The sequence below is a fragment of the Psittacula echo genome, assembly GCF_963264785.1.
Source record: "Psittacula echo genome assembly, chromosome: 4".
NCBI lineage: Eukaryota > Metazoa > Chordata > Aves > Psittaciformes > Psittacidae > Psittacula > Psittacula echo.
In genome coordinates this window covers 70091738-70380095 of record NC_137738.1, presented here as the reverse complement: position 1 = coordinate 70380095, position 288358 = coordinate 70091738, and the positions used below count along the sequence as shown (strand labels likewise).

General features: G+C 43.4%; 1 protein-coding gene across 1 annotated transcript; it reads right to left on the bottom strand.

Moving 5' to 3' along the window:
- Positions 1 to 122675: 122675 nt before the first annotated feature.
- On the bottom strand, positions 122676 to 129722 carry CNR1 (cannabinoid receptor 1; the record flags this gene model as incomplete). The annotated part of the gene is made up of 3 exons (XM_080616075.1): positions 129636 to 129722; positions 129132 to 129188; positions 122676 to 124158 (listed from the first exon to the last, which is right to left on the bottom strand). Exon 3 carries the CDS (start codon positions 124095 to 124097, stop codon positions 122676 to 122678), a length of 1422 nt encoding a protein of 473 aa, XP_080472201.1. The 5' UTR covers positions 124098 to 124158; positions 129132 to 129188; positions 129636 to 129722.
- Between the last annotated feature and the right edge of the window lie 158636 nt (positions 129723 to 288358).

Sequence of the window (288358 nt, the reverse complement as noted above, 5' to 3'; positions counted from 1 at the left end):
CAAGCTGTTTAAGGTAGTGTAGGGGAGTTTGTGCTTGCACAATGCTGGGGACTAAAGTGGCTCTACACTTGCCTGATGTATGTTGTTGGCTGAGTTAATGTGGTTTCCTCTTCTTTTCATTTTTTTGGGGGTATATTCGCCAGTGGGAGGCACAGTCTATAAGAACCCTTGCTTTTGATTTTCTTTATGAAGAATATGTCCAAAGCTGCAGCAATATCAGGGAAGTTCACTTGTAAGTCATAAGAAAGCTGTGATTGTCTCCTTACAACCCAACCAGAAAATCTTGCTGCTTCAGTGTCTCTGCCCTGCAAATGTGATCTTTGACTTTCCCTTTCTGAGAGACCCACTTGTACCCTGGCTAGGATTCAGGGGAATCCTGAAAATTCCCACATGTAAAACATTTTGCTGTTTCTGGCAGGGAAGAGTCTCTTGGTTTTCACTAGGGAAGCAATCAAGAAGAGAAGAGTTTCCAGGGCTTATCAGATGGGACCCATGGCAAAGGTCTGGCCCTGCTCTAGCCATGGCAGAACGACATACAAGGCAGCCAGGAAAATACCCCAGACAGCACAGCATGTTGGAAGTCAAGCTGTATGATACCTGTCACTGGCATAGCCCTCTGTGAAAGCAGAAGACCGCTGCAGGTACAGCAGCTGTTTCTCAAGGATATTCATCTGTTTCTAGGGTGCATGGGGATGCACTAACCCTGTATCTCAATGAAGTTGTTTGCAGATTAAAGAACTGCAAAATGGCAGGTGATTTTTGATAAAAAATGATGAACAAGTACAAGCCTGACATGATAGACCACGTATCAGCCTGCAACAGTGTAGGCAAGCCTTAGGTCAAGGAGAGTGAGTAGAGAAGGACTGCAACTAACCAAGCACTAGTGATAACAGAAGCCAAAGTTTTCACATATGGAAATCTCCAGAAATATTAAATGGGGAGCTTGAAAAAATCCATAGGAAATTTTACAGATTTATGAATATTATTATCCATGAACTTTAATTACACTGACATTTAAAATGAACAGAAATGGCACTTTAATTGCACTGTAGCCACACTTTCATTGCATACATTTAAATACATTAGAAAGTAGTTAGATCTGTACTGTACTGTATGGGACCAGTTCAGCCAGTTAGACATTAAAAATGTGGAAATAAAAGGAGATTTCAGAGCTGCACCTCAGCTAAGGTAAGCTGGCTCAGTAGTTCTTTCTCAGTATCACAGGGAAGCAAAATGAAATCTTTTCACAGCTTTTTTGCAACTCTTCAAGGTGCTCCAGGGCACTGGATCCTGAAGTCTGCTTGGATGAAACTGCTGCTTTTGAAAGAGGGCCCTCTCTGTGATGCTGCCTTCAAAACAGCTGTTTTCAAGTGCAGCCTTGCATAACCGTGCCTAATTGTGGCTGTTGGTATTGGAAAGGTCTCACAAACAGCCTCTGAAGTATCTGAGACAGCCAACCTTGGAGCTAATGGGTTGGATGAGATGGGTGGCACTTCACATCCAGTGAGGAGCTGACCTTGCCTATCTGTGAGGCTATGGTAGAAGCCAGACTCCTGCTGCAATTCAATCTTTCGGTCGAGAATGGTGTGTTATGGAGTCTGACAATGCACCTCTTCCTTGCAATCTTCTTGTTTGTGGAAACCTGTTAGCAAGGAATTAAAAAGAGCTCTGCTTTTTGACAAGTCCTTAGAAGATACGTTCTGTTAGTGGCTTTTCCTGCTGCTCCAGCAGCAGAACAAATAAAGCCTGTGTTAAAGCTTCAATAGAATAGCTTAAATAGAATCGCCCCAAATCTTCTTGGTTGAGGCACTGAACATCATTCAGTTCTTCAGTTTTTACCTGTCTCTGGGCAAGTGACTCAATCTCAGTGGTCTCTACTCGACTGTGCAATATTAATTACTGCAGAACAGACTTCTCAGCCCCAGCTCTGCATCTGTAAAGCCATACTTGTCCTTAATCTATAAGCAATCAGATATACTAGCAAGCTGGACTGTGTAAGAATATTTCCTTGCTTAAAATATTCAGAAATGGAAACCACTGGTTTGTGCAGTTTCTTCACCACAGGCTAAGACTTTGAAAGTATGAAATGGATTATTGCACGTTCGTTCGGGGACCACAGCATTTTATTCCTGGTCCCACAGGTCTGGTGCTTTGAATACACAGATCTGAATTCTGCCCTCATGCCCTTGTGTTTGACAGCAACACAAACATCCCCACTCCTTTCACTGAGTAAGAAATCACTCTGACACTGCAGTTCTTAGGCACTGATATGCATTTGATATCATATGATATCTTGCAGGTAGGAAGGTATCTGAAAGAAATGCATTGCCGGCGTCTTCAAAAAGTGAATTGTCCATTTAATTTTAACTAGGGAAATACGTATGTAGGAGACATTCTGACTCTTTGAAAGATCCCTTCCTTGGATGTTTTTCTGCTTCATGATTCACTGCTTACTTATACAAGGGTTGCTGTTATGCCCTGCTGCTATTTTGCTTCAAGGTCCCTTTTCAGTGGGTTATGTCTGAGTGCTAGAATTTCCAAAACACACTTCCTCATCCCACAGGTATGACCTGCATTTTTCATTTCCAAAGATGCTTGTGATTTGCATTTTGGCATATTAAAATTCATGCTTCTCAGATGAATCCAGTACAAAATGATCCAGATCTCTCTGTGTATTTTACTTGTCATTATTTAGTATGTCACTAAATATTGTACCACCTGTAATCGTTACTGGTTGTGGCTTTAGATTTTCTTCTAGGTTTAAATACTAACTACTATTATATTACTATAATACTAATACTATTACATCCTAAAAAAGAGATGCTATAATGATGCCGAAACTCTGTTTTGTGTTCCCACTGATGACTTGGATGATGGACTAGAATATGTATGCTTATGTAGCTGATACGAACCTGCTATGGACTGCTAACATGCTGAAAGGACTGAAAATTCAAAACAGTCTTCCCAAATGGGGGGCGTGCCCTGAAAATCAAGAAGGTCAGTTTCAAGAAAGAAAAGTGCAAGGTAGAACACTTGGGTAGGAATACCCATCTAAAATATCAAATGGAGAAATATCAAATGGCAAATACTTGATTTTCAGCAAATCTGCAATAAAGATTGGCATTTTTAATGAATTGCAGGTTCAACATGAGCCAAGTCGGTCTATACGATGGAAAAAAAAAGGGTAAATGTTAAAGTGGGGAATATAGACATCTGCAACATAAATGAAATATTCCTCCTGCTCTGGTCAGCATTGGGAGAGCCTCTGCTGAAGCTCAGATTCGAATGCTGCACTTCAAAGAAAATCTGAATCAGACGGAGGGAATGCAGATGAGAACACCGCCACTGACAGATCTCAAAAACATGGGCTCTACGGAACAACTAAACTGACTGGGTCAGCAGACTGTAGAGAATGAAGGACTGATAACAGCCTTCAAATTAATTAGAAGTATCTCTACAGAGAACCTCTTTGCCATGTCTGTAGGATATGCAGTACACAGCTTGAATCGCAGCTACTGGGGGGTTTAAAAATACAGGCTAAACCAGCACTTGTGGGGCTGTTAAGTGTATCATTGACTCTTCCTTGGGATAAAGGTGATTTGGGTGACCTCCCACGTTGCATCTGGTCCTTTTTTACTATTGTGCAACTGTTGACATGCAGTTCTATTGTTAATCTATTTGGCTATATTTGCTATGAAGTTGAGTTTTGGAATCACAGAGAAACTTTGCTAAATGCTTTTAGAAATTGCTATTGGATTCTGGCTTTATATTCACTATTGATTTTCAAATCCATCAGTACATTTAATATGTGCTATACTGACTTACTTATGTGTTGACTTGATACTGAGTGCCATGGTTGGGTGAAAATACAGTAAGTTCATTTGGTTTTGATACCGCTGTTTTGGAGTACTGCAAACATGGTTTAGATTTATACACTTAATTTTTCTCATGCTCTAGCATTGACCCAGAGCTTCTACTGAGCAAGTGCCAATATATGCTTGTACCTCTAAACACCTTAAGTAAAAAGGAAAACTAGTACTTCCTGAACTTCTTTGTATTAGGTCTTTACTTAATTTGGTATATTTTCAGGGCAAACTCCCTGATGTATGGATTTCATGAGACAGAGGGCAAGTTCACTTCTCTTTGGTACCTGTGAGTGTGCTTCTTTTCCAAAGTAGCAATTGCATCTGACTTGCTCCTTCTGCATTATTCTGGCGCTTATGAAGTCCTGAGTACAGATTTCCATAACTTGAGGCAGGCACGCACAGGGAGATGGGGAAAGACGGATGTCCCAGCTGAAGAAAACACCCAGAGAATTTCATACCTGTGATGGCTTCTTGGGATTCAGCCGGTTCCCAAGGGACTCGTTTGCTCTGCAAATGCCTGACTCAGGAAGCACTGGAGCTGTATCGCTTTGGACCCTTGTGCAAGGTGCTGATGCCCACCGAACATCACCTGATGTCTTTGTTCCTATTATATAGCTTGCCCACACCCAAACTGGACAATAGCCTGGAGTTTGCTCATATACCAGCTATGCTTGACCAGCTGTTGTTGTTCCTGAGGTGCAATAACATGAACCATCAACTGGAATAAGAGTGTTTTGAGGGCCCCTGATCAGTTTCTTACTTATTCACTCCTCTGCCATGTTTGTCAGCATCTCAGGAGTGAGTTGTTTCAGGGGTGCCTGTTAAATTGTCAGTGACTGACACTTATTGCAGGCACCCAGGGATTCCCTGTCATTTGAGAACTTCTGGGGCCTGTCTAAAAGTCGCACTCTTAACATGCACCTTCCCATCCAATCCTTCCTCTAGATGGTATTGTCTAATGTGATCAAAGCCTTTACCCATCACATACTCCTCCACTTTGTCACTGGCAGGGTCTGATGAATTGCTCTCATTATTATTCTGAGCCTGCAGGTCACCCAGACACAGCACAGTGCCAGCACAATGGTGACAACTGAATTATAACAACTTCTAAGCTTCTTTTGCAGCACAGATACAATATTTATGGCACTATTAATGCACAGTGCTGTCAGGATTTTTAAAACAAGAGTAACTCACCTGTGTCTGTCACACATGCATGTCCTCTGTGTTTCAGAAGTGTCAGGCGAATCCTTGTCATTTTCTCTCTTAATAGTCTTCTACCATGAAGCCCAAGTCATAAATAGCAGGCTAGAGCACAGGAAATCCTAATGGATCTTTCTGTGAAGACAGCTAGAATAAAACTTTTTGCTGTGCTGCTTAAGCAAGTGACTTAGCCTTCAGGCCATGGGGATGTATAAGCACTTTTTTGCCCTTTATCTCGTGATTTTATGCAGAATTTAGGGTCCTAAATGTCTTCCTGGATTTGTCCTATAACCTTACATGCACCTGATGCTTGACAAACCCAATCCGTGATACAAAAACTCACTCTGCTGAATCAGACCAAATGATGTCGAGAGCTTTATGCCAGGGTGGATGTCAGCTGACTCCCCAAGGCCAGTTATGGAGCTGGCATCAGCACTGCAATTTGTGTGCTATGGTGACATTAACAGATATATGACTGATTCCCCTTGACTGGGAGTGATGTGGAGCATGCTTGTACTGCCAAGGGATGGAAAAACACACACATTCAGCACGAATGAATATTGCACCTCAATTTTAAGATCCCAATGCTTTTTAAATAGGACATAGACCTTGCTAACACATAAAACTCCTTACAGTTTTAAATATGTGCTTTCCTATGGCCAGTGAAGATAAGCCAGAAAAAAAAGACTTTCTTTTGCTACTGTCTCTTAAACTGCTTCAGAGAGCATAATAACTTCTAGTAATGAAAGCATCCCATGTGGGTTACACTAAATGCATCAGAGCCAGTCCCTTTGGAGTCCCTCTGTAGTTATATGAGATCTGATTGATGTAGCTGATGGAGCCTTCACTGTGTTCACCTTACCCTAAAGTGAAAACTAAGAGCACAGGGGTTCTCTAAGGATTTAGAGTTCAGAAGAGCCTGCTTTCCAGCAATAAGGAGGCAACAAGACTCACATAGTTACATCTAAACTGCTGCCATTGAAGTTAGGTGAGATGCACCTTTGTTTCTCCTTAGCCCTGGACTCCTCTGGCAAATACTGATGATGAAGAGGTCATTTTCTAAATTTGCTTGCTGCTCTTCTGCTGCCCTGACAGTCCCACAGCAGAGCAGGCAGAGCTGGCTTATGGACACAAGAGCACTCCAGCCAGGCCAAATCATTGCCCTGGCAATGGGACTGTTATTCTAGGCTACTTTCCCGGATTCCACTTCACACCTGATTTTAAACAGAGCCAGGTGATTTTGCCTGGAGTTGATGAAGGACTATGGTCATGAACTGTTCTGCAGCAATACAGCAGGACCCCACACTGTACCTGGTTGTAGTAGTAAGGACTTGTTCCTACAGCCAAAGACTCTCACCGCAACTTTGGGAAAATATGCACTTGACCATTTCCTGCCATCATTGCTTTTCAGTAGAAGTTTTGGTGACCAGTGATTTGCCTGTGAGCTTGTAAGTCATTTAGGTACTTCTGGATTGCTCTTTTTTAGCATTCTCCTGTGGGTTCATATACAGCTCTAGGAAAGAGGCAGGAGAAAGCTGCAGAGGAAGGGCAGCCAATGTACAACTGGCCTTCCTCATGATTTGTCAAAAGAACTTGTTTTTATTTTTCTGCTTGAAAAGATGGTTATTAAATTTCTCTCTTCTTTGCATTGACCTGGATGACAATCAACCACTATTATAGACATTAAACATATCTGGCCTGAGAGAGACCCATGTGCCAGTGGTGATGGACATTTCATGGCACAACTTTTAAGTACTCTCCCAACCCATCTTTTTTAAAACGACAAGCCTGCATTTAGGAAAAGGAAATTTACTGTGGCTTTTCTGTGCAGATGGTGATAAGCGTGAGTTAGCATTTGTAAGCTTATAAGCACATATGGTTTTGTACATATCAATTAAGGCAGTTGGCTAATCACTCTAATATCATTACTGATTCATCTGTATTCCTTCAAATAGACATCTATGCTCAGCCTGCTGGTTTTTATACGTATGGACTGAATTGTGCAATTCTCCTTGTCACCATTTGTAGTCATTAACATTTCCTTGGCACCAGAGGGATTAAAAGGGTACATCTCATAACTGTGTGGGCAAATCGTTTGGCCCATGCCTTATGTATAAGGCATGCACATAAAATATTTGTGCGTGTGTGGTTTCTTTTTAAAGGCTCTGCTAGTCATGCCGTGGGCTGAGTGACAACAGCACTATGTCTGTGCACATGGGACATACATGCAGACTCACGCATGCACTCATCCTGCTGTTTGTGAGTCTGTTGTGCCCAGACAAGCATCTTGGCCCTAGTCAGTCTCACCTCACAGTGAAGCATTGGCCCACGTTGCCCAGAGAAGCTGTGGCTGCCCCATCCCTGGCAGTGTTCAAGGCCAGGTTGGACAGGGCTTTGAGCAACCTGGTCTAGTGTAAGGTGTCCCTGTCCATGGCAGGGGGGTTGGAACTGGATGATCTTTAAGGTCCCTTCCAACCCAAACCATTCCATGATTCTGTTATTCCTAGTTCCTGCAGACATTCATTGAAACTAGACACACCAAGTGCTCTGGAGGTTGTGTTCAGCGAAAGACTGAGCCAGGTTCCCATCTTCACATTTGTCATACAGCTGAGACCTGCCCTGGGTACAAATTAGACCTTGCTAGCGAACGGGTGTTTTCAAATGACATTTTTCAAAGGAAGTGAAGGGGAGGGGGCTAAAACTGTTCAATAGGAAATGCTCATGTTTTTGGGGAAAATAATTGAAATACTTCAAGTCTGAGGTACTAGCTGTGAGCAACGTAGTTTAGATGTATTGCAGTCCCACTTTGGTTCCATGGTGTCTCCATGGGGGTGTCATGGGCTCACCTGGCTGCAGCACCTCATGAAAGACAGTCTGTGGCTGGTGGCTTCACTGATACTAAAGCCCAGGAACACGAGGAAACTGGGCAGTGTACAACACCGTAACAGCATTTCTGAAGCAAATTACCTCAGTTGTCATCTGAGAGAGCAGTATACTGTTCATAAGTTTTTGCAACACTAAATTAAAATCTCTGTGGATATCAGACACTGGTGAAATATTTAATAGAAATTTAATTCTAACATTTTTTTCATTAGAAAATTGATTTCATTTCAGCCCAGAGCAAATCTTGCTGTCTTGGTTAGATGAGGCAGAGAAAATATTTGCTCATTGTGTGCATCTCTCTGGTTCCTCATTTAGTTGTTTGCTTTTGGAGGGCAGAGATTTCTTGCATAACATCTTTGCAGCTTTTGGCCACCCCAGCTACTTCATGACACAAGATTGAGGCCCCCTGAGACATTTATAGTCTATATTCCCCAAGACCTCTAAGTCCCATATTTTTCACTGGAGTGTTTTGGATGAGACATGTAAAAATCACAGCTTTGACAGCTCTCCAAGGCCATCATCCCCTGGTTTCCTCTCGTGTAAGCATAGCTAGTGAAACACTAGGCACTTCATCTGAGGTAAATGTCTAAGCCTCCTCTCCAGGCCAAACAGAGATGGGCAAATCTCAGAGAGCTGGTTCACTAATCTCTTTCAGGAGGGGTTAAGTGTAAATGCCTCTTTTCATCACCAAGAAGGAGAGACTGACTTACAGATGGGTGATGTCAGGTGAGGTAGACCAGACCCCAGCTGCTCTGAATTTCAAGCCTGTGTTTTGTTCTGCCTGTGGCTTCTCACTGACTTCTTAGCCCCAAAGGCTGATTGTATTACCCTGTGAGGGAATGCAATTTTGTAGACAGCTGAAAGGGGTCCGAGAAATGCAGGCACATTATTAGCTGAAATAGCTTATCTTTCCTCACCTCCTTAAAAGCTGCATCATCTTCAGAGGGTGCTGGTCCATTAGCTGCAATTTTGGCATTACCAGATATGGAGTTTCAATCTTAAATTGGAACATTTTCTTAACAGAGTAATTTCTATGCAGTACTCACAGAAAAAGCACCTGCTTGCTTGAAACTGAGTCTCAGTCATGCTTTACTTGGAGCAAAATTAGTCTGGGGGAGAAATCATACAGTCAAGGGATGGAGAACACGAGGGTGCATGACCTCTACTGCTGTTAAATTTTCAAAGGCAAGGCTCTGTGCATTTCATACAGTGATAAAATGCTTATTGGTGTGCCGGGAGGTCCAGTCAGCCCCTAGGCTACTCCTTGCGATCAAGTTCATTGCAGCAACATTTCCCCACCACCATCTCCTGTCCTACACCCATCCCATAGCCCAGTGGGACCAGGGCAGGTGAGCAGCAGCTAGAAGCTGGAGAATTGTTGCCCACCTGCCCTAGGCTTCTCCCCAGCATCGGCAGTCCCTGTGGGAAGGACCACTCTCCATCCCCCTACTCCCTGAGTCCAGGAAACATGGCGCCCATCGTTCAGCCCTTCTGTCACTGAGTCTCCAGCTGGGATTGCTCAGATACGGCAGCTCTGCCTTTCTGAAATCCAGGCTTGCTCCGAAATCAGCATGAATTTTCATGAAAAGCCTTCAGAGATATGCTGCATAATGGCCAAATTTCATGCCTAATATATATTTCATGTTAGAGTTGCTGCACCTCAAGTTTCCACACAAAATCCCTGAGCTTTGTTCTCATGGTTACGAACGTGTCCACTGAATCCCTCAATAAAGTGCATTACGGTGGTGCCTACTGGAAATATTATACCTAAACTTTAGGAGACAGGGCCATTATTATGCTCTGTTTTCACTGACTTCCTCACTCTCCTCACACGAAAAGCAATTTCTTTTGAGATGAAATCTGGCTCAGAGGATCTCTCAAAGAGACTGAATTCAATAATATTCACTTTTTGACTTAGAGAAATACAAAATAGAACAGAGCTTGGCGGGTTTGGATTTCTTGAGGGATGCTTTTATACACTCACAATTCTTTTGCCTGGGAAAATCTGTTCTTTTGAAGAGATGGATCACTGATATATATCTTCTTTCATTAGGGAAAGTACCGAAGACATTAATGAGAATACAAAGATAAATAGATTATATATAATTGCTTTTCTTTTCTTTTAGAAAAGAATTGTCCTGGAAAACAAAAGCTGTCCTTGTGCATTTTGCTGAGTTTAAGTCATGGGAAGTACACTGTCTGGTGACTCTGCCCTGCCATAAACCATATTGCTTATGTAAATATCTTTGTCTCAGTTTTATCTCAAAAGCTGATTTTTCTTTCATAAACAAAATGCCTTCTGCCTGATTAAAAATACATACTTTAAATACTTATCAAAAGAAAGGTCAGTCATACAGCGATGTGATTTTACTTGTAGAGATTCCACTTAGTATAGTGGCTGATGGAAGAAATTCAGTTTAACCTTTTGAATGACTTTGGGAGCCTGAAGAAATGTCACAACACTGTTTCCTTTAGGTGTTGACACCTTCACACTCCTTCATATCCCATCTCAGCTGCCTCATCTCCCTGTAAGAGTTGCTCATAAGAAATATACCTGCTTTCCTTCATACTCTTTGCCAGCATTTATAAAAACCTACTGAGCTTTAAGCAGCTCTTGCTTCTGTTTGTCTTCATGTTTTGTCCAGCTTTGCTTATAACTCACCCACTTGTCTGTCTCCACTGCGAAGCATGATGGTCACATACTTCTGTAGGCAGAGCGCACAACTGCAAGGAGAACAAGGGTACAAAGGAAAGAAATTGGCTTTCAGGAAAGCCTTGCACTTCTTATCCAGGTAATTATACCCCCTGTGGCTTGTGGGTTTTGCAGCTTGACATTTTAATAGGTCTCTGTTCACATTTTGTTCACTGTACCAGGTTTACAACAGGTCATGTCAACAGAGCAAATGTTGCCCAAGGTGAAATAGCACCTCTTCTAGGCTTTGCTAGAAATGGATGTTGTTGCAGACACCAATCAAACAGACCTTCTTCTGTTTACCAAGAGGATTTCTTCATAGGTGTAGTCCTTACAGGTCTGCTGAAAGCCTCCGATTATGTGTGAAAGCGTTCTGTTTACCAAAAGCATCTGCGGTGCCTCTAACAGCTAAATAAATGGACTGTAAGGTCCAAATTCCCTTGACAATACACACTGATTTGTACTAGCCAAGCATCTATCTCTGCAGTAGTGTAGCACGAGGGTACAGGGCAGCCTTGCTGTCCCCGAAACAATGAAAACTAGATCATTACTGCATTGCCACTGTGCCTCTGAAGCAGTTTCCCATGGTTTTAGCTGCTGTGAAAGTGGCCTCTCAAGTGAGGTGAAGGTGAGCAGTAATTTTTAGCCCATGGTCAGAGATCTCTGGGGGGGCTGTGGAGAACTTCAAGGGCTATATTAAAGCTAAGCAAGAAAACTGCCATTAGCAGTTGGCTTATATCTATTTTCTGGGCTTATGCACCTTCCTGAAAATCCAATAGGGATCTGTGACAAGTAAAACCACAGATAGAAATTGTTTTGGACTCTGTCAGGTGTCTCCCTCCCTTTGCAGGATGGGATGTCACTGACTGGATGGTTTTAAGGAACCACTACCTCAGGTTTATTCTGAAATTGCAAGTTCTGAAGTGACACTGAATGGCCAGTGATTTGAGTGCGACTCCAGAGCTGGTCTGCTCAAACCCCTGAGCAGCTGGGGAGTTAAATGCCAGTGACTCCTGCCCAACACTGCCCACAGCAGACCTTCTTGGGGTGGCTTCTCCCACACGCCAGTGGTGGTTCACACATTCCCTGGGGACAGCAGGCATGGGGGGTGGGAAGGCACCTTCTCATTTAGGCTGTCCAAGGGAAAAAAGCATCAGCCCTCTGATTCCCACCCTGGGGTGCTTGACCCTTCCCCACCCAAGGAAGCTGTGGCCCTTCAGTCTTCAGGAAATGCTTCCTCTCCAAGACTGCTAGTGGTTCTCCTCCTGGCTTCCTACAGACCGCCCCAAGGCACCCTGGTGTTCAAGGAGCAGGGACAGCAAGCAAAACTTTATGACCACGTCTGTAGCCATTTCCTTCAAATACTCTAAGCACTAAATTGCATATTGCTCCCACAGATGGGGGACAAATGGTACTGCTGAAAGTATCACTGACGTGGCTGCTGAATTTGGCCCAGAGACTTCCAAGAAAATTTTGTCTGCCTACTCCAAGCTACATTTAGCACAAGCCAGTCATTTGTGACTGTAGCTTATAAATACTCTTAACTACTGACATATACAATGGGAAATATAATACATCTTAGCTAAGGGCCAAGTGTTCATTATTTATTACAGTCATTATTCATTTCCATTGTACTTACTAATGGGTCTTTAACGCTTGCTGGGCCATTAGCCCAGCTAAGGGTCCCAGATTTCCTTGGCATAGCTGTCATCTGTTTTATCTGATATGTGATTCCAGGCTGGTATGTACACAAAGGGCAACTGGGCATCACAAAAGGAAATTCACACTTATTATTATGTCCCACAGTTCATTTCAGTGTCATAGTTCATTCATTTTTTTTTCTGTTTTCTTCATCGAGTTCCTTGTAGCCAGATGAGGATCATTAGCTTCTGAAATGAAACATTTTAATTAAGCTGATCTGCATTGTGCCTTCTAACTCGTCAGACAGCATTGCCAGATTAAGGAGGCACAATCACTTCTGTGTTTGTGTTTAATAAGTATTTCAGCTCTGCTCAATAAGGCTGACACTACCGCATTAAGGACAGTAGGAGCCATGTCCTACTGACTCACGTCTCTGTCTCTTCCTTTCAGAAGGTGGCGTGTGAGACTGAGTCAACGCCACTCAAGCTGTGTATACAAAGGGTTGGGCAGGGAGCCTGTTGGCATGACAGGCATGTCCCTCGTTAATCTGATGGAGTGAAAAAGTGAGTGATAATTAATCATCTTCATTCACTGCCTCCAAAAACAGCCAGTTGTATCCTGTCCATGAAAGGAGAATTGCTGTGAGCTTAGCGCCTCTTCCTGTCTCTGATAAGGAAATACCTTTTGGCGTTAATGTAATGGGAAATAGGACAGCTACAAACTGTTAGCAGCTCCTGCCTACTTTACTCCTAGCCAGGGGTTCCCTAAAGCTTATTGCCTTCTGAGGCCTGCTGCTTTGTTGCATGTTGGACCATGTGTGGAACAGGCACAGAGATAAACCTGGATAAAAAACATAGCCAAAACAAAAAAGCATAGGTCTTTTCTCCTCTTGCAAATAACTGCCTTGGAAGAAATGTGGGAGTGCAGCAGAGTTGGGACGGAATGGTTGGATTGAACTTGAAATGCTTACAGGTTGTTGCAGCCATGCCTGAAGGCATGATTCCTTGATTCCCTGGCTGTGCAGAGCCATGTACAGCTGACACCCAGCCATCCTGACTTGTCAGCATCTTTAACTCATTTTGCACAGTGGTAGGGGCTGGGAGAGTGTACAATGATGGGGACCAGGCCTCCACTTCCACACTTCCAACCATAGCTGGCAGGTAGGGCTTGTTCAATTCAGAGATGGCAACCAAGTTAGTATCAGGTTATGGCCAGAACACGACTGGGACCGAACAGCAATAGGCACAAGTCTGAAGACCAAAATGAAACATCAAAGCGTTCTGAAGCCCAAGTGCAGACATGACTGACATCTCCTTTCTACTGAGTCCAGGGCAATCCTTCATCTTTTGCATGCCTCTGGGACTTTTCCTCAAGTGCACCCTGGGAACATCCCCATACCTTTAAAAGACCGCAGACAAAATTTTGGTGGAGTACCTTGCTGAGCCCATAAAATAGCTCAGGGATGTGATATATCTCCCAGCTGTGAAATGGGAAGCCTCTTGATGCTGTCACTCCAGTGAAAGGCAGAAGGAGTTCCTGCTCCAACAAGCAGTGGTGATATAGGTGCCCTGAGTTGAGCCACCATCCTATACCTGGCTGTCACTGCTGCTCAACGTGAACACACTATTCTGTCAGTGCTAGTGCTTCCCAAGTGCTGCTGTTGTGCCCTAAGAGGTATGGATCATGGAAGCGGGTGCTGTATCTTCCCTAGACTCTTCGTATCCTTATGCCATCTTGACCCCATGGAAGTCAATGGGCTGCATCAAAAGGAGCGTGACCAGCAGGTCAAAGGAGGTGATCCTGCCCCTCTACTCTGCTCTCGTGAGACCTCACTTGGAGTATTGTGTGCAGTTCTGGTGTCCTCAACATAAAAAGGACATGGAACTGTTGGAACAAGTCCAGAGGAGGGCCATGAGGATGATCAGGGGACTGGAGCACCTCCCGTATGGAGACAGGCTGAGAAAGTTGGGTCTGTTCAGCCTGGAGAAGAGAAGGCTGCATGGAGACCTCATAGCAGCCTTCCAGTATCTGAAGGGGGCCTACAGGGATGCTGGGGAGGGACTCTTCATCAGGGACTGTAGTGACAGGACAAGGGGTAACGGGTTCAAACTTAAACAGGGGAAGTTTGGATTGGATGTAAGGAAGAAATTCTTTACTGTGAGGGTGGTGAGGCACTGGAATGGGTTGCCCAGGGAGGTTGTGAATGCTCCATCCTTGGCGGTGTTTAAGGCCAGGTTGGATGAGGCCTTGGGTGGCATGGTTTAGTGTGAGGTGTCCCTGCCCATGGCAGGGGGGTTGGAACTAGATGATCTTAAGGTCATTTCCAACCCTAACTATTCTATGATTCTATGATTCTATGATCTTCAGGGGGAGTAGCATTAGGGCCATGCAATCACAGGACAGAAAGTGACTTTTAGACTATCAAAGCAAATCATCTTCAGTCACAAGGAACTGCATCCCTTAAGTGATATCAGACTCCACCCTGAAAACAGACAGGTTTCTTTGCCATCTGTTCCAGAATCCAGAACCAGTTTAATTAGAAGAGAAAATCTCTAGCTACTCAGTGTTCATTTTGTACCTTTACTCAAACACCTTTCCAATTCTCCCCACAGACTGGAAGCTCACGTATCTTCCTACTAAAATTTCTATTCAAAACTTATTTGCGGTGCAATAACGCGGCATGGTTTCTCATCAGAACAGCAGAAATAGAGACCTGATTAATCTTCACTTGAAAGTCAGGCCCTGAGGTCCTAATCCGCAAGCTGGCATGTATCAGGGGTGGAAGCTTGTTTACCAGCTCTCTCAAATGCCTCTTCACATTGACATTCACTTAGTGTCTTTGTCACCCTGGCTCTGATTTTTTTTTTCTCTCTCCAGTGAATCATTTATGCACTTTTCTGCTATCAAAGAAAAGTCTTCATTTGCAGCACGCTGTCAGGAGAAATTGCTTTGAAAAATCTTACTTATGCAATCCTTTCATATGAAAGCAAAAATCCACAGCATCACTCCTACTTCTCAGGTTTGTAAGCCTGAGACCTTCTTATGTAATTTTGCCCATCTCTCTGCTGCTGCAGGACTATCTATTTATTAGTATTTTTTCAGGGTCAATTCAATAGTTTTTCATGATGATGTTTCCAACACATTCCCCTGGGAGGAAAATTATTCCATAGGTTGTGGCGGTCTGCTCTTTCTCTGCATGCAGTAGTTGACAGTTATGATGTCTCCTTCCTAGGTAATATCTATTGCATACTTTATTCCTCTTTAGTCTTTGTTATCCAGCAACTGCCTATATAACTTCACTAACCTTCCCACAGGAGTCAGTACATGCTATGCATAGAGTGTCATAACCATATGTAAGCTTGGGGAGTAACAAAATTGGCCTGGTTTTGTTGGTTTCTCACTGGTTTTGTGGCTCTACTTTGGACCCATGGCTACTTATAAAATTTATTTATTTATTTATTTTCACAGAAGGAGTGATCTTAGCTAAAGAGCGCTTGCATTAAGAGCATCACTTTGCCAGAGCAATTGCACATGGCAATTTTCTGTGTGGAGAGGTCATATGGGAGAAAGCGAGCCCATTACCGTGAAAGTGAGAAAATGGCCCGTATTCCAACTTAATGTCCCTGTTGAAGAAGCCCAAATTGGTATTAATCTTTATTTGTCTCTAAACTTCATTGTAAGTTAATATCCTCTGAGCATTGTCACTGCTTGGTCTCTTGGTATTGCTGCTGCTTCATGGACTGCTCCTTCTGATGGGATGTTTTTATTATGCATAACTGAACCTCCCGGCGTAATTGCATTCTGCCTGTGACTCTGTTCCTCTTGATTAGCCAAGAACATGGACTGGAAAGGACTGTGTGGGTCAGTGAGTGCAATCATTAGCTGATTTGAGCAATTGTGCCGTAGATGTAGAGTGCCAAATGGTCTCAGAACAGGAGCTTGTGCCTTTCCATCCATGTCTCCCAAACACCCTCTAGCTACTGTAATGAGAATGCTTTTTAAAAACTACTAATTCATTCAAGACTTGATGAGCCTTCCTCTGAGCAGAAAGGTCTAAGCTGCAGGAAAAAGGTTACTATGCATAAACTTAGGTCTCCACTTTGGGCTGAGGGCTCCCCCAGGTTTTTGGCTTGGCTGGTGGGAAGGTGAAACACAAAATGTTGTCACTGCTTTGGACCTGGATGAATTGTTTACAAAACGTGTGCACAAAGCCCCTCTGAATGCTGGTAGGGATAAAGGTGAGAAGAGTGGCTTTTTGCTGACAGCTCATAGTCTTTATCCCCTCCTTATCCCTAAAACTTGGTCAAGGTGACCTGTAAGTCCTTCCCTAATGGATCCCTGCCTTTCTCTGCCTGCTTCAGTGACATTTCCTGCCCTTCTCATGTATCAGTATCCTCTTCTGGGCCAGTGTGTGGCAGGGTTTGCTTGAAGACCATGGGCAGAAAGTCCTCTCTCTGCATAAGGTGCCCAGGGACCATGCTGCAAACCATCCTCTGCTTCTGCTCAGCTTTCTCCTGCCTCCTCCATCTGCTTTCCCTGACCTGGTGAAGGAACAAACTCCTAGACTTTCCCATTTGCTCTAACAAAGACCCTGGCAGAGTGTTTGCATTTGGCAATTGAAGACCCTCTTGCACTGCTGGGTCCCAGCTTTGCTGTGCTGGGTGTTTCAAGCAGTGACTCCAGATTACAAATGGGAATGTAATGGCTGTCCACACTTCAGAGCCCTTGCAGTAGGTTGTTTATCTTCTGCAGTTCGTCCAGTGAGCACTGCATTGTGTCAGCCATCAATTTAATGCTTTGTACTCTAGGATCCCCCACTGCCAGTGAAAGCAACCTCTCAGAAAAATAGCTTTGTTAGTGTCTTTCTAACTTACTGAGAATACAAAATGACTTGTGTCATGGCCTCTCCCTGCACATCCCAAACCCGACCTAAACACAGCAACACAGCGTCCGGGCAAATGAATGTTACAGTAAATAATCACTCTCTGTTTTCCCTTTCCATCCCTCGGCTAAGTGATCTGACCCTTAGAGGAGGGTCATCTGGCCGTGCTACTTTTCTCATTTCTGGAGCTGCTGTTCCATCTTGTTACAAAGCCAGGCAGCAAAGAAGTGAACAAGATGGGGTTTTGACTGAGCATAAGTAAGAATAAGAAGCACAACCTTGGGAAAAAAAAGACAGCTTATAATGACACAAAACTCTTTCTGAACATCTGGTAACCTCAGGAAAAGCAGACTTTTCAAATTAGGAACCAAATCTGAGGCATTTGGGGCCAGTTAATGATGCTTTTGTACTCCCACTCTGAGGAGATTAAAACAATTATGGATTGGAAATAGTTCATTTATTTACTAACATTTTTAATGGCAATATTTGTAACCTTTTTTGGTTTAAAATGCTATTTCATTTGGTTCTAAGCCTGTGATATCCTAAGGTTTAACAAACACACCATGTCTTCACACTTTTATACCCATAATGAATTTTTGCATGCAAATAAAATACAAGTGCTTCAGCTTCCAGAAACCTCAGAGGCAAACATTTTACTGCATCATGAAATTAATTTTTATTGCCCTTCTGTTCTGTGAAGCAGAAACACAAAGCAATATGAAAAAAAATCGACCAAAGAGGCCTTTTCAGCAGCTTTGCAGCCAGAATGTCTTTGTTAATCTCCAAGGCGATATGCTCTTCAGATCGATGATCAAAACCGAGGGGGTAATAACACATTGTACAGTCTGAGTCTACTGAAAAACTCTCTGTGGTAAGGGAGCGTTAACCATTATGACACCTCATGGACCATCTTGCTGACTTGTTCAGAATCACGATGGAGTTTCTGCCTCATAAGCTAGCAGGAGACGTAGATGTCAGTGTCTGCTTTTGCGCATGGTTGGAGTGAGAGCTGACCGGATACCGCATTACTTTTTGGACCAGCAGGGTTGGAGCCCTGCTGTAACATCTGCTGCAGTTTTATGTTCTGACAGCTGCAAAGTAAATGCTGTATTACTTGGTTTAAAAGAACTGCTCGTGGCTTATCCTCCCTGCTTACAGGAAGGCAGGAGGTGTCAGCTAAAGAAATGCACGGGTATTGGGGCAGTGCTGGAATTTCATAGTCAGTGTTTGGGGGATGCTGCAGCTCTTAGGGAAACCTGGCAGCTGCAGCCAAGATGTGGCTTGGGACCATTCACCTTAGACAACCAGCTGGATGGTCCCAAGATGTGATGTCCCACAGCTGTGGCAGACCGGGAGCTGCCACACTCACAGATGTGGGCATGTGCTGTCAGGTGAACTGGCCATTTATGTAGCTATTTGCCCCTATTTATATATATCCCTATCTATAGCAGACTGTGGCTGGGCAGGCGGAACGGACTGTGTGTTTGAAGCATCTGAAAAATCAGATGTCTCTGGATGCAAATGGGAGCTTTTTGCGTCCTTTGCTGTAAACGCGACAATATATGTGTGCTCATGCATGTCCTGTCAGTGTTTGTTTAATGCTTCAGTTGCACTAGCTCTTTCCCTTTTAGTTTGTGTTTTAATGTGCAGGCACTTGCTGAAGTGTATCTACTTAGCGAGCATCTGGCCTTGCTGGGGTTTTAAACCCAACACACATTTTAACGATGTCTGACAGAATTCTCAGTCGGCATGGAGAAAATTAATAGACCAAATCTCCTTTCCTTCCCTTCCATGCACGGCTGGCTGGTCCTTCATCCCTACCAAACCCTATTTTGTGCCTGGGGTTCACAGCAATTGGTCCCAGCCAGCACCTTGCTCTACAGAGAGCACACATACAGTGCTTTATAAACCCTGGACAAGCTCTGGAGCTTGCCTGTGGTCTTTGGACATTGTGAGCTTCTGAGGTCAATTGATTGAACATGGGAAGCCTGGCTCTTCTTCAGTAGATTTGGTACTTCTCTTTGTTCAGTGCACCTTAAAAGGCTCACCTTAAATTAAGGATTTACTTAAGGATTTAAATTAAGTGACAATCTAGTTAGCACAGTTACGCATTGCCAGGCAAATCACAGGGCTGAAGTAATTTGCTTTGTTGGGTTAGTATTTGGACCAGTTATGTAGTTAATGAACAAATATAAGATCCGGTGGAAGTCTGTCAGGGAGCCTTCATTAGACAATCAAAATCCCTCTCTCTCTACTCAGTGTGACATACCACATACCTCAACGTGGCCTTTAGCTCTTTCCTCACAGATCCCTAAAGGATTTAATAATTTGAACTTTTACAGCCTTATGCTCACCATCATGAGCCTATGTGCCAGAGATGACCCTGAAGCACTGACTTCACACACTGAAATGGGGCAAGTGTTATGAGGAGCAAAATCCTGCATCCTCAGCCAGTGCTGTCGACAGCAACTCTCAGCTACCCAGAATGGTTCAGCAGGCCCATTTCCAGGTCTGTTTTGATTCTTTCCCAGGCTGGTGGCTTCTTCTCAAAGAGCTCTGGAGATGAGACTTGATGTCCTCACCCAAGCATCGCTGCCCAGCTGGGGGGACCAGACTGTGGGCACTCACTACACAAATGGGACATGTGAACTCTGAGCTCCCACACCTACATGGCCCAGTTTCAAGCTCTGCTTCCCGGGAATGCTCAAGCGTGCAGCCTGGAAATGCTGCCTTGACAAGGCTTTGCTCTGATAAAAGCCTGTCATATGAATATACAAGAAAGCAAGCACCAAGAGAGATTGCTGGCCAAATTCGTTAAAATCTGAGAGTGGATGTGTGTGGAAACATTCTGGCAGAGCTCACCTAGATCTCAAACTCATTAATCTTTCCAGTGCTGCCATCAGAGGGGGACTTAGGGAGTGTTGATGATTTGGTTTATCACTATTTAACAGTTAGATGAACTTTGGCAATGGAACACAGACCTGAAGACTAATTTCATGCAGTTTAAGGGGCCCAGCTGAAGGACTTTGGCTTGGGAGCATGGTCTGGAGTCTCAGGCAGAGAAGACACATAGCTTTCCCTCCTGCCCTCTTTCCTTCTCTCCTGTCTTGCTGGAGAGGGCCCTGATAACCAGTCTCCTCATTCAGGAGCTCCCATCCTGTGCCTGCAATTAGCTAGGAAGATTATGGGCCAAAACAAGAATTATCAGCTGCATTGCCACTATTTGAAGGACATTTTAAAGGCAGGGTGAAGAAATTATAACCCTGGTCACCCACAGCCCAGAATGGCTACTACGAATTGATCATGTAGGAGTCTTTATAAACATCATGCATAACACTTCTTGAAGGAGTTTAGGGGGGACTGAGCTTTAGACAAGTGACAAGGGTCTGGGAACAGGAGTCAGTTGCCCTGATAAAATGCATCACCTGGTTTTACAGACATCTCCAGGAGATAAGAATGCTTTCAGTGTAAGACAGACATTTCCAGTACACCTGTATGAAGGCCTTTTCAGCAGCAGCAAGGGAGATGAAAAAGATACTTTCGATTCATATACAAGATGAAGAAGGTTAATGAGAAACTGTAGCAGGAAGGCATGCATATGTAAATAAGTGAGCAAACAGGCCTCCAGGTACTAGAGGCTCGTGCAACTCCTGAGAATTTCATCTTTACCATTTTCACAACTGGGTCAGAGAAAGTTGCTGATGGGATCAGCTTTCAGCTTGATATAACTCAATATAATTTATTCTAATGGATTTATTAGGTCATAAAAGGTGATCTCCTTTAGGTCTTTATCCTGTGCTCCCTGGCAATATTTCCAAAAACCCTGGGTAAGTAAAAAATGCATACTGATTCCTAATACTCAGAACTTTATTCCCACCAATTCCCTCTTCTTCTTTTCCCTAGTATACAAAAGTAGAGTATATAGCATTTTAGTTACACAATATCAAAACAGAAGCACAGGAAGGCTTAAAGTTTCCAGATTATACATTTCTTCACTGCGTACATCTAAGAAAGACTGTCTACAAGGGCATCATCTCTGCTGACAGCTCAGGCTAGCGCAGGTCCACCCTTATATTGCAAACACAGTCATGCAAACACAGTCTTTTCTTAGTTCAAGCTGCAGGGATGACATGTAGAGGGACACCAATCCTCTCTGGGTGCAGTGTATCGCTGCTGGATCCCCTGCCAGTCAAGGGCTATCGTGGGAATGGGGCATGGACAAGATCAACTGCTGGAGTACCTTCAACCACCAGTGTCCTGCTCTTGACTCTCCCAGGGCCAGTGTGGACTGTTTGGGTGAGTGTGGGACTGTGAAATGAGAATCCTTCTTTCCTCTTCAGCTGGATGCTTTGTGACAGGAGGGAAAGGGCACAGGTCATGGTGGTCCATGTGCTCAAGCCAAGCCACCCTTAAGGCAAAAAACAAGGAGGTGGTTGGTGACAGCCAGCATGGCTTCACTAAGGGGAAATCCTGCCTGACCAATTTGGTGGCCTTCTATGATGGGGCTACAGAACTGATGGACAGGGGCAGAGCAGTTGATGTCATCTACCTGGACTTGTGCAAAGTGTTTGACACTGTCCCACACAACATCCTTGTCTCTAAATTGGAGAGACATCAATTTGATGGGTGGACCACTCGGTGGATAAAGAACTGGCTGGATGGCTGCATGCAAAGAGTTGTGGTCAATGGCTCGATGTCCGGCTGGAGACTGGTAATGAGTGGTGTCCCTCAGGGATCGGTGTTGGGACCGGTCTTGTTCAACATCTTTGTCGGTGACATGGACAGTGGGATTGAGTGCGCCCTCAGCAAGTTTGCCGATGACACCAAGCTGTGTGGTTCGGTTTATACGCCGGAGGGAAGGGATGCCATCCAGAGGGACCTTGACACGCTTGTGAGGTGGGCTGATGCCAACCTGATGAAGTTTAACCATGCCAAGTGCAAGGTCCTACACCTGGGTCGGAGCAATTCCAGGCACAGCTACAGGTTGGGCAGAGAAGAGATTCAGAGCAGCCCTGCGGAGAAGGACTTGGGAGTGTTGGTCGATGAGAAAATGAACATGAGCCGGCTTCAGTGTGCGCTCGCAGCCCAGAAAGCCAACCGTATCCTGGGCTGCATCAAGAGGAGCGTGACCAGCAGGTCAAAGGAGGTGATCCTGCCCCTCTACTCTGCTCTCGTGAGACCTCACTTGGAGTATTGTGTGCAGTTCTGGTGTCCTCAACATAAAAAGGACATGGAACTGTTGGAACAAGTCCAGAGGAGGGCCACAAGGATGATCAGGGGACTGGAGCACCTCCCGTATGAAGAGAGGCTGAGAAAGTTGGGGCTGTTCAGCCTGGAGAAGAGAAGGCTGCGTGGAGACCTCATAGCAGCCTTCCAGTATCTGAAGAGGGCCTACAAGGATGCTGGGGAGGGGCTATTCATCAGGGACTGCAGTGACAGGACAAGGGCTAACGGGTTCAAACTTAAACAGGGGAAGTTTGGATTGGATATAAGGAAGAAATTCTTTACTGAGAGGGTGGTGCAGCACTGGAATGGGTTGCCCAGGGAGGCTGTGAATGCTCCATCCTTGGCAGTGTTCAAGGCCAGGTTGGATGAGGCCTTGGGTGACATGGTTTAGTGTGAGGTGTCCCTGCCCATGGCAGGGGGGTTGGAACTAGACGATCTTAAGGTCCTTTCCAACCCTAACTATTCTATGATTCTATGATTCTAAGGCTACTCTCCATCTCACAATACAGTCAGGGCCGGAGGGACCCAGGGCTTATTCGTGCCTGCCAGCCATGGAGAGTGAGCTGAGATTTTTTGTAGGCATGCCTCCATACACATACATACCAGCTGTGAATCCTCCAGTGGTTTATTTCAGGCTATTGCCATACACTGGAGTAGGATCTGCCAAGATGTGGGATGAATGCATGCATTCCCTATCCTAAAACTACGTACTCATGATTGGTCCTTTCTGTGGTGCCTCACAGAAATTTTGCTTGTTACGTAGGTCAACCTGTTCCTTTGCCTGTTCAACCTCTATTGCTTTGGGTTCACTTGGCCAGATATCATGATCTTCCTGGTAAGCATCTGTCTGCACTTAAGTGCAGTTCTCTACTTGATTAAAAAGTAAATTTTTAAAAACTTTTGAAATCAAAAGTAAAACTACCAACCAAATTATCAAAAAGCACCAAATCAAGTGTAAATCAAAACTGTCTCATGTTCTGCACAGTCCCAGCTGAAGGTCCTTCACTTTGTCAGCCACCAAGCATAAGAAAATGTCCAAGTGCATTTGACAAGGAGTCACAATAGTAAGCAGCTATACCAGCCAATTAACAGGCAGAGGTGACACCCCCAAGAGATTAGGACCTCTGTAGAGGAAGAGGGATGCTCATGGGGTTGAAAGACTGGTAGAATAAGAACAAAGCTTTTGTCCTTGTCCCTGCCTCAAGTAGGGATGTTTCTGGTGGGAGCTTAGAGGATCGACATCAGGATCATGGTCTCAAGGGGCTCTGAAGCCCCTACTGCATGGTGGAGGAGAGGCAGAGACCAGCTTGGCAAGGGAACAACATCCTACAAACACCACGTGTTACCTCATCAGGACTTGCTCCCGAGGTTTAATCAGTGTCACGTAGCAGTCCCCTCAAAGTATCAAGAGATTAGTTTAAAATCCAGGAGGTATTTTCCAAGGAGGTTATGACGTTTATTATGTGCTATCTCTCTGCCATTAGGCTGATCCCCAGGTGTTAAAAGAGAGAATTGAAGCTAAATATTAAGTAAATAATAAAGTCTCACAGACTTCAGAGAAATGCAGCTCTGCCTGCACATCCCTTGGAGCTAGGAATCCTCTCCCATTGCTTGCCCGTGGTGCTCAGCAGCTCCCTGGAAGCAGCAGTGGCACCCATCTTCCCACTCTGCTCAATAATACAAACTATCCCTCAGTGCATTTCACAGTAACATCCTCCAAAGTCAGAGCAGCCTTGCAGAGGTTCCTGTGTGGTTGCAGCCTGTCTCTGATGACCCTCTCCATGCTTTCACAGAGATACACAAGAAGACACAGCCATCCTTGCTAACCCTCATTGCATCATCTTCTCACTGCACTTTTCCTATTCCAAAGAACAAGGCTTTTCCTTCTAATTGTGCTTTACAAGACAACATGACGAATGGTGTTGACAGAGCAAGTCTTTAACTTTTTCCTTTTGTGGAAGGCCATAGACCCAGGGGAATATTCCTGTGAATTTTTCCTTCTCTGGGGTATGCAAACCTGTGAATATCAAAGTCTATGCTTGGGGCACACATGGTTCCCCCGTGCATTCCAACTGTAGAGTATGCTACTTCTTCTCCTAGAAAATTATTTATCATTCAAAAATTGTAACTTATTCCATTATCTTTTCTAATTGAAAGTGCATCTAATATGCTATGTTGTTTGGAAATGTCTTAAGATGTTTGTGCAGCACATAAAATCCCTATCTGCATCTCAACACCGTGTCTTTATTCTATTCTTACTCAGGTGGAAAAGGTGGTGTCTTCTGTGTAAGTATCTGGTCCAAGACAGTGGGAGTGGGAGAAGCAGAGGGTAAGCTGGTTACACAAAAGTGGAGGTAACAGTGCCCATAGTGATTTTGTGCTAAAAGTTTCCCTTATCCTTGCAAAAAGCCAGCCTGACCTTCCAGAGTCCAGAAGGATTTTTCCTCATTGGTCTTTCTGGGCCAATATCTGGGGTTGCCACCCAACTGTGCAGGTTCCTTAAGTATCACCTCATCATCCTCCTGCTTTCCAACCCAGGGCTGGCAGCCTGCAGGGAGCTGCTGGTGGCAATAGGGAGGTACCTCCACACCCCAACAGACCTCTGCTGCACAGCCCTCTCAGGCAGCTGCCCTTCTCTGCTGGGCACCCAGGAGCTGCTGCATTTTCCTTACCGCATAATCAGTGCTAGCTGCCCAAGCACTACAGGGACAGCTAAAGGACTGCAGGGCACGCTCCTGCCCCCACTGCTGCCTGCTTTCAGGCCACTCTGCCACATTTATCCTCTCCAACCAATCTCTCAAGCTGTGAATGGAAATATTTAGGTGCCTATAGGTAGCACTGACCATGGAGACCGTTTTCCTTGTGCCCCCACTTAGAGTTTTTTGCAGATTGAATTGACTTGTAAGATGAGAAGGGATGACTGAGTTAAAAAAGAGGAGTGTAAGGAGTCCTAGGGGCTGAGATCCCTGCATGCAGGATTGGATAGAGGAAGTGTAGCCAAGCTACTAGTAACAGCATTAGGTGAGCCCGAGGGTGGCAATACACCGTGGGGTGCTGAGTGTGGGAGCACAGATGTGACAGCTACACCTTCCCCAAACAGCAGCCACTTCCCAGTAAGTCATCTCCTGCCTTCTCACAGGCATCCTGCATCCCACAGCAGGAGGTACCCCAGAGGGAAGAGCCACATGGTGCAACAGAGACATGTCTACCCAGAGCAGAGAGCTGACAGTCCCAACATTGCTGCCTTGTCGGGATGTGGTGCCGTCCAAGGGTGAGGGCAGACGATTTACTGTGAATAACAATGCCATGTGCTCCCGGGCAATTCTTCCAGGTAGTTTAATGCAAAAAAACAAAGCCCACAGCAAAGTTAAAGGCAGCCCTGCAGTCTGGCCACAGCTATGAAGGCAGTAGGTTTAGGAATTGGTGTCGTGGTTTAAACCTGTCGTCAAGTTAGCCACGCAGTCTCTCACTCACTCTCCCCCTTCTTCCCCTCCCCCTACTCCTGGATGTACAGGAAGGAGAATCGAAAAGAATGTAACTCCCATGGGTTGAGATAAGAACAGTCCAGTAACTCAGGTATAACACAAATCACTACTGCTACCACCAATAATAATAATGATAAGAGAAATAACAAGGGAAGAGAATACAACAACCTCACCACCCGCTGACCGTTAACTTGCCCCCACCCAGCAGTGCACCAGCCCTTCCGGGTAACTCCCAGTTACATCCCCCGGCATGACGTGCTGTGGTATGGAATACCTCTTTGGCTAGTTTGGATCAGGTGTCCTGTCTCTGCTTCCTCCCGGCTTCCCCTCCTCCCTGGCAGAGCATGAGACTCACAAAGTCCTTGGTCAGGGTAAACATTTGAGCAGTAGCTAAAAACATTGGTGTTATCAGCACTGTTCCCAGGCCGAAAGTCAAAAACACAGCGCTGCACCAGCTACTAAGAAGGAGAAAATATGACTGCTACTGCTGAACCCAGGACAATTGGTTTGCTTCCAGAACTGCTAAAGATCTGGAGAAATTAACTGTAGTATGTAGATGAGAAGATTTATGAAAGGATCAAGGAGATATGAAAATGAAAGAATCAACGATATAAGAGCATGACATGAGATAGTGAAGTATTTTATTTCTATTGCTTTCAATATTATCTCTTGGTTGGCAGGAAATAATCTGAGTAGGGAGACTGCATAGCAGAGGTACGGAAAATAGATGTGATCATTTTCCACGGACGTAATGAGCACCACTCTAGATATTTTATAACTTGCTAGTATTTTATGTCATTTCTTCAGACATCTGTGCATTAGAGTGACTGAGAACTGCAAATGATGTATAGTTAAGATATCCCCCTATAATTAAGCTGAAATAATGCTGGATTATTCTAGCATAATTATAGGGGTCTATTTTAACTATTAGCTCATAAAAAAGCTATGATGCAAATCTCATTCTGAAAGAGACAAAAAAATGAGGGTATATGAACAAAATGTCAGTGGTCCTCTGCTGAGACCAGATGGAGAGGTATAACTATACTCCATTTATCAGTCAATATATTTAATTATAGCCAGGCTTGGATGAAGCCTGCAATGGCTCTTTATTATGTTTAGTGTTTGCAGACGGAGGTGGTGATTCAGAAACACTTGGGAAGGGAATGCAGTACCTATGCAAAAGGGAGGACTGTGGCTGAAACTGGTCTTGGTTTCACATGAAGCCCTGCCACATGCTCCTTCTAGATGGGAGCCATCCTTTTTCCCACCTTGCACTTTAGATATGGCACACAGGGTTACAGAAGCTGGCGCTGCAACGCTAAAATCCATGAACCCGTGTTTCGGTCCCATGACACGGCCAGCCTCAGGAAGCAAGCTGCAAGCAGTCACAGCCAGCACAAGCCCTACCAGAGAATGGGGCACTCATGTGTGTCTAATCTGCTTGGGGTCAATGTTGGTCAAGTGTTGTGGAGCAGCAGTGTTGCCTGCATTTGGGTAATAAAAGTGGCTAATTTGGTCTCTGACAAAGGGCATCCTGGAAGGGAGATGCCTGCCCTGGCATACTTTCTTCCAACAGCCAGAAAGGTATTCTCTATCTCGTTATCTCTTTCTCTCTGCTGAAGGACCCCAATGGCATCCTGAGCAGCCGGAAGAGGAGCTGCTGCCTGGTTCCCGGCACTTCTCTGGAGACATTCCTGTGTAACCTTATCTAGGTGTTCCTGCTCTGGCAGGGGGATTGGACTAGATGATCTTTTGAGGTCCCTTCCAATCTCTAACATACTGTGATACTGTGATACTTGTTTGAGCCCCAGCTTGGCTGTGCTAACCAGCAAAGAGCTGTCCTGTGATGAAACCCTGATCCTGCTGCGCTTGTAAGGACAAGGGTCTCTCTTGCCTGGCTTTGCTTATGGGCTGTAATACAGTTGGGGCACTGTTTAAGCAACCAACTCCACTGAAACTCCATGTTTTGGGCTTTCTGAGACCTCCAGGATCCTTCCTTCCAGAGGAAGGGATTGCTGCATGTAAGGATCAGTCCCTGGCCTATCATTAGGGCATCGCTTTACAAGGTTCAGGTTTTCCTTCCCAGTTCAGCCATTGTTGTTGCCTCACTCAAGGTGATTTGCTTTGCAAATACGGCTGGGTGTGCCTGCTTTGCCCAAAGGGGCACCTCATCTCTGGCATCCGACAGCAAACAGCAGGGCAAAATAATACAGCAGAGGCTAAATAAGAAAAATTACTTTTTGCCCTCAAGCATTATGGCAACAAATGATGAAGAACATGCCCTTGGGGAGCAGTGAAATGAGTGAGATGAATGTGTAATGTCCAATAACTATATGTCCAATCAAAAAAGCATACACTTAAAGCATGAAGTTAGCAGGGGTTGGCCAAATACAAGAGAGAGAGAGTCAGCTGGGAAATTTATTGTTACACGGGATGGCATGGTATGTAAATCTCGGTGGAGAGCTCATTGTGGTTGCTTTTGGCTTTTGAAGAGGTAGGTAATGACTTTAGAGAGTAAGACTTCGCTTTATAGGAAAACAATGAAGAAGGAAAACCAACAGAAAGGCAGGAATGGCAGCTCAGGTGAAATTGAGGTCCCACCCAAGTCTTTTTGTGGTCTAGGCCTCAGGAAAAGGGTGAGTTTCTGATGGAGAAAGAGGGCAAGGTAGACTGGGACATGGGTGGAGCTGGCTACAGCTGCACACTGGCACTTCTTTTTCTCCCTTTAGCTGCCCTGTAGCTGCCTGCTCAGCTCAGGAGCAAGGCAGTGTGGACAGGGGGACCTGGTAAGGGACTGGGGGCCACAGCACAGAGGATTTCTATGCTTGACCAAAGGACTCAACTAGATGTGAATGGGAAAGGATGCTCCCAAATTTGGCCCAAGGGGATTTATTCTTTGCTTTAATTTGATTAAAGGCTGTCTGAAAACTTGGAATGTGACCACATGCCCAGGTGAGCAGGCAGAAAGCATCCACATGTGCATGCTGGATGGGAGCAACTGGAAAAGGTGTACACGTAGTGGCCATCAGCTTGTGCTAACTTGATGGTGCAGTGCTGCACCCTGAGAATGCAGAGCATGCTGAGTGAGAGATGTGGTTACGTGAGCAAACGGGCAATGTGGTTATGTGCATCAAGGTATGGAAAGAGCTCCAAAGGACGTTGCTGCCTGTGACCCCCAGGAACATGGCTTTGGGCTTGCTGCTGGGGTCCTTGCGGCTGGGGAGATGCTCCATGGAAAGTGGGTTTGGAGGGACTGTCACTGGTGAGACCAGCACCCAGGGCCTCGGGAGCCACTGGGTGGCGTATGAACACTTACATACATAAAAGAGTAGGATCCCTGGAAAAAACCAAGGCAGAAATATATGTAGATAATTACGTGGGCTCTCTTTGGACTGGGGCGAGAGCAGGTGAAACCAACCCAGCGCACATTAGAAAAGTGGTTATATGTCATGCCTCCTTTAACAAATAAAAGTCCAGATGATCAAGTATCCAGGAGTAAAGTTCAGTGGCTGTAAAAGCAATCAGCTAATGAAAAATCACAGCACAATCTCGCCTATGCCATGCAGGGCACGAACAGGGGACCTCAGGGGCGGCAGTGGCTGCAAAGCCCCTCAAGCAGACAGCTGCCCAAAATCATTCCTAGTGCTTAAATACCACATTGGCAACAATCAGGAGGTCTTGTCTGTGCCTTACTCGGATGGGCACTAGTCGTGCCACAGCCGCAGTTATTTCTGATGTACAGTCCCCCCAGGTGCTGATGTGGCAGGAGGGCTGCAGGTCTCTGAGCACAATTCTGCTCAGATCTGCTGCTCAATGCTTTCCTTTTCAATAGGAGCAGCTTCTCTCGGGCTGTTGCCTTTACCCATAGGAGCTGAGGACAGCTGGCTTGCCAGCAGTTGGCCTTGCAAGCCAGCTAAAGCTAGGAGGGGGATTTCAGCAAGAGTCAGGAGCCAGAGATATTTTATCTCAGCACCCTCCAGACTCCTCACATTTTCCTTCCCCATCTGGCTCATCCCTCCTGATCTATAACTCTTCCTGCACTTCATGGGCTCCTCTCCCTCGGATTGTTTAATGTGATTAAGAAAATATTTGTAATGTTTCCATCTCAGTTTTACTCATTGCCCACAATTCCCCCTGCAGGAAAGCAAGCTCTCACAGCCTTGTGCAGCTGGGCCTGTGGATATTGCAACAGAGAGCTGCTCTGAGGAGTTACTCATTCCTGGCAGGGTAAGGCCCCAGAGCCTTAGGAGAATAGGAGAGACTACCTACCTGTGAGGAGCATCTTGAAAGATGTTTTCTCTGCTCTTACCAACTGCCAATGAAAATGAACCAGAAGCTTGCTTTGAGGATGTTGCATTTATATGACGCTGGGGTTGGGACAGGAAAAGGAGGAACAGAGTTAAGATAAATGATACTGTTTTTGCCTAATTTGGAATAGCCTGTTCTGTATGCAGCAGCATAGCTATGAACGCTCTTAAGCATCTCTGAGAGCCCCCATATTTATAATGTGGGAACCACCAACTTCTATATTATAAATGCTTTCATGGTGCTCAGGTAACAGCGCTTGCATCTCATAAGTGGCAAAAGACAAGAAAGTGGAGCTGTCAGCCAGGCTGGGGCCGTGTTTGCTTGTGTATTAGCCATGCTCAGTCATCCACCTTCCCTCCTTTGCATGAGAGGAATCATTAGGTATTTCTGCTGTCAGCTACCAGTCGTTCATCACTCACCACCCACCACCAAGTCATTGTCAGGCAGTGGCTCTCCTGCTGTCCCCTGCCTGCAGCTGTTGCAGGGGCAAGAAGGGGACTTGGGTGTGCAGGGGAAAGGAGAAGTGGGTAAGCAGAGCAGAGCAATGGCAGCCTGGAAACATACTGGCTCTCCTTTGCCAGCTAAAGGAATAGTTTTTCGACCAGCCTGGAGGAAAGAAGGAAAGTGGAGGTGAACAGTGCTCTTCAGATTGTCCATCCCACAGCAAACCTGCCTAGGGAGTTCTGCCTTGTGAAGTTCCCTTCCTGCCTCTGTAACTCAGCATCCCTCTGTGAGAAGGAGGTCATTCCCCAAGGAACTGAAGTCCTCACTACTTGTGACCAGTTTAAGCTCTGAAGGAATGTTGCTGTTTGACTTTTGGGAGTCTTGATGGAGCAATAGGTTGATGCTGTGGCTGCTTTTCAAAGGGATGCCAGGAAGGGGCCAGGTTACTGGCAGATGACTCTTTGGCAGTGGCCTAAGATGAGAGGCCTAACAAGGCTCCTGCGTTGAGGGGAAGATCTCTCATCCCTGGGAAGATCTCTTGTCTCTGGGAAAAGGTGCCATCTCCCCCATCCTCCAGGTGGGAAGATGAGGCAAAGAACAAAACTGAATTGATTTTCATCCATTGCAGAGAAAGTCCTTGGTGGAAAAGAGACTAGGGCCTGAGTCTCAAGGTAATGCACTCACTATCTTCTCTTCACTACAGACTTTCATGAAGGCCCTTGTGGTTTTGCAAATTTCACTTTGTCTGGATTGAGATCAGGAAGCATCATGACGGATTTCAACTAACAAATGGCAGTAAAATAAGAAAAGAGAAAGCCAAACCTGGCCCCTGAGCAGACAGACATTTACGCATGTCCTTATCTGTAAAGGTTTCCTCAGCATTTAGCATCGATGTAAACTATCTCCTCTGAACGGCACCCAAAACGCCAGCTGGCTCCAGCAGACTGCAGGAGGCACACGAGCGAAGTCTAATGAAAGCCCAGGCACAGCATCCCAAAAGTGACAGTCGCTCCAAGGAGGATCATGAGATGCTAATCCATCCTGGGTTAGCAGAGGGCAGCGTGATTTCAAAGTATTTCTCCAGCATTGGGGTGTCACTGTTTAGCTGAGCATCCACTCTGATTGACTCCTTCCCTGCAGTCTGCCTGTGGTTGCAGGGTTGATCACACTGTGTGATTTTGAGTCAGCAAGAGAAGAAAACATCATTACTTCTTGCTTTTTCTTTATTCGTTTTTCCTTCCAGGATAATAGAGTCCTCCCTCCCCAATTTTGTTATTCACACAAGGCCATCCAGTCCAGCACACTCTGTCCTTACAGACAAAATGAAAAAAAATAGGCAGAAATAATGGTATAAGTCATGGAATATTACAGTTAATGAGCAGAACTGACTGCTTCGCCTCCCTCGGTACTGCCCAAGAAAGTGCCGATAAAACTAGATAGATATGCGACTTGATGCTGGTGCCTGAATACATTAGTCAATTTTAATCTTTTTATTTTGCAATAATTACTGCATCTGCGCCCTTTCTGTCTGAGGGAAAGTTTATAATGCTTTAAAGCACCTATGTAAGAAAAATGGGTTTTATCGATGTCTTTTGAGATGATGCTTTGGCACAAAGTTTTTTAGGGCCCCAGTGCTCCCAGGGGATACATTCCTACCTAGTGCCAGCCCCGGGCTCCTGGCATCTCAAGGCTGGGTTTGTGGGAGAGCAGGACTGGACTGGCTGTGATCCTTACATAAAACAGGCTCCTCTCTCCACTTGCACCATGGCCTTGCATTTCCCATGCGTTTGAATGCCTCCCCACTCCTGTCCTGGGAGGAACACAGGGATGCTCAATGTGGCCTCATGAAAAGATGCTCTGCGAAGGTCCTGTGGTCCAGGAATGGGCATCATTTTAGGTGCACTGGTGGGAAATCTGAGGGGCTTTGCGTGCAGCCTTAATGGTTCATATGAGCTGGGCAGTGTCCCCATTTACCTATATTTCTACACTGCCACATAGCACTAGCCCTCCACCTTCGAAGACAGATCTACATTTCCAGGACTGCAGAAGGAAATGACAGTGGCACCAGAGTTTCTATTTGCGTGTATCACGAAACACACAGCACAGCCTCCTATTTAAATAGCAAATTTTTGCCAAAGCACGAATGCCTCCTACGAGGCTCGGGATGCCCTCAGCTTGCACTGAAGTGACTTGCAGCTGAGGGCATTTGTCACCTCCTGGGAGGTGCTGAGCAGTGGGTAGCATGGCATCAGGAATACCAGGCTGGGGCAGCAGAGGCGGAGCTGGTCCATGCTGGAGGGTGTTGTAAGTGCTGGATGATGGAACGGTTGAATTGAACCTGTTTTGCAAGGTCTGGCTGAAATCGATGCTATTAGTCCCCTGCTTTCTTGAGTATTAAAGGCACCCACACAATGTAAAAGCAACATCTACGACAATCAAAGTCAGTTCCGTCTCTTTTGCATTCACTTTGCTATTATTCATGCTTCACAGCTGGATCAATGTGTGACACATTGCAGTCCTTCATTTTTCTTGGTCTGGATTACAAGTATTTTTAATGTTTACCTGCTTAGGGAAATAGCATATTTCACCTAGTGATAAATGTACTTTATTAGAAGGCCATCTTAGATTATGAATCCAAAGCTGACCAATCAACTAACTATTTGACGGACCGAAGTAGAGCAATATACTTTGGTTGCTGGTTACACCAGCGAGGGTGCCTAGCAGGTCAGTCCACCAAAGATGATGTATTTATTTTATTTTAACATCTCTTGATTTCAAGACGATAAAATGCTGCTCATGGATAAACTTACTAAACAAAGGAGACTGCCAATGGGCCTGATAACGTTTCCTTGGTAACATTTCTTAGCTTTTACCCCAGTGATTGATATCCAAGGATAGCCATTTGCTTTCTGCAGAGAAGCAGGAGAATATGGCTCAATGATTCTCTTCCTGGCTCCTGAAAGCAGTTGAGGAGAAGCAATCCATTACAGCTGATGTGGCTTTACACATTATTTGAAAAGAGAAGAAAAGAAAAACCCTAACAGCAACCAAGTTAAAAAAGGAGACAAATTACACTTGCAACCTGATCCAAAAATCTCTCTGTACCTGACAGAAAAACTCTTTGACTTCATAGGGCTTCAGACCAGAGTCCCGATACATATTTAAGACTGACGGTAAACTGAACACATTTCTCTTCTGTGGTCTTTGCTTTCCTTGATTAAAAACCTCCTGTGCAAGCAGCGTTCCTTTTTCTGTCTATGCTACCCAGCCTCACTAATCATGGGGAGCCCTCAATACCACCTACCTTGGGAAATAAGCAGCCGGGAGGGCTGGGTCCTGCTTTGATGTTGCAGTAAGATACCTCCAAATTTCATACAACCGAGGAAAACTTCATCTGTAATTCAATCAGAACTAGTCAAAAAGGGGTTTAAGTGTGTGACGGAGACAGGCTAGACAAGTCACCCTTCACAGATAGAATTTCTCCTGCATTTCTCTCTCCCCCCATTGCCCTCCCATCCCTCTCCAGCAGATTTGCAAGCGTTCTTGCTGTTTATTTGTAGAAATACTCAAATGGTGTCACTCATGCCAAAGCCCTTTGCAGTCACCCAAATGACAACACTGGTGCAGTGATTGTGGCCACTAATGAACGCGTTCTAGCGGCACTGCCAGCTTCAGTCAATAACAAACTCCAGACCCATATTAAATTAGTTCCGAAGACTCAGGAGACAGCTGTCCCTCCTGTGCAGGAGTGCTCCTGGCAGTCTGCGGTAGCTTTGGCTCAGTAGCGGAAGAAGACTTTGGGTAACTTTGCAGCTCCTCATTGTGATCCAGGGATCTGAAGAGAGAGCAGGGAGGGCAGCAGTGCTCAGGGGCAGCCATGTTTTTGGCCCGGTTGCTTCTCCTTGGCCATGCCCCCAGCACAGTCCCATTTGCAGGGGCTTGAAGGAAGTTATCCTGCTGGCTGTGCTGTTTGTCATGTCCTCCCCAGGTTTCTATTCCTCATCTTCCCTTTTTTTAGTGTCTGAAGTGAAAGTGATTCCAGTTCTGCCCCCAAAAGAGGGGCTGACAGCTTCAGCAGGGCAGCAGCAATGTGCTTCTTCCACAGGGTTATGGGAAGAAATGGGATATGGTTGTCTTAACAGAACTCATTGCAGCCAAGGAAAAAGAGGCAAATTCATGAAAGAATACATCTGGGTTTTGGTAGAATATCTGAGGGATTTATCCTTTTTTTTTCTTTCCTGCAATGTATGCCATGTGCTTCTATACCCCAATTTTAGCTTCCTCCAAGCCTCCTCCAGCCAAATTTCCGTTTCTGCTCATGTTTCCTAAGCATGACACAGTACACCCAGCCTGGTAAACACAGCCCTTCCCCATCTTTTCTTTGCCTCTGCCACAGGACCCCTCACTCCTTTGCAGCCCCCCAAATGCCACTGGTGACACTGAGGTCCTTGGTTGCTAGCAGAAGAGAAAAGCAGTGCTCGGTGTGCCCAGCTAATGGCCTTTCCCCTCAGCCTTCGTGGAGGAGGTGGCCCCTTTGCAACTCTTGTGGCTGTTGTGGTCTGAGGTGTATGCAGCAGCAGGGAGGCAGGGGAAAGGACTGATGGACGGGCGAAGGACAAGCTGTGGGATCACAGCGTGCCTCACTTCTGTCAGGGAAGGGGCTAAATCGGTGAACACACAACAGATCAATGCTGTTGGGGCTTTTTTTTTTTTTGGTAGTGTGATCTTTTCCATTAGGATGCTCACCACTGCTCCGTGAAGAGTTCACTTTCAGCCACCCATGCTGGGTGGTACCCAAGGCCTGAAGAAATACAAGATAAAAAAATATGGACTGCAATTGATCCAGCAAGTTGTATAATCATATGATACAAGTGGGAGATTTTATTTCTGTAAGCAGAGCACCTTATTTTCTGAAGCCTGAGACACATTCACACACTACAGAAGCATTATATTGCTTATAAAATTATCCAGTCCTTTTTATAATCCAGCATCAGTACAGCCTGTCCCAAATAACTCTTTTTAAGATGCACTCCACAGGCATACCGTGTACCTAATTATTTCTCTGTTTTTCTCCACTCTTTCATCCAGTGTCTCCCTCTTTCCAGTGACGGATTGTCTGTACCTGCAGACATAAATAAAGCCTATTAGTTCTTTCAGGACACCCTCCACATGCCAGCTTCAGCACTCCTGTTGCTGTTTCTCCTTCCTAAATAGAGACATTTTGGTGGATGGCTTTTGAAGGTTTGGGGTACAAAGCTCTGCATGCAGAAGAAGGGAGGGGGGATCTCTGGACCCCCTTCCTTCCCTGTGCTGAAGGCGAGAGGTAGCCAGGGGGTTGCACCCTATGGGGGCAAGGAAGGACTAGTATGACTGGTATGCCTTTGCAAACAGGGATTTGTGCAGGGATTCCCTATGCAGGGAGAGGGTCTGCTTTCTTCTCAGAGAGAGGGTATCTTTTTCCCAGGATCCAGGGAAAGGGTGGCTCAGAGGGCTGAGCTCTGGGACATGCTGCTGCTACCTGGCATCCCTCCTGGTACCAGGGAGAGATATCTTACTGGGGTGACAGCCATGTGAACTCTGGGGTCATCTCCTTCCCCTTTCCCTGAAGTCATCGCTGAGCACCCAAGCAGCAGGAGCTGGATATCTGAAGTGGGCTTTTGTGGGAATCCAATCAAGAATATGGCAACTCCAAAACCAGGGAAGCTCAGAGCCCTGGGGAAGGCTGAATAAAAAGAAAAGCAGTGGAAATCAAACCCATCCTTCCCAGACAACTGGTCCTTCCCTGCAGGCCTGCTGATATGCCAGCTACTTTCAGGAGCCTCCTGTGTCTCTAATCTATAGGTGAAGTCTCTACATACCTCCATCTCCTCCGGAGCCCACCCGTGCTCTCCACTCTCAGCAGGACTCAGTCCCTAGTATTAGTGCCAGCCCTTACTGCCCATACATCTTGCCTCACCTTTCACTACAGGTGTTTCCCCATCTCAGCTGCTCTCAGAAAAGCCAATTTTTCCCCTACTGGCCCAAACTACAACCATAAGAACAAAACAAGCATCATTCTGCTCTGCCAGCCAGCCGCCCATTCCAGCACAGAGCGTAACATGCACAGTCAAATGCAGGCAAATGTATTTGCAAAAGCTCTATCACCTGCTGTCGATAGTGTCTATCTGCTTACAGCACCAAAATGAAACTTTGTCCTCAGAAAAGGAGGAGGTTGCTGTAAAGCTTTGGACTTTGCAGATCCAGGCAAGCATCCTTTTATCATTAGGCCCATGCTTCATAGTTTTATGTGCTCTCATATAGATGGGAGGCATCTAGAAAAATTATCTTCTAGGAGCCAGGTATCATCTTCAGAGATGATCAGGATCACAGGTTTATTCCAAGCCTTGATAGAACTGATGTGGTTTTGTCCCATGGGTTTATAAGTTATTGCTACCACTAGTTTTGAGGGGAATATGCAACCAGCTCTCCAGAGAAGGCATCTCAGTCTTCAGTGACTGAGTCCTAAACATTGCAAGGCAGAGAAGAACCACTTCAAGAAAAGGTGATATCCCAGGAAGGGAACTCCTCATTGCATTTAGACTATTGTCCAGGGCTTTGCTGATCTGGAAGGGGAGGAGGGGCAGGGGAAACTTTCTAGCTTAGGCAGAAGGTCAGACTAACTGTTCAGAGTGAGGAAATCGAAGTTAGGCAGCCTCTATTCATATCTGGGAAAGAGGATATACGCTCTTAGCCTCATGTGTACAGCCTGAATTAGTGAAGCAAGCACACTGTAAATCATGCGCTTCCTTGCAGCACTTTGTTTTTCTCCAAACAATAGAAAGCAAAAACTGGAAACGTGCTGATATGATAAGAGGGGTGGGGGTGTGTGTGTGGAGGATAGGCAAGGTCAGACGTACTCTTGTTGCTGTCTTCCTGGCTGTACACGTACACTCCTCACTTCTCTAGAAGCCAAGGAAGGACTCAGATACTTTAAAAAGCTGTGTCAGACCCTTGCCCTTTCTACCTGGATGCTTATGGCATGTAACTAAGGAAACTAAACACACTGCAGATGTCTTGGTTTGAAATGCCTCTGTCTATAACTGGTTGAAATGCAGGACATCTATTCCATTAGAAATCCTGACATTTGCAAAAGTTTGGTTTGGCAGAAAAATGAGTCATTTTTTCCTGTGAACAAGAAAATCTATGGGGAGGGAAGAAAAGGGAAGAAGAATTGGTTGGAAAAATCAAGCCGTTCCCATTTTTACTTTTCCCCCCCAGTGCAGAACAGAGGAACAGCTGCCTCCGTCTCCAGAGGATCCCGCCAGCCACAAGCAGAGCAGCCTCAAATCCCAGTGAGCTGCTGCAAGCAACGGAGCTCCAATGGCTTTGAGCTTCCCGCAGAGCTCAGCTGTGGCCAGGAGAGACTGGCCTTACAGCAGCAGCATCCCAAGCCAGTGGGAAACCAACCCTGCTGCAAGTGATCTGCTTCTGCAGTTCAATTTTGGTTTTATTTCCATATCTGTATTGGGGCAAAAGTTTGTTTTGCTGGAAAATTCTTCACTGGCCTTTCTTGATAGTTTTGCATATCACATAGTCACTCCCAGGGCTGCGAGTTTTAAAAAGCTGTATTATTTATTTGAAGGGAGGGGGAAAAAAGCCATCAACGCAAACTGTCATATGGTTGTGTCGAAGCCCCGTGTCTCACTCCTCGTTTGCTGAAACGGGCAACGGTGACGGCACTCACGGATGCTGAAAGGGATTGTACTGAGATGCTGGAAAAAACAACCTGTTAAGATGACTGGCTTTCTGCTCTGCCCAAAACGGCAACATTTGAACACACAATACGCTCAAAGATGATTAAGCCAGGGAAGTGTAATGATATGCGAAACCAATTTTTATTAATACCAGACTGAAACGCAGTCTTGTACGAGGGAGAGAAATCTCCATGCTCTTTGTAATGGGTATCAGAGCTTTAATGATCATTACACTGCTAAAACTGTACACTGATACCACAGCAGGTCACAGGGGTCAGAGCAAATGCTTCTTTCTTTGTATTACATGCTTTTATGTCTTCATTTACTCCACTGATTCTCTCATTATTTCCTCCTCATCTGCTATTCACAGGCGTAATTTCTTTGGCTGACGTTCCCCTCCTCTTTCACTAAGAAACAATCGATATTACATCATCTGCCTTGCCGCTATGCCTCATACGCCACAAGATACATCAGAGCAGGTTCCTCTGGGACTTGTTTTCCATCTCTGCTCTGTCTGATTCAGTAAGGAAATGAGGATGCTGTGCAAAGCCCCTAGGTGCGGCTGGAGCTGCAGCCTGGGCAGCACAGCGGCCCCGGCTTCAACCTCGCTGTCTGGGAGGCGAAGCCTGCCCTCAAGAAATCCATATGCTGCCATTTGCTCTTGTAACCTGCCTTAATAAGCCGTTAATGAGGAAAATAATGTAACAAATTAATTGAGCCCACCCATGAATTCAAAAGGTCGAGGGAGTTAGTGGGGATTTACTCTAATGTAACAAGGCAAAATCTTTATCTTCCTGTCCCCCAGCAAAAGGAAAAAAAAAGAGATCTGATGATCATGTATTAGTCCTTATATCCTCAGTATAAAGGCAGCAAACCCTGTCCATCTCCGCTCAGTAAACGCATATCATTGGAGCAGCATGGCCATTCTCATGGCTCAGTCCTCTTGGCTGTGTCACTGTAAGTCACTGGGTGGTTAAAGCTGGCTAATTTCCTACAGTGCTGCTTGGTTTTGTGGTGTTGTCTTCTGCTCTTTCACACACTGACGTCTTGTAGCAGTGTTGTATGAAACGAGGACCTTGTATCATTTTGAAGTATATTGTCAGCTGGTTCAGGAGGGAGAACTCTACCACGTTTTCCTTATGTTTCTTTTTCCCTTTTTTTTTTTCCCTTTTCATTTTATTTCCTGATTCAATGCTGCCTGCCTTCCCTGCTCTTAACTAGCCAGCATTTCCTACTCTTGGGCTGTCTGCAAAGGAAAGCTATCTAACTCTGAAATTTAATAAAAGCCTCTTAAGTGATTTGGGAGTGCGTAGGAGAGAGAGATAGCTTTAAAAGCAAACATTAGTGCTAGGGTGTACATATAGCTTAATAGGATTTTCTTCTTTGTGAATCTGAGCTCTTAATAAGACAACCTGAGATTAAGGAGGAATGGGAAGATTTTATTTATTATTTCAATACCCATCTAAACATGTTTTAGCTGTTTTCAGTGAAAAGGGTGTCAAAAGATACCCCACAACCTAACAACATTAAGTTGGGATTGTCATGTTCTCAGCAATGATTGCAGAGCACTGTTTCCCCACCCTCTCTGCTGTTTTGCCTGTGATTTTGCTTTTTCCTTTACGCAGTCTCTCCTCCAAGTTTCTTTCATCCTTTTACATTTTTTTTTTTAAATCCTCTAAGACCAGGCTGCTTCTTTCTAGAGGATGACTGAGAGAAGTGTGAAAATTAGTTGCACAAGTCTCACTCTGTGTTTGCCCTGCATTACTGGGACAGACCAAAGCTCTACAGATGAAAAGATGCCCACAAACTACACTGAGTAAGCTCCTGTTTAGGACCCTTTAGTGTGGTATATGATTTTTTCCTACAACAGGATGCTCTAAACCAGAAGCCCCTGTAAAAGATAAGCAATTTAATTACAGCAGCAAGATAAAAGCAGAAATTGCTCTCGGACAAAACCTCTGATGATTAGATCAGAAGTGATATTACAGGACACCCAACCGAAGAAAAAGGAACTCAGCACTGATAACACGAGGCACTACCACACAGACTTGGAATATTATTTCCTAGTTCTTTTCAAAACCAAAAACCCTGTGAGCTTGTATTAAAGCGGCTCACGCTCTGTGTGGCAGGTGCTTTTTGCTACTTTTTAGGTCCTCGTTGCATCCAGGCCTGATCATGCTCTGATATAGTGTAGATGAAGTGTAAGAATATAGTGGAAGATGCGATATTTTAGAACACAATTGCCACAGCATGTCAAAACAGAGAGAATTGCAAGGAACATCAGAAGGGTCTTGACACAGCAAGATAACTGGACAACATAATGGCAGATGAAATGGAGTGTAAAAACTCCAGGAGGCAATGCAGAACAGAAGAAATAATTGACTGTAGTCACTCTGAGGAAAGAATATATTTGTATCATCAAGAGAAGTGAAATGAAAGTGGCTGGTCAGTGGTGGTCCAAAAAGTAGTTGGAGAGATGCTAAACTGTAGATTGTAAGTGTTATTGGGTGATGCTGGTACAATGATGTAAATAAATGCTTTTAGATGCTGCATATATATGTGGTTATCATATTTTGGAAACAATGTGGCAGCAAACAGAAGAGACTTCAAGAAGCTGACGGAAAAGAAGGGGCATGGACAAATTTCCAAAGAGACTGACATAAAAACCACCTGGCACAGAGTGGTAATAACAACAAGAGTAAAGAAAAAAAGGAGAAGAGAAACAAGAGAGCTCTTATTTAGCTGTCCTTAAGCTAAAGGGAGGGAAAGCACTCAAAGAAGTTAAAACCAAGCTGAAAAACACCTCTAACCCATCACACAGCTCACCTTGGGAATTCATTTTATTTGTAGGTATCCCAGAGTTTTCTTGCCTGGGAAGGCATGTGGTCCACTCAGTAAGGAACCTCAGTAAGGAAGCCACTTGTGCAAGGGTTTTCAGCTGCCACCCCAACTGCACGACAACATCCATCCCAGCCCTGCATCACTGCAGTCCGGGGTGCAGCATTTGTCCCGTTGTTCCTGGAGGAGTTGTGCTTGGGACAGCCTTTGCCTGCAAGAGCTTAGCCTCACTGCAGGTTTGAACCTGAATGGGCAAGCATATCAGGGCACAAACCCTTTGTGTGATGCACTGCAAAGCTTTTAGAGCTTGAAGGGAAGTCAGGCTATGAATGCCCTGACTCCTCTTTCAATGAGGGTGTTTCAGGGCACTGCCCCTGATATGGGCCCTGGCTCTCCCATCACCTCTGAGGTGGCTTGGTTGCAGGTAACGCTGCTGATGTTGCACTGCGTGGCAGCCAGCAAGTCTTGCTGAATGAATGCTGCAATCTGATTATCTCTCCAGCAACTGCCAGCAACAGCCAGCATTATCACAGGGGTAGTAAATTGTTGTAGCTCCTTTTTTATGAGCTACAGAAGCCCAGGGCATGATATGCCAGCAGGGAAAAGCCAGGCTGTGACCTCCTTGGATCAGAGTAGTTGCAGGAGTGCGATAAGGTGGAAACACCCAATCCTCTGCTGTTTAGTGAAGCGCCAGCACTGGGTATCTGTTCCTAGCTCCCAAATGATTTTGGTGCCTCTTTTCCTCAGCCTACATTTCAACTTGTGCACCCACATTAGCAAGGGGATTTTTACTTCTTTAAAAGTAAAAAAAAAAAGAAAAAGAAACCAACAAAAAAGTCTATGCCCTGGACCTCACTGTATAAAAAGCAATGGAGCAAGGGGATGCTCCAGCATCAGCACAGGCCTTCGAAGGACATTGTGTTCTCTGTTCTTCTATAACCTTCCAGCAATCTCTAAGACACACACCAATTCCTACTGGTATGTGCTTGTAGACCACAAACTGCATTTTAAAGTGTGATCTTGAGTCTCTTTGGGTATGCCCATACCACCAAGCTGGGTCTTCTACTTTGCACTGGACCCCTGGTCTCCCAGTTACCACATAGCCAGTAGCAGCTTTTCACTGGAGCAGACAAACTAGTGCCCATGGGGAGGAAAACCCAGGCAAGGAAGACAGGATAATCCGTGTTGGTTTCCACTCGCTCTCAGCAAGTACAGTAGAGATGAGAGCCACCCTTGTCCCTCAAGGATGCCCCAGCAGGCCTGGAGCATGGTCTGTTCTGTTGAAGTTTGAGAAGTGATGAGAGAGCTCTTGTGCATGCCTGGTGGTGCACACTGTGGTTGCATTCTGTTTCCTCAAAGCACCAGAGACCTCAACAGCATGACCCAACCAATATGCACTGCACCACAGTGGCTGGGCAATGCATTGTGTACTCTGCCACAGCAGCCACAGGTATGGAGTATATCGTCTCTGCTCCTGATGTCCCACCTACAACATGAGGGTGATGCTGGAGCTGACAGAGGTGTATCACTGCATAGGGAGCTATGAGGAGGAACACAGCTATTGGGAGATGTCAGATGCTGAAACTCAGCTCTTGTGTGAGGACCAAGGCCAGAGAGAGGTGCTGACGGGCAACATGCAGAGGCCAGGTGTCACCCTGGATGTATGTCCCAAAGCATGCACCATACTGGATCAAGGGGATGCTGTGGGAGGAAGGGGGAGGGCAAAATCTCTGCCACCTGCTTCTTAGCAGATCTGCCACCATGTAGGTTTTTTCTAACCGCTATCTGCCTCTCTTTTGAGGAGCACATAGCCCACCTCCCTGCCTGCCTCCTCCCTCACAGATACTTCACTCCCTGATGCAGTTAATTTGCTGGTCTGTATTTCACAGGCTTCAGATGCACTTAAGCGTTTGAGCAGTTGCCTTAACTTCAGTGAAACCATTTACAAAAGTGAGAACTACTCCAGTAAAGAACAGTTTACCTGCAATTTGCAGCAATTGCTCACATTTCAATTCTGGACTGTGTAGCTTTTTGAGCCAAAAAGATTTAGATGCTCTATATGCAGAATTGTTGCATTCTCCTAAAGCAATGATTCATTCCAGTCGTGACTGAAAAGCTTAGGGCTTGCCTACAGTTGGAAATTTACCAAAATAGTTATTCTGGAAGAAGTCTTGGGGTAGCGGCTCTTCTTCTGGAATTAAAATGCCCACACAGTGTTTGATAACACGTCATTATTCTGGAAGAGGTGTTCTGCTACATTTGCAAGTGTTGACTTCCTCGTGTCAGAGGCTCTTGAGCAGCTTATCCTTGCTGTGGGATTTAAAACAAGGAGGTAAGAAAGGGTTTGTTTTGGTATCTGAGCATAACAGGAGATCTGATCTGCAACTGCGTTTTTAAGAGACCCATAAAACTACATGGGTGGAAACAACATAGCAGATTATTAGCACCAATGTCCTCCAACGAACTGGAGGCGTAACAGTGCAGTGGAACTTATTTTATGACCTGATTTCTAGTTTAAGTTTTCCATCAGAGATTGCCTGGGACATAAGGACACATTGCTGTATTTTAGTAATACTTCTTCCTGGTTTCGTAGTACAGTTGCTAGAAGAAAGAAAGATTTGTTTTGGTCCTTGCTAATTCTCAGCACCCTCATTTCACCACATGCCCCCAAACTGACGCAGTGCAGGGTCAGAATACCATTGGGCCAACATGTTGCTTCTCTGGGAACATGAAATCTGGCAAGTCCTTCATTTCCCCATCGTGCTAGCTGAGGGACTGAGTCCTTGTCTTCTCTGCAGGTGTAAGGGCCACCTGTATTGATGTGAGCCATCGAGAGAGCTGCTGAACAGCTTCACCCTGTGCTGTGTGGTACTGATCTTCAGTGGCACCAGGTTTCTCATGCTGGGACCTCCTTCAGGCTGGTTGAGGACCACACATGTGGAATGCTGCTCCCCTAAAAAATTAGGTGCAGCATCCCCATACCTTTGGGTACTGCCTCCAGCACCCTGCATTCCAGCCACGTGGAGACACACATTCAATAGGAAGCAATTCTGATCAAATTCTTTGTGTTTGAGGTGTGTGTGTGTTTATAAAAGTACTTTTTGGTTTTGTTAGTGCCTGAAGATGTAGCTGCTAGGTGGTTTCTGCTGTTAAAAGGACTCTTGCCCCTGGTATGGCTCTTGCCTTGCAGAAGAAAAGCCTCCAGCACAACAGAGAAGGTGAGGATCAACATTCCTGATAGTTCTGTATTTAAAATGAACAATAACTAATAAACAATAAAAAAAAATATTTTAGGTCCTCAAGATACATTTGGAAAGTGCCAGAAGGCACAATTCTTGCCTTTCACAGCCCCTTCCAGTTACCTCTGAAGCCAGCTGCTAGCAGTGCCATGGCCAGACCTAGTGTCCAAGTGTCCTCTCCCCTTCCATTTAGTGAACACACGAGAACAGACACTGACTGGGGAAAGAAAAAGAAAGAATAAACCACTTTACTACCTGTGCAATAACCTTTATTGTTGGGTTCTTAAAATATCCCTGTGGCCTAATATATGCTATAAAGGCAGTTTAAGGCTCTTAATGGATAAACATATAAACAGCAATGCACAGGCAGGATTTAAGACCATCCACAAACAGTTCATTTTCAGGCATTTGTAAACTGGCAGGAACACATTAAAATCTATGCATATTGCTGGAAAAAGTATAACTGGGAAGGGAGCCTAGAACATCTCACATGTTTCTGCCCCAAGACAAATATATTCTGGGCAAAGATTACCAAAGTAATGACTAAAAATTACATCCAGGCTTGTAAAAGCTGTTTTCCATCCTCCAGGGTGGCAATGGGGACAGGAAATCTCTGTGATTGGAGAAAGGGGTGCTCCAGCATTTTGTGCTCCAAAGATACCACATAGGCGACAAAAGGAGCAGAACAAGCCTCCAACCATTGCCAAGATTAAGGCTCCAGGCTGCATGGGGAGGGTTCTATGGGGCCAAGAATGGGCTGGAAGTGGGGCTGGCTTTATCTTCCTTTGGGTGGCAACAGCAGCAGCAGGAACAGCAGTGCTGCATGCAAGGTCTGCACAAAGCAATGCCATGATATTCAATCACAACTGCGACAGGTTGGCTTTCTACCTGCAACTCAGGTGCTCAACTGGAACCGAAATGCCACATTTTCCAAAGCCTTCCAGCAGCGCTGCATCCCCAGGTGCTGTGCACAGTACTTTACTTCATAGCAGCTCAAAGTAGCCCTGATGCTCAACAGCCTTTTCAGCAAAGTGTAATTACTTTCCATTTCCTCCATCCTGTGAGTGTTGGCAGCATAGCTGTGGTGTTTAAAATGCAGAGCTGTGCCTGGCCTGCAAACAGAGGGACAAATGCAGTCCTGGAGTACACAGGGAAAACTGTGTTAATTTTAATGAAGCACCATGGTTAGATTCAGTCGTGGGACTCTTTAGTAGCCAAACTGCAGAAAGAGCTTTTACTATTGCTCTGTTGTAGGGTCTCAGGAGTCACTATCACATGTCATGAGGAAAATATGCCTTCCTCAATCAATGGAGGCTAGGAAGGTCTTATTTTCCAGATATATTTCAGCTGATTGGATTTACCTGTAAGCCAAATACAAGCACCACAGAGAGAATTCAATGGAGAAAATGAGATGCATTTCACTGGTAGATGTGTTCATTCCAGAAGCCTGAATTATTGCAGCAAGTATTTTCCTAATCACCACTATTCTCTGTGTACTCTCCTTCAGAGTGTTGCATTCCCTGGAAAACTGATGCTGGCTCATGAATAGGCAATTGCTTGTTTCCTCTTTCCCGACTGGAAGAGGGAAGGGAGGAAGGTGCTCCAAAGATGCCTTTTCACTTCTGGAAAATGGTAGCTTTCAAATGCAGGTGCTTTCTTTGGTTTTATCCTTCAGAAAACTCTAGGTAGAAAAGACTTTAAAAAGCAACCTAGTACAGGCTTGCCTGCAGAGGTTAGAAGTGAGATGTGCATAGGCTGATGCTACGGGTTTTAGCAGCAGTTAGGGATTCATCATGTCTTGGGAGAAGGCCATTCGATATGAAGGACATCCCTAGAAGAACATGCAGAGAGACCAATACATGGCTTACTGGAAGAGTGGGATAGAGGATTAATGGGTGATGAGGATGCTCCAAAGGGCTGAAAAATACAAATAGATTTCTCTCCAGTTAATAACCTGAGTAAAGCACCCTGATCCTGCCCAAGGGAGTCTGTGGAAGAGATGGGGTGATGCAGCCCTGATCAAAGAAGAGTTTAAAACCACCCATGCCAGGAAGAACTTATTGACATGGCAAGAAAAAAGCCTGCACTCCCCTGAGCTGAGCTAGTTGTTAGCAGGGTAGCTTATGTCATTGGCATCAAAAGGCTGGTTGGTCAGCACAGTGAGAGGGCATAAGTGTTAATGGGGGGTAATGGCCAGGTCCTGGGGACTGCATGGGGGCCCCATGTCATGCTTGCTGACTCATGGGGCATGGCACCCGGGGCTTACCCCATTTCCAGGAAGCAGGTTGGGGGAGAGGAGCATCTCCTCTCCTCACCAGGAGCAAGGCTGAATGGAGACTGGCTGTTTCTCAACCTGCTGTGAAGCATCTTGCCCTTGGGAGTTATTATTTCCCTCTGATGGGTGCTTTTATTTGTGTTCTCTGGGCAGCCAGCTAGCCAATATGTGGAAAAGGTATTTTCTTTTTATTTGCAGAAGGCGGAAAACCTGAAGGTTTGACTCCAGCTCGCTTTTGGCATTCCAATAACAAGATATTAAATCTATTATGTTTGTTATGTTAACAAGCTGTGGTGTTTGTTTTAGTTCAAGACTTGCATTTCCTGTAGTTCAGTATGAAGCTCACTGTACTTTATGAAAGATTTTAAAAAGCCACTGGCTGTCAGTGCTCTGTTTCTGTATTTCTCTTTCAATCCTTTATTGAAGTGCTATTAAAAAAATAGGAAGTTACATAAAAGAGCCTGTATCTCTTTACCGCAAGTGTGCTGAGCAGGATTACCAACTCACTGAACCTTTAAGAAACATTTACTGACCCGTTTACCTTCCTGAAATTGATGTATGCTTTATATGCAAGCTTAATTTAATCTCCATATTAGCACTACTGTCAGTAAATACAAAGGGCATGAAGTCTCCCTTTAAGAGAGAGAAATAGATCTAATTGTATGAAATGGTAGCAGATGTTATTTTTCTCTAAGAAATTCATTTAAATGAATTGCATAAAAAACCTGCAGAAAGAATGGGGGAACTGAGCCTATGTTTCTTCTAGAAAAATCAGTTTGTGGCAGCTGTGTTCTGGAAACATGGTCTATTATAAAATAATTGAGAACTCCAGTTTCTGTAGTAAGGGGCCCATTTTTAAATACCATTGATTTACTGGTGATGTACCCAACAAACTGCAGAACAGTGGAAAGCAAAGTCATTTTCCCAACCTGTAGAGAGTACTGCCCCAATCTCAGAGGCCATTTTTTGTCAGATGACTTTCAAGGATTTTTAAATCTATCCTTGGTATTGCAAGAAAAAATTATGACTGCCCCAAGCACTCAGCCATAACTTTATCGGCAGCTTGGAAACTGCATTTCCATAGCAGAATTTCTTTCTCCCTGAACAACCACTGTATCTTCGATGCCATCTGCACAGATACATCCTGCGGTAGCTTCTCCAAGAGGTCACCTCTGCTCAGTTGTATATTTGTCAGGCTCCCATTTTCCTATGCCTGTCTGGTCTCCAACTGAAATGACTGCTTTTTATGCCTGAAATGGGTTTTCAGAGTGTTGTGTACAACCTGGAAGAGTGGTGATTCTTTGAACAGTTAGCTCTTCCCTCTCCCATCACATGGCTGCTAAGCATCTCAAATACAACTGCACCTTCAAGACCAATTAGTGCAACAAGAAATAAAGAAAAGAAAGAAAGATCTGGTCTGCAGGTTAAAAGAGAGGGGAGAAAGGGCAGCAAGTCAAAGGAATGTACAAATAGCTTGATGTTTTTTCTTTCTACCACTGCTTGTGTATTTTAACCTGATGTTCAACCTGACTGGGATGAAAAATGGCAAGAGGGTTGTGGCTGAGAAAAAGAAGATGGAGGAGCAGTTCTCTCTGTTTCCAAGAGATCTAACAACCCATCTATGCAGCGCCAGAGAAGACAGACCATCATCCTGCTCCCTGCTAGTAGACTGTTCCCAATCTGTGCCCCAGCTCTTGCTGCCTGTCACCATTTATCATCGTATTATAGCTAACGGGGGAAGTCCCAGAGCCTACAAGAAGGGCTGGAAGGAGGATTCAGGGAGCTACAGGCCTTTCAGTCTGACCTCAATGCCAGGGAAGGTTACAGAGCAGATCAACTTGAGTGCCATCACATGGAACATACAGGACAACCAAGTGATCAAGCCCAGCCAGTTTCATGAAAGGCAGGCCCTGCTTGACCAACCTGATCTCTTTCTATGAAAAGATGACCTGCTTAGCGGATGAGGGAAAGGCTGTGGATGTTGTCTGTCCTGGGTTCAGCAGTAGCAGTCATTTTTTCTCCTTCTTAGTAGCTGGTGCAGCGCTGTGGTTTTGACTTTCGGCCTGTGAACAGTGCTGATAACACCAATGTTTTCAGTTGCTGGTCAGAATGTTTACTCTGACCAAGGACTTTGTGAGTCTCATGCTCTGCCAGGGAGGAGGAGAAGCCGGAAGGAAACAGGAACAGGACACCTGACCCAAACTAGCCAAAGAGGTATTCCATACCACAGCACGTCATGCCCAGGGATGTAACTGGGAGTTACCTGGAAGGGACTCTCTCTGCTTGGTCGGGCTCGTTCGGCGGGTGGTATCGTATTCTCTTCCCTTGTTATTTCTCTTATCATTATTATTATTGGTGGCAGCAGTAGTGATTTGTGTTATACCTGAGTTACTGGACTGTTCTTATCTCAGCCTGTGGGAGTTACATTCTTTCGATTCTCCTCCCCATCTCTCCGGGGGGGGGGGCGGGGCGGGGAGAGTAGAAACTGCATGGCTGACTTGCCGACTGGCTTAAACCACGACATTGTCTAACTAGAATTTAGTGAAGCCTTTCACACAATTTCCCACAGCATTCTCTCAGCAGTATGGTTTTAACAGAACTGGTGGGGAGTGAGGTCCTGGAGTTCAAGCTCAAGTGGACGGGTTATTCTCCATCTCCACTGGCTGTGGAAAGGGCTGCCTGCTACCTCCAGCGCCCTGGGGTTAAGCAAGACACCAGGGATTCCATTTATGTCCCTTGGCAGTGGTCTTCGCTGAAGACCTCACCCTCCTCAGCTTTCTGGTTATGGCTTTTGAACAGGCTGGGGGAAATTGCTCCCAGCCAAGATGGTAATCTCTGTTCTACATGGAAGGTAAGGATCAAGTTCCACCTCTGGAGGGAGGAGCATGGGAGAAGCAACCCAATGGGACCACCACAGGAAGTGCTGCCTCCACAGTCACCACCAATGGAATTTCCCGTAGGGGCTGGGGGCACGGAAGCTGGGAGATTTCCATTCTTACCTCTGAGATTTGTAAAGTCACCAAGAGCTCGCTAAGGGCCAGAACAGCCAAAAACCTTCCAATCAAACATCTAGTAAATGCAGTTCCCATTCTTCTTGTCACATCTGCTCAGGAACAGAGGACTACAAAGAGTGTCACTTAGGTCCCTTTAAGAGCACAGCTGGCAGGGAATATCTTGTCAACCCTGATATTCTGAATGTGCAATGAATCAGCTCAGGACAATTCAGTACTTCAGAGCATGTAAAGCACTGTCTGGCTCAGGTTGCTGCATAGTAGCAGCAGTTGCATATAAGGGGGCGAGAGGTTAGGGATGCAGCTTCTATTTTAGAAAAGTGATAAACTTCAATAATTCTGTCCAGAAATATGCGGGTAGCAATAAATCGTGAATTGTCATTTATTTTCCCAATGTGTTTTGAACATAGTCCATGAAAGCAGCTTTGGAGTTTAGCAGAGGTTTAAAAGCATTTTATTGTATGTGAAAATAAAGATACATCTTTAGCATCTTGTCTCACATTCAGAGGAAATAGCTGCAACCTTGACTTTCCTTCAAGCAGCATCTCCCTCCACTATTGCACATTCTCTTTGTTCATGTTTTAAGACTTAAGTGCCTAGCAGCAGTCAGAGACCAGCAGAAGCATCTGTTCAGCAATGGAGCATTTCAATCATAAGGAGAAAGCAATAAGCAGGCTCAAGGATTTGAAGAGAGAGAAAGAGACCAAAAGGAAGAGAAATGAAATCTTTTAGTATAATTGAAAATAGGTTTACTGCTTTCTTCACCTTGAAACTGGGTTATCACATTCCAGAAATTTTCAGGCCCATTTCTCACTTTATTTTTCAGTCTTCTGGCTAGGAAACAAGCTTCAACTTCAAGGTATAGTCCTGGAGGCAATATATATCTCATGCCATAGGAGATACAAGTTAGTTTGTCTCATTCTCTGTTCCTGAAGCTCAAATGTGTTAAATGGGAGAGAAAACAGTATTTCCAACTAAAAATGGATTCCCAGAATCTGATTTTCAAAAGCTTCTCAGTCCCTTGAAGACTCAAAACACCTCCTCCAGCAAAGTCTGGCCTTTAAAAAAGGGAATGGTCCCACTGACTTCAGTAGAACACCCACAGGCTTCACCAGTGACTTCTGTGATTTGTTGGGTTAATGCCTCAATGAGTTTAAGCACTTTGATGGCTCTACATGCTCCTGAAAATTAGGAATTGCTCTCTTTTCAAGCAGAGGCATGGAAAATCTGTATCTGGCCAGACCTGTTACAGAAGAATGTGGTGTTCTCAAAGTCAGTGGTGCTACACAGACTCATCAGACTTTTCCAGCCACTTGCAACATCAGACTTTTCCACATGTGCAACAATGCATTAACTTTTAGCTCCAAAAATACAGGGTTTTTACAAGAAAAAGAAGAGATCTCAGGGTTTCGGGGAGTTTTTCTAAGTCTGCAGGGCTGGTGGGGTACAAGACCATGGTGGGCATACCCTGTGGCTCTGCTGCATGTTCCCTGGGTGTTATGACCTGAGCTGGCTTGGTGCTGGAGGGAGACTGTGGCACAATCTGGCAACCTAGTGTATTTCAGCTTGGAAATATGGGAAGCGGCTGCCCTGGACACCCAACTTTCTGCCGGCCCCACAGGCAGCTTCTGCTACCGCAGGGAGAGCTGGGAGGGTCCAGTGGAGGGATCAGCAGCCTGTGCTGCAATACCCACTACCAGCCCTCATCACTTGGAGCAGGAGCAGAGAGCCCTGCCATATGCATTCCTATCCAGCCTCTCTCCCAGCTTGACCCTCCTTCCTCTGCCAAAAGACCTGGCCTGCTAATCCCTAGGAGAAGGTGATGTTGATGCCATCAAAAGTTGTGGGAGATGGGAAAAGCAGAGCCTTTTTCCATTCCCAGCTCCCTGACACCTCAAATTCCTTTCAGCATCTCTTCACCACAACGGTTCCCCTGAAACCTTGCAAGGTCTTGCAAACATACACCTTTCTCTTTCCTACAATCTCTCCAACCCCTCTTTGTCCCAAGGATCACCACCCACTGACTCTCCCCCAGGTCTCACACTCCCTTTCCCCCTAATCTCTGTCTTCTCTGTTTCATTTTAGTGCTGACATCAAACTACATTTTTCTTACCCCGTGAAGAGCTGTGGCTGGCTTGGGTAAAATCCGTTATTTGCACTGCCTGAGACGAAATGCTCCGCAAATACTTTATTCTTCCTGGTTTGCAACCCAACCAAAGCCCAGAGTTTAGGGCTCAGTGCTCAATGTGGTCTTCAGTCAAAGGCAATTTCTGCTGCTGACTGGAAAGTGAAAATTCAGTATAGCCTCCATGAAACCTATAAATCACTGCAGGCTTAGAGAGGAGCTTTATGGACTGTTCAATCCACCTGGCTGCTGAGACTGATACATGTATAATTTTACAGCATTTCCAAGCAAGATAAGGTTTGTCTGTTTGCCTATGAATGTCTTACACAGCTTTAGCAGTAACACAAAGTCCAGAACTGATGAAAGCTGTTGCTGAAGGAATGGCCTTATGCCAGTTTATACTATCTGAGATGATCTCTGTCCAGTATATATAATAGCAATTATAGTGCAGGGTGCACTGTATATCTGACAAACTGAGCTGTGGCATAATCAATAAACTTAATTACCTATCACAGCCTGCCCACGTATTATACAATTTTAATTCAATTATAACTCCCCAAAAATGATACGTAGCACAGCAGATATATTTATCACTGAGGTCTAAATCAGCTGTGCATGTCAAGGCTGACACTTAAAAATGAAGACATTTATAGCTTCTGGAGCTGAAAAAAATCTTGCATAAAAAAGCACATTCTTTTCTTCTCAAAATAACTAAAAATGATGTGTCACTGGTGGAAGATTCTCTGCCCAGGAAACAAGTCCAGAACCACAGTAAGTAGCACATTGCCTCTCCACAGCCCTGAGCATAAAAATCAACCCTCCCTCATACAGGTGGTGGAAGGGGGAATCACAGAATCATCTTCAATGAAGCAGCCAACAGACTCGCCCTGCCTCCACTACCCTCGACTCCAGCATGCAGCAAGTCTAGAAGATGCCTCCTAACCCAGTGGGTCCAGAAACAGTCCCCAGCCTCCCCGGTGCAGTCCCTTCTCTTTTCTCTCCCTGGCTTTCTCTCACCAACATTGGGAACGGCTTTTCCCATCTTCTGCACGTCTTGGGGTTTAGGCAGGGGGGTGGGTTAGGTGCTCTTGCCCTAAATATGTCTTTCCTATGACAAATACACCAGGATGTTACACCCTGAGGAATTAAAAATGACTAGCTGGCAAGGAGCATAAAGCTAATAGCAGAAAAATTAATCAGGAACAACAGCCAGGGGATTCACAACTTGAAACCAGTGGGGTGTCCTGGTCACCAAGGCAAATCCTTTGCTATTGTAGGCACCATGCCCCATAATCATATTCATAAATGTATTCATGGCCTGCTTATACCCTTTTGTTCTTGTGCAAGTGCTGTCCTTCAGCATAACAGCTGTTTTCCTTCCCTGGTGTCTACCCCCAATATGTTTATAGGCAGCAATCAGACCCTTTGTTTTGCCAGCTTTAACAAGGCAAGCTCCTCCTCCTCCTCCTAAGTGAGACTGCCTGTTCCCTGTACCATGTCGCTGGTCTGTTCCAGTTGATTTTGTCTTTTATGGATGTGGGATACCAGGATGGCGTGGACAGATAGAGGTCTTACTAGTGCCTTCTACATCAGAATGGATCTTTCCCTTTTCTTGTGTGCAAAATACCTGGCCTCTGAATTGCTTTGACTGCTTTTTTTTATAACTAGGTGGTTATAATCATTGTTAAGTCAGGTTTGACAGAAATCAGTTCATGCCATGCCTCCAGACACTTGCCATAGCAATCCCTGCCTAGGTCCTTCCAGAGGCTGTTTGTCAGAGCTACACTTTTGCAAGAACGGGCCCATGCCCAAATTAAAAATGTCACCTTGTTTCTTTCTTCACCCTTAGGCAAATCCTAATTTAAAAATCCATTTGGGGGTTCTGGTCTGGATTAGGATCTCATTTGCTGGTCTCAGTTGTTTCTGTCTAGTGGCAGGGACTATAATGTGGGATGTGCAGTAGCTTGCAGCCATCCTGGAAAGAGACATGGCCACTCCACCGTGGTGGGAATCCAGCAGGGATTTTCCAACTGGCATTGTTTTTCACTCTTAGCACCTTAAACCAAAGTCATTCTTCGTCCACGCCCTATTCCCACAGTCTTGCTAAGGTTCATGCAGTCCTGTTCCTCTGTCCGCCTCTGTGGAGAACTGTGCCTTTCCTGCACAGGACAGCTGTATCCCATGTTTTCCTGCCTTGGCTGTGCAAACAGGGGAACCCCAGGAGCCGTTTCAGCTGGAAGCCTCCAGGCAGGGCTTCTGAGAAATTTGGTCTAACATGCCAGGATCTGAGACAGCCAAAGGGCCCTGAATAAATGAAGCTGAGGGAGGCTCATTCCCTACAATCTCCATCGCTCCAAGACAGAGGTGCCAAACACCTGCCTTGTTGCCTCAGTGCATCAAGACGGTTTATGTGATTTTATAAATTGGCCTTATCTTCATCAAGGAAAAAGACTGTACTGTGTCAGCTGTGGCCGAGGCTACCAAGACAGTTTGTAGCATTAAAACAAGCCACTAGGGCAAGATATAATTTTCTTCTTCCCTATTCTGTTAATTTTTTCATGTAAACAGGCATGAAAGCTACAGATTGTCTTGGCTTCAGCAGTACTAGACACAGTGGCTGATGTAAGCAAACAGCGCACCTTTCTCTCCCTTGCAAATCCTCTGCTTCTGCAGAATCTGAGCTGCCATTAAAAAGAAAAAAGGAAAGAAAAAAAAAAAGAAAAAAGAGTTTCCAGCCTTTTTGATTGCAAATTAACTCACAAATGTGAGCAAAGCGTAACTGATGCTGTGCAGGCTTCCTGCCGTTCTTGGCAGCCTGAAACAATGGCTCAGAGATGTGTGAAATCTGCTGCCCTTGTTAATGCACCAGCAGTGCTAATGTGAATACTCAGAGATAACCCCAAGCTTGACAGCAATATAATTTCACATTATGGAGAGGGGTCTGAGTCTAAGAGGAACTGGAGGCCTATGGTGGATAGGGAGTACTCACAGGGAAGAGAAGGCAAAGGGAAGAAAGACAGCAGGGGTGTCTGAGGGATCGGGATTGCCACCTCTTCTCTTGCCTGGTTCTCTTGAGGGCTGCCCATCTGGAGAGGTTTTCCTCTATGGTCACACATAGTCCTCGGGGGCACTCAGTGCTAATGAGCAGTTACTAAGTGGTTGCCCTGTTACTCTGCCTGCTCCTGCTGCCCCATTCCTCTGACACCAGCAGGACATGGTCGCACCTCCAAGAGTAGGACAAAGACTGATATTTATGGAATACCCCTCAGACAAGGGTCCAAAGACTTTCTCTAATGCAGCTGGTTGCTTAGACTCAGGGTCTTCCCCATTCTTTGTAACCTAGGACCAATACGCTGGGTATAGACTAAGAACTGGGGATAGTCAGAGTCCTTCTTAGAAACTCTGAAAGATAGAAAAAGTATAGACAGAGTAGACAAGGAAACCCAGAGCAGGCTTCTACATTGCCATTTCTTTCATTTATTCATCTTTTACCTGTGGTAAGTAGCAAGGAAGGAGATGAAATGTGTGGGAAGATCTCACTGGTGACAAATGAAGTGTGTGTGGGAAATTCTTCCCTGTACCACATGCTGCCCCAAGAGAGGTACAAAGAAAGGAAATAAAAGGGGCAAGAGGCACCTTGAAGAGTCTGTAGGAATTGGCAGAAAGTTGGAAAAAGGGATGTGATTACTGCTGTGTTTGAAAAAATTTTGTACTTGGGCAATGGCAGGAGGACTTCAACAGAGTGAGAGAAAGCAGAGAAGGGCACAGATCAAGGTGAAATCTAGGTAATGCATTTTGCCAGAAGCATTTTGGATGGCAGGTAATACGGCAGAGGGGCTGGAGAATGGAAGAGATAGTGCCGTGTAGCCTCAGATAGCAAGTCTGAGATGCTATAGAGCCACAGGTGGGTGGAGGTGTGTCTCAGCTGACTTCGGACAGGAAGATTCAAAATCCGACCGACTGCATAAATAAATATGGTGGATGTGTCCTAGGGGAGTAAAGAACCAGATCTACCCACAGGGTAACAGCTTGGTAGCAAATTAAATGGCTGGGAGAAGTTAACCAGGTTTAAAATAAATAATGTGAAGAGACTTCTGCAAATAAAAGTAACCTGGCGCTTCTGCTCTCAGACGTAAGGATATATTTATGGTGATTACGGTGGATGAGCAACGAACGTTCAGTTTTTATATTTTCTCTCCTGACATCTATTCTGATTTGCAAATGACAGGCCACCATTCTACTGATTACAGGATTATATGACTAACTTCCAGCAGAAAAAGAGAAATCTGTCTTTTTTTCTGCTTGAGATGGAAGCAAAGTCATCAGAACTGAAGATTTGGCATCAGGGCTTTAGTTTATTTTCAGCTGAATATTGAGAATTCTGAGCAAACTCAGCACAGTCCATCACATTCAGATCTTTTCATGTTAGACATAGTAAGACTCACGGTACTGACTGAATAGAGGAAAATGCTGAAATTATTAATGCCAGCAGCATTATGTAGTACTTGGTATGAACCTTCTGGGAATACTAGGAAACACTGCTGACAGGCAGTGCAGTTTTATTTATTTTTCACTACTCAATCTGTTTCCAAATTGCATGAATCCCACCTGCTAAGGCAGGATGATCTAGGGAGCGAGGGGGGAGGAATCTGTGTGTGCGCAGACATTCTGCGTAAGATGTGCCTCACTGTGATGTCCTGTGTGAGTCCTCATCCCAGGTGGGACTTGCATCTGCTGCTTCATTTGATCTGTCTCCATCCTGTCCCAGAAGGATATGCATCATTTGGAAATCCCCTAGAGGTCCTGAGGACGGCTTTACCCCTGTCTCTGACTCTGCATGGCCATTACCCAGTCACCTAGCTTTCCTTTTATTTTTCCATAAAATTACTCTTAATGACGTTTTGAGCGTCACAGCTGTGCTTGTGGGGCTAAGCTCCATGATATTGGGAATATAGGCTGTGATCATATGACAAACACAACTCCTGGGTGTGCCATGGGTCCAGCGTACTGTGGTTAGGGTTGGACACAGCACCACAGTGTTTGACTTTCAGCCAGAAAAGTCCCTGCTCCTGGGTAACACACAGAGTCCCAAGAGCATGGGGTGAAGGAACAAGGAACAAATGTGACTCCCTCCCCTTGTGGGAGTGCAAGACAGGAGCTGGGGGGGCAGAGCAGAAGGGGGAGCTGTCAGCCTTCCAGTCCTTCTGAGAAATCCGTGTGAATATTCAACTCCTTCGTAAGCCCAGTGTGGTGATCAGGGTTTGTGCAGTGCCTGGAGAACTAAATGTTCCAGGTAAATGCTATTATTAGGTGTCATGCAAGCAGAGGAGGAGAACAAGCAAGCAGTCAGCTTTGTAACCTACAGACACTGATTTTGAAGAGCCAGGAAGGACAGAACTGAGAAGGACTGGGAAAAGAAGGTGCTTTTTCTGCAGACACACAAACTACCCTGACAAAGATGTGCATATGGACTGTGCAGAGAGACAGGGTAACAGCAAAGGGTTGAGCTTCAGCTTAAGTGGTCTCATTTTTGGATTTGCACAGAGCAGCTTTGCAGAAAGAGAAATGCCTTGGGGTGGCAGAGCTGGCTCTTCTCCATATGGGGAAAGAGTCACACCTAGGAAATCAGAAAAGGTGCATGGGTGGCAGTGAACAGGGGGTGCTTATTCAATGTTTCTTGTAAGACAGGGCTGGCATTTCCCCTGAAGCAATCAGGCAGTAGACCTAACACTCACTGTGTGTGTGGCTTTTTTCACTCAGCATATCACTAACCCACTGAATAATCTTTAATAGCCATCACATTTAACATGTGATGATCCAGGTACCATCTGCTGTGGAAGCGGATGAAGCACAGCTTCCTGGAGCCTGGAAACCTTTGTCCATGGAGCAAATCTTCTGTGTGTGCCCTGTTCTGTATTTGTAGCAGGTCATTCACCCTGAGTTCATCAAAGTGAGAACGGGCAACGGATGTCGAGGCAGAGCGAACAATTTGGCTGGACCTTTGGGGACTCCTGTTCCTGTGTGCTTCGAAGGGGTTCCTCTGATGTTTTACACTCACACCAGAGGTTGGCAGAGCTGGGCCTAACCCAGAGCCTGCTCCTCCCCTGCTGCCCATCCATTCTCAGTCTGCATGTGTTATTGCTGAGAATATGGACTCCAGCAGGACAATTTAGGGTGAGACTGAGCAAAGTTACTTCCCTGTCTGGAAGACAGCGTGGGAAAAATAAGACTAAATGAAAGTTCCGACATCCCCAGCCTAATGTCTGCTCTTCCCTGAAGCAGCAAGCTCAGCTCTAAGTTTGGTGCTGACTTTGGACTTAAGTTTGGTCTTGAGTGGTCCCTAGATATCCTCTAGACCCTCATCCTTGTCCCCTTTGCTGACTAGCTCAGTCGGCGTAAGCTGCTGGTTAACCCAGAAGCACATACGGCCCTGGAGGAGCACAGCCTGGCAGGTGTGCTGCCAACAGGGATAGCCCAAAAGGACTTGGAGAAATTAAAGAAATGATCCCCTGCCCTCAGTAAGCCTTACAGCTGCTGCTGCCTGCTCAGCTGCTGCCCAGACAGCAGGCAGCAATGCCTGTGGGAGATGGGGAGAGGGAAGAGAAGTTCTCCCTGTCGCTGTGTCCAAGGATGGCTAGCATGGCCCATGTGGAAACAGGACAGAATTGCAAAGTCAGCACTGCTGACTGTCTGGCTAGTGTCAACGGCAAGGAGCCTGGCCTTACCTCCTTCCCAAGCTGGGCTCAGGGGTGTACCCCAAAGAGCTGCTGTAGGAGCACAGAACAAAGGAAAACAACATCTGTAACCCCAAAGTGCAATGTCCCCTGGTCCCCAGGCTCAGGGCTGTACACACAGAGAGCCAAACCAGGGTCCCTGCACCAGAGAGCAGAGATCCCCTGTCTTCTTTCTCTCAAGAAGAGTCCCTGGAGACTAAGTCTAATGGCAGAAAGCAATAATTGCTACTGCTTAAGCAGGACTGGTTTAGGATAAATTCTGTTTAATGAGGATCCATATTACATGTAGCAGGTAATCAAAGGACACTTAAATAGGAAAAAGAGGTGCAAGATTCTGAACATGGCTTTCTGGAAGGACACTGCAAAACAAAGACAAAGGCATGTATTTTGCCGAGTGTTTCCATCAGTACCTGGAAGGATGAAAATGAAGTCCCTCCACAAGCCCACGACACTGCACTCTCCCTGAGATGGAGATCTCCGTGTGTGTGTACACGTACATGTCTGCAGCCACATCAGAGAGCTACACCCGAGCTCTGCAGGAGACCTCACGCCTCACTTGGCACAGAGCAGTGAAAGGGAGCGCAGTGACCAGAAAAACCTGCAGCCTTCCATTTGCATACTCCAGGGATCACTGTGTGAATCAGAGAGGGATGAAATAACTGTGAATTGAGGGATTATCTCACTATAAAGAACAAATGGAGGAAAAAAAGAGAAACCATTTCCAGTTTCATTACCCTTAATATGCCATTCACTGTAGTGACTTGTTATGCCTCCCTGCCTTTTTTTGCATTTTCTCCCCAGTATAGGGTGTGCTAGTGGGCAAACAATGATCTGACTTTGGGGTAAGAAGGCAAGCTGGCTTTGGGACAGGCCTCCAAGCCTTGTGTGCGCATCATGGCATCTCTGAAGAAAAACTCCCCTTCCTCGCCAACACCAAGAGCAGTAGCTACTGAGACAGGAAGGGAAAAACTTCAGGGAAGAGAGTGGCTTAAAAGATGCACAAATGAAAAAGACACATTCAGTCACCCTTGAATCCCCCTCCTCCTCTCCTGGCACTGTCCTCTTGAGCCTTCCATATCTCTGGAGGCAACATTTTAAAACCACAAAAATAGACATGCGGGAATGAGGAATGGCTTAAATAATTTCAATTCCTCTCAGCTCTCACTCCTCAGCAGCCCCAGAGGCCTTCATCACCCAGCAGCAAATACCTCTGGAGGGCAGCTCATACCAGCTATCTTAAGCATTTGTGGCTGAGGGAGATGACCAAGTTGACCAAGACCTCTGGAAATGACTGTTTCTCTCTTTCAATGCAATGAGTGAATGGCAATGACCAGTTTAGATTAGACATCCAGGGAAAGAGTCGTCTTGCTGAACTTTAAAAGCCTGTATCATAAATGACAACAGCCTGGACTCTCTTTGGAGTTGATGGAGAAAAAGCCACTCAGCTTTCCATGTGATTTGTTGGATCTCTTTTAGACACATTTTTTAGGATGAGATGTGCTTACGCATCAGAAGTGCCTGTTTCTCTTCATCGCCTATAAAGGAGTCAGTATGACTAGCTCAGCTGTTGACGTGTGCACTGTAGAAATCTAAATTTGGGCAGATGAATCCCACTTCCAACTTTGAGAGTGCTGAAGTTAGGTAACATGAATTCTACTGTGGGCATGTGCTAAATATTTGAATAGATGCTATTTTTTAATTCACCCTCTCCTTGCAAGACGACCCCATCAGTAGGGCTATCTGTGGGAAGAGGAAACTGTGTTGTGTCATTAAAACCAGAAGACATCCAAGTTCTGTACTTTTTCCTGGCACAGATTACCATGTGATCTACACCAGACTCCCTAATCCCTCTACTTGTAAGCTTTACCACTACTCGATTTTGAAATGTTAATTTACAGTTTAATTCCTGAACGTGCAGACAATACTTTTCAGCACTTCACTCTCTGTATTTTCCTCATAACATTTTTATGTGAACATATAATTTTGTGTCCAGATTTGTGTTCACATTTTGACTGTTTTTGCTTCCCCCCCCTCCTCTGGGAACTGCTATGCATTTCTTTCATAAATCTGAACTCTCAGGCCTGAAGAACAGCACTAATCTTTAATATGAGAGCAGCTAGTTGTGAGAAGAGTATTTCACATTTTCTCTCCCTTCTAATTTTCTTATTTTTCTTAAGTCTTCAGTTCTCTGCTGATGTGTAGGGCAGTATGTTCTGTTCCAAAAGAAGACTTGGGAACAAATGTCTGCCAGAAAAAAAAGCTTTTATAATCTAGTGTGTGTGTATCACTGTGCCACTGGGTAGTTTGACACCTATTTCTTCTTGGATCACAGTTTCTTCTGGGAAAGATTCTGTCACTTTGGAGACTTGAGAGAGAACCACGGAGGGCAACTATGGCCTTCCAAGATAAAAACACTCACTCGTTACCCCATATGACAAAAATGTGATAAGGGATTTCTTGTTAGTGGTAAACATTGGTTAAAAGATGAAAAGATGCTGTGTGGGGAGGCTTGTAACCATATTCAGATCATTTTGCCTAGGAGTATAAATTTTAAATGGGGCAAACATCATTGCAAACACGAGCAGGATGCTCACCACCTCCAAACAAAGGAGCGGGGAAGCACTTATGGTTCCCCAAGGAGCTCATGACTCACAGTGCAGCCCGAAGAGTGGCAGTGGCTGTTGCACGACCACATGGAACAGGGAGGGAGAGAGGTAGGGTGTCTTGCTGAATGTCTGGAGAGCATCTGAAGAGCTCACGGCAGCCTTTGAAATGAACAGGAGTATTTTTCTGAAGAATGCGCACGAAAGAGCCACAAACATGGAGAAAGTGTAGAACATGCACCCACAAAGACTAAATTTAAAAGATGTGCTTAGCAGGGAACACATGCATAGCATATGGATGCAGCTGACGGAAGAGCTGTTGGACTCCATTCAAGATACCACTCACATAGCAGATGAACCGTCATAAATTTAAGCTACACATGTCACATCCTTGCTGCTAAGGTTCCCTTTAGTCATGTGTGAATGCAGCTTAGTTGTTGGATCCTGGCTCGCAAACTAACTTAGTTGCTCTCTGAGCACATAAACGTCGTGGGCAGGACACATAACGTAGAGAGATCCTCAGCCATTCGTTACCTTTTGCAGTTTGTTAGTCCATGGGCTTTTTGCAGCCCCTACCTTGGCATTTGTTAGTCCCAGCACTCACTGCCTAATGGCTGTCTCATGCCGTCCTTCAGCTCTTCAGCTGCTGGCTGACTGATTGGCCAACTTCTTTAACATTTGCTTTGATACATTTTCTTGTTAAGCTCCTTGAGCTGATTAAAAGCCTTCCAAGATTATATCATTGCCAAGCCTTCTACACACATGCACACATGTACAAAGAAAGACATTCTGAAAAGGAAGACAATAATAAACTTAATCTGGATCTCTCCAATTAGGATGCTAATAGCTAAGTCTCTGTCCTCCAACCAATTTTCTGTCTTACAGAGCATCCATGTTTCCGATGGATATATAAGAATGCCAGTTTATTATTCTTTGGCGATTACTCTCCACTATCAAAGTTCTTTTAATCCAAAATACAATATACTGACAAACCTGGTAGAACAGGTAAATATTTATAGGACAAAAATCAGACCTTCTTCCACTTCCACGCAGCACAACAGCTGTAAAGAATTCCTCACAGCTGCTTACAAGGAATTAAAGTTTTAGATTTGCACTATCCTTTTAGAACCTCATTTTATAAGCAGCTGCTGGCAGTCCATTAATTTGAGTCCAAGATGCCCTCTGAGATAGACTAAAGAAAGCTAAATATCTTTAGTTAGATAGTGCTAAAGAAAGCATTAGTTTCCATTCCAAAATGTGCTTTATCGCACATTCCTGCTGCCCCTTTTGCATATCTGTTTGACTCAAGGCTGTAGCAGCATGGTATTTAAGTGCCAATTACATTTTGGTAATCCACACAAAATTTTAACAGATGAAGATTGAATGATCTCAAACCTTGTTAGGATAAGAAAAAAAACCCAGACTTGAACATTCACTAGAAGGATTTTTTTAGGGAAGTTTTGCATATTGCTTGGTAGTGAAGCTTTTTAACATTATGCCTAACACTCGGATTTTGTGGATGTACAGAACTGGAATTAAATTTTCTGGATTTTAAGGTTTCTTTTTCTCTAATGGGTCCAAATTAAATTAAAATTCAATCACATATTTTTTATTTTAAAGTCAGGTTTAAGCAGAATACTGGTATTCGCCACTAATGAATCTATATTATGGTAGCAGCCGGTGATGCCACTGTGTGATGGCAGTTTCTTTCAGGTTTGGGGCTGTATGGTAGAAACACAGATGCAGAGGCATCTGTGATATGATTTAGAGGATAGCCTGCTGTTTGATGATGCTGTAGCTGGTGCAGGATTTGGAGTTTTCTTTGGTGGCAGGTTTTGTTGCTGATAATACTGTTATTGATCTGTGGTAAAGAGGTAATGAAGAGAAATGGCATGAAGGACTTTTTACAGGGGAAAGTAGTGACAAGACAAGGGGGAATGGCACAAAGCAACAGAGGGGAGATTTAGATCACTATGAGGGTGCTGAGGCACTGGCACAGGTTGCCCAGAGAAGCTGTGGCTGCCTGTCCTGGGTTCAGCAGCAGCAGTCGCTTTATCTCCTTCTTTCCCATCCCTGGCAGTGTTCAAGGCCAGGTTGGACAGGGCTTTGAGCAACCTGGTCTAGGGAAAGGTGTCCCTGCCCATGGCAGGGAGGTTGGAACCAGACGATATCTAGTGCCCCTTCCAACCCAAACCATTCTATGATTTTATGATTCTGTGAATGTAAAAGTAAGCTGGAATAGAAAGCATAGGAAAGAAAAAGTATCACAGGGACAACTAAGAACAGCATTGTTTTGTTGGGGATTTTTCAAGATACTATGAATAGGTGAATATTAGTACCACTGTGAATATGTACATTTCCCCCAAATCTATCTTCTTACTATAATGGTAAGAAGATGCAACTTTTATATAGAAAGGTAGGTTGATGGGCAGAATAGGTTGAAACCATTCTGCAGGAAATGGCATGGTCAGTATGGTAATTTATTCATCTAAATAGAAGTGGTGAAGCTAAGGAATGAAAGAACTTAAATGCAGAGGTGAGAAATTTTGACTAAACCATGTAATGCACTTGAAGAGCAATGGGTTGTGGCCAGAGATAAATCTCAAAGATGACCTGAACAGTTAATATTTGAAATTAACTTCAGGGAGCTAAAATTGCTGAAATGAAAGGCAATGAGAAAGGAAGTCTTGACGGCAAAAGAAATTGAGCTTCTAGACAAGTATTGTAAGGATGAAAAGGCCAAAATGTAGACATGATGGAATTAGCAAAGAACTATGTCACAAACCTCTCGAAGTGAACAGAATATCAAGAACAAATTGGCAGCAAAGTTTGAAAAGCAAAGGGGCAGAACATGTAGCAACATGCTGAGGCATCGTATTGGTCCACATCAAAAAGATTGTTCTTGCATTATATGTATAGAAACTCTGCCTCTCAATATCTTTTACTTTATTTTAAATAAAATTGACCATTGTGGGCCCATATAAGATTCATAATATTTCCATCTGCCTGGAACTTTAGACTTGCTAACCCCTAAAAAGAAGAAAACGTCTTGTATTAAATTTTATAAGCAGCCAAAATGCTTTTCACTGTTTTCCCTGTAGTTCAAATTTAAATTTATGTTTCTAAATTTACATATTCAAAAACTTAATCTGAAACCTGTTTGGAATTTGGATGTCTCTTTTTATCACATTTTGTTTAATGCAGTTACTTCTCAAATTGAGGCATCACCCCTGCAGCTACTGGATGTCAAGGGACAGGAAAAAATAAATTGCTTGAAAGAAAACTGAAGCCACATTTCTATTCTGCATTTGAGCTGCTGACATTTTCTAGATAATACCAAGAGATGTCAGAATACTGGCTGTTAAAGCAGTCTATGTTTGGAGCCTATTAAGTTGAATTCTGGGAGTGAAGGGAAATGTGAAGACTTCTAGAGGGACTGACATATACCATTACTTGCTCTATTTCAATTTCATAGGAAATAAGGAGTTTTCTTCCTACTTTTTTTTGCCCAAGAGTTCCTGTTAAAATATGGTAGGTTGCTGAGAGCCTGCAATTTAACTCTAGTTCCTCTGTGTATTTTAAGGCTCCACAATAGAGCTCCTGCCCTTCTGATGAGGAAGGGCTGAGAGGAACTCCCATAAGAGCTTCTTATTCTCTCATTACTGTTAGAGGCCACTGCTGACCTGTCTTCCTCTTTGGCACCAATAATTCTTCCTCTTCAATGCTCCCACATTACATCGCTCAAGGGATCTAGATTGCCTCTTCTTGTTGATAAAGCTGGATCTCACTGAGTTCTGTGAGATACACAGAACTTTGCCACAGTTACACCAAGGTAAAGACATCTGGAAGGAGGAGGGGAGCTCCAAGTGTCTTGTTCAAGTTGTTTGTATGTAAAGCAACTAGAATGATCATGGTCTTGCTTCCTAAGCACCTTCTTGTCTTCTCATGCAGAGATAAACTTTGTGATAAAATTGGTTTCCTGTCAGCTGAACTCTCCCTGGAGCACTTTGGCATGCACAGGCAATCTGGCAGGACATCCTTCCAGAGACCACATTCCCATCCCTCAGCCCCTTGCTCTAGCTCCTCTGTCCCATGCGCATAAAGAGATGTCTCAGCATAGACTTTCCCGCATCCACTGCACAGGGCAATAAGCCTGAGACATGCTAAGGAAAAGCATGAAGAAGTTAAGAGACCAAGAGCTATTGCTTCTAGAGCCAAGCTGCTTTTCTACAATGCTGGTACATCATGCTTTTCTACACTCACAGTCTTGGAAAGGATGCATAGGGTGGGTTAGTGTGCATATGATTGACCAGGGTGCATATGGCTGGGTAGGGTGTACAGGGTTGGGCAGAGCTGAGTCTGGACTGACAGGACCAGATGGACTGCTTCCAGACCTAGCTGGGATATCTCTGCCAACCTGCTAATCTTCATCTTAGGTTAACAGACAGCTGCTAGCATTTAATCAAAGGCACCATTCATGTATACCCTCCACACCAATGAGTCTCTTGAACTGTGATGTGCTGGATAATGCAGGTCTATCAGTTGCTTCCTTCAGTTGCTCCCAGTGCCTTTTATGTCTGCTGGTTTATAGATTATCCTAAATATTGTTTCTGACTTCAAAGATAAGTGGATGTGTTTAAAAGCATTTGAACATCCATCACATCTGAGCAAGAAATATTACAGAACAGCTTCTCCCCCTACATAGCAGTTGGCCAGAGGTTTTCTACTGAAACTCCTGCCTCAGCCTACACTACTGTTAATGTTTATGTTCCTGATTTCCCTGCATCTGCCTGCACTCATGGCACAACCCTTCTTCAAAAGTACTGCTGCTGCCTGCCTCAAAGGCAGTAAGGGTGTGTGTCAGTCTGGTTGGGGCTACTACAGGACCACACAGACCCTTTGCCAAGCTATTGGAAACTTAGAGGCAGCAATTTGAGCAAGTGTAACTGCATCAAGCCATGCACATCTTTGTCTGGAAGGCTGAACCCAAGAAGAAACAGCCCAAGAAGCTGAAATTCTTTATATATGTCCATGTTACTACCATGCGAATCAATATGCAGCCAGTTTCACCCAATTTAGCTTTCCAGTGATGCTTTGCAGAAGCTAATCCAACATTTCTTCAGTTTGGATCTTTATGTTGTGACTCGTAGTGATGAAGGGTACAAGTGGGTGGGAAAAGATAGCTGCTGCCTATCAGCACTTTTACCTTAACTCAGCCCCTGGGAAGATCTGAGTGCATTCTAGATGGTCCAAGCCTTACTGCAATAGCTCAAGGACCCTAATAAGCTAAGCCAATGTCAACTTAAAATGCAGTAAAACATGTGCTACTTCACAAGGAAAACACGAGACCGAGAAAGAATGCAACTCCCACGGGTTGAGATAAGAACAGTTTAATAACTAAGGTATAACACAAATCACTACTGCTACCACCAATAATAATGATAAAGGAAATAACAAGGGAAGAGAATACAACACCTCACCGACCGGTACCTCGCCCCCACCCCACCGTGATCCAGCCCTTCCGGGTAACTCTCAGTTCTACATCCCCGGACATGACGTGCTGTGGTATGGAATACCTCTTTGGTTAGTTTGGATCAGGTGTCCTGTCTCTGCTTCCTCCCGGCTTCCCCTCCTCCCTGGCAGAGCATGAGACTCACAAAGTCCTTGGTCAGGGTAAACATTCTGACCAGCAACTGAAAACATCGGCTTTATCAGTATTATTCCCAGGCCAAAAGTCAAAACCACAGCGCTGCACCAGCTACTAAGAAAGAGAAAAACTGACTGCTGCTGCTGAACCCAGGACAGCTACTCAGGAAAATAACAGACCTCATTCTCCACTCAGACTGGAATCATGCAGGAGACAGTCCACCAAACTCAGTTCACCTAAGAACTACAAATGTAATGCAAATGAAGAATGAGGCCCACACAATTTCAAGGTTTTAACTCTTCTCTTGGATGGAAAAGACTGACTTGAAAATATCAATAGATATGCCAGAGGAGATGAGAGAAAAACATGTAAATACCCCCAGTGCTGAAGGCCCTCCAGAAGGAAAAAGTACTGCTCAGAAAACTGAGATTATATTCCAGAGGCCAAAAGAATGAAATAAAACCCTAAATTACCTTCAGCCATGCATTCAGAGACATAACTGTTATTTTGCTCAGTCCATTCTTTCTAATCGGATTAATAAATATATACACCAGGAAACATTACTATTTTGTATATATAGGAGCTGGTTTTATTTAGCATTTTGAAAATCCTTAAGCCTGCTGTTTATTTTGATTATTTATCACTTTGCTAAGAGAATGCAGGCACCCAGAGCTCAGAAAAAGATCAGAAAGTGCAGCTCTCCTCAAGGCTGTTTTTTCTCTTTAATCCTCAGGGACCTGATTGAATTTTTCTGTGTTTATCATTATTTTATTATTTCTTATCCACATTCTATTTAACTATTTTGATTTATAAATTATACCACTATGCTATGGAAAACTGTCCTCTCTGAATCACTCCTTTTGTGCCTGTGACATCTGCTCAAACCTCACGTCTGTCTTCTGTGTTTCAGCCCTCAGTCCCAGACTACTTTAGGCCACTGCATTGTTTAATATTTTCCTCACTTGGCCAAGCAGCCTGAAACCAACTGCATATTATTCTGTTTGACATTAAGCCTCACATATTCTTTACAGTCTCCAAGTTCTCTGGGCAATAGCTGTCTTTTTAAATTATGTATATAGTGAGGCCTGCATAACAGGGTCTCAAGCCTTGAGATGGCTCCCTCAGGCGCTGCCACAATGCAGCACGTATTTCTAACAGCAGAGGAGGCGAATTGCCAGAAGTGTGGAATTCTCTGTCCCTCAGTAACTTTGCATCCCCGCTGGAACACATGCTACAGCTAAACACAAGTTCAATGCAGGGGTAAGTGATGACATTTAAGGGCTCATGGAGGTCAAAAGAGATGATCCAGTGCTCCCTCCCAGCCTTCGATCCATGAATCTATGAATACCAATAACAGCAATTAAAACGCAGCCCTGTGAAAAGGCCTCTACAATCAGTGCTGCAGGGACACTGAAAGAGTTTTGCTGGAAGACTTCTTCAGGAGTGAAGCCGTGGAGCAGCTCTGCTTTCAATGAACAGGCACTACCTCAGGGGGAGAAAACATCTGCCTGGGGCGGTGGAAAGAGAATAATGTCATCCTAACCTAGAATAATGTCATCTTAACTGAGCTGGAGGTACAGCACCTCTAGCTGATTCCAGAGTAGTGCCACAAATAAATGAACCAAATTCCTCACACATAATTTTTCAGAGTGAGAAACCAGGAACAGTGAGCAGCTTGGATGAATTTTGAGTCGTTCACTGAGACTGGCTGCTGACTCTAGCTTAAAATTTCCACCGTTTTTGGAGCTGCTCATTTCTGCCAGCTCTGGGCTCACACTGCAACTGTAACCCAAAATAAACTGCAGCTAACAGAAAAGAAAAATCAGGACATTATTTGCAGGTGTGGCCCAGGCAAAACAAGGACTAGGAATCCCACACGGCACAGCTATGCGAAGCTTGCTAAGCAAGGCAAGAATAGGTGGTGCTCCTGACAGCAGGTCTTTGAGGCAGAGCTGAACCTCACCTTGTTTGAGCCCAGAAGGAGATTCCTTGTAGAGAAGAGGTGGCAGTCAGTACATGACTGTCTGTTAAATTTATGCCCTTGCTATACCTTCACAGACCACTGCCAAAAGACAGTGTTATCTGCCTTTTTTAACCAGCCTACTTACTTAAGCAGCAGGCATCAGCAGTAATTGGCAATGAGAGCAACTTCACCCTCCCACCAAATCCCTTCCCAAACATGTATTGTTCTGCAAGCAGATAATATTTCTAGTTATGAAGCAACAAAGCAAATACAGTTCAGTGCTCTTTAAACATGAATGCACACAGACCAATACATGAGCCTTGGAATTAAATTCCTTGAAAAAGCACTCCTTCAGATGCTTCCCAGTGATGGCGTACCTGTCAATGAGAAATCATGACTTTTCAGAAATTGCTTTATAATGCAAAAAAACTGGAAATCATAGTTATGACTTTCTAACACAAATAATGCTCAGGCTCTGCTTACGTCAAAGATGTAACAGGGAAAGCTAGAAATGCAGGACTGCTAGCTGGTGGGTTTTGGCTTTGACTCAGCTCCCAGAATGACCTGAGAACAATTCTTCTTCATTTATCATGTCTGCTTTATTTTGGTACAGAATTATAACATGTTCTCTGGCATGATTTAATGAAAAATTGTTTGATCTATGCCTGCACAGTTCTGCAAGGTTTCTCTCGCAGCAGCACAATACCTTCCTGACTTCCTTCTGTCAGTGCTGGTGTTGCCATTGCTCTGAGAAGCAGATGAAAATGTAAGTCTGGATAACCACATGCTGCCCTGAGCAACCGTAAGCCCACAGGACTCTCATGATGCAAGTGAGTTCCACACATTTTGAAAGTGCTGGAAAGATTGAATTTTGCTGCAAAAGAGCAACAACAGAGCCAAGGGAAGGTCCTGGAGAGTCACTCTTTCTGCTATGGCAGAGATGCCAGGGGAAGAAAGGGTGGTGACACCAGTTGCAAGGAAGCCCTTAGGTCTTCAGTGCTGTCATCAAAAGCCATGACCCCACATGTCCTGGTTCCTCCAGCAACAGCCACCAGGCTGGCTCTCCAGGGCACTTACACTGACAAAGGCAGCTGCAGGAGCCTAAACTCACTCTGGTTTCACCAGCAGTTTGTTGCCATAGGCAACTGCCTATTTTGCCTATACCTAGAACTGGCCCTGAGCAATATACACAGCGGGATCGCCATGATGAGATTAGCACACTTTATTATACTATCCCTGCTCTTATCGCCAACCCCAGCTCTCACAAATTTAAGATAAGGAGATTTTCCTCATGTACTTACCATGGTCTTGAACAGCATTCTAGACAGAACCAGTGAACACCACTGTATTCACATTTACATGGGAAAATATAGGGAGTTGTTGCTATTCTTGTTTTCAGGTCCTCTGAACCTTTCAAAGTTCCAGTTCTGATCTGGTTGCTTGTCAGTTATCTCAGCTTGAGTAGCTTGAGGCTGTCCTCTCTGCACTAAGTTAATGTCAATATGGGACCAAAGTGTCAAAATCCCCTCAATTGTGGCCCATAATCTTTTCCATTTGTTAAAAGTATCTTCCTCCTGATTCTTCTAAACCACACAGGAATAGCCTGTGTCTTAGGCTGGCTTTATCCTGTGCACCATTTCACTTTGGCAGCTGGGATAGACAGCTACATCAGGTAAGCATACCTGTAACCTTACACGAAGGTAAAACATCTCTAAAAAATGCTCTAAGTCTCACTGAAAGACAAAATCGGACATATTCTCTAGAGACTTAGGCTCACAAACAAATCACTTAACACATTACAATCCATCAGCTGGGCAGCAAAACTGCAGGCACAGCTGCATTGCACTACCCTACCCTGACTCAGGATCACCACGGGGAAATGGCATGGACTCTAAATTAGAAATGATGATCCTAAACCCTTTTCCATTTAGGTTCCTCACCCCTTATGGAAAGACGTTGTTAAATCCTGGAAAATAACTCATTGAATGTAGCCCTGATTGTCAAAGAAACTGTTTTTCAAATCAGATTTGGGCATCTAATTCCTTTGAAAAGATGAGGTTTTAGATCCTTCAATACCTGCATATCTCTAAAAGTCTGAGCCTCAAATTGGGTTCTGCAGAAAGGTATTTATGTAATATGAAATCCTGTTGTATTACACAACAAATACAGGCCTAAGTTGACCTGACAGTGACCTTTTTAATAATAGAAAATCATCAAAATGTACAAAGCACAATGCAAATGCAGATGATTTTGTTACAGTAGATTTGATAAAACAAAACAGACAATCTAATTAACCAGTGATTAGATTAAGTAGAAGTCTCTGTACTGAGTGATGGATAATTAACTGGAATTGTATTTACTTATTTTTTATTGTACTGCAGAACAAGGCACATCTTTGCCTTTCTTTCCTTTCACTGCAGTCTCTTAATTAAACAACATTACTCTGAATGTTTTACACAGAATCCAGGCCTTTAAGTAAACACAGTAAGTTGGAAGAAGAAAGGCAGCCCTATATTGAGATTCAGTTGTTGATCAATACCGTTTGGATGAATCTCATTCAACATAACCGTTACAACCCTGGCTTTTCAGAGCTGTTTGGCATTTATAGCTCCAGCTGAGTGGCATGTGAGCTGCAGGTGTTCAGCCCTTTGGAGAGCCATGCCCTTATTGTTCAAACATAATTTATGCTTGAGAACAAACAAACATATTCAAGACAACTCCTAATTTCCACACCTGAGTCAATCAAGATTTATTTTTATCAAGGCAAATGCACATAAGGGAGTGGCGCTCAGCTGAGCAACATCTAAGATAGAAATGGATGTTGTACTTTGAAATCCTTATCGGAAATGGTTGTGGTGACTTTTAAGCCTAGGCTATGCAAGACACAGTCTTTTAAAATGATTTAATTCTCTCTTTTTAAGAACTATAATCTGGAAGATTGGTTTGGCTCCCCATCACAACCAGGAAAGTTCAATACTATTGAAGAAGCCCTTTTAATAACACAGATTGTCAAATATTAGATGCAATTTCAATTTTTAAATATTTTGTTAATTGTGTATTTGCCAGAGGCTCTATGATATCCTATAAAAACTGTCATAGCAGGCAATCACTAGGTTCACCGTAAGCACAGGTTGCATATTCAGATGTTCAGCTCTTCAGAATACGTAACAGTTAATTTGATGAAGTATCTGCTGGCAAAACTACTATCTGTCTGTCTGTCTAGACACTCTTACCTTCTGTCATTACCATGGTATCTCAGTGCATCCAGACCCATGGATATCTGAGGAGGAGTTAATAAGCATTAGATCTTGCTAGGTCTCTTCAGAGGATGTTTCTGCCAAACTGCAGGGTACAGCAGACGAAACCAGCATGATTCCTGAATGTGATGAGCTGCCTGATGAGGAAAGCTAGCAGGACAGTGTGGGAGCTCTGGCATCTACTTAGCAGTGCCTTGCAGTCTGCCTCTGGCCAGGTGGCAGGTCATTCGCATGTTGGCTTATCCGCAGGCGTTTTTCTTGCTTGTGTGCAGAGACAAGCAAAGCTAGAGTTACTGCAAGTTCTGTGCTAGTGAGTATGCCAAGGAACACCATGTGGAGGCGGGTGAATTCTGGATGAGAAAGTGGGTAAACAGAAAGGCTGAAGTGCCAGGGGTAGCCTCGGGGGCATTCCCTTAGGGAACAAACAGCAACTGAGCTGGAAAGTAAGGCCTCACTACAGCAATCAGCATCTTGAACTGATATAAGGTATAATTAGACTTTCAACAAAAGACCTGGTTGACCAGGTGATGTGCACACCTGCTGTTGCTGTATTTTAAGGCTACTTATTTTTTGTCCTGAAATGCCAGCAAATGAATGTACCCATTTACTTGTAAAACCTGGAATCTTTTATAGCACAGACTTTATTTTCACTGGTGTTGAGTGCAAGCCAGAAACAGATAAAACTGCATCTTCTCATCACTGTTGGTGTTCAGGGCTTGAGTCTTGATCCTCATGACATAATAAAGACAACTTCCATTGTCCTTCATGTCAGCAGGCTTCTAGCTAATTCAACTTGTATTCAGTCCCTATTTACATCTGAACAACCACTTTCACCAGAAAGGGCTGTAACAGTGGGAGCAAAAACCTCTGGTTTGTGCTGTTTCAGCAGTGATTCTCTCAATTTTCAATCTCTCTCCTCACACAGAGCTATTGTACCTTTAACCTTTCTCACTAAAGTCTGTTCAGAGTAACAGGAAAATGGATAGGACTGTATCAGAAAGTCCAATAATATATCTGAATTCTCTGATATTTCTGGCATAAAATGTTCAACAAGTATTGCTGTTGAAGAGGCTGGGTGTCAGGAAGGCATGCATCACTCCTAAATAACATGGGCAAAATCCTAGCTGAACATGGACATAAATCTCAGAATCTTAGCTGAATCTCCCTGTCTTTCTCTTCACAAGGCCATGAAGGCAAAGAATTACATATAAGCCACAGGATTTGAGAGTGTTTGTCAGTGTCCAGCAGCCTAGATTCATCCTGAGTCCATCTCATGACAAAACCCAAGCATGTATTTTCGCTCCCTTCCCTACTTCTTTCTCCTCTTATCTTTCTTTCTGAAAGGCCAGATGTGTAGATGTAGGCAAGAGGCCCTTGCTGCCAGCAAGGAAGAAGGAGTTGCAGAACATAAAGGAAAGTTCCTCCAGTTTTGGTGGAAGCAAGGAAGGGGGAGAATGAGTAGATATGAAATACCTACTGATCCTAGCATCTCCTAAGAAATGTCAGATAAGAGGAAAAAAAGATGAAGTAGTGCCGATTTTTTTTCTGCTCAGTGGTGATATATGCATGCAGACACCAGCCTAGGAATTGCAGAGGAACTCTAATGAATCTCTCCAAGTTGTATCTATGGTGCTGATTATCACTGCTCCCACAGAAGCCACTTGTATTTCTGATTTGGAGATGTTTTCAGCAGGCAATGGAATATTAGCCGCTATTTAAAAAATGTACCATATAATTGCAGAAGATAGGATGCTCCTGTTCCAATTAGAAGTGAATAACTAATACCTGAAGGAGCCTTCTGATGCATCTGTAGGCAAATACCGCTCTTTGTGGAATCTATGCAAAGAAAAATGCATAATAAGCTTATGAATAATAAGGTTTAGATCTAAACTCCTAAAGTAAAAGAATCATTAGCCCATGGATAAATCTAAGTGAAGTTTGAGATGTTTTGCCTAAAAAGATGCAAAATATATTGCTAGCAATTCATGCTCTCCTTTATTGCTTGTATATCAATATGGCAAGCTGAACATTTTCTACCTCAGAAAAGTTTGTCCTCAGTTCTTCATGTTAAATTCCCAAAAACATTTAGACATGGCAATGCCTTATCTTCAACTAAAGCCTGTCTTCACACATTAGCCATGCTTGCAGCACTTCTCCAACACTGAGGTCAACTGTCATGAATGGATCATATTAACTCTTAAAACTCCTATACAGCAAGGCTGTTGCAAATTGCTTACTGGGAATGGGACTCTTCCCAGTAAACATCTAAATTAGCTCATTGCAGATCCTGTTACATTACATAGGGGAAATGTAGGGGACTCTACTCAACCAATACAGAGTCTTTTGACATGTGTAGAGCAAATGGGCAGATTCTTATGATCTACATGTTGAAGGTGGCTGCTGACAGAGGCAGCACAGTGACTAAATCCACACTTTTGTAGATTCAGCCCTTAACAATTTATGGAAAGCTTCCATTTCACTCCCACCTAGAATTAGTAGCATCTAATCAGCTTGAACCAATGCTGTGGCAATATGTCAGGTACCTACAGAGTGTCCATGAACCAGCAAATGGACTTTAAATCAACTGAGAAGTCTCACTGATTTGTAAACAGAACTACACCTGGACCCTCAACAAAAAAATGCAGACAGTCCCACAGGTTCAGTTTGTTCCTGCATTTGGTGAGGTGTTGATAGGACTACAAGGGAGAAGTAATGATTAAGCAAAAGCAACTCTACTCTCTTGTCCATCGGAGGTCTGATTCTGACCTAAGATCTTTGCACACCATGTTTACATCGCTTTCTTCACATAATTGTATAGTCCTGAAAGATCTTTGAACTTATTTCATAGAAGGGAACAGAAATATATATGTGGTAGGACTGCAGGCTTGCAAACAACAGAAATACCTGAAAAACCCTCTGTTCTGCTATTGATCCAAAGGAGTGCTGGAAACATTACTATGGCAACAATTCTTACCCAGTGGAAGAAGCATGCCATTGTCTGTGCATGGAAACAAAACAGGAGGAGGCGTTTTTCAGAACTGTTGTCCACCTCCCCTTGATCACTACAGATGTGCTGACCTTCTGGCACGAGCTCCTGCTGCAGGAGCTTTCAACAAAATATGACTTAAAGAATTATTCATTGGCCCATGCACAGAGAATAAAGAAATTTTATTGACTAACAGAGTCCTGTCACAGAAAACAGCACTGCATGGAACTCCTGTTTTCCAAGAACGTCAAACATCTTCTTTACCTTGTTAACAACCTGGGTTACTGGTGTGAATAAAGAGACAAGGCCGCTCTGGCTTACTCTGAGTGTTGTCTATGTCCTTAGGCTGCACACCACTTGAACCTTTTAGCAAGTACACTTATTAACTAAAAAAACTACTGAGAATCAAATCTGACCATGTTGTTACTGAGAGTGAGTTCAGGCTAAAGTACAAATCTGCTGGCAATGTGGTAATGGTGTTATTTGGCCTATTAATTAGCAACTAGACTAATAAAGTCAGCAAGAAACCACTTGGCATTATATGGCTAAATTGAAAGCCCAGGTCCCATACAGCCTGAAGGCAGAATTGAGTGCTAGTTGTATTCCAGGTGTTTGTTAACACTGAAGAAGCTCCTCCCAGCTGCATCTCTCATCCCCAGCTTCACTTTTAAGGAGTACAGTGACTTCCCACCATTCCTAACCCTAGGCAGAGGAGTGATACTGGCTCCAGGTCCAGGAAGACTGTTCTTCCTGTAAATGACTGAGGAAAACGATTGTGTGGGAGATGGTGCCAAGCAAGGAGAGAAAAGGAGCAGCCTGGAAGAGAGCATCCAAATACACACTCCCACTGCAGAAACACTTTATGGCTGTCCTGAGGCTGGGGAGAAGAGCAAGCAGCTGCAAGCTTTTTCCAAGCTGTTTGTTTGCCAGTCTTCTCTCTGGGCAGCCTGTGGCACAGCCAGCTGTGAGAGCAACTCAAGTAGGTGGAACAGCTCTGCCCACTTGCAAGCTCACTACTGTTCCACAGAGCCACTTAACAGCATGAGCCAAGTGGATATTGTCCATTGCCATTAGTATCGTTATCTCCTTTTTTTATATAAAAACAGAAAGTAAGAAGGGTCAGAAAAAAATTAGAAAGATCCTGGGTAGAAGATAGACTGTAGAAAGAGAACAAGGCTAACACCAAGCATGTGAAGTACAAGGAAGGAATGGGAAAGACATTGCTACTAACTAGTAATGTTGAGAAAATACACAAAATGCCATCCAGACATTCACTAGGTCCAAGCCTAAAAAGCAGAGCTCCTGCTTATTCTGTAGAAATAGTAAAGATTTATTTCCTCTTGTGAGGTACCCCTGCTGTTCCTTGAAATTATTAATCTTTCCTTCATGGTAACTGCATCCCATCACAAGCAGCCACAGAATATACGTGCATCCATGTGTATATATAGGTGTATTTTACACATGCATACAGATAGAGAGGATAGCATGTTGAAAATGCCTCAATGAAGGAAAAACTAGAATGCACAGTTGGATGTAACCTATTTGTTCAATCTTCCTCCCTTCCCTAGAGACAGCTGGTTTTATTCAATTTTTTTTTTTTTTTTTTTAGTTATAGATGACTTTGGGTCCTCATGATGGGACCCAAAACGGGAGCTATTATTAAAGATATAATTATTGTTTTGACAGCATCATGAACTTTATTGAAGAGATGATGGTTCATTACCCATCAAATAGTACTTTAAACAGTACTTTCCCACTTCTTCAGCTTTCTCTGCCTTCAGCATCTGAGAGCCTCCCAAGTATTTTATAAAAGTCATACTCTCTCTTTTAGCCTTTAGGGAAGTAGCTTGATCAGCTCCAGGAATTTTCTTCCTGTTGCACATGTGAGAGAAGGTGTCTGGGGAAGAAATTACTAGGGAAAGGGTAAGTCAAACAGATAAGATACGCCGGTAGTCTTAAATGCAGGGAAAGCTCTGTTCATTTTCAACTCCCATGAAAGCAAATTTCACAGAGCTCAAGTCCAGCTCTGCCCTCACAATGCAATCCTCTGTTGGCTGTGTTTCTTTATTCTGGGGAAGTGCAACTGCTGATGGAAGTCACACTGACTGAGGACGAAGTTCTCGCCCAGATAGCTTGGGACATCTGCAGAGGCCTTCTGAAGATCAAAGCAAAGATGGTGACATGGATTCTCCGTAAAATGTGGGAGCACCACCTGCAAACACTGGTTTTGGGTAGTGGGGACGCTTATTGCAAACAGGCACTTTTATTCTTAACCTGCTGGCCTGGCATCCCACTCACAACCAGAACTACTGTCCAATGAACCCATCATACACATGATTGGCAGTTTCCTGGATGTGTGTGCATTCATTTGGCTTGCAGAGACCTCCTTCTGCACAGGGCTCTGGAAAACTGAGGGTTGCAAGGTCCTCTGGAAAACCTAGGGTAGTACTTTTAAGAAGGGGGAGTCACCTTTTTTGGGCTTTGGAGAAGAACTAGATGCTTCAGTTGCAACCATAAATGCTATTATTCAGCACTGTCTTTAAGAAGCAGTCCGATCCTTTGGGTACCTCAAAGTTTGCCATCCATTTTATTAGAAACAGTCTTGCTGTCCCGCACGAGTGGCAGCAAATGAACCGGCTGCAAACTGCTCTCACTCCGCTTGCCAGCTTCCACCTACGACCTCGGGGCTCCCGGACCAGCCAGCCCTGGGCGGGCACGGCAGCCCGGAGGCAGGATCGGACCCCCGCCAGGCCCAGAGCTTGGCCCGCTGTGACGCGGCTGGGGTTGCCAGGCGGCGCGGCGGGCAGGGAGCGCGGCGGCATGGCGTTGCGGGAGGGCGGTGCGATGGGGCTCCTGGCTTTGCTTCTGGCCTCGCTGGCGGCGGGCAGCGGGAACGGTAACAGCGCAAAGCCGACGGAAGCCCTGAATGGCGACGGCAGCCGGGGTGAGGCGGACGCGGGCGCTATGGGCACCCTGGCGGGTCCGGGAGCGAGGAATCCCCGACACCTCCGGCCCGTGCCCCGCCTTCCCGGGAGGTGTCGGGACCCGATCTCCCCTCAGCCCGCCTGCCCCTAGGTCTTCTCCCGTAGATCTGGTGATTCCCACTCTCGCCGAGCGGAGTTTCCCCTTCCCCGCCCGGCTTCCCTCTCTGGAGGCAGTGGGTGCTGGGAGACCAGGTGTCATGTGGAAGAGCAGATATTTGCGAGGCTATCTGGAGTCGTGCTTACTGAGCAAGGCTGAATCATGGCCGTGATGTAATGCACTCTCCTCAGTGTCATCTGCAGGCAGTGGGAAGGTGTCGGAGTGTATTCAGTGCTTTATTAAGCCATGCAGCATCGCAGGGACCCTCCCAAAGCTGGGAAGATGGGGAAAGCTCCCGATCCACTGGTCACTCTCACAGCCAAAGTGTGGGCTATGAAGAGTTGGATACATGCTAACCCCTTTCGTCTGTTGTTGTCAAGCAGCGAAGGGAACGGGTTCACAGCTGATGTGTTGTTAAGTGCAAAGCCAGTTGCACATGGGGATGGAGCAGTGCTGCTTCTGCTCCTCAGTGCACTCTGACCTTCGGGATCCCTTAAGTACTAAACCTGCAACACTTGTCAAGAATGAGATGCCCAATTTAGGCCTGAGTGAGTTCCCCACGAGTTAACCGTCATGACTCTCAGTGCTCCCTGTTGACATTTCTCGTAGAACTTCTCTGGGCTTTTTAAGTGTTTATCAAAATAATCTGCATGTGTGCTGTGATGTGGCTTGTAATTAAGATGGTGTATAATGGCAAAGATTTCTGTTCTACATAGGCTTCCAAATGTAGAGAGGAATACAGGCTGCCTTTGCTGCACTGGTACTAATTGCAGCCCCCTGACAGGAATGTAAATGCAGTTCCTTAGCACATTCTTATCTCAGCATGTGTGGGATTTACATATATAACTCTATTAATGCTAATGGAAGCTTAAATACATAATTCTTTTTGCATAAGGCTGACACTGTATTTTTATCTGAACCTGATGCAACTGGAGCCAGCCATCTTATATAAGTAGAAAGAGCTGTAGTTTCATACCGGAAGGTTTCTCAACATTTTGGTTCATTTGAAATGTATGGAGGAAATGCAAGTAAGGAAGCAATATAAAACTTTGTATTGTCATGTTGGCATGGAAGGTTCATATAATTTTTATAAAAAGTGTTATGTTAAGCAGGGGGTGATTAATGAATCTGGTCTTGTTTTCCTTAAAGTTTCTTCTTGTTGCTTTGTTAAAAATCATTTTCAATTTCATTAAATCAGAAATCAGGATCGAGGATTCCTGATTAATGTGTTAATTTAGAACCAATTAGCTGTTAGTGTTTAGATGTGTTTAAAGGTTTATTTGGAATAATACTACTCCAAAAATACAGTATCTTTTTATTTAGAGCTGTAGTTGGTTCATCATGATGAATCTCTGACAGAAAAGCCATGTTGTGTTTTGTGCTGCTGCTGAAGCCAGAAGCATCCTGACAGGGTATCATGGTTGATAACTTCACCTATAATTACGGGAAGTTTGCTTTCACTGGTTAGCAAAGCCCCTCAACCTTCCATTAGTAACACCTGCAGTTCTGTGTCACTTCTTGTTTCTAAAGCTTTTTTTTTTGTTGTTGTTGTTGTTGTTGTTGTTGTTGTTGTTGTTTTTTTAAGTTTGTGTCTGGATGGGAAGTGGCAGCTTCTCCTTTCAGTTACAATGACACCCTGCGTGGCTTCACTCAGCTTGTCATCTCAAAATTGAATTACAGTAATACCTACTTTCAGGGTAGAGGTTTGGGCCTTCCCATAAGCTGATATGGATTGTCAGATGTCTACTGATTTGGGAATTTACACCACCTGATGCTATCCTAGCCATCCCTCCCATTAATTTGTGCATGTTTTAAGTTTATTCTGTGCAAGCAAACAAGCACAACTCATGTTGTACGAAGTTGAAAACAGGTATTTTTAAACAGGACTGTGTTTAAACTGTAGACAGGATCCTTAAGTTCTCCTACTCCTCATCTCTGCTGTGCTGAGGTAGTTATCATTAGACAAGACTGTGAATGACTGACCCATTAATTTAAAAGAAGCTAAGGAAAACATGAAAGGATGTCCATGGTGGGGACCAGCTTCTAAAGAAGTCGGTACTTGTTATGGCTCATTAGAGGTAGAGTTTGAGAATACACTGTCTGTTTTAAAGATTGTCTCTGTTTTCATAGGATTTTAATCTTACCATTTTTTTTCCTTATGTTTTGGCTAAGGTTGGATTCCTTATCATTCAACTGGATAGTTACCGTTTAAGGACTGTTGTGCATACGCTAGAAGACTGTTCTGACGGGCACAGCTTATATGCTGAAGTAAATGTCAAAACCATAGAGACAGTTAGAGATAACAGAAGAATAAGATTTTGATGGTTCATCTATAATGTTGGGAAAAAGAGTTCAGTATCAGTGTGTATCATTGTGGAGAATGCAGCATGCTGCTGTAGTGTAAATCCTTTGCAATGGAGGAATAAAGGTTTTATGTTTGTATATCACTGACTGCAAGAGAAATGAATCCGTTCCTTTCAACCTGAGAAATTTAAAGTTTTGGATAGTGTGTGAAAAATGTAAATGTTACTCAGAGATTTAGTAGCAAGACGTGATATATAAACTTGCATATAAACTTGCATTGCTGCACAGAAATAACATTTTGTAAATATAAATCTGGAATATAAAAAACTGAGAGACAGTGAAAGCAAACTTTACATTGGTAAGTACTTGTTATCAGAAAAAAATAATCTGAGTAGGCAGGATTGGCAGTGTAGACTCATAAAAACAGTCATAGTGACTTTCTCTTTATATTTGGAAAAACTGAAAAGACTTCTTGCTTATTTAGTGGATAATTTCCAAAGGAGCTTCGCTAAGTTAGTTTTGCTCTATGGAACAGTTATTGTATCTCAGTATCCTTATAAACAAACATTCAACTTGCCTGCTATTAGGAATAAAACATATAATCCAGATTTGAATCCCAGAAGGAGATGAGAACCTTTTGCTTTTGTACATGCTGTGAAACCCATTCTGTAACCTCAAAGTACCATTAAAAATGGAAGGAACACAATCACAGTGATTAAAACCCCAGTACTTAATTAAAATACTGTACCTGGTTGACTCATCTTGGTGCTGGCTGTCTAAACCTGACCTTGAAGTGTGATGGGGAGAAAATTATGTGGGAAGAACATACAGGGAAAGAACAAACAAGGAAATGAGTTAACTGAATATTGTTTAATGAAAATTTTACTTAACTTCTTTCAGGAAAGAACTGTAATTTGCATAGAATCTAGACACTGCCCTTCTCAGAACATTCAGTAGGCTAATTTAACATCATAGGCTGGTTTAGAAGAAAACTACACTTTCTAAAGAATCGCCTTAAGGTTTAAACATGAATGCTATTCACACTGGATTTTATGATATTTTTTTCCCTAAGTCTTGTTTTTCTGGTCTAGTTAATGAAAGCAAAAATGTTGGCAAACTTGACATTTCAACTAAAAAAGTAGTAAGGATATAAAGGAGCGAGGTTGCTGTTAAGTGGGTATTTCCACCCTGTCATTGTATTAAAGATATAACTTTAGACTTTGTGTTCAGGTCTGTATGACACTGAGTCCAGGAAAATAGAATATGGAGAATGCACAGTTACGTGTGGTAAGTAGCAAAGCAGATGAATAAAACATATTGTCATTTGGTTTTTTGGGGAAAAAAAAAAAGTGCTAACTGTAGCAATTTAGCAGTTGTAATTTGCTTGCCCTCATTCACCTCTCATTGATTTCAATTGCCAATAACTATAATTAACAAAAACAATGAGGCTGATTGTCATTAGGAGTTTAGGTCAGATCTGTTGTTTTATTAATTTCACAGCCTGCAAGCTCCTATTTTAAACCAGTTCCAAACGTTTATTGGCACATGAGCTGCCTTCCCCAAAGTAACAATTTTCGCTATTTGTGAACATCTGTGAGATGTTCAGAAGATGAAAGATCTTCTGATGCTTCTCACAGATGTCTTCCCACATACAATATTGCCAAAAAATTGCTTGCCTGCAGTAGCCTGTTCTGTGTTCTGCATTTATACAATTTATAAATTGTGCAGTGGAGAGGAGAGGTGTCATTCTGGAGTAGGAAGGGAGAAAGGAAAAATGAGATGAGCCTTAAGAATACATCCCTCTGTTCGGGGCGATGATAGAAACTGCTGTGAGGTGGTAATTATATCACTTAGGAAGCAGTCTTGAATCAGAAATGCGACTAATTTTTTTTTCATGAACAAATTCAGCTTCTCATCAGACCACAGAAAAAAGAAAGAGGAGAGTAAAAACTTCCCCATCAATCTGATGTTTTCTAGACTATGCCTTTTTATTTTTTCAAGTCACTTTTTCGTATTTCCAATGATAGATCTTCCTTGATTCCCTCTTATTTTACATCTTAGGACATTATGGGTCTATGAGATTTTTTTTTTTTTGCTTCTTTGTGTTTTAATATTTCTCTTTCTTCAGTTCATAATTTCAAATCTGCTTGTATGTTCCATATACTGATGTTGTATATGCATACCAATACACTTAACCTCACTTGCTCTGATGCACACATTTTGGATACTAAGAAATTGTTACTTATGGCCCATCCCTCTAGCAGATGTCTCAAATATTGCATATTTCCAGGGATTTTCACTAAATTTTGTCTCAGTTTTATCTTTAGTCCCTCAGAATTAATGTTGTGTTGGGTCAGCCTTGCCTGGATGCCACCAGCCACTCTATCAGTTCCCTCCTTAGTGGGACAGGAAAGATGAAAAAGCCATGTGTTGAGATAAAGCAATTTAATAAAGAAAAGCAAAGGAAACAAACAAACAAAATTATTCTCTCTACTTTGCATCATCAGGTGATGTCCAGCCACTTTCTGGAAAGTGAAGTAGGGCCCCAGTATCTATAGCAGTTGCTTCAGAAGAAAAATGCCTTAACAAAAGTGCTCTTCCTCCCCGCCCCCCCAACCCCCCTGCAGGTTTTGCAGGTGAGCAAGATGTAATATGGTACAGAATATCCCTTTGGTTAGTTCGGAGCAGCTGTCCCAGCTGTGTCCCCTTCCAGCCTCTAGCCCACTCACAGCCTACTGATCTTTGGAGAGTGTGTGTGAAGAAACAGCCATGATCCTTGGTGCTGTGAGAGCACTGATTAGCAGAAGCCAAAACATCAGTGTGTTGTCCACACTATTACAGCTACAAATACAAAGCACAGCACTACGAGCACTACAGGGAAAGTTAATTTTGTCCCAGCCAGACCCAACACAAAATGTTTAACCCCTATAATCTTACTGAAGAATGAGGAAAGGGAGGCTTTAACAGAAAAGGCATCATCTCATATCTGGCATCATCTAGTATCTGGAGTTCAGATCATGCTTGTAGCATTCATTCCAGTCTGGGCTGTTCAATGCATGGCATGTTTACCCTGGAATTCAGGAAAACAGACTTTGTCCTTTTGAGGGATCTGCTTAGTAGTGTACAATGGGATAAAGCTCTGGACAGAAGAGGAGTAAAAGAAAGCTGGTTATTATAATAAATATTACGTAAAAAAAAAATAAAAATGAAGGATCACCTTCTCAAAGATTAGGAGTGATGTATCCTGACAAAGAGGGCATCATGCAAGAATGTCAGAAGACCTGCATGGATGAAAAAGGAACTGCTGGACAAACTTAGACACAAAAAGGAAGCCTATAGAGGGTGGAAGCAAGGACAGGTAGCCTGGGAGGAATACAGAGAAATTGTCTGAGCATCCATGGATAAGGTTAGGAAAACTAAAGCCCTGATATAATTAAATCTGGCCAGGGACATTGAAGGCAATGAGAAATCTATGTACATCGATGATAAAAGGAAGACTAGGGAAAATGCGTGTCTTCTCTGGAAGGAAACAGGAGATCTCATTATCCAGGACATGGAGAACACCGAGGTACTCAATGACTTTTTTGCCTTGTCTTCACCAATAGCTCCAGCCACACCACCCATGTCTCAGAAGGCAAAGGCAGGGACTGAAAGAAGAACTGCCCACTGTAGAAGATCAGGTTTGAGAAAATCTAAGGAATATGAAGGTGCAGAAGTCTGTGGTACCTGATGAGATGCATCTGTGGGTCCTGAGGAAACTGGCAGATGAAGTGGGTAAACCACTGTAAATAATATTTGAGAAGTCGTGGCAGTCTGGGGAAATTCCTGCTGACAGGAAAAGGGGAAACATAATCCCCATGTTTAAATAGGGAAAAAAGGAAGATGGGCCAGTCAGTCTCACCTCGGTGCCTAGCAAGATCATGCATCAGATCCTTCTGGAAACTGTGCCTGATAGATTTGGTGGCCTTCTGAGATGGTGTTACAGTGGTGGTGGGTAAGGGAAGAGTGACTGACATCATCTACCTGGACTTGTGCAAAGCATATGACACTGTCCTGCACAGCATCCTTGTCTCTAAACTGGAGACACATGAATGTGATGGAGGGAACACCCAGTGGATAAGGAATTGTCGGTATGGTCACACCCAAAGAGCTGTGTTCAACAACTTGGTGTCCAAGTGGATACCAGTGACTAGTGGCATTTCTCGGGGTTGGTATTGGTGCTGTTTAACATTGGCAATATGCACAGTGGGATTGAGTGCACCCCCTACAAGTTTGTTGATGACACTCAAGCTATGTGGTGCAGTTGACACACTGGAGGGAAGGGATGTCATCCAGAGGGATCTTTTCAGGCTTGAGAAGTGGGCTTATGAGAACCTCACGAAGTTCAAAAAGGGCAGGTACAATGTGCTGCGTATGGGTCAGGGCAATTGCAAGCAAAAGTACAGGCTGGGTGGAAAATGGATTGAGAGCAGCCCTGAGGAGAAGGATTTGGGAGTGCTGGATGACAAGAAGCTCAACATGATCTGACAATATGCACTTGCAGCCCAGAAACCAACCATACCCTGGCCTGCATCAAAAGGAACATGACCAGCAGGTCGAGGTAGGTAATCCTGCCCCTTTGCTCTCTTGAGACCCCACCTGGAGTAATGTGTTCAGCTCTGGGGCCCCCAACACAAGAGAGACGTGGACCTGCTTGAGTGCCTCTGGAAGAGGGACATGAAGATGCTCAGAGGGTTGGAGCACGTGTCCTACGAAGATGAGCTGAGAGAGCTGGGCTTGTTCAGCTTGGCGAAGATGCCAGTGAGACCTTAGAGCATCTTTCCAGTACCTAAAGGGGGCCTACAAGAAATCTGGAGAGGGACTTTTTTACAAGGGCATATAGTGACAGGACAAGCGGCAATGGCCCATGGCAAGGGAGTTGGACTAGTTGATCTTCCAACCCTAACCATTCTGTGATTCTGTGATTGTGTTTGTCTGTTGAAAGACTGAAAGGAAGCTTCTTGGTTCTTCCAGTAAAGCTGTCAGCTTTTTGCCTCCTTCGGTCCTTCTTATTCACTAGATTCATCTATGTAGCCCTTTATATTTCTTGTTTTCTGAACTGACTCAATTTCATTAATTTTTTCCCAGTAATTCTGTGGCTCAGATCGATTGCTCCTCTAGTCATAGTCCAGGTTTATGGAGGCATTGAAACATAATTAAAGCATATGTTAATGATGTCTTGTCATGCTTGCCTCAGTTTTGCCTTAGTCTCTTTGTAATCTAATTGTTTTAGCCACTCTCACCTCTCATTTTCCCTCATAACTGGTATTTTTGTATTGCTAAGTATTCAGTGCTTTGTGGGTCATCCCTCTTTGCCACCCCTTCCCCAGTCTATTAATTTAGATTTCTTCTAGGGTGAATTTAATTTAGGTAATTTATTTAACTGCATTGTGGCCAGTTTCCTGTTAGGTTAACTTGTATGACTTGTTGAAGTTAAGACTTCATTTGTTAGAGCATCTCAGTAGGTTAATTTCATCGGTATTGGCAGCTTCTAAAAAGAGGTAGGGAAAGGAAACATGGGAATGAAAGAAAAAGCTGTCCAAAAGGAAGAGGCAAAGGAGTACCAAGTGAACTTGCAGATCTAATTAAAAGCTTTTTTCATCAACCATTTGAGTATGACTTACTTCCCACATTATAATGTTCTCATAGATAAAGCATGCTGAGATTTTTCCTGATGAATGATGTTAGCCCAGCAGCCAGATTTTATCAAGCCAGCCTTTTGGCTTTTCATAGTTTTCCTGTCTTTTGTTAGCTAAAAAGACTACATGGCACTGAAGAAAGAGGAATGCCTTTAATGAAAGTGTCAGTTCACTGCTATTTACACCTTCTGTCTCTGCATCCACGAGATCAGACATTCTCTGGAGAGGAGAATGATCCTCGTTCTGTGTCATATTCAGTAAGTGGTGGTGTCTCCCTCTGTCACTTCAAGTTCCCTTTCACGAATTACATGACATCTCTGAAACATTCTGAAATCCACTGGTTTATATTCTACACATTTAAGGAAGGCAGATGAATTGTAAATGCAATGTTCTAACCAATTTCCTATTTATTTTTCTACTGCAAAGAGTTAAATTTTCCTTTTTCCATGCCTATTAGTAAACAAATTGGTTCTGGAAAAATGGCAAAACCTTCAGTGTTTACTGGGCTTAAACATATTATTCCTGCCTCCCCCACAAGCTATGTCATTCCAGTGAACTGTGTACACACTGTTTGGCAAAAACAATTATAGCACTTGTTTTGAATTTGTTGTAATTGTCAAAATGGGGATGTTCCCATTGAAATCCTGACAGGGAGAGTGAACATTTTTTGCTTCCTTGAACATTGTGTAGGAATTCCCTTAACTTTACACATTTGTGATAGGTTGCCTCCTGTTCTTTGTCTTCAGTAGGACTCCCCACGTTGCAGGTGGAGTCCTGGTGATCAGCACTTGATTTCACCCATTTCTCATGAGAAGCCCTATGTTATTGATCACCAGCTTCCCAGGGAGGCTTAATTTTGGAGGCTGTTGGTTGTATATTCCTGTGTCACTCACTGGTGGTCACTGTTAGGTACCTTTCCCCACTCCCACTGCCAGGAGGTTATTTGTACCTTCAATTTCTGTTAACCCTGGTGGGAGTTGAAGATGCTCAGACAGTCACAAGACTGGAGGCAGACTGAGTTGGCAGTCCGTACAGTATACTCTGTGCTATCTGCTTTGAGCATTTAAAGGCCAGGAGCCTGAATGATATTTAAAGTGAATTAACTGTTTTGCAGAACATATATCAGTTACTTTTCAAACTCTTTTCCTGTAGAAAAAAGTTCAATTCTTGTTCTGACACATGATGATTCTAAGAATCTGTCTCAGCTCCCTAGGGTGCAGAGCCTGACAGAAGTAGATGTTTTCTTTAAATCTTAGATACCAATACGGGATAGCTTTAGCAGGCACTCTGAGAAGATCTGTTTTGCCTGGTATCTGGTAGATACATCATATTAACATCCAAGATAAAGAAAAAGAAAGCAAAAACAGGGTATGAAGGAAATAAAGAAATGCAGAGTGATTTTTTTTTCCCCCCCCAAAGGGATTGGCATTCGAGAAGTTCTGTTAACCAGTGGATGCCCTGCAGCTGAAACAAAATGTATTATTGGTGTGGAGGAATGCGAGGGGCCAGTAGACTGTGGATGTAAGTGTAACACTGTGATAAAGTAATCTAGAGCAAATAAGTTGATTCAAAGGAAACATCCTTATTCTCTGGTAGTGTAGTGGAAGTGGAATTAAGTGATTGCATTCCACTCTCCAATTACCTTGTTAAGCAATCCACTAACATTTCAGATCTTGTTTCCGTACTGATGTGCACTTGATTTCAAGTCCCTTTAAAATACTGTTTACCTGCTGTGATTTGTTCCAGACATTAGAAAAAGCAAAAAGTATTTTCAGTAATTTTAAGGGAAGGGATAATTTCCAAGTAACATTTTTTTGGTTTGAAGAGTTACAAATTTTATGATCTATACTGAAGTGTTTCATAGAGTTGATGACATACCTATTAAAAATTCTTCCAACAGGGGGAATACCAATTTCTAAGGGCCCTGAGTGCGTGAAGATGCCTTGTATTTTTATACCTCCTGAAAATCGATTTAAATACATTTGGAAGAAGTTAATTCAAAACCAGGTGAGTAATTGAACCCCACTTTGTGCTGAAAAGATGCATACCACACGTATCTACCACATGGTCCATTTGAATTCTACGGACTTCTGGGCAGATTATTTCTTTTGCTGTCATAATGCAAAATAGTTCTGATTTCTCACTGGTGAGTTTGTAATACAAGGACTCACATGGTCTTGCTCCTTTATACAGCTTCAGCTTCCTGTTTATGTGAGGGAAACAATAATTTTAGAGAGTAATATTTACTGTTATTTCAGAAAAATGGGGCATAGTGTCTGATGACTGCATACATGTCATCAAGTCACAACCACATTACCCTTCCCAGTTGTTCAAGTAGGAGATGCTGCAGAAATGGGAGAAATTTTCCCACAGCCAAGAGGTCCTGACAGGTTGAAAGCTGTTGGAGTAGAATATGCACTTTTCTGTGCAATTCATCTTTGCAGATCTATAGGAAAAAATGCAGACTTTTTTTTTTAATATGTTTGGGTTTTTGTTTTTCTTTTATATATTGCCAGACAGCACGTACTCTTCCCAATGATAAATCTATTATGGAAGTTTGCAGAGATAACCAGTTGGTTACTTATCAATGTGAAACTCGAAGAAAAAGAGGAAGTGCCATTGCTTCTGTAAAATACACAGTCCACTCAAAAACTGGTAAGCTCATAGAGATGCTTACTGCCTTCTAGTGAGATAGCCTTGTGTTTTTCATGTAGTACTCAATCTTCGTAAGACTGCATGTCACCAGTAGTATATGGTCAGAAGCCTGTGTGCTGTGGTAATGACTGTCATGAAATGCAGGCCAATAAAAGGGACATATAAAAGGAAAAGACAGAATGGGAATGAAGAGGTTCCTTGTGTTAGGACTGACTATTTCCTTCATCCTTTCTAAATATTCATGCTAAAATAAGGAGGGTTTCCTATTACCTGCTTATTTTTTACTGCACCCAGGTTGGTCAACATAGACTAATTTTTGCCTCACTAAGCTGCATAGCACCAGCAGCACAGGTTCTGCAGTTAAGTCTCCTTTCCACTTCAATACTGAAGCAGAATAACAACCTTTTGGGTTCATCTTTTAGTGGCTGTCTGGATTTTGCTTATACACAATGGATTTAGCAAAGTTTAACATTAAAAAGAATACATCATAAAACAGTTTGCCAGTACTATCTTTCTGACATCCTCTGCTAATGGTATTTTTTGCTGACTTCATCAGGAAAGGTAACAGTGTGCTGGTTTTCTCAAATCATGAGAACAGCTGCATGGAAACTCCATCTTACCTAATCAGAGAAAATGCAAAAGTGCCTTGCTCATCAAAAGTGCTGTTGGTTTGGTATTTTTTCCTGAAATAATGTAAATTTAGGTCTCATGCAAAATTATGGCAGACTAGCAAGAAAAAAATCCTTGGGGATACCCCTCCCACTGTTTCTCCCCTCCATGTTGTTTACCTAGGTAAAACTGGCCTGGGAATCCTGCTTTTTTTCCTTTCTCTTTAGTAAGATAAGCTAGTTCCTGTATCTCTGTTGAGGTAATTTCTGCCATTGTACAGTAATTGGAATTTGTTCGTTCATTTTCTAAATCCATCTGGCAGTCACAAAACACCCAAAGCTTTTTTTCTTTTTCCTTCTCCCACTATTCCGTCTGTACATTCCTTTTTTGCACAGAGGAAACTTCCTTTCTGAGACCTGAATTAGCAGTGTATATAATTTGTTTTAGGTTTAAGCATGCAAATGGTCCCATTGATTTGAGCCCGGTGAGTCATCAGTGGGAGGGCTCACACACTTGTGTTTAAGCTGTGACTGCATGGTCTTGGTGAAAAGTGGTCAGATGAAACCCGCCCAACGGACATACCCACTGAGAACTTCTTACAAGGATTGAGATTTGTTGATTCAAAAAACATTTACAACTATACGGAAGTCTGAGGAAAACAAGCTCTAAGGTTTTTTGAGTATGAAAGGAACGGTTCGTTCTGCTTAGTGCTAGATCAGTGTCCTATGGCTTTGTACAGAGGTGTCTGTAGATGCCCAGATGAGTTTCTGGGCTTTGCTTCCCCAGGTGTGACGTTGTTTGGACTTCAGAAATTATTAACTCTTAATTAGGTACATAGAAGAAGTTATCAGTTGAAATTTTGGTTGAAAATGTGCCAGGATTTTCATCATACAGATCTAGTTTCGCTTGCTGTGGATGGTCAGAGCCTAGCCAGATCAGAAGACTCCATTTACTTTTTCAACAGGATCAGAAGGAAATAAGAAAGGTCCTTCTAACAGCTTGTGTTTGGGTGTGGACTTTCTTAGCTGGTGCCTGGTATTTTGCAGAGTTGCTCTGTTCTCTGGAAGCATGGCATGCTGTATTGTTCAGACGCTGAAAAGAGATAATGTTTCTGCCCATGGTACAATGCTGCCTTTTCCAGTTCCTCATTAAAAGACTTTTTGAAATAGGGGTTGGGAAATTTAAGACAAGTTTATAACCCCTGTCAAGAAAAATGTTTTTTCTACCTACTCCAGAAAATCTAAGACTTCTTGCTGAGTGAACAACATCTGCCATCTATCTATCTGGTCTCCAAGCTGAAAGGTGAACACGGGCAGAATCACAAAATCAGTATCAGAAATAGGACTAAAATCTCCTTTTTTGGGTAATCTGCAAGACTGAACTGGGTTTTTTCCAGCATCCAAAGCCAGGGACAGATTTCTAGTCAGCGCACGTAGGACGGGTGTGTGGTGGGCTCACCGATGGCTGGGTTGGAGCCAGCTGGAACCGTACATGTCTGGCACAGGGCAACCCCAGCTGCTTTTCACAGTGGGCACTGGCACTTGGTATAACAGGTATAGGTTTTGGGAGGTGTATCTGATCCAGCTGAACGGACAAATCAGTTTTAGTCAGGAAAGAGCAGGTCCTCTCGGTTACCTCATAGATTACTTTTTTTTTTTGTTTTTCTAATCCAGCTGAAGTGATTCTGTCCATCTCTTTGCCTCACTCAAGTTGATAAGCTTAAGTTTGTATATTTTGTCTTTCTTATCATCTAAATCACTCCTTTTGCTACTCCACAGGGATATATTTCTTCATGCCAGAGCTACAGGATGGGGCAGGGAAAGTGGACATGTTTGCTCTGTGGCTGGCCTTTTTTCTTTGCACTTTCCTAGCAAGGAATCTTTGAAGTTGCCAGCAGAGCTACAAATTATCAGTGCAGCTGATAAGGGGCAAATGGCATTTGCTTTTGTCTCATCCTTCCTCTTCTTTCCAGTGCTCTGATGTTTTGCCCGTGTGAGCAGCAGTGGCCAGATTCAGCAGCAACATCTGCAAGCTGCAAAGCCACCACTTGAAAATACATAGCATGACACTTTCCACTTCAGATTTTGAGGTGTGTGAAGTGGGAGGAAGGGAAGAAATGTTGCAAAGGTCAGCTAAAACCTCACAGGAATTTGTGTATATTTGCCATGTGGCAGAATTTTGCATGAGTTAATTTTAAATTACGCATGGAGAACTTCATGCCTCCTTTACCAAGTGATCACTACGCTTCTTGGTGACCTTCTGATAAACAGTCATAATGACCTTTTGTGTAAGTGGTCTTTAGTAATTTGGCTCTTCCTTTTGTTTCAGAACTGTTCAGACTTATGAGTTCTCTTTGTCTTTTATAGCAAGAGAAACATTGCAGGGAAAAAAAAAAGTATTTTATTTCCATCAAAAATTATTGGGATCTCTGCAAGGAAAATCACAGCTTTTAATAACTGACACGTCTATTTGGCCTTCTCACTAAATCACTACCATGAAACATGGAGGGGTGTTGTTTCACACTCATGCCTGTTGTGGTTTTCAGTGTTTTGCGAAGACTCTGGAGCTGGAAGGCCGTTTATTCATATTTACTAATAATAGCCCTGTGAGGAGGGAGGGCTCTGCAAGAGAGGAATGCAAGAGCAGAGAAGGATCCTCATTAAGATGCTATATGAAGGGTGTGAACCTGCTGAGATCCCAGCTGTGCTCCAAGCTCCACACTTCTCATGAGTGAGACAGTTGGGGGTGTGTACTAGTGGCGCTTCTGTGGAGAAGATGGAGGCAATAGCATTTCTGTGTCTCAGAGGCCATTCTAGCCCCCATCTTTCTTCATTTCCTGCTGATGACTTCAGTGCCAGATCTTCCTTTTGACAGAAAAGTCACATCTCTGTAACTGGTTACTGTACAAACAGTACAGTAATTAGCATGGCCAGGTTGTCTGTGCATTTGCACAAAAATGAAATGGGGACACCCAGTACTCAAGATAAAAAGCCTAGATTTCCTCTGTCTATATGCAGTTCTGCTCTCAAATTAGCATATATCCATCCATTTTTATTACACAGAAAAAGGCTTATAGATAATCTAGAAGCAAAACAAAAAAGCTACTCATCACCATTATATTAAGAAAAAAAAGAACAACGCAAAAAACTAGAGTCTGCAGAGGCAAAATCGTACTCCTTTCTGCCAAACTGATACATACTTTCTGGATCTGAAAACCAGTAGAAAGAACTCCTGTTGGCTGCTGGACTGTATAAACAATTGGTTGAGTGTCTGCTTGTAGATGGACAGTTAAATGATTTAGAAGGAACTCCAGCTCCATGAAAAACCCAGGGGAAGAGGAGGATGAAGAGGTACAGTGCTTTTGGCAGAAGTAGTGGGTTTCCCTTGGACAGAAATGGTGCTGAAAAAGCAGGTGTTCCACTTTTCTTGATGTACATAGAATCACAGAATCATAGAATGGTTTGTGTTGGAAGGGACCTGAAAATCATCTAGTTCCAACCCCCCTGCCGTGGGCCGGGACACCTACCCCTAGACCAGGCTACTCAAAGCCCCGTCCAACCTGGCCTTGAACACTGCCAGGGAATGCACACATATTAGGGATTTTTTTTACAATGTAATCGTAGAATATATATATAATGATGCTTTTTATTTTTGTCATTCTTTATAGTGAAGTAGTCCACAGACCCACAATGGGCTGTGGGCTTCAAGCTGAAAGTCATTGAACTAGACTTTCCATATTTCACAGAAGAATTGTTCTTCCTAGTTTCATTAAGCTAAGCAGATTTTCAAGAAAAAAAAAAAAAAAAAGTTGGTGTAAAACATCTTTGTAACCTTAGCTGGAAGCTGAATGCGTTTTTAAGGCACATTCTGGCTGTGGCAAAAGCCTCACTGACTAATTGGAGCATTGCCTGGATTTTAGGAGTGCAGTTGGGGGCTTAAAAGCGCACCTGATGTGAATCAGCCTTTGCTCATTGTGAACCAGCTTACTGGGAGGCTGCTTGCATTTTAAACACATGTGTTTACTTGGAAGGCATCCCCCCTGTATTAGCAGGTTGTCTCTTAGGCAGCTTTGGTTCTTGCTATTGGAAGAATGACTAAAAAGAGAATTTGAGTAGATTAGCTGTGGATAACATAAAACTTGATTTTCTCTTCAGCAGGCTTCTGTTGCAGCCTGTGAACAGAGGTATTCTTAGATTTCCAAATTCACATCTTGCCAAGGGGAAAATATATTACATTAATGAAATTGCAAAATCAAAGATAATTTGCATTAACCTCCATCCCCTTCAACTGCATGTCATTCTAAGACGACACAATCCAGTCAATGAAGTGAGTTAGTCTGAAAGCAGGTATTTCTACACTATATGAAACCCCCTGTATTCAGACTTACTATCTATGACATTTTCAGCCAGTTGACCGTTCTTACCTCTCCTGTATCTTGCAGAAAGATCAGGAGAATCCTATAGATGAGCTGTGGATTAAGAATATCAGAATGAAAATTCAGTGATGCGGGAGAATGAAACTCAAATGATGCAATGAGAGAGTTGCTTAGATACTACAGTGATGACAGTAGCACAGGACCTTACATAGAAGTAGAAATGAAATTGAAATAGAAATGGTTTTCCTGCAGTCATTCTGCTACACAGAATACCTACCAGTGTGAACATGAATTTTGCATACCAGTCAGCAATTAGATAGCACCTTATAGTTGTAGACACTATATGAGGGAAAATGAAAGAAAAATTAGTGTTGGCTTGTGTAAAATTGTCAAAGCTGGAGGGATCTGATGGTTCATTGATTTGGTTGAATATGGCTGAACAAATAAGGTCAATTAAATTTCAGCTCAAGGTGACTGGGCTTGATTTCCAGCTGTTTTTCACCCAGTTTAAAAAAACAAGTGGAGGAAGTTGGTTGACCATCTTCAGCAGTTTCCACTCTTCTTGGGTTGTTTAGAGTCATCTCCTAAGTGGCATGTCTGGTCTTAGAGAAACTGCCTAAGTATTGTCAAGGCCCTCAGTTTCCTTAGGTACATGGTTGAACAGGCTGCAGCATTACAACATGCATTTTTACTAGATATCCTTGCTACAGTTTTCTCAGCTTCATGCAGCTGCTCCTCACTGTGTGTTTCTGGGCCATGCAGAAAAGCCCTTTCCTTACTCAGTGGTTATTTGCTTTAAATAAAGGCTTTGCAGACCTAAGCAGAGACAGGGAAATGAAAAGCAGCACTTAAGCCCTTGAATCTGGTCTTTTGTTAGCATAGTCTCTTTTGGCTTCATTATTATCATTATTATTGCAGCAATTACTGTTATTAGAATTCTTCTGTAGCACAGTGCTACCTTGGTGCCTCAGCCCTGGGTGGCCGAGCACCTGGTACTAGGCACAGAACAAAGAAGTCACCCTGCCTCGAGTGGCAGACAGCTTGTGGTAATTCTTCTGTCTTTGTCATTCAAGCATCTTTTGTGGGCATGTCTTGAAATCTTAGATTAAAGCATTTCTTAAAGCAAAAAATATTGTTATATTGTCATTTGTAACGTACCAAATAAATACTTTTCCCACAATTTTTTCCTTGTCTTTAGGAATTGCAGTTCTCTGTGTTTCACAGCTGTTAAGTGACAGGTATCACACTCCACATGCCTTGATCTCCATTTCTTTGCATCTTTCTTGTTTAGATATGCCTTTACAAAGAAGGTATAAAATGTTACCCTTTTAAATTCTGCTGATACAGTAAAGGTGTGAAGGTCATGAAAGATGGGAGTAAATAATCAAGCCTCAAGACCTGCCCTTTTTCAATCCTGTCCGTCAGATAAAATGCCTGATTCATTTGAAAATTTGAACATAATAATGACCAGGTATTTCTTTTCTTCAGAAATACAAGCAGAAGAGCCAAAGAAAATACAAACAGGGCAGTCAAGGAAAAAGACAGATGCCATTCTGATCTTTTGCCTTGTAATTGGAATCATTGTGGCTGTTGCTGTGTTCTCTGCCATGATCTTTATGATTCTTCACAGGTAGGTGGACAGCATACAATGTGATTTATATTTTATTTGGTCAAAATATGGTATTACTGCTGACAAGCATGACGTGGGTGAACTGGTTTAAGTTTCTCAGTAGTTTAATATTTGTGTCGCCAGTAGAGAAAACAGGAGCAAGCTTCTGGAAATTGGAAAAAAGTACTTTGCAAAGCAGTTACAGCAACTGTGGATGGGAAGGGAATGATTCAGAGCAATTTATGTAAGCCTGCTTAGAAGTATGTTTTCGTTTAATTCTTTTTTCCACTTCAGGGGTGTCATAAAATCTTTTTGGAAATCAAAATCTGGGCAAGACAACCAAGAGAAGCTGACCAACAAAAGATCACTGCATAACCTGGAATAAATAGCCACCTCCCTCAAGGTCCAGAGTTGCCTTTCAAGGAATTGGAGTATCTACGTGCAGCTATAGTGTTCTTACCATCTGCAAAAGCCGTAATACAAAAAGTGGCAGAGCCACTTGCATAATGAACATTAGAAAAAAAAAAGTATTGATTACATAGAAATATGATATAAAGATTAAAATATATTTGAAATACTGGTTTTAAGAAATACGTTTTACAGTTCATTCACTGTCTTGAATTATTGGTCCATAAGTGAAATGGGTAAAAATATTTGTATTTTAAGGTGGACGCCATTCCCCAGGTAGTGTAAGGGTATGAGCACCTCCAAACTAGAGAAACAAGGCCAGATTTTTGTGAAGATGTTAAAAATTATATATTTAACACGTCTTAATTTTGTGAAGATGTTAACCTAGAGTAGGTGAAACTAGGCATATAGGCTAGGCAGAGACCATTTTTTGTAAAGTGCTCTTCAATGATCTTCAAGCACAGCATAGTAATCACTGTAATCCAGTTTCTTCTTGACATATGGAAGGATGTGTAATGAATGGTAGGGAAGATCATTTCATTACATTTTTACCTGCACATTTGCACACATAACCATTTCTGTCATTGAGGGGACCAAAAAACGTGAGCAGAAGAGTAGCCCCATAAGGTCAAACCAAAGATTCATCTACCTCTGTACTCAAAACCCTGCTCAAAAAAAGGACGTCTAGGGAAGAGAACAAAACCAAGAGAAGGCTGTAGGATGTTTTCCACACCCATTCCTTCAGATTCCAGACATTTTCAGATTTTCTAAACCAGGTGCAATTTCTAAGTGGTTAGCAATCTCGAATAGATTTCTTTCCCATGGCTTTGTTCAGCATCCCCTTTTATCTGTGTAAGCTTTTGTCACATAAAACATCCTATATAGCAGAGAGATCCACAGCGCAACCACATCTTTTGTCCAGCTTGAAGCCACTTCCTGCTAGCTTCATTTGTCACACCTTACTTCTGGAAAAGAAACTGAGCTGTCAGTCCACACTGACCTCTACCTGAAAAGCACTGTCTTCTAGACCTCTAACATATTCCCTGGTTATTTTCTTTCTGGACTGAAAAGGGCAAGATTACTTAGTTATTCTTCATCCTGACACTGTACAATATCTCTGACCATCCTTGCTGACCTTCTCTAACACTCCTCCATTACATGACTATCTTGTTTATAAAGGTGCTTTCTCTTTGTGTAAATAAACATTGTTTGATGCAAATGAAAAACCTACGCTGATGACATGTTGAAAAATGGACTGTGGACTGATTAAGATGTTTAATAGATTTTATTATCAAGATTTTCTCCTGAGTGTAGTAGAAGCTCTGAAAAGAGGCCAAATATTGAGCTCTTCAGGGTAGAGAATGATTCTCAGTGAAGAATATTGCAAAGGAATAGCAAGAAAAAAAAAAATAGATTGGAGGTAGTAACTCATCCTTTCAAAGAACTCCTGTTCTCTTCAGATCCTCCATTCTGCAGATGTTCTAACTGCACCATCTGCACATCCTTAAAAAAGCATTATCATATTTTTCAAAGATAACATCATTTTGTTTGCTGTTTAGTGGAAAGATCATTCACGTTTTTGCAAATAAACCATCGTATTCAAAAATGATGTGCATTTAATTCTATAAAAATATCTTCTTTAAAAAAGGAAATTATATTTTTGGGAACAGTACCATTAGCTGTGTCATTTTATATCATTAGGTGGACAAACTTAAAAGTCTTGCAACATTAAGAAGAAAATGCATGGAGAAGGAAAAAGCAGACAGTGAAAATTCTGCAGTTTGCAAAGCCATCTTATGTGTTCAAGGGAAGTGTTTTACCCCATGCAATCGAAGACAGTGTGTTGTGGCAAGTCTGGGATTAGGCCTGGAATGCTGGTCTTAAAAATAGGCCAAATCCAGTTGTTATTACTCAGGAAAATGTTTCCACTGAAAGTATGGTAAATATGAAGCCCTGCTATCAGCTCTGCAATTGAATTCTGAACTCTTGTGTTGTAATTAATGTGAAACATAACTGAAGGAGAGAAAGAGGAAACTAGAATATTCTTTTCCATAATGATGCAAAGGTGTACTATTATACAACCAGTTTGTATGTTAATAACATTTGCAAAGAACACCCAGTCTTACTTGGGTTGATATTTTAAGGGGTTTAAATTTCCCTAGTCTGCTGGCAAATCCAGCAGAAAGGAATAGATACATAAGCAGAGTGGTTCAGAAAATGAAATTCAGAAACAGCTGAACTAGTCCATAGTGGTGAGCATGGGGGGGGGGGTTAGGGTAGATCAAGGAGGTTTTGTTCTTTATTCATTTGTATTTTGTAAAATAGAATTATCTTCTGCTTTCTGTTTTTTGTTTTCTTATAACCTCTTAAAGCTACCTACAAAATAGGAAAAACATTCACTAGAAAATTCGATGCAAAAACTGAAGCATAAAATACAGAAGAGTGCCTTGCTGCTCAACAGATAGGATAAACAAGCTGTTCTGTTGTTGAAGCCTCAAGCAGAAAACTCCAAGAAGCGAGGAAATTCCTGAAGTTAAGATTATTCTGTCCAAGCAGCCATCACACAACCACTGTGTTGTCATTCTCTCACCCTAAATATAAGCTTGAATAAATTGCTTTTTTTAGTAGGTACAGTAAAAAATACATAGGAATAGCAAAATCATTATCTTAGCACAACCCATGGCAACCTTGACTGACTTTTGATCCCATAATCTGAATAATCTATTTATTAGTTTGGTAACAGTGTGGACAGCCGTGACAGACAAAGGACATCAAGAAGTAAGTGTTTTAACCAAGTATTTTCAAAGAGAGAAAGAACATACTGTAAGCTGCTTGAACACTCCTGGCAAGAAGTATTCGTCATCTAGGATATATAACTTTACTTGATGTAATTCCTTTTATCTGCAGTGCCTGAGAAATGTAAAGAGTGCTTTCATTGTTACTTTCTGGTAGTGAGTTAATGAAGAAACCCAGCAAGATTTTCTCTTTTTTGACAATTTTAAGTGCAATATTTACTATTTCCTTCTGCTTGCTGACTGCAGTGAAAACATTAACTGATCACCCCAAGGTACAGAAGTATTCTTATTCACAGACCTTAGGCATGTGCCCAACTCCTATTTAAGCCAGTGGTATTTAAATGAGAATCTGATGCATTTCTAAGGGAAGAATCACAGAAGAACTAGAAGAAGGGACATAAAGGTGACATTAAAATATCTTCCTGATCTTGGGAGCCTGCAAGAGCTTTTGGCCAATGCAGATTAGGCAGCCTTCATAGTCTTCTCTATAAAGTGGGATCCCTACAGAAATCCCAGTGACCTGGGAGCTCGTAGATTTGCCCTCATTTAGATGACCTACACCACACCTTGGAGGGCCACCAAGCTCAATTCATCTGGCAGGAGATCTTTTTACCTGCCCTTGCTGTGCAGAGGACTTTTAGTATCTCCTCCCACTACTCCAGCTGCTGATTCCAGAATACAGGATCCAGAGTAAAGGTGAAAATCTCATCATTCTTAAATTTAAGCCTGTACTTAACATGCTTTCCTGAACTAACATGTCTTTATACATGTGTTTAAGCAATTTCCTGAATCAGGCCCAAAATGACTGTGTCATCCCTTGCTTTCATTTGCTTTGCATTGTCTAATAATGCAGCATAATCTTGTGGGGTTTATTTTAATTTAATAGTATTTTAAACATTTCCCCACTATTCTTTCATTTTCCCTTTCTTATACTTCTTAAAAGAAAAATCTTTTTGGAATACGTATCTTGTCTATATATGATCCACCATCTGTCTCAGGAAATTTAGGATGCATTTATATAGTTATTTAGGTCTTGATGTATGTGCAGTTTCGTTTATGTATGGTCTAATAGTATGTACCATAGAAATGATTTTTTTTGCTTTGACATCTTTACTAACTCTTTTTGGAAATGAAATTTTTATGATGAATTGCAGGGATTTTCATTATTTTTTTATAACTTCATTTAGTCAAACACTTAACAAATAATAAGTACTCATGGTTTTTATTTCTTTGCTGCTATGTATACAGAATAGAGATTGCCACAGAAATGTGGGTCATTTTTTAACCCGAAGCTCTATAAAATAAAATAAAGAGATGCTATTTGAAAAGCTATTCAGTGCCCCATGATTGGTGGCAAAGTTTCAGCATTGTGGAGCTATTAGAAGGAGAAAAAAAGCAAATAATTCGATTTATGGTTTTATGAATCAGAAAGCTACAGCTAAATGTTAAGTCAAATGTACAGCATTTTGTATGGGTTTAAGAAATAGAGCTCTGTAGTTTCCAGTTGTTTATCTATAAAGTGTAGAGATTGATTTTTCAGGAGCTGAGCATTCAGCTTGTACTTCGTTATGAAATCTCATTTTATTAGGCCAATATTGTTCACTTCTGATTTACTAAGTTTTTTACTCAGCTGTAAGGAAAAATTTTTGACTTAGAACTGGGTCAGAGTGCTCCGGCTGGAAAATCCATTATGGTGAGTTTCCAGGATAATGCTACTTTAACAGGAAATTGTGTTTGTGGGCTGTGAAAAGATAACTGGAGAAAAAGCTTGCATGTCTGGAGCAATTAAGCACCAAATCCAATATAGCTGCATATGGATAATTGGTTATTTAAAACTACTTAACCTACATGTCTCTTGCACTCTATCCTCATGCTCTTATAATCAGAAAGTTACTGGGCAAAATGGGAAGACCTGAGCCAGTTATATCTTCATTTTGAACTGTAAGCCCATTCCCAAAGAGATCGTTTTGTAGTGTATGTGCCTACAAAGTCTTATAACACTATGTCCTGATCCTGATTGAGATATCACGTTATCACAACAGAAGAATTAAATAATAGTATGAAGTTGTCATGCAGATGAAGCAGTTACTATTTCAGGATAACAAGATGTTGTATAACACCTAGAATAATGGCAAATTGTTAAGTTCCCTTGATATTTGCAATGATCCAATTTTCTGCAACTTATAACTGCCAAATTTTAGTCTTTAAGGCAGAAATTTTCCATGATGAATATGTGATCCTCAGGCTATGATCTTTCCGGATATGCAAAGTGCAGTCAAACGTTTCATTTTTTTCTGTGGACCCACTCAGTGGAAAAATAGGCTGCTAATCCCATCTGGACCATTTCTCTCGCATTCCTAGTTTCTGCTACATCCCAGTTTTCCCATTCCCAGTCTACTTTCCCATCAGCAGCTCTTCCTTAGTTTGGTAAGACTAAGACTGGACAGGAAAGAAATGACACTGTGACTTGGAGATGATGAAGGAGAAGTAGGAAAGAGCAAGAAGACTAAGACAGGCTGGGTAAGTATTTTGAGAGGGGCTGATGAGAGCAGCCTGGGAGGAGGGAAACTAGGAAAGACTGGGAGTGCTAGAGAAGTGGTCATGGAAGGAAGACTAAAGAAAAAAGAAACCAAGCAGTACTCTGAGTGGAACAAAGAGGCTGTGCTTAGAAACCAGATGGGAGTGGGGAGAAGGAGTAGATACTGTGAAAAGACAGATGTCTGTGACCAGGATCCTCACTGAGGGGAAGAATGAGCCAGACAGGAATTGTCAGGGACATGGGTAAGGAGACTGGTATTGTGACACCCTGAGAGGCAAGAGAGGGAGAGATCAAGCAGGGAGCCAAGCATGCTGAACATGAATATGGAGAGAGGAAAGGCAGGATGAAGACATTGAAATTGGGGAATCAACTTGGGTCTGAATGCTGGGATAGAAGGGCTGGGGGACTGGAGTGATGAAGAACAAAGCTGCAGGGAAAGAGTAGGGCTGGATGGATAAGAAAGCAGAAACTGGACTGAGAAACCGTAAGAGTGGAGACTGGAAGTCACTGGCAAGAAGAGACCAGAAGAAGGTGCTCTCCTGGGAGACATAGATCCGCCTTTCCTTTCACTGAGGATCTGGAATGGGGTCTTTAGTCACTGAACAATTGAGCACAACAGGAGCTTAGTTTATAAAGAGGACGGTCCATTAAATTGCACATTAAGTGCTTTTGGGTGCCTTGCCATTGCCTCTCTCTTTGCTGGAGACCTCTCTTACTCCCTTGCCTCCTGACTCATACAAAATCACAGGATGTATGCATCTGGGGAAGCTCTCCTCTGCCTGAGGCTAGTGCTGGTCCAAACTGGGTAGATTCTTCATATTATATTCAATTCTAAAGAGTGTGAAACTTACGCTTCATCATTTTAAATAATGAAAAATCCAACTTTTTCTACAAAGTTGTAGCTCTGTTATTTTATCTTTCTCCCTTCAGGACAAATAAAATGAATAATGGTCCATTACCGTGGTCCCTCCAGTCTTTCTTTGTTTTTCCTTCTCTTTCTGTTCAAGCATTTTTAAATGGAGAGGGTACAGAGTGGCAAAAGAAAGCCCAGAGACCTCAGAAAGTTTCAAATGTTAAAATGTAAAAGGTGAAAATTTAGTCTCATTTTCATAGTTTTCTTGCTCATGGTTTTCATAAAGCATGGCATGGCAGGGCTGTATTCAGGCAGCAGCTCCAGGCCACCAGCTTTGGTGGGTTTTATTCCTATCTTTTAACCCTCATGATAAAACTTCCTTGAAAATCCTGGAAAGGACTTACATAATCCTTCAGTTATGTCTTAAAATTTCAACATGTGTTTGGTAAGATCGGTTCATCAGGAAGTGGCACATCAGACCTTAGCTGAGAAATAACTGTATCTATCTGTCTCTGGCAGACTGATTCACAGTGTTGCTTGAGATGTGAACAGTATTTCTAGACTTTTCCAGTGTGAATGAAAACACATTAAATAGGAAGAAAATGGAAGGATCAGAATACAGTGTAAGATTCCCTCCTTCTCTCCTTTCCTCCTTCATCTTGTTCTTTTTTGCCTTCCTTTTTTGTCTCTTTCCCTTCCTTTGCCCCCCCCCCCCCTTCTCTTTTCCCATCCTCCTTCCTTTTACTTTCTTTCCTCCTTCCCACTTTCCTCCCTTCCTGCGCTCCTCTGTTACTCCCTCCCTCCCTTGTTCCTTTCAAAAAGTATTGACTCTGGGTAAAAGGAGGCAGCTTTTAAAACCAGAATTGGCATAGGGAAAAGTACAATGTCCTGCCACCTCTCAGCCTCAGTTCTGAGCATACCAGGATTGTCAAAGGATATTTTTGAAAGCACCAAGTTAGCTTAGGACTTTGGGTCAGCTCTCATAGGTATCAGTGAAAAGTCAGGCCATGATGACTAAAAATGCTCTGTAACAATAATCTCAAAGTAATAATCGAAGTGTGCCTCTTTGCTTTGAAAACTGCGGCTGAGCTCCTGGGCTGTGTTTTGGGATCTGTGTGCCACTGGATGCTGGCAGAGCACAGATGTTGGTGGAGGGCACAGGGCACAGCTAGTGGGAGCCAGGCAGCATCTGCTACTCTGTAGGGTCTGCAACACCTCCTGGCTGCTGTTTGTTCTTGGACCAGTGATGGACCTTGCTGGAAAACCAAAAGAAAGGGCTTGTATCAGAGTCAGCATTAACACAGGTGGAAGCACTGGCGGAAAGCTTATGGCCACTGAGCCCTCCGAGCTCACTGGGGCAAAACCTTGCTATTAATAAGGTTTGAGTCCAAACAATTTCCTGATAATAAGGAAGCTACCGGAAGGCTGTGCTGAGCCTCCGTAGCTGGGAGGGCCCCAGTTGCAGAGAGAGGAGTATGGTAAGACTGGCACCAGCCTGTAGCTGGACACTTAGGTGCCCGTGCCAAGCCTGTGCAACTGGCATCTGGCCATCCAGGGGGGCTGTAATCCATGCAGGTGGCTTTTAAATCTCCTTTGTCTGGGGAATACGCTTCATTGCCACTAACTCACACCCTCTTGTCCCACACATGCTGCTCTTAGGGCTGAGATTCATAGGCCACAGCTGCAGACCAGGCATCCTCCCACCCCGGGCACTTTACCCCAAGCTGATGATGACCCTGGGGAAGGAACCGGTTTCCTTGCACCACATTTTGGGGTCATGAGTGTTACGTCCTCACCCCAGGAGTTCCCGCTGCCAGTCCAGGAACATCACTGGCAGGGTCAATGCTAACAAAACAGCACCTTTCTTGGGATTGCAGAGAGATACCATAGGTGCGCACCTTGCTAGTAAGGGCTCAGGACAGCTATCACCTGTGTGTGATGAGCTCAGTTTTCAGTGCTTGTGCTAGGTATGCCTTCTGCTTTGGCATTCTATTTCTGATAGGTAGGTGTGCTCCTAGGGCTTTGGACATGGGCAACCACAGGGCACTAATGCCTTAGTCCCCTGGCTGGAGGGGAGCTGGCCAGGCCTCATTTCACCACCCCACTGCCTCACTGGGAATGCTTCCCTTAGTGAATGCTCTGCACAGGAACTGCCCACAGGGCTAGAAACATCCTATTGCCCAAATCATCACCTTGTGCCTCAGATGGCATGCAGCAGGGCATGCCAAGAGCTTCAGATAGCCAGCAGTCCTGGCAACCTGGTGGGTGCAAAGGACTGCAGGGCGCATTCATGAAGTTTTCCTCCTGCTGTCAGCTCACAGGAATTAATGCACTCTAGAAGATGGCAGCTGTGTCAGAGCAGCACCAAAGAGCTACATGATTTAAATTCTGGTAGGATAAACACTTGTCAGATAGCTCACGCTAATCAATACGTGTCATCTAATAATGACAGAACCTGCCATGAGACATGAACTCCAATCCGTGAGACATTCACCTTGGATTTACAAAAAACCCCGTGGCACCAGCAGTTGGGCTTGTTGCATTTCTTGTGAACTACAGCTCTGAAATTCGTGGCTTACCTCTCTCTGCATGTCAAGGCAATTAATGTATTTCTTTTTAATTTCGGAGTGCATCGGTTCACATATACATAGCAACAAAAACGATGCCAACAGAGTCACATGGCAGGAAATAGAACGTTAACTTGATCCTGGCTGTGCTTTTTATGCTTAACAAGAGAAAACCAGGAAATATGGAGAGCGTTGGATTAAATTTGGAATTTCCTGGCCCCTTACTGTTTGTTGTCTTGAAGATAACACCATCTAAACATACAGGGTCTTAAAAATTTAATTTCCTTTTTCTATTTCCTAGCTTCTATTGCTCAGGCTTCCAGGCTTCTATTGTGACTCCTCTTGAAGTGGAGAACTCTTACAATTCTGAGTGTGCTTTCTGATTCACACTGCATTTATATTCCTCTTGTTCAATTCCACTTTTCTCCAGAGCAAAAGCTCTCTGTTCCTGAACATGGAATCATCCTGTGGTGCTAGAGGGAAGGCACAGAGGGGAGAATTTGTTGATACTGCCAAGCCTTTTGTATTTTCCTTTTCATTCTTTTTTCTGTGCCCCAACAGGGCACGTCAGCAAACCTTACATAAGGCATGTTTGATCTTTATGTCAGATACGCTCTGCAAGAGCAAGAAATCCTCTTTCTAGAGGCCAGAAATAAACCCCATCTTGTGATCGCACCGTGAGACCAATAGGCACAAGTAGAGATGCTTTCCTGTGATGTGACTGAGCAAACTGGTGTCATTTCCAGATGCTGACAACTCAGTGGAGGAAGGACCTTTGTCTGTCAGGATTTTGGCCATGGTTGTGTCCTTGCTGCCCTTGCTATCTGGGGGCTGGCAGTTGCCCACAGGCCAGGGAGCTCACTTTTCATCTCACAGTGGATTCTTCACGAAGAAAGACCAGCAAATTCAGAGGGATTCTGGCAGGGGAGCTGCTCACTCCATCCAGCCCTCTTTGGAAGGTTGGCGTTTACCCTTGCTTGGTTAAAATACAGTATCCGCAGACAGAAAGGTGTCCTCTGTCCTCACACATTTGTCTTACAGTCTGTGCTTTTTTGTGCTGGCTCCTTCAGTGATTCAAACCTGCACAATGTTTCCCATCATTAGATTATTTTATATGACCCATTGTTTTTCTCAGAGCTAAAAGGGCATCACCTACTCTTTCAGTGTGGCCTGGCACACTACTTGCCACTTAAAATCTGAAACAAATTAAAGTAAATAGCTTGGTACATGTGGAAATTATTTCCTAATAATGGGCATGTATTCTTGTTTATTATTTATGTGCATATAATTCCAGTAGAAATTAACATCTTAATGAAACCTTTATAGGGATTATTTTTTTAATGAAATCACAATTGTGAATATGATTTGCTGCTCCTAGCAAACCAAGCATAATAAGATCCAGTTTAATAATGTGCAAAACTATTAATGTATGAAGAATGTCCCCTGAAAACATTCCTGTGATGACACAAGATCATCAGAAGAAGCTGAACTTACTTTTCCCAGGGTCCTGCAATACAGATCAGGCTGAGATGCTGTTGCAGTTGTATCATGCTGATCCCATTGGTGAGATACTCAGGCATTCATCTGCAGAAAGCCTGTGCACTTTGAACCTTTATTTGCCTTTTCTTGCCAGAGGATTTTACCCCTTGAGCAAGGGATGAAACCTCTTTCAAGCTTAGATTTCAGGAAACTCAAAACTCAATGAGAAATTAAGGTCTTGTTTGGTTTGGGGATTTTGCCATATTATATCCATTATGTCCAGCGGTGACAGCCGCTGATGGGGCTTTGTCATTCTTGTCCCCAAGTGCATACAGGCAGAGGTGCTATTTACACTGGTGGAGATTAGCCAGCCCCCAAACAGGAGTAAATTGCACAAATGCAAATCACAGCTCTCTGTGCTTTGCTGACTTATGTCCTTTGCCCATGGCAGGGGGGTTGGACTAGGGGATCTTTAAGACCCTTTCCAACCCAAACCATTCTGTGATTCTGTGACTTGCAGAAGAAGGTTTCACCAGTGTCAGTATGCTGGCTCTGCAAGTTGAGCATTTCTCCAGGACAGCTAAAAGCTACCGGCTAGCAGGTATTTGGATGTGACATACTACACCTAAAGCAGAGCAGTGGAGAGGGCAGGAAAGCCATGGAACGTGCTTTGGAGTGGCTTGATGCCCAAGCGACTCACAGCCCACCACCTTGCCTCCCAGAGTACACAGAAGCCCTTGCAAAACTTCAGATAAGCCTATGCCCAAGACCTGAGCTTATAGCAAAGCTTTCATGACTTCAGCACAGGTTTTTGTTTTATTCTTTTTTTAATGAAATAATCATCCAGTCCTGCTCAAATTCACACCAGGCAGACCAGAAAAGGACTGAAGTGGGAATCCTCTCTGGATGCCTTAAGAGCTTAGCGGCCGTTAGAGGCACTTTAGCAGGCTTTGGCCAAGGTTAAATCCAGATGGCCTTTCTCTTCCTGAGATCCATTTTGCCATGGCCTCACAATTATTTGTACATCAGGACTCACATTTTCCTGTGTGGCTGTGTACAGCCTTTTTTACACACCTAATTAAGCCCAGAAACGCATGTTTAGTGTTCTAGCAATGACAGCACCACCCCATAATCTTTAGCACTTATGTACACATGAAATGGTGCATACAACATGAAAGCTGTGTACACACATTAAATAATTCATCCTTACGATAACTGCCAGAGGGAGAGAGACATTAGGTAGGAAGCTTATCCCCATTCTTGCAGCAAGCCACTGGCAGAGCCAGGGTTAAGCAATATGAGGTTTCAGTGCCAAGCTTTGTGCTTCATCTATAGCTCACTTCTCTATGGTGGATGCCTGTAGCAGCTCATATGTTATTTGGAACATTTCCTACTCCAAGACATTCTCCTGTGGGAAGCAGCTACGAGTCCACATGAACAAAATATTCAGTAAAAATAAACTAGCGTTCCCCATGTTGGAGTGGCTGGTGCTCTGGAGTAAAGGCAACACGACACAGATCAGCATAGTTGCTGGAGTTGCTCGTGACACTAACAACACCCACAGGTGTGTTGTGACACCAGGAGGCCATGCAACCACAGGTTCCAGCAGTGAGAAGGGGAGCGCTAGGGAGCATGGCAGGGAGGAGAAAAACCCCAAACAAGATAAGCATGGCTGCTGTGTCAGTGGCTTTCTGCTCTGCTGTGCTCGCGACCAAAGAGTACAGCCCTACCTTGGTCACCATCCTACGTGCTGTCGTGATCAAAACCAATCATCTTTCACCAAAAATAACATAAAAAGTGACCCCCAAACCCCCCTCAAAGCATGAGGGGTCTCAGACTAGTGAGGGGTCCCTTCTCCCTCCTTCAGCCTTCAGCCAAAGTCAGCAAACTGGGAAACTGAATTTCTCTGCAGACATCCTGTAGCTTTATGTTGAGGATGCATCCTCTTGCGTGATATTATTTGCGCGGTTCAGTTCTGTGTCACATGCGTTGGCTTTTGTTTGTCTCTCCCCCTGAGCAGTGAGGTGTACGACACCTCTGAAAAAGCCCATCTGCAGAAGGCAGCTTTCTGAGGCTGGTAGAGACGGTATCCAATGCTCTGGGAAAGAGCCAGCTCAGATGTAATAATAATTCGATATTTCACTGGCTGAGGATGGTAACTCTTGCTGTTCTGCTGGCAATTTGCAGGGATATGGTTTTCCACATCGTGCGTTTCTGACAGACACGGCTATTTTTCCAAGAAGCCTTTGGGCTTCAGACATCATAAATGTGTTGCTGTTTTATTTTAATCTAGGTTGCCATTTGGTGTAGTTATCTTTCTGCTCAATACAAGTTTGCTTGTGAAGTTTATATTGCCCCTTTGGGATGCTAGCACTGAGTCCATATATTCTTCAAAAAGCCACTTTATCTTCAAAGAAAATACCCTAAAATTCCTGTACGTATTCCAGAGCTTCACACGACGTATGAGAGGCTCTGGAGAGACCTAGATAACAGGGACCATTTTCTATCTAGATATGTTTGGACACTCCTTTACAGAGCATGTGGAAATATATTCCATTTTCAAATAGATACACCCTCCTCCTGTAACATGAGTCAAGAGGAGAAAGCCCACACAGTTGTTTTGGTTACTTAGGAACTTCCATGCCTGATTAATCAGTTTCTCTCCTCTGCTTTGAGGAACCTAATTGAACTTGTCATTTTATTCCTCTGAAATGTACTCACAGATTAAACAAATTCTGGCATTTCTAATATTTATTTTCCATACTGCAGTTGCCAAACATGCCTCCCTTGGGGATAATATAGATCAGCTTCCATATTAGCTAAAATAATCCTGCACGTTTCTGGTCCTTGCCTATGAGGAATGGAGCATCTTCCGCTCTTTTGGTGCAGTTTGGCAGGAATTGAGCCCATTTCTGTACCATAGGGTCTTCTGCACCAGCAATGCACCTCCTTCTCTTGCTCCCACCATATCTTTCCCCTGCAGCATCTTCCAATTACAGTATTCCTTCCATTACCATTAAATTTAATATAATCCATCAAGTAGTCCCAGAGGGGATATCTTTCACTTTGGATTTATCTGCTAATAGACACATGGTAGCAGATGATCTCTCTCCCTCTTTTCTGGAAGATTATTAATTACTAACGCAATTTTATCGCAGAAAACTGACAGTCTCCAAACATAGTCTTGTATTTTCCCATTTCATTGGATTTCTCCAGTGCAAATTACTGCTTCACAGTCCTGGTTTCTATAGGTGCTCATTGCATTCCAGTATAATTCATAACTCAATATAAAAAAGAAGAAATAAATTATTATATGGGTGTGTTTCTTTGTCCTTAGCTCCCCATTCATCCTTTGATTCTGTTCTCTTTGTTGCATTTATACGTTCATTTTTCACAGGTTTTATAAATGTTGCAGTGGGGGCCCTGGATCAAATTCTCAGCTATAGGCACAGGGCTCCCATCTAGATGAATAGCTTCTTAGGTTTAAGGCCAGAAAGAAACATTAGATCATCTATTCTTCCTGTATATCACAGGCCATTACATTTCACACAATTACCCATGTATCGAACCTAATAGCTTCTTTGGCTAAAGTACATCTTCTAGAAAGGCATCCAGCCATGATTTGAAATTCTCCAGAGATAAGAATCCACAGCTTCCCTTGAGGATTTGTTCCAGTGGTTAATTACCCCCACTCTTAAAAATATATGCTTTATTTCCCATTTTAATTTGTCTGGCTTTAGCTTCCAGCCACTGGCTCTTGTTATGCATTTTTCTGCTGGTTAAAGAGGCTTTTAGTAGCTGGTATTTCCTCCCATGGAAATAGTTCACATGCTACAGGAGAGTCATCTTTCAGCCTTCTCTGATAAAAACTCAAATGTTACGAGCTAGGTCTCTTGCAGAAAAATAGATTTTCAAGCCATTAAATCATTTCTATGGCTTTTTTGGCACCTTTTCTAATTTTCCCTTACAAGAAATGACATTCGTGTGTCTGGTTATGATCTGCAGGAGGAAGCCCTGGACAGATCCATTTAGTATATAGTCCAGGTGCCATGAAGACATAGTCATGCATAAACACAATGCTTAGGTGCAGTCCTGGAAGGTGATAACCTTTTCCAACCTGTTCAGCACAGCCTGAAAACTAAGTCTTGTCCTTCCCGGGACAGGGAGCCTCAGACTTAACATAGCCTTTATCCAGATGTGTATCCTGCCTCCTGCCCTTCCAGCTCGTCATGAGACTGGCAAGAAGGGCAATGCTGCAGTTGTGTTCCCTTGGGCAAACTGGTTGAAAACCTGCTGTACGCTGCAGTGTGTATATCCAGGAGCCAGGTACTCATCAGGGCACTCTCCTGGCCTCTGCTGCTTCTGAAATAAACCTCCAGTAATGGGGTACAAACTGTGGGGTGATGGATGAGCAACCACACTGTGATGTGGTACATAGACTTTCTGGGCATGGTTCACCAAGGATCCACCATGGAGAACCTAATTTTGATGTTTCTGTGTTGTTTTGCTCCCCCAAGAACTCACAACTTCTGTGCAAATAGTGGCACTTCCAGAGAGGAGGCTTTTGAGTGGTCATCCCTGGGTGGTACGAGGGGCAAGGAAGAAGCAGCTATTGAACTGATGTACCTAGCTTGTCCAGGCCTAATGTTTGTTTTTATTAGCGATAAGTAGCTGTGAGTGTCTCTGAATGTCTCTTCTAGATAATGAAAGCTTCACTTCAAAAAACAAACAGCAAATAGCATTAAGGAAGTTTTATGACCAAACTGGGAAGCACTGTTGTTTTTGCGGCTTGTGGACCCCAAGGAGAAGCAAAGACTGGAAGCACTTTGCATCAGGCTCAGGCTGCCTGTTCCATCTGTGTTCAATTAAATCCTGGCCAGCTAGCAATACCCATCATTGTGCCTGCTGCCTAATCCAGTGCTGCTGCTGCAAGAGATTAGATGTTGCTGGAGTCTAAGGTGGAGGGTAGATGAATGAGGCAGCCATCCCCTGCCCATCTCTTCAGATCAGGACAAGGGTGCAGCGCCAGAGCTCCTATTTAGGTGTGTATATACCTTTATGCTCCAGAACGGAGGTGCTAATGGTGGTTGCTAAAGATTTTAAGTGACTTTAGATATTAGATGCTGCCAATCTAATGAACTAATGAAGTTTTGTTTGCCTAAAGTTGGCATATAGTGCAGTTCATATCTGCTTATGGCTTGTGGCAGTACAGGACAGGGGAGGCATCAGGGATGTGCATGCAGGGATGCACAGCCCCAGCCCTGTGCCTGCCCTTGCTGTGCAGTGTTTCATGCCATTGTCTTCCAGCATGCATGCAAGGATAGCGACAGTTTCCTTCCACCTGCGCCAGCCAGCATGGAGAAAGTGCTTCAATTCTGTTCTTCAAGCTTCATTAGCAGGCTCCAAGCACACATCCCCAGCCAGGAAATCAGAGGCAGTAAATACATTCCGAGTTTCAAAGCAAAGTTAGATGCTCTGAGGAGCACTGGCAAAGATTGTGTTTGCAGGCTGCCGGAGGCAGCAGGGAAGGAAGAGAACATGCTGAGTGCTCTGCAGGACCTGCCCCTGCTTGACAAGCCATCAGCCTCAGGGTTTGGTTTTTATCTTGGAGTCCCACAAGAAGGGTTGAGATATGGTTTGCTGTGTCACTCCCAAGTCTCCCCTGAACCCCTGAGTTCACTGATGGATTAGAGAGAAAATACTTGTGCTAATAGGTAGTCCTTAGATCTTGGCCTTCTTGTGGTCATGCTGTAAGGGCTTACCTTTAGACACGTGAAGAGGGAAAGACGAGGCGGGGAAGAAGCTTTCTTTGATGCTGAAACGTTTTATTTTTCAGGGAGGGGGGATAGCTATTTATTTACTTTTGATGGAGCCAGGGCAAACCATTTGTTTGATGGATTAGGCTGTTAGTTTTAATTTGTCAGGTTGCCTAGGGTACAGGACAGGCAGGTTAGCTGGAGCAATTGTCTCTATACAAATGGAAAGAAAAATGCCTTGAAAAGACAGCATTAAGGGGACTGCACTCTTCTCTGCAGACTGTTCCACAATACTTACCCTTTAAATCCCAGTCAAGTCCCTTGAGGAGACCTGAGTTAGCAGTTAGAAGAAAAGGCTTGTGTGGCCTTTTAGCTGCAGACTAAATACCGCTCTAATAATGCAGCCTTTGACATATGCAATGCTGGATTGTATTTTTTTCTCTCATAGGAATGGTTTGATAAAAGCTGTTTATGTTTTATGTGCTGTTGCTAATACCTCAAGCCTCTATTATCATGAGTTGCCAGGTGTAACAGCAGTAAATGTAAAACCAGGCTACTAACTCAGCACTTGCAAAGGAGAATATTGAGTCTACTGCTCTTTGGCCAGAGAGCTTACACATTATTGGAAACGTCTGGCTAGTTGGGCCCCCAGTTTAGGTTAGGATGGCTTAAGGGTACACAAGGTATACATGTATGTTAGTGTGAGGAGAGGTACAGTGTGGACTGCCAGGGACGGTGATGGCTACCAGCTTTCCATGGGCATCTTTGCACCCCAGGGAAAATGTGGGGTACTTTGCCCTCCTGTGAAAGGGTACAGTTGCCATTACTTTTGTGGAGTACAAACACCCACAGCTTAGCAGCGTGACTGACTGATGCATGACTGGCCTCTATCCCTCTGCTTGCGAAAGTGGTGGAACTTTTCTAATTCACAGCAGCTTCTCCTCCTGATTTATTTACCAACCAAGCCTCTACAGAAGATTGATTTTTCTTTATAAGGAACCAGACAGTTTCTTTTTTTAACAACACAGGCCTATAAAATCAAAGTTTGGCCTGTTTTTTTGGTGAGTGAACATTTCCCAAGCGCTCATGTTGTCATTGGTAGGGATTCAAATAAAATTTGAGCAGCAAAAAAGCACCAAGTGCTCATGCTGCTAAAGAGGTTGTTGTGGTTGTCCTGCCTGAGCACTGCTGATGCACCTGAGATGTTTGTTTCCACAATTGCCCACCAACTGGTCAGCAGCTCCTTCTGCAAAGCATCTCTGTGTCTCTGCAGTGACAAGAAACTAACTGCTTCTATTTCTACTAATCTACTACTTTGATTCCTAGTAGTAACAGTACAGAAACAGACACAGCAGTACAGAGAAAGACAACATGAGGGAGGCAGTGAGAGGAGTTTGCCCCAGAGGAGATGAGCATTTGTGCTAAGGGGTGTTCACATATGATACAAGGGCTGCTGCAGCACCAAGCTTGCCCTGTCTGCGCTGGGACTTTGTGTATCTGTGTGGAGAGGGGTTCACCATGGCAGAGGCATTCACCATAGCATGCCCAGAACAAGGTGTGCCCGTGGCAAGTTGACCATGTGGCTAGTAGCAGGAGGAATGACTTGCATGTTCTGCCCATCTACCTATGGCTTTTCTAAAGACTGAATCAGGGAATTTCTGAAGACTCAACAAAAGCATAGGTATCTTTCAAGAGAAGGAAAAGACAAAGGGAATTTTCAATCCCAGTGGGTACTTTTGTTGTTAAAAAAAAAAATAAAATAATCGTATTCATGACAGCAAAGTCATTGGCACTAAGAATGGGGAGAGGTTTCTTAGTTCTAGTGAGAGTTTCCTTAGTTCTTAGTCCTCTAGTGAGGACTTTGCCTTTGAAGAACACAGATGCATCCCTTCAGTTCTGGTGCTTCGGTGGGCTCTGAAACTCAAGTTTCTCTCACTGCTCCTGTTTGGAAGTGTAGAACACTTTTAGACTGTTCTGATAACAAACAAGGCGACCCTGAAGTCCCATTAGATGCTTGGCACAGCGGGAACCTGTTTTGATGTAGCTGTTAAGATGCTCATGTGACAAATTCCGTGCCAGTTCCCAGCTCCGAAACCCAGGTCACGCAGCTTGGAAGTGATCTGTCAGGTGTAACATCCAAAAAGGAAAAATAGGTTATTTTTTACCTGGATCAGTTCAGCTGGCTCTGTCTCACCAGCAAGCACTTGTGTTGGCACTCTGGAGGAGGCAGCATGGACAGGAGAAGGAACAAACTGCCGGAGGGTAAGGGACCAAAGAAAACATACATCAGCCCATGTTCTCATGCTTTGCCATGCTCAGTTTCCTCAAGGAACACCTTCCTATTCATTCCCACCTCCACACTGCTCTCTAGAAGGCAACCACCCTGTTCTTTTTCGAGACTTCCATTGACACTCTCATAGTCAGCAGAAGGATTTAAGCCTCAGCAGGGGCCAGCTGACACAGCAGCTAAGATTAGATCCCAAACAACTATTAAAAAACCTCATGTAATCAGCAAAGGGCAAACAGCAAAAGTGTAAGGAAAGAGTGGCACTGAGTTTGAAGGCCTCCTCTGTCCTTTCTTATGGTACCCAGTAGCTTCATCATGCCTGCAGTAATAAAATAAAGCACCTGCAGCATACAGGGCCCAGTGGTATTTTGAATTGGATTAAAAAGAAATGAAATGAAATGATGGACACTCTCACCTCAAATCAGAGCTGAATGTCTTGAATGAGAGAACCCAAAAGGTTTCAGCTTAGACATCTCTTTAGGAGGTCAGCTTTGGGTCACTATAGCAGTGGTCCTTTCCAGCACTAGATGCAAGCACTGCCTGCACTGCTGAGTGAAGCAACTCAGTCTTTTAACTAAGCTAAACTAGACCCTCAGCTTTCATAGGGGAAAATGAGGTTAAATGGTTTACATGCATGTATCCCTTGCATAGAGAACTATTTGGGCTAAATGTCCAATTTGTAGGTGGATAATGTGGTCTTTTTTTTGAGTCTTTTATGACATTCCACTGTTAAGCAACTCTTCCTGTAATCTATCCTTAAGGACTGTAGATGTGTGTGGGTTTTTATCAAGTGCACATAGCCACATTTTGATCAGCTCCTTCATCCCGAGTCAGGAATGCCAAAGCTCAAAGAGGAAGCTTTTCTTAAAGACTTATTTGAGGTAAAAAAGCAGCGGCGGTTGGAACTAGATGATCTTAAGGTCCTTTCCAACCCTAACTATTCTATGATTCTATATTCAAACTATGCACGGTTCACACTTATGGATGATGAAGCACAGGCAGGAAAAAGCCAGCTCCCTCTGCAAGTGTCTCGCCATGGGCACTAACTCTTGGGTGCAACAATTTTGGCCATGTCCTTGCCAAGGAGCCCGTATCAGCTACCAAGCTGGGAGTGGGAGTGTGAACCTGAAGCTTTCCTTCCCCTGCAGTAGTGTCCACCCAGCACCTGCTAAGCTGTAAGGGGATATAGGATGTGACTCAGGAGGGAGCTGTGCCCCGGAAGACTTTGCTGTTTTCTCATTCTTACTAGGCTTGCTGTGAACTGGCTAATCCTCTTTCTTTGCCTTTTTGTCCAGATCAGTGTTCTGCGGTGCCTGGGTGCCCTGACCCCGCTGCTGCAGGCAACTCTGCAGCACCACTGACTGCATGCAGAGAGAATGTCCCTCTCTCTGCCAGAGCTGTCAGGCCTTCATAGTGCTATAATAAGAATAAATAAAACCCGTCAAATAAATAGGAAAAGATAAGGAGGCAGATAACTGTAATTCTCATGACTGATAGTATTACTCAATATAGACATTAACATTCTAGCTAAAGCTTTAAACCTTGGATTTACTGAGCATGCCTGTTATTAATTTTGCCTACTCAGACTTCATTGGTAGCAGGTAGGTGTATAATTTAAAAATGACTTTGAATTAGGTTGCAAGTTAAGCACTGCAGAGACAATAATTATATTTTTTTTCCCAGGCTGCTGCTGAAAAGGCCTTACAGCATTTATTATTACCCTTGTGAAGGTTTGGGAGGAGTATTTACTGGATGGATCCATAGCCTGCATAGTTCCCCACATTCCTCTATTAAAATGATACCCCTAATTCTTGTTGCGTAACTAAGGAATGACACATAGCAGGTCCCCACCTCAGCATCATTACCGTGCTATGTCTTAAACCCTTTCTTTTCAGAGTTTCAACCAGAGAGGATTGTTCTTCATCCTTCTTGATGAGGTTTCTCCTCTTGGCCAGGTTACAGCAACCGCCAAGCCCTGCCTCTGGTCCCCAGAGACCCTCACAACATTACACAGTGGCTCCAGGGACAGCCTGCAACGAACAAGAACCAGGGAATTTCCAGCTCACCCTCTCTTCAGCTCAGTAGATTGTGGGATATCCCTGTTGTGCTGAGCCCTGGAGGGCTGTTCAGTGAGATCCACTGGGAAAAGAAGAAATGGTTCAGATAGCAATGGTAGGGCTTGATCCATCCGGGTATGGCTACAAATGGTAGCAGAGGTTTCCCCTTCATTAAATCAGTGGCTGTGAGGTTGTTTCACATTATTATTATTATTATTACTACTATTATCATGTGTAGAGTTTTTTTTTGTTTTGGGGAAAGATTTTTGAATATGTGTGTTGCCCATTTGCACCACACACACACATATGTGCATGAAGGGGGTCTATAGGGATGATGGGGAGGGACTATTCATGAGGGACTGTAGTGACAGGACAAGGGGTAACGGGTTCAAACTTAAACAGGGGAAGTTTAGACTGGATATAAGGAAGAAATTCTTTACCGTGAGGGTGGTGAGGCACTGGAATGGGTTGCCCAAGGAAGCTGTGAATGCTCCATCCCTGGCAGTGTTCAAGGCCAGGTTGGATGAGGCCTTGGGTGGCATGGTTTAGTGTGAGGTGTCCCTGCCCATGGCAGGGGGGCTGGAACTAGATGATCTTAAGGTCCTTTCCAACCCTAACTATTCTATGATTCTATGTATACCGAAAGAAGGAAGAAAAACAGTGTCAAAACAGCATCAGTGCAAGTAGCCAGGAAATGACTCTGTCAGCATTACTGAGAGCAGTTTTGTTCATGATGTTCTCTACCCCATCTGCACACGTATGGATAAATAAATTGCTTCACTCCCATGACAAGTCCATTGAACTCCTGCCAGACTTTATGATTCTGCATTGACCCACGAGAACTCAAAATAGATTATTTTGGAGGCAAAAAACCCAAACCCAAACCAATGAATAGAGAGGCTGTTATTTATTCTGTCTCATCTTTGTTTTAATGTTAGTAAAAATGCAAATATAATGGAATATGAAATTGCACTTTCCAAATGCAGACTGGTAGTTTGAAAATCTGGGGCAAGATATTATTTCTTCTGAAGTCAATAAAAACTTCTTAGGGACTTCACTGACACAGGATTCCATACCTTAATATGCTTTAACATTAAACTAAGTGCTGCTGTGAATACCAAAGATGATTTATTGGAAAGCAATAGAAGTGTATGCATATGCTATACCTAGTCATTAAGATTACCTTAGGTTTATGATCTCTTTCCCTCCTAACTGAATTTTACAGATTAGTATTAGATGACTGTTCATATTACGGAGCCCTATTAATGGCAATCATGTGCTTCGTATGTTATGCTGCTATTTAAAGAAAACTCTATATCCATTACCTACAAACACCAATGGAGGAAGGCAGAATAGAGGAAGGGATGTATCCTAAATTGTCAGATAAAACCCCCCACCCTATGCTTTCTTAAACACAGGCAAAATGATTTTTTCCCTTCTTTCATTATCTGTTCCCAAATATTATGATTTAACTTTAAATCAAGCCAAAGATGGATTTTCACTGAAGACAGATGTTGTATGATGTGTGTGCATGATGATATTGTGACTTCTTTAAACAACCATCAGAAGAGCAGAAACAATAATGGATGCTAATGCAAAAGGTTGAAACGATGACTGTACCTTTGCCCACACGCTTCCTGAGCCGCTACAGTGTGGGAAAGCAGTTACTTGGAAAGTTTGGAAAGTTGTTATTATTTCCTCTTGTGTTGTTTCAAATAGATGTACAAAGGCAGTCAGGTGTTAGCGTCAAGAGGAAGTGTCTGTTTGTGGCAGTATAGCTATTATTTTCTAGTGAGCATGCAAATACAGTGGGAATTGTCTCCTGGCTGCTTTGGGAATGACACCTTTCAGCAGAAATATTCAGACTTCTTCTTTTAAATGTAATATGCAGTTAAAGATTAAGAGCTAATCTTTCATTTCTAGTTGCTTTTGTTTCGCCAAGACTTTCTCAGTTCATCAGTGACCTGATTTTTAATAATGCAAATATTGTGGCACTACCATGATCCAAGGCCCCACGACATGCTCAGTATATCCCTCTACGGATCTCCACTGTTCTCAAATCACAAATGGGGAGAAGGAAAACTGCCCAAGAAACATGAATCTGAGATTAAGTCATACAGAAAACCGAGCCTTTCAAATGGGCAGGGACCTTTCTACAGCATTTAATGGGCTTTGGATTGGGTGTGGGAGACCTCAGAGAGACTCTTAAGTCTGTTTTCAACCCTTCCTTTCAGTCGTGAATGAGCAGTGGTGGGAGCACTCTAGCGTGCCCTGTAGGCAGCGGCATGGCTGAGCTTGCTGTCCCTGCACAGCTTGTCTGCATGCCTGTTGGACCACTCCATCATCCCCCACTCACCCCCCCATAACTCTGCCACACTGGCACTGGCCAAAACTAGATTAACTAAGTCTTTGATTATATTTACAACCACCGATAACTAATTTAGGTCATTGTTGCTGTTGGCAGCACTCTTTTAGTTCGTATTCCTTTCTCCTGCTCTTTTACGTTTTGTTTTTCTGAAGTATATGGGTTTGTCTTAATGTGACATCTCTGTGCAAACATATGCATCTGAGGAAGGCAAAAGAGATTTATTGCATTTTGGCTAATACAGAGGAAAGGGGAAATTGCCTACATAATGAAACAGGAGATTCGGTTTTAACTATGTAATTTCTCTCGTCTCCATAGTACTGAATACACAAATATAAAATATATAATCTACCTCCTCCTTCAAGCATATCAATGTACAATTAAAACCCACAAAGCTTGACAACCTGTTGTCAAGTTGTTTAAGCAGTTGTTTCAGAATCTGACAGACAAACTTATAAACAAAACATAGAGCACCAGATTGTGGGATGAAGCAGCAGCATCACGTGGCTTCCTCAGTTACCTCAAAATTTGGAAAACAAAAAAAGTAGAGGATACTTTTTCTCCTTGAATAAATAACAGTTTAATTACATTATAGAAATAAAATATGATATGGTAGGAATACACTGGAAATCTTACAGAAATACTATTCTGCTACCGGTAGGTAAATGGTCAAAGCTACTTTTCATGACAATCTGAACGGTACTTGTGTACAAACTATTATACAGGTTGCTAATGAAAAATATTGCAGCAGTCGCAAGGATGTTACCAGCTCAAACAAACATCTAATGATACAATATTCTTCTAAGAGGAAGTAATAATGTTAGATTTACAGACAATAAAGAGCTATGTTCTCCACTTTGAAACACTGGAAATAAAAAGCTCAGGTAATCCAATTTCTTTATATTATCACAAGGAAAAAGTTTCCTTTCACTATGAACAGCATCCTAAGAAACCCTGTAAACAGTTTATTCAAAGGTAGTATTTGAGATGTCACAGCAACTTCAACAACCGTCCTAGTCTACAATTACAGACTTTTTAGGCCACTGCTTGTAGAGATGACTTTTTTATTTTTCGCTTATTTACATACATTCAGCCCAATAACAGCAGGTAAAATGTGCTGTCTATCTCACAATAGACACACTAACATTTTCATCGGAAGGCCAGTGCAAGAAGATGTGGATAGTGATTGCACAGCATCGAGGAGATAATATTATACAAATATACAATTAGACTGTTAAGAATCTAACTCTGCACACGTGTGACATAGATGGTCTTCTCAGTACATATGCGGCACTTGGGGATGGTACAGATAGGTAACTGCAACTATCGGTGGTTGATTGATGATGACGGTGTGGGTGTCTGCGGAACACAGTATCATTTGGCTGTGCTATCACTAAGTGAAGGTAGGCAACTGCAAATTAGGAATACCTAAAGCTGAGGTTTAAGTACAGCTTATCTTGGAACGGCAGAAGGTATTTCTAATTTAAGAGTTGTTCTACTTAGTATGCAACATGTAGGGAAATTGTTGCCACCTCTTTAATAAATGGTTTCAAGTGAACCGATGCAGTTCCCAGAGCTTTAAAAAAACTTATTATGCAAACGAAGATACTGATGATAGATGGTAACATTTCACAGGATGCTATATCTTATTATATCAGTAAGCACCAAGTTAAGTGCCAAGACAGCCCCATTGTCCCATGATTGATCACGTAAAATTTAGAACTCGAATGCACAACGAAAATCCACTAAGTTTGCATTTAATTCACGAGAAGACAGTTTCAAAAATGGCTCTTAAAATACCTTTACATTTCAAATAGGCTCCCCCCACCCTCCTTCAAGAGGACTGCTTTAGGATGGACTAGACCTAGATACAAGAAAGATCTTTCAGGAGGAGGCCTTGCACATCCTCTAGGAATCCTCTGCAATCTGGCAGTTTTGGCTGGCTGCCATGGCCCATCAAGAGCATGGTGCCTTGTCCTACCACCTGGGTAAGCTGCGGCGGAGGTGGATAGAGAAGGAAAGCACCTCTGTGGCTTTCACCTTGCCTGGTGAGATCTTTGAAGTGTGCTAGCCCTCACCAAGCCTGAACTTGGAGACACTTTAACATCCCCACAGAGCCACGGCTGACATCAGCTGGGCTGCCCGTGCTACCTGCTGCTCTGCCCTGAAGTATCAGAAAGGCCGTGGGGACACCACCGAGGCCAGAGACCCAGGGGTGCCGTCCCCCTCTCTCTCCCTATGTAACCCCGAGGACAGATGGCACTGCAGCATGGGATTTGGCTCCTCTTACTTGGTGCCATGGTGGGAGCCACCCTCTTGCAGCAAGCATCAGGCAGCCAACAGGCTAAGCCTCCTTTGCAGCTATTTTGCAGAAATCAGCCAGAAGAAGGGCAAGGAAATGCCCCAAAAAAGAAAGGCAGCAGAGAGGAGGACCCCAGACCTTCTGATTCATGACAGAACCACAGAATATTCATGCCTCAAAGACTATCCGGTAACGTGCTCTTTGTGAAAGTCCCAGGCTGCAGAAACAATCCCGCTACCTAAGAGTCATCATTTTCCTTCAATAACTCCTTCCTCAAAGCTGATAGTGTCAAACCTTGTCATCTGTATCCTAGTTTCACAGTGAGACTCACCTCATTTCAAGCAATCTGATGGCCTTAAAAGAAATTATCATTTATTTCTGGCTTTTTCAGTTTTCAGGAACACCATCTACAGCCACTGCAGTTGTTAGTGCGGGCTCATGCCATGCTCTGCCTCTTGTTTCCCCTTATTCCCAAATACAACTGAAAGACTGCTTCCTCTAGCACACGGATACACCTCTCAGAGTGGATCAGGGTATTTGTAATATGGTACTTTCATCAGTAATCAGTTGGAAGAACTCAATTTTAGAAACAGAATTCATGTGCAAAGCGTGCAACAAGAAATACAGTTTACATTTGGTCAGTGTCCTACCGTAGTTGTGCTACCATGACTTACACTGATTAGTGTACTTACACACACACGCACACACACACACGTACACACACAGATATTTATTTATATACACGCTCACACAATAAGAAAATGTCTAAGTCTGACAATATTTCCTCCTCTTTTAGTGAAGACGGGAGTTTGGCATCTCAGGCTCTGCATCTGCTTAAACCTGGGACACAGGAATGCGACACAATTCAAGTATACATCGACTGCACAGTGATAACATCACACATTGAGTCTGACACATGCTGTCTTCAGTGGTCCAGCACCAGCATGTGGCTAAAAACCAGTTGCATGTTAAGGGAGTCAATATCCAGGACCTTCACTTCTCAGTGTTCATATTCACGCAATGCCCAAGAGCAGGGCAATAGTCTGTACAACCATAAACGTCCTTCTGTATAAATGCAGTGGTATTTAAAAGTCTGAACCAGTGCATTCCTTTCTTACATTCCTCCTCTATTCCTTTGTTGCTGTTACTCTCATATCCATGTGAAAGTAAAAGGTAGTGGGGAAACAATTTAGTAGAAGAACACAAACCCTCTCCTCTAAGTCCACAGAAGACCACTAAAAGTGTAAAATTTCTAAAATAGCTCATAGGAATTCTTCAAATACAGTAAGTGTTTTCAATGGGGTTTACATATCACGTTTCACATTATTTCCACGGAAGTCTACCTTATCACTTTGTTTAATCAGACAAATATCAATAACACAGAATAAAACAGCACACAATTCACAGGACATGACACGTTTTACAAAACCTCTAAAACTCAACACTGCCGCTTTTGGAAAAAATCAAAACCTCCTATTACTTACAGACATGAAATACACTTCACATTGAAATGAACAGCATGATTACACGGCTTTTTCTCTTACTTGATGGCATTGGTTTAGGATGCATTAGTTTTCAATTAGGTTTCACCATTTTAGTTCACACCCTAGAAGGAACCACTGCTAACCTGGTATTTTCTCTGTGTTCTTTGAGGAAAAATACTATCATTCAGTAAACACTTTCTGAGAGAAACACTTTTAAAAATCTAGCTTGAATCCCTAATTGCAAAACCTGAAGAACTGGCTGATGGCAATGTTCTTAACACAATCATCGCTCAGCTTACAATGACAAACCAAAGAAATATTACGGGAGGGTACAAACACTTTAAGCCACAGGTTTGGTTTTCTCTGTTGTTGATTTTTTAAATCTTTATTTTTTAAACTAACTCCTTTTCTCACAAGGCTGAGAAGTCTCTGACTTACAACGCTTCAGCAGTCGTGTCTGTGGAGACAGACATGGTAACTTTGGCAATCTTAACTGTGCTCTTAATGCAGCTCTCGGCAGCCCTATGCACGTTCCCTGCGTTGTTGGCGTGTTTGTGCTGGCAGTCAGACTCCATGCTATTGTCGAGGGGCTGCGCGGTTCCTTCGCAGGTGGGGAACATGCTGCGGAAGGCGTGTCGCAAGTCCTTGCTCCGCAGAGCATAGATGATGGGATTCACTGTGGAATTCAGCAAACAGAGCATGCTACAGAAGGCAAAGACAGTTTTGATGAGCTTGTTCATTTTGCCAAAGACATCGTACACCATGATGGCGAGCAGAGGGCCCCAGCATATGATTAAAACGACTAGGATAAGGACCAAGGTTTTGGCTAACCTGATGTCCATACGAGTTTGATCAGGCCTAGTGATCTGTACCTTACCATCCTCTGTAGACTGGATGATGATGCTTTTCTGCGTGCCCCGCTGAATCATGCGAACAGCGTGGCTGTGAGCCTTCCACAGTATGTACATGTAGGCATAGACAATGAACAGCAAGAGGACGCTGGTGACCCCAATCCAGAACATCAGGTATGTCTCGTCGATGAGAGGGAATATGTCTGAACAAACAGAATTGAGCTTTTTGCAGTTCCAGCCAAGCAGAGGAAGAACGGCTATTACAATAGCGATGGTCCACATCACACAAAACGCTACAACAGCCTTTGGTCGGGTAACAATCCTTTTGTAAGCTAGTGGCCTGTGTATAGATATGTACCGGTCTATTGCCGTGAGGAAAAGACTACCTACGGACGCGGTGAAGGAGGCTGTAACTCCACCCAGTTTGAACAAGAAGACGTTGGGGCTGTCCTTCCGGTGGAAAACATGGAAATCCACAAAACTGTAGACAAAAATCACGCTGCCCAGGAGATCGGCCACAGCCAGGCTGCCGATGAAATGGTAGGAGGGTCTACACCGGAGGCTTCGAGAGTGGAGGATGACGCATAGGACAAGGAGGTTCTCTAAGACCGTGAAGGTGCCCAGGGTGAGTGACAGCACAGCGATGGCCAGCTGCTGGCTGGGGTTCAGGATCATAAAGCACTCCATATCCATAAAGTTCTCCCCACACTGTATGTTCTCCTCATTATCCTTAAACGTGGACAGGGACTTGTTGTAAAACTCTGTGATGTTGACCTGATCTGAGGGAATAATGCTCAACAGGGGATCATCTCCAGCAGTCATTTTTTCTTGGAAAGGATCACCCCTGAAGGAAGAGAGAGGGAACTTCTGGGGGTAGTATCCCAGCTTGGATGCCATGTCACCTTTCATGTCTTCGTACTGGATATCGTTGGAGCCCACGTAAAGGAGATCTGTTGTGATTGTTCGGAAAGTTGTATCTGCGAGGCCATCTAGGATTGACTTCATAACCCCAGTCTTGTTGGTTTCAGAGAGACTTGGGGCACGGAAAAATGCATCAGAGGAAATCCTAGAAGGGGAAAAGATCAGAATTCATTAAGATGAACAGAGAGACAAACTCCACAAACAACTTAGTTGAACTGCGTCAAACAAAATTGACCTTTCTCTTGTATTCAGTCTAGCTTTGCCACCTGCAGGAATCAGGGTGAGTTGAGCACTTAGAAATCACCAGAATTTCACTAAAACTGACTTAATCTAAGAAGTGATATGAAAAACAGAGGCACAGGGAATTGAGTATTCGACAGGAAAGTAATTTTCATTTCTCATCAAAACCTTCTGAGCTGCTCCACCACAAAGATATTTTTCTCTAGATCTGAACTTGGCTTCTGACTGCAAAGTACCCTGCAGACCAATATTCCTTGGGCACGCTTCATTTAAATACCAAGTGCCACTGCAGGAGCAGCATTAAACTGAATCATCAGGCTTCACTACTTTCCTTTCAAAAGGCACCAAGGGTTTTGAAAACCTGGTAACAGAAAGCGAACGAGGAAAGAGCCATGCACTCGTAAGTTTCACAGTTCACCCAGGATGCCTGTGTATTCACGTTACCCTGTCACGGCAATCTGAGGTCTCCTAACATCCTGAATTTGTTACTGCAAATTTATTAGCAAGGTACCTGATATACAAATACAGGCTTCACTACTCTATTCCTTCCTTCTGCTAAGCAAACCAAGCCTACTGGGATATTTGGGCTGTATGGGGGAGGTGAGTTGTTAACCAGCTCTGTCCAGTTTCAGAAAAGGTGATCAGCACTGCTAGGTCAGTGAGTGCATCAGTCTGATCCATTCTGCATAGATCAAAACCTTCAACTGGGGCAAACACAGCACCAAGTTTGGGGCAGAGTGCAGCTCTGGCCAAAACTCCAGGTAAAAGGGACCAGGAGCTGCTATCCCTCTGAGAAGCAAGGAAATGCAATTCATCCCACTGGGGACACCCTCAAAAACATCCTGTTCCCTCAGAAACGGGGACCCAAGCAGAAGGTCCCCTGGTAGCCAGTGGTCTCTGAGTCCCATCATACCCAACCTTTGCTCATGGATGGTGGTTAATTGCACAGTGTAACCTTGGGATAACACTCTAATCAGCATCTGAGCATCTTACATGCATCAATATGTAAGACAGGCCTTATTGCTGTTCTTACGCTGTGCTTCTCTATATAACTTTGCCCATGTAACATGCCTTGAATATGCATTGAACATCTGCTTTGGGGCCCCCTTCCACTGCCAGAGTGGCCGAGAGTGGTCTGAATGTAAATAAGAGCCAGAATCATTGCTTCAGTGTGCTACAGCTATTCTGCATCTGCTACGAGACATCTTCATGATTGCACAAGCAATACGAGCAAACCCAAGCTTCTTCATGTTTTGAGAATGGAGGAAATCATGACACTCAAGAAATCCCAGATGCTATATACAGGCTCGTACCAATTTAACCTGTTCACTTTACACAACTGACAATAAACGGCCAGAAAGGCCATGAGAGATTATCTGCCGAACCCCAGCGTATTGATCACCTCAACCCCTAAGATGGGACACGCACAACAGGTACCTCAGCTCAGTTTTCCCATGAAAAATATAAGAAAGAAGAAAAGGATTCCTCTCCACAACAATAGCAATACTTAAAACCAGAAGAAATAATGAGCATTTCCAAAAGAAGCAGAGATCATTCAGCTGCTGAAGTATTTCTATGGCACTTACACATAGCATCTGAACACTTCAGACTTTTTCCATAGTACTTTAAAGTTTTGCATTTGATTCAGTAGGCCTGGACATTCAAGTGTTAAAGGGAAGATATGAACAAAGATCTCCAGATGATAATGCAACTGCAGTGCTGCAAACAAGGATGAGTATAAACAAACCTTACCAGGATGGTCCAATACACCACACATACTGGCTGCGTCAGCTTTTGCTGACATAATTTGCTCAGCAAATAACAACTTCATTATTAGACAGACAATATTAAGAAATTTAATTCTGAGAGTGTGAGCAGTGAGGGAGGGAAATGTCACTGAAGCACACATTAAAAATGAACAGCCATCATCTAATACACGAGGTACTCTTCTTCCAGAAGGTACTTCACATCTGCTCCTAGTAGAATTTGCAGATGTTATGTGTTGCAAAAATGACCCTGCTGACAACTGACAAATCTGCTTTGGGCGAAGTCTGGCAACTTTAAGCTTGGCATTATTAACACCAGTTCAGAATCAGAAGTGAAAAATGTGTTACTCATTTGAAAACAATCAAAAAAAGTTATTAAATAAATCAAGCAGTCCTATAAACATGTAAAGATGGCTGTCGCACTCTCTGTTATTCCAGCCTACTCCTGACAGAAGACAGACAACCATTTTAATGATTCAAGACACAGCCCCATGTCGAGAAGATTATGTTTGAGCAAAGCTTCAAAAATTGTATGCAACTGAGCACTTCTGCTAGACAGACAAACAAATTGTTATGAAGTAGCTGGTCCCTGCTGGAGTCATGTTAAGTACAGGCTTCCTCAGAATAAGGTGCAAGCTGCCATGCAACCCCTACCTTTGTTTGAAATACAAATGAAAGAACACGAATTCCTGTGTGCTCTTTTGAAGGCGGCAGTGAGTTATGTGACAATATCACTATGCATGCATATGCTGTGCTAACAACATGGTTAATGGGATCAGGAGAGGCAAGCCTTACTCTGAATGTCAATGATTTTTTTTCTCCTCTGTATTTTTACATTGAGATTATTACAGTAATTTCCACCTTATTGTCTCTGCAAAGAGAGTTTTCTTTGAGAGTACTTGGGAGTTCATTAGTGGTGTAGTTTAGGCTTTGGGGGATGCAGCTGACATTAATTTTGTTTTTGTTTGCTGCTGGGAATATCATAATTGGAAATATCTAGCAGTATGTGTGCATGCACCTATTCAAGTAGCAGTTGATTTTTATTAAAGTTGCAGTAAAACAGCCATTCGCCTGATCTGGAACTGCACTTTACTGGAATTTGGTTTATTTTAATTTAGACAGTAGCTTGTCCCAGTATAAGCTACAATACTGAAACTTTGTGGACACTGAAGCAATCAGCGAAGTTTTCCATGGCTGTCTAGTAAAACCAAGACTAGACCTTTGGCACTCTGGTTATCAGGAGGGTCCCAGTCTGAGGTATTGCACAATTTGCCATTGACTGAAGAGCCAGCAGCAGAAGCAGTGGTTTGGTTCTCAGTCATTTTGTTTGATCAGGTGCACATGCCAGTGCCACACAAGTTTTGTCTCTGAGCTCGAGTGGCAAGCAGGCACTGGCCAAGGAAACGGGACACCCCACACCACATGGCCACACTGCTCTTTGCAGCTGGCTTCAATGCAAACCAAACCCATACTGCCCAAGACCCACGACCATCTCTACATTAAATACACCGTGAGCTTCTGTGGCTTCTCACAGCTTCTGTAGAAGACCCCTCCTCTCTGGATGGGACTGGGGTGATGGCCACGTGCCCCAGCAAGGTCCCTTCATGGGCAGGGGGACAGAGAGGTAGAGGCTCTTTGCTCTGCAAATGGAAAGCCCCCCTGCCCTGCCGGAATCCACTCCTCCAACAGAGCCTTTGAGTCTCCAAAGCTCTCAGCTTTGTCCCTTCCTTAAATGAGCTCTACTACCTCACTCATTTTAAAACAGTTTTAAAAAGAACTGAAACATTGATTAAAGATGTGGAAGAGCCCGTGCTAATGCTGGCACTCAAAATTTCTGATGTATTTCCGTGAATGCATGCAGCAATTCACAGTAAGTAATGAATTATGATTATGGATAAGGGTTAAACAATAGATAAACATTTCAACCATCTTTTATCCTGAAGACCAAAATCAGAAAACCCGTAGCTGAACGTTTAGATTTTTCTCCCATCAATGGGTTGATGGGCACTGCCAGACCAGCTGTGCAAAGCGACTGCCACTAGATGGAGCGGCTTTTACAAGCACACTGCTTAGCTGTCTGGAGAGACCTGGATTTAATTTCCTCTAGCCCTTTTTTTCCCAGCCTGCTTTATCGGGGTTCAATCATACGAGGTGTTAAACATCATCCGAAGACACGCCTTTGTAAGGGTTTGCCCTCAAAGCGAAACAATTAGTGAAGAGTTGAGGGGCAAGTCTTACTACTGCTCTCCACTGTGTGGTTACACAGAGCCTTAAAAGAAGCTCAGATGCTATCAGAATATAAAGACCCCTTAGGTAAAATATAAAATATGTAATTCATAAAAGGCTGGTAACTCATTTCCAGGGGAGAAACGTACCTCCCCTGGACTTCTTGTTGGTCCACAGGACCAGTTCACTCAGGGAACAAGAACGTGACTTCATTAAAATGCTATTATCTATCTTCTCCTGCTGTTCTGGGGGAGAGGGAAGGCTGGAACGTTTTTATCGTTGTCTAAAAAAAGGGCTGAATTTATTATAATTTTCAACCCAGGATGATTGATAGAGCAATTTTAATAGCCTGAATAGAAACAGTGAATATTTGTGTTCTTCCTCAGAAAGTAATTATGAGCAATACAATGATGCTACTGATAACTGCAAAACTGTTTATGTGGCAAGAAAAGGAATCAAAACAAGGAAAGGAAGTGCACAATCAAACCTCTCTAGCTTCTATTTCAGAAAATATTTTGATCTCCATGCCTATACATCTCTTCTATAATACCCACAGCTAATTAAGAGCAGGCTAAAGGACAAATAAGTATAATTGAAAGTTTCTGAATGCACAAAAATAAGTAAACTCTTTCTCCTTGCCTACACATTATAAGGTTTGTAAGTACTTTGGAGAAGGGCTTCTGATAAGTTCGCGTGGTGCCCAGTACACTGGGACTCCTACCAAACTGGGTCCACAAAGCACTACCATGGGAGAAACAGCAGTAATTTATACTTGTGTGTAGTCAGCTGAAAAAGCTTGAGAGAAATGACAGCTACCATAATAACTGTTGGCCTCCAGGAATTAGAACTGTCCTATAAAATGAAAATTTATTTGGCTAATAATTACCTTATCCCATATGGCGATGAACAATACTGCTTCGAGGACAGAACAAGGTTTCTAAGCCTTGGAGAAAGAAACGCACAGCCTGAGAAATGGCACTTTCAGACTCAGTAACACCAAGCAAGGAAAAAACACGTGTTGACAATGATGTGAAAGCAATGTTACCCCTATCCTATTTACTGCTGGTTTACTATTCCATCTCAAACACTGTGCTACTCCTAGGCTATACATGGCAAATATGTTGTTTACCCCAAAATCAGGAAAACCTGGATTCACTTCAGTGGGAATTTTCTCTGTGTGAGGGATTGGGAAGGAGCACAGACACTAGGAGAGAAGCAAATGACGGATGCCATCTTCGAGTTACAAGGCACTACCAGCTGTGGGGTAAACTAAGGCATGCAAGTACTGACTCAAATGCTGTTCTTATATATCATGATGGTATCTTTGGGAAGTTGAACCCTAATTAGCAAGAAACCACAGCTACAGGGTTATTTATGTTAATTAACATACCATTTGCACACTAGCAGGATAGGGGCTGGATGGTTCTAAATTGGGGACAAAACTGCCCCTACGTGACACCCCCCCGCATCCAGCAGCTGACAAGCTGGATGACAAAAGCAGAACGAAGAGTTAATCAGTGGCCAACAACGTTTTATAAAAGCAGTAACATTATTTCCTCTCCCCAAAGTTTTGTTGGGGAGATGGATGTGTGCACCAGTTTTAGCACAAGGTGACTTGCAGGCACCGGTCAACAGGGGCTGTGCCTTACCTCCCGGACAGGCAGAGCATACATGTGTGTTTAACATCAGAGAGGTTCAAAGGTGAGGTTGAATTCCTGCTCTGTTTGGTGCAGGTGAAGGACCCAAACTTTGCTCTCCCGTGAGCCAGGCGAGCATTCTGGCAGCCTCTCCCTTCTGCTTTCAGTCTCTAAATCGCTTGAGCCGTTCCACGTTGGATCGGGAGTTAAACATCCAGAAATACAGGCACTAACTGATACTCCAGCAAGCAGGGTGCACACCTAGCAAGTGAGAGGCTTACTTTGAAGCCCTGTCTCTGAATCAAGCAAACGAAGGATGTGTCTCCCACAAGCCACCCAGCCACAGGGGGAAAAGCAGGGACAGCTGCCCCATCTGCCTCTGAATAACCCCCAGAGCTCCCGAGTTCACTCGAAAGCCCTCAGCTTGTGAAATACAAGCCCCTACACTCGCATTTCCTACCAAGTCGGAGACAAGATGAAGTACTGAAGTTACAAACCAGCAAGGGGAGAGTCAGGGTCACGTTAATGAGAAACTACAGCTACCTGGTCTGCCTGGCTTTTGTGAGAACGGAGGGAAAGCGAAGGTGGCTATCTTAAAACAACGTGGGATTTTAAGGTCTTTCACAGATTACTTTGTGTATCTTAATTTCATCTAAAGACAGACTTTGAGGACAGAATGAAGAGGCTTGCTTAAGTATGAAAGGCTCAGATGAAAGCAAGAGTGAGCTTGTATTTGCTTAAAATCAGCTCCAGTTTAGGGACCTATTTCCCAATAAAGCTGAGTAAGCAGGTAGTATGAAAAGTTTGATTCAATGCTTTGGTATTTGCATTTTAAAGAAAAATGAAGAGAACTCATTAAACTTTTAACTCCCAAACTTTTTCTTTTTCACAAAAGTAAAAAAGGATTTATCTTGGATTTCAATATTCCAACAGAAACTGATTCATTTCCAGCCTCTTTTCTAGACATTCTCTAATGTCAAAAGGTGCAAGCACTTATTACTGCTGAGCAGAACTGACATAAATGTTAAAAGGAGACAGAGAAGCCCAGCCGGGTGCAAAAGAGATGGGGGCTGAACACTCAGTCTCCTGGAAGTACCTAGAACAGACAGCAGCTTAACACACAACGTGTAGTCGAAGGGAGAGAAGTCATTTGAAAGAGCAGAGCGGGACATGAAAGACCCAGGCTCCACTGGATGCCAAATGCTAAAGGTCCCCAGAAGAATATATCATCTAGAGGATGGAAATGGGGGAAAAAATACATGTATTAGGAAAAAAAGAAAAAATATACAGAGAAAACAGCTTCCATGTAATGGCCAGAGGAGAACAAAAAAGATCAAGAATTTGGTGCAGCAGAAAATATTAGTGAACTTTCTTAGAAGAGTCAGGATTAGAGACAGAAAGGTAGCAAAACCATCAGGCTCCAGGGAGAATGCTCATACACTGCACAGAGGGCATGTCTGCCTTGTCCTAACCCCTGTAATAAAATGTGGCCATAATAAGTTTTAATCCAAGACTTTCTGAGATAACAAGGAGATGCTGAGAGCAAAGGTAATGCTGGTTAAGTCACTGGTGTGACGGGGACTGGCAGGAGAAATAACTACTGTCCTCATACAGGGAATAGGACATCTCCAGGTGAGATGGGAGCAAACAAGGAAAGAGAGGGAGACACAAGTAGAAGGAGCCCCTGGGAGGTAGGGATGCAGATTTTAAGGAGAGAGAACAGCCTTTGTCATCAGCTTGGGGAAAGCAGATCAGGTGAAGGAGAAAACTCACAGGAGAAAAACCTCCCTCCTCTTCCAAGCTACGTGAACTTCAGAGAGAGCTCTGTAATCTGAAGGATATAGCTAGTGGGTTTTTCAGATCTCACCGTAAAGAGAGAATAGACCCACTGCTCTGCAGGCACCAACGTGCTCTTTTGAAAGTCCATTTCTGATCTGTATTCAAACGGTGAAGAAAAATGCAAAGGGCTCAGAGAAGCCATCCTTGGTAAGGTCAGAGGAAAGGACAGTGCTGTGCACGCTGACACATGGGACCAAGCTGGGGACACTCAGGTGAGATCAGTTGAGCAAATCTGGCCAGGGACATGAATAAAAATGAAACTGTTTAAGCACAGAAGTAGGATACAGACCTCAGAAGCAGAAAAGAAGAGAGAATGCTCAAATAGAGACACTGAGTGACCCATACATCAGGTAAACACACCAGAACGGAAAAAGGTGTTTACAGGCAATGACAGAAAGTTAGTGCACAGAAGGTCAGCAACACACTGCAAAGCAACATCCCTTCTACCTCAGCCCTCACAAGTCTACTTCTCCCGAAAAATGTTATTAGGCCACCAAGTACTGGCCATGCTCATAAGCTAGAACAGGAAGGCTTTTGGCAAAAGCCAAGTCCCACACCATCAGCATTAGCAAAGGACGAAAATATGCATTCCAATTAAAAAATGTAAAACATTTTTTCATTTCTGGAGCTGTCTGGCCTTTCATAAAATTTAAATAAGCTCAGAGATTATAATGATATTCAAATATACTGCCTTCACACACACAAACAACTTGTGAAATTATTTGCCAGCATATTAAGCCACTACACCAGATTGCTTGGCAATGGTGCATGTCTTCGAAATATGCAGATACTTCTCTTTTTTCACAAAATAAAAGGAAAGAGGGAGAGAAGAGGAGAAGTGAGAAAGAATTATAGCAGAATCTGATATCTGAGTAGCCAGAGCAACAAATTGCAGACACTCAAACCAGTATTACACCAGATTTAGAAAAACAGTTAAAAGATACAGAGCGATGCGCTATGACTTTTTATGTGTGTGCATGTGTATCTTTTCTATGCATAAGCTTACAGACATACACAAACGCATACACATGCCTAGAGGACCAAGTAAAATCTCACAAACGCTGCAGTAGTGTTTGTCATGCATAAATTGAAATTCCCAGTGCCAGGGGACAAGCAAAATAGCTAGAAGTGTAAGTACAAAATATATAGGCAAGATGACCACTGAGTATCTTTTTGAATTCCTGGATACACAGCGTTCCTGGGGAAAAGCAGGAATCTAAACTGAGTACATCTATCACTGAGAATCTGTAAAAAAGACTTTGCATGCATACATACATATAGGTACTTATATACACACTCCAAACCCATGCCACCTAATTTTCCAGGTACATGCATAGTCTGGACTCCAGTACTGCATTGTTTAAAACAGAGGCAGAACTGGCTAAACCCAGTGACTTCCAAGAGCACGTTTCACATAGTCACCACAATGGGAACATGGGAGCTCCCCAAGCCCCTAAGCACAAACTTTAAGAGGTTTCCTAAAATTCATTGAGATGAAAATGACTCCTCCACGGGCTGAAAGGGATCTAACAGTATCCCTTGCGAAACTGCTCCTGCTCAGTACTTTGTAGCGAGTTAACACACCTTTCCTGAGAATATACAACTGCCATAAAACAGGTTAACACAGGATGATGTATTATTTGATGCCATCTAGCCTCAATCTACACAAAGGAGACAACATCTGAAACGTGTTAAAACACCCAGTTTCACAAACAGTTCAGCCAAAGTATGAGGAGTGACATTATACTAACGCACAGAAGAGTGAAGTACCTATTTTATCTGTAATTTGGATGTGGGTAGCTTTATGAAAGAAGGATGTCTCTACTGCAGAGAGGCAGAACTGGGCTTGGTGTGTTCATCACCATAATGCCCCTGCACGAGGCACAAATGGCAGAATAAAATGTGCTCCAACCTTATGTTGCAAACCCAATCATTTTTCATGGGCAACAATAGCACCTTCGGGAAAAAGGAAAAAAAAAAAGAAGTTCTTTCTAACGAGAAATTGATTTATAAGTCATTATAACCATTTCAAAAGGACAGGTTGTGGCTGGTTTCAGCGATCATTAACAGAACCATGCACTTTCAAAGAGCCTGAGTTCTGGGGAGGGGGGGGGGATTCTCATCCCACCAACAGTGATCGGATGTGCACTTTCTGCAGCAGTACAGTCTAGATATGGAGTCATAAAGAGCAGTACTGAGAAGACGGGCTGTCACATTTTTAACTTTGCATTAATACACAAATGCCGTTGCTGTCTATTCTGGCACATTTGCAGCTTGCTTTTAAGTACAAGGGTCTGGCATGCATTTCCACTAAAGATAGGAAAATAAGAGCAGCCTTGTTATGATTAAAAGGGTCTATTTCCCTCTGCCTTCTGTGTCCATCTGCACAGCTGCTTTGAACTTGGCCAAATCCCAGTGTTAGGGTCACCCACAGTACACATTTTAAATCAGCATCAGAGTGTGTGAATTCACTATTAGAGAAGAGAAAAATCTCCAGATTCTCACTTAAATGGTCAATGAGTGGTTTCGTAGAACACTCACCCTAAAATATTTGTGAAACACACCTAAAATCATTTACTGTTTTAGGAGGCTCAGATAAAGCCAACAGAGACATCTGCAGAGAAACGAAGAGCAATTGCCACTGAGAAAAGTGAATTCTGGAGATGCTTAGGTAGCCAACTGCATGACCAGAGGTCACAAAGTTTGCATTGGAGAAGTTACAGTCATTTTTCTTAGAACATGCAGAAGCAGAGAAACTAGGTGAGTGGAAGACAGTGGACGAGACCTACAGAACCATGAATGGCAATGTATTGGTAAAAATCTTGGGCAGAACTAAGTGAGTATCTGGGTTTGGGCTCTCCCTTGCCTCTTAACCTCCTCACTTACCTCTACTCAGTATAAATGAAAGCCATCCCAGCTCTCACTTGAGCACATAACACCTTCATCACCAAAACTCCCAATGGGATAACAGTCTCCAAGCATTTTGGGATGGCCACACTAAAGGGTGAAAGTCAGAAATTACTAAAAAAAAAAGTTATTTAATTTCTAAACTTCCACTGCCCAATCAGAAACCTGTGAAGGGAGAAAGGAAAAGGCAGGCTTGCATTGGCTAAGACCTGCCATTCCTTCAGCAGAGCATGAAAGCTTTTAATGGGGTCCTTTATGCCACTGAGCTAACATAATTCACCAAAGAACAACAGCCAGGATCAAAGGCGCCCACCAGCTCATCCTCACTGTACTATAACCTGCTTCCACCTTCACCTTGAGTTTTATAGGTATTTTGATTTGATTACTGTGGGTTTAGGTGTTATCAAATGGTCAACGATTTAAATCCACAGCAAACAGCTAATTTCTCTACGTAGCCAACTTTTTCTTTTTCCTCCTGGCAATAGATGCCTGCTGGCTCAGTCAGAGAATAACTGTTTTTATCAATTCTGCTTTAAAATGTTTCTATTCAAATGGTTCTGCCTCTCATTCCAAAGACCAACAGATAATAAAGCAAAGCTGTTCCTGGTTGCTACAAAACTAATTTTAACCTCAAGCAAATCAGGAATTACACATTCATCTTCTAAACTGTTAAAGATGTTGTGTTCATTTCTTTTACGGCTGATTTAATAAACTCTGCCTGCATAATAAATATCCCTACTATAGTCACATGTTTTTCTTCCCTTCTTGAGAAGGGAAAACCTGTGCTGGCAGCTTGTATGAGGTGTAATTCGAAAGCATTAAGCACACCCAAGTAATTTTTGCAATGCTGCACATACTGTTACTAAATATCATACTAAATATCATCCTCCAATCCTTTGCATGATTTTTGGTACATATGAACAGCAATGCCACCCCAGCAGCAAATGCTATGTTCCTTTAAGAAAAGGTGAACAATAACAATGAAAACAAGATGATACATCTAAGGGAAAAAACAGAAAAAAACATTACTACACCTTTAACAGGTTAAAAAAGCCACACTATGGGTAATTTTAAAAACAGCCAAACTTGTAGATACTCAAGAAGGAGTATTTTGCTATCTGGCTCTATGTTATGTATGTCCCTTTCTCTTCTGAAAGAAAAAACGTAACAAACAAAACTGTTCATATGATGAGTTGCTGCCATACAGAAAATAACACTGATGGTAATTTTAGAGAAAGAAGAAAACTATGGACTTCATCTTCTGACACCATTTTACTTAATCAGGCTGAAAACGCAGTAAAGAGCTCTCTTCTACCAAAGGCTTGGTACGTACCTCATCCAGGGGTGTTCTCAATGGAGATTTGCAGACGTCTTTGAGACAAAAAGATGCCCATTTAAAATAAACCCATCTGGTTACTCTTAATTATTTCTCAACAGCTGAAGATTTCGCATGACAAACACTGAGTTAAGTTTAAAAAGCTCACTCTTTTCCGGCTGTTTTCCCCCCAGACCTCCGAATTTCAGACAAAAAAAAAAAACCAACCCACAAACCCAGCCAACCAACCAAAAACCCTACTGGGATATTCTGAAGATGCCGGATGCCTAAAGTGACATCTTCTCACAGAACATCACTGCGCACAAAAATCACGAACCGCCTTTTATTTCGGTTCCAGCCTCCACGGCAGAGTTTTGGGAGGAGAAGTGCACAGGAAAACCAGGGTGAATGTCACCCGCTGTACATCACCGGTGGGTGAGGACGAGAGGAGAAACCTCCGATGTCAGATGAGGTCCTGTGGGAACCCGGGAGGCCGCCGGCCCCGCACACAGAAGAATAGACGCGCGTTAACCACGGCGGCACTCGCCCCCCGCCCACCGCGGGCTCCCCTCGAGGGGCAGCGGGGTCCCCCCGTCCTCCGCCCGGGATCGCGAACGCAAACCACGCACCTCGGGCCACCGGCTTCTCCCCGGCGGCCCCGAGGCACCCGCCAACTCTCCCCAGCTGCTCGGGGCCATGCCCGGGGCACAGCCGAGACCCGCGCACCCCCGGCCGCTCCGCACGGCGAGAGGCGGCGGCTCCCGGGAGGGATGCGCCCCCAGGCAGACGCCTCTCCTTCGGCCGCTCCGCCGTCGGGGCGGGCGGTGTCACCCCCGGCACCACGCCGCCAAAAAACTTTGAGGGGGACGACGGCTACCTGGCCCCCGGCCGGTGGGCACCCGCCACCCGCTCCCGCCCCCCCCGCCCCGCGCCGTCCTTACCCTCCGCACGGCACCGGCCGCGTACCCCGCCTGCTCCGGCCGCGCCGACCCCCGGCAGGGAGCGGGAGCGCCGCCCCGCCCGGGCACCCCGGCACTGGGGAGCGCCGAGGAGGCGGTGCCGCCGAGGGGAAGGAGGAGGTAGGAGACCTCTCGCCGCGGCTGCCTCCCCTCAGTGCCTTCTCTCCGACCACCGCAGCCCTCGCTAGCCCTGCTCAGGCGGCGCGCCGTGCTCCGCCGCCCTGCCGCTCCATGTGCCGCCCGCCCCCCCCAGGCCACCGCCCCCGGCCCTCCTCCGCCGCCTCCGCCCGCCGCCGCCTCGGCGCGGGGAGGCAGCGCGGGAGCCACGGGGCGCCCGGCGCGGCTCCGGCACACGCCGCCGCCCCGTTCCCCCCCCCCCGCCTTCCGCCCCGCTCCGGTCCCATTTATGAAGCCCGTCTCCCATCACGTGTCCGTGTGCCTTTTGTCCCGGCCCTGGCAGCGGCGGAGGCGCCCCGCACGCGCGGGCAGCGCCGGGGGACACGGGCGGCCGCGCCGCCTAAACTTCGCCCCGGGGGAGGGACGCGGGGGCAGCAGGGGGGGCGGCCTCCGACAGCCCCGTCCTGCCCGGGCCGTGCCCCGCGCCGGCCCCCGCCCGCCCTCCTCTATCCCGGCGGTGGGTCCGTGGGCGATTAATAGTGATGAACCCCGTCGTGCCGGCGCCCTGCCGAGCGGGGAGCGCGGCCTCCAGCCAATGTGGCCGCCCGGCAGCAGCTCCTCCGCACCGCGGGACCGGACGGCTCCTCTTCGCCGCGGAGGCAGCGCTGCCCCTCCGCAGGCCCCGGCGTGGCACGGCACGGCACGGCCGCTGTCCCCTTATGCCCGCCGGTGCTGAGGCGAACGGTCCCAGGGCCTCGACGTTGGTGCACCCGGGGGACTGCGAGGGCTGGAGGGTAGTGGCCTCGGTCTGTGGTAGCGCCCGCAAACAACCCGCAAGGCTGAACCCTTTCCCTGTGGAACGCCAGAGTTTTGCCATCTCCCTTTTCCTCACGATTCTTGAGTCCTGCCTTGGGTATTTTGGGGCTTACACGACTTCCCTCAGACGTGCTGGGGAATCCCTCATCTCTGAGGGATGAAATGGCTCCAAAGGCCATGGGCAGTGGGCAAATCCGTAAAAGCTGGGCTTTATTCAGCAGCTGATTCCTAAAGGCTGTAATATCCAGCTGGCTTTGCTCTGCATGCTTCTGCCTCTGCAGTGCCATAAATATGTATTTGTCTTCACACATATTAATACAGAATCATGATAAATATTTATCATTTGATATAGTATTGAATGAAATCAACTGGTCCATCTACCACATCCAGCCATGGAGGAGGAATAGGCTGTATTCCTCATTTCTCAGGAAGAAACGCACCCAACTCTTCACGAGTGAGTGTTAAAGATTTCGGGTGGCTGTATTTTTCGGGGATACCCAACCAAAGGTGTGTCTGCCATCTGACAGCGTGTCTTCTTCTTGAAGGCCTCTTGAGCTGGGTCCCCAAGGCCTGAGGCACCCAAAATCTCAGAGCTCCATGCAGGAAAGTGCACCTGCCAAGGAGCACTGACCCGTTCTCACAATCCATTGTTTTCCATGCGTCTAGTCCCACAGTGAGCCTGCAAGATCATAATTACTGCCTATATTTTTTCCGCCGCTGGCTCTTTCTGGTGGTAATCGTTAAATTAACAAGAAAGGAGATTATTTCAAAAGGCATTCCTGTGAGAAAAGTGGAAAAGACAAAAAGGCTAACTTATTTGTGCCCAGCTCGAGTTTCTGATATTAGTCAGTCTGTCTGGTCATTCGGAAGTGGTTGGTGGTATATAAAAAGAACTTTATTTAACACTGCAGTAAATCAGAGCAGATTTCTCTTTGGCTATGTGTTTCAGAAAGTACTGGCATCTCAGAGGGCTTAGACTATTTAAGTCTTTGAGAGAGTCGGGTTCTTTTGCTTTTAGGGTGAACCTACCAGGTTAAACTTCTCTTCCACGTGGAGGGACACATCCCCATGGCAAAGGCAAGTCACACCCAGTGGACATCACCGGATTAAAATCAGCTCACAGAGAGAATTTAAGGGCATGTGTTACTGCACATCCCACCTCCACATTCATGGCTTGCTGAAGATCCCCATCCTGAACTGGGCGTTACTCCAATCTTGGGGTAATCCTTCTTTCTTACTCAGATGGTAAAGAGGGAAATTGCAGTGTTGAGCATGTAACCATGCCCACACACAGAGGCTTTATTTTTTTCCCCCTAAAATCCCCCACAGTTGCTACTGCCAGTTCAGCCCACAGGCATAGCAGTTCCACAGGAGACAGGATGCCTGGGTGGCCAGAGGCGATTCAAGCACCAGGTTCTCAACCTGCTTCATGGCGAAGCACCCTGTGACCCCTCCTGCCTTGCACACCCCAGCCACTTCTCCAGGAGACTGCTTTTAATTTAGGAATCTGGCAAAGGGGAGGTTGCTGCAATCTTTTGAGACCTGTTCCTAGTGGAGCTGGTTGGAAAACCTCTTAAAGAACAGCTTTCCACTGGAAAATGCAACCCTGTCAAAATCGAAACGCTTTGCAAACTTGTGTTGGTTGCACTGAAAATGTCATTTTAAAAAAGAGTAAGTGGTGGAGGGATGTTCCAACAGTGTGGGAACATCTCATTTTGACATTTCCAAGCTACATGTTTCAATTTCTTCCTTCAAAATGGGTTTTGGTTTCAAAATATTTCCTTTTATATTATATATTATGAAATAATACCAAATTTGAAAAGCTGAATCACATGTTTCCATTGATCTGAAATTAATGTTCTCCAGAGCTTTCTCGAGGTAAAGAATTCTGCTATTCTGATCTGGAGCAAAATTTTAAATGCCAGACACCTAGGGAAACTAGGATATCTGAATTTTGTTGGGCTCTCAACCCAACGATGGAATTCCAGCACACATCTACGGCTGCCTTTCTAAAGTGCATGATTGCAAAATACTTAAAACAGTGGAAGTCTACTTGCCCTACTTGTCTTTAGTCACACTTTAAGCCTTGCCACCAATCAAGAGAAAACTAACAACAAAGCTGAGGTCTGAAGGAAAAGCTGGGGGTGGACATAGACCCTGAGAGGAGAAGTTCTCACTTTCCTTTTGATAGCTCTCAGTTAATATATCTCAAAGTAATGCATCAGTCAGGTGGCCACCCCCAGTACTATTGTGTCCTGATTTCATCTGGGATAGAGTTAATTTTCTTCCTAGTAGCTGGTACAGTGCTGGGGTTCGGATTTAGAATGAGAATAATGCTCATAACACAATGATGCTTTAGCTGTTGCTAAGCAGTGTTTACTCTAAGTTGGGAACTTTTCTGCCTCTCACACCACCTCACCAGTGAGTAGGCTGGGAGTGCACAAGAAGCTGGGAGGGAACACAGCCATGGCAGCTGACCTCCACTGATCAAAGGGATATTTCATACCATATGGCATCATGCTCAATATATAAATGGTGGGGAAAGCGGGGGCTGCTGCTCAGGAAATGGCTGGGCATTGCTATCACTTGTTTTGTATATTCAAACTCTAATTATTATTATTATTATTATTATTATTACTATTACCCTTTCCTTTTCTGCCCTATTAAACTGCCTTCATCTCAACCCAAAAAATTTACTTTTATTCATCCAGTTCTCTCCCATCTCCTTGTGGGGGGAGCGTGAGTGAGCGGCTGTGTGGCCGGCTGGGGTTAAATCACAACATAGGGCAACTGGAATTTCCTTCAGTTCTTGTTTCAGGAAGAGAAAGAAAGGGGGTAAGAGATGAGGTAATCCAGGTGATCCTGTGCTCTTTCTAAATCACAAATTCTGCCAATTCTTGGCCTCTCAGTCAGGTGTTTTTTTTTTCCAAATACCTGTATTTTGTATTTTAATGAAAAATAAGTTTAGTTTGTCACTTATCAAAAATCCATACAACAGAAAGTGTTTTCTGCTGCTGCCTCATATGGTCTGGGAGGTTTTGCTCACTTTTATGCCTTCTTCCATAGGTAGATACAACTATCAAACAAGACATAATTTGACAGTGGGATTGAGTGCACCCTCAGCAAGTTTGCCGATGACACCAAGCTGTGCGGTTCGGTTGATACGCCGGAGGGAAGGGATGCCATCCAGAGGGACCTCGACACGCTTGTGAGGTGGGCTGATGCCAACCTTATGAAGTTTAACCATGCCAAGTACAAGGTCCTACACCTGGGTCGGAGCAATCCCAGGCACAGCTACAGGTTGGGCAGAGAAGAGATTCAGAGCAGCCCTGCAGAGAAGGACTTGGGGGTGTTGGTCGATGAGAAAATGAACATGAGCCGGCTTCAGTGTGCGCTCACAGCCCAGAAAGCCAACCATATCCTGGGCTGCATCAAGAGGAGCGTGACCAGCAGGTCAAAGGAGGTGATCCTGCCCCTCTACTCTGCTCTCGTGAGACCTCACTTGGAGTATTGTGTGCAGTTCTGGTGTCCTCAACATAAAAAGGACATGGAACTGTTGGAACAAGTCCAGAGGAGGGCCACGAGGATGATCAGGGGACTGGAGCACCTCCCGTATGGAGACAGGCTGAGAAAGTTGGGGCTGTTCAGCCTGGAGAAGAGAAGGCTGCGTGGAGACCTCATAGCAGCCTTCCAGTATCTGAAGGCAGCCTACAAGGATGCTGGGGAGGGACTCTTCATCAGGGACCGTAGTGACAGGACAAGGGGTAACGGGTTCAAACTTAAACAGGGGAAGTTTAGATTGGATCTAAGGAAGAAATTCTTTACTGAGAGGGTGGTGAGGCACTGGAATGGGTTGCCCAGGGAGGTTGTGAATGCTCCATCCTTGGCGGTGTTCAAGGCCAGGTTGGATGAGGCCTTGGGTGGCATGGTTTAGTGTGGGGTGTCCCTGCCCATGGCAGGGGGGTTGGAACTAGATGATCTTAAGGTCCTTTCCAACCCTAACTATTCTATGATTCTATGATTCTAAGATCTCCCGAGAGGCATTTGGAAGCACACTGGCTTCTGATACTCTTACCCTGTGTCCTGTCCACAGGCAAATAGGTTTTCACAATGTTTGTGTGGCAGTTTCTTAAATCATTTTGAAGTGAGAGACAAGATTTGGTCTTATGTCTAGTTTCTACTTCAGAAGACTGCCTGCTTGTCTCAAAGACTGTCCAGTTTAGAAGACCTTGCTGCTAGGATAGCAGTGAGCACCACGGGTGAACACAGCCCTTCCACTATTTCACAGGCATTAAATCTCTGGAAAAAGCTGAAGAGTTTTCACCATAAATACAATTCTGCCCCTGCATATCCCAAGGGCCAGAATAGAAATTCCATTGAACAAGGAGGACAAAAGGTGGAGAACCCAGACCTTAAACCTTGACCTCCTGTGCCAGCCTTTTCCTCAGCCACTGAACCTGAGGACCCAAAATGTTCTGGTGCTGCCGCAGCACAGACAAGTACTCTTAAGGCAACAGGATTTTTCAGCTTTTCTGTTTTCTCCTCAAGCTATTAAACAAGCAAGATCAGGTTGGGACCCACTCGTTACGTGATGTTTTCCCTCTTTTTTCAGCAGTGAAAACTGCAAGTTTCAGTGAGTTCAGCAAGAGCTCCATGAGCACAGCACCTCAAGACATCATGTCGTTTGCCTTTCTCTGCTGGTGCTCCCCTGCTGTAAAATAAGGATAATAGTATCTTTTTTTTTCACCCCTCTCAGGCATTTCTATTTAAACTCTAAGGTCATCAAATCGAGAACTGTCTCTTACTAGGAGTTTGTGAGCACCTATCACAACAAAGTCATAATCCTGTCTGTGACCTCCAGGCACTAACACATTGCAAATAATAACAATAAAAACTCAATCAGAAATGTTATTGTCCAGCAGTAACTTTACTGCCATCCAGCAAATGGAAAAAACCCCAGCCCAGGGAATGGCAGAACCCGTGAAAGTGAGTGGGTTACCCATGGGCTTTGCTAATTATCCAGCTCCATATTTAGTCAAGTCTTAGTCTCCTGTGAAAGGGTTGAGCTGCCAGTGGGCAGCCACTGGTTCATATTGCTGGCGAGGCATGGCAATGGCCTCATTTTGGTCTGTCCCTGCAGCACTCTTCAGGCTGTTGTGCAGGGTTTTTTTCCACTGGCTGAGAGTGGGAGATGTGCTGCTCCTGTTATAGTGCAGATGCCCACTAGCTAGGAACGGACTGAGACCACCAACTCATCTCATGCAGGAAAACAGCTCTCCTACAGTAATGACTTTTTGTCGCTATTGCCCCTGAACCAAATTAAAACCAGTGATGCAGGCATTCAAGTCTCTCTATCTCATCATTAGCTATCCCCTGAAGCTATCCTGTTCCCCAAATATTATCCTCTTCAGCTTCTTGCTTTGTCTTTCCTTTTAAATAGGAGTTGAGCAGTGATGAACCAAGTTAGCCACTGTTCCATGTAATTCAGGTTATGAACTCCATGAGTTAAGAAGGGTACATGTATCACAGTTAAGAATACATATGTTTTTTAAAAAAATCTCAGTCTACTACTGATGATGTTAGCAGCCATACCAGGCAGAATGCGTTTGAGCTTAATCTTCTGCTATATTGATTTTTGGTAATGTTTTGCCTGTTCTGTTGTGGGTGGCACTGCAGGGTACTAACAAGGTTTCTTCTTTTGCTCTGATGGCAGCGATACTGTGCTGTATCACTTTCCTTCCACCAACTCCTGACAAAGATGACAGTAAAGGAGAACCAGAAGACTGGTGAGCACTTGCTACAGAGAAACCTATGTTTCAAAACCAAAGGCTTTCCCAGATTCAGAGGCGGGGAATTGCTTATCTGACATCTGTTGCCCGTCACACATTTGCTGATGCCTGGAGAAGGACTATTAGAAATGTTCCTTTGGGCTGAAGTCCACAGGCCTCTCCTCCTTCCTTTCTCAGTCTCCTGCTGATGCTCAGGTCTCAGCTCTGGCACACTGGTAGGAAGCTGCTGCGTTCAGTGGGAGCCCATGACAGGGTGCTCCCTTTCAGAGCAGTGCCTTCTGGCTTCATCTACTCTAATTGGCTCTGTGCTTTGAACCATTCAGCACTTTGTGCTCTGCTCAGTGTGGCTTGGTATTGACTCAGTCTTCATCTCAAGTCTCCAGAGCAAATGGCAGTAATCTCTTGAGCTTAACGATCATGATTTTGGAGGCTCTTTTTCTGCAGAGTTTGAATCTGTGGCTGCAGAACTAGGTAAGGGTTCATGAGCTGCTCCATTAATGGTATATGCAGCTTCAAGCACCTTCTTTGTCATTTCTGCATGTTCCTCCAGAGCTAAAAGATGTCCGAGGCACAGCAGTTTCTTTTCCACCATCGTGAAATCACAATATGCTGGTCCAGGTGGAAAAAGGTTGTCAGAGAAGGGAGTGAGTATACTGTGTTAGAGAGGATGGGCCTCTTTGACCTTGGGGATGCTGCTTTTGAACCTTATTTTTTATATTTTCTAACACAAAGGAAATTGCTGCTGCTCCTAAGTGATCTTTCAATACAGAGAAACACCCTCATTAGTTTTTTTTTCACCTTCTCACCTTCTTTCATTAAACCGTACTCTTTACAGTCCCAGTTGAACAGCAGAGAACATTATGAGCTGACTGAAAAGCATTTTCTTTTGTTAACATGTTTTTTCATCATCAAGCAATAGAGCAGTAATGAGGACACAGATCATCTTTTCATTACAAATATGCATAGCAAGGTATATAAAAAAGTGGGTTCCTCAAATAAATAAATAAATAAGCAAACAAAACAACTGTGTGGTGAAAGGAAGGAATTGAGACAAACAAGATGACAAAGCTTTTTCCTGATGCTCTACCTTTGCTAATGTTCAGAGGCATCAAAGTCAGGAAAGTCTCCAAGTGATGGGTGCTCTGAATGTTGCATTTAATGGAAATAGGCATAGAATTGTATCCGCAACTTCTGTAGGATGCAAATCGATATCATTCATCAGTATGGCAAAATAAACCAACAAGTAAACAAACAAAACCCAACTGAAAACACAGCCTAAGATGACTCTTAAATAGATTGGTTCTTTCATGGAAATATACAGATTTGTTTTCTCTCTTGACTTTTGTTCGCATTTTCCTTGTTCCTACTAGACAGAAAAACAACCCATCATCTCAGTTTTAAAATAGGGACTGTATATATCAATCTGTGTGGCATATATCTTCAGTTCCTGAAAAGAGAAACAGTTATGAGTTTGAATGAGAACTACACATTTTCCTAGCTGAAGTTCATTTGGAGATGCAGCTGTGTGAAGGAGGCACTCTTTCTGTATATGTGTTTGTATGGCACTTAATAAATGAGGCCATTACTGGAGGGTGAGGGAGAGAGCTCAACTGCTATCGTAATGACTGTAAAACCCAGCTATGATGAAAAGCACTGAAAGTATCAGTGCATAAGTGCTATCCCAGGAAAAGGTACACCACTCTGCCACTGCTGCAGAAGGGAAAGGGACTTGCTAGCTCATAGTCTACTCTTCTTGTCACTCCTAACAGGATGCAGAGGACTGCAGTGGGTCTTCTCCCTAACATAGCACACACTCTGTTTAGAGCACTGGTGCAGCTGTGCTCCTGGGGTGTGCATACTTAAGGCTCGACTCAGCCTCCCCTTCCTCCCCAGTCTGGGTCTTCCCATCAGTTTGCCCAGCAAGCGGAAGTATAGTGAGTCTGGAGAACTTGCTTCCCCTTGCATTTTGTGAGAGACAAACAGTGACTCCAAAGTAGAAAGAAACACAAACTTCCCTCTCTTCTTTTGTGCCAGCCCTCGGACTGTATCGCAGTCTGGTCCTCAAGAGACAGTCTGGCTGCTTCTTTTGCTTCTGCCAGCTTTTTGATGCCTTTTCCACAATTATTACAGTTATTGTGGCTACATTTGTTCATATGGTCAAAGATTGCTAATGCCGTCCCTTCCTGCCCCACGAATTATTCATTATAGTGTCATGCAGTACTCAGCAGAAAATGTACACTTATGTGCTTGTTTTCATTTAATCAAACAATTTGGTCACGGAAGCACTGTCAGCTCAGGTTTTGTTATTTCAGAATACTCACCTTAAATCTTGTGCCACTTGTGTGATGAAGAGGTCACCTGGCATTTTCTGCTCTGTAAAGCAGAGGGAGTGTGTGGGTGTGCTTTACAACTGTGGTTTTACACAACAAAACAAATCACGAAGATCAAGCCCACTCAACATTTTCTCTACTAGGGCAAGGGGGAACTGAATGCAAAGAGCTGATCACTTCACAGGCCCACGCCAATCCTGAATCCACTGGAAAACAAATCTATAGTAATGGCAGTGAGGTTCTGGACACGGATCAGCCTGGGATCAGCCCATGCAGCTCACCTTGCAGAATTAACATAAAGAACAGGACAAACAGCTGGTGGGACCAGCATTTAGAAGAAGAAGCCCGCCTGTCATTGTGTTTTGGTACACCCCCCTGCTGAGAAAAGTTAGTGTTTCTCACATCGTTTTGTGGTTGAGAAGGGGGTTTTGGCATCCAGAATCAATTCACTTTATGAAGAAAACACTTAAAAAAAAAAAGGAAATCAGGGCCAGAAGATGTGTTTTATCTCAAGGAAAATCAACAACATAATGTCTTCCTGAGAGAGCACTGTCTTGGAAGCATCCTCAGTGGTTGGCTAGGGAAAGCTGACTTCTGAACTCCAACCTTGGAAGGAGATTCAGAAATAAAGTGTGCCCTTCGTAGCTACAGAATATTTAGATTCGCAGCTCATTTTGCAGAATATTAAAAAAAACCCAACAGGATCATTTAAGGACTGGAAGATGGACTAGATTATTTTATTATCTACCTTCCGATGCCCTTTTCCTGTTTCTGAGGCCTGAGCTTATCTTCTGCTCATCTGTGTTGGCTCCAGCTCAAAGGGTCATATAACCGGCTGCATCAATAGCAGAGCTTTTAGCACCAGCACCAGGAGCCATCTTGGACAAATGGAATCGTGGATAAATTCTTCAATTTCCCCCCTCCCCCAGCCATTTATAAAAGCTATTTTTATTAAAACCTTCTTGGGTACTTCTCCTGCTGCAGCTGGGAGACCATGTGATGATCATTTTCTATTAAACCATAGAAAAAAAGGGGCAGAAGTGCTTTGTTTACTTCAGTGTTGGCTTTCATTTGTTTCTGCAATGCTTGTTTCCTTTAGGGTGACCAAGAATACTAGAATGCAGCAGAAAAGCCCTGACAGATGCTGCAGCAGCAGAATTTCTCTGTTCAGAAGGTATTTTTAGATGAAAAGGTGTAAGACGCATTTAGCCTGTTTGTCAGGGAATTCTTACTTGGTTAACTCTTTTTAAGAGCAACACAGACACCATCTATTTTAGACCATTAGATTAGTTAGAAGGCCAGCCTGCTGGACCACACTTGTCTATCGTACTGAGTAAGAAATGAAATAGTATGGTGAGGTGTACTATTCTGTCACCACAAAATAGGGGTATCTTCTCACTTCAGCAGTGGTGTGGTTGTTTTTATTAAAGACAGAAGAGTCACAAAACACACAAAGCTTTCCCACATATTTACATTGTCTAAAATGTGAAAGCATCTTACCCTGCATACTTGCCCAAGTCAGTTTTCTGCTGTATCCAGTGCAATAAGATGACCTTAGAAGAGGAATTTCTACAGCAAGGATTGCAGAATCAAATTCTGTTGTGTCTGATTTTTGTCATTTATTCAAGTTGATGTAACTGTGCCTCCCTCTTGCTTTGTACTCTCCCCCCAACACACACACCTTCACCCCTTTGGAATGGGTATTACTATGGAAACAATTGTGTCCTTGCTGTTGTTAAGGGCAGCTGAGTGACATCCAGAAATCCCATATACCCGCAGAAAATTGTAATAGTAAATCATCTGACCAGCTATTCTTAGCCATTCTCTTTCTCATGTTAGAGAAGGATGATATATAAAGGGAGATTATATGAAGGAGCTTTTTTCCTCGTGGAAATTTATGACCGCTCAGCTGAAGCATAAGAGTAAAGGTAAAAAACCAAAAGCATTTCATGAGCTGCAGAACTAATGAAGCCTAGTTCCCTATGGATTTGTATCCCATGGCTGGATTCTCTGATGACTAATACAACGCTAGCCATCTGATCACATCTCTCTTTTAGCTGGGGCATTCAGAATGCCTTTGTGCCATGTGGATTCTCAGGTATCTAATAACAATTGAGTTCAAATTGAAGCTTTCTGTCAATGAGGGTACTGACAATGGTCTGTCTCATCTACCCACACAATGGTTTTCATCAAACTTGTAGAAATCTAACATCTGAGATTGCTATACTTCCATCATACTTGGATGAAACAAACTATCAACTTCAGAAAGTATTAGTGGGGAACAGACAGACACAAAGACATTGAATATGTGATCTTGTGAACCTCTTTTCCTTGGGAAATCAGCCTAAAATTTTGTTTGAATTCTTGTTCCTTGTAATAATGTTCCTTTGCCCAGGTTCTTTAGACTAGCAGGTGGATAATCCTGCTTTACTTCATAAGAGATGATGTGAAGTCTTTTTGTTCTTTTTTAACACATGGTTAAAAAAGGCAAAGTTGCAGCAAGTGAAATTAAATACTAGGTTTGGGTTTGGGTTTTTTTTTCTTTTCACATTCAAAGTGCAGGCTGCCCAGAAAGCATATAGAGTCCCTGCCCTTGAAAATACTTGAAAGTCAGATAAGGAAAGCCCGGAGCTACTTTCTGTGACTTCTGCTTTTAATGGGGACTGAACAAGATGACGTCCAGAGATCCCTTCTGATCTAGAGTTTCCGTGCTTCTGTATTACTTTAGATTTCATTTCTGTAGGCCTCTGTAACCCAAGGAGAACCTCTTTCAAGGTCAAATTCTTCAGGAACATGAAGTTCTGATAAACAGTGTGTACATGCTGGCATAAGCAAACCCTCTGTGAAAAAGTTCATATTTTTACCATCTCAAACAAACTAGAGCTTTTCTATTAAGTCTTCAGTATTTTCTGAATATTAATCTCTTCATTGTTTCCTTTAAACTGCGTGTAGTCACTGTGAAGCTTCAAATTCTATAAAATACTCCAGCTTTTGCACCTCCCTCTCTGATAAACTGGAGGATGCAATGCAGGCAGTAAGAACACTGGAGTCAGTGTCTCCTGCAGATACTTTGTAAAGTCACTCCTTTTCTTCTGTAATTTTGGATAGTATGCTCTGGAAAACTTGGCTGAAGTGGAAGAAAAAAGGGAAGTAGTATTTTTATGGAGCACAACATTTTATAATGTCATTGCCTGTCTCAAGTGCAATCAGTCATTGAGCTGGCAGTGTTTAGAAGCAGATGAAAGCCCCTACAGATCTGAAGACCCAAATGTTCCAGACCCCCTTATTGGGAACATATGGACACAGGAACTTTAAAAAAAATACATACAAAATCATTGTAAATGTATTTTTTCTCATTATTTTTTTTTTAATTTCCATTGACGTTAGTGCAGTGAAAGGTGATGAAGTTGTACGTTACTAGTGAGCCCGATGGCCATAATAAAATATGTCCAGTGACAAATCTTTCCACCAGAAATCCACCTTTGCTTAGCGTAAACCTTCTCACCAGCTCCTGCAGCACTGTTCCTGAAATAATGTGTGCTTCACTATTTACTGATCACCTTGTGATAGCACATGGGGGTCCATCTTGGAGGGCTGGGGAGAGCACTCTGGAAAGCAACAGCCCTTGCTTTCACAACACAGGGTTTAGGGGCTCAGACCAGAGGCAACAGGTGGATAAAACAAACAGCCAGAGGCAGTGCAGGGTATCAATGAGGCAATTATGAATGGTGTGATAAGCAGCTGTCACAGCACACCAGCTGCCTAGCACCCCAACATCTCTCACTGAAGAGAGGAAAGAAAGAAACCAAGCCACCAATAACTGACACCCCTCCCTGAGCCTCACTGACAAAGACGAGTCTAATTGGAGGTGCTGTATCATTGGGGTTTGGTTACTCGTGTCCTTTTTCACCCCTGCCCACTTCCCAGTGGATGTTGTATCCTTATTGACTGTCATCTTTTGTACTTAGGGCTAGGCTGTTCCACAGGAGGACATGAAGCAAAACTTTCCTGACCTCATCAGGAAGAAAGGGCAGATTGCAGATGTTGGGTGATGGAGGACAGGACATAATGTGTTAGGCACAGGAATAGGGGAGTAATTTTTTCTGTAGTACAGCCTAAAACTAAGTGAGCATTTGCAGAGGTGAGGTTGGTAAAGATCTTGGGCACCTGAGGGAGAAGGAAGGGAAAAGAGTGAAGGCCCTGTATTTGTGTGCTGAGACACTGCTGTGCACCAGAATGGGAAGACACTGTGGTCTGGTCCTTCAGTACAGGCTGAAGCCTACATCCATCTTTTAGGGTTGTCACAGCAGCAAACCTGCTTATCCATATGATGTACTCCAAAACCACACACCAGGAGTGGTAGCCACCTTCATATTAAGACACCTAAACATACATGACTACTTGTAGGTGTCTGCATGCGGGGTGTCTGATATCCCGTGATAGTCTGTGAAGACACAGTCAATATAGTCAAGAGATCATGGCAAGTGACTCAGGTGGTACACTACTGAACATAATGACACAGCTCAGGTGCAATCCAGTCCTCTTCAGAGCATCACATTTTGCCTTCAGCCAGCCTTTCAGAAGTGCAAGATCTTCTGCAAGTCCTGATCATACCTGCTGCTCCAGGGAAAACCTCTCAGATATTGAGCTGCACCTAGTTTTGGAAACCTGGTCAAGCTCTAGGTTTTCAAGTTTGAGCTAATTGAATTAGTCTGCAAATTCCACTGACTGCACTGACTACCTCTCTGATGACTTACCTTGGGGGTTTGGACAGCTATGGTTAACACCTAAATACATGTACGTATGTACCAAAATGTGGGTGTCTTAACCTGGTTGTGATTCCACTTTGGCCTCTATTATAGTGAGACTCCAGACAACAAAGGGTAAAAGTCATAGCAATTACTGCAAGGACACAGCTGTTAGTTTAGAAGTAACTTAAATTAGCACATGTAGAGAGCTTTGTGCCACTGCAGTAAATCAGCTTCCAGTACCTGAGCTAATGTGTTTGAACTTTGATATCCTCATGCTTGCAATGGATGTGCACTTGAAATTTGCTGGTCTTTAGGCTAATGTTGCTATTGAACCACCTTCTCCAGGATCATGAGGTTACTGCACTTTGCAGGAGAAGTGCGGGTTAACTTGGTGATGTAACCGTGTGGTTTTTTAATGGGTACTGACTTACATTAACCACGTAAATCAGGATTCAAACCCAAATGTCCTGTATTTTTCCTGTAATTTCTCTTGGGGAGAAGGAAGTTGTAAAAAAGAAAAAAAGGAGAAGTGCCAACTCAGTAATGTTAGCAATCACTTGACCAGCGCTGCTATTACCATGGAAGGTGTCGATGCCAGCTTTGAGATTAGCTTCAAGCTTAAACTAGGTTCAAAAATATGTATCAAAAGGAGAGAAAATGAACACTTGATGATGCTGGGGGAGAGGTTAATTCAGAACTGAAGAGTTGGGGGAAGGTAGAAACTGAGGTCTTTAGTGTTGTGCTTTTTAATACGACTTGTGGTTCTTTGGCTTTTTTCTTGCAGCAGAAATAAGGTAGCAAATCTTTAAACTGCCTGTAGATTAATGAAGGACAAGCCCGCCCTGCAGAGGAGTGTAGTATGATCTGCCCACACTAATATTGGTACTGGATTCAGAAGAAATACAGTATATCAATAAAGCACGGAGCCAGAACCCAGTACACATGGGCTTTATTAGGCATAGTGATGAACAGTGTGGCTTCTTTGTGTTTTTGACCCCAGCTGGTGTCTTTGCTGTGTAGGAAGAACATTTTCGAGTATCTTCATCATTAATTTTGAAGGAGTCTCTGCAGTAGTATCCGATGTAGACATAGCCAAAACTCTTACATGTGGATAATAATTGATATGTGGCAGTCACAGGCCGTGGTCGTCGTGGGGGATTTTAACTTCCCTGATGTTTGCTGGAAGGACTACTCAGCAACCCAGCCACAGTCCAGGAGGTTCCTCCAGTGCATGGATGATAACTTCCTCATGCAAATGGTGGATCAGCCAACCAGGAGAAGAGCACTGCTGGATCTCATCCTCAGTAACAAGGAGGGTCTGGTCGAAGCAGTAAAGGTTGAGGGCTGCCTTGGTTGCAGCGACCACGAGATGGTGGAATTCAGGATCTTGTGTGGTAGGACCAGTACAATAGCAAGTAGAATTGCAACCCTGGACTTTAGCAGGGCAAACTTTGGCCTTTTCAAGCAATTGCTAGGGGAAGTCCCATGGGCAAGGCTGCTTGAAGGTAAAGGGGCCCAAGATAGTTGGTTGGCATTCAAGGATTGCTTATTCCGAGCTCAAGATCAGAGCATCCCGACACGTAGGAAGTCAAGGAAGAGGGCCAGGAGACCTGCGTGGCTAAATAAGGAACTCCTGGGTATGCTCAAGTGGAAGAGCAGAGTTTATAGGTCATGGAAGGAGGGGCTGGCCACTTGGGAGGAATATAAGGCTGCTGCTAGAGGATGTAGGAAGGCAGCCAGGATGGCTAAGGCCTCCTTAGAATTAAATCTGGCCAGAGGGGTCAAGGACAGCAGAAAGAGCTTTTTCAAATACATGGCTGATAAAACTAACACCAGAGGCAAGGTAGGCCCACTGGTGAACGGGATGGGTGCCCTGGTGACAGAAGATACAGAGATGGCAGAGTTATTGAATGCCTTCTTTGTCTCTGTCTACTCTGCCGGAGGCAGTCCTGAAGAGCCCTGTACTCCTGAGACCTCAGATGAAGTCAGGTCACTGGAGCAGTTTGCCTTAGTCGATGAGGAATGGGTTAGAGACCAGTTGAGCAATCTGGACATCCATAAATCCATGGGTCCAGACGGGATGCACACGCGGGTGCTGAGGGAACTGGCGGAAGTCATTGCTAGACCACTCTCCATCATCTTTACCAAGTCTTGGGAAACGGGAGAGGTGCCTGAGGACTGGAGGAAAGCAAATGTCACTCCAGTCTTCAAAAAGGGCAAGAAGGAGGACCCGGGTAACTATAGACCGGTCAGCCTCACCTCCATCCCTGGGAAAGTGATGGAACACCTTATCCTTGGTGCCATCTTAAGGCATGTCAAGGATAAGAGGGTTATGAGGGGCAGTCAACATGGCTTTACCAAGGGGAAGTCATGCTTGACCAACCTCATAGCCTTTTATGAGGAAATAACACAGTGGATAGATGATGGCAGAGCGGTGGATGTGGTCTACCTTGACTTCAGCAAAGCATTTGACACAGTCTCCCACAGCATCCTCATAGCTAAATTGAGGAAGTGTGGTCTGGATGATCAGGTAGTGAGGTGGACTGCAAACTGACTGAAGGAGAGAAGCCAGAGAGTTGTAGTCTATGGGGTGGAGTCTAGTTGGAGGCCTGTATCTAGTGGAGTGCCTCAAGGGTCAGTACTGGGACCAGTATTATTTAATATATTCATCAATGATTTAGATGAGGGAATTGAGTGTACTGTCAGCAAGTTGCTGATGACACTAAGCTGGGAGGAGTGGCTGACACGCCAGAAGGCTGTGCTGCCATCCAGCGAGACCTGGACAGGCTGGAGAGTTGGGCAGGGAGAAACTTGATGAAATATAGCAAGGGAAAGTGTAGAGTCCTGCATCTGGGCAGGAACAACCCCAGGTTCCAGTATAGGTTGGGGAACGACCTGTTAGAGAGTAGTGTTGGGGAGAGGGACCTGGGAGTCCTAGTGGACGGCAGGATGACCATGAGCCAACACTGTGCCCTTGTGGCCAAGAAGGCCAATGGCATCCTGGGGTGTACTAGAAGGGGGGTGGTCAGTAGGTCGAGAGAGGTCCTCCTCCCCCTCTACTCTGCCCTGGTGAGACCGCATCTGGAATATTGTGTCCAGTTCTGGGCCCCTCAGTTCAAGAAGGACAGGGACCTGCTGGAGAGAGTCCAGCGCAGGGCAACTAAGATGATTAAGGGAGTGGAGCATCTCCCTTATGAGGAAAGGCTGAGGGAGCTGGGTCTCTATAGTTTGGAGAAGAGGAGACTGAGGGGTGACCTTATTAGTGTATATAAATATATGAAGGGTGAGTGTCACGAGGATGGAGCCAGGCTCTTCTCAGTGGCAAACAATGATAGGACAAGGGGTAATGGGTACAAACTGGAACACAAGAGGTTCCACTTAAACTTGAGAAGAAACTTCTTCTCAGTGAGGGTGACAGAACACTGGAACAGGCTGCCCAGGGAGGTTGTGGAGTCTCCTTCTCTGGAGACATTCAAAACCCGCCTGGACACATTCCTGTGTAACCTTATCTAGGTGTTCCTGCTCTGGCAGGGGGATTGGACTAGATGATCTTTTGAAGTCCCTTCCAATCTCTAACATACTGTGATACTGTGAATACACACCAGCAGCAATATATCATACTTTCTTGATGTATCTCAAAGTGCATACCCAACACACAATCAATCATACAGAGACCAGACTAAATGTGATTTTGGAAGAGGAAAGAGTAGTGATTGCAGGCTATTAGGGCATTCGCAAATTACTTGCAAATGTCAGCCAGCCTTTATTTGCATTAACTAATTTTCAAATCAGAACTAAATGGATTTTTGATGGGTTAAATTAAAGAAGTCTAGAGAAAAGAATAAAAGAAGGGAGAAACATTTGAAAAATGTAGTTGCACACTACCAAATACGTGAACATTATGTAAGGATTTACAAGTCAGCCTTGAATTACTGGATAGTGAAGACAAGCATTTTGAATTGTTTTGCTGAAACCCTCATAGAGCCTGAAAATAATTTAAGAAGGATAAAAGTGGTCTCAAAAATGATGTTAGAAATGCGCCTTCATATTTCAGTTTATAAGAAGCCTCTTAAAAATAATTCCCCATCCTTATTATTATTTGAAGTAGGGGGAACAGATAGAGGTCTCTCTTAGAATTCAGGCAGGTGAAATTAGAAGCAGAACTTCACAGTCTGAAGGTCAGGCTCTCAAAATGGCTGTCTTAGCCACTGAAATTTCATCAACACTCCTACTACCTGCTGAAGGATGTTTAGTTGATTGAAAACAAATCACCCAACTCTGAGAAATTTCGGTTTTGTAGTTAAAGGTCCAGATTACCTTCTGATTGCCTGAAATAGCTGCTGTCTCAAAAATTATACTCTTTTGTTAAGCAGTGGATCTTTTACTTTGAAACACAGGCTCTTTGTATTCAGTTCATAGCCTTCCTTTGGCTGCTTCCTCCATTCTCTTTTTGTACATACTGCATTGAAATCTCCCTTCTTGTAACTGGATGTAATCCCAGTCCCAGTTCATAATAATAGTGGTCACTGGTGGTGAGCAGTTTTCCAGGGGGGAACCATTATCTGAGGCATTGATAACTGGGCTGGATTAAACACTCAAAAATGCATAGGAAGGAGAGAGAACAATTCTGCAGTACAAGGATTCGCATGGATGACCAAAGAAGTCTATTCTATCTTGGATTTCTATGCTGATCATGGAAGCACACAGTCTAATGAGCCAGATATTCAAATATCTTCAGGCAAACCATTTTGGCCAGGAAGAATGTATGTTGGATGCTCAACTTGATGCATCTGAAAGAAAATCAATAGTTTTCCAAAGGCCATAATAAGACAGAAATAGTCCTGGCAGATCTGGATGTTTCACTGTGAAAATTTGTCCCATCAGTTATATAAGCAACCAAGTATTTTTGCATTATCAAAGGCTGTAGTGAGCAATTTTAGTTACTCTTCCTTTCATAACTTAGACTTTTGGTTATTATGTGGATGTCATTAACATATCAGCTAATGTCAGATGATTTTCCACCCAGTGGATTGCACTATGGCTTCCCTGTATTGCAGAATGTCAGGACCCCTGGTACTGGAAAAAAGCATTGGTGTATATCGGAAATGAGGAATAGTTTGTTTGATGACCCAGCTTTTTTTACCGTATCTGACTTCATACAGCATTAAATATCCGGGCTGGAGAGCAGTCTTGGGGAAAATTCTGCCTTATCTGCAGGCAGACAGGATGTTCAGATGATAGTTCAGGAGGGGATGTTTCAAAGCCAGATGACAAGGCTCATGCCCAGAAGGTGTGCAAGTGGATACTGTTGGGGTTGGGGTTGGGTTTCAGCAGCACCAGCTCAGTCACAGAGCTGATCCCTTGCCATGTCAATCTGCGCATGCCAAGTCATTTTAATGAGAGGAGACCCTTCACGCATTGCCCCTGTAAACTCACCCTTGGTTCAGTAACATTTAGGATATTCTTCTGAGGCAGCTATTCTGATGCCATTGGGGATGTGAGTGATGTACGTGGATACAAAACTGCCTACATAGATGCACCTGCAGAGATGCTTCACCCTGCTGTTATCCCACAGAGGTAGCAGGCATGTGACAGGCCAGCTCTGTAGCAGGTGTGGGTGTTGATGCCACAGGATGGTACACTTAAGCCAGTCAAAATCCTCCAGGAGAATACTTATTTAGTAGAAAATAACTATTTGCTGAAATTGAAACTCTGAAAGGATCTTGTTGATGTCCACATGTTTCCATTTTTAAAAATAAGTCCTCAAAATGAAGCATTTTTCTTAAAATTAGGCATTTTAATATGAGTTTTCTTTCTTTTTTTGGAAACATTTTATTGTCAGTTTGCTAAATTAGCTTTCATTTCAAAATGTTATGTATTTTATATTATTAATAAATGAGTCTGTTTGGATCACTTTATTTGTGCTCTCCGCAATGCCAATTGCTAAATCAATTACCAAACCAATTATCTATTACAAATGACCACTTTGCTCTGTTACCAATGAGGAAACCAAATATGAATTACCAAACCAATTAGAATACCAATTGACAATTTCCATTGTAATTACCAGTCACTAGTAAGAATTACCCCGATGGCCATTTGGAACACCAATTGCCAATTAAAATACCAATTACCAAAGCAAATACCAGTTACAGTAACACTTAACAATTAGAATACTAATGAATTATTGCATTACCATATCTGATATTGTTTATAATTAAAATAATTATTATGCTCTATTCATATATAAAAAATTACTAAACTGAAAAAGCTTTCCAAATCAAAACAGAAGCAAAACTTTTCAGCTGACAGCAATTATATTTCCTTGCTATATGGGAAGTATAATCCTGGGGGCTTTTTATGCCAATGGTGAATGAAAAACATTGGAATTCCCTATAGAATGGAAATTTGAGGTTATCATTGGTAGCAGCAAACTCCATATTCATTGGAAAGCCCACTTGCTCCTAGGTGCTATGGCATTGGTGCTTGGCCTTTCTAGTCCTGAATCCCTGGGGAAGGAACCAGGGCTACAACCATGGGAGATCTGGACGGTTGAGTCACAGCTGACACAGCTACCACTCTGTCCATGTATGATGCAGAGGTGCATGTCTTGTCCTCAGCACGAGCAGTTGCTTGCAGAGAAACCCTCCCCCTTCTAGAAAAACATCTGATGAAGACATTGCTGCTCTCTGCCCCTGCTTTTCTGTGCCCACATGGGGCTGCAGACCAGGTTTAGGCCATATACAGTTAGCGTTGTGTGTATTTGAGCCCAGACATACCCAGTTCCAGAATTTTGTGGCTACAGGGGTGTTAGCAAGGTGAGGCAAAGCTTTCAGTTGTTGCTGATGCAGTGGGGCTGGGCAGGGAGGCACAGATAGGTATGGAGGAATTGCAGAGCTGAGCTGGTACTCCCAGCATTGGACCTACATGTGTTGAATGCCAGATGCATAAACTGGAGTAATTAAATCATTTCTCCTCACAGTGCCCAGCCACGAGAGCACTTTGGCCTGTGTCAGTCACTGGAAGAGCACTATTTGACCCACATCAAAACCCTTCCAGAGCCATTATTAACCATCTGACAGTGCCAGGAAGAGCGTGCAACTACTTGTGCCTTTCCCCTGGGCCTGTTTCACTAGAAGGGATATACCCTATGGCAGTTTTTAGTTAGGCAGCCTGTAGAGCTGAGGTTTAGCAATGCCATTTCTAGAATGCACTCAGGGACCTGATACACATACATGTAAGAGTGGTGTCTTCCTTCAGATTTCAGGTGCATTTCTGACCAGTCTTGCATCCAGCAGCATCACTGCAGGGCTGAGGCTGCTCCCCTGTTTTTGTGGGGACATGTAAGCTGAGGGACTGCCACATCACACTATATGAGTGTAAAACCTGCTCCCCAAGGTGCATGAGATCTCGGCAGTACACAGGCTATAGCTCATTACATAGAATCTGCAAGTCCATATATTCAAATGATGTGTGATGCATTAATCGCCTTTGCACTTACTTTATAATTAAACGTATTTGACTTGCTGGGGCATGTAAGAACTCCAGCCGGTGTGTTGGAGGCTTCTCTGAAAAATCCACAATATTGCAGACTAGTGGGTTTTTATGTAAACGAGCTGCTCCCATGGGATATTCAGCACAGAACATAAGCCCTGGCAAAATCTCTTGGTGCCCCTGTCTCATGGGGACGTGCTTCTTGGCACATGCCAGAACTGACAGTTATAACTATCTATGGCAGAGCTTAGGAAGTTCCAGACAAGTCTGTCTGTCTGACTTTAGGATTCAGGCATTCAAAACGTGCCCAAGTGTAACATTCCTTTGTATGATCATAGCAAATCACAGCAGGGTGTGTGTGGCAGGCGAGGGGGTGGTGTGGGAGGGAAGGGACCAATATGGTTACGGATCGTGCTTGTGCCCTCTGGGCCCTTGGCTGCTCTGGAGAGCGTTAAGGTGTTGGCAGTGTTCTAGCACTCCTGAGGTGCAATGTGGGATCTCCTCCAGGCTCTGCTGTGCCCTCGGCCTTGCCTTGCATGCCCACAGCATCTCAGCTCAAGCCTTCAGTGCTTGGCATAGGCACCTTCTGGTGGTCTCTGCAGTGCTTGAACTGCTCCAAGAGGAGGGTAAGGGACTACTGGAGCCCTGTAGTACCTCTAAAAACATCGTGAAAGGGCAGAAGCAGAGCAGACGCTTTCCCTCAAAGTGTCACGATGTTTGGTGACTCCTGAGACAAAAATACCTGAGAAGGAAAATATTTGGATAACGAGTGAACACATGACACCAAAAAAACCCCAAAATTTTCAGTCTTCCACTGCAGTTGAAATGATCGTTGTCTCTTCTCGAAATGCAAGTGTTTATTATTCTCTTTTGCGTTTTTTGCATTTCCTCCTAGAAAGTCTGAAGTCTAAGACTAACTGCTGGGAGTCCTGAAGTTCAGCAGAACTTTGTTTTCACTTGTGTGAGTTCTATTTGTGGCCAGCAAGGCAAAGAAGGATTTTCCTGTAAGCGTTCGACCAGGCAGACACATACCAACACATTTTGCTCCCACAGCCAAACTTTCATCCAGCACCGATGACTTACAGCACTAAGCTGGCAATATTATCCACCTCTTTGTTGTTAAAGACAGATATTAACTGTCTGGTCCAAACTCTCATGAAAGATTAAAATGTATCCCTATGCAATATCTCTTCAACAGAGCTAGACCAGAATGAATTTACCGTGCAGTCCTTGAATTGAGGGATGAATGATCATATTTTACCTTTGCAATATCAGAGCAGAGTCAATTAATAGAGGTGTTTGCGGTGCTCTATTATTTCCTCTCGAGTTTATAAAAAGATGGATTTGAGAACTACAAAGCCATTGGCCAGCTCAACAAAGTCATTCTACAGGATTCTTCAGTGCCTATTGGTCTGCTTCCACTCTCAGTCCTTTTGGAAATATGTAGGCAAGTGCAATGGCTTCATGCTGCTAATGGGTCCGCTCTGGTCTGCTCGCTGTTACTGCCTCTCTGAAAGATTGATCTCTTTGTCACATTTGCAACTTGAGTGCTGCCTGAGTTCTTTCTGAGGTCTGTAATTAAGCACCTTTTTTCATAGGAGAACCAAAAATGCCACCTTTACCCATTTCTTGTTTGAGAAAGTACAGGATTGCCCTCTATATTTATAGACTCCCAGATGAGTTATCAGTGTGGGCTTACCAGCTTACAACATAAGCAGTCATTATTCCATAGTGGCTTTGGAGGCAAAATTTAATTCAGCAACTTCATGAGACTTAATAAAGGGCGGTGGAACCCCATTACTGTGCTATGAATAGGGTAAGGCTCAAGTCTGGAAAAGGATATGGGTAAAATTGTGGTAATCCAGTACAGGAGTAAGAGCCTATATACCTGTGCTCCTGTGGACCTTTAATCTTCATTCCTGGCCTGTAGCTATATTTCTGACAGCTGTGTTTTCTAGGAGCTTTAAGTACCTGGGTCACGACTTAGCAATTCAGCCCTTATTGCACGCTTAAGCCCAGTGATACCTACAGACTGTGTTTTCTGGATGATCCAGACTGGAAAATGGGTTTTTAGCACAAAGCGGGGACAGACAAAATAGGGACATTTTGTTTACCTTCTAGCAGTGTGATGAAGGCACTCACCCTCACTGTGGCAAATACAAGTTCAGTTTACTCTCCTGCCTGGAGAAGTTTAAATCCACATTTCCCCACCTTTCTGGGGACTACCCTGCTCTTGAATCTTGACTGTAAAAAGAGCATCTTGAAGCAAGGACTGGCACCCACATGTCCCCATGTTAGGAGAAAGTAAAATTAAGGGAAAAAAAAAATATCATATTTGGTTTTGAAGAATGACCAGATTGAAGAGGAGGGAGTGGAGACTCAAAGAAAAGGGATTTTTGCTTGGCATCTCCACCATCCCAAGTGCTTCTCACAAGGATACTGTGCAAAAGGGGAGGAAGTAGGAAGAAGTGCAGCCCAAATGCATTCAGCTCTGTAAGCATCACTTCTAGATAATCTCTTTCTTGCAGCATGCATGCATCTGTGTCTTATCAGGGCGAGGGAAGTGGTGCCATTATGTTCTACAGCCAGTGTCAGCATTTCATACGGGGTAACCTACACTGAGCTGTATTCTCAGCCCACTGGCTTTTCTGCCTTTTATTTGGAAGTGCAGGGAACTCAGCAGCTCGTCCCTGGCTCTGGACTCCACCCCAAGGTCCAGGCACCTCAAAATACAGCATCAGGTTTCATAAATCGTTTCCAGCTCTAAATCCATTCCCTATATAGAGTCATAGAATCAGCCAGGTTGCAAAGGACCTTTAGGATCATCAAGTCCAACCATTCCCCAGCACTGCCAAGTCCACCATTAACCCATGTCACTGAGGGCCTCTATATCTAGCAGAGCACACAGCCTTTTAATCAGCATCTAGGCTTATGCCTGTGAGGGTCTTTGGCTTGTAAGAGTCACAACAGAAAAGAAACTAAACATGGGACTCAGCCCTAGCACTTCCAGGACCTCAGCTGTCCCTTACATTTGTCTCCCCTGCTCCTAGCACCTGGTTCTCCTCCTGGATAATGAATTCTGCTTCCCCAGCTACCCGGGGAGAGGATTTAACAAGCTGAACCTGGAGCAGCTGCTGGCAGGGTTTGAACCTGTGCTAGGAATATGGGTCAGCAGAAAATCATGATTGCACAAATGCTGTTTAAGGTGTTTCACTAAAATGAAAAGGCCATGGAAGAAAGGGAAGGAGTTTGGTGGGTCAATTCAAGAGCTGTCTGTCATCTGTGGAACAAAATATTCTGTTAAGGGTTAGCAGCCAGTGTCACTATCCAACAGGCGAGGTGCCGGGTGGCAGTGGTGTGTGGGTCTGAGCACTTCCCAGGAGGTGACAAGAGCTGTCAGCACCTGCGAGCTCCTGCGATGCTTCGCAGGTTTGGGTGTAGGGTGCCTGGTGCTATAAACTCCCACTGATGGCAGCTGCAATTGTGAAGCTGTGAAGTGCAGGACTGGCTGTGCCACACATCCACCCCTTCATTTCGCCACTACCCATCAGGCACCCTGCACTCAAACCTGCGGAGCGCTGCGGGATCGCGGGCAGGATCGCCAGGATCAGTCCCTGCATCAGCAGGCTGCTTCTCCCTCTGCCTGCTTTTGCCTGCATGGCTGATGGCCTTTCGGAACAACGAATGGCACTAATTTTGTACTGATTTCTTATGGGTACCCTGCCAAAGTCAACAGGCCTAAAATTTCACACACATGTGCTACCCTAACAACATTTAATTTGGTGTTGGTTCTTTTTTCTCACATCTCTATTATTAAGGAGGAAAAATACCACTTTCCAAAAGGCGGGATGCAGCCGTATTAAAATCCCAGCTGGGTGAACTGCTCACAACAGATTCAGCAGATGCGGGCATGCTGATGGCAGGGTTTTGCATGCCAGCTGTGCCCTCTCTTGCTTCTCTGTGTCAGCTCTGTCACTGATAGCTGGCAAGGGATGTGGGCCGTTAGGATCCTGTGTGGAGAGTTCAAGAGACTCATCTCCAGGCAAGTTTCTGCTGGCTCGCATTGAGTGCCAGGGAGGAGAGGAAGACTGTACTATCAAGGCTTGTCAGCAGCATAACTGTGCTAAATGAAAACCCCATGTGCTGAGTTAACTCTTCTGCACCAAGCTGAGGAGCTGGGGTTTTTTTATCCTCTGCAGCCTCAGTCTTGCTTCATCCTTCAGCCCAAAAGGGGATTCATTCTCCTGCTGCCTCAGCACACACTTAGAAAAACCCAGCAGGCTGAAGGAAGATTGAATTTTGGTCTTGTCAACCTTGAAAATGTTCCTTTAGCTTCTCACCACCCACATGTGCTGCATGTATTCATACACATATGCAAATAGGCAAATATAGTCATATGCGAGTGCATACACACAGAAAGACATACACTTGCACCTACATAGGTTTTGCATAGTAAGCATAACATTAAAATATAAAGAACCAGAATGATGTATAAAATAAGAAAGTCTCTCGGATCACTGCAGGTTTAAGCCCACCAGGCTGCTTTTTGTCATCTTAATTCTCCAAATCTGGACAGAAACTGTGCTGCCATCTTCATTCTTTTTTTTTTTTCTTCCTCAAAAAGTCCTGCAGTTACCTGTGGGATGGACAGATAATTACAAATATTGACTGACTTTAAGGCAGAGAACAATAAAACTTTGCCTAGGGGATAAAAAAATCCTGCTCCTCAAGTTGACATGCATTGCCTGAAGGCAAAGAGGCAGCAAAAAATACAAAATCCAAAGGACCTGTTTATATCTAAAGACAATTTCATTTCCCACTCTTATCCTCAGAGACAGTCACTCTTTGTTGTTATTACGTGTAGGTCTGGTGTGCCCAAAAGGCCCAGTCAGATCAGGGGTACACTGTGCAAGATACTGCACAAAAATACAGTAATGCTGTTCATTTTCTTTTCTCCGAAGATTACCTCCTAGAGCAGACTCCAGGGATGAGAGCAAGCCACAAGGTCTTATCCACTGCCAGGAACATCCCAGGAGGAAGAGAGGAATAGCTTCATTTATCTAACGCTGGCCTCTCACTCCTCTCCCATGTGCACGAAGAGTGTCTGAGACTGCAAGTCTCCCTAAAGAAGATTGGGTCAGAGTTTTTGGATCAGTCTCAGAAGAGGCAGCTCCATCATTCCCACTGCCATGGCTCTGTACTCTGACTCCAGGTGAAGAGCACTAGGGGACCTGATGAGATGGCAAAGAAAACATGTCTTCAATAATCAGCAGCTCTTTCTCTACCCAGTTCTGGTCTCCCCAGACAGCTGATACTTTGCAGTCCCAGAGAGCTGGTATTTCTTAGCAGCATCTTGCTGCTGGCATCTGCACTTTATGTTCTGAGTCAGACATCCATGCTATATTGGCACACACAGTACCATTCTCTATAGCCAATAAAAATGTGTTTGTGCCTGTGTTCTTGGAAGTGAGTCCCCGTCTCTTCTCGACAGCATTTTGCTTCTGAGTTAGTGTTCAGATGGGAGGTAATTAGGTCCTACCAGGGGTCTGAATTTACCGCTAGCTCTGAAACCAAACAAATGCATGACACAACTCATGTTCTCCATTCCTGAAAGCTGTCTCCAGCATTTAACTCTTTGGTCCTGGCTCTTTTCCCCTTGGAGCAGGTACCACCAGCTTTTGTGTCTCAGCAGCTGTAGTTAAGGCACCTGGGAGAGCGAGCGAGGAGGATGTTGGCATAGATGTAACATATGTTGTTAGCACAACACAAAAGCATATCCCTCAGGCTACTTCGCTGCCATCTCTAATGCACGCAGTGAAGTCTTTTATAACAGAAACATCATGCTTGTTCCCTTAGCCAGACAGAGAGAGTATGGGTACATTAGCAAGGTTTGCTCTTTCATCTCTCTGTACAGATTAAACAGAGACCCCACCATATGCTGTGATCCCAGAGCATGGTAAAATATTATGGTTAACATTCAGGGGCTGTAAACCGTACTACTGAGATACCGGTGAATGCCCTCCATGAGTTCCCAGGCACCTCAGTGGTGAGTTTAAATAGTGTAAATACTTGATAGATAGAGATCACCATCCAGCCAGTGAAACAATTAAAATCAAATGCAGAATTATTACAGTGAGCATGTAAGAACATTATCAGGAGTATCAGATATAAAAGGGCACTCTGGTGCACTTTGATTCCTCCTACCCTTGTGGTACGTGCCTGTCTTAACTCCCGCAATGAATTCTCATCAGTTGGTGCTCAGTAGCTTGTGCTGCCCCAGTGATGCACATTAACATTTTTTAACCTTTATGATTCTGCTTTTGTAATTAACCCAACATTTTGAAGCCTTATTTGCCAATTCTGTGTGATATGTTGGGGAAGTAGGTCTAAGGGCTTCCAATATGCATCCAGAGAACATGACAACCAGAACAAGCATCATTTCAGCTCCATATACAGAGATATTGTCTTAAATTGAAATAATATATAATTACAAATATTCACATCTTTATTTGTACACATTTATGCACACACCCATATTTACATACATGTGTACATTTCTTACAGTGAATGGCAACGGATAGATAGACAGATACTTCGCATGTACAGAACCTGTGATTCTGAGAAGCCCAACAGGGATATTAGTTTCCTTGCTGGGGGAGACAGCTTATCAAGACCCATGTTTTTTGAAGTACAAAAACTCCTGGCCACATAACAAGCCCATAATCTCCCTCTTTGCCCACTGAAAGAGAAATGCTACAGCTTTGACATAAAATACACAGAGGCAGAAAAATTTGATGTTAAAGCTTCCTTTTTCTCAATGTGTGCTGTATATCATACTTCAACCTAAAGATTGCTACAGTACCTAGATGTGTCTAACAGAATTAAGGTCAGAACAGAAGATGAATCCTCAGAGGATTTTTATGCTGGGCTTAAGACAAAGAATATTACTGACTTTCCAAAAGCAGAGCTAGTGGGAAAAGATATTTCTATGTAGGTGTCAGAGAGATGCCTTTGCTTCATAGCTGCATGCATATGTGCACAGACATATACTTACACATACAGACACACGTTTGCTTACACACTTCTAACAGAGAACATATATCTGTATATTTTAGCCTATTTGTATCTGGGGTTTTTAGTACTATTGTGAATTTATTGAAAATTTCCTAGCCTGTTTTTTAACCTCCATAGGCTAAAAAATATTTGTATCTCTAATTTGTATTGCTATTGTACATGCATTGAAAATGTGTTCTTAGTGATCATTCATTTTTTTCCCCTATTCCTCTCATTTACCCCTACCATTCAAATGCACCTACTTCTGAATTTTCTTCTATGAGGATACTAGTTTCTATCACAAAATTATTGCTTGCGTGGTATATTCCAGTATTATACTTTAGTGTTCAGTTTGATGTCAAATATTTAAGAACAGGGCAAGCATGATGATAAAAGATTGACTCCCTGTACCCTAAATCTATCATAGAGATCTCATGGGAGCAATACTGCCCCACACATTTTTGAATGTAGCATTTCTAATTAATTTTGATCATTTCACCTTTCACCAGTTGATAATGATGGTTAATACCACATTCAACTCATTAACCAGCTAACCAAGAATGAAGATAAACATCTTGGGCCACTTCGTTTAGATTTGGAAAACTGGCCACATTTCAAGAATAAGAGAGAGATTCTCATTTGACTGACTGTTCAGCTAGTACAGTGTTGACAAATTGCATGACTAGTGCTGAAAAAAAAATCCTCTAGAATCTCCATCTTGCTAAAAATGCAAATATCTTGATGCTTTTTTTTAAAAAAAAAAAAATGCAGTGAAACAGAGTTTCCCCTGGAATGTGTTGATTGAGCAATATTAAAGGTCAACCTTCGCATGCTGCAGAAGGTCAAATGTACCCCCTTCCTGGGGATTAGCTCTCTGATAATTCAAGCTACAACAAAACATATGCCTTTGCCTTGCTTCTCCCCCAACCCTGGCTCTTCTTAGGGTTTCCTGCAGGACTCCCATCTGTTAGACCAGTCATTTTCCTGGTGTGTATATAGCAAGAGCTATAATTATCTAGGTATAGATATGTAAAAGATAGATGATACACATAAATGATACAGATACATATATCCATACACACGTATCTACACATTTGTAAATCTGGACTCTTTGAAGCCTCTGATAGAATTACTGCTGATTTCAGCAGAGCCCAGGTGTGTGAGCTTATATGCAGGTGCTGTCGAGTAGTGCATTAACAGTAGCATCAATCAGAAACTTCCTAACAGAGTATTTTCCTGTTAGAAAATGCCAGTTTTTCCAGAGGGAAATATTTCATGAAAATGTACTAATTATGATGACATTTCTTTTGCAGACAGAAATAAAAGGAAGCATATTGATTGGGTCAAGATATCACCCATTTTGGACATGTTTGGAATGGAACATACTGATACTTTTTCCAAACTCTTCTGCATTCAGAAAAGTTTATCTATTAAACTAAAATTAAATTAAAATAGCCGATGAAAAAAATATTTTATTTTATTTTATAAAAATAGAACTCCTTAGTCAATTTTTTTTTTTTTTTTTTTTTTTTTTTTTTTTTTTTTTTGTGGAGAAATGGTTTTGTGAGAAATTTGAGAGAGGTTTTTGGGGTTTGCTGAAGCTTCAGAGATTTTTCTCTTTTTTTCCTTTTTCAGTGATGCAATTCCTAGTGAAACTCGGTCCTAAAGAAACTAGTTCAATCACAACCACATCTTGTTCATATTTTCCATGGGAGCAGGCTTAAAAGGTCTGAAATAGAAAGCTGAAGAGAGCACCATGGTCATGTTTTCATTAGTCCAGTCCAGGGCACTATAGGGACATCCTGGCTTTACACTCTACACAACCTCTGGAAGCTCTGGGAGCTATCTCAAGAAGACCACTGACACCAAAGGGAGCTGTCTTAGGGTCTCACACCTAAACGTACGGGCTCAGAGTTCCTCTCCACCTGTGAATTATAAAACCTCAGCATCTTTTCAGTGCTCAACCAATACCAATGTCATATCAACAAGAGAGGAAGAAACTTGCTCATAGCGCCTTTTTAAAAATGACATAATAAAGCAATGGTCTTCTTATCTGAGACACTTACCAGTAAGAGGCTATTATAATTTTTTCCTCTATCCTTTAGAAACCTTGTGAATAGATTTATTAAATCTCATTTGCTGTTAAATGTGCTACATAGCACTTGGTAAGTGGGTTGTGTTCGGTGTTGAATAAAAGAACAGGATGTCACAAATCTCTCATTACTTTAGTTTTGATATCTATAGTCCTCATTTCAAGTTGATGGAAGACATGTACTGTTCACAACAAAATGGTATTGTTTTACTTCATTCTGAATAATTTTTGCAATGAGAAAAATGACCATAGTTGAGTCCTCAATTTTCCATCAGAGATAGACAATTTTATCGGCAGGCTGATAGTTACGGGATTATGTCTTTTCTGGAAATGTTGAAAAACCTGTCACCCTGTAGATAAATTGCAATCTCAGTAGCACTGGGAATTCCAAAATACAATTCAGGTGATACTATTATGAACATCAGTTTCAACCCAGTAGTTCTGAAGGAACCAGGATTAGGGAAAAAGTTAAAAAAACCCAACCCAGGACTGTTCACATATGGAAATTAAAACAGTCAGTGATGACTCCACAAAGAGGCAGCTCAAATTATCCTCACAGTTATCAGGTAGCAGACTGCAAATTATACTCCCAGTTCGCAAAGAAAAAGCAATCTAGAGGAGAACTACTGATTTACATAATCAATATAATACAAATTCAGGGAGGCCACTTTTCAGCACACACAAAAAAAGAAAGCAGAGCAGGAGACGGGATTTGCACTAGGCAGATAATGGAAGAAGAACCCTGCCGAGAGAAAACTGAGATAAAAGAAAAAGGACTTTAGAGGGAGGAGGCAGGACAGCACCAACTTGCCTGTGTGCCAACCCAAGTGCCGGCTCTAAGAAAGCTGCAGTGGGGGAGATGATTTAAGGTATCTTTTAAGTTTCATAATGTCATCTGAAATGGAGAGTAAGCCCCTGGACTGGCTTCTTGAAGTCTAAAATGTTCTTTGCTGGAAGTCACAAGTATCTGGTGGTTTCCAGGAGACAGAGGCAGATCCTGAACACCTCTTTTAATTGCAATATTCAAATTCTAAATTACAGTGTTCAATTTTAATTATAACATTCAATTACAATTAAAATATTCCAAGTGCCTTTGAACTGTGATGATCCAATGAATCGAACCTCTTCATTCCCCACCCCACCTCTTTTTATGGTGTACATGCTCCAGGAGATGGGTTAACAGCTCAAGCATTTGAGAAGTATTCCACAAAGTCAGTCACACTGAAAGAGTCCTTCTCCTGAGCATCAGATAGGTGTGAAGGACCAAATGTCTTACAGTTATTCTTATATGGATATTTCTACCTGCAGCATCTCACTGCTGGAGAGAAGCTGCACATTCCCAGGCATCACTGCAGGAAACACCCATTTTGTAGATGTGGCCTAAAAAGCTGATGAATGTGTTCATTTGGGCTTGTAGCTGAAACTGCAAACTCGTAAATAAGAACAGACTCAATTTTAAGGGTGCCAATTACACCTGGCTCGGTCCAAAGGTAGGAGGTGATTCCCATGGGATTGTGAGCACTGATTATCAGCGAGTTGGTCCTGCAAGATAAGTTTTGGTCTCTGGCCATGGTCTAAAAAGGGCTTAGACACATTTGTAACTTTCAGCATATTTCCATGTGGAGTCACTGGGACTCTGTGAGCTCGACATTGGACCCAGCCCAGATGAACTTATGGAAGGCAGGAGTGCTGAGAGCGGGTATGTGTGCGGCTGGCCAGGCTTTAGCCCTTGCATGGTCCTCCCCAAGAAAATGTCTCAGGACACGAGTTGCAGCGAGTGCAAGTGTGTGCGTGTGTAAATAGGTCACTGCAAACACAGCATGCAAAAGTAAGCGGCCAAGCATGGGTCATCAGCTCTGCGCAACTGCAAAGCCATTACTCTCGTTAGGCTTCTTCCTTTGCTCGAAAGCAGCTGAAATGCAGTGCTGGAGCCAATAGACTGAGCTGTGAAAACATATTTCAGTGCGGTGGCAGAAACTCCCTCCTGCTTGTATTGGCAAAACTCCCTCTGACTCCCATCGGGGGGTCCCAGCCCAAGCGTGGCATGGTTCATCCTCTGGATTGCTGAAGCAGGACCAAGGCAGGCCGACATGAGCTGCCAGAAAGCTGACCGCAGCACTCTGCTGCTCCGGACCATGGCGAGTAATGCAAGATTCAAAACCTTGGAAGGAAACTAAAAATACATTTATTGGGAAATAATACATTCTTTCTAATCTGAGTCAAACCTAAAAATTAAACAGCTATAATTATCAAACCTAATTTAATTAAAACTAGCTACTCACCATCTGGTGTTATTTGTATAAATTTGGAAATCTACTATTTCATATTAAATTCCTGCATTTAACAAATTATGTTAGAGAATATATTTCTCCACTATAATCATTATGTAATTGATAATTTTACAAATTATATTTCCTTCCACTTGATAGAAATATATTTTGTATAATAACAGGGCAGATGATCTGCTACTTTTTTCATCAAAACTGAATTTAAAATTAAGACGTGCACCATCAATAAAAAATAATTCACTGAAGTAGAAAAATTTATGATGAGGCAAGACTTTTTTATTTCTCAGCTTGGTCATTGAGAGTATAAATGGGAACTCCACAGGATTTTTTCTGCAGATGTAATTGTATATGCAGATATATAATACTGTATGTCTGTTATGTGTATGCTATGTTCTGTAATAACTAGTGAAGAACAGGAGTTTGATTTGAAGAGCTCTGTACTTTCCTGATCAGTATGGAAATGTATGGTTTTAGACATTTTAAAATGTATTGTCAAAAATATATTTCTCTCCAAAGACATCTAATGAACATTTATATGGTGATATGTAAAACTAATGCCAAAATAACAAAGAGAACATCACGAGAAGACTACGAATCAATTAACACCTAAATATGAATATTTGACACAGCGAGCATGGGAGTCGTGGGTTTCTCAGTGACTTCTTAAAAGACTTTTTGACACATAGGCATTTCTGCAAGAAAGGAGAGCAACCTATAAGTATCATTAAAAAAAATCCATTGTAATGAGCTCAATGGGATATGTTGACAGAAGGATGCGCACAGTGAGCATGCACAGGAGGCTGTAGGATGGAGAGAAATCACAGTGAAGTGCTGAGATGGCAGAATGGGTGCAGTTTAGGGCACAAGCTACCTAACTCAGGTTTGGAGACATGGAGTTTATCCCAACTGGCCTGCTGATCTGCAACATGAATTTGAATTAATCTGCTCACATGCTCCCAATTAATGCGGATTGTGAGGACTTCTGGGCAGTGGATGATTCTCCAGCTGTACTTGGGTCAAGACAGAGGAGCTCTTAGTGGTGGCCTTAAGGCAGCACTGTAAAAATAAGTAACCGCAAATTGCAACAGACTAAATGCATCATTCAGACCGGATGCTGAGAAAAAGGAAAGGAAACAAGGAAAAGAAAGAGAAGGAAAAAAATGCTTCCTCAATCATAAAAAGACACATTTTTCAAAAATACGTTTCCACTGAAGGTTTTGGCATGCCATCACCTGCGACTGCAAAAACATGAGTTAGTGAGCCACCTATTTGCAATTCTCTAAGAATAAATGCAGGGAATTCCCTAAAATATAAATGCAGAGACACTCCTAAGCCATCCATGGTGACCAGAGACCTTCCTCGGAGTGAAGTATTCATTGGTAACAATAGCATATAGAAATGATAAAGGAAAGAGTGCTCATGTTTAGCTTGTTTGATGAACAATTATCTGCTATGTAGGAACCTTGGCTGGTCTGAGTTTCCTGGGTCTCCCCAGCAAGCAAGGTGCTTCCACCCCTTTTTCCCTTATGTGGCACCCAGGCTTTTCCCTGGCTTTTTCCTGGCCCTGCCCTGGAGCTCCCTCCTTGCAGTGGGCCACTGCATTATACAATAGCTCTGTTTTACTGATGAACGACTTGCTAAGTTTCACCCCCTTTTTACTCATCAGTATTTATAGCAAGCAGCAGCCAGTGCATCATGTTGGTACTTTGCTATTTAACAGGCAAATGAATCCATCACAGATGAGTTTTGTTGTTCAGCTACTGTTGGACTCTGCCCGTGTGGGACCCTAAACCCAATGACGGTTTTTGGGCACGAGCTGCTTCACAGCACAAGGGGCCAAGCAGAAGAGCATGAAGGAGCCCAAATGCAAGATGCTCGGATGTGTGCAGAGAATACAACATGACAAACTGCTAGGTTTGGTTAAATCGGGACTGTTAATTATAGCAGTTTAAATTGGGTTCTGACTCAGATTTTGAATTCATAGTGGCAAGATGACAGCCTGGAGAAGGTGTTTGCAAATGGCTGACTCAGAGGATGATGATCAGCACGACGGTGCCTTCTGCCTGTGCTAGTACTATGTGTTTATAGGAGCGATGTTATAAGGTGACAGTTGCCAGTTCAGCTCCACCCCTTGATCTGTTCACCAGAGATTATGAAGCCTGGAAAGACAAAATGAGCAAATGGAGGAAGGAGCATATTAATTGGGTGAGTACAAAATGGCAATCCGCCATCTCTTTTAGTGCTCTGTCCTCTTCTTTCCACATGTAATGCCAGGTTTCCAGATTTTTCTGTAGGCATCCAGCTGCTTTTGACTTGAGTTGATGAAGTGGCTTCTGAGAGAAGAATGACTATTTCCTAAATACTCTCTCTGAGACAGAGCTGCAGAATGCCGGTTCTCCAAATTACGAGGCTGCTGACAAGGGAGGCCACAGCCCCTGGTCCCTACTGGGAGACCACAGGAGCCCAATGCCCTTGGTGGGGTTGCAGGAGCCAGGGACTCCCAGGACCCTTCCAGCATCTGAGGGTGCCAGAACCTGGGAGCTCAGCACTTCCCTGCAGGGATGGACACTGGGGAAAAGCTGCCTGATAGGAGGGCTGCAAAACCTGCTTTAGTTTCTGACCAAATTCTGCAAGAATTGAGTACTGGTGCTGGAAATACCAGATCTAACAGATCTCCAGTGTTGTCTCTCCTCTCCCAAAAATGATTTTGCTTTTTTCTACCAGTTTTCCTTGAAGTCATTTCATTCATGCTTTCATGCAAAATGAAAATGTCCAAGATTTCCTTCCATGTGTATTCACAGTACAGATGCTCGACTCTTCAAATGGTTGCTGAAATTCATTTGTAAGCATTGTAGGTGACTAAGTTTTGTAACTGTACTTTGTGGGTTACATGCAGGGGTCAAAAATCTAATACCACATGAATAATGTAGCTAACTCTAGCTTTGATCTTAGAAATCTTTATACCTGTGCTTGGCTGGGTACACTGTCAGTCAGCCACTGAACGGCAAGGGGAAAGGATTTGTTACAAACTGTTTGTGACTGAGACAGAAGCCAAGAAGTAACATCACTTATCAGTCGCTTGCAGAAATAATGTATAGCTCCTGAAATTATTGTTTTCAAATCTCTAACTCTGCTCTAATAATTACTAGAGTTGAGAGACTAATATGTTCTATGAATTACTGGTTTTCATCCATTGAATAGCTGAGAACAGATTGTGATTCCCCAGTCTATTTGTTATTCAAATGAATTCAACAGATACCTTTTCTAATATTTAACTCTGTGGATTGAAAGCAAATATCCACAGTATGTAGTTGCTGATGCTTTGATAAATCACACGGATCGTTTCTGTTTCCTGACAGGAACACTGTGCAGATACCTAAGCTGAATCCTTGTTTATGCAAATGTATGACTGGGTTTTCACAAGAACTTACGGATGTGGCTTTAAAACCTGTTTCTTTGTGTCTTTTTGTTCTGTTTTGTTACCAAAGGTCTGTTTCCCAAATTGTCACAAAAAATGAACACAAAGGAAATTTTACAGGGGCCAAAGCAAACTTACTTACTCATTTTTTATTTTTTATTTTTTTCCATGGAATATCTATGAACAGACTGTGATCGAGGCTGTGATGCAGAAAGGTGATTTATGATAGGCTTAGCTTTAAATGTGCTGTCCTGCTCCCATTGAATTCAGTGTGACTGAGCAAGCATAAAATGAAGTATGAGCGTTGTCTTGGGAAGATCAGAGCCTTAGCTAAGATGATCTGAAAACTTTCTGAATTATTCAGCTCTAATAGTCACTGTTTGGTCACTACTCCTAAAAGAACTCAGTCTGCCATCACTGCTTGCCTGTCCTCTAGATGACCGGAGCCATGGAATATTGATACTGTTCTCCTGTGCAAATAAAAGCAACAAGGATAACAGTGAGCATCCACAAACATATGCATTCATAAAGGAGCAAACCCTGGACAACTGAACAGTCATTGTGGATTTTCTGGGGGTGGCCAACAATATTTTTCACAATGTAACTTATTTCATTAACAAATTCTTTTTTTTTTCTTTCAGAATAGACTTTTGGAAGTAAGCAAGAACATTTCTCAAGGGCTTCCAGCAGGATTTCACAGAGTTTAGGCTGTGTGTAGCTGACAGAAGGAGGATGGTCAGAGGCATACCTGTCAAAGATCATGTAATCCTATTTATTAATCCACTGCAGAAATCCTGCAGGCAACATCAGGGAGCCTGACCACTGGTGGAGAAGAAACTGATATTCATGTGTTAACTGAACTGTAATTATAATCTCCACAGCAAAACCACACAATTCCCTGGAAACTACTCTTGTGTTGGGAGAACTCTTCTGGGTGGCTTTTGTGCCACTGCATTCCAGTCTGGGAGGCCATCCTTAAAACTGCACTGATGATACACTGCTTTCAGGTTTGTGTGCCTGTTCTATAGAGAAGCCATATAAATCCATCGCACAAACTGAACCTGATTTGCAGTCCCTGCTGTGAAATAGATGTTCTGAAGGTGGGGAGATATCCTCTAGCAAAAGCATAAAATCAGAGTGGAGCATCTTTACCAGCTACAAACTTACTCTTAGCCATATCAGAAATGTTCTAACCTACATTTGTGCCTGAAACAACTCAGTTGGAGGAAGGAACAAGGCATAGTTATGGAGATTTACAGGTTTTTATGTTCTCCAGTGATATATTTACCAGTCAAGAAAAAGGCTGAGAAAGAAGGGAAGACAAGGCATCTGCTGATCAGCTTGCAGTTTGGATGAGCAGCTCTGTTACTGCTTATGGCTGTCTTTATTCATCCAGCTATCCCAGTGGTATGTTGTAGGTATGTCACCTTTGCCTTTCCCCTCACTCCTCTGAAAACATTTGTGGCTGTGTTTGCCCCACAGAAGATTCTCATAAGGTATTTAAATAGGGGATAGCCAAGCCCTTCCTTTGGCAAGCTACTATCAATGCTGCCAAACTCCAAAATGAAATGCTGCCACCAGTCAGTCATTTGAACTTTGAATGGCCCTGGGAATGGTTTCCTGTACAGGGAACCATTCCCAGGCAGGACTGCTCCTGCCCAACCACTTACTGCAGTGAAGAGGGCACACACAGTGGGCCAGTTTCTGACCCCTCATTGTGGAGAGGTGGTGCAGTGGATGAAGGAGGCAGAGTGGCTCCCAGAGCCACTGCTGCTCTCATGCTGCTCTAAAGAATACAGAAAGGCAGGTGGGCAGGGAGCAAATTAAAAAATGAATAAAATAAATAAAAAGGCAGGTGGGTAGGAACAAATGGGGAGCAAGTGGTGAGACAGGCTGGCAGGTGCTGGGGATGGTGGGAGGATGCTGAAGGGCACAAGCTCAGCTCTGTGCTTGTTGCAACTTCTCAGGGCTGATGGCCTGCAGCAAAGCAGCCGTAAAAGCGGGCATTGTTTCAAAGCGCTTACCCAGTCATGCTTAAAGGGTTTGTACATGTTTGTTAGAGGTTGGAAGCAAAAGTGTGAGCAAAAACATAAGGCAAGCCCTCAGGATAGATGTACTGTGAGACAGTGTAATCTGGTCCTGCTGCTTACCAGCTTTCACCTGGTTAACTCTAGGTCAGAATGAAGCTATATAGTCAGAACTGATTATTCATGACCCCAGACAAGAACATAACCTTTCTATCTTTAGACTCCATTGAAATGGCAATACCCTGATTATGGAATATTTTTCCGCTAATTAGGAATGCAGGCTCTACAGGTCACTGGGAGTTCATGCTATTCCCTTGGCATAAGCAGATGTCTTCAAGATAAACCTGTACTAAACACGTCAACAGCTCTGCACTATCTTTTATGCATTAAGGGGGAGGAGAGGGGGAAAGAAAGAAAAGGAAAGGAAAAGAGAGACAGCAGCTTGCTGAAAACTGAAGAGACAGATGACTCCAGGAGCTGAGTATTAATTTATGAACATCAAGCAAATAATTGCCTTTCAGGTATTGGCTCCTGGGCTCTGCAGCACATGGTTACCAATCTGTAAGGAGGCCTTATTGGGGAAGTACAAGTCTGAGGCAAGGAAGATGTGCTGCTCAGCCTGCAAGTCCTGCAGGGCTGTGCTGGCTTCATGCAGGGCCGTGGCAGGCATCTGTACCATGCTCACAGCATGGAGATGGTGGGGAGTACAGCACATATGCACCTGGGTAACCATCATCACAAGACCCTGTGCAAACTTGGTGCAGCAACATCTCTCGTTTCTTTCTGCCCTCTATTTTTCTCTTTTTCTTTACTTTATCCCCCTGCCCCACCACAGTCTTCTTCTCTGCCTTCTAGCTGCTAGCCACATTCTTCATTCGCCTTCAGATCTACTTCGTCTTTCCTTGCCCACCTTAGGCAAACCCTCACATCTCTAAACTTTATTCCTTCCTGATCTGCTCTTTTCCTGATCTACTTTCCCATTTCTCATTCAGAGGTATGCCTTATTCCAATTGCAGTCTATCCAGGAACCTCTTCTACTCGTTCTTGCTATGATTTTCTTTTCTATAGCAAAGGTCTCACTCCCAGAGATAACCGGCCATGTTTCCTAGTGAAGTTACCTCCATATGCCTTCCCATCAATCTTTGTACCAACTGCTGTGATTCAGCTGGCAAGCACCATGCTGTCCTTGAAGCCCATGACCCTCCTGAAACACTTGCTCACTGGAGGAGGGAGTTGCTGGCATTGTGGTGCCAGCAGAGAAGTGGGGTGACAGGCTCTATTTCTCTGAGCAGGCATGATGGCTGTACCAGTCCAGAGCTACACTCTTACTTTCCAAACAAATAGCAAGTATTTTATTTTGTTGGCCAAGTGGGAGAGCTGAATTGTTTGCATCCTCCTGGCTTATAAATCTTCATGTGATAGGTCATGATGGTGAAGGCATCTGCCATGCTTTGCTCTTTGGGAAGCAACTGGCTGAATTTCAACTGCTGTAATAGAGAGTGCTGTTTAACGTGAAGATAGCCGCTCTCTCCTGGTTGTTTTCTGGAGGGGTGATATACTGCCTAGCTATGTCTAGCCTGTAAAATGAGCACTGTAAGCATGCCCCTGTATGGTTTAATCCCGCAGGATACTAGAGCATTTGCAGCTGATACAGATGCAGGACAGCATCAGCTATCCCTCAAATTCTGAGCTAGGATTTTGACCGCACTGCTGCTCAGCCATTTTTACATGAAAAGAAGTGATAAATGACAACCCGTTATATGTCTTCTCCTGGAGATTCATGGGTGGATCCTCCCCAGATGTCTGTGGCATGGGTGAGTCTTAGATACACAGGAGGATACATGAGAAGCCCCTAATGAGTAAGGGATCTACCCAAAGTCAGCATTAGTTGTGTATGGTGGGTGGTGTGCCTGTGAAGGAAAAGGAATTGCCAGAACGCTGGAATTAACATTTTGCTGGAGCCATAAATAAGTCAGGGGCGTATCTTTGTGTGCTATAGGAATGCTAATGCTCCTGATGGGGCCAGAGGAGCTATCAGCAGAAAGGAGCGGGCTGCAGGGAGACCCGCACTGCTGCTGGAGTCAAGCTGAAGCAGGTTTGTATGGGCTGCTCACCCCAGGATGGATGCACACACTGTCCTTTCTCTTTTTCATATAGAAAGGTGGCTCCTCTGTCACAGTGCCTCTCCCTCAGCCTAGCAGAAACATCTGCACACACTAAAGTGGGAGACAGGAGGGCCAGACTTGCTGAGGTACCTGTATTTTTCTTTTCATTAGCAGAAGCATCATCTCCGGTTCCTCCTTTATCACCTCAATTTGTTAGTACCATTTCTTGCATGAATGATAACATTGTAATGCCAGCAGTATTGAAGCACTGCTGTAAATAGGGGCATTTTTAACTCTGAGTCATTTTTTTGTCTTCAGTAGGACAGTTTATGTATTGTTCACAACAGGAAAATTAAAAACAAGGCAGGAAACCTATTTCTCAATGGCACCTGTGATGTCTGCTATAAATCGGTGTTATTGAAGGGGAAATTTCTCATCTACCATGTAAAAGAAATTAAGAGATAACATCTGCTGAGAAATATGACCCAGGCACTGAACACGTCTTATTCCATATCTGCAGATATTTACAGGATACAGTGTACTGGCAGGGCTTTTTTCAAGTGTTATATCTGTATTTGCTATCTCTTTAAACATAGAAAAATCCCTTTCCACCAAATATGACTGTGCCTCTCCCTCTTTATTGTTAACAAGCCCAGTTTCCTTAGCACATCCTCATGGGTCTAGCACCCCCAACCATCTTGCTGGCCCTCCACTGATTTTGTTCCTATTTACCAGTGTCTTTGCTGTGTATCAGGGAGCTCAAAACTGGATGTGGTCTAATATCTTATGTGGTCTAATATCTTATGTGGTCTAATAATTAAAGAGAGATAATCCCTTGCCTCCATCAGCTGTCTCCCCCACAGCAGGTAGTCACCCACCACCATTATCCATACAGGGAAATATATTTCCACAATATATGCAAGCAGCAGGCTGTTAGAAAGTGATACCCAGTGATTTGTTTGTTCCAGTTGGGCCCTCCATAGATTCCCACTTCTCAAGGCCCCTGAGTATTTTGAGGGAAAGCACAAATCATAGAATAGTTCGAGTTGGAAGGGTATCCAAAGTTCATTTAGTCCAAGCCCCCTGCAATCAGGAGGGACATCTTCAACTAGATCAGGTTGCCAAGATCCACATCCAGCCTGGCCTTGAATGCTTTTTCCACTGTTATGTTGGTCTTCTAAAGGCTGACATCACTGTCTGCTCTTCTTCTGCCACAAAAGGAAACTGCATGTAAAATTTCCCTCTTTTTCCTTTTGATACTTAAATAGCCTCTGGTATCACATACTAGAGTAGGTTACAATATTTAATATAATTTAACTTTCATAGTGGTCCTGTGAGACAGGAAACTAGTTTCATTCTGAATTTATGAATACGTAAATGAGGCATAGAGAAACTAATGGACTCGCCCAGAGAAAGATTGTCACAGAATAGGAGCCTGAACTCGTACCTGCTCAGCTAACACGCTCTGTGTTATGGCTATTTGTTCTTTCCTGCTTCTGTTGTGGTGTCCTGTTGCATTCAGTGATGAGCTGACCTGTATTACTGCACTCTGCTGAGATGTGCTGCAAGCTGCAATCTGATCCCACCCACCTATGGAAGTGGGAAAGGGCTTGGGCTAATCTGTCAGCCCATCAAAAGCCCCAAGGGATGTTGAACTTTGGCATCTCCTATCTTTCTTAGGCTACCTCAAAATGAGCTGATTTCTCATGTTATAACACAACAATACAAAGCATTGCAGAAAGGTAATTCTTCAAATGCTGAACAAGGAATACTAGTGGAATAAACATGATCTTCCTTATGTCTAGTCTGATTTTCTGTTTGGTTTAGGCGTCAAACTTTCTCTGCCCCTCTTTGGTTTGTTTCAGTGCATAAATCATACGTGGATCTTGCCAGCCTCCACTCCCCATTTCATCAAAAAAACAGAGTATGAAAGGTCTGCAGAAGCCCTGGAGGGAAGTGACACAATCCCAGATGTTGTAGGATCTATGTCCCAGCTGCAAGGAACCTGCATGTGGCAGCTGGTTTTGCAGAGCCATCAACAATAGCAGCTGGAGGGGCTCTGTTGTTAATAGCTCATCCCCCAGGAAGGAACTAGCGTGAGGAAAAACAGCAAGCATTGTGTACAAGATATCACATTGCCACATTTTGCGTTTCCTTGTGTTATAAGACAAGCAAGAAAGCAGTGAAAAAGAAAGAAAAATTGGACCTGTTCCTTTGCATTCCCCCCGCCCTAGAAGTACCATGAGATAATGCCTCCCGCTCTCTCCAGTTATGCTCTTCCCTTTTTCCCTTTCTGATAGAGTCAATCAGGTTTTTGTTGTGTGACCTATTCTAAATACCCTTCTTAAGGTGGGGGAAAATAAAAATGGCCTATAAGCAAAATAAAAATGAGAAAAGAATCTCAAGCTCTGGAGCCTGTCCAGTGAACGCATATTCCTAGTGGGCTTTTTCCTCATCACCTGAGAAAAAAGTCATACATTGGGAGAAATAAAACAAAATAGACGTTTACATCCTCACTAGAGAAAAAGCAGTTTCTATGTTCATTGTCACTATGTTTTGATATATGCTTAGTTGTGTTATGTCTCAGCATCATCTAATTTCCATATAAAGTGTAGCTACTTTCAGTTTTACTATATAGTGTTTCAGGGGAGACTTTGATTTGTGTGCCCCAGGGTAAATCTGAGAAGTGCATAATTTTCTTTAAGTCCTTTCTGTCATGCACCATCAGTAAATTCCTGTACAGATTACAACATGGATGTTTAGTCAGTGGTCTACTCTCCCACGGAATGAGAGGCAGTAATAAATGTATGGACCTAAGTGGAAGAAAAAAAGAAGTAAAAGAAAAGAGAGGAAGAGAGGGAGAAATTCCATTAAGAAAGGTTACTGAATCAAAAAGAATTTATCAAAAGTAGACTGGTGAGAGTAGCTCTTGAATTTTTATGAATTTGTGGGGCATACAAGTCAGTCTGCTTTAGACTGTAATTTCAGGTAATAGCAACTGGGACTGCTGGGGCGTACTCTGTCACTTTCTAATCTCCACTGCTCTGGAACATCAGTTATGCATCAATTCAATTAATCACCTGTGATAACAAAAGTTGGTTTCTTCCCACTTCAGAAATGTTGTTGGTTTTTGGGGATTATTTTTTTTTTTAGTGCAGAACTTTATCAGGCACAATTTCTTTTTCCTTTATGAAGAAAAGCTTATGAAATTCATTTATACAGACAGCATAAATCCTATCTCCTACTGTTTTCCCCTGTAACCTAACATGAAATATGGCTTAGAGCTCTGTTAATTCCCAACATTTAGTGCAGCTGATGAAAGTAGTGAATCACTCACAATGATGCACCATGCTCACTGCATCACATATGGAACAGGAGACACACGTGTCAGACCAGGGAAGATACATGCAGCAGCACCATGACATGACACATACAGTCTCAGATATACCACAGCAGCCAGGTTTCTTAATACTGCTCTTTGGGGATACACTGCAGTCAAAAATGCATACTTCTCATTGTACAGCAAAACCCTCTCTCTTTCTTGTCACTCTTCCCCCTCCACAGATTTATCTCCTTCTGTTAACGACTCCCTTTTTTCAATTTGCGTCTCTCTCTGACTGATAATACTTTGCCTCCCTGTTCTCCTGGCTTGGTGTGCCTCTTGCCTTGTTTGCTGCTCATTATTTGCTGCTCGTTATTTGCAGGATGTAGATACAAGAACTTGCCCATAATCAGTTCAATTATTCCACTTCAAATCCAGCCGTTCTGCTGCCACGTATAATCCTGACAACTCATTATCCACCAGCTCAGATAGGTCTGGCTCTTGCATATTAGCTGTGCTGCCACCTCAACCTCCTTCTCTAGCCTTCTACACTTCAATTCACTATTAAACCCCCCTTGCTGAGTTTTAGTCTCAGTTGCATCGATGCAATGGAAAGGAAAGGAGTGCAGCAATGTGGCAGAGATGCCTGACTCTTTCTAACTCCCTTAATGCCACTTTTCCTGGTGGGAACACGTGAAAGTGTATTTCCAGCTTGTGACATATAAATGATTAGAGCTGATATTTACAACATCTCCCATCTGAAGCCTTGAAGATAACATTTACCAGCCTGTAAGGCAGGTAGGTGTGATCATCACCAGAGAAAGTCAGCCCTGGGCTTTAGACCATTATTTGCAGCTCCAAGACCAGGTGGCATTACAGTGAGCCTCACCTCGGTTGGGACAAGGGTGCACCACCATGCTGCACTCCCAGAGACAGTTGGCAGGTCTAACAGGGCTGGCAGAGAGGTGTTTTGCACTGTCTAGGGGCTGTCCTGGAGCACTGGCTGGGGGCAGAGCAGAGCGATGGCCCCAGGAACCCCCAGGCACAACCTGGGTTGGGATGTTTCCTTGCTGCAGCATGCAGGAGGATCTCGACTTGATAGATGAGATAGGGGGTGGTCTCCATGGCAAACAGGATCCTCTTGCCACATTTCTTGGCAAGAGATGGGGAAGTCAGACTTTTAATAAGCTGGGCAAGGACCTAACCACAGCCTTCACAGTGAGGCGGGAGCATACCCATGCAGTTATTGTGTCAGTGTAGAAGGAAATGTTGAATATGAAGTTTATCAAGCAACAAATAGGTCTGTCTTGAATCTTACTCTGTCCTTCAGCCAGGAAAGAGCAAGTCTATTTCTAATCATGGAGACCCTATATATAACTAAGCACAAAGTTTCCTCTTGTGCAGCAAAGGACAAGCAAAATTTCACAGCCTGATTGCTCTGAGATGGTTTGTGTAAGTCTCAATCATGAGCTGGAAGCTGAGCATTCACATATAGATCAGAAGACAAATCAGGGTTTTGGCTCTAGTTCCTCTTTAGAGACAGCAGCCCTAGTGATGACCAAAGTGGTGGTTCTTACATCAGCTCTTCCAAGTGAGAAATGCCTCTGACTCACTGTTTGTGCCAGGCCACAGAGCACCACCTGGCTCAGGCATTCAAGTATTGTCATGGCACAAATCATGTAAAGAAGCAGTAAGCTCTGAAGTATCCTTGGACACTCAGGGGAGTAGTTAGGAAACTCAGCTACCACCACCCTGAGATGGCTGTGGAGGAGGTCACAACCAAGTGTTGTGCACTCCAGCACCATAAACTTTCAGTGCACAGCAAAGTGCTCCCTTTTGTAGCACTGATCTACATGTCCCCTCCACAACAGGCGTCCTCTATCCTGCGCCGTATAAAGAATGAGCTGTTTGACAAGCACCATTCCTCTCCATTCCCATAAATGCAGCCCACACAAACAGAAGCAGGAGTTAAGACCATCATTTCCAGTGCCTCACTGATAAGTGACCCCTGCAACATTTATCAGGACGACATGAGACCTAAATGCTTCTGGACATGTCAGTTCTGTGCAATCCTCAGCAAGGCAGAGCTAAAGCTAGACATGTTCCAGCCCATCCCTTAGCACAGGCAGCTCCTGCTCTATAGAGCCCAGCACAGGCAGGCTGCAGCTCTCTGGGAAGGTAGGAAATAGCTACCCTGTCAGTAAAACTAACCTTTGGTGGGTCACAAGTCTCATCATGAACTGAACATACACATAATTATGATGCTCTTTTCTAGAAGGGCCCTGCAGGGATTGGTCAAATCAAGCTGTAGTTATCCAGCTCCAGAGCGGTCACTACATCAACATTTACCATTCTGTACGTATCTCTTTGTGCCTTGGAGAGCTCTTCAAGCACTGACAGCCCATATCACAAAGGGCCCGGCTGTTAAACAGAAGCTGCAAGAGCCTGCTCCAGAAAGCGTCCTGGGCAGATGGGTCCCAGGGTTGATATTTGCCCTGCAGCCCTTATTTTTAAGGGCTAGAACTGACAATCACCTTTAGAAGTGAACTACCACACTGATGATTGAAGCCATTGAGGCAGCAATATCGAGTGGCTATGTCTCTGCCAGGACAGTACTGGCTCTTCACTTTGGGAGAGTGGAGGCAGCTGGATTTAGGAGACCTGAGGGTAGGAAGGGGCTGTTCACACCTTTTTTATACCCTAATGTTTTGCTTGTTGGGAGCTTTGGGCTGGATTTAGTGTGAATGCTTAGATCAGAGAAGACCTGCTGTCATGTAGATCCATCCATGTTGTACGATGCCCTCAGGTTCAAGAGTTTCTCAGCTTTCTTGCGGTGATTCAGTTCCCAGTGATGCCTCTATGATAGGAGGGTCTGAGGATACAAAACCGGACAAGAGTGTGTGTGCACTCAACGCTCTCAGAGGACAGTAATGTGTCTCCATGCTTTGCGGCTTCTTTTCTATCTTAATCTTTTCATACTGTGGGGCTTTTATTCTTTTTTTGGTCACTTTCCTAAGCACATGTACCAAGCTGACTGCAGTTTTCTCTGTGTCTTCCCTCAAATTTGTAACCTGTGTTTTCCTGGGTCTTTCTTGTGGTTGGTCTTGCATGATCCTCACAGAAAAATTATGTGGCAAGAAAGTAAAACACTTTACACAGTAAAAGAGCAGGGCTGCTCACAGCAAAGGGCAGTAAGTCAGAGCAAGCTGCAGCATGGCCTCAGGAGAAGGCTATGAGCCGGACAACCTCTTTGGGCAGCATTCTGGCTGAAAAAAAAAAGAGGTTTCAAATTCTGGGTAAAGGAAATGCTTTCTGTGCTCATGGCACCTGGATAAAAAGGGTTGCTTCAGAGAAATGTCTGATCATTTGGGTGGATGGTGGCAGTGGGGGCTGTGGCAGTGGCTGAGCACCAGGCAGGCTGAAAGCACCCTTGTGAGCAGCCATCAGAGCTCCCTGGCCCAGCATGTCTTCCTCTCCTCCTGTGGGAGCGCTGCTTTGTACCACCCTCCCTTCTTCTGGGGTGAGCCTGGCTGTGTCCCCACCCCGGAGGGACAGGGTTCAAGGGCTCACCACACCAAGATGCATGTCTGACACTGTGGTCAGTACCTGCTGGCACCAGGCAGCTCCAAAGCTGACCAGACCTACCTTTCACAAACAGAAGCTCTTTCAACCTTTTTCGCTCTTGTCAAGCCAAGGAAGTATATGTTAATGGAAGGGTCAGGATAATGCTGATGAACTCTGTTTTCCATTCATTTCCATATGCAGCCTGCTGTATCTCTTGCTGATATGTCTGTTTGTCTCTTCTTTCCTACCTCTGTGAAGGTGGTTTGGCTAACCCATACATCTGATTGCATTATGCACTTAACATCTCTGACCTCTTACCATTGCTTACCCTTCTCTGCCTTCCCCACGTCCCATCCCCACCTAAGGGCTAAGCTCTCCGGGCATCTCTCAGAGGCCTGGTGTTTCTTAATACATTTTTTTAAGAGAAATCTGCAAGAAGGAATGGGAGAAACATTAATACAGAGATGACCCAACACTTGCGGATAGTAACTAATAATCTAGGAGCTACTGCAGTGACCTGGATGAGTTAGAGGAGCTGTCAGGAAGGAATAGAATGTAATGAGTATAGGCACAGCACAGTTAGGAGAATTACAAATGCAAATACAAAACAAGCTATTGATGACTGGACAAGAGTAGTTCTGGGAAAGAAGCTGGGGTAATCACTCATGAAGAAATTAGGATGAGTAGTTAATGAAAAGCCGTAATTAAGAGAAGGCAAATACAGTCTTGGGATATAGGAGAGAGAAAACTGTATGAAAAATATCACCCAGAGTGTTTTGCCACAGCAGCTACCATCAGCTAAGATGCAGCTGTCAGCAGTGCTGTGTTTGTGACTCTGGAAGGTGAAGACAGGAATCCATGGCTGAGAAACTGTACTCAAGAGCTCCCTTCCCTCCCCTCCCTGGGCTAGCAAAGCCTCTGTTTGTTAACTTTCCCACACACTGCAAGGCCAGTCAATTTTCAGGCTGTTTCAGGAGCTAAAAGATCAGAGAGAGATTAAACCTTCTTTTCCAGATCAGATGGGAGTTTTCACATCTTTATATTTCATGTCCGTTTTTTAAATCTCTTGGTAGTACAGAGGAGTGAGTCCTAAAGCTATAGCAAACATGTACAGGGACGAAGAGTTTATCTCTTGCTCACAGCCTGCTCTTGTACACACTGTAGAAATTACATATAATGGTGGGCAATGCAAAAAGAGATGTGACATTGCTGACATGTGGGTGGGAGTCAGCTGAGCTGCAGCCAGGCAGTATCTAATGTCTGACTATACCCATGCTGTATGACCAGAAGGTTGAGGAGAGACAAGAGGAAAGCCAGCGGTATACAGGGTGATGAGTCTCTGAAGGTAGCTAATGACAGGAGGAATTGCAAGACTAAAAAGTGGGATGTCCAAAGCCTATAGCAGGCTCATTTCAATTGCTTACCTGCTTCAGCTCTTTTGGAAATCCTCTCCACCCATAAGAAGAGTTACCCAGTTGGGCTACCCAAGCTACTGCTCTAGGGATGATGAGAGACTGGCCCATAGTGTGCATAAAAAGGTGACTCAAAGAGGAGACAGCTGCTAAACCAAAAAAACAGTGATTTTGTCATGAAATACGAATGACTTGAACTGAAGTAAAAGCAATATGTGTAATGAAGAATGAGTAGCTGGCAACAGAGGCACAGGCGAGGTCCCAGACATGAATAGACAATGTAGTTTAAGAACGCAACAGAAATGGAAATGCCAGCAAATGCAATGAGTGGTGCAGGAGTCTGCCATTGTTCTTTATAATGTCAATGGAAAAGTCCTGTCGCCATCAGACTCAGAGGTAAGGTGCATATTTCCAAAGCATAACCATTTTCAGCGATGCATCCCACTCTTTTCCATCATGTTGAGAAGATGAACTCTCTCAGCCCTGTTCCCTGGAAACACAACCCTGCTTTGACTGCAGCTTGACCACATATCCATCATTTGCACAGAAGCTGTGGGTGCACTGCAACACGGTGATAAAACATGACCCAGGCCATATTGCATGGGGCTGATTTTGCTTGATTTCTTCCTTCCCCCTGTGTTTGCTGTGCCAGTGGACCATCCTCTGAGGATACTGATAGATGGTGTAATGGGATATGAGCTGAAATTAAGAGAAAAATAGTGCTCAGGGGAAGATGATAATGATGAGGGAGACAAAGTGACTATCTGCATACCCAACCTCCTTAATCCTATAGAGGTCAGAAGCTACTTTAAACATCAATATTCCCTCTGTTTCCTCACCTACCTGTCTTTGAAGGGAGCTCTTGACTGAGTTCTTGAAATTCTGAAAGGGAGCAGAAAAGAAAAGGTGTTGTCTTATCTCAGGAAAAACATCCATGCTGATAACTGTCTGGCCTACCCTTTGATGTAGTGAAACTTGAGAATCTAAGCACCAACACAGTAAAACTGGACATGTTGAGCCCTGTGTCTATTTTAATGCCTTGGTAATTCAGCCGTGGAGAGACTGCTCCAACGAGCTCTTACTGTTAATAGACAGGAGGTCAGTCCTGTCCTTCCTCTCTCAGCTGGGCTACAGCAGCTGACATTGCCATTCTACGAATGGCTTTTTGCTCTTTGGTTGTAGTGAGTTCCTATCCCCTCTAATACACAGGAGAGAAAGCTCAGACAAGTGTTTTCCATCTGCAAAGCAAATGTGATTCATTATTAATATAGCCCTGTTAAGAGTGCATTGCACTTTAGATACATTAACTGATTGACAGGTCCCTGACCTAAGGAGATCTCTTTCTGTGTTTAAGCATTATAGGACACATAAGCATGGCAAACAAAGGAACGGTTGGATGGAAGAGGTGGAAGGGTTACAAAATTAATACTACATGCTAGTGGTGTTTGTTATGCACAAATCTTACACGTGCTGTAACATCACTGACACCAAGAACTCTGTAAGGTCCAGGAAAGGATGTGGTATTTTACTGTTATGAGGAAGTCTGAGTGGTTTCTAGTGAGCCTGTCTGACCCCAAAATCTTACTGAAACCACTGTAGAGAGCAATAGCTTTCCTTGAGGTCTAAAAGAGGTGGTGGTTAAATGCCTTTTTACTCAATGGTATCTGACCAAATTGTAGGGTAATTTGATGGTCAGGGCACGTAGTGTGATGATCTTAATGGTTAACGGCATACTCTGGGGCTGTGAGTTAGAGGGAAAAAGCTGACAAGAAATCCTTCAAGAATCTGGAGTCTGGAAACAACAAATGGAGCAAGCTGCAGCATGGCCTCAGGAGAAGGCTATGAGCCAGACAACCTCTTTGGGCAGCATTCTGGCTAAAAAAAAAGATTTGGGTAAGGCAAATGTTTCCTGTGTTCATGGCACCTGAATAAAAAGGGTTGCTTCTGAGAAGTATCTGATCATATACAGATAAAAGGCATAGTAAGCCAGATCACCTACAGCAAATACAAGTACAGAAGCTGCAGGAATTAATCACGGAGATATCCAGCCAGCAAGGTAGTAAAGTCTGTCTGAAGTTATCACCATACTGCAGCCTCACCTAGGGCTTTTAATTATCCTTTAGCCCCACGTTGCTTATTATTCATGTACAAAATCATTAGAAACATGACTTGACCTCTTAGGTTCTCCGTGGCTGAGGATATGGCTTAAAGCTGTTGGGCTGCCTCAGCCCTTTGAAGCTGAGGTAACATTGCTTGTCCATATAACAGACTGTGAAATGATCAGTGGAGAAAAGCAGGTAATACTGACTGTGATTCATGTAAGGTCTCAAACTTCTACCTTGGGAAGCATGAATCAGCTTCTGGAAGGTCTTGTTCCTTTCTCCTCTTCATACCGTTGTCCTCAGGTGCTCTGCTCCATTGTACAACTAACCTTTGCCAACACACAGACCTCTTGGTCAGCAAAGCAAATCCCACTAGAGCTTGACTGGCAGCGGCCAGGAGGCCACTGTCTGCTGGAGAGGATGCAACACAGAGGGCTGTTCTCTCCTTCTCATGGGCAGCTTTCACCCCCTCCTGTACATTTTCTTCTCTCTGCTTATCTAGTCTTCTGAGACATACACAGGCATGTTTTGTTTTCATAAATACAAACCACTTTTATTCCAAAACAAATCTACCTTTTATTTATAGGAATGTGAAGGGAATCGCACTAGATAAACGTGGTCTTAACTGCCCTCGTGCACAGTACAAATGTTTATTCTTTGCTTGTTTTGTTTCATTTTGATGGGTTTTGGTGGTTTGTTTTGTTGTTTTTTTTTTTTCATACAGCTATATTAAGGAGAAATATTAAGCCTACACAACGTATGCAAACACATTTTGCTGTTTGAGCAAGAGGAATCAGAGTTGGGTGACATACTGCAGTTCATCAAAAGGTCCGATACTGTGTTTTGAAAGGATATTTTCCTGTATTTTGAGAAACCTTTTTCCCAACAAACATTCAAGTGCATTGTTTGATCAAGCAATAACACTTTAATCTACCTTGTGTACTTTCTTCAAAGTAGGAGGTCAGAGAATAATATCTCTGTTTTTAAAAGGAATCCTTTTAGAAATGCTTTTAGAGGCAAAGATCTGGTGCAAGGTTTTTTCTTACTTGGAGAATTTAGCATTTTGCTGGAATAGAAACCATGTCTTTGAAGTCCAAGATGACAGACAATGGGGCTTATTCTTTTGGTGTCACAGATATGCGTCCTCACACAAATGTACTCTTCCCCTGTCCATCAGCAGAATCAGACAATCTTAGTCCTGAATGAAAGTCTGCTGAAGTTATTCTGAGCCTTCTGCTGCTATCAGTCAGCTCTGGATTAGGCCTCCAGAGGATAAAGGGATATGTATCTGACCCTGACTTTGCATCCTCATCCACCATATACTCAGTGTCAAGGAAAGGAGACATGACATATGGTGCCCGGAACTCGGCACCCTATAAAGAGTGAACGAAACAAGCTGGAAGATTGGGAAGATACAAGTGCAGAGCAGCTCAAGCAGTGTGGAGTTCACCAAATTCTCATTAGCCTTACTCATGGCTCAAGGACAACACATGTGCGTGAGGAGACCTTGATCAAGCTGGTATGGGATTCTCCTATTCCTCACCTACGTGTTCAGCTCCTGAGTATGATTGCCACAGAATATTACTGATCTCAAGCACTGATTTAGAAACATGTAAAAAACTTGATAAGTTTTCTATCAATAGAAAACAACCATGACCCTACATTCCTTTTTTATAAAAAATCAAATTAACACTGGGATTAATTTCTCCCAGATTTAGCCACTGAAATGTGCCTATTCTAACCTAGTTCACTTGGGCTCCTTCTATTGCTACCAGGCAGCAATGGGTACCTCCAGAGGCTAGTCCATCTTCCATAACTCCCTCCCAAGAATATAAAGTACTAGTTAAAGTTCTTAGATAGGCAACACTGGGTAATATAAATGCCTCCTACAGTGACATGGGTATTGCACTGTGGTTGATCAGGATTTCATCTACGGTAGGCTGTTAGCCTCAAAACTACATAGTATAATTCTTTTTCCCCTTGGCTATTCCTTTAAAATAGATTAGGTGCCTGGCAAGTTTTCATATTCTCTTAAAAATTTAGAATGCAGCCAGATAGCACAGCAGTCAGTCATGACTGGTTTTATCAGGACCTCATCTGTTTCAGGATGCCAGTGGAAGTCCTGCTTAACCAAGCAGGGCAGAAGTCTCCCTACGCATTTCCTCCCTCCCTCTGGCTATTACTCTTCTTTGTCAAAAGTTCCTGTATTTCATCTATAGTTTTAGGAACAACATTTGCTGGAAGTTAGAAAAGTGAAATCTGAAACTGGAAAGTTAAATTCGAGAGTAAGTTGATAAGGATAATTAGGCAATAGTGTAGATAGGACACCATTTGTCTGAATCAAAAGCTCTGTCTATATCTATGTATGGCCATGTTAGATAAGGTACCGGTGGAAATGATATAATAAGGAACTGTGTAAAGGCAAGGGGTCAAAGCAGAGAGCCGAGATGATCTTTTCTACCTGGAATTTTTAAGTATGCCAACAACATAGGATTTTTAAAGGAGATGAGGGAAAAAGGATCTTTCAAGTTTGCCCATTTGGCAGACATTAATTCAGCTGAGCTAAGCAACCTGTAAATGGAACTGACAAATGCTATTATCCCAGGTGCTAAGTTTTTTTCTCTTCTATTTTTAATGAACACAAGAAGGACCCGAGATTTTTTCCACAGAAGACACATCTGAGGATTTGCTAGAGAACTGAGGGTCACTGATTTGATTAAGCCAGAGGAAAAAATAGATCTACCTTCATTTTTAATAAGGAAGTAAAACCTGCACAGACAGCAGCTCCAGCACACCATGCAGAGCTGCTGTGTGCTTCTTGAGGGTCTGCAGCCATGTGCTAAACGTGTATGAGGCTGCAGGACTCAGAGGTACAAGCACGTCAGGATCATCAAACATTGGCCTTGTCTAATCCCAAAACTATTCTCACCCAGAAAGTTGTTCTTTAAAATGAAACTTAACTACAAAATTATTTTTCTCTTTTTATCTTTTAATAGAGATGAGCAGCACCTTTTTTTTTTTTTTTTGCAAACGGAAGACCATAATTCTAAATTCTATGAGGCATTTTAGGTAAGTTTCCATCTCTTCCTTTCTACGGAATACATATTTCTGGAAGGACATAGTGGAGATAATATAACTATAAATGAGTACCATAAATAATTTTATGAAGCCAAAGGTGTTTAAAACGCAAGTTCCAGGGCAAAGCACCAATGCACTCAAATGTTTGTGAACCCCAAACTAATTTGATCCTTGTTGATGCTGATCCTGCACATTGCTGTTCTGAGATGGCCTCACATGTTTTCCTGATGTTATTGATTAAAGAAGGTGCAGAGATGAGAACTGGGTTCAGCATTTCATATTTTAAGGTTGCTTTTAACAAGTGAACTCATATCTACCATACCAAGCTAGCCTTGAGCATCTTACTGTAACAAACAAGCACTCTTGAGTGACTTTCAAGCACGGAGCAGTTGACATTTTACTATAGGGTGGGAAGAGTTTAGTTGTGCAGGATCTCCAATCTCCCTGCTAGTACACCTCGAGGGTCTGTCATGGCCAACTCTGCCACCAGCCCTCCTGAGAAACCTGCCTCTTCTCTGCAGATTGTGCTTCTGGGGGCTGCAGCCCCTTCTTGCTGAGCATCCCAAGGGTTTCAGGAAAAGGATAGCACTCAGCTTCCATCCAGAGCTGATCTCAGAGCTCATAAAGCTTCCCCACATGTGCAGGGTCTGTGTAATCACACATAACCCTTTACACAGATAGCACAAAGCGGCAGTTGGTAAAGCTCAGTAGCATTCCAGGAAAAAACAGTTTATTTCTATTTCAATTAGTTTAGAAGAGCATTTACATTTTTGAAACTTCATAAATGATGAAGTAATTTGCCTTTAACTCAGTTATTATGTTGTGGGATCTGCAGAGCTCTTCAATTCAGGTTACAAACTATTTTCTAAAACAGCCAGGACAGGCTGCGTATTAGTCATCAATCTCAAGGGCTGGACCTGGCCAGAAAAGGAGAGGGATCTGCACAGCAGCCCCAGCTCACAGGCTCCATCAGGCAGCTCCTTGGGACCATCAGGAACTAGAAACTCTGTCAAGTCAATGAGGTGAATTGAAGACTGGCTGAACAACCAGGCCGGTTGTAGGGAAGTGACTAGCAGTGTACCCCAAGCACTGGGGCCAGTACTGTTCTGCATCTTCATTAGTGACCTGGATGGTGACAAAGAGTGCACCCTCAGCAAGTTCACAGAAAATATGGAACTAATAGGAGTGGCTAATACATCCCAGGGATGCGGTGACATTCAGAGGGACCTTCACAGGCTGCAGAAATGGGCTAACAGGAACCTCATGAAGCTCAAGAAAGGGAAAAGGAAAAGGAAAGTCCTACTCTTGGGGATAAACAACCCCAGGCTGGAAAGGAGCTTTTCTGAGAAAGACCTGGGGGTCCTGGTAGACACCAAGCTGAGCATGAGGCAGCGATGTGCCCTTATGCCAAAAAAAGCAAACAGTGTCCTGGGCTGCATTGCAAGGAGCATTGACTGAGGGAAGTCATCTTTCCCCTCTGCTTAGCCCTGGTGAGATGTCTGGAGTGCTAGGTCCACGTTTGGGTTCCCCAGTACACAAGAGACATGGACATACTGCAGTGAGTCTGGGAATCATCTTTTGTCCCTTTTCTGGACTCACTCCAGTAAAACCTGGAGAAAGGAAAATGTCTCACGAGCTGGGGAATCCAAGTAGTGCTACAGGGACCCGACGACCTAGCTTGAACTTCCACACAGTTTTCCAGACAGCATGGACCCTTGAAAGTTATTTAGCATAAAGAACACAGTTCCCACATTCCAGAGAGATGGTAAAGAAAGAAAAATGACAGTCACTCAAGGACCTAAATTTTTCAGAGCTGGTGGGTTGTTTCTGTTGGGAGAAATCTACCTGTCCACGCTCAGCTCCTAGCACTGTCCCAGCTTGCCCAGGAGACCCTGGCTGGCAGCAAGAGCCCAGCTGTCTCTGCATCACCCTGAGATGATGACCTGCTTCCAGTACTGAGATATCCCCAGGTTAGCAGGCATTTGGCTGGGCCTTCCCAGCGAAGCAGCATCTTTAGGGTATACCAAAGTTGCAATGGCTGTAGCAAACATTCAGACAAAACCTTCTGGATACCAGCAAAGGACAGAAGAATATCCATAAAGTGCTATGACATATTCAGTTTTTCCACATAATAGTCATTTTCACTTCCAGTAGTAATTTCCATGACCCATAACTGCAGGTATAGTGGGATGACAGAATCACTGTCAGTTCTGGGTAGTGCTGTGCAATTTGAACACATGAGGAGACAAGTGTTATCTTGTTCTGTCTTTACCTAAAAACTGTGATGATCTCTGTATTTGCTGTACTATGTTGACCTTGCGTCCTAGTTTCCACTTCCACTTAAAAAGATGGTTGTTACCTTGCAGTTACCTACAAGTTGTCAGTCATCTCTAGCTTAAGAAGTTTCATTGCTACAATTACTGCTCCCTTGTCCTCTCTTATTGAGGTTCTGTTATTTATTTATATTTGTTTAAGCTTTCATTCTTCTTATCATGGGAATTGTTATAAAAATCTTAGGTGTATTTGGTATTCTCTGGTTTGATAATATTAGATTATAGTTGTGGAACATATATAACGTCTTTTTATAAACCCAGAATCGTGCTTCAAGGCGATGTATCATCCAACATTTATTTTGTTTTCCAGTGATGAATCACTTTCTTCACACGACTCTAACCTCATAATGACATTCATTATAACAACATATTCAAAGCCTCTATTTATGAATGTACTAAGGAGCTGTTGTTATAATAAAGATAACCTGGATGCGAAATCTGATACTTAGGGCTGAGCTGAGTTATGATTAGTCTTCAGGATAAGAGTTCTTCATTCATCTGCCCATTGGAGGGTAATACAGAGCTTGGATTAAAACCAAATGTTAACATTTGGGCTTCCCCAACTCTGTTCTGAAAGACTGTCATAGAATCATAGGATCACAGAACCACAGATTGGTTTGGGTTGGAAGGGACCTTTAAAGGTCATCTGGTCAACTAGATGCAGTGAGAAGGATCACCTTCCACTAGACCAGGTTGCTCAAAGCCCCGTCTAACCTGGCCTTTAACACTGCTAGGGATGGGGCAGCCACAGCTTCTCTGGGCAACTTGTGCCAAGGTCTCACCACCCTCACAGTAAAGAATTTCTTCCGAATATCTAATCTAAATCTACCCTTTCTCAGTTTAAAGCCATTCCCCCTTGTCCTATCACCACATGCCCTCGTAAAAAGTCACTCTCCAGATTTCTTGTAGGCCCCCTTTAGGTACTGGAAGTTGCTCTAAGGTCTTGTCTGAACCTTCTCTTCTCCAGGCTGAACAAGCCCAACTCTCTCAGCCTGTCTCCATAGGAGAGGTGCTCCAACCCTTTGATGATCTTTGCAGCCCTCCTCTGGACTCACTCCAAGAGGTCCACATCCCTCTTGTGCTGGGGGCCCCAGAGCTGAACGCAGTACTCCAGATGGGGTCTCACCAGAGCAGAGGGGCAGGATCACCTCCTTCTACCTGGTGGTCATGCTTTTTTTGACACAGGCTAGGATACGGTTGGCTTTCTGGACTGCAAGTGCTCACTGCTGGCTCATATTGAGCTTCTTATCAACCAACACCCTCAAGTCCTTCTCCTTCTGCCCTCAATCCATTCTCCACCCATCTCGTATTTGTGCTTGGAATTTCCTGACCCACTTGACCCAACTGCAAAGCCTTGGACTTGGCCTTGTTGGACTTCACAAGGTTAACATTGGCCCACCTCACAAGCCTGTCAGTGTCCCTCCAGATCCCTTCCCTCCAGTATGTTGACTGCACCACACAACTTTGTGTCACTGGCAAACTTGCTGAAGGTGCACTCAATGCCACTGTCCATGTAGCTGACAAACCTATTGAACAGTGCCAGTCCCAACACCAACCCCTGAGGGACACCATTTGCCACTGTCTCCACTTGGACATCTAAGCTATTGACCACAACCCTCTGAGTGTGACCATCTAGCCAAATCCTTATCCTTATTCTTATTGCAGAGGCTGGCATGTCTTCCCTGCTACAGATATCAACAGTCTCATTATTTTATCAATGTAGTAATGTGAATAAAGGCTTCTGAGAGGTTGGTTGATGTAAGGAATTGGCTTACAGAATCACAGAATCGTTTAGAATTGGAAAAGACCTTCAAGATCATCAAGTCCCACGGTTAACCTAGCACTGCCAAGTTCATCATTAAACTGTGCCCCTAATTGCCACATCTACACATCTTTTAAATACCTCCAGGGATGGTGACTCTGCCACTTCCCTGGGCAGCCTGTCCCAGTGCTTGGTAATCCTTTCAGTGAAGGCATTTTTTCTAATATTCAGTCTCAACCTCCCTTGGTGCAACTTGAGGCCATTTCCTCTTGTCCTGTTGCTTGTTATTTGGGAGAAGAGACCAACACCCAGCATGCTACAGCCTCCTTTCAGTAGTCGTAGGTACCAATAGGTCTCACCTGAGCCTCCTTTTCTCCAGGCTGATCAATCCCAATTCCCTCAGCTGTTCCTCATAAGACTTGTGCTTTAAACCATTTACCAGCTTTGTTGCTCTTCTTTGGACATGCTCCGTAGTGAAGATAATACAGGGAATAATTCGCTTTCTATCCAGAAAGGACCAACCTCTTTATGTTAGCAGACATGTTCAAGCCACCTTTGTTTTAGCTAGGGAACAGATCATTAAAGATATCAAAGCTTAGAAGGTTGGAACATACACAGAATAAGTTGTGGGATCATTTTTCTTCAGGAAATTTTGGTAAGACATCCACAATAGTATTATAGCAACACGTACATACTATAATGATGATAAGGTAACCATGGAAATGATGATACGACAGAACTGATTCCATCATACACATGTAAGTCATAGAAGAAAGATCTGTGAACATATACAGTTCAAGAAAGTTTGTATGTCAAGTACACATGCTCAAATCTAAAAGCCACTTTTACAAAGGGTAGCTGCTTTCCCCATGAGAATATCAACTACCTTCTTGATTCTTTTACTTGATAGACCAGAGAAATGATGGACCAATAGGGGATAATAGACTGTTAGTTAGGCTTACGAGGGTGCTATCTTTATTTTAGCAATAGTATGAGTTAATGCCGTGTTTGGCTTCTGAACCAGCCATGCAAATATCACAGTAGTAATTTCCATGTGATTGGAAAGGTGAAGCAAATACAGGACAAAATGTCTCAGCATTTCTACTTTTATCTGAGAGTAGACCTAAAGTTAGTCTCAGGCTTGCTTTGAAAATTAGGGCAGTAGTTTGTGCATAGGAAGCCTGTATTAGTACTAGAAGTTGACCATAAAGCAGCAGGCCTGAGCATGAAGCTGATGGTAGAGACATATTCTGTGTGCCGGCCAAGCTCTGGCATATGCAGAGCTTCCTACTTGCACGGCCACAGGAACCCAGTCAGTCTTTGCAGCTCCATTGCTGAGTTTCAGTCTCTCTCAGTCATACACACTGCAAATTGTCATCCAGCTACCACAATGATCTCAGAAAAATAAAGAAGAGAAGCTAGTGAAGAATAGGAGTGCATCAGCGAGGGTCTTTAGGGATGAAGAACCATAGTTCTTTAAGCAGTAATCCTGTACACCTAATGTAGACAAAACTTCCCTTGATTTTACCAGGGATTTTCCCATGTTGGACTTAACAATATTGAGCCCACTGCAGTGTATTTCATAAGCTTTTGATTGCAAAAATAGTCCATTCGTCCAACAGGCTTGGATTAGCATTGTTAAAGACACTGATGTTTCTACTCCTCCATGTTTCAGGCTTGCAGCCTCATGGCAATATCAACTATTATTGCTTTTTCCCTCTTTGAAACAGAAAGGAAAAATACAAACTTGCAACATTACAAATCTGGTTTGCGTAAGTTCTTGGGCCAAAGCCATCTCTGATGTAACTCTATTGCCTTGAGTCGTATATATTTTCTTCCTGCATTTCACTCCAGAGATGCAGTCACTGCAGGCAGTAAGATGATTTGGTGAGAATGATTGCAGAGATTATCACAAACAGATCCTGATATCTAATCTAATCAAAATCTCTGTCTAATACCCTGCACATTAAGTCCAAGTTCAAAGCGCTGTACACTAGATGATGTACTTGGCATCTCTTGGACCAGGCAGCAGAAACAGGAGATGAATACGTAAACCAGGAAATGGATCATGGCCAATTAGTGGTGCAGAAACCATGGCGGGTCATTTCCAAAATAACAAATGAGCTTGGCAGGTTGGCATGTCTTTGTGCAGTGACCTGAGTCAGCCAAGTATTGAACACCTTGTTCCAGAGCCGCGGGTGGCTGTGTAGCCCAGTCTGCAGGGGCTGCTTTTGGTGCTGTAAAACAGTCTTAGGAGGCTGTGCTAGTCTGTAGGCACAGCACAGCTGGGTGAGTGGAAGAACAAGAGAAACTTGAGACATAAGTCAAATTTGTCACTGCAAGACATTTACAAATCACCTGAACTATGGTCCCCATTACTCCGAGCCTGCGTCTGTCTGAGAAGAATATCTATCCTGCAGAGAGGAGGAGAAAGGCAAAGTTCAGATTTGGTCCAGTTACCTCCCCTAATCTTTCTCCTCAGTTATCAAGAGAAAAAAAAAAAAAGGATTTGAGGTACCTGGGAACATCTTGCCAGGTCCACGAGCCCAGCTGAGCTCAGAGCTCACCAAGTCAGGCAAAATGCAAACAAAACACGGAGGATGCTCCCTGCCACAGCAGGGCTGCAGCATAAAGAAGCAAAAGGGCAGAAGAGGAACCAGAGGAAGAGCAAGATGATGGAGTTTGCCTTGTTTTGCTCTTGGCCACAGTGATGGACACTGACCTCCCAGGAGAAGAATGGGGAAACAACATGACACCTCCAGCTCACAGCTCTCCTTACGGGTACCCACAGGTCCATAAGGGTGGGCATCCTGATGTACAGAGAGAAGAATCTGTTCTCATGTAAAAAAATCCTAGTAACAGTAATACTAGGGTTTTAATGTTTAAAGATGTCACTGTTAAACAAGGATGATCCAATTAGTCCATTGTAACTTTAAATCAACGTGAAATAGAATAAAAGATGAAGGGACCAGGATCTCTTTTTTGTGACACAAAAGGGCACATAGGAGAGACAAAATGTGTAAAAGAGAAAAGGGAGTAAAGACACTTGCAAAGCCTTTCCTCACAGCTTTTGTTTAAAAGAGAGCTATATGTTTGTATTTAATCTCTCTTCTTTTTGTGGCAAGAAGCAGGTGGAAACTCAAAAGAATTGGCTACTTAAGTCCCACTGTATTTGTTTTCTGTTTTGAAACCTTCCCAGTTTTGTTATGTGCCACAACAGCATTTAAAAACCCTTTCAAGGACTTCTTTCATTGGTTGTGCTTTAGATTTCTTTCCATCATCAAGGCCTTCAGCAAATAATCTCCTCCATGGAAACACCTGGGGGCTGGGAATTCAAAACTTTGGTTTCTAGAAGCTGAGGTATGAATTGGTGAGCTATAGATGGAAGTGAAGACTAAGGAAACCTTCTTGCAAAATATGGGGGATGGAACCACAGCCTGGAATTAGGCTGTAAAATACATGTTCCTGACATCAGACCAGTTTTACTCATTTTTCTTTCTGTGCTTGTTATTGAGGTTATTACAGATAAACATGTTGACAGCTCATCTTAGGAAAAGAAACGTCTCAGCTCTGCAGAAAACCACCCTCAGAATGGGGTATGTGGATGCACAATCTATACTAATCCTAGGGCAAAAAACTGCATCTGCTTAGACAGGCAGAAAAATCTTCAATATCATTCCTTATTTCTTTAGGTCTTCAGTAAGAAACCACACCAGGACTTGCTATGGTGGGTTGTGCTGAGTTGTTGAGCATTTTTGTGTTAAGATCGAATTGTGCAGAGAATAGAAATTCTATTTAATGTAAATTTCCAAGGTATTGATGTCCATTCGCACCATGGTTATACATGAAACCCTTAAGCTTCAAAATTCTCTAAGAAAACTTTTTGAAGATTCATTTTACGTTGCTCAAAATACATTTCAGTAATGATGCTTCAGCTTCATTTTATTTCTCAGGAATGTTTTTGCAATATAAAATAGAATATGAAATTAAACCATTCAAAGGAAGACAATACTTTCAGAACAGGAAAACCTGGTGTTTCATTTCAAAAATGTCAAAACAGGGTAGGCTGATGTCAGAACTACTTTTGCCATTCAGACTGAAATTTGGCAATATCAGCACGCTTATATAATAGAAAATGGTACCACTAACATTTTGCTGCCCGGCTACTAAAATGGGTATAAACTGTGAACTATTTATCAGTATTAACATTTTCCTTGCTTTGCAACAATGTTTATCAAATAAGTAACATAACTGGCTCAATTCTGTACTTTTAAGGGAAAACAGCACCTTTTTTAGGCAAAATTTTATGTTGCTTACAAAAGAATTTCTTTTACAGACACACCTTTAAAAAGCTGCACTAAAAGCCACAAAAGATAACGGAAGGACACAAAAATATATGGTTGCATCAAATAATCAAGCTATTTCTTTAAAACCCACACATATTCTATGGGAGATTGTACTATTCTATAATAGGACCATAATGCTATTTGAGCTTATGGTACAATAGGCAAGTGACACTGTAACATGCTTAGACTATCAGCCTCTGGCATGATAGCTGTGTAGATGGGGTGAATGGAAGTTTTAGGAGTCAAAAAGTTTCAGAAGTTCAGAAAATGTGTGCACAAGACCAAAAAGTTGCTCTAAGTAGACCCAAGATATTGTTGCTTATGACCCGTGAACTTGTAGCTACAAAGGAATTCTGGGATGCATAGTGAAAGAAGCTGTCTGAATTTGAGATGGTCATGAAGTGGAGCTATACAAAGGCATTGGACTCAAGAATAATACAAGCACTGGGGAAAACAGGAAATGCAGTAAGTCAAGAGCAACAAGAGGGAAGCTGGGAGGCAACACCCTAGGAATGAGGAGTGGGGCAGCCTTCCAAAGGAGTGGGTTGAAGGAAGGGCTATGTTAACTTACAGGCTAGATGAACAGAACAAGAAGAGGTTCGATAGTGCAAAATGTGGGTTTTATCACTTAGGAAAAAAAAAAAACCAGCTGTGAGTTTAAGCTTCCTAGTTGGAAATGAGAGAAAAGAAAGAGCTGGGTGGGCTCATTTAACCATAGCTATGATGTTACCACACATAATTACCACAGGAGAGGTCAGCTGAGCTCTTGCCTTTCATGGTACATGAAAGCATTAATAGCACAGGACAAACCCTGTTGTGGGGACTTCATCTGGACTTTTGCACACAACTGTAATTATTCGTGTTCCAGAAGGCTTAAAACTAGACCAAGCAAAGGAAGGGTTGTTAGGATGATCAAGGCAACGAAAACAGCTATGTAAGTGAAGTCTAAAAGAAGATATGTTTATGCTGTAATGAACCATAAACTCAGATACTCACAGTTATGAAAACATGGTGTTTTCCTAAAGAGATTATCCTGCAAGGAAGAGGCATAAATTAACTCATGCAAAACCTCAGGCCCAGGACAGTTTGCTAAAAGCTAATCCAGCTGGTTTTACACTGCCCTTTGTCTGCCAGCTTATGGAAGAGTTTGGCACGTATAAGCTCAGAAAGCAAAAGCTGAGATGGGATCTGATTGCCATCCATAAATATACTGAAAGAGGGAAAGGGGAAGCAAAAGAGAAAAAACAGCTAACAAAGCTTAAGGACTACGTTGGCACCTGGACAAGTGGTAAAAACTGGCCATGAGCAAATTCAGGCTGGAATTCTGAAGAAAGATTTTAACCACTGAAGCACGATAACTGGAGAATAGCATTCTTGTAGACAAAGCAGGAGGAGAAAACTTAATTGATTTTACAGTTTCATCAAATGGGAGCTCAATTAATATTTTAAAGGGATTTCATGGCACAGCTGTTTGAAATAATAGAGATCTGGATTCAGTGATCCAGAAGATTGCTTCTAATTCTATGTTACTAAAATACAGCTGTAAATACTCCCAGAAAACATGACAGTCCAAAAACCTGAAAATCCTCTCAAAAAAAAGATAATGAATAAAATAAAATATAGGTGCAAAGGGCAACACCATTGTCCCAGGAGAAAGGACAATCTGAATTGGAAAGCAAAAGATGTATAAGGAAGGGAGAAAGCATTAGGCAACACACTAGAGTCATATCGTAAAAAAACCCACCATTGTTGGTGTCTGAAATGTTGTGATTTAGTACCCTTATTAATAATCTGTAGGAAGTGTGAGCTGCACGCAAAGGGCTCTCACACATAACCCTGGCTTGGGAGGAACTGAAAGGTAAATCAGGACATGAAAATTACACAAAGTAACCTACTGAGACTGGGGGCATTGCTAGAGAAAATAACAAGATGAGTTCCCACTTGTAAGCATAAAAACATACCTGAGGCAAAATCCTCTAAAACACTTGTAGTCAGTGGCAAGCTGCTAGCAGGAATACTGAAGCACTTTGCAATGAGAGTGGGTGACCAATTGAACATAACTGCATATTACAGTTCGGCTGCAAAAATGCTGATGCAATTTTAAGGTGCCATTCCCTTGATATTTGAATCAAAGGCAATAGAGATATATTTTCTACATAATTTTAATGCAAATGTACCTGGAATAATACGCTCAGTTGGGGGAGTTGCTGTGCATGGACAATTGGAACAAGAAGGGTGGAAACCAATAAAAATTATCAGGAATCTAGGCAGGTTATTTTACAAAGCAGATTAAAAAACTCTCTGTGTATGAACAGTAAAGGGCCTTTCAGCCCTGTTTTTCTATGACTCCACGCTAAGCAGATACAGAGTCGGAAGAAGCAAATACAAAACTGGAGGAAACAATTTAGACTGCTACATAGACACAGAAGTGCCAAATGGGGTGACATTGGCAATGTGAAACCACAGGCTGACTAGCAGGAAAATCTTTCAAGATGGATCCAGCTGTAGAAAAGCTGCTGGGGACATGGTGGAAGCCTGGTCACTAGAATTTTTACAACATGGCTGGACAAAACGCTAGAAAATGTACCAGAGGGAGCAATTCTCTGCTGGCAAAGAGCGGTGGAGCAGATGATCTAATAGGCTTCTTGCATCTCTAACCTCTACAGTTCTATGATTTCTTACTATAAAGCACAATATTTCAAGAGGAAAAAGGAATAAATTGAAGATAAAATATTTAATGGGTAAAAAAAAAAAAAAAACACAAAAAAGCTGGAGAATGAGTGGAATTCTGTCCTGTTGCCTTTCTGTATTTAACGGAGTTGCTTCTGGCACGTTGTTTTCTTGTCAGAGACACTTCATTTTCTCTTTCTGTCACTTACCATTTTCTGTCTTGATACAAAAGCAGAAATAGCCACTTGGGACTGATGATGTCTTTCTGAGGAAGGATGTTGCTATCATGCTGTGGAACAGCGTCAAGGCTTCGGTCATCCAAAACATAAAAAACCTCATTGTTTTCTTTAGGAATGGAATTCTTTTCAAAGCAAGCCCAAGCAAGTAGATGCATCACAATATATGCACTGGCATATTATCCCTGCTCCCTTCCTGCATTGCCTCAGCCCCCATTGCAGCACAGATTCTCATTTTATCAATTTGTTCACCCACTTCTCGCATAGCCACCCTGCGCCTGCTGCCTCCTGCAGCCAAAGCACCTTTCCCTGAGCTGGTCCAGTGGCCTTCGGCTGTTTGATCTGCATTTCTTGAAAACCTACTTTTTTCCTCTCAAAGGACTGATTAGCCAAGTAAGGTCAGGCCCCTTACAGAATTGCAGGGTGTTGCAGATTGGAAGGGACCTTTGTATATCCTCTGGTCCAAACCCCTTACAGACCAATATCAAAGCTACAACAGAGCGCTCAGGGCCTTGTGAAGCTGGAACAAATTTTTGACCAAAATTTTAGCGCATCTTAAGGATGAGGATGCACAACTTCTCCAGGCAGCCTGTTCCAGGGCTTTGCCATTCTTATGAAGAAAATATTTTTCCTGTAATCATGTAATAATTTCCCTCACTGTGGTAAGGCCTCCCCATTCTTTTTATTTTCTGGACTAGGCAAACCAGGTCTAGCAGATTCTCCTCATACATCGTGTGCTGCAACCCCTGACCATCATCATGGTCCTCCACTGGATTCCTGCTAGCTTGTCTACATAAAATAACAGAATGAGTTTGAATGCTTGGAAAACAGTTGCCAGCTGATTTCCCTCCCTCCCTCACCCCTCCTTTAACTGTCTGATTGATAATTTGTTGTAAGTTCTAGGAAGCTTACTTTGAAAAAAACTGGGAATTGTGGGACCTCCAGTAACTTGGAAATCTTGATCAGTATATGTGTCCTGATGACAGGCAAATGCGCTTTCAAAGGGAATAATATACTGCTTTTCACAAGTCATGGCAGCTTTGACATGCAAACATGTCAGACAGATATGTAACATAAGAATATGTGCCGTTGCCGGTTACCTCCTCTGCCCTAGGGTGCTTTTACCCAGTACATTGTCCCCCTCAAACACCAGGGCACCATCCTTGTAAGATCAACAGGGATAGTGAAACCTTCAGACATTGTTTCAAAGTGCTGTCTGAGCAAGGGCCTTCTTTGCAGAGGTTTGGTTGTTGTGGATTTTTGGAGAGGAGCAGGAGGGGTGGTAAGTATAAGAGAGCGGTTTGTAATCACATATGGCAGAAAAGGTTTCCCAAAGTGGAAGCTTTAGCAATATTTCCCAGAGACAGACTAATAATATTACCCCCTCAAAAACCACTTTGAGATACTGATAATCATCTAACTGTGGTTTTGGTCATGACCATATCTTTAAAGTGAATGGACCTTTTATACAGGGAAATACTTTTTTTTTGTGCAAATCGCACTTACAGGCATGAACTACTTTATCTGTCAACAAACTGCAGCCAGCTTCATCTGAGTAGCTGTGATTTACCATAGAGCAAAGCTGCACTTGCACAGTGAGAAGTTGCTATTCAGCCTAGCGACATTATTAGAGCTTCTGCCTTAAATTGCCAAGCACATGCTGGGATAGTTACCCTGTCACGACCAGCCAGTTCCCGGAAAAATGTCCTCCAGCACATAGCTAATTTGCAGAAGATAAGCAAACCCAGCAGAGATGCTGTTGAGTAGAGGGAGGTCTTAGACTGCCTTGGGCACCAGTTTTGCTCTCCTTCCCTTTGCTGTGGGTCAGTCCTTCCTGACCTACTTCAGTCCTTCTGCAGCCCAACATCTGGAGCTGATGCCAGCTCCGCTTCCCCTCAGTACATGATAAACAAAGATTAAAATCAAGCTGAATCTTGAAGTTGTGTACAGAAGCACCAAGCACAGGCTGTGGAAGAGTGAAGCCTCTTTGGTGTCAAGTCTATGTCAGAGAGGTGCCTGTAGTGTCTTAGGGAAGGGGATCTGTCTGAAATGGCTGTCCTACAAGACATGAGGGAAAAGAGATTCCTGTTTACCTCAGGAAAGCTACTGGCAACACATATAGATTTATCATGGTGTGTGGTATTAATGAGAGCAATGGGACATGGCAATTTTAGATTTTACATCTGAACTTCCCATTAGCACCTTGCTGATTGCTCACTGCTCACAGAACAACTGGTTTCTTTCCAGTTCTGTTTCAGGTAATCTTCTCACCTATTTTTTACCTAAAGATCTGGCGTATGGTTTGAGCTTGTCATTTGCCTTCCCTTTAGAGTCAGTGAAGAAAGACATGACTGGTGGGTTATCCTAGCATGTGCAGGAGGACTCTGGGCTTGCCTGGGGGTGTCACACTAGGAACAGCAATGCCTATTGATCTAAAAGCAAAGGTGGCAGATGCTTGAGATGGGCTGTGAAAGTGGCTTTGTTCAGGCAATTTGGGCATCTGCTTTTGTGCTCAGCCAAAGCGCTATATGTCAGTGAGGAGAGATGTGAACCCTGTCTTCACCCTCGGGTTTGCCTACTGCCTTTAGAAATTACAACGGGATATCTGGTATTCTTTATCTAGGTATGCCAGTGCATGAATACCCTTGTTTGCACAGAGTAGCCACAGGGATATAAAAAATCAATACAAGCTAGGAAGTTAGAATCACTTACTTGGAAGCACCTCTTCAGTCAAAATGAAAAAAGAAATGTACTGAGCTCCATCTGACTTTTAAAAGCCTTGTTTCCCTCAGCAGGTCACTCCTGACAGGTGTGAATAGGACACTGTCATGTTTAGTCACTATCCTGTAAAGCAAACTATAATGCATGCTGTAAATGAACCCTGATTTTGAGTTTAAGAATTACATGTATCCAAACCATCAGGCTTGCAAGCCTTGCTCTTTACAAAACTAAGGCTGAGCCTTTTTGTGTTCCTCTGCGCACCATCCTGTCGTTCTTCACAGACTATGCGACCCTTCCATTCCTACAGACTCTGGATAAAATACCCCAAATTTAAAACAAAGGAAAACAACCCAAAATTCTAATATATCATCCAGGAGATAAAAAGGAATATGCTAGAGACTCATTATTCCACACACAGTGGCCATTACTTTTGTTGACTTCAAGGTTGTAGTCACTCACAGAGAACAGGACGATAGTATTTACATGGGGATTTCAAGGAAGACTGCTCTTATAAATTAGTAAAAGGCATGAGTCATCCCAGCGCAGTGTTTGATCCAAGAGACGCAGTTATCAGCCCAGCGTAACACTCCAGCATCTGTCCAAAACGCTGCACACCCTCATTAGCACGCTATTCCTGGGAGCTAAGCAGGCTGAAGATTGAGAAGAGGTGCTATTGTTGTACCAGGAGTAATTCTTATGTTTTATTGATACCAAATAAACTGTGTGCTAGCCTGAAAGCAGAGAGACACAGAAGGAGCGGGCTGGTGGAGATATCTGTTATATAATACTGAAAAATGGCGAGTGGAACTGGCCAAATCCTATTCAATTACTATTTTTCAATAAACATCATGTTTGAGGAGGAGGACCATCTGAGTGATTTAATAATTAATAAGAACTTATTCATCCCGCTGTACAGCTGGACACATCACCTATGAATAAATCCCCCAGATAATATATTTGTGGGTCTTCATCATAATTTTTTCATTCCACTTTTATCACTGATTTATTTTTTTTTCATTTCAGTCTAGTCCCAATTGCTCCAGGGTTTTCCCAGAAATCAACCAGAGAGATAACCACTTGGGGGACAAGGAATGAGCTCAGACCTTACGCTCTTGCCTGTAGAGGAGCAGAAGTGGTGTTTGCAATGATAAGAGCTGCTGGCAATGCAGGAACCTGACTAGTGAGCCACAGAGATTAGGTGATGCTACAGGACTCTGTGAAAGACAGACAAATATGGGTGCTGTGCACAAGCTGGGAATTACTGTGGGTGTCAATTAACCTCGCAGATCACAGGGTTTATTAGGCTGAATTATTTATCCCAAAGATAAAACACTGAAAGAAAGGAAGGCATCATTAAAGAGCACAGCCTTGCAGAGTTTAGGCAGGGAACCAAGTTTCTGAACAATTTAATTTATTATGGACCTAAATTGTACTAGATTATCAAATCAAGTGGAATAGAGGGAGGCAATGCATTTTATGTTCAGTGCCCAGAATGTAATAAGAGTGTTATTCCATTCATGCCATGTCTCAGCCTGAGTTATGAAGAGAAGGGGATGTTTCCTCTGTAGGGTAATTTTCCATATTTTATCCATTTTCAAAAGCTGTCAAACAGTTGTCATGAAGGAAAAATGTTGCTAGTTTATCACTGAAGCTTGAAACCTGTTAAATGTGAATGTTTAAGTGGAGCACTATATATAGTCCCAATACAATGGGAAGAAGCTTAACTCTTTGAAGTCTGCCTTTGTGGAGATTACACCCCAGCAGAAAAGGACAATAGGAGAGTTTTGCCTTGGGAAAAGAGAGACTGACAGGTCTGCATGTTTTTCTGCAATCAATAGTGTAGACGGAGCTCCTCTTACGCGGTGGGGTTCAATTAAAGAAAAAAACACGAGAATTTGGGGGAATTCCCCAAAGAGCTCAAATCCTTCCCAGGAGGAGGGAATGTTTTTTCCAAGATGAGCTTGCATGAAAAATTCATGCAGTAGATGGATACAATCACACAAAAAGAAATTTGATAAATAAGTAATTGTCTTAATTCTTACTGCCTCAGATAGCAATAGCACATCCATACTGACCACTATAGTCTGCAAAACTAGTCGTTAGTGTAAACATGTGCAAAATTAAATCACCCAGGAAAACAAAATAAGGCAAAAGGTCACACATGCTAACTGAAACAAGTAGCTCATACTGAAGTCTCTCACAACATGCAGGAAATAAGAAACTGACACATGCAGCCAAGAAGCTGGTACAGGGATGAACACAAAGAGACAGACAAAACACAGCATGAAAATGGGTGATAAGCAGAGATTTGCAGCCATCAGGAAGGAGAGAAGAGGAGGCAGCTGCAAAGACAGGAGGCCGGAAAAGATAGAGGAGTTGAGCTGGAAATATATACAGTTATGATAACAGCTATGAAAGCGATTACATGAAGCTGCAATTAGCTAGCTCTACTTGACTGCTATTCAGTCATACTTGCATCTCCTCCTTTTTCCCAGTATTGACTGCATGGGCAGGACTGCTGCCTTTGTTGGAGAAGAGTTATGTATGCAACACTTGTGTTGGGCAAATAAAATGCCAGCCTGGTCTATGGTCTCTGCATCTCCAGGTCGTGGAGAAATGCAAGAGGACAGAATCTCAGGAGAGTTCACCACCCAGCATAACCTGCCTCTCCACTGCACTCCTCCACTAGGAAAACAAAATCAAAGAGGAATAAATGCAATGCTCCTTATTCTTCTGATTTAATGACATTTTTTGGGGCCATTTCTCTGTCGTTGGTCCAGTCAGTTCCTCTCTCTCAGATTTTTCCCACTTCTGTGTGGTTGTTTTCTCTGTTATCTCACATTATTTTCTTTCTGCAGCCAAGGAAAGCTAAGGAAAGCCCTAAGAAACAAGGTTGAAATGGCCTTTTCAGCAGCTGATGAGAATAGCGTCTCCGGTGCTGGCACAATCCACAGTGGAGTGCTCTAGTGCCGTGCGCAGGGGGTTACTGAACTGGGAGAACCTCAAGGGGTAGCGGAGAGAACTGCAGGGGCCATGGCTCCTCCAAGCTCTGCACCCACCACAAGGGACACAGCTGCCCAAAAACTCAGGAGGACCACAATGATGTTGTGAGGTTATACAGGGAGAAAATTAGAAGGGCCAAAGCCTGACTAGAACTTAATCTGGCCACTACTAAAAGACAATAAAAAATATTTCTGTAGATAGGTTAGCAGCAAAAGGAGGGCTAGGGAGGATCTCCATCCTGTATTGGATGCAGGGGGAAACATAGTGACAAAGGATGATGAAAAGGCTGAGGTACCTTATGCCTTCTTAGCCTCAGGTTTTAACAGTAAGACCAGCTGTTCTCCTGGTACTCAGCCCACTGAGCTGTAAGACAGGGATGGGGAGCAGAATGAAGTCCCCCTAATCCAAGAGGAAATGGTTAGCAACCTGCTATACCCCTTAGACACACACAATCCATGGGGATGGATTGGATCCACCCAAAGGTACTGAGGGAGCTGGTGAAAGTGCCTTACCAAGGCACTTCCCATCATTTATCAGCATTTCCAGATAACCGGGGAGGTCCCAGTTGACTGGAGATTAGAAAATTAGCAAATTAGCAAAGAAAAAAATTAGCCCAAGAAGGGCTGGAAGAAGGATCTGGGAAACTACAGGCCTGTCAGTCTGTCCTCACTGCCAGAGAAGGCTGTGGAGCAGATCATCTTGAGTACATCACATGGCACATACATGATAACCAGGTGATCCAGCCCAGGCAGCATGGGTTCATGAAAGGCAGGTCCTGCTTGACCAACCTGATTACCTTCTATGACAAGGTGACCTGCTTAGTCAGATGAAGGAAAGGCTGTGGGAGTTGTCAACCTAGGCTTTGACACCATTTCCCACAGCATTCTCCTGAAGAAGCTGGCTGCTCATGGCTTGGATGGGTGTACTCTTCACTGAGTAAAAAAACTGACAGGATGTCCAGGCCCAAAGAGGGGTGGTGGATGGAGTTAACTCCCTTGGTGGCCAGTCACCAGTGGTATCCTCCAGGGCTCAGTACTGGGACCAGTTCTGCTTAGTTTCTTTATCACTGATCTGGATGAGGGGATCGAGTGCACCCTCAGTAAGTTTGCAAAGGACACCAAGTTGGGTAGGAGTGTTGATCTGCTGGAGGGTAGGAAGGCTCTACAGAGCATCCAAAAGCATCCTGGCTTGTTACCAGCAGGACTAAGAAGGTGATTGTCCCCTCGCACTTGGCGCTGGTCAGGTCACACCTCAAATACTGTGTTCAGTTTTGGGCCCCTCACTACAACAAAGACATTGAGGTGCTGGAGCATGTCCAAAGAAGGGGAACAAAGCTGGTGAGGGGCCTGGAGCACAAGTGTGATGAGGACCAGCTGAGGGAACTGAGGGTGTTTAGCCTGGAGAAAAGGAGGCTTGGGGGAGATCTCTCTGCAACTACCTGAAAGGAAGCTGTAGCATGGTGGGTGTTGATCTCTTCTCCAAGTAACAAGCGATAGGACAAGAGAGAATGGCCTCAAGTTGCATTAAGGGAGGTTTAGACTGGATATTAGGAAAAATGTCTTCACTGAAAGGATTATTATGCACTGGAACAGGCTGCCCAGGGAAGTCACAATCCCTAGACGCATTTAAAAGATGTGTACGTATGGCACTTAAGGGCATGGTTTAATGGTGGACTTGTCAGTGTAAGGTTGATGGTTGGACTTGATGATCTTAAAGGTCTTTTCCAACCTAAACAGTTCTATGGTTCTATGATTCTATGATTCATCTTCAATTCTCTTACTCCAAAGGGGTCTCCCAGACACTTGCTCTGAGCTCTTGAACTGCTTGCCAAGCTTGGCTTCCTAAGCAGACCAAACAGATGTGAGGAAGAGACATGCATTCCCTTCTCCCCCCTGGAAGAGCAATCATCTTAGGAATGCTTTTCTGTAGGTATTTTTTTAAAGACAAAAAATAGATCAACTCCCGTTCAGTCTATGGTGCTACATAAGCCCATATTCTGGTTTGACTCATGACGGGGTTAGTCACCCTCAAGGGAGAGAATATCAATGTGTAGTAGAAAATACTAATTTTTAGACAGTAATCTAAAAACTAAAGGCTGATGGTTGTTTAGTAATAGGATACATTCAAACTGCATTGCTTTGTCTCAAACCACAGCTCTCACTACACTACATGTTTCACTACCAAAGAGCCCCTCTTGGAAGGAGTCTGGTGAGTACGAGAGCTGCATGGTCACTACAGCAGTAAAGACAGGTTTTGGCAAGTAGTGCTTGGGCAAACAGCTAGGTTTATGTGAAATGCCCTGTGCATCTGGTTTATAAATTTGTGAAATTCAGTCTTGCAGTAAAAAGAGGAAACTGAGGTGTCTGTGTGTTTTTTAAGGTCTTGTCCAAAAGACCCTACTACAGAAAACCCATTTAATCTACCTTAGAGGGATGAAGGGCTGAGTCAATCCTGCTAGGATTTGAACCTATCACTCCAGGGAGCCTAATTATTGCAAATGTGGTGCTTATATCACTAAAGCCTTCCCTCCTGCTCTAATCACCTCTCAAAGAGTCCTTTTTGATCCTAGAAGGTTATGTAGCACCTGTGATACAGGCAAAGTATTTAACAAAGTCTCTGTAAGTGGAGTATATCATTATTCATATTACAGCAGGTTTAAAAGAGCTGGGCAAGGATGAGAACATTGTGCTGTAACAAAGATTACAGTAGCAGCACTGTGAATTGCCTCTCAGCTCCAGTCTCTGTTTTCCTTCTGCTACACAAGTGAAAAATTGAGCAAAAGGAGAGCTGAGCTAAACTGTGTTTGCCTCCACCGTGTTGCACCACTAATTGCATGTTTACTTGAAGGAGGTTTCATTTCATGTACCTCAGCCACAGGGTAGTGGGCTGCATGGCTGAAAGGTGATGGCTAAGAAAGGCTTGTCTTCCTCTGTACTCATGCCAAATGTCTCCAGAAGCCACACAGTTGGGAATGTTCCTGCTATGGGCTTATACTTGCATGTCCGTGTTGCAGGATAATGGGGAGGGCATAGGTGCTTGCCCAGCTGCAGGATAGCAGCCAAAAAAATATCTGTAACAGGGACTGCTAATGGCAGCTCCTTAAGTTTCTTTGCTTACCTCAGGATGTTGCTAGTACTTCTGCACAGTTTAGAGGGCAGAAGTGAAAGCTGATGAGACTCTCTTGTCTTATTATAAAAAGCCTCCTAGTTGGAGGTGGAAGGAAAAGCAGGGCTGAAGAATAAAAACCAGTCTTGTTTTTTTCAAACTCTGAGCTTTAAAGAAAACACATCCCATGCTCCTCCTCTGAAATAACATTGCAACTAATAATTTTGCCTTTTATTCCCTGGTAGAAAAGGGAATTTTTGACCCTCCCTTCCTTCTTCCATTACCTGAAGGGGATGCACGCCTTCTACTGACGTGCAGATAGACTAAATCTGAAATGCTAATGGACTGGCAGTGTTTGCAGTGGGGTGAACAGTTTTCTGCTGGAAGGCTGGTTGGCAGGATACCGTCCTGCAGTCATTGAATCATTGCACTGAATCACAGCCATGTTGGCAGGATCCCATTCTGAGGAAGTTCACAGTACTGTCAAACACCTGCTGTTGCCATTGAATGATATTATGCAAGATCTGGAATTCTATTTATCGAGATCCCTATTTGATTTCTTTTTTCTTTTTCTTTTTTTTTTTTTCCCCCCATCCTCTTCAGTCACTAGAGTCTCAAATGACTGCACTAAAACCTATTCCCAAAAGCATTATAGTCAGCCTGGTGCCAAGATACAAGTTCTTATAGGGTGAAAATCCTGTCTTCTGAATGTGCACTGATACACAGATGCCAAGGCAGCACAGGATACAAAGACATACAAGCATTCTTGCAGTTCCTCAGGTAAGAAGACCAAACAGGCTTTGACTCGCAGAAGCTCAGTCGCCTTTTTTTCCCTTGAAAACCTTGATTGTACAGCCTGGTGGAAAAGGGCACTACTATAAATAGGCTTTATCTCCTAGCCTTCTTAAACAGTGATTGTTTCAAGATAAGAGACTTCTTGAGTCACAACAATGGGAAGCTTAGCTTGCACACACCTAAGAAGTGAATAATACAAAGTTATGAGAGTTAAAGAGCAAGTATATTCTTCCCTGTGATAGATACTAAGTTAAAGTGGAATTTCCTTGGCTTGCTCCATACCTTCTGTCTTACCATACAGTCCATGTCACCTTGATTTTTTGGGTGTCCTTTCTCAAAAGCAGTAGTTCATACCTTAAGAAACCATCCTGAGCTCCAGCTTGTCTCTTTGGCTTTACTTCCAACCCAGCTGGTGCCAGGCATCGCTGGCACATCTCTGCCCCAGGGCAGCCGCAGCCCTTCCGGCCCTCCAGCCATTTGCATCATGACCAGATCTGTTCATTCTCTTTACTTGGATGTATCTGCCCTCCTCTTTCTTGCAATCCTCTAACTCTGGATATTCTGCTTTCTGGCTGACCCTTTCCTCAACTGATGGATCTGCTCTCTGCATCAGGAAAGGTCTCTTCCTGTCCAAACTAAAATATCTGTTCGGTTAGCAATTTAGGATGGCAGCAAGTAATACCATGCTGCAACAGAGTTCTCTGTATCGAAGCCCAGCCGTTCCCACTTATTCTTTCTTAAGAAATTGGGTAATGCTGTTACCTTGCATCAAGCTCACAAGTCCAGGTGTGAGCTTCTCTTTGGCTTCTCACCTCCAGCCACAGCTTAAAATCTCACCTGTTTTTTAAATGAAAGTAAAATATCCAGTTACACAAATAAAATCTCGCAGAGGAGCTCATTATCTTGGGTCACAATTCTTGCATCATCCTTTTCTTTAGCATTAACACTGTTTTGCCTTGCCATTATTCCCCCAAACACCATTGCAAAGATCATTTTCGTAACCTGTCTGTCTGCCCATGTCAGCTGTCATGGTGAAGCCCTCCACTGGCTGCCCTTTCTCTTTTGTGTAAAGACCTTGCTTGTCCCTGTGCTGTCATCTTTTTAGCACTTAAAAGGTGATTTCTGTCTCCTGTTTATCCATGATTCTAGTCTCTGCTGCCGCTTTTGAATCTCAAACATTGTCCTTTCATACCTTGCTCTCCGTGACACCTCTTGAAGTTCCAGACATCTCCCCAAACAGGTATAAAAAACCACCTTATTATTTTCCTTGAAATCTTTCCTTTACCTTGTACAGGAGAGTTGTGAAAGCCTTCCTAATATTTAGGCTGCGAGCATGTTCTTCATGATGACCAAGTCCCTCTCCAGCTTTTCATTTCCTTCTTCCTTCCTTCCTTCCTCTCAGAAGAAGCTAGCACTTCTTCAGCAGATAGCGACACAGTACGATTTAATAACAAAAAAATATTTCAAAGAGATGTCTTTAAAAAAGAAAAATCAAAACTACCAGCAAAAAACCCCACCAACCCTATGGAAAACTACAAACCATATAATACATTTGCACATGTATTTTTGAACAAAGCCCAACAAGTAGGAAGACCTAGTGGCGGCCTTTCAATACCTAAAGGGGGTCTACAAGAAATCTAGAGGTGGACTTTTTATAAGTGCATGCGACAAGGGAGAATGGCTTCAAGCTGAAAGAAGGTAGATTTAGATTATTTATTATGAAAAAAGTTCTTCCTTGTGAGGCAAGTGAGGCACTGGCACAGAGTGCCCAGAGTTGCTGTGGCTGCTCCATCCCTGGCAGTGTTCAAGGCCATTTTGAACGGGGCTTTGAGCAACCTAGTCTAGTGAAAGGTGTCCCTGTCCACGGCAGGCAGGTTGGAACTGCATGATCTTTAAGGTCCCTTCCAACCCAAACCATTCTGTGATTTGGTGACTTTATGAATGTGACTGAACCTGCAACCTGGGTATAAGATATCAGTTCCTGGGATATCGGTAACTAGGATATTAGCTATGTTGGGCTGTGCCCAAAGCCACTTTCTCTCCTCAGCCATGTGTGAAGCCTGTGGCAGGTCAAGGGCTTGGACCTGTCTCAGAGATCTTCAGTTAGTGCCAAGCACTCAGCCATTAATCATCTGCAAACTTGCTGTGCTGTCTTCAAGCTAATACAAGCTATTCACTTCAAAGCTAAGAGCTGGGAAACAATGGCTTTTAAAACCAGGAAGCAAGATGGTAATTAACATGACCTGTCTATCACCCAGATTATTAAACTGCATTATAAGTGTTTTGTTGCTGCAGATTAATTATGTAAATCTTCACAGGAGTCTTACACAACTGAAGGAAATATTAATGTTTGTCAGCTCTGAGTTCTTCTCTCAGCTACTGCCTGAAGGTTTTTTGAGTTCTAGTCTGCTATCAACGTCACACAATTGCCTTTAGCAATAGTCACAATGATTTTTGCTGCAAGTACGTAACAACTCTGTGTGCATGTGGTTGACTAGAGCTTGTAATGGTGTTTCAGGCAAACACTGTCTGGATCTACAGTTTGGCAGGTCAGGAGCTGCAGCTCTGGCTGAGGTCGCATCAACTATAACCCACTCTTCATTCTATGATCATGAGTTGGCTGGCAATTAATGGAAAATATTGCTTTGTGAGGAATAAAAGACCCCGAATCTTTAAGGCCACTGGAACCTTGCAAAGTTTTTTGAACTACTTTTTCACTGTGTAATATAGATGCCATTTAGAAAACCAACTTTTAACTCTAGCATGTACTTCTTACAGCTTAAAGGATCTGATTTGTCTCTGAAGCCTTTAGGGTGAGATGAAATGTCTATTCCAGACCATTAACCCTAAAGGAAATGAAGATGTGTAGTTCAGATGTAGATAGCCATATTTGGTTAGAACAGCCAAGCTGTCCCTGTCAGGGACTGTCAGGAAAATGCCAGTGTTTTCACTGACCATAAAGCCCATATTTATACTCGCCTTCCAGCTGAGGCCTCTCTGTCAATAGCAAAGCACTAACATGAGCCTGTGTTTTGGGAACTTGGTGCATTTTAAGTTGCAAGAGTGGGTGAGCGTAATTGGCCACACAGTTTCAGATTCAGAATTTCTCTTTGTGTTCCAGACCTCACCATCATATGACAGTCTATCTTTGCTGCAGAATTGAGGATTTCTTTAAACTCGTTTTTGCTGGGGCTAAAACACGGGAAGCTAATATGAGAAATCTGTGTCTTCTTGATCCCACATGTCTCAGTACATGAAACATAGAGACAGAAATACATCATTGATTTTCAGCCCTTCCACAATGATCATGTTAACAGAGAACCCCACCAAAGCAAACAGCTTTATATAATCCCCAAGCACCTCTGTGGTTCCTCAGGTTCCAAGCCCAGCACTTATTAACACCCTGTTTCCCTGGGCTCCTTGTGGAACACTTCCTTGCTGTTGCTACTGGCTTCAAGCATAACTGCACAAAATTAAAAAACAAGTGTGTTAAAAAGAAACAAGCATGCAAAATGCAAAATTAGCATGTGAACAAACAACAGAGGCCACGATACTGATTATATTTTCACTGTCATGTTGTATTAATTAAAGCTTCCCATCCCTTAATTAAAGGGAAGCAGCCAGAGATTCTCCACCATGGTACACTGAATGGTGACTGAATCAAAGGATCTCTCTGAGGGGTTTGCAATTGCACTCCCAGGTAGTACCCAGGGCTCTGAGTGGAGAGATTATCCTGGTCAATGGCATTCAGAGCTTGGATCCAAATTTCCTCAAGGTATAGGCTTGTGACCCAAGGTTTTGGTCTGGCCCCATCTTTAATTAGAACCTGCTTTGGCTTTCCCTGACTCAGCTGCAATACTTGGCATGGACTTCCTGCATATTTAGATGACAACTAATGAGGATTTTTATTAAACTTGAGCCTCTGCTGGCTGGGAGGAGGGAACAGCTTTTTAGCATCAGATGGAAAAGACTTTTGCCTCTGGAATATTTCTCAGCACGGAGCAAAGAACTGGGAGAGGAGAAGGTGATAGGAACACTGTCAGTGCTGCCACTAATGGGGCCTGCCTGGGGCACACAGTTTGGTATCCCTTGGAAGGTGACCTTGACTGCTAACATTTACATTTTAACAGCAATTTGACATATTTGATTGTGTCTACAGCAAAAAATGCACAGCTCTGGGAGATACATGTAGCTCAGATCAATGTCTTCAATGCCACTGTCTGCTCTTGTCCTGACATACTCTGATGTTTGCTATTTAGTCTGAAAGTGCATGCTACAAGAACACCAAGGCACTGCCCTTTCTTATTAATGCCAGTAATCAATCTCATCAGGCACCATCCATAAGGGCTAACTCAAGGTACAGTTTGCAAACTAAAGGCCTTCTCAAAACAATTAAGTCAATCAAATTGGTAAGAATGGTGCTTGTTGTCCAATGAACCAAGCAGCTGGCCATTATTATTTGCCTTTGATGTAATTTATCAGCCTTGGACATGTGGGAGAGACTGTAGATGTCTGCCAGAGGTATTACTGAGTCAGATCTCAGAAAGCTTTGCGACTGCAGCTCCTGTCATTTCCTTACCCCACAGGATCTGCCTTGCAGAAGGTGGAGATCTGACAATAGCTCCCAGTCCTTATTGCCACATGTTTCAGAAGCTCAGCAGATGGCTGTGTGCCCCTACCACCTGGCCAAAGGATGCTGCTGCCCTTCCAAACAAATGGCATTAGCACCTCTGAGGGACAGGCCAGCCCACCAATGCTGATGTGCTTTAACTCATGGTATAAGGATGGCTAAGGGCACACATGGGGCTACAGATACAATGGCTTACCAGATGGGTGGTAATTTGTTATGCTGCTATAATGCAAAAGCTTTCAATTGAGTAATCATACACTAAAATCTTCAGCAAACATAAGAGTCATTTGGTTTGCTTTTAATATAATTGGAAAAGATAGGAAATTAAATTTTTAGGCAATACTGTGTGCCAATCCCTTTATTTGCTTTGACAAAAAAAATCTCCTTTCCTCTCTGTTACTGAAAGTTCAATCACTTGTCAAAATAGCAATGCCCTTTGTCCTGACACATCAATACTAAAACATATGTTATATTAAATATTAACCAATCACTAATCGGTGCATCATTTGGCCAAAGAAAGAGGTGGCTTCATATTGTCAGTGGCCTGTTCACTCTTCTGATGTCTCAGTACTTTGCTCTGTCGTTAGCTTAACTTGTTACCCTGCCTTTGTCAGTCTTGAGCTTGAGGAACATTTTAGCATCTCCTGAAATCAGTTTTGTGCTCCTTTTTTGCATCCCAGTTTATGTACATCAGGACACTCCATTGTGGATGATAATTGCCTGGGGTATGAGCTGGTGGATTGAGCTTTGGAGTCTGATTCAGTTGGGCAACTGTCCTCTCAGGTGAACATAGAGTTCATAGAATCATAGAATCATAGAATAGTTAGGGTTGGAAAGGACCTTAAGATCATCTAGTTCCAACCCCTCTGCCATAGGCAGGGTTAACTTAATCTACCTTGTGTTTCGGTTTCCCAACTGCAGGAGGAGAAACACTGATGTTTAAATTACAAGGGTTATCCCCTCACTTCAGGACTTAGACAAAAAAACAAGGGTTGTAAATCCCATGTTGGAAAATTTTTCTCGAAATAATTGCTCCCAGTTCTACTGTTGGCAGATTCTTAAGTATGAGATCAGTTCATTCAATGTACCTAGAGATGATGAGTGGCATACAGGCTACAATTACACTGTGAGATGAATAACTGGCTGATTAATTGAATGGTAGTGATTTTTCAGAACAAGATGTGTAACACTACCTTCATTTGCATGGCAGAATTCTCAAGCCTTAAAATAGTCTCCAGGTTCCTGAGAAAAACAGGCTTCTCACTGAGGGCTGCAGCTGGGGCAGCTGCAGAAAAGGAGCAGTGGGAGGATCTGCATAGTGTAAGGGGTGACATGAGTCCAGCCTGCTAAGGAAAAGGATAGTGTTCGCTAGAAACTATGACTATATTGCAGCCTGGTCACTCTTTATCCTTCTTGATGCCAACAGAGACAAGTTCACAGTCGGGTTCATAATCAGTATTTTGCAAGCTTCTTGGCTGAGATCCTGTCCTTGCAGCTCCAGATGTACCCAAACTGGGCAACCTCTAGTCTCACAGAGCTGGCCCCATGGCTCATGTTTCCCCAAAATCCTCATGGTGCTAGTAGAAGCTCTGAGACTTCAGAGCAGAAGCCAATAATTGGCAACTCCAAGAGTTGGAAAGAAATCCTCTTAATAAACAGTTTATCCCCAGACCGAGAGCTCACCTTGAAGCACTAGATATCCATCCCGCTGAGATAACTGAGTAGGGTGGGGAGGGTTCTGTGTCCCATGGCGTGCGAAGTCTTCTGACCCTGAATTAGAAAGAACAGGAATAAGCTGAGCCTGTCCATCTTCACTTCCTCCATTGTTGCTCTAAAGCACAGATGAGGAAAAACACTGAGGCACAAAGCTGGGGGCAGGATCCTGGGCTGACCATCCTGGTCCTGCAACCGGCTTGGCTATCAGGTTCAGAGCCAAGCTAAGGAAAAATGCTGATGGCTGTAGTCAGGAGCAAGTCAAGCAATATGGTTTGAAGAGTCATCCCAAAATTAGAGTTTCTGAGGAGCAACCCACCCCACTCCTGGGTGGACAGATCTGCTATAAGTACAGCTCTAAATTAGCTAATTTTCACTGGAAGAAGAACTTAAATGGTAGCCTGGACATTTCAATGTCTAGAGGATCTGGGGGTTCATTTCTCATCTCCCTACACACACCCCATTTTAAAGAACTCTAAAGTCCTAAAAGTCCTAAAGTCCTAAAGTCCAGAACAGGTTCTGTTTCTGCCAAGAGTTAATTCTGTTGAGAAAAATAATGCAGTAAAAACCTCTTTCTATTGTGCAGGCTCCAGACTTTTGAGATGCTTCAATGGGCTACTGCAAAATCTCTCTAGGATAGAGTCTGTCTGAGCTGTCATATTGACTGCTAGAGGCGCAGCTGAGTTTCAAATGGACGTGCGAGACGCAGCCCTAAAAAGGAAGATGTTTGACAAGTGAAGTGTTTTTATTTTGTGATGGAAAACGAGCAGGAACATCAGACAGGTAAATCAGCCTGCCAAGCATGAGAGTTCCTGACTGACAGGCTCATGCCTGCCCTGCCTGCTCAAGAGGATCCAGCATTTATTTCTGCTGAAAAGCAACTGTTTAAATTGCCATTTGCTGACTTTTCAGTACTGATGATAATTGCGATGTGCAGGTTAAGAAGAGCAAAGGGAAGCCTTTGCTTTTCATGTGGAGGAAAATGGGAAGCAACTCTTCTTGAACCAAATAGAAATAAAGGAAGTCGGAGGGAGTAAAAGAAAGCTTGAAAATAATCAGAAATCAAAACCTAACAGCCTGAAGGAGACAAGCAGGGCTAACACTGATATGTATCAAAGTTTAGCAATTAAAATCACAATATACCAACTAGAATATATGTCAGAAATTGACTCCTACTAACATGCTCTAGGGATGCGAGTATCTTTACATCAGAAATTTTGAAAACATAATACTGTAATTTGAGGTCATTTACTACCATTTCATGATACAAGCATATCTGATTAAGTATTTTGCCTGAATGCTATGATAAAAAGGTCCAAATAAACAAACAGACTAAAAAAGAGCATAAGGACATCAGATAGTGTGATATGAAGTTGTTTACCTGGGTGAACATGAGATGTCTTCTTTAATGGCAAGAGCCAAAGCCACCAGTGAATGTATCCTTTCAGCCCTAAATGGATGAAAAAAACCCCGCTGTAGTACAACATCATGTATTTTGTATGGACTGCATTCAGCAAGTGTTTAAACATGTGCTTTAATCTATTTACTATTCAGCAGATAAGTCCTTAACTTGTACTAAAATTCAGGAGAAGATGAAGATGCACTGAATCAGAGAATATGCACTGCATATTTTACAGCAAAACTATTTTGGCAATGCTTGAAAAGACTTAAAAATATTTTGGGGACCATTTTGAGATGTCTGTACTTCTCAAACCTTAGTTACGTTACGCTGAATTGCACACAACTCAGAAGGAAAGGTTACATTTAATCAACACAAAGTGATTCAGAAGCTGTCCAGAATACCTTTGCTGGACATAGGAAAGCTCTCCACTTTGAGTTCCACTATATGGAGAATAATCAAGGCTAAAGGCTCAATATCTCAGCACAATGCTTTGAAGCTCCCCTTTCCACCACCAATACTAAGTTCACATTTCCAGTCAGAAAAATTATAAGGTATTTGATCCTCAGCCAAGGCTTGGTGCAAGACTGAGCCCTGCGTGCAATGGCAGCCAAGACAGAGTAACCCCAGGGGGGAGAGCAAGGAAGATCTTTGGAAAGAAATAAATAGGCAGGATATCCAAAACGGCAGCAGCTGGAAGCTGCTCTGAGGTGGGATGTCAGGATGAACCCCTTGGGAGATGCGATACTGCACACAGGGCAGGGGAGGAGGTCAAATGTGCAAGGCCCTGCAATTTGTCAGACAGCTAACACCATCATTACCTGTGTGTGCGTGCATGTGGGCATGCTTGCCTATAAATTACACTCACAAATTTCCAGCTAAATGTCCTCTTATTGGCAGTACAGAACACAGCATCCCCCCCCCCATTAGAAGATATTGTTTTATAATGAGCAATAAAAGCTAAGCTCTCATAGTGTGAGGCTGCAGATGAGTCACTGCTGAAATCGGCAGCAATGTCAATAGTTTGGTTTTTTCTGCGTATTACACATTTTCTCTTTTTTCTGACATCACTGGATAGAAGAGCAAGGGCTTGAAAAAGGATCTAGAAACAGAGAAGGGGGCTGAGGCTGGGTCAAGGTAAAAAAAACAGGGGAAAAGAATATGTCCATCTTACTATTGCTTTCCAAATGTCTGGTTCAGAAGTGAGATGCTCAGGAGCCAAATACTTTTTGAGAGTCCTTGTCAGGCAAACTTCTGTACTGCCTGCACTCGTGCTGGACCTGTTGTCACTGTTGTCATATTTGGAAAGAGCCCTGCTACTAGAGAGGAGCAAGCTCTCCATGCATTATGGGCATAGGCACGCCAGCCTCAGACAGTGACATCACTGGCAAGAAAGGAGGTGAGAGGAGATAAAAAAGGGAAAATTAGAGTCTTCCCGTTCCCAGTGGAGACAGGATCAGGCCCAGATGGAAGGAAAACCAGCAAACACTTCCACAGGGTGGCTGCAGAAAGATCCCTCCCATTGCCCTGCTGGCTCCAAGAGCAGTGTGCGACGTCTCGTGGCTGTGTTGCCCTGATGTTCCCACAGCCATCCTGGGCTACGGATGAAGGCACCTTCTGGCAGCTGCCATTCTCAACACCTTACAGATCTTGAAGGACTGGGAACTGAGGAACTGAGAGCTTCCAGGACTGGGAACCAAGGAATTGCAGTAGATACCACTTGTCTAATAAAGCCAGAAGCCTTGGCAGAGGCATTGCCACCCGTTATGCACGCTATTGTGCCTCAGTCACAGTGAGCCTGCCGGGAATGGGAATAGGAGAGGGCAGTGAACATAGGAAGAAGTCAACATTGTGAAATGTAAATATCTTTAAAATTTCCTACATAATCTGCACCTAGTGCTTTCCTAGGAGTCTGGTGTGCCTATTTCTCTGGGCCTCTCCCTTGTTACTCTCAAAATGGCCATTTCTTTATATCCTGTTGAAAACATCTGCTGCTGCACTGGTACCTCCTCAGAAAAACAATGAGAAGAGTTGGCATTGAGAAGGCAGATGACAAATGCAAGGTAATGCACACTGAGAGAAACCGTTTGACTACGTGGATGCATTACTGGGTTCTGAATTAACTGTAACCACTTAGAAAAAAGGCACAGGCAGCTCACTGAAAACCTCTGCTACTTTATGCTGTTCATTGTCTTAGACTCTATGCGGGAGATTTTTTTTTATTATTTTAGTGCTATTATATAAATTGAAGGCCTTTGTTCCAATCTGGTCATTTCAAATCCAAAAAGAGATATGGTAAAAATAGCAGGGGCCTGGGGACAGGTGACAAAGAGGATTAGAGAGATGGGAAAGCCAGTGTGTAAAAGAGATTGAGACATAGAATTTGTCACAGTTCCAGGGTTAGCTGCTCCTCTGACCTCTTTGTGGTATAGAGGCAGGCTCCAGTTTTTCAGGCCCTTGGTGGGAGTTTGTCTATCTGCCTGTCTCTTCCCTGCAAACAGCACCCTGACAGCTCTGTGAACCTTTTTCAAGGAACTCACTTTTTAATGCCCAGTATCCTTGGGATCTTTTGACTCATGGCCTTGGCAAAAGAAAACTGAAGCTGGACTCTGGAAATAGCATGCTCCCAGCTCTGGCTGTCTTGTCATGACTCCTGCCATGCCAATTGCTAATCTGGAGGCACTCTGCAGCCTTCCAGCTAGTTCTCTAATAGCCCTGTTGTTAAACAACATTTACATAATCTCCGCTGCCACCCCATCACATACCCTTTTCTTAGAGACTGACAAAGCAGCCATGCATCCTCCACAAGGTGGTTCGGTGACCCCTACTTGAAGGCCATAAGAGCTGGTTCCTATTTTCAGCTACATCACTGCCTCCCTGTGTGACCCTGTGTTCTTGAAGTGGGATTCACCTCATCTAACATTGGCCTGAGGTCTCTTCAATGCATTATGCCCCCTATGGTCACAGAATCACAGACTCATAGAACATTCTAGGTTGGAAGGCACCTTAAAGACAGTACAGTTTCAACCCCGCTGCATGGGCAGGGATATCTTCCTCCAGCCCAGGTTTATCGAAGCCGCATCAAACCTGGCCTTGAACACTGCCAGGGATGGAGCAGACACAACTTCTCTGGGCCACTTGTGCCAGTGTCTCACCATCCCCATAGGAAAGAATTTCTTCCTTACATCTAATCTCAATCTACCGTCTTTCAGCTTCAAGCCATTCTCCCTTGTCCTGTCACTACATGTTCTTGTAAAAAGTCCCTCTCCAGCTTTCCTGTAGACAAACTTTAGGTACTGAAAGGCTGCTATAAGGTCTCCCCTGAGCCTTCTCTTCTCTGGGCTGAACCACCCAACTGTCTCTGCTTGTCTTCATAGGAGAAATTCTCTCCTCCTCAGAAGATCCCTCTGATCATCTTCACATTATCCCATGGCACCCTACCAAGGAGAACCTGAAGAGGCCAAATTCTGCAATTCTGAAGTCCAGGGTAGTAATTTTGCTGTGTGCCCTTCTTGCTGCACTAAGCATGGTCACTGCAGTCAAGGCTACCCTCGAGCTTCACATTTCCCACCAGCCCCTCCTTGTTGGTGAGAACAATGTCCAACATAGTACCTCTCCTTGTTGGCTCCCCTATGACTTGGAGAAGGAAGTCATCATCTATGCATTCCAGGAACTTTCTGGTTTGCTTATGCCCTGCTGTGTTGTCCTTCCAACTGATATCAGGAGATAGTTATGGGGGAGAAATAGCTGCAATGATTGATTTATCTTAAGCCCGTATCTCAGAATTAGACAAGTTGCATTTGTCTTTTCATGGGTGTGGAGAGAGGCCAGATGAGTAGTTAAGGTCAGGCACAACCTTTTTATAAAGTAGGGTTTACGTATAGCTGAATTTGTGTATGGGTATCTGCAGGTGACGCCAGTTCATTCCCATCTCCTACAGCCCACAGTAGGGAGAGGGCAAAGTTTTGTACAGCTCACAGCTGTCTAGCCATCTGCATTAGCGGGCTGTGGGGTTCCGGGCCAGCCATCTCCGCTGTCTGAGAACTGGACTGTCAAAGCTTGAGGGCTAGACCTGAAGATGTAGAAGGTTGCTGACACAGCCATGAAAAGCTTGGGTGGGGAACTACATATTCTCTGCTTCTCCTGTGTAGCAGGACAGGTGTTAGCAAGTAGGCTAGGCAAATTTCTTCACTCTTCCCCACACAAAGCTGCAGGGCTGAGCAATGATGACCCGCAGAAGCACACCTGAGGCTGTTCTGTGCCATAGGGAAGGTGGACTAAGTACTCCAGAGCCACTGAGAGAAAGCCACTAAGCTTATTTCAAGTAAACCTAGAAGCCTGAATCCAAAATCAGCTCTTACTTCTCAGGCTGTTCCAGGTTAGCTTACTGCCATCACAGCAAAAGCAGGCACTGAAGTGTGAAGAAGTGATCAGTAATTTTACCAATATATAAACCTTCTGGCTCTAAACCTCCTGGTCTGGGAATGATTTTGTACCCTGACTTGATGTCAGTTCACCTTTCAACCAGCCCAAGAGAAAAAGCAAAGTGGCATAGGGCTATTTTTTGCTCCCAATTGCTGACACCTGTCAAACATTAAGCTGATGGCACTGAGGAGCGAGTGCTTCCCAGTGAAGCAACCAAGAATAAAATCAGAAGAGATCTTCTCGGAGGGACAGTCAAATTCTTGTGAAGAGTTAATGTAGGAAGGTGTTACTGCAAAAAATAAAGAATGAGTTTTGCCTTCAAGTCTCTTCAACTATGGAAATGTAAAAATCACCTCATTTTTCATATAAGCCTGTTTTGCAGAACTGCCCTTCCTTTATACAAACATTTACCATGGAACATACCCTTCCTTCCTTCGATGTCATAAATTATCTTGAGCGTGCTCCCTGTTAAGTTGCTAAATGTACTTTTGTTATTAATCTTGGCTCTACATTTTTCTAGACTATACCTCCTCGCCAATTCATCCTAGGCAAGAAAGACAGTATTTTGGTCATATTTTGGTCAGGGTTCTGCTCCCCTCAAGGGAGCATCACTCTTGTTAGCTGTAGAATGTCCATAACAATACACCTTTTAATGGTGCTCCTCTTTGGCTTTTACCTGACTCATTTGTACTCTGTTTTCCTGCAATAACTCAGCTGCCACCAGGTTGGTGATCCTCACAGTTACATCCTTACCAAGACTTTCCTGACTTGCCCCAGCTGGAGCAGGGAGATGCAAAGTGACTGCCATGCTTTGGGGAAGTGATAAGGGCTCACCTCTCCAGTGACCTGGAGTATTTCCACTGGGGATATGATCAGCAGTAGGCAGCATAAGAGCACATGAGTTAACGCTCCCTGTAACTCCCTGGGGTGGTGTTATTCATCATTTTCCTACCCATCTTTCTGAAGACCTGAGTTCATCGTTTGTGCCATGTTTACCACCTTAACCTCTTCCTTTAGTGGACTGTGTCAAACTAAAGTGAAAGAAAATTTGTTCCCTATACTAGATGCTAAGATAAATAGGAGAACTCTTCAGCTGAGTGATTTAAGATGGCAAAATAATTGGTGTAACTCTACATGGGATAAACATATTCATGCAGAATGCAGTGAAAACATTTATGCCCTTTACCTCCAAAGTGCACATCTCCACCCAATAATCTACAACACCATATTTGCAGGCTCAGCCAGTGGAAAGAATTGATAAACACTTGAGTGGCCCTCATGTATATTTCATCTGGTAGGCAACGGTGATGGGTGCATGTGCGCACACACACATGCACATATGCACTACCTGGTACCTAAAAATCTTCTATCGTTATGTAATAACTCTGCTATCTTTTTAAATATTGCAGACCATACAAGCACCTCCCTACCTTACATACCAGAAAGGAGAGGGGAGGGCAGTGAGGGCAAGGAATTGCAGCATGACAAGGCAAAGACCACGTGTAAAAAGGTAATATGTGAGATCCTCCTTTATTTATACAGGTCAGTACCTGATTTTGGTAAAATACATTAGGAAGCTGGTGTTCTCACAAACCCAGGTGGACTCAGGCTTGTTTGTTACAGAGTTGAAGGTAACGGCTGCAGGGAACGATCGAATTCAACAGCAGCGACATCAGGAATAGAAACCAGTATTTTTTTAAGAACGGAACAAAACAAACCTGAACATTCTCTGAACATCAGGACACAGAAACATGAGAACACAGAATGTTCCTGGGAACATTCAGGTTTTGTCAGTACAGGACTCTTGTCCTCACTCTGAAAATTCCTGAATCCACCAGCCCAGCAAAAGTAATCTTTCTTTCTTCTTTTCCTCTCTCTCCATTGCTCTGTGCAACAATTAATCACCTATAATGAAGGGCATGTTACACCTGCAAAATGATACTTTATATATTGATAAAGCAGACAAGATCATGTAGATACTCCACACTTTCCTATTTCCTTAAGCAAGAATATCTTGAAAATTAAAGTGGTGTGCTGAGACTGAAGGAGCACCATGCCTGGCTTGGAAGTCCTGTGGCTGACAGCCAGCCTTCCACAAAAGGGACCTCTCAAAGCCTCCCTTGCAAGGCCTAATCACTACACCCCCATTGCATCCTACTAATCAAGGAAGGTAGACAGCCAGAAGTGAAATCTAAAGACTGAATACTTGGGACAGGACATATTTTGTGTTGGGGACACTACACTGTGATCTTGAGATTTTGCTGAAAGCGGAGGGTATTTCTGGACCAAATCAAGCCCCTTCCTTTGGACATGGTTGATGGAGAAATGGCCCTGGTGGGACCACCTTCACTGGCCTATTCCCTGATGACTTTGCCAACCCATGTTATGTAGGGAAGGGCAATAGTATTCAATGAATTGTGAGTGGTTACAGTTCTTCTCAAGTTTTATAAACCTTAGGGCAAATTTTTCCACTAATAACGAGTAAGTGCATGCAAAGCTGGTAGCCTTAAAAACTATGGGGTTTTATGCCTCCTACAAAGGGTCAGTTGGCAGGTGCTTCTCTCCAGAAAATCCTGGAAAACTGTAGTGCGCTTTCTCATGTTTGAAGAGTTGAATCCATTGAAAACAGGCATCAAATTGCTGATAAGCAATATTCTTACTATAGGGAAGAAAACCTCCACTCTAACAAGGTAGAATAGCAATACCTAATTGTGAAAATGTAACTTCAGCTTGAAGAATTGCAGTCTTCTGGAGGAGGTTAGTGGGTTACTTTTCCCATCATGCTGTAATCTTCCCTCTCAGTCTGAGACTATTAATTTTTGACAAGTTGCAAGGTCTGATTTAGACCAATCTGATCTGATGGAGTGACCTATTTCTATTACGTGCTCCCTCACTCCTCCTGCTGCTCACCTCTCTGACGGCCACCCTGGATAACTCTCACAGCTCTGCTACCAGCTTTTGTTATTTCAACTCTTGGAAGAGCATCCATAATGGTGAGAACCGAACACAGTTTCTCAGCTCACAGGAATTTTTGAAGCCATTTTTCCTGTCTCACACGTCTCACAGGGAGCACACAAAACCTTCTCTTTTTCCCTATGCTCTAGCCTTCACACCCCCAGTGCTGGGGAGTATTGCTGTTGGTTTGATGAACTCAGGCACATTTAAGTAGAGTTAGCTGGACTACATTTCTGTATGCTATTTCACATGTCAGTTTTTCTCGACTTGAATGTTATCACTCCCATTGTAGCAGAAATGCCCCTCAAGCATACGCAAGACAATCAGACTGCCGGCTAGTCCACCAATTCTCAATTTATCCTTCCCTCCACCTGGAGACAGATGAGGGTTTCCTCTGCTATGGGATCCCTACCCTGGAAATGCTGAGGGGCCATGGAATGCGGAATGGGATGGAGATTGTCTTCACTCTTGACTTGGACTACAGCAGGCTGGACATATCTGGGTAGAGATTTTTCCAGAACAAGTGTGCAGCATCTTTCCAGGCTGTGAGGCTGTCATGATCTGTCCATTCTTGGACTTCTTTTATAGCTCACTGTAAGAAACAAACCAAAAGCTCCAGAATTTCAAAGATTGTGCAAATCCCCCTTCTTTTTTACCTGGTAATTAATCTTCTTCTCTTATTGTTTGTTGGTGTTTCATGGGGTTTTTTTCCTCCACTGCAAGATATTGCCCTTTTCAAACTGCTTGACAGAACACTGCTGTGTGACACAATGGCAACAAGGAATATACTGCATGGTTAAATCCTATTTTCTAAAACAATATGAGACAGCTCACCACCAGGAAATGAACCATGGCCAGAGATTTTGGGAGAAAGACCATCACCATCTCAAATCGCTGCTGGCACTTGGTATAACATTGGGATTAAGTGTCTTAAAACAGGATTCTGAGTCCTAAGAGATACAGTGGAAAGGTTTAGATTTTTTTACATCTAGCCTTTACACCAGGACAAGCTGAAAAAACTTTGAGTTTTGTTATTGATTCTGAATTCATGTGATATTGATATGAATTTTGAATGCTGTGTGTAGATAAAAAGGGTGCAATGTTCAGACCGAATATAGTCTATTAATGCTAGTCCAGGCAATTTTGTACTGTATAATGTGATAAAAATTGGACAAGACCTTATTTGGTTCCTGTATGTGAAGCTTTAGCAGGTATGTGCTTTTTTATGTTCTCATGTCTAATCAATATAGCTTGTATTTTTTGTATTGGTCACAGAGTCATTGCCTAAGGACTGATGAAACTTAAATGCTGGGACTTTACTTCATACTGCTTCTTTCTCTTCCATTTCGGTATAATCGCTGTCATTCTGGAGAGATTAGATATTGTATATTGAGGAACATATTCACAGGCCTTTTGTGTTTGCCTTCATAATAATAACAATAACAATAACAAAAGTACTGGTGGTAGCAGTAGTACAAGCAGTAATAAAAAATTAAATACTTGTCCTGAATAGCATCCTGTTGTGTCTGCACTCTAATCTTTGTAAATGCTGATCTTCTTTTGTCTTCCTAGAGCTAGAAGATGCTTTACTCTTTCAATTTTTTCTTCACAGAAACTCCTTTCAAGGTTCAGGCATTGTTGCTAGCTAACAACAGTGACTTTGAAATACATCATTTAATCTGGAGAATGACAAACACCCTACCTCCTGGGAGAGTAGCTGTGCATTCACTTAATGAGGTAGCTGAAGACATCTCTGGTACTTTTCCCACTTTGAGCCTGAATGCCAGAGGCAAAATGATGAGTTTTCCTTGCATGTGTGTGAAGATTTCTTTCCATGCACAGGCCCTTGTCACCTTTCTGGAAGGGTCAATCTGACTTGCATAGTTATTAAATCCTGTCTCCTTTGTTCTACCCAGATCAATCCTAGGCCAATGCATTGAAGGAGCCATGTCTGCTGAGAAACACTTCTTTGTAAAATGGAGTGTGACAGTGAATGTTGTTGGCAGGAAAGGGCAATATAAGCTTGACTATATTCTGCTCCTTTTTGAGTGCATGACATCTCTTGGTGAGAGGGTAGCTGAGTCTCTGTGACAATCACTTCTGTTACTACTCTTGCTAGGTGGCAATAAGAGCACAAGTGTATCAAGTACAATAATTGCCTGGTTCAGTAGCACTGAACAGGAGCAGTGAGAGAATTATCACTTAGTGATCCTTGCCTGAAAGCTACTGCAGACAAATATATGGGAACAAGAAACTCTTCATCTACCCCAAAAGATGCCTTGACCTGAACAGCTCATTTGCTTCATAACCATGGCTGTGTCTTACGCACTACTTTCTTTATAGTACACACTTCAAATATTTACTCCAAAAAGGCTCCTGGAAAAGAGAACCTATGTAACGTCTCTGTATGTTACATTTGAAGCATATGCTCAAAGAGAAATCTTATAAACTCTTCTTCGTGTAGCACTTGGATAATGAGTATGTCTGAAATTCTAAATATAGGGTAAATGTCGCATGCACAGGGAAGAATTCATCCATGACATACGTTACAGATTTATGATGCACAGCTCATTAGATTTTGTTATCTGATTCACCAAATCTGAAGACAGACTGCCAAACAGGAAAAGAGGCAAAGAAAATCCAGTCAGTTTATTTTGAAGGATCCATTCTTTCCACATGGCATTGAGCTGGGACAAGCCTGCTTTAAATCAAGGTGTATGCAATTGGTTTATGCCACAGTTTGCTTTGATGGTGCTTAGCTGTCCTCATCAAATGGTATTTATTTCATCAAAACAAAGGAAACAGAAACTTGTCCAGAAATTGGAAGCCCTGCTCATTAATCTAATCAGAGCTGTTCTTTCTTCCCATTTCATTTTCATGCCTGTTGGGGACAAGAAGGCTCTTCGTTTTATCATCGTTACCCATACAGCTATCCCATACTGCAGGATCCACGATGACCGCATTTTTCTAAAGAGTATCTCCCCAGGGACTGTAATTATTCATCTTTCAGGAGACACAAGATCCATAATACACAAGTGCTGCAGACAAGAACTAGTTTACAGGTTTATCTCATGACTGAAAGTATAATCCATCTTTTGTGGCATGATTTAGGAGGTGCCACATAAGAAAAGAAAGAAAGTGGGTCAACCCCATTTCAACTTGTATTCACTTGTTCACGTAGGTCCTATTCTTAATTTCTCCTTGAAGAGAATTAACACTTGAGCGAGTAGGAGAAATGGGCCCTATTTCATGGATCCTGCAACACACCTTGTAGCCATTAGGATTATGCCTGCACCAGGTTTGAACTCCCTGCGAGATTTCTTTCCCCAGCAGTGACCAGTGGCATCACCTCTGCTATGAGCAAGCAGAACAAGGAAGCCCTGTTTCTGATGGAGATAGTAGCTTGAGATTGAAAAATCTTTACACTTCCATGAGTTAAGAATCAAGTTATCATTAGAGAACTTGACTGTGTTAATGGAATTTTCCTAATGATTACATGGTAGGCCTAAGCCTCCGAACAGAGATTCCCAAGCTATCCATGCTTCATCTAGTGAGTGATGCCTCAAGACACTTCCTGGTGACTCATCCTTCCTCTTTTCCTGACAAGTCAGCCATCACTCACTATCATCGCAGAATAGCCCTGTAGATACCTTTCCCAGAAAGCTTTATTCTGATGATGGGACTTTAGGTAGTTCACACTTCTTGAAGTGTAATTCAGTGCCTAAGGATACTGAAGATATATATGCCATCTGTCCATGTATCTTGGTTTGGAAGTCCAGGTTGGGTGTTCAAAAGACTATCTGAATGAACGTAAAAGAATTTGTTTAGATAATAATATGACATGTGTGACCATATTGCCTCCTAAGCACTTATGTTTTTTCACCTTCATCCCCACATATTTCTAATCTTCATGTATGCTAAAAATCCCCATTGTAAACAACCCGTGCCTCTGTGTTTGTTCTCCCCACACCCTACAATAACCATCTGTTTTTCCTAAAGGGTAAACATAGCTTGTCTTTTTCATTATGAGACATAAAATGTTACTCAACAACTCAAAAAAGATGTGCATTTTTATACAAACCTTGCTCAAAACTATTTTCTGTGGTCTTACATACAGCCTTGCCTGCTTAAATGACACCAAGTACTATCCAAAAAAGCTAATAAAGGTTTAGTAACGTAGAGAGCACAGAGTCTCTAACATCAGCTACATTAGGAAGCATGCATCAGTCCTGGGAGCTCACATTGCAAAGTATTGAAAATAACCAGAGTCAGACAGGCAGCAACAGCTAAACTGTACTCTAGACATCTAAATTTAAGGATCCACATTTTTTCTGATGCAGTAGCTGACATTATTGATTCTGAAAGCAACAGAAGGAGCATGCCTCTCTGTCTTGCTTTTGCCATTAGAGATTAAATCAGCTCTCCTGGGTCTTTACAGGTAAAAGAGACCAAAAAGCTCTTAATATACCAGTTCAAAATTACAAGCAGAAGACTTAAATGGCCTAAATTCAACCACTGCAACTTTAGCTACTGAAGCTGTAGCTTGTAAATACCCCTAAAATATAATTATATGGACAAAACCCCTAAATTTAGGCTTGTTTGAACATGCAAATACACGTATCATTGTTGCTCCTTGAGGCAGTCTCTGATTTGGAGCCTGTTCCCTGATTAAGGGCATTTCAGGTACACAGTGGTGGTACATCAAGCCATGAGTCATTTATTAGGCAGAATTACTGATTTTAGTAGGGAAATACCCTTTGAAATCAATCTCATGATCTGGCAATTATTTAGGAAAAATATCCTCATCTCCAATATTTATAACTCATTACATTTATACCATCTAAAGTGAACTAAGTTCAAAAAAATCTTATTTTTTTCTCACCATTTCATATAGGTGAGTGAGCTGTGTGATTTATACAATTACCATATTGTATAAATTTGTATCACCATAGAGTCTAGGAGAACTTACTCGCAATAACTGCCTTCACTTTCCTGGCTCTTGAGGACTACCATGCAATTGGAGCTTACAGACACTGCAAGGAAAAAATAATGGACAAAAATAAATACAAATTAATTAGATAATTTTTCTGAGTGCCAAGTCTTGCAACCCACAGCTAAGTAAGATTTTGGGTCTCACCTACTCAGACCATATCCCTTAAATGATACAGTTCTTCCAAAAATCTAACTGAACTCATTAATTTATTCTAAAAGCCTTTCAGGTTTTCAGCTAACCTTCATTTTAATGCAGTTTTAGGATTGTAAATTGTAGCAGGAATTGATTTGTCTGGACTCATACATTGCTAGTTTTCTTTATCTGCCTCTCATGTTACTATAGTTTCTCCCGGACACCTACCCTTCTTTGACATTTCTCTGGGAAGCTGACCACTGTGCTTCAATTTGTGAAGTCCTCCCCATGAAGATCTCAATAGCCTCCTGGCAACAGGAACATTATATATCTTTGGGGGATAGGCATTTTCAAGAAAGTTTTCTGAGTGAGATACACCACTTGCCGTTAGCACTTTAGAAAGGAGGTCACTATTTACCCTTTCTTTTATCAAAATTATTCAAAGGCAGAAATACTGTCTTTTCTGTCGAAATGGTCACTCACAGAGAGGTGAAGAGCCAGTTTTAGAACAGACATGTACAATAGTTGTATCCTGGCTTTTCAAAGCAAAAAAAAAGATCTCTTAAAGGGGAAAAATATACATGACTGTGCCTCTGATACTTTGCAGTTTTGGTTGTGATATTTCCTTGAAGCCCTAATGCAGCCAGGACACCCAGACATCAGTGTCATGCTCACTGTTTTTTACATACTATCCCCTGTTTGAATGGAGGAAAACAACAAACTTAGTCTTGCCAATGATTTTAAAGTATTGAACTGGGGTCTTCTGGACATTATTAAAGGACTAGACACTAATTCATAGATAAACGTGTTCTTGATTCAAATCTGTTAGTGACAAGAGATTGCAATCATTGCAGTGCTGAGCATTTGCATTCAACATGACTGTGTGAATTACAAAAATATTTTTTAAAGAATACATACTGGAAAACCGAAACTAACTGGACACCTTACTTGCTGGCACCAAGTCATAGAATGAGGAGTTACTGGGCGGAAAGGAAAACAGAGATCAGTAACAAGACAAAATTATGTGACACTGCATCTGGAGAAATTGTAAACCATTTCTGGAGTCATATAAATGCTTAAATGTAAAGAGTGAAAGATGAGACAGAAAATCCCTTGTCAAACATTAATTTGTGAAACCACAAGCCTGTTTGTGCCAACACCACAGGTCCCATTCCTCTATGACCATTTGCACTCAAAACTTACCTCACAGATGACTCCATCATCCCCTTACTCCCCTGATCTCTTGTGAGGACATCTCCAGGATGTTTGGCAGAGCAGCTCCTTGCCTGTGCATGGTGTCACTCAGCTGCAGGTTTCCCTACTCCTGTGCAGCTTGCAATGTAATTTAAAAAGAAGTTGTTACAATGAACGCTAGTGAGGAGAGAGCAAAGGTAAATTGTAATAAACCCTATGCTTTTATTGACAGATAAAGATCTTCTTACCAAAAAAGCATGTTACATGATTCTACAGCATTGAGCAGGATGGTTCCTAGATTAAGGACAAGGTATTCTGCTAAGGAGTCTGTGACAGTGGACAGCAGCATAAAGGGAGCTGTCAGGTGAGGTGAAACCCCTGGAGAAGTAAGAAAAGGGAGGCACTGCTCCTTCCCAGCAACAATGCAGCACAGCAGAGACCCTGGGCTCAGAGTGGGCAGTGCCACAGCGCAGATGAACTGTCTAGGGGGATAATGAGGTCTACCTGTAGTAGGAATCAAAGTCTAAATCAGAGTTATAGAAGAAAGGAGATTTTCCTTGGAATCTACAGAGGGCCATAAGAAATTCATAGATCTTGAGAAGCAACTGAAAGTAGGTGGACAGGAGAGAAAAACAAGCACCTTTCTAGCAAGCACCTTGACTTTCAAGCCTTTAATTAGAGTCTCAACCATCTACATCCCAGTTTGCTCTGCTGTACTTTTGTTCTTGTTGTGGTTTAATTTGTTGCAGGTTTGTTGGTTTTTGTTTGTTTGTTTTATTTAGTTGCGCACATTTGTGTAATAAAGCACAGCTTTGGACCTCAGATACCTTTCCTCTCTTTGAATTTCTCAATTCAAAGAAAATGAGAGGTGGATCCTTCTGAAAGTGTCAGCTAATTTGTTAGGCCAGCCTAATGATACAACTAATGGAACCAAAAATAAAGCCAAATCAAACAGACTTTGCAAGGCTCTACATCAAAGAGCATATAGCAACTGATGTGTAAGGCTTTTCAGTAGCTTGCCACTGTGAGTTAACCAGGTAATTTACTAAATCTGGAAACACCCTCCATTTCAAAGCAGGCTGTTGGATCTGCTTCAAATGGCAGAGAACTGGTAAAAAGTAAGATAGGATGAGGTGTCCATTAATGAATTCTTGGAAGAGACTGTCCCTGGGTATTAAGTCAATGCCCCTGTGTGGGGTGATGATACAGTGAAAGTGACTTCTTAAGACAAAATGTGGTCTTAGATACCTTGCTGACCACCCATTTGTGGTTAAGTGAAAGGACATACATCACCGGAAAATATTAATAGCTAGTCTTCAGGGAAAAACAGTAGAATACAGTCAATATTAATCACATCCCTGACTCTATCTCAGAAGCCAAGAAGAGGTCATTTTTTTTTCCATCAGGAACATCTTGGTACTTAAGGGAAAAAAATGCATTCACACTTAAAGGTTTCTGTGGTGTAACCATAGAGATGTGTTAATGTAATAATCACACACAGCCATGTAGGGGCTTGTGCTGTTTTGTGCAAAGGGACATACCAAAGTCCAACCTTTCTCTACATAAATGTATCCTTTTAAAAGCAAAGATAAGCAAATATGTAAGTATTACAAACACAGTGTTTTTATTTAAAATTTAATAAGCTTAGTTCCAATAAAAATTATTTCCTTTGTGGCCTAACTTTGTGCCAACATCTCCACATGGTGCAAATCAGTGCACCCAGGGCAGCTCTGGGGATTTGCACCTGCTAAGGAAGCAGTCCATCACTTCCTCAGGGCTCTGACATTTTGAGGGCTGTGCTATGACACACGCAGCAATTCTGAAATGCCAGAGCGATCCCACTTTATCACTACCTGAACCTGCTGAGCACAATAACAAAGCTCAGTTTCTCCTTGCACATGCAGCGCACATTTCAGCACACATTTCAGCTTATTTTCCTGTAAAAACAGTTTGGCTCCTTCTCTAATTTTGACAGAAATTACAATGGGTCTTGATGCATACTCATGAGGTGATGTTGGCTCAGCAAACTGGTTTGTTACAGCTTCTGGACAGGATCGAAATTCACTAGACACTAGTCACTCCTTTGATAATTCTAGAAAGTGCTGCTCTCAGGCGCAATGTGGAATCACAAATACAAATGTTCTCAGTGTCCTATAGCTTTACACTATAGCGAGGTGTCTTGACTGATGGTTTCTTTGCTGGTGTGTACATACGTACTGTTAACATTGTACTGAGCTATACTGAGCAGGCATGGCAAAACCCACAAGAATGTGTACTGTTTTCCATATGTATAAGAAGCGAGCCCACCTCTGCGGGAACCCACCCCCAGCACAGCACAGAGACATCTGGTAGCTACCAGCAAAGCCACGAATCATCTCTGAACTCACCTAAACAAAGCCACAGCTGATCTAATCTATTGCTGGTGACAGTCGTGATTTGAGTTGATCTAGGTGGCCCCTAGCACTCCTCCAGCAGCCAGCAGGAAAAAGAAATCCTTCTGGATTTGAAATGAACAGGAGGTATTTGGGGAGAAGGGTGGAGAGGGAGCTAAAGATTGAAAAAAAATCACACAAACATTTATAATTCACCCAGGAATCAGTCCCCTTAAATCTTGAAAACATTTAATTTTCAGCTCTCTGACATGTTAAAAAGTATTATTTTCCAAAAAGTGAGAGGATAATTACCTGCCTGGGCATGAAAAAGTACTATGAGACTTTTGTCTGGTTTCCATTCTGTACATTCACGTAACTGCTGTGAGTTTGTGAATGCTGATAAGTAAGCTGTACAGCAACAATATGCTAATGTGTTTTTCTGCTCCTAAAAGGGTTGTTTGGGTTTTTTTCTTCCTGAACTGTGACACCACAAAATATTTATTGGACTCACTGGCAGGCAGTTCTCTGCTTTTCCACTGCTTCCAGCGTACAGTAGCACCACTGGCTTGTATCTGTATTTCAGCACTGAATATACATGCACGGATGAGTACTGAGCCCTACTGTGTACAAGACTGCACTTCTACAGGGCTCAAACTTCCTTGCCCTGGCTCTGAGGTTTTCTTGGGCTGTGTTCAGCCCATCAGGGATGTAGAATAAGAAAAAATGTGGACAATTATTCGAAGACCAAGAACATGCCCTACACGGGGGTCTGTCCAGGTAATCCTCTCTACCCCAGGTTACTATGTCCCCTTCAGGAACATCATTTATCCAGAGGATCTGGCATAAAAGGTTGGGAACAGTCAGAGCTGTTCATGCCACCAGCAGCTAAAAACAATAAGGAAAATCTCATTGATTTTCCCTGTGCAAGCAGAGAAGTAACTTTTTCCTATCTTTATTTCCACAAAGGTGTTTGAGCTTTAAATAGTGGCACCTGGAGGACAGAAAAGCAGAGAACTTGCTTTAAACATAAACATCTTTGGGAACTTTGTACAGTCACATTATCTCAAGAGAACTGTTTGACAAATGGGAGTGCGGAGGGTGCTAAACAAAGGTGATCTGTTCAAATAATGTCACAGCCTGAAAGAAAATACCACTATCAGAACTAGTCAAGTGTGCGCTCGTCACAACTAATGCTTCATGTCAATCCTCCCTGAGTGACAAGCCTTGTGTTCTGGGGCCGGTGGCGTGGCGCACCAGCCCCACAGCAGCTGTGATGCTCTGCACAACTGCAGCACACCAGCTGGGACCCTCCAGCTGGCCATGGGGCAGCTGCAGCCCCAGGGCTGCACGCTCAGAGGCATGGGAGCAGGACCAGGCAAGTCAGAGTGCTGGTAAGGAGGCTGATAAAGCATCCTTCAAAATACAGGTCAGAAGCCAGCACTAAACTAACGTGAGGAACCAGTTCATTTATTACTTGACAGCTGTAATGGGTGGGCTTCAAGAAAAGCATATCTATGGGTCCCTGAAGAACTCACATTCCTGCTGTCCACAGTGGCATGGATGATACCAACAAACATAAAAGTATTAACGGCACTGCAACTCTGACTATTTTCATGAAAAAACCCAAACCAACAAACCAACCAACCAAAACCCTCCAGAACATTAGCTGTAAAAGGTGCAGTGGGAAAACTATGAATTTCCTTCCTTTTCCTGGTTTAATCATGCCCAGTTCAAGTTACATGAACACATGCATCTTGGATCTATAAAGGCTTTGTTGTGGTTACCGGGAAAATAGAAAGGAATGACTATGCTGGTCATTTTTTTCCTCTTATGAAATAAAGGGTAAATGACTATAATAGAGGAGTGGCTTGTACAGAGCATATGTGATATTTGTTCTCCTTTTCTCCTTTTCCTGACTACTGCCCCTGTAATCATATAAGTAATTGAGCAGAGACTGCAGCAGCCCTTACAATCCTTCTTCGAGGCACTTAGAAGGGATGAGAACGCATTTTGTCTCATTTGCAGACAAACTTTGCAATTCTGAAGGTTCCTATCCCAGAAAATCAGGTTTACGAGATAAAACAACCATAGGGGGAATGTGAGTCTGATGGAGGAAGAAGGGAGTTAAGGCTGATTAGGTTAATGGTGTGTCCACAGCGTTAACCATGTTTAAAGAGAGGCTAGGCAACAGGGCAATGTCCTTACCAGGCCTGCTGATCACTCGCTGTAGAAAGAAAGTGGAAGGAAGAGAAAAAGATAAATCAAAAGAAGAACATGGTGGAAACAGTGCAGAGCAAAGTAGAAAGAGAAACAACTATAGGAACAGACCGGAGGAAGAGAAAATGCTGTACCAAAAAGCAGGTAGTGAAATGCACAGTTTCCCATGTAATTGCATGGTCAGTCCAGCTCATGTTTGTTCTTCTGCCCTTCTTAACTGCACAGGGTGGCTGTTCAGTGCATTAAAAAATAAGATGTGTTTCTTTATTTTAAGTGGCTTTTTCCCCCTTTTCTTTTTTAAATGCAAACCATTAAAAAAATGGTCCATTATCAATCTTTTAACACCTGACAAAGAGGAAAGACCAGCTATAGTTCTTCCTCCCCAACACAGCCAGTCTTCTGCGCCATACTCTCTGCCCCTAAAAACACATAGTAAGAAAGACACATTCTAATCTCTACGGACCACTGACTTCAATGGGTTTTGAATTGCTTGAGCCATTCACTTTTGTATTCTAAAGAAACCAAGAGAAAGCGCATGAAGATCAGAGGCAGCTGAACGTCTTTATGTGTAAAATAACTTGAAAGGCAGGGCTTAACCCAGCAAAAGGGAGAGAAAATTCATAGTCCACCTACTCTATCCAGCCACAGATTTGTAATGGTGCCACTTGTGATAAAACAAAAGGAGAAAGTTAAAATTACATGGGGAGGAGGGTCATGAGTCTGAACTAAAATCCAGAAAAAAATAATTTCAGGACTTCAACTATCCCTACTGATTTCCTTTTGAGACTGACAGCATGTGGCATTATTGTATCCTAATTTTCTCCAAAGGAAAAATATGACACTGTATTAACACTAAATCAGTCAGAGGAGCCAAACATATCTGTATACACAACATATTTGAATCTCTCTATCTCAGAAAACTTTCTACTGCAACTGAGCACCAGCTGGAGGAGAAATTCTTGCAATGGAGCCCTTTCTGTTTAATCCCTTAATCTTCTCAACATCCTCAAACAGTAGGGTTTCTCTCTTAAACCCGTCTGGAAAGTAACATCTGTACTGTTGAAAGAGAGGAAGCACCAGAAGGCAAGCCACAGAGGTCTCAGCTCCCTCTCTCCAACTCAATAGTTTTCACTTGAAAACGCCTGTTAAGGACTGTTTTTATTTAATGGCAATGACACAGACCAGGCGAAAAACAGGGCCTGAAATATTTTCTATTTCTGATGAGTTATGCCTCCCCATTCTTATGCTATGGGAAAGGCAGGGGAACTCTAAATGCCAACAAGACCACATAGATGGATTAACTCATAAATGCTATCATGCCCTGAAAATTACTATCTTTCCTCCCTTCAACTGTCCCTTCCTATTATTCATGTTTAGCATTTTAACAGCTTAAACCAAAGTGATGTTCCTCCCTGTTACTTGTCCTGACTGTCCGTCCTGAAGCTTTATTAGAGGTTGCAGTGCCTCTTCTAGATTTGAGGTTAAGTGACACAGTAGCTCAGATTAGTTGAAGGGGTGCTTCCCAAATTCTAGGCCCCAATTTCATGAGTGTGCTGGTTAATCCAGCCTTACAAAATCCTGTGAGAAGTCAGGCACAGCACTTGCACTCTATGTCTTCTTGCAGTCTAGTAGAAAGGGGAAAATATCCATTTCTTTTTAGAATTAGATGTAGCATGTGTATTAATGGGTAGAATTCCTGTGTATTAATGTTTTCTAAATCCCAAATCACCCTAATCTTGGATGACCAGATGGGTCACCAATGTCACTCACTTGATTGTGGTCTCTGAATATCTGACTTGTTTCTTCCCTGTACCTTCCTTTCTCCCTCAGCCCCCTTCTCAATTCTTATAATGCTGCAACACAAGTATCTGTTAAAAAAGGGAGAGGTGACTGTAGCTATTCTAACGCTGGCCTGTTTCTGAAACAGCACTTACAGCCAAGTAAGGCAAACTTTTTAGCAATGCCCAGAAAAATTTCAGAGAAATTCTCTACAATTCCTTCTTTAATAACCCTCCAACTTTAATAACCCTCCAACAGTAATCACTTCATTCGGAGAAAAGAGTCTGACCCATGCAATACCTTAGGGTAAAGCTGGTTTTGGAAGAAATATGAGATTGGTTGTCAAAATTGGGCATATGCTGAAAAGGGCAAGTGCACAGTGATAAGAATATACCTTTTTGGTTGTTGACACTTTCATTCTTCCATTTGAAGTCTGTAATTTATCACAGGATGTACTGGATGTACTGTGACTTCTGGTGAGGATTAAGCATAAAGAATGCTCTAGTTTAGCTTTCTGGGCTCAGAATCTGTGACTTGTTTCATGATTGCAGTAAAACTGGTGCACAGGAGCAAAGTTTCCTTCAGCCTCGGCTGGAAAGCTTCTGGCTCCTCACCAGGGTGATATCTGGCCAGAAACCAGGGAGTCACTGAGCTGCAACACCATAGTAAAGATGCCCACGTGAGACATTTAGGCGGCACTGCAGTGGTGGTCCAGAAGGATATTCAGAGGACTTGGGAGCTAAGTCTACTAAGTCTACAAACTTCACTGGAGCCCTGTGGACATATATAGGACAGAGTGCCTGTGCATATTCTTTTCTTTCAAGTGATGCTTGATAATAGCAAACACTTCCTTTGGAGAAACACAACCCACTTTCCAGGTTGTGTGTGGCCAAAACAGACCAGAGATTTGAGGCACACCTTCTGATCACCTCTCTTTTCCAGCTGAATCCACCACACAGAAGACACCAGAGTATCTCAGACTCCTGAATCAGGTCTTAATAAAACATACAAATAACAACTCAAAGACAGAAAAATAGTATCAGGGGATAAAATTCAGGTCAAGTGGGTGAAATAGATTAATAAGACTGGTAAACAACCTTCCCTTTATCCACTGGGTCCTGGAAAGGTAGTCCTATTTCTCCAGCCCTTGTTCAACTTTCAGTGGCTTCCTGAGTCAAACAAGGCCCGCTAAGGTCTGACATTAAGCCTGCTCCCTGTCACAAACAAGCCTCCTTCTCTCAAGTGTTTCTCAATCTGCTTCCTGCTTGCTGCCCCTTTTTCCCATTGCCCATCCCATCCTTCATTTGGTAACGCTGTAATACCCACCTCTTCTTAGGGAAAAAGCAGTTGTCTTCCCTTCATCTCCTCTTCTGATCCTTTTGTCTTGACCCAGAGGGCATCAGTAAGGAAATTCTCACTCCCATGACCTCTGTAACATAATGTACAATTGTTGTGGTTTAAGCCTAGCAGTAAATCAGAACCACACAGTCTGTGTCTCACTCCCCCTCTTCCCCCCCCCAGCTCCCAGAGGGATGGGGAGGAGAATCGAAAGAATGTAACTCCCACGGGTTGAGATAAGAACAGTCCAGTAACTCAGGTATAACACAAATCACTACTGCTACCACCAATAATAATAATGATAAGGGAAACAACAAGGGAAGAGAATACAACGGCTCACCAGCCCGACCAAGCAGTGATCTAGCCCTTCCGGGTAACTGCCCCCAGTTTTACATCCTGGGCGTGACGTGCTGTGGTATGGAATACCTCTTTGGCTAGTTTGGATCAGGTGTCCTGTCTGTGCTTCCTCCCGGCTTCCCCTCTGCCCTGGCAGAGCATGAGACTCACAAAGTCCTTGGTCAGAGTAAACATTACTGAGCAGCAACTGAAAACATCGGTGTTATCAGCGCTGTTCCCAGGCCGAAAGTAAAAACCACAGCACTGCACCAGCTACTAAGAAGGAGAAAAAATAACTGCTACTGCTGAACTCAGGACAACAATACACAATAGTGGACAACAAATAAATTAGACAACTAATACTTGTGTTCCAAGGTTGTGTTACACTCTGCTGTTTTTATGTCTGCAGTGTTTCTAGTGTGGATCTTTAGAAAGCCAGAGTTAATGTGATGGTTCATGAGAAACGGAGTGCAATTAGTGAAGGCTCCTGGAAGCATGCAAGGCAGGAAAACTGATCTTTGCAAATCTTGGCCTTAGCCTGGAAAGAAGTGTTTTATGATCATGGTGCTTTTTGACCTGTCAGCATCATGGTAGTATATAACACAGGCTGCTACCGTTCCTCCCTGGATCTGCACTGGAAACAAGAGAGGGTTAAGGAGGAGAAGGCACTGTATTCCCCCTTCAGCTATCCAAATGCAAGAAGAGATATACTGCATGGCCAAGAAGAGTTTGTACAGTAACAGCTTAGCACTGTTGTTGACACACCAGCCCAGTTACAGCCTCTGTGCTGTGGAATTCAAAAGGCCACATGTCTTCCTTCACTGTATCTTAACCAGGAGGCTCTGTGCTGAACTCAGCGTTGTGATCAGTATCTTTTCATTTTTGTCCTGACCCAGATCCTGACTCTTTGCTCCAAACTGGAATGAGATTCAGGATAGACATGAGGAAGAAATTCTTTACAATGAGGGTGGTATAATACTCTGGCATAGGCTGCCCAGAGAGGTGATGGATGAGCCACCCCTGGAGACATTCAAGGCCAGTCTGAACATGGTTCCGGGCAACCTGATCTAGTTGAACACATCCCTGCTCATTGCAGGGAGGTGTATTAGATGACCTTTGAAAGTCCCTTCCAACACAAACTATTCTATGATTTTCAATTCTATGAGATTGGAGGGATCAGAGGCCATTTTACCCTATTATTGGCAGCTGGGTGGAAGACTGCCCAGGGAGAGGTGGGGTTTAGCTGTTGCAAAAAAGGTTAGTCTCAAAAATTTATACATTTAATTGGAAAATCATAAAATGCCACTGCATAATCTGCCACTGCATAAGGTGCCAAGGACATGGAATACATTGTGCTTGGGAGCCTTCAGCTCTGCTCTGCTGAGAGCTTTAGTGGAATAGTGGTCAGTTAATGGTGTAAACACAAGCACCTCTTGCTTTCATCAAGAGAAACACAAGCTTCTCTTGATACCATTCTCTCTTCGATTTTCAGGTTCAGTATTTTGAAGCTGAGGATAGGAAAGAACAAGTTGTGAGAATGTATTTATCTTTCTTTGTTTCTTTCTTTGTTTCTTTCTTTGTTTCTTTCTCTCTCTCTTTTAGTCTCTCTTTTTCTTCCTTTTTTTCTCAAAATATCTGCAAGTGTGCTGAGAATGGGGCTCTGCTGCAACATTATTACAGAGACCACTTTCTCATTAGCCTGTGTAATGGGAAGCCAATCTGCTGCTCGTGAAGCAGCACTGCAAATGATTTTCAGCCACAGATGATGCAGCCTGGCTTTGAACTGCTTAGGCCTTGTAACAGAAGCACCAGCAGTATTCATCTAATGTCATTGACCTTTCCCTGACCTGGGAGACAGAGATGGATCCCGCTCTGGCTTATCACCATGCCTTTTTCTGTAAAAGTTTCTGCTTGGCAGGAGAAAAGTACTGAATTTTGTCTGCAAAAGATGCAAAGTTTGTTTGGCTTCAGCACGGCTGGGAGAGAGAAGCAAACCTGTTTGTTTTCCCGTTCCTATATCCATGCTGAGGACACACATCAACTTCTGAACAGTGATATGGGCTGAGGGCAAAGGAATAATCTGGACAATGGGTGCCCCTAGGGCATTCAAAATAACTAGTCCCCTGCCTTCTGTTGCTGCAGCAGGCTCACACCACTTGTCACTCATCAGAAGAACTCTGTTAGCCAGGATGAACCTGGGGATGATAGGAAGTTCCTGAATGCAGAGAAATCCATCAGATCTTACCCTTTGGGCATGAAACTCTGAACCACCTCCTACTTCTAAGCTGATATCACTTGTATGTGCAGTTGCAGAGCCACAAGCTTTTAATTTCCATGTCTCATCACAGCAGAATAGATACCGGAGAATGTGCCATGATATGGATTCCTTGACCCCAAAAAAGGCTGACATACCATATAGTAGTAGGCCAGCATTGCCATGGGACCCAGAGCACCAAAACTTGAGCACCCACAACAAAGTCATAAATGAGAAGGGAAAACATGAAACAGATGTGAAGGGACATAAAGAAAACATGTATTCCTTGCAAACCAACCAGAAATCAAGGGAAGAGACCATACAGAAGCAGAACACAAGGTAAAAAATTACTGCTTGGCCAAAAGCGTAAGACTTCTTACTTGGATAAGCTTTTGCTGATAATACTACACAACCATCACAGTGCCTAGCTGGACCAACCATGCCTCAAGACCTGATGGTGTAGTTTTCTCATTTGCTATTAGACAGTCATTTTTTCACATTTCCTTCTTGGTTTCTTGCTTCTCTGGCTGATGAATTGCTGACATACTCATTTGGATCTCTGCACTACATATCAGGGCTTGAGAGCACTCATCTAAGGAGCAAACGGGCATTTGTCAGAAATATGTATGCAAAGACAGAAGAGGATGAAGCCAGTGATGTCTCAGAGATCCTGCCCTGAATGAGAAAAGGCTGCATCACATTGAATTGCTCTGACATCAGTTGTCACCTTGGCTGATCATGCAAGAAACTGGTGCCAACTGCAAAGGAGCTGTCCAGAAAGGTTTCACTTTTCTAAAGTGCTGGCTGATCAGCTGCAGGGCTGTGAACTCTTCCTCAAACATAGTTGCAAAAACTGTGAGGTTTTCATTCCAGCTATTTATCCTATGTAGAATCAGAAATGTGTTTCTGGCAATAAATCAGTTTAAACAAATTGCAGTCACAGGAAAAAGCCTTGCTGCACAGGAGGGCAGAATACTAGAGCCAATTGCACCCATCTCCTAACCCTGGCACTTCTAAATCTCACCTTCCAGTGCTACTGCCGACTGCTGGTTTTGACAGTAAGCTTGAATGTTTATGTAAAATTAATAAAAAACAAGGGTTTATACAATTAATTTCTGGTCTTGGTATTTCTGTCATTTCTGGTATTTCTTCTCCAGCATGCAGAAAGCCCCCACTCTCAGTTCTGTAAAAGCTCAAAGTTGGATCAGCTCCATATAATCTCTGCCCTCTGTTCTGAGATCCCCTCATGGGTCCTTTCCCCAAATTGAGATCTATCTGAACATATCCTCTGACAAAATTACTCTACCCAATCTCAGCATGCTCCTGCTCCACATTCTGCTAAGTTGATTATCGAGCTAATTTGACACAGGGAACAAAGCAATTTAACTTCCCTAGAAGATGACAGCACTGAAATGCCCAGAGCCATTGAGAGTAGTTCTGTGCAGGAGCTACTTTGCCAGCTCACTTGCCACAGGCAGCTTTCATGCACTGAAAGTTTTAGGGCAATACTTTTCACCCCAAAGTGTTTGGAAGCACGCTGCATCAGCCCAGGACATTAATTTGCTCATTCTCTAATATATGTTGAGGTGTGCCCCAAACAACCCTTTTCACCACTGGGAAACATAAAAGCCAGCAGCATTACAGAAAACAGTTACAGAGGATGCAGAGGATTGGGTGAGCCCACTGTTGTTCTCTAAAGACAGCTGAGGTAAATGGAATAAGAATAGAAAAAAATGAGGCTGAGCTTTTGGAGAAAACTAAGCAGACAAACAGAGGTAGCAATGTAGACAAGAGGAGAGTCCTCTCCTTCACTAGGTTGTTCCTTCCTGAACACATACAGAAATGGCACTGAACAACTCTGGGAAGGGCTTTCTGCTCACCTGGCAAGAGGCTACTGAGCACAGGGACAACTGAAGGCTATTCTTGAAGTGTATCCCCATGGTTTCTGAAGGCTTTCAAAGGACTTGTTTCCTCCTGGTACTCAACCTTGTGGATTCCCCATGGGTGTGAAAGGGAGGGAACCTCTCTTAAAAAAGTTTTAGACTCTTGAAGGTCACCTCAAACAACACTCTGAAGACAATGACACAAGCAAATATTTTGGCCTCACCCATGGGAACCAGCAGAGAGAACAGCAAACCCCTCTGTTTCCTGAAGAACCAAGGAAGTACTCCTTTGTGAAAACAGGAGACCCCGTATACCCAGAACATCTCAGCCCATCGTGTGGCTTGAGCCCCACCAGATGCCTAAGTCCTATTCATAGCTATCCACCTGCAATGGGTGCAGGGCTCGAGGTGGGGACAGGGGAAAGGCCACTCTTTCCAAGCACTGCCCTAGGAAATGCAACCTGTTGTGCATCAGCACGTCACCCCCTTTCCCAAACAAAAAGCAGCTGGGAGAAAATCTCTACCCCTAAATGTAGATTTATTAACACTCAGCACCAGAAAAGTCAAGGTCAAGGGTTAAAGCTCGCCTTTATCCATCACCTCTTGATATGACCTTGGTGGGGCTTTTTGCAAAGGGCAGGGACAGTTGACGCCGTAATGAGCTGCTCTTCCCAGGAGACCCAGCATGATGAAAAAATACAGAACATCCACTTTCATGTACCAGTGCAAGAATACAGGTTTGATTGGTAATAAGTTTCCCATTAAAAATACATAGGAATTTACCTCAGAGACAGAGAGTAGACCCCACAGGATAAAGTCTGTTCAGCCAGCTTTTAATGAAGGCAATTACATCCGTGTATTTGAGGCTTTCTTTCCTCATTCTTCTCCAAAGAAAACAAGTTAATTTCATGGAGGAAAACTAGAATGCAAAATAAATTCACAACTGTTGTTCTTTAATATTGAGTCAGTTACATTTTGATATTTGAATGACAGTGTTTTTAATACCACATTAATATTAGCTTACGTGCAGGTATAGGAGCTACTTTTGGGAATGCAATGTTTTCTAAATTCTGAGGAAATCAACAGTTTCTAAAGAAACAAGGAAAATGCAACTTGGGTGGTCACTGAGGCCATTAATTTTAATGAATTAGCCAATATATTGAATCATACAAGGAAGAAACTAATGCTGTTTTATCCTGAGGAACTACTGAGGCATTTATTCATCTCTCAATCAAGAGTAGATGTCACAAGTTTTGCTGTTTGTCTGAACTTAAATTCAAAACACAGTAAACAATCTACTCTTCAGTGCTCTCCTCTTTGTACTGTCCCCTCTCACTCCCTCAAACATACATGGAGAACCTGTAGCAGTTTTACTCAGGATCTGTAGTTCCAAACTTGAACGCCAATCCCATGTTCCTAACCGATGCAATATGAATCATGGATATTTGCAGCAGACAAAATGTTCTCTTCTGCTCCACTGTTGGTCCTCTGTTACTACTGACACTGACACAGAGCCTTTATATTTATGTAGGTAAGGATGGGGAGGAGGCCAAGTCAGTGAACACTCCAAGCTGGAATGATGCCATGAGGGATGAGGGCACAAAGACTGCACCTATAAACCAGTTTACACCTCTGTTTGCTAACAGACTTAATTCAACAGGATTACATTTTTCTCACATGTGAACATCACACATTTTACCTTCTGCACAGTGCAGCATCTTCTGAGGTGAAGTTAGGGATGCAGATAGAGTTCAAGCATTAGTCTTAGAAAAGAGAGCTGCTTTGGAGTACTCAGTTCATGATATCTTTAAAGGTGCTCAACAAGTTCAGAGCAGACACTGTGAAAACCAGCTCTTTTAAAATTGTCTCCAACTGCGGACCAAAAGACAAAGGAAACGTAGTCACCACCATTTTTTAAAACTTTGCCTTTGGTTTAAAGAGCTGAACTGAGAACATGGTATTGTGTGAACCATAACAGCCTCAAACTTAGAGCAGACCTGGACCTGCAGTACACCTAGCAAATGGCCAGAGATGTGGGGCCAAACACTTCCTCACCTTCTTCCAGCAGCAGCACTGGTGAAAGCAAAGGCTCAAAACATCTGCCCCAAGATGCATGCCCTCCCATCCCAGGGACTACCACACCAGTTAGTATAAAAGAGCATTAGACAACTTAGGCAAGAGCCCTGGGTCAACAGGGGCTAAACCTCAGCTAGATCTAAAGCCGGGCAGATTTGGACAAACTGCTCTTTAGCTTTTGAGCCTTTTTTGCTCACTCCACCTTTTACTCTGCCCTTCTGGGAGGTAGCCACAGCAGGCCACTGTCATGGCACTGGGCTATCTTCCCCACCACTCACAGAAGCTGCAGGGAACTGACACAGGGGTGCTCCTTTGGTAGCACCCACCAGTGCCCAGCCCTGCCAGGACAGGCTTTGGATTCAAATGACACTAAACTGCAAAATCCTCTGATGTCTCTCTGGGCACCTTCTGTATTGTTTAGGCAAAGTGCTTCCCTCAGAGCACTCTACTCTTTCTCAATATTGCATTTATAAGAAGACTTTCTTTACCCAGAAGCAGCAGACACTCCCCCTGCTCCACCCTTCCCTGTCCTCCTCCTTGCCCCCATAAAACTCCTAGTTAAAAACAGGAAAAAATACTCCGGCAAACAATCTTCCCCCACCCTCCCTGCTATCTGTTTAGATATCCTTGACTGCAAGACATTCAGTACAGAACAGTCATCAATTTTTAATTCATTTAATCTCTTGGTAACAGTGTTCTCGTGAACTGAAGGGCCCCTAAGGAAGCTTCAGAGAAACCTCAGACTAGCATTTTTGACTGGATCAGAGATGAGATTTTGTGGATAGACTGGGCTCCTTGTAACCTTATGGGTTAATGGGGTAAAAAATATTGAAACCTGAGTACCTTTCACCCCCAGCCAAATCAAAACACATTGTAAACCAGAGCTCTGTACCCTGATACAGCACAGAGTGGAACAAGCACCAGGGAGAGAATTCCCTGCATCGGAGTTGTTCATGATTCAGCAAACTTGGGAAGGAGCCCTCTAAGTAAACATGTGGGTTGTCTGCACTCCTGGTCCCACTACTGCTTCATTCTTGTTCCAGGAAGATCAGAGAACAACCTAATACACTGTCAGTAATTAAATTCTGCCTGCTTAAATGCCCTGGAAGTCTCAAGAGGGAATAGTTTTTATCTTCAAGCCTGTAAGTGTGTGGGAAGCTAATACTGTGTATATCTGCATTGCTCTCCAAAAGGGAATGGGCAAAATGGTACCTGCATACAATGTGAATGTTAATGGGTTCTGCAGGAGCTTTAGGGTAGGGAGCAAGAGGATTCTTGGTTATATTCAATCATGTCATATAATGGTAGCACACAAAGGCCCCAATTGTACTGGAGTGTTGCATGAAAGAGCAAATCCCTGTCCCCAGTACCTTATAATCTAATGAAACTGGGTAAAAAATAACCTATAGCTCCACTTCTGTGACAGCAAGAAATGATGCAATTTATCTGAACCTAGCTTTCTCATCCTTGGATGTGTAAGGACTACAGTTCTATGAAAAGGCTCTAGGAAGAGGAAAAAGGTTTGATTACATTAGGTATGACAGCGAACTTAATGTATAGGTAAAGCCACATCACCTCTGTAGCATTCAAGCAACACAAAGGGTGCATGCATGCATAGCTCCGGATATCCAAAGTGACTGCTCTGTGCCACTGGCTATCACAGACAAATACAATGCTAACAAGGGTGGCAAGAGAAAGAAGCCTAAAGCCTCTCTTCCCACCCTCCTCAGTCCTTCTGCCTAATAGAGATCCCTGTCCAGTATTTCATTGCCTATAACACCTGGCAGGCTGCTCTTAGGGATGTGCATGGCCCAGTCCTGCTTGGCTTCTAGAGGTCAACGATGAATAGCTAATTCAAGCAGACTCAGTTGTAAAGAGACTGTGACTTGTTACACTAGATCACACAACATAACTTTCTGTCTTTCCACATGCACCTCAAGGTAACAGGCAGGCTCTTACTGTAATGACAGGCAGCACAAGAAGACAAGGCACTATGGCACAGGGCTACTCAGTAAATGAATGTTTTTCTCAGAATCCTTAAAATCAGGCAATACTTAGGACATTTAGGGGTCTATTTTTCCAAAAACAACGACTAGAAAGTCATGATGCAGGACATGGCCTCAATGTTTAGCACTAAAGCCCTTGTCACGACCCCCTCTGGTAGAGCTGCAGCTCAGACACATGGATGCTGAGACAATTTGCATAGTTGCTATTTCTTGCAGAGACTTCCCCTAATTTTGGATGCCTTTTTCTAATCAGGTTATTTGTCATTTGCCAGCAGCAACCCCTGATTCTTTGCCTGTGAACCTCCTGCTCTGTTTCACACTATTAAGAACATTATTTTCCATTCTCCTGTCAGTGGAGAGTGCTGGTGATTAGCACTGCAATATCTGGTCCCCTTTATTGAAAATGTTAATCCTTCCTTTTGCAGGCTTTCTTTAGCCAGGGGTGTTAATACTTGGTTAATAGAATCAGGCTGCCTTTTTCTTCATCTTTTGTGTGCATGTGTGTTAGGGATGGATTTTTTTTTAATCTTTTGGTCAGAATTTATTACAGTCTCTCTTTTGATTCTTTCTTTTTTTTTTTTTTTTTTTTTTTTTCTCCAGAGGGGCTGCTTTGAATTTTCTTTGTTTTTTTGCCATTGCTATCGTAATGTTTTTCTTACATTTAGCACCCAGAACACTCATTGTTCTGTGTCTTCTCTGGTTTCTGCAGTCTTTAAAGGGTGCTTAAGAGTGTGTCCTTGAAGGAGGAGTTACCTATGCTCACCAGCACCCGTCCATACCTCAGTAGGAAGAGGACTGAGAGCTGGGAGCGTTCCCTCACCCGCTGCACAGATAAGGCTTTCTTTGGCACTCCACAAGCCTTCCTTCAACCTGAAGATCCTTTCAGCATTTGGATGGTAAATGGCATCAAAGATCACCACCCACCACTCATAAGACATTCTTCCATGGTGAAAGCATGATGTGAAGCATGGGTCACCTCTTGTAACTTCAGGGATCATGGATTCTGTCCCAGGCGGAAAAGTGAGGCTGCCAAGGTCAAAATGCAGACCAGAGAAGGCTGTGGGATGAAGTGCAGGCAGTTTTGTGTCACGTTACAGTGGTATAGTCTTTTAATGCTAATCAGTTCAGTGAGAAATCCTCTTGTTTTGATGTGAATAGCACAGATCCTATCTCCAGCAAATTGGTGTTGTGATGACTTTCTCTAAAAGGAAAGTCATCACCTGGAGCAATGTAATCACCAAAGGAAGAAAAGTGCCAAGTCATCTGAAGCTTTGTCTCTCCTGATTGCAATCATATTTTATACTCAAGTAAAGAGAAACTGCTGTGACAGTGGAGCAAGGAAGCAGTGGCTGTTCAACATCCATCTATTGTGGATATGGAACTGCAAAGCCATTTTCAAGGCAGCCTCTGTACACAGAAGTTCACTCACTGGAGATAATTTCAGCAGGCACACCTAGAGCTTTATGGGACTGTGGGAACTGGTTGACTCCCCTTCCTCCATCTAATCAGCCACCCAGTCAGGCAGCTGAGGAGGCCAGAAGCAATGGGAGGACACCGGGCGCCTTCCTTCATCTTCTAAACGTAAGAGTATGAGGTTGTCAGAGTTGTCATGTTACTCCTTCCTTCTAAATTCCCATTAATTAATCCCCGCACATGGAAACGCGGTAACGTGCTGCTCAGGTGCATAGCTCCTGGCCTCTGACCCCCCTGGGAATGCAACAAGCTCCTTAAGACCCCCTACACCACTTTGATGGCCCTTCAGGAGCCTGCAGAAGATGCCATCCAGTGGCAGCAAGGTAACATTACAAGAGCAGGCAATAAAATCGGCCCTAGACACCATCCTTGAAAAATCAAGTTGTATCTGGTTGTGACTTAACTGCATAATCAAAATACCCAGGATGTCTGTGGGCTATGGTGAAGGCTTGAGTGACACCTATCTCTAATTATGTTAATTGGACAGCTTCTTTTTCCTCTCCAGAAACCCTTCTGCTTTTGTTTGCAAGGAATAAATAAAGAGGGATTAGTTACGTTTATCTGTGTTTTCCTAAGTCTTTACAGAATAACTGTTATGTGTAATTAAATAATTTGACCAAGCTGATAGCAAATTACCTGGCATTACTTAGGAGGTTGCATTACATTTCAAGAATAGATTACATGGATATGGAATTTATTGAATTTTATTTATTTTTTTGACAGGAACAACTAGAAATAATGGTCTTAGGAAGGTGAAAATTCAATGTACTTTGACAAGCTGTCTTTGCCTAGCAGTATTGCTTGACTATATGTCTGTTTTCTCCACAAAGGCTCTGCACTGAGCCAGCTGCATAGTGAGTGTTTTTGTTCGTAGCTTTCCCTTGCCCAGTGTCAAACATACAGTGGTAGGATATATTCAGGTAGTCTTTGTTAAGCAATATCGTCCTGGATTTGCTCTCTGTGATCCAGTTCACTGATATGTAAATAATTCACACTCTTCAAGGATCCAGCTTAACTGCTTTCCCTATGCTTTGCTGCCTCTCAAATCACTAATCCATATACCCTCTTCCTAGAATCTGCTTCCAGAGAGGTTTCCCATATAATTGTCACCACAGATTGATGAGTTTCTCTTCAGGAATCACGAAGCATTGATGTGCAGAGAAAACGTAATACCTTCCGCTCTTAAAATAGATTCCTTTATCCAAGATACAGATACCATTTAAATACTTAGAATGTACTTTATAGAGCATGCTAGACCCTTACAGACCCCAGGGAATACCTTCTCCCTGAAACAGAGACCAGATACTCCACCTTAAAATTTACTAATCTTATTCCACCTTTGTTTTTTAGGTATATATTAATTTAGTATAATCACATAAACACGCTTCATAGGAAATAAACACACCACTCTGTCAACAGAAGATTTGGAAGTATGTCTGCAGCTCCTGAAAAATAGCAAAGGGAAAAATCTTCCAAAGAAACACTGCACAGATGCATTTGCCAAGAGGCCTGGCCAGAATTGGTTACAGCAACCACTGTGCTCTAGAAAGTGTGGTATCTTGGCTAGGTCATCAAAACTGAAAGGCGGCAACTAATAAAGGGTGGGTTTTAATGTCTTCCCCTGGGAACTAGCACACGGGGTGGAAAATGAAACTCTTTCACTAACCCCCACTGTGTAGCTTTGTCTTCCAAACACACTGGGGAAAATAAAGGGAGGAGTTTCAATAAGTGCATCTAGGAGAAACTTGGGATACAGCCATGAGTCGTGATCTGGACAGTGCCAAGATAACAGGCAGCAGAGTGAGGAGGGGTTGCTTCCAACATAAGTTTAGTGAGATGCTATCCCTGCCAAATCCTCCTCCCAACCCTGTAAGTAAGCCATAATTGGCTACATCTTTTTTAGTACATGCAAAACCTTTGTTCCCAGAAATTTGAATAGTTGTGATATTTTTGTTTCTTGAGGAAGCCTAAGTGGATTTCCTCAGAGAAGTAAGCTGCAGTCAGGGACAGGTGCCAGTGCACAGACATTTTGGGTATTCTTGGTCAAGGTGGGCATGGGGCACATGAAGCAAACTGGTCTAGCTTCCCGGGACATGGTATTTCAGGGTTTGTTTCTCTACTGACCTGGCCTAGCACACAGGCAGCAGAATATGCTCCAGGGAAGGCAGCTTCTTTCAACAGGAGAAGTGACAGAAGATGGGGGTCCCTCAGCACAGTCTGGGGTAGCCTCAGCAGCAATCTGAGCTGAAGCACCGGTTACCCAATGCTTTGGGTGAGGTTTACCAAGGGAGGATGAGCTGACCCTTCCTTCTCGCTGGCATGGCTGAAGGGCAGTCCTTCTCCCCACTCCTTTCCTCCTCCTCCTGTTTGCATTTGGACCTGTGTCTGGCTGCTTCCTTCAAGCCAGCTCTGACTCAATCTGCCCTTGGTGAGCTGATGCAGCTCATTAAACCAGCTGAAAGATAAATATGCCTGTGAGGAAAATGGGCAGGACACACTCCTCAGGGACAGGGAGAAGCATTTCTTCAGGCTGTAAGAGTGGCCAGCCTTGACCAATCCTTCGGGTAAAAGGAGGGACAAGCAGACAGGGTTCTTGCATAGAATAACTTCATTGAGGTTACATGCTCTGCTCCCTACCTGCATCCAGGCTGGCAGCTAGAAGCCTCCAAGGACCTTCAACTGCCCCTCACACGGCAGGCCACCTTCAGCATGAAGGCACCTCGTCTCCTCTCTTTCATCTCCCACATGCAGCACCACAAGTCCTTACAGCTTGCCAGAAGTCCACCAACAGCAGCTGTAGTTGTGCCACCTTAGCTTGAATAGAAATGTCCAAGTTTTACTGCCACTGAGATGTATGCAAGGGTTTCATACATGCTCCTGAGGGAGGATGTAAACTATTTGGTTTATTTTAGGAGTTTCTGTAGTACTGGCCTAGCCTTTGTCAGAACCACAAATCCCACAGATCAGAATATTAGATACATTGTCCTTTTTCATCAAAGGGAGCTCAAACTTAGTTCAGTTTCTTTCTTCTCTGCCATGGGGAGATGAAAGTCTTGTTTCTTCAGTAGCCCAGTCACTGCAACTTTTGTCTGTTTGAACAAAGCAAAATACAAAGAATCCTGAAGAAGCAAACAACCACATTTAAACAGTTTTCATATTCTTATGACAAAGAACAAGCATGTCAGAAATCTTTTGCTTTTTCCCTTGGAACCTACCCTTTTTTTATGTAGTCAGTTCTTAAAACAGCATAAGAAAATAAAAAGCCCTCACTTCTTTTCCCTTTTAAATTGGAATGAGGGGAGAATCAGACAATAGAAAAGTTCATTTCCCTAAATGATCTTTTACAACCAGCAGCATGGCAATTTAGAGTTGACACTGCCCCTTCAGGTCTTTGGGTCTTGGCCAGTTCACTGTAGAGAAAGAAATCCCAGCATGTCTGGGTTCCTTGCAACAGTTTTTCTGAGTGGCTGCTCCTGCTGTTTTGTGGCTGCTGCCCCACGGTTCACTGGCGAGCACTGGTATTCCATGAGCTGTTCATCTGCTCCTCAGCTCTGCATGATCAGCTTGGGCAGCCTGGCAGTCCTGCATGAGCACTGTGCAGTGCTCCGGTCTCCTGTGTGCACACTTGCACAGACATCAGACACTGACTGCTTCCCCAGCATGCAAGCTGGTGGAGCAATGGCATCAGCCGTGGATCCCCTGTGCATTGCTCCTTTCATCTCTGAACCCAGCCAGTTGTTCCCCTCAGCCAGCAGTCTCTCTTACAGTGAGTGCATGGGGTGTCACTGCATCCCAGGTTCTGGTTATTGCTGGGCCTGGCCACTTCTCCCCAGGCAGTATTTCACAAGGCTGCCAAACTTTACCTGATCCCACTGCTCCCCTCACAGTGGGAAAGAGTGACCATCACTGAAGCACAGCTCTGATAGGAGCTTAAGTATAAGCATAGCTTACACTCGTCAAAAACATTCACTGCGCTTCCTATCCTTATCACACAGACTTTCTTTCCTTGTCTGCCTGAGAGCCTCATGGAGCACAGCAGTTAAGCTTTACTTAGTCCCTGTGTCTCCACACTTCCACTGAAAAGATGCCAAGCTGGAAAGATGCTGTGGAGCATCTCTTTCTCTCCAGACACCTAACCTGGGTCTCTTGACCTCATTATAGTGGAATAGAGGCCATCTATAACAGATTTTTCTTACGCTGATTGATGACTCTGCGGAAACTCTTGCTGTAACACTTTCTTCACATTCAATTTTTAACAGATTTAGAAACAATTCTACCTTATTCAGAGCTGTATCATCATCCCTTCTGAAATCCTGGAGTGTTTGAGGATAGCTTCTAATCTGGAGGGGTGCAGAGAGAGCAGCCACTCTCCTGGTTTTGAGTTTTTAGCTGGTGCAAGGATCAGGGACAAGCAAAATGGATAAACACTGAGTTGTGTGCTCACTGACTGAGCCTCTCTCCTATTTAGAGATAGTTCCATCTTTGCAAGGGTTTTGCCCTTGAAATAGATGCTTTACTCTGGTATTTTTAATGAGTATTTATTACAATAGTTGTATTTGTCAGTCCCTTGTATGTACTGGGCACTGTGGAAGTTCAACATAGAGAAAGGAGGTGATTGACTGAATTCCTGGTGAAAGATCAAATACTAGTTTCCTAAACCCAGAACACCTCATTTAGTTCTTCAGCTTTTCTTACATGGCAGCACCTATTCTGTTTTACATGGTGCCAACAAGACACTTAGAAATTTCCTGGACATAATAACCCCTTCTTACGTTGGCAGCATGGCAAGAACAGCTTTCTCTGAAATCTCCCAAATCAATTGACTTTGCCAAGTCTTTTGCTTAACAAATCCTTCAGTTGCTTCCAGCATTTTCCCACAAGTGATATGGAATTAATGGGTTTGTAGTCCCCTGGTGGGTCTCTTGGCCTTGTGTTGTCTTATTAGACACACTCTGGCCTGCTGGGAGAAATGTACTGTGTTGAAAAAGATGCTGGATGAGTTTCATTTCATGTCCCACTTTCTTATTGCATTCTTGGGCTTGTGAATGTCAGAATGTTACAACAAATCTGGGTAAGATTCAAAAGCTCAAAGTCCCTCAGTATAGGCGTCTTACTTCATGATTAATCCAGTGTCCTACACGTCCTATGAAGTCAATGCATGCTATTCCAAATCTGCCTTGTGTTAAAGATCTTGGCCCAAATTCAAAAGAGTGTATTCTTAAAATATATTTGTGTGCTTAATTGTACATGCAAATAAAATGTCTATAAGAGCAATTTAAGGACCCAGCAAATCTACCTTTATGCCTCTCTCAAATGATCCAAACCAGTATATGAAATCATTACATTTTTAAGCAATGGTATTTTGAGCCCACAACTGCTTTCCGAATACTATTTTCTCTGTCATATGTTTACAGTAACTGTCCTTAAACAACAGACTTTTCTTAGAAAGAACAGCAACAAGCAGGGTTTTGTTCTTTTTCTAAACAGTTTCAGCTCCATTCCTGCTTTGTATTAGAAACTGTTTCCTTTCCAGGTATTCCAGTAAATCCCACAAATAGCTAATGGTTGTACCTCCGCTGCACGTGAAAAGGCTCACACTTCACTTTCCACACTCTTCTTTGGCGACTAGTCATGCTGCACTTACGCAGTGTTCATCCCTTCTTCCTTCAGAGAGATACTTCAGTGAATTAAAACACCAGGAAAACCTCCTATTCTAAGCCTCAGATAGAAGTTTCTTTCACAGAACCTGTGTTCAGATTGCTAATAATTTCCAGTTCACTTAATTTAGGTGCCTAACTTAGCTGCTCCCCTAGACAGACCCTGGGCTTCCCTCAAGAACAGATATTAATAGTTGGGCTGGAGAGGTGCTTTAGGACTTGAGAATTCTGAAACCACTATCTTCAGCATCCTTGGACTGGGGTCCCATCACCAACCCTTTGTAGATCCCAGGCTGGAAAGCTCCCCACACCTTCTAATGGCACTAAGCCATTGCACAACCAGGAATACAGCCACAACAGAATGAAAAAGAAGGGCATACAGAAGATACTTTGGTTAGCCTAGTTGTTGAGATACCAACCTGGGAGGGGAGAGATACAAATGTCCTGGGTTGTTTCTGTTTAACTTATTTCTGACAATAATCCAATATATACACAGGAACACAGCAATAAGCACCCTAGTTCTTGTCCTTGGTGTGGATGTCACCTGCCAAAGACAGTCTAGGCTAAATGGGAGCTATAAATCATGATGTATGTTTGTCTTTGCATGCCACTCTGATTTTAACTGACAGTACTTTTGAAAATGCCTCTGTGCCCTTAGCAGCACCTCTGGCAGCCCATGCTCCTGTTCACAGCAGGCCAGCTAGGACCTACCTAGTGCAGTGCTTGGTTTCAGGTCAGCCCGTCCAGCATCTCCTCCATCACTCTTAATAACAACACCTCTGAGCAAATGGACCTGATGCCATTCTCTGGTGACATTATTTACGTTCACTCTTGGGCAGTGACACTGTCAGGCAATCACCATCACATTCAGAACAATGGCTGGCACCACTGCAGAGCAGCATCAACCCAGGCAATTCCTACAGTAGCTGGGAATTCAAAGGGATGCAACCAGGACAAGGAATGCCCATCAGTCCCTCTAGCAAGGTATCTGTCTCCATCCCATTGCAATTCACCATGCAGGATATAGGGTTTTGCTTCTGGCATGAGGGCAAAAGAAAACAGGCTCACTAGAAAGTTCTACCTCACATATGTGAGTGAGAAAGGAAAGGGTAGAACAAAAAAGGACCCCATGGAATGCATCAAAATGCTTTCTATTATCATGGCTGCTGGTGCCTGAATGCTCTTACAAGACAGGAAAATCATTTCAGCTCTGGGGTATTTCTTTTCAGTCACTGGCTATTATGATGACTTGGGGTTTTTCTGTGCTGCAGGCAGCTCCATGATCTGTTTTGATGGCCTCTGTGTTTGTGACTTGCTTTCTTCTTTTCTGCCTCCAGACTTTCTCCCTAAGATATTTCATATTCCCCATAAGTCAATTTTATGGGAGTATTAACACTTGCCCTAAGCTTCAATATGAGCAAGTCAGCTGCCCTATAAGCAAGAAGTTTTTGTTTTGTTGCCAAGGGTTAATTAGCTCTACAGTAGTGCTCCTTTGTCTCCCACACTCACTGTCTTGGACATTTAAAATTGGGGGTTTTGTGGGGTTTCAGTTTTTGTGGTTTGGTTTTGGTTTGTTCTTTGTTTCATTACAAATCACAGCCTGCTGTTTTGCCATCTCTGAAATTGAAAGATTGACTCAGAAACCTTAGATCAATCACAGACTATGTTAGGTCTCCACCTTTTCTTTACACTATCAGTTTAAAAACATACCACTCATTTCAAGGCGAGTGCAACACTTTTCAAACACCTGTAACAGTTCCATAGGTAACAATGTCTGAGTGGGTAGAAAATGATTAAAAACATCTTCAGGATCACCTATTGTCAAAAATAAAGCTGTCTGCTGTCATCTTTTCCCTTTGCAGAGGTGACCTAAAGCTGACTTCGTACTTTCCTCAGATACCTCTACCATTTTCCTAGGAAACTCAGCACTGGCAGTGCTTCTCTCTGCCTTGTAATTCAGAAATGCTGGCCATGTACAGCTTACCCACCATGCTGTGTGCTATCTGGCCAGCACTCAGAGCCACTGAGCGTCCCAGAGATGGGCTCCCTCTGGCATCTCAAGCTTTAGCTGGTCAGCATGGGATTCGCCTGGGAGTCTGAAACACATCACAGCTTGGTCCAGCTAGTTCTTGACAGACTCCCTAAAACTATCACTGCTTTTTGCCTTCTGGGATCATTTGCTGGTCAGATCTATCAAGTGCTGCTACATCCAGGAATGCTTTTCTGGTATCTGCCTCCAGGCCAGCTCTCAACTATTAGAATTCACAATTATATCAGTGTAAGGGAAGTCACCTGTCTGTGGTGGAGCAAGCTGGCTGATCCATGGCACTGGAGGAGATTGTGATAATGGAGATCTTCCTGCAGAAGATTCTCAGTCCTTGTGGGTCTGTTGTCTGTGTCATTCCAAACCATGTTCCAAAGACATAACTGTCTTCCTGCATCTGAGTTTTGCTGTAAAGGATTTCCTGGTATATTTTTTGTCCTGGCCATACTCTTTGACCCAAGCAATAGAGCGTATATGTGTTTGTCCACTGACCCCCAGCTTCAATCACATTTTCAGCCTGGCTACAAGTCTTTATGAAATGGAAAACCTGAGCAGACATCTGTGGATATACCAAATGTAAACCCCAACGGGATTTTCCCTAGCACATTTCCCTTAGTACAAAGTGACATTCTCCACTATAGCAGCTGACACACTGCTCAACCAAATGCAGAAAACCGTAAGTGGAAGTTACTATCAGTGGAGAAACTTGAGACCACTTAGCTCATTACCAGTTAGTAGTACATACATTTCACAGTGCTGAATACTCTGTCACCAACAGAAACAGGACTGGGATAACAATAGCAAGCTGGGGAGAACCAAACAGAAGGTTTGAAGCATAGGAGCAGCCTTCCTGAGTAAAAATCAGACTTTCACGTGTCAGCTTCTCCCCTGATCAAAACATCAAAATGTTTGGTCTTGAGATAGGTGGCAACTACTGTGGGTCATATGGTGAAGGTCATGTCCTGGAGGTTTGCTTCTGAACAGAGTCCTCTGCTAGCTGTTAAGCTCACTACCAGCAAGGTTCTGCCATAGGATCTTTTCTGGTTTTGATCCCAAATGCCACCTGAGGCTGGTCAATAAATGACCAAGGAGGCTGATCTGATGAACACTGTCACAGAGCAGTGATAAGCCTCAGTTTCCAGCTGCAAATGAATGAGAAGCAGGTCTGCCATGGAATAGCTTAAGGAGATTTGCCACATTACTGAGAGAAGCGGTAGATTGGTTCAACAGACTTCTGAAGAGAAGAATCAAAAGCATTTTGGGTTAGATCAACTCAGTCAGTTGTAACAGGACTTCTACACGAAACACTCACTGAAGCATCTAGTGAGAATGGTTGTGTACTTGGCTTATAACCTAAATTTCTGAATATGCCTTTACATACCTTCATAGCTATTCCAGGGAGATGCAGCAACAGAAAGTTTTTATGCAAGTGTCTGTCAGATTTAAAATTCTTCTCCAAGTCCCGGCTCTTGAAGAGGTCAGAGAACTTCCAAATGCAATTACCTATCCAGTTCAACTGCCAGGAAGGCAAATGAAAAAATCCCAACCCCCACATACTCTTTACTAAGCACTCTAATATCACCTCCTCCTGTAAATTTATGATGTTGCCAAGACTCATCTATAGAAAAAGCATAGTTGGAAAAGTACCACAGCTTCCTCTAATAGGTTACTATTGTGGTTTTTGTGAACTCCAGTATCAAGAAGCAGTTTTCAAGTGTGTGCAAGAAAATGAATTTCTTGCAATATTCCCTAATTGGATTTCATTTTAATTGACCATTTAACCAATAATGCAAGACATTTATATTTTGGGATTTTCTGTCTCAAAACCAACTCCTCCTCACAGATCCCACTTTTTCATAGCCACGAATAATGACATCACAGCCATTTCCATAGAAAGACACTTACCTCACAGTCTTTGTTGCGTTATCAAACAGAAACAGCTGGGTAATGTGGGTGAATAATCCTGTTCTGTATATTCAGCAATAGCAAAATGAATACTGAAAATTACTAGCAAACTAAATAGCTACTTCTATAAATACTCCCTTTTCAAAAGTTCACCCTATTTTTAAAAGCCACTTGTTAAACGCTATTTAGTATATATATAAAGACTGATGGATGAAGACCAAAGTCCTTGAAGCAGACATAGGAAAAATACCTCATAGGCAAGAGTAAGTAAACTTCCCTATCAGTTTGCCTTATCTATATGATTTTTTTTTGCCATCAGCCATGAACAGGCATTTTGCTTTCTATCACTGCCAACTGCTCAGGCACTTCAATTTGGTTAAAGGAAAGAAAACAAGTGCTCTGTACATCAGTTGCTGTAGCACTTTCTACCACTGCCATTTACTCCTCTCAATGCTGGGAGGTGACATTAAGCCCTTCCTTGGATTTAAAACCCCCGATTTTCTCCACAATAAATTGAGATAAGTAGATAAGTGACAAGCAGTGAGGGATGAGCACAAAAATCTTTTCTGGAGAGTCAAAGAACTCTGTTTAATCAGTATCAGTGGAAAAGCGTGAGCTACCGTGGGAAAATACCTCAGCAGTTTCAAACCAGATTAAGGCCAAATGCAAAGCTGATGCCACTGAGCACAAGATTGTGAAAGGAAACAAATGCTTTTCTGTACACCATGATCTGAATTGCTTGGGTACTCAACATGATGAGCCATGTTGTTATGCCTGACAAGAGCACTGTTACCAAAGAAGGGAGCCCAACAGCATCTGGGCACGATGATACCATTCATTCCTAGGAAAGTTATCCTGCCCCTACAAGAGGAAAAACTTTGTGCTACTGAGACATGTCCTATCCTTGTGCTTAGATTATGAGACAATTCATTCCAGGAATTAAGACATACTGTGCATATTGATTATGAGGTAATTCATTCCAGGAATTAATGTACTGTGCATATTGGATGCAAAATCCAAGATATAGCCAAATGATTTGTCACTGAAGGCAAATCTGATGACATGTAGAGAAAAACTGTGCACCAAGGAGCATTGAAAGCTCTGGAGGAGATTCTGGATATTAGAGCTATTCCGCTTCCTTCACACTGAACCAAGTGAATGGAATCTTTTTTCCCTCTTGAAAATATTAGAAATCATTACCAAAGCTTGGCTATTAAATTGCCCATGCTTAAAAGCTCCTGTTTTTTTCTTCATGTGAAAAGAATGTTGAACGCATCACATTTGCCGCTGAGCAAATGCATTTGCCAGTTGTCTTAAATGCCAGCACAATTGCTTTAGCAGAGTTAATAAGGGGGGTGGCAATCTGAACAGCCTTATTTTTGCCCTTAGCGCCCCAAAAGGAAATGTGTTTCTTACTAATAATAGTGTATGTGACAGAAAATACCAAGTACACGCAACTGTTCCCATTCACTTGCCAAAATGGATAATTCACATCAGGGCTTAAAAAAGTAAAACAAAACAAACAGAAAAACACCCCAAGTAAACAAATTAACCCTTTCCCTCCTACCAGCAAGTCCTCTAAACCTGAAGCTTGAATCCAAATTATTTTGCCAGTGACGAGAAAGTGGGTTAAAGGAAAGAAGAACAGAGCTCCTGTTTCAATCTCTGAGGACCCTGTAAGAAACCACCATGTCTGTCACATTTTTTTCCTCCAGTCAATTGTTAAGTGCACCCTGCCTGCATAAACCAGATCTGTGGAGGAAACAGCTTATTCACACCCAAATTTATTTCTAGCCCTCCATGATGACTTGTAGTGCCCAGCACAATTCTGACAAGCTCAAACATTCAACAGTCCACTTTCTTCCTCCTTCCCACCTGAGAAATTGTGTGACTGGGCTTGGAGGCAGGGAGACTTAATTGAAACTTATTAATAAATACTGCAGGTTTTTGTTTGGTTTGGTTCCTGATTTCTGAAGCTAAATCACACTTCAGTATGAACACGCTTCCAGTGTTTTCTGTAACCACAATGACAAGGAATGATGTTCTTTACACTCCCCCTGTTTCCAGTGGCTGAATCTGTAGGGGGAAAACAAAAGTGATTCAGCATCATACTCCAGATGAAACAAATTTGTCAATGCTGCTGCCCTCGTAGCTCAAACCCAGTGTGCCTAAACCACAAAACCCCAGCATACAGTCTTCCAGAGTGCTGGAAGTGAATCCCACAACTAATTCAAAGGAGCAAAACAGTCTGAGACAGTCGGATGAGGGTATATGCCTGCATCTCATTGACAACTTCTCTCTAATTTGTCAACCAACTCTCAGAGAAAAGTCTTCTGCTGAAAGTTTAACAGATGATAGCATTTCTGTTACCTCATCAGGTACTTCTTCCCCTGAGTAGGGAGACTTCACCACACCAGGGCAACTGTGCCAACATGAAGTAGCAGGGGGACCCTGCATGGTATACCACTGGTTGCAATGCATTCACTGCTGACCAAAAGCCTGTCCCCTCAGGCTGGAACCTGGACCCGCAGGTGGACCCAGCTCAGGGTCAGGGTCGCGACATGGACTGGCAGCAGGACTTTTCTCAAACAAAGACTCTTTTGCCTTCAGGAGGAAGGGAGCATTTTAGTGTTTTACTGTGTGCACACACGTATCTCGAGATATATAAAGCCTTTCCCCTGAGCAACTACAAATGCCCCTGAGCAAAATATAAATCACTTCCTAAATAAACCCTGTGTTTAAAGGGTGATGAGAAGCTTGTAATCAGTACATCAAATTCCCACTGTTTGCTACAGGAAACTCACTCAGGAAATATCCTTCTGGCCACAGTGTCACAATGGGAAAGTGAGTCCCATGCAATATTTTCCACCATGGAAGAAAGGCTGTCTAAACCCTCATGAGCCTCTGCTTGAATCCACTTAATATCAAGCAGTAGCTTATCAGTCAGGTCCTGAAAATCCATATTTGACTGCCCGGGTGCTGAGAACAGAGTCTCCTTTTTCTCCCTGTTTATTCTCTTTGGAGGCCAGCACGCTCCCTGAGATCAGGCATCCCTCACTACAGGAGCTGATCTGCACTGAGCATCAGTGAGGCATCTACCTACCCACCTGGGACTTTGGTATGACAGGTTCACAGTCAGGCCCTGGCCCACTTCTCAGCTTCCCTCTGTCTGGCAGCTGGACACCAAATCTGCACTGTTCCTCTCAAAGGCTCATTTTATTTGTGCAGTAGGACCCCAAAAGCTGACCACAGCCCAGGTCTGAAGCCTTTCTAGTCTCCAGTTCCTATGATATGTTTATTCTCTGTACGAACACTGCTTTTTATCAAGCAGTTTAATCTGGAAGTTTAATCTTCCAGGAAAAATATACCAAACTAAAGTAAGAAGTAAAGGCTTACTGAATTTAACCTTGTCACATTACTCTTAAATAGTAGAAAGCAGTATCAATCAGTGGTGGAAAATTGCCGATCTGAGTCTTTCCTCTTCTTCCCTTCCCTGCTTGGATGGGGTCATTCCAGGCAGCATTCAAGCCTTCTCTCCAGGTCACTTCAGAAACACTTGCTGTGATTTACTAAAGACAGTTTTAAAAGAAACTTGTTCTACATCATGTTCTACATCTGCCTTGCAAAGCAAGTATCTTTAGGATCTCTGAGCTTGGCAGACGTGGATCTACTCTGCTACAAGGTTGGAAAGGCCACTAGTGAACATTCAAAAGAAATGACCTCTGATGGCCTCTCGCTCTGAGATCTGTTTGGGGCATCCCACACCTCAGTTTGAGTACGCAATGGACAGAATAAACTGGCACCATCTAGACTGGCTTAACACCTAGACAAAGGCAGGCCTGTAAAGCTAACATTGCTACCAAAATGGTATTCATTGTCCAGCAGAGAAGTATCTCCCATCTGTCACAAGCGGGCTGTCATTCTTAAAGAAAAGAGACACAGGAAAAATCCTGACTACTAGGGCCATTCCTGGCCTTGTTAGGCTTATGGTCATTCCCAACTCATGTATAGTGCTAATTAGTCTAACAATTTTCATTGCCAAGTGTAAAAATGCAGTATTCAAAGCCACCTTCCTAGTTAAGGCCGAGAGTTTGAAATGGGGGAAGTGCTAAGAAAAACCAAACAGAAAAAAACCAAATAGAAACAAACTTATAGCTCTGAGGGCTTTTCTTTAACTTTCCCTCAGTTGCTGAGGGTTTTTTAGATCTCTTTCATCTTCTTTCTCCTTCAAAGTCTAGTTTATTTTTTGCTACATTTTGAAAACATTTACTCAATGTGAACTCTCTGGGTGGAGAGCTGTCAGCAAACCCAAAGAGGTGCCATGCAAACCAAGCCCCATGTAACAACTTGCCACATGTCTTGGGAAGCTGTTCCAGGAGGCAGCCATTTTCTGAGAGGAATCTTTCCTCTTTTCCCCATTTCTTTCACCGTCCATATTTTTATGGGAGCCCTTTCAGAACAGTACTTATTTCTGACTCATACAAATCAGCTCCAAAGCTTGGGTAATGCCAAAAATGGGCTATTCATATTCATTCACGCTCTTGTATGCATCTCTGCTCTCATAAAATGGAACATGTGTCTGATGAGCTTATTTACTTTCTAAATGTGTGGCTAGGAAGGATAGAGAATGTGCAAGATATAATGGTAGTAGCACTGGAATAACATCAGTAAGGCATCTGCAGATAGAAACTTCCCAGTTTGCCTGACCTGTGCCAAGTTCTTTGCAATCTGGTTATAATGGTGTGTAAGAAACTCTTTGGTGTAGATTTTATTGTTATGCCCTTTAAAATTCACAGACACGTGCTCCATTGGTTAACTCCCAAAATAACAGTGCTGCTTGGTACAGAGATGACTCATTCCTAAGATGCCACTTGACGGGTTGCTGTTCACTTGCACAGGGAAGAAAATGGTTACGGTCATCACCTCTTCTGTCAGGTAGAGTCCCTTAGGGTCCGGGGCTGATTGAGTACCCCTATCTGCAGTGGGCTGAGCGTGCTGTGACTCATCCTGCACACAATACTCAGTCAGCTCCCATACCACAGCCCTGCTGGGTAATGCAATACAGAAAATGCTTGGGGAGCAATCTCTCCACTCCTTGGTGTCACATACAACACCTTGCAGCACTGACAGATTATCCCAGTGTACAGGGAGAGTGCTCATGATGCTGGGCTGCCACCAGGAGATAGTTCCCTTAGTAAAACCACTTACTCTAAGGGAGGTGTTCCCCACATAGCAATCGTATCTTAGGACCCCACACCTCAGCAGTGGCCCCTCTCCTGTCTTCTGCTCTGCCTGTCCATGTGACAGGCTGCAGCTCTTTGAATCGCTACAGATGCCCAAGAAGGTGGCCTCTGGAAGGTTTGTCTAGCTACCTTGGTCTGTCAGTGACATACAACTTCCTTTGCAGGGCACTGAATAGCTGCATGCATTAGATTGCATCACAAAATAGCGAACTGTCTTCACTCTGTTCCTTTTATCTCTTCGCTTTTCCTTTTCCCACTGAAGTGACAGCTTATATAAAATTCTGCTTCAATTCTCCTGTTTTGGGAGGAAAAAAAAAAGCAGCTAGACTAATTTTCCATACTTATCCCTTCACTTCCCTTCCCTTCACTTCCCTTCCTGTTTTTTCTTCCCTTCTCTTTCCATGGACAAAGAGATTAAAAAATTTTGCTCAATCCCAGTTGAAGATTAGGAGCATAGGAGAAACCTGGACAAGGACAAGCTGCTTTCTCTATTGCCATGGCCTGGCAGGAAGCTGATGCTCCAGCACATCTCTCAAACAGCATAGCCTTGCATAGGAAATCAGCCGTGGGCCAACTTTATCCCCATGCTTGCAGAACATGAGAGCAGCGCAGAAGGCTGTTTGTGCCTGGGAAATGGCATCAGAACCTGCCAGTGTCTCTACTCTGATTTTTTTCATATTCCTCAGACAACAAGGTGTAAAAGTTTCCAGCATCCTGCTAACACACTGCAACATGATTGTTGAAGTCAAGCAGTATAAAATATACAGCACCTTTTGTCAGGATACTGTATGTTGCACCTTCTGTCTCTTTTATGTCTCATAAAACTTCTCAGTATTAGTCACATTTTTTTAAATTGCCTTCAAGTTTATTTCTATGTATGAGGAGAAACATTGGCATTTACCAAAGCTGTGATTTCTGGTATTGCTTTTATGTAAATCAACATCTCCTTGTTTAAGCTGGTAAGGAGCCCAGAACATCAGGTAACCCTGCAGGCCTCTCTTCATGCAGTATAACATTAAAACGTGCACGAGATAGATAGTGGTTAACTGATCTCTCTCAGATCTCTCTTCAGAATAAGCATCCTAAGTAAGCCAATGGCTACCAAGATATCACAGCAGAAAATGGCATCTGTCTCCTTTTCTCAAAATAAGGAACATTATTCCAGGTTTTGTAATTGTGTTCTTTCCCTGCATTTCTGATATGGTGTCCCCTGCGTCACAGGGATACTTACATTCGTGCTGAAAGTATAACGGAGTTAAAGAGCACGATTCTGGAATATCCTTAGGGAAATGTTTTGTAAATATGCATTGAGTGTTATGAGTCCACTTCAAAGGTAAAAATGAGACAAAAAAAGAGAAAGGAAATGGAAAAAAATAATCAGCTCTTCAGAAGTATTTTTATGAACCTCAGGGATGAGTCATCTCTGGCAGAGGAGATTTAACAGGATGCAAAGAGGGGCTGACTACACACTGAAGCAGGGAAATCACCATTCCTTCAGTTTCATGGCTGACTTTTTTAACTAGGGCTCCCCTTACTATCCCAAGGACACATCACACCACCACTACCAAGCACTGCCCCCCCCATACGTGAATGACAGTCAGTCCTCTTACTTCCGCACGGTGCATGGTCAACCTTGCTCACAAAACGGGCTGGGGGTGTGCAATAACAGTGACAGGAATCCTCTGCTACCTCGACAAGGATCCAGAAAGGCTGTTTCCATTTTTAATATTTTTCCCCCAGAAAAATGCAGCTTTTATAATAAAAAAGCTCTCCTTTCTTCTTCAGCATGGGAATTCAGGATCAGCCAGAATCACCTCTAATCTCTCAAGTGCTTTTCAATCTGCTTGCTACTAGGGCACTAAGATTCCTCTCTATCTCTGGCAGATAAAACGAGCTCAAAGTTACATTTTCAGGGGTGGAGGTCAGTTCTCTGATAGATCTAGACAGAAGCCTGTAATCACTTGAGGTTTTGTCCAAGTGATAGTTGAGCACACACTGCATTTCTTAAACCTACTTATTAACACGATAACTAATCTAACGGATGCCTTCAGATGCTTAAAAGCTGAAGGCAGGAGCAAGCGTGCATACACATCAGCTTCTATATTTTTAAGCCAATTTGCTGCTTGCCTGGAATTAAAAAGAGGATGACAAGTCCAGATCTGCGAAGAGTTTAATGGAAGCAAACTCTAACTATGGCTGACAGAGCAGAGGGGGGTGATGTCTTCCCTACCGCACATAGGATTTTCTGTCATGCTCTTAAAGCTTTTGAGTCTAAATTTTAGATAATGTATTACAGCCTGCCATTTTACTGTTTGCATACAGATTTCCTGTGACAGAGCTGCGAGAATCCAGTCCAGTCCATTTTTCAACCAACAGGTAAAAGGAAAGAGAAAGTGTTCCCAGCTTCTAGTTTTTGTAACAGCAGAAAGCCCTGGTACTGATGCGGACTCAACAGAATCTTCCAACATCTCACTCAAGACAAACTGGTAAAGGAGTTTGCTGAGTGAAGAGCAGAACACTCGGTGGAAGGGCCCTTTCCAAATGTGAGTTGGGATGAGCTTTCCTGTTGTTCTCAGCACTGGATGTCATTCATACACTTAGCTTCCCAAAAGTCCTGGCCTAGTGTTGACACTGGAGTGTTACCTGCATAACATGCTTAATTCAGCAAGGGGGGAAGGGCAAAGCTCCTTCCAAACATCAATACAACACACACTTCTAAACAAACAGGTAGGTTTAGTTGCTAACTCCACACCTGGAGTGTGAAGGAAGGTCCTCAGAGGCCCTTCAACCTTCTCAGGTTTAGATCAAATTGCTACATCTGGAGGTAGAAGAAGTGTCTTTTCTGCCCCAGGCACAGCTATATGATGCCATATGAATAAACAATAAAGCAAGGCAAGAGATCAGAGAAATATAACATCACTCAGGCACCTCAAGTTTGGATTACTTACAAACTGCATCAATTCCCGGCAAGGCTGACCCAACTCATGATCCTGAGAGCTCAATAAATTGAGTTCCACAGAGTTCACACGTATTGGTTTTCTGATGAAAACTTAAAAAACTAGGGCCTTTCTGCTCTCCACAGCAGTGCAGTTGTAACAGTGTTGTATAAGCATCACATTTTCTTTTGCTGCTTTGACTCAAGTTTCTTTCCATGCCCCCACTATACTATACACTGAGCTTTCCTCAGTGTTGTTTTCCTCCCCAGAGGAAGCTGTGTTTCCATGATGTATTATTAAAGTGTGCATGTTGTTTGTGAGCTACCCTGGTACCCTTCAGCAGGGAGACACAATGTAAATGTAAAATAGCATTACTGTGATAAAAAAGAGTTTAAAAATCTGCAAGCTTTACTGTATGTGTGATGTTAAAAGCTATCCTCTTTCACAGGTAAAACACTAGTACCTTGCAACTTCTTCACTGAGATATCTGAAGTACAGAATCAAAGTCTGACTTCTAAATGGCTAATGCATGTGACTGCACTGCAGGCCTGAGCAGCTCAGTCTTCACCCACCAGGAAGCAACTGACTCGTTCAAAGTAAAGAGTATTTAATAATGAGAAGAAATACCTGAATTGGAAAATAATCTGAGCCTATCAGCTGGCAGAAAGATTATGAGGTGTTTTGCTGATTCATAGCACACAGAATGTAAGAACTGGGGGACACAGAGGCGCAACACCTAAAACGCTTCACTGGCATTAGCCAGGCGTGTCACGGCATGATGGGTGTAATCCCCTCCCTGGAAGAACTCTTTGGGGACTGGGTATGAGAGCTGCCAAAAGTGAGGCAGCAATGACCCCCTCTGCGGCACTCTTCTGACTTAATAGGAACAGCTGGTCAGTGAAGTGTTCCCTGGAAATTTAACAAGGATCAAGCAGTGAGAAGCATCTGTCAATAAATCAAAAGGGAGCACCCAGCGAAATGAAGCCTACTTTAAATTCATACCTAGGGCTGGTAGATGAGAACTTCATTGCTCCTCTGCATTGCATTAGCACATGCAAGTCTGTGCCTACACCATCAGCCACCCTGAGAAGATGCGACTGGCAGAAGGGTCTTGGGTTAAGCCCGCAGTGACGGTGCAGAATGTGCATCAAGGGGGCTTAGTGGGGAGAGGCAATGGAGAAGTCATTTCTCCCTAATGGCACATTTTCCAAGCCATTTGAACATAATGAAAGACACCTTGGCCACAAAAGTTTTCACCTCCGCCATGCCCCACTGCTGCTCCCAGCCTGGTTCTGCTGCTCCCTGGCAGAGCAAGTTGCCCCATTAGAAAAGGCCGTGGTTGTAAAGGGAGTGTCCCTGCAATGGCAGCTGGGGACAGCCAGGAGAGGGAAGTCATCTAATGTTTCTGTTTCCTTGCCTGAGGAGTACCACACTACCTTCTATGTAAAGGCCAGCTTCACCAGAGCCCCTGGGATATGGCAGGTGTGAGTGGAAGCCTCTAGAAAGTCACCTTGCGGTGACCAAGGATGGCCATCACTGGCACCAGTGTGTCCCTCCCGCTTCACTGTGCAGTTTTCAGCCTGGCAGCAAGGGCTTCACCCTTGAGACACTCTCAGGCAAACTGAGAGTGTTCAGGGGGCTGGAGCACCTCCCGTATGGAGACAGGCTGAGAAAGTTGGGGCTGTTCAGCCTGGAGAAGAGAAGGCTGCGTGGAAACCTCATAGCAGCCTTCCAGTATCTGAAGGGGGCCTACAAGGATGCTGGGGAGGGACTCTTCATCAGGGACTGTAGTGACAGGACAAGGGGTAACGGGTTCAAACTTAAACAGGGGAGGTTTAGATTGGATATAAGGAAGAAATTCTTTACTGAGAGGGTGGTGAGGCACTGGAATGGGTTGCCCAGGGAGGTTGTGAATGCCCCATCCTTGGCGGTGTTCAAGGCCAGGTTGGATGAGGCCTTGGGTGGCATGGTTTAGTGTGAGGTGTCCCTGCCCATGGCAGGGGGGTTGGAACTAGATGATCTTAAGGTCCTTTCCAGCCCTAACTATTCTATGATTCTGTGATTCTAAACTGGGTGCCTTCAGTCTCCTGGCATTGCATGGCTGCAAACTGCATGAGTTAGAATCATAGCTGGGGAATCAGTTCTGCTTTCTTTTTCAGATTAAGTTAGAGATATCCAAGGGGTGACACATACTACAAAGCATACCGGGGGGTATTTCTGGTGTATGCACAAACCCAAACAAATGCACCTGTAAGGAAAGCTGCTCTGTAAGAACTGTGACCACTGCCTCACACAGGCAGCATCCCCCTGACTGGGACAAACCTCATAAGACTTCTCATTTGTAATGTTTTCCAGAAGTTTCAAACCGAAGAGACTGAAAATAGTGCACAAAATGCAAGAGGAAAGAGGAAAATGGGAATAACTAAATTATTACAGATATCCTGTGTACACTCACATTCCAGTTAGCTTTTTATACACAAATACACACTTGCACGCATGCACACAGACATATGCACACATAAAACGGATTAGATTTGTTCTGAAGCTTTTGAAGCTACCCTTTCTACAAGTCACAGGCAGCCATATTCCCTTCAGAAATCAGCTGGTAGGAAAATATCAAAAGCAGAATGTGCAGGCTTTTAAAGAAATGTGTAGGAGCAAAAGAAGCTTATTTCTGCTTTAATGCAAACTGAATCATATGTCTTGTGTCAAAGCTATAAAAAACAAGGAAGGTAAAAGAGGTAATTCATGTACTCTAAACTTTTTTAAAAAATCGTGCATTAAATTATTTCCTTCTCTTCACACAAAAGAAACCAAAAAAAAAAAGCATCAATTCCAGCAAAATAACATCACCTCTCTCCTAGTATTGAGAAGAAACTAAGAAGACACATCCTCTTCTGGCGCAGTCTGACACAGATCCTCAGCATTCAAAGGAACTAGGACAGTCTTCAATAACGGAAGATATGATCTTTGTATCTTTAGTAAGTGGAAAAGCATCCTGTCTGAAACTGTCTGGGAGAGGAAGCTTCTCCACGGGTAGCTAACAAAACACTTTCAGTGCTCTGTAAAGGAGATGGGTTGATCCCAAGTGTGAGGCCGCTGCCGTTCGGTGCCCAGCAGGAGCAGTGTGGCAGCCCTGGCCTGTTTCCCAAGCCGCAGCAGAGCAGCGTGTGGGTCGGATGAGTTTTTCGGCTGGCAGCAGCCACCATCTGTCCCGTTGGCCACTTCTGCTATTACATCATGGCCCAGATCAGGTCAACTGACCGGGAGGCCCTGGAGAAGGAGGGATCCCAGATGGCGGTTTGCTACCACCACAGGTACTTACTACACTGCTCCCTCCTCAGGTCTGGGGAGCTTGGGGGAAGGACAGTGCCCAGACCCATTAAGTCCCTAGCTGCCAGGAGCCTGCTTCCTCCCTCCATTTTTCAGAGGGTTCTCAGGTCCTGCCAGAGCATGGACTGCACCCCAGACTTTGCTCTGCAAAAGGACAGTGAGCCAGGCGGTTCTGGGAGGTACCCTGCACGCATATACTGTCTGCATGGGCTCAACACGTATCACACAGCGGGGCAGGTGATGCTCCCTGCTTTTCCCTGACACTGAAAAGATGTGTGGTGTCTGCCTAGCTGAGACAGTCAGAAACTACACAACTGAGTGTGAGGCTGAGCTAGGACACAAGGAGGATAAAAGACCTAAAAATCTTTAAGCAAGCTGCAAAGCATCTGGTAGCCTTGGAGCCATATTCAGATAAATGACCTTAGACACTGATGCGCCTAAAGGATGATGTCTGGTCCAGAGAGGATTTAGAGTGTGTAAATTAGGATCCTGTAGGACACATACCTCCCACTGATATTACAGACAGCTTCAGAGCACGCACAGGAGGCTGCAGGCTCCAGCAGGGAGCCACATCCATGCGAACAATAGTAGCCTCCTGGCACTCCCTGCTGCCTGTTCAGTAGTTGCATTGGTGCATGAGACAGAACCTGCAATCTCTCCCTTCATTGCTGCAAATCAGGATGAATACACTCATTACTCTTGACACAGTGGGACAGAAGATGAGAACAACTGCCAAAGAGGCAGGTAATGTCATTTCAATGGCACCAGTGGTTTTTACCTAGCCCTCTTCCCTCCTCGGAGCAGACTGAGAGCTCTTTGCAGCATGGCTTCTGTCCATGGGTCCTGCGCCATGATGTGGGCTCCTAGATACACGATCAGAAATCAATACAGTAATAAAAAACCAACAACAGCTCTTGCAATTACCTCCTCCAGCTTCTTGCTTACTTTCCCCCCTCACTTCTGGGCTCTGCAGCAATAACAGCAGTAGCAGAATTGAAGAGTGAACAGAAGAATACTTCAAAGCTCAGGTTATCTCTAGAAAACCTTCTCAGCACAGCCTGTAGTGCCCAGAACAGCCACATGATTATAGAGAAAGTGGGAGGATGTCACCTTCACCCCAAGGCCAAGATTAATCGCCGAGCCGGATCCATTAAACCCATCCGAGCTGCACAGGTCTTCAAATCTCCTGTCTTTTCTGGGGGCACTGAAATAATATCAGATTAATACAAAAACTATCATCACCCTAAGCCGTGTTCAGCCAGTGCTGGGAAACTATTCCGTGCCTCTGCGCTAATTATGCTGGCTTCTTACACTACCAAAATAGCCTTTATTAAAGAGACTTAACCAGACCCAGAACAAACGAAAGATCATTTGGCAGGCCAGAAAAACATATAAAATCGCTACCATAAGGAGAAAGACATCTCTGAGCTGTTATGTATTTATTTTTCGCATACGGAATCAGTCATTTTGTATGCTTGATAAAATCACGGACAATTAAAGTAAATTGAGCTTTAATTTCAGACTGAGGCATATACATCTATGGCTGAGCATTTCTTCTTGCAATGTCTGGAATTACTAACAGGCAGCACAAGCTAAGACCAAATATCAGAAAAGGTGGGAACAAGTTCATGGCTCGTCAAAAAGCAGATAATGATAAAGGTGTTGGAATACTTCTCATTATTCTCAGAAGAGTTCAAACAATGTCTCTATTCCAGCCTGGTATATATTTAGGATTAGAAGCAGAACAATAAATGTTTTAGGAGTTGGGGACAAGGTCAAGCAGAAATGACCGAGCTACCGAGGAATCCCACCATCCTGTGCAAGAGGGTAAATGAGCCCCATCAAGGGCTGAGTCCTCAGAATTCCTGAACAGCAACTCTAGCTTTGCTCTCAGCTTCCTGCACACTTGACATCACCTCTCTGAGCTGCGCCACTGGAGATCTGCGGAGAAAGATCTTTCCTTTATTTGGAAATGCAACTGTTTTAATCCCAGTCTCAAGTCTTAAAAAATCTGAAAACATTTTCCTCTGCTTCTTACAATGTCCAACGTATCTGCCTGTTGCAGGGGTTTGCCCTTCTTTCTCCGAGTGGCTGATGCTTCCCTGTGAACTGATGGGACAATCGATCCTTCCTACAACGTCTGTGTGTGCAGCAGACATTATTTCCATCCCACATCAGCTCTCAGTTTGTCTCCAATTCTGATGCTCCTGCACCATTGATAACAGGTCCAGGCTGGTTGCTAGCTTTGCACAAAGCACTGTACCACCTGGGTGATTCTGATCTTGTTCTTTCCTCCCAAATCCTTAGATGACCTATGAGAAGAACAAAGCTTTTCCAAGCTGAGCAGATGGCTTGTAAGGGGATACTCGTTCAGGAAGGGCAGGCCGTGCTAATGACTTTTCCAAAGTCCTACTGTCTTGTTGCCAACAATGTCATTTCCAGAAAGTGAATCCTGTGGAAAGACAGCAAGGAAAGATGGTTTTAACAACACAGCACTCTCCTTGGTGAATGTGAAAAAGTTGTAAAATCATTATGGTCATACAAACACTGAGCAAGCTGAGTTTTCTAGAGGTTCTGGATGGCTGAAATCCTACAGAAGGGAGTGAAGGGAGATGAATTTTGTTTTCTGGAAAAGCCAAATCTCAAAAGAGTCTAAAAGAATCATTTAATTAGAGACCACACAGAGCATGTGAAAAATCACTCACTCTCTAAGGCACAATGGCTGTCCTCTCAGCAAGTCACTATTCAAGTCCTCCCTCGTCAGTGACAGTGCATTAGAGCAGAGGAGGTGTTAGATGTCTTACTACAGTTTTGCAAAGCAGCTTACACAGGGAACTGTGGATCCTACCATTTTCCCCTCATCTCTAATGAACGCTCATGTCTAGAACAATAAAAACTCCTCTTGTTAGTGATCACTTTGAAAGAAAAATCAGCTATTAAGATGATTAATATACAGATTGGGTACAGTAAAACCTACTGCCTATTTCCATCTACCTTTGAAATGCAGACTGCTACACAGAGGCAACCAAATGTCCTAGTTTAACCTCTTACATGGTTATCAAATGAAAAGGAAGAACGGCAAGAAATTCAGCAAACCAAAGGCTTTGCAAGAGGGTTCAGGGACTTCAAAACAGCCTCTTCTCACATGCAATACTTACGCGAGAGAGAACAGGAGGGAAGAAACAGTCTATTCAGATGTTCAGTCAGTTGAGGACTTACTCCTATCAGTTGCTGACAGCTTTGTCTGATATAACAAAATTTGATTCACTTCTGAGGTGTGACTTATTACCGGTTCTGTTGACAGCACAGACTGCCAAGCAAAAAGCTTCCTTCTCCAGAGATCAGCTTCCTGTCTCAATCAACAATAACCAAGGTTACCAACTCTAACTAATTCTCTGGACAGCAGGAGTCCTTTTTTCTATTATTAATTTTTTGCAGGGGGTAGGAATGCTGTTTGAATGATTAGCTGCCCAAGCACATCAGATAGCAGAATGTAAACAGGATTCGCTTGCAGAATGGAGGTAGAACCAGACACATGGAATATGCTGAAAGGAAGTTTAATTATGCTCTGTTCTTAAGCAGTGCCAAAACCACGCCAGTGAAATTTATACCCCAAGTATCACAGGAGTTTGCAGCTCAGTAAAGTTGTCAAGAATATTAAATTATGCAGTATCTGCAGATACTGCAGCTGAGAAATTACCCAGAGATTTTTTTACAAAACATCAAAGCAGTTAACTTCAATCCCATTTTGGCTTTCAGTTTCAGGAAGTTTAGGGAATTAACAATGATATTTGCAAACGTTTATTCAGGTAAGCCAGCCTGCAGTCTTCCTAGTTATAGCAGGAATATTTATTCCCTGGATCTCGGTTTACACCTCATTGTATCTACCCACCGGCACTTTGGAACAAAGAGCTTTGTGCCAAGAAAGTTACAGTGATAGAAAATGCTGTAATTCATATCCAATCACATGGATGTCCCAAAGCTGAACTCCTGTTTATCCAGAGGAGTAACTAAGCAAAGCCAGACCAGCTCAACTGGTCAACAATGCCCATGAGGTCCCCCAGTCTCATTGTGAAACTATCACACGTAGAACTTAGTTGAATGGTCTTCTTTTCAGTAGGAGCATTCACAGCCACCTTGTTTGTGACAGCTTTTCTTACTTCAGGTCATCAAAACCCTAGCTGAAAATACAGAAGGTCTCATCTTTACTGTGTTTTCATTTTGGACTGTTTGTTATATCTGGAGCAATTGATTTTCCCTCAGTACTGAACAAAACAGGCTGGGGGTTTTTTTCTGAGCCACCAGAAACTCCGAGATCCTATTTAAGGAAAGTCAGACATGGTGATGATCTAAGCATCACAGATACGCAGGAATGAGGCTGAGTTCCTATTTGGGAAATTACAGTGTTTTCAATATAAGGCTGTGAATTGAGATATTTTTAGTAAAATCATCTTCTAATTATTGCAGGCTCTATTCATTTGTGTGTCCTTCAGTCCTTGTGTCCTTGAGAAAACGCAGGAGAAGGTTTAGGGCTGTCACAAGGGGTAATCTTGTACTGCCAGAGGAGCACAGTTCAGCAGAGAGGAGCTATAGGTTTTGCCATGGGAATGGCATTACATATAGCAGTAACTTCTCTGGTCTTTTTCTCCCATTTGCAAAACAGGACAAGAGCCAACTAGTGGGAGCATAATCCCACGCCAGTGGCTGTGAGTACCTTTGTGACCTCAGGACGGGGGACACTCCAGAAGCTCAGAATTTTATGTTAGTTATTATTGGCAATGAATGCATTTGTGACACTAGTCAAAAATGTCAAAAAGATCACCAGCTGGGAGTACTCTGAGCTGTGATGAACGTTCACAATGAGCTAGGATAGATGCTATCTTCCAGATTTAATCCGTATGTGCTCTATGTGCACTTCATGTGCTACTGTCCCTGACACTGCACAACAGCCATTCATTTATGTTAGAAAGTAACTGTGGCGTTCTGGATGATGACTTGCGGACTGGCTGATGGATGTAACTGAACATACCGTATATACATTAGCTGTCCTGCTTTAACGAGGAACAGAACTCTAACATCCCTCTTCTGCCATTTCTCTTTTATTTCTATTATGTGATTAAAAATGACAAATACACCCTCTAAAGGGGCTGGACTAGGCAATCTTGAGAGGTCTCTTCCAACCTCAGCTATTCTGTGACTTTGAATATAGCCTGGAGTCTTTAAAGAGCATTAGGGGAGTTATTATCACTTGTGCATGAACAGCTAGCTGAGTCACCAACACGGCCAGAAACACAAACAAGACTGTAGTGAGTTGCTTTTATCCCACCTTGCAGCAGAAATGCCTTCGCTTCGTTACAAAATGTGCATGTGAGAGCTCAGTGAGTGCTGTTTCAGACAGATGTTTGTTCCATGTAACTTGTTAAAATTTCTCTTGAAAAGCAGTTATCAAAAGCCATTATCTGGCTACATTTCAGCTGGTCCCCAGTCTCTCTGAGCCTTGTTCAACACGGGAACATTGAACGTGCTTCTCTGTTAAAGACCAAAAGAAAATCCCACATTACCATCAAAAAGTGCACAAGGCTGGGGCTTAGGTATGTGCATCTCTGAGCTGCCAGAACAGTACTGGGGGAGCTTATGCACCCACTGCTGGCTGTCCTCTTGAGCCCTGGGACTAGCATCGTTTGTCACAGCAGTGGTGGCGGTACAAGTTGGGGTCCACATCCATAAGTCTAGGTTTGGTGTTTCAATTGGCAATGGCTGATGCATGACATCCTGCTCAAAAAGAGAAAAACGTATCCCCCGCTTCCCTGCTGTTTCATGGGGATCACTTCTGTTAGGTAAGAGACTAGTCTGTGACATGAACACTTCAGGGCTTTAAAGTCGTCTTAGTTGTTTCTCACTAAAACTTTTGCCGTGCTGTAACCTGATGTCCACACGATCATCTGCACTTCACAGAGTTCATTTTCTTCTGAATAAGTCTAAACAAAACCTTTCATTATATCTGTTAAAGAAAATTGCTGGTGTCTGATCCAAAACGGCTTGGCTGGCATCCCATAGTCTAATAGAATAGGAGCAACCCTGCGTAGTAAGTCACCTTTAGCTGGGGTCACAGCATTGATCGCTTGCCTGAATGTCAGAAGGAATCTTTCCACTAAACTACTTGCAGCTGGGTAGCAGGGAGGTGATGTGACATGTCTGATACCATTTCCCTTAACGAGCAACAGGCACTCTTAGGATGTGAATTGAGTTCCATTGTCACTTAGAATCTGTCCAGGAACTTGAAAACAAGAGTCTTAACGCTTCCAGTATCTGCGCTGAAGTAATTTGCACTCAGTATTGCAAGCCTTTTTCAAGGCACATCTACCAAAGCTGAAAAATACAACTTATGAAAAGTGCAGGAAAGATTTTCTGGATTCAACCTACTATGAGGCAGCTGACTTGCCACTGAACAGTAGAATGGTGTTTGTGGATAATCCTGACATTGCATAGCCATTACCAACCATCATTTACAGACTACCTGGCGAGCATTTAGTTAGCAGATCATAGAATCACAGAATCATAGAATAGTCAGGGTTGGAAAGGACCTTAAGATCATCTAGTTCCAACCTCCCTGCCATGGGCAGGGACACCCCACACTAAACCATGCCACCCAAGGCCTCATCCAACCTGGCCTTGAACACCACCAAGGATGGAGCATTCACAACCTCCCTGGGCAACCCATTCCAGTGCCTCACCACCCTCTCAGTAAAGAATTTCTTCCTTATAATCCTGACATGCTTTTTATAGCACAAAGAATCTGGGGGTTGCAAGGAAAACCACTCCATGAACGCACGGTAGGCCATTTTGAAAATTAAGTTACTAGGTATTTTCAAATCAGGGAAGCTAGAAACAGTTGTTTAGATGCACGGCTCTACCCATTGCCACAGGACTCACTTCATTATAAGCTTTCGCCCTGTGCCATGGTGTGTCCCTGGCAGGAGGTCCATAGGACATACCAGCCGTGTTTCCCTTGCAATGTCCTCCTGCAAGCAGATGGCAGGCATGACAAACACTGAATCACAGTATTGTTGGAAGGGACCTTAAAGCTCATCTCGTTCCAACTTCTCTGTCATGCGCAGGGACACCTTCCACTAGACCAGGTTGGTCAAAGACCTGTCCAACCTGGCCTTGAACACTTCGACTGGTATTTTCAGATTTGATACACTGGACACGAACATGGTTTAGTGGTGGACTTGGCAGTGGGCAGTGTTAGGTTTACGGTTGGACTCACTGATACTAAAGGTCCTCTCCAAGCTAAATAATTCTATGGTTCTAAGGTGCATCATAAGAGGTGACCATCTCTCCAGCTGTCAGTCCATCAGCTTTAGCCAATGTGCACTGGAGATGGAGATGGGGTAAAAGACCAAGACCAGTTCACTCTGGGAGTGAAGCCCTGCTGCTTTGAGGGGCAGGAATCCATAATCAGAAATGACTTTTCAAACGACTTTTCTAGAAATGAGCATAATTGTGAGACTTTTTGCAGTTGTAATATCTCACTGGTAGATTTGCGTTTGAGCATCACCTGCTAACCAGTCCCTTGTGCATCATTTAACCTCTCTCCACACAGGCAGTGCTCTGTCAGTTTTCATAACCCAGCTGCCTACACAAGAATTGTTCTGTTTTCCCTCCTGAAACTGTGTGTGAAAGCAGAGCTGTTCTGCGCTCATAACTGGCTTTAGAGAATGGGTATTTTTATCAAATCTCCACGAACTCAGAAAATATTTTGCCTGCCAATTTAACAGGAGCTGCTACATAACGCAGTAAATCTTGCATTTTACACTTAGCGGGAGATGTTTGGCTTTCCTCTTTGAAGCTCATCATTAGCAAATGTTCCAGGCCTTTGCTATCTGCAGCACAGTCCTCAGCAGGGACACGGGCATACAGGTTAAACTCTTTTCTTTGTCAATACGATGAGGAATGCCATTGTTACAGGCTGCTGTTCTCATTCCAGTTCTGCAAGCCTCATCATCACTCCCTGCTCCTCCGCAGTTCTGGGACAGCATGGCCAAGTCCTAATGTGCTTGTCTGTAATTTTCTGTAAAGCATCGAGAACCCCCACTGGCACAGCCAGACTCCAAAAGGACAACAGTTATTATACACAAATACACAAGGCTCTAGTACTTGTGCATCTACTCTGTGTCAAGGGTTTTGTGGCTCCTGTAAATTGGAGAGATACAAGAGTTACAGGAGTTAATAACTACAAAGCTATAGCTAATAGTGACCTCCTTTTGTTTCAGACCTGTGTGCCTTCATGTTCATTTCTCATGGACCGCTGGCCCATTTCCCCTCATTAGGATGCTTCAGCCATGCGTGTGGCCTCTCTCACTGCAGCTAAACACCCTCCCTTGTTGCCCTGGGATCAACCTGCCTTCTCTGCTGATTAAGTGGGAACCTTGGGGGAAAGAAAAAGGAGTGTCTTACCACCCATCAGACCAAAGCATCCCCTTCAGACACCAATGTCTGTCTTCTGTAAAGCCTTGAGCCCTGGGCTGGGGGAGTGAATAGCACTACCAAGCTGAGTGAGGAAAAGCTGTGCAGTGGGGAAGCACGGACAAGCTGTCAGTATCTGAATTATCTCAGCTCACTTCTGTGGGGCAACACCCTTGCGAGGCCATGCTGCAAACAGCCAAGCTTAGGGAGGGGGCAGCACTTTGGGGTGAAGGCCGTATCCAGGCTCTCCAGCCCCTGCACTGCCCCAAGGTCATTGTCACCCCAGCATGATTACTGGAAGCCTCTTGGGCTTTCCCTCTCAGGAAAAGGGAGGTGGTAAGCCTGCCCACCTGCAGCTATAGTGCTGGAGAAATAGCAGTGCACGTCTCCTCCATCCTCCCTAGTGGTGCCAGGGACTTAGGGAACACAGAGCAAGACCTTTCCTGCAGAGCCAGCAGTATGAGACTGGCCTCAGGAAGGGAGGGTCGATCACAATTTCAAACCATGTTTTACTTCTGCTACTAACGTTGGAGTGGATTGGGCTGGGTAAAGATGCCAAAAGGCTTGTTTCAGGTATTTGAGGGAAGGAACGTGCAACACCAGCCTTTCGGGGGGTTGGACTACGTGACCTTTGACAGCCCCTTCCAGCCCAAACTATTCTCTGATTCTGTGATTTTTCCCTAGCACAGCCCCACTCCTCTCACTGCACCTGGGAGGCTGCATCAGGCAGCTCACCTCACGCAGACGAAGAGTCCAGCACCACTTCCAACACGTGGACCAGCCTCAGCAGCTGGAAACCACCATCCTCATTTAACTACACCCACTTTAGAGAAATGACTTGGCCAGGACCCCAGGACCAAAGGAGGCCGTGTTTTTCTGCTTGATGTCTGTAAGACAAAATGAATGGCCAGCCACTAAGTCAAACTGGCTGGGACACAACAGCTTTGATGCAAGCAGCAAATGGTGAAAAGCACAAAGCCAAACACGACTGCTTCAAACTTCAGCATTTACCTGCCACAGATGATTTTTGCAGAACACCAGTGGGTCACTCGCTCACACGTGGTTAAATATTACCTGGCAGCAGAATTATCATTGATTTCAGATGATTGATTTCTCAGCCCAACAGTAACATACGAAATCTTTTCTTTTAAAAGAACAAGCTGTCATGGCAGGAGAAAGTAAATTATTCTGGTAACCCACTGCTTTAAAGACCAGAAAACCATTCAGAGATGTGAGTTTTCACTGCCTGATGGAGAAAAGAGACTTTTTTTTTGCTCCTCAGTGCTTCCTGAGCAGTTATTTCATGGGTCTCAAACCTCCATATAGTCAAATCAGAATTCAGCATTAAAAAGATTTCACATATGATTGTCTATAAACTGAACCAAAGGAGAAGATTATAAGTACTAAAATATACAATGAAACAACACTGACTGCCAAGCAAACTGACAGAGGGAATTCAAACTAAGATTGTTCTTCTCTTCTTATCTTACCTCATTACAAGTAATATTCTTATCTTACCTCATTTACCACAGAGAAAGACATGTTCTGCTTTTGCACACTTGCTGTGCCACTCGGATCTATCCCCTCATCCCTGTATTGCCAGGGCTCTCAGCAGACCTGCTTTGCTCATGGTCTGCTTGAATGGAAATACTACATTGCCACATATGTGGCCCAATCCCGGGGCTTCTTACTGTGGAGCTCATCAGAACAGGGCTGGGCAGGGGCAGCTGCCTGGAATTGATTCTTCTGCCTCTCCAGTCCTGGCATCTGCTCAGTCCTTCAGCTTAAATTAACACGTATGCTGGTAAAATGCATGTGTTTCTATTAGCAGGATGACGCAAGAGGAAAGTGGAGTGTACAATGCCCCGGCCCCATATGGCACCCTATTGAGGCCTGATTTGCTATACTCATGCAGCTTGCTGAGAGAGCAGGTGGTAGGAAGGACAAGGGCATCCTACCCAGCTGCTGCAATAGTTAACATCTGTAACTGGGAGCTCCCTTGGCACTCCAGCACGGCACATGGCTTTGTACAGCACTGATTAACCTAAAAAGGGCTCAGAAGTGTCCCCATGCTCCTGCGCCGTGATGCAGGGATGTGTCTTACATTCCTGCTACTCCCATTGATCTGGGAGCATACACATTGCTGAGCATATAATTGTACCCCAGAGCTTTCAGAGCTCAGAAATAGCATAACTGCTAGGAAAAGAGAAACAATTACCTGTTCCTCTGTTCCTTTAAGACCTCAGCCCATACACCTTGGCTCTTGGTCCTACCTCATTGCTACTGGCCCTCTTGAGAGGCAGCCTGTCTGAGTCTGTGGCTGAACGGTAGGTCCTCAACCCTCATGCTAGCCCCTGCTGCGCTCACTTGTTCTGCCTTTTCCAGTCACCATCATCTTTTTCTACATAATCTCTTTTCTCGGCACCACTGATGTCTGCTTTCCCCTGATCTCTCCACTAGAGCACCACCTCACCATACTTTTACCCCTTCCCTTCCTCTGTGGCACAGGAAATACCAGTTCTGGCTGCCTTTCATGCCAAACTTGTAGCATCTGTACAGTGACATCTGTACTCCTGCCTGGTCCCCAGCTGCTGTCATTATAACCCACTGCTGACTTGCGGGCCATGGAAACACTTGGTGTCCCCTCCCAGACCCACGGCACGGTCTGCGTACGGAAATCAGTACTCAGGTTTTTTTCTCTCAAACTAGTCTATCTTTTTGAATGGAATTTTTACCCTTTTGAGTAAAGCTTCCCATCCTTTTGATGATCAAATTAACTCAGAAGCTCTTTGAAGTGTATTTTGGTAATAACAAAATACCGTTCCTCCAGTGCTACATCTTTGGTGTTTACACAGACCTATTTGCCACGTTAACCTTATTGCCTGCTCACAGAAGAGGAAGTTCTCTGTAAGAGTTACTGAAAATTCAGTTTTCTCAAAACATCATAGATGTGTGCTCCTGAACCCAATTTGTGTGCTTTCTGCTAGTCAAACAGACACAAAGATACTGAAGGAGGAGGAGGAGAAGAAGGGAGAAAGGGGACATGAGAAGTATTTCTGATTAAATGAATTCTTGTCATAGGAGTCGATTTCATAGAATCATAGAATAGTTAGGGTTGGCAAGGACCTTAAGATCATCTAGTTTCAATCCCCCTGCCATGGGCGGACAATTTGATATAATTTCATTTTATTAAAGAATGTTTACTATTTTATCCAGTGCTTTCTAAAAGGAGCAGAAATGGTTTGAATTTACATTTTATTTTGTTGGGTTTTCTTTTCCGATGCTGGAAAAACTTATTATTGTTCCCTCACCAAGTTCACTGAGTGTCTTTCACATTTTTATACTTCTATATGCACCAACATCACTGGTAAGTTCTCATACCAGTACTGGTTACAATGTGCTCACGTACCCCCCTACTGCTGACTGTGAACTGAAATAAACCAGATTAAAATGAGCCCCGACTGAGGGAAAACTGTTTTGCAAATGTCTCAGTCAACCTCCAGCCTCAGCCCTAAAGGCCTCTGCAGCTCAACAGAGACTCTGGCTTGTTGGGAAGCTCAGCAGATTCTCACCAGGGAAGCAGAAAGAGCACTAACCAGTATTCCCACTACAAACATTAACAAATTGGTCCAGATCTCAGTGCAAAGAGTACAACTTACCTTTGTACATAAAACAGGGAGATGACCTCATGAGGGTGGGAGGGAAGTGGAAAAGGCTCCTTGCTCGTATGATGAATACTGTCACAGCTGGTAGGTGCTGCTTTCATTTCCCTGTGCAAGCATGACTTACCAGGACGGTACTGCCCTATCCATCAGTCGTCAAGGCTGCTGTCAAATGGGAATGAGCACACAGGCTTGGAGTGGAGCACTGCCATCAAGGAACACGAGCAGAGGGTCAGTCTTGGGGCACAGGCATCTCTCATTCTCACATTTGATGGCAGGACAACTCATAATGCAGGTAGGTAGGTGTAACAGAGGAATGCAAACTTGTGGAGCTGTGCTGTAAGCAGAGATGGTAGAAACCTGACACTGGAAACAAAGGGATACAGGTGAAATCTAAACCCTGTAGGGCTTGTGAACCTTGGAACTGGTCCTCAGGCAAGGCGAAAGCAAACCTTGTGAAATGGTGAAGGAGGACAGAAGCAATCTGGCTATTTAAGGTGTTTCGTCCAAATGTTACTGTCAAGCAGGTTAACAGAACTGCTTAGATTTAGGATTTGATTAGATGTCCCAAGGTACGCAATATAATCTATGGAAAATAAATAGCTCTTGACCAGCTAATTGGATACTTTTAATGAGATTATAAATTTAATCGACCACTGCAAGAATTTTGATGCTCTGAAATTTACCCTCAATAAAAATATTTAACACTGTGCTCACAATAACACAGTGGAGTACCATAAGATGAAACACATCGTATCGACTGAGAGTTGAGAGGAAACAGTGAAGGGACAGGCAGACATCTGCAGGACACGATGCAGGAGGAACAAACTGGGCTTGTGCTCATTCTCTCTATATTGACTACAGATAAACCTTAGGGAATAAGCTAGCTGTGCCAATGCCTTCGTGAATATTTCAATGTGTACAGCTATGCATTATGCAAACATAAAGTCACACCTATTAGGCACAAAACCAACAAGCAGGGATCCTGAATGACTGCTTCAGTGAACAAGCAAGCCAACACAAACTACACAGTGTGATGTGATGGCTGGGTGTATCAACCTGCTTCCTTAATGCATGGAGGGGAGTACCACGTAGGGGCTAGAGAAGTTATCATACCTCCTCAGGTGTGCTCAAGTGCCAGATCTGGTTTGACATTCACACTCAAGCACTAGAAAATCAGAAATGGTCGAGGGAAGCACCACAAGAATTGCACATGTAACAAGGACATAGCAGCAGTGAAGGCAGGATCTTAACTAGAAGGCCATTTCAAAAATCAAGATGGGCTTTTTAGTTCCTGACTCTAGACAGCTGCAACCTGAAAAAGGAAACTGCCTTATTACAACACAAGTCCAGGAGTCGGTCCAAGTAGGTGAATTACCAGCTTTAGGGTCATGCTGCATGATAAACTGTCACGGAAGACCCATGCAGACCTCTTGCACAATTTTTCATGCAACTGCACTTAACATTGAATGGATAAACTACGTAATGTCAGCCTGCCATAAAATATGTGCTTCGAGAACCATTTGGTTCCTTTCTGGTTCTAGCTGCAGGAAGAGCAAATTGTACTTAAGAATGGCATAATGGATCATGGCCACCTCCAGGCTGGGGTGTTCCTACCTGACAGAAAAGCCACCACCCTCTGAAAAACATAAATAAACCTTCTTGGAGGACTAAACAGCAATACTACCACAGAAACCTTGTGTTTGCACTGGCACTAGGAAAGCACAGACATCAAAACCAAACACATCCTTAGGAAAGGTATTTTAAACCATTGATTTTATTAAAATACTTCATACACAGTTTGTAGAGGAATGTACTTACATTTTCTGGAAACTCCACTGAAACCAAATTTTAATTATATATTTAACAAATGACAAAACAGTGGATGGATTCATGCTGTACACCAAAGAATAGACAAGTTAGGCTGTTTTTTTTTTTATCATCATTATTTTCCTGGTACAGACTCTTCTTTGCTTCTTAGCTTCGACCTCTTGAACATCTAGTGGCAGACAGAGGAGGTTTGCATTCCTCACAGATTAAACCCATCTGGACCAAGTGAAATTCTATTTGTTTTCATCAGGTTCTTCATTCAACCCTTCCCCAGTAGCTTCCTTTTCCAGAAAAGCAAAGGCAACTGACCTCTCTAAGAATCCACAGGCCATAGTGCAAGAAGAGTTCAACAATCATATATTAATGTGGAGCTCTAAACCTTCTCAGAGTCATTATTCTTTCAAAATATCCAGTTTAAGCTGAGAGTGGGGAAAAAAAACCACACTATCAAAAATACAAGGGCCACAACACATCCATGGGCTTGGTGGAATGCATGTGAAAGACAGCCTGTGGTGCTACAGCTCTGAAGTGGAAGACCTAGGTCTTGCTGAAATACAAGATGCAAGAGCTGGGAAGGAGGAAGACGGAAATAACCTGGACACATCCTTACAAGAATGAAATGTCCTAACCTCATGGAGAAGGCTATAATCATCACACACATTGCAACTGCCATAGAACCATGAAGATCAGTGACGAAGTGTATGTTATGACAATCTCAATGACAAGCATAATCTGGAGAAATCATTTATACTGAGTGAAGAAATAATTAACTGTGTGTTTTGATACCAGATGCACAGAGGCTGCATAGGTTTTCACATCAAACTCATAAGGCTCTTCTTAGGATACAATTTTGTGCCCTTGCATAGGTGATAATTATATCTTTTCTATAGATAATATGCAGAAACTATGTACAGTTGAAAAAACCAACTTTTTTTGATGAATACATTATTTTCCCCTCAAGTTTTACCATAGTATAAAAAGTAACTTACATAACTCCTTCAGCTCCCTAAAACATGTATGGAATACCCCAGAAAGAGATGCTAGGAACGCCATCTAAACACTGCTGTGTGCATTTATACAACAGGTTGAAACAACTAGAGAAGCCACCACAACGCACACTCATAAAGTTTCCATATAGAAAATACAGAGGAAAAAAAAAAAAAAAAAAAAAGCAGGAGTTAATTTTTCTTACTAACATTAAAACTCATTGAAACAGAGATGCGGTTTAGTTATAACAAATTTATGAGCTTCACTTATCAGATTGCTGAATGAACGGAAAACTCACACACTTAAGTAAACTAGAGGAAGAGCCAATTTGATCCCTCCTTGATAAATGCACAGTAAACTTTAGAATCTGCATTTGGTTTCCAATTAATCCTAGCTCAGAATAACTCCTCCCTTCGACACCCAGAATGCGGCTTCTCAGGATGAATATTACGAACATCTGCCAGGGTGCTGCAACAACAGCTGTCTGGGCATTCATGTGCTTCTTCATTTGGTATGAAAGAAAGCCAGCCAGAGGAGGAGCGAGGTGCCACAGGACAGCCAACCTCGCCTTTGGAAATGAGCATCCTGTTCCCTGGGATACTCATCCACCCTCTAAATGGCTTATTTTTGCCCTGCAATTACCTAAACCAGGATCATTTCTGCCTGATGTGGTTCTCTCCCACTGAAACTACCTTCTCCGGTAGTTTACACCAGCATTGTCTGGCATTTCTTTTGCCATTTTGTGCCTGGAACTAAGACATTATGATTAGCACTGATTATTACTCTTGCATATCACAGTGATGTGTACTTTTTAGTAATATTTACAATGGTATCACTGTGGAGAAATAAGCCCTGTACTACAGTCTCCTAACAGAGACCTTAATACTAAGGATTTGGTGTATTCCTTATCTACAGGTAAACTTACTAAGGCAAAGCTAAAATCAGCCCATTATACATATGGTGTGTTAAGTTCAAACCTGGGGGGAAAACCAAACACGCAGCACATCGTCTTTCAAAGTGATGCTATTTACAAGAAGTATTCACATTTTTTGTATTTCAACAACAAAACCCCAGCTAATTTTGAAATTAGTGATATCTAAGGTGGTTTAGTTTTGAACCAACATAAAGCACAAACAACACTGCTGTTCACTGTTAAACACAAGTCTCAGAAACGCAGGGAAACCATGATCAGTTACACTATGGGTGACAAACTGCAAACAGTTAAACAACAATAATAAAGAAACACTTCTGCTTTTTTTTCTTTTTTTAAGCACAGCCTCTAAAAAGTAAAGCATCCCAATGTCATCTCACTTCCAGATTGCTGACATTATAAATTAAAGGTGAAAAGAGATCCATATATAAACAAGGCAGCTTTCCATTGACTTCATTGTACTGTTTTTGTCTAGACCTTTGGAAAATTTATCTTCAAATACCACACGGTAAGGTTGAATTTATCAGTTAAAAAACAATGTCCATTTGTGTGTGG